This window comes from Copadichromis virginalis, linkage group LG14 (assembly GCF_057382275.1).
Source record: "Copadichromis virginalis isolate Kocher_CV1m ecotype Utaka linkage group LG14, C_Virginalis_male_GT1.1, whole genome shotgun sequence".
NCBI lineage: Eukaryota > Metazoa > Chordata > Actinopteri > Cichliformes > Cichlidae > Copadichromis > Copadichromis virginalis.
Window position 1 is genome coordinate 32413810 of NC_140631.1, and position 235000 is coordinate 32648809.

General features: G+C 41.0%; 6 protein-coding genes and 1 pseudogene across 14 annotated transcripts; 5 read left to right on the forward strand and 2 right to left on the reverse strand.

Annotated features, from left to right (window-relative positions):
* Positions 1 to 19245: 19245 nt before the first annotated feature.
* Positions 19246 to 20184, reverse strand: LOC146694367 (odorant receptor 131-2 pseudogene; annotated as a pseudogene).
* Positions 20185 to 59675: 39491 nt separating this feature from the next.
* LOC146694368 (diablo IAP-binding mitochondrial protein-like) lies at positions 59676 to 64359 on the forward strand. Its single transcript, XM_085430514.1, has 5 exons — positions 59676 to 59885; positions 59989 to 60111; positions 62617 to 62727; positions 62869 to 62965; positions 63304 to 64359. Exons 1-5 carry the CDS (start codon positions 59691 to 59693, stop codon positions 63507 to 63509), a joined length of 732 nt encoding a protein of 243 aa, XP_085286640.1. The 5' UTR covers positions 59676 to 59690; the 3' UTR covers positions 63510 to 64359.
* A 4076-nt stretch (positions 64360 to 68435) lies between these two features.
* On the forward strand, positions 68436 to 104526 carry nectin3a (nectin cell adhesion molecule 3a). Of its 2 annotated transcripts, none has more exons than XM_085430515.1 (6): positions 68436 to 68669; positions 90579 to 90929; positions 94514 to 94813; positions 96766 to 96883; positions 98124 to 98275; positions 100576 to 104526. In XM_085430515.1, the coding sequence occupies exons 1-6, from the start codon at positions 68582 to 68584 to the stop codon at positions 101229 to 101231; spliced, it is 1665 nt and encodes a 554-aa protein (XP_085286641.1). In that variant the 5' UTR covers positions 68436 to 68581; the 3' UTR covers positions 101232 to 104526. The 2 variants fall into 2 exon arrangements, with proteins under 2 accessions (XP_085286641.1, XP_085286643.1); XM_085430517.1 differs by having other exon boundaries at positions 90582 to 90929.
* Positions 104527 to 140307: 35781 nt separating this feature from the next.
* LOC146694370 (uncharacterized) lies at positions 140308 to 153725 on the forward strand. Its single transcript, XM_085430518.1, has 14 exons — positions 140308 to 140392; positions 142685 to 142999; positions 143205 to 143513; positions 146777 to 147061; positions 147148 to 147283; positions 148080 to 148243; positions 148329 to 148610; positions 148742 to 149041; positions 149139 to 149423; positions 149504 to 149666; positions 150571 to 150731; positions 150890 to 150965; positions 152544 to 152571; positions 152678 to 153725. The coding sequence occupies exons 1-14, from the start codon at positions 140326 to 140328 to the stop codon at positions 152822 to 152824; spliced, it is 2718 nt and encodes a 905-aa protein (XP_085286644.1). The 5' UTR covers positions 140308 to 140325; the 3' UTR covers positions 152825 to 153725.
* A 221-nt stretch (positions 153726 to 153946) lies between these two features.
* Positions 153947 to 160113, reverse strand: rrp8 (ribosomal RNA processing 8). 2 transcript variants are annotated; one of them, XM_085430520.1, is made up of 8 exons: positions 159930 to 160113; positions 159694 to 159811; positions 159312 to 159567; positions 157051 to 157855; positions 155319 to 155448; positions 155127 to 155233; positions 154946 to 155042; positions 153947 to 154611 (listed from the first exon to the last, which is right to left on the reverse strand). In XM_085430520.1, exons 2-8 carry the CDS (start codon positions 159796 to 159798, stop codon positions 154498 to 154500), a joined length of 1614 nt encoding a protein of 537 aa, XP_085286646.1. In that variant the 5' UTR covers positions 159799 to 159811; positions 159930 to 160113; the 3' UTR covers positions 153947 to 154497. The 2 variants fall into 2 exon arrangements, with proteins under 2 accessions (XP_085286646.1, XP_085286645.1); XM_085430519.1 differs by having other exon boundaries at positions 153948 to 154611; positions 159694 to 160113.
* A 1816-nt stretch (positions 160114 to 161929) lies between these two features.
* Positions 161930 to 175931, forward strand: LOC146694372 (scaffold protein ILK). 3 transcript variants are annotated; one of them, XM_085430521.1, is made up of 13 exons: positions 161930 to 162034; positions 163002 to 163258; positions 169148 to 169313; positions 171037 to 171132; positions 171221 to 171317; positions 171430 to 171513; positions 171740 to 171825; positions 171918 to 172027; positions 172243 to 172370; positions 172576 to 172697; positions 172782 to 172881; positions 174239 to 174369; positions 174489 to 175931. In XM_085430521.1, the coding sequence occupies exons 2-13, from the start codon at positions 163170 to 163172 to the stop codon at positions 174636 to 174638; spliced, it is 1359 nt and encodes a 452-aa protein (XP_085286647.1). In that variant the 5' UTR covers positions 161930 to 162034; positions 163002 to 163169; the 3' UTR covers positions 174639 to 175931. The 3 variants fall into 3 exon arrangements, with proteins under 3 accessions (XP_085286647.1, XP_085286649.1, XP_085286648.1); XM_085430523.1 differs by having other exon boundaries at positions 161946 to 161965; XM_085430522.1 differs by lacking the exon at positions 161930 to 162034 and adding an exon at positions 162832 to 162895.
* A 1620-nt stretch (positions 175932 to 177551) lies between these two features.
* apbb1 (amyloid beta (A4) precursor protein-binding, family B, member 1 (Fe65)) lies at positions 177552 to 206703 on the forward strand. 5 transcript variants are annotated; one of them, XM_085430527.1, is made up of 15 exons: positions 177552 to 177958; positions 178544 to 179196; positions 179746 to 179951; positions 180037 to 180096; positions 180992 to 181071; positions 181147 to 181213; positions 181468 to 181614; positions 181910 to 182037; positions 184251 to 184365; positions 184496 to 184580; positions 184665 to 184745; positions 184860 to 184975; positions 185720 to 185896; positions 186064 to 186197; positions 192677 to 192701. In XM_085430527.1, exons 2-15 carry the CDS (start codon positions 178566 to 178568, stop codon positions 192684 to 192686), a joined length of 2037 nt encoding a protein of 678 aa, XP_085286653.1. In that variant the 5' UTR covers positions 177552 to 177958; positions 178544 to 178565; the 3' UTR covers positions 192687 to 192701. The 5 variants fall into 5 exon arrangements, with proteins under 5 accessions (XP_085286653.1, XP_085286655.1, XP_085286654.1 ...); XM_085430529.1 differs by lacking the exon at positions 192677 to 192701 and adding an exon at positions 206685 to 206703 and having other exon boundaries at positions 177553 to 177958; XM_085430528.1 differs by lacking the exon at positions 192677 to 192701 and adding an exon at positions 186791 to 188566 and having other exon boundaries at positions 177554 to 177958.
* The last annotated feature ends 28297 nt before the right edge of the window (positions 206704 to 235000 follow it).

Consider the following 235000-nt stretch of genomic DNA (forward strand, 5'->3'; position numbering starts at 1 on the left):
TTGGTTGTGTTACCTTGACTTGACGCAACAGTCTTTTTGCAGAGTTTACATTTAACAATTTTTTGATCAATATCATCCTTGTTGAATCCAAAATGTTGCCAAACGATTGATGATGCATTTTTTTTGTTAACAAGCATCTCCTCTTCCTCCTCCACCAGCTCTACCTCCGTCGCTGCTGCTTCAACATTTAAATCGTCCTCCATTTGTTCACCCGTGTCTCGTCTTGTTACAGGTAGTAGAGTCATGTGACTCCACCCCGTCAAGTCTGTAACGTAGCACAGCGTCTTAAAGGGACATGAACATCGCCAACCTGCACATGCCTTTTCTTTTTTTTTTAGATACCGAATTTACCGACATGGGCAAAATGTCGTCGATGAGAGTCATAAATTTTGGTAACGATAAATTTTTGATATATCGCCCAGCCCTAGTATATATATATATATATATATATATATATATATATATATATATAAAAACACCCAGCACGCCCCTGCGGGCGGTTTATCCTTCAAGCTCGGGTCCTCTACCAGAGGCCTGGGAGCTTGAGGGTCCTGCGCAGTATCTTAGCTGTTCCCAGGACTGCACTCTTCTGGACAGAGATCTCCGATGTTTTTCCCGGGATCTGCTGGAGCCACTCGCCTAGCTTGGGAGTCACCGCACCTAGTGCTCCGATTACCACGGGGACCACCGTTACCTTCACCCTCCACATCCTCTCGAGCTCTTCTCTGAGCCCTTGGTATTTCTCCAGCTTCTCGTGTTCCTTCTTCCTGATATTGCTGTCATTCGGAACCGCTACATCGATCACTACGGCCGTCTTCTTCTGTTTGTCTACCACCACTATGTCCGGTTGGTTAGCCACCACCATTTTGTCCGTCTGTATCTGGAAGTCCCACAGGATCTTAGCTCGGTCATTCTCCACCACCCTTGGGGGCATCTCCCATTTTGACCTCGGGACTTCTAGGTTATACTCGGCACAGATGTTCCTGTACACTATGCCGGCCACTTGGTTATGGCGTTCCATGTATGCCTTGCCTGCTAGCATCTTGCACCCTGCTGTTATGTGCTGGATTGTCTCTGGGGCATCTTTACACAGCCTGCACCTGGGGTCTTGCCTGGTGTGATAGACCCCAGCCTCTATGGATCTTGTACTCAGAGCTTGTTCTTGTGCTGCCATGATTAGTGCCTCTGTGCTGTCTTTCAGTCCAGCTTTGTCCAGCCACTGGTAGGATTTCTGGATATCAGCCACCTCCTCTATCTGCCGGTGGTACATACCGTGCAGGGGCCTGTCCTTCCATGATGGTTCCTCGTCTCCCTCCTCTTTCTTGGGTTTCTGCTGCCTGAGGTATTCACTGAGCACTCGGTCAGTTGGGGCCATCTTCCCAATGTATTCTTGGATGTTCGTTGTCTCATCCTGGACTGTGGTGCTGACACTCACCAGTCCCCGGCCCCCTTCCTTCCGCTTAGCGTACAGCCTCAGGGTGCTGGACTTGGGGTGAAACCCTCCATGCATGGTAAGGAGCTTTCTTGTCTTTATGTCAGTGGCTTCTATCTCCTCCTTTGGCCAGCTTATTACCCCAGCAGGGTACCTGATCACGGGCAGGGCGTATGTGTTGATGGCCCGAATCTTGTTCTTACCATTCAGCTGACTCCTCAGGACTTGCCTGACCCTCTGCAGGTACTTGGTGGTTGCAGCCTTTCTAGCGGCCTCTTCATGGTTCCCATTTGCCTGCGGGATCCCCAGGTACTTGTAACTGTCCTCTATGTCTGCAATGTTGCCTTCTGGTAGTTCAATCCCCTCAGTTCTGACTACCTTCCCTCTCTTTGTTACCATCCGACTACACTTCTCCAGTCCGAACGACATTCCAATGTCATTGCTGTATAGCCTGGTAGTGTGGATCAGTGAATCGATGTCTCGTTCACTCTTGGCATACAGCTTGATGTCATCCATGTACAGGAGGTGGCTGACAACTGCTCCGTTCCGTAGTCGGTATCCGTAGCCAGTCTTGTTAATGATCTCACTGAGGGGGTTCAGGCCTATGCAGAACAGCAGTGGGGACAGAGCATCTCCTTGGTAGATCCCGCACTTGATGGTAACTTGTGCTATGGGCTTGGAGTTGGCCTCTAGTGTTGTACGCCACATCCCCATTGAGTTCCTGATGAAGGCTCTTAGGGTCCCATTGATCTTGTACAATTCTAGGCATTCCAGTATCCAGCTGTGGGGCATTGAGTCATAGGCCTTCTTGTAATCAATCCAGGCAGTGCACAGGTTGGTCAGTCTGGTCTTGCAGTCTCGGCTGATTGTTCTGTCTACCAGTAGCTGGTGTTTTGCACCTCTGGTATTCTTGCCAATTCCTTTCTGTGTCCCGCTCATGTATTGACCCATGTGCCTGTTCATCTTAGCCGATATGATGCCTGACAGGAGCTTCCATGTAGTACTGAGGCAGGTTATTGGTCGGTAGTTGGAGGGGACCGGTCCCTTCTTGGGGTCCTTGGGGATCAGGACCGTCCGGCCTTCAGTTAGCCATTCCGGGTGTCTTTCGTTAACTAGTAGCTGGTTCATTTGTGCTGCCAGACGCTCGTGGAGTGCAGTCAGCTTCTTCAGCCAGTAGGCGTGAACCATGTCGGGCCCTGGTGCTGTCCAACTCTTCATACTGGAGACCCTTTCTTGGATATCTGCCACTGTGATGGTTACTGGACCCTGTTCAGGGAGGTCGCTGTGGTCTGCCCTCAGATCCTCTAGCCACTGAGCATTGCCGTTATGGGTTGCATCCTTCTCCCATATGCTCTTCCAGTATTGCTCCGTCTCCAGCCTTGGTGGTGCTATTCTCTTATTGTTCCCTTGCCACTGAGAGTACACCTTTGCTGGTTCTGTGGAGAACAGCTGGTTTATTCTCCTGCCTTCTATCTCTCTGGTGTACCTCCTCAAGCGGCTGGCCAAGGCTGTGAGTCTTTGCTTGGCAGTTTCCAAGGCCTCAGGTATGGACAGCTTGCTGTATTTCTTAGGCACCTTATTTGTCGCACCTTTCTGCAACTCCGTTAGTTGGCTAACTTCCCTCCGTGCTACTTTGATCTTGCCCTCTAGCCTCCTTCTCCATGGAGGGTACTGCCCCTTGTGGCTGTTCAACTTGTAGCCAAGCATCTCACTGATCACTGCTGCCGTATTGTAGATCAGCTTGTTAGTGTCGGTAATCGTGGTTGTAGGTATTGCCCGTAGTGCTGCATTAACATCATCTAGCAGACCTTCTGAGGGTACTTCACGTAATCTTGGTAACTGGCTACGGGGGATCCAGGTTTCAAGCTTGGCCATGATCCTATTTTTCAGGTCAGTTCCTCTGGCACTCAACGATCCTTCTCCTATCGCACTTGGGGCCATGTACCCAATCTCGGGTGGGGGTGATGATATCTCCCCCCTGACCTGGCGTCCTGACTCCTCCTTGCCGTAGCATTTGTGTTGTACCTCGTCAATCTCTAGCTGTGAGAGCAGTCCCTTCTTTCGAATGTTGGAACACTGAGCTACTAGTTGTTTCGCCGTCATTGTGGATGTTGGGTATCGAAGAATCCATAGGTCCCTCATCCTATTCATGTAGCCCCTTCCGCCGGGGTTACTTGCGTAGTAGCATTCCAACAACGCCCTGTTTTCGTCCCTTGCCCACCGATGCCTTCTTGTTCCAGTAGCCCACTTTTCGTCAGGGTGCCCTGGTTCCTCAACACCTGACGCGGACCTTGTTGATCCGGGCGACGTCCGAGCCGGCATGCCTTCATATTTATCTGTCTCGCTCATGTCTGCGGTAGGCTTGCTTAGCATAGGGGGTCTAGCCTTAGGACCCTTACTGGATACAGACGCCCCAGGCAGGAATCGAACTTGCGATCCTCTGTTCCAAAGGCGTGTAGTCTAACCACTACGCTATCCAGCTGCTATCGCTATCCAGCTGCTATATATATATATATATATATATATATATATATATATATATATATATATATATATATATATATATATATATATATATATATATATATATATATATATATATATATATATATATATATTTATTAGGGGTGCAACAATACTCGTATCGATATTGAACCGTTCGATACAGTGCTTTCGGTTCGGTACGCATATGTATCAAACAATACAAAATTTTTAATTTATTTTATCAACTTTCCTTCTGACGATGCTGTCTGTGTTGAGCGCTCAGTGGATCTGCGCTCGACAGTGCAGCCTAGGCGGAGTAGTCGAACGCAGATCCACTGAGTGCAGGTCAAGCTAGCTAGACAGAAGTTAAGCTCTCCTTGCAACATGGCAAATTGAACCTCCCCCACCCTAATTCAGATCTGGCATTTGGAACTATTTTGGTTTTCATGTGACGTATGACCCTGAAGGTAAGCGCGTCATGGACAAAAGTAAAACAGTATGTCGGATGTGCCACGCAATGCTCAATTACATTGGTGGGAACTAGTGCGTTAGCGCAGTTTGCTCGTTAACGTGTTGGCCGTCCAGCCCCATGCACGGGGCGATCAGGGTAGCTTGTTAACGGAGATTTGCGTGTTGTGGCGTTAAGGTCATTTCAACGAGATTAACCTGAAAGTACTAGTGGGAACACAACGAATATAACTGCACATTTACGCCGACATCATCCTAGTGCAAAGACAAGTGGAAGCAAACAAAAACAACAAGCAAGCATGCTACAAACTTTAGCCGAGTCATTTAGACAGCCGTTAGCACATGATTCTCCTTATGGGGACCTGATATGTTTAATATGCTGCTGAGAATATAGCCCAGAAGAAGCGTATAGTATAGCTTTTATTTTTGAAAGAGACATTTCTCTGTAATAAACTCTCTTTTCCAAAGATGAGTGATTCCTCAATCAGATACAGGGCTCGCAATATCGCTAGCCCGACGTCCCGGGGCTAGCGATTTTTCCAGTCGGGCTACCAAAATCTATCTCTGCCCTGCCCGTCCGGCTATTGTAGGAAGGAAAAATATATGTCAATGCTTTTGCATTCTTTCGGAAATGTAGCTGGGTAATTATGTCATTGGCATCGGTGAGCCACTGTCAATATGTGACATATTGAAATCGCGTTTGAATTGCGCTTGTTTTTTTGCTTTCACTTTGCAATCGCGCGAACTGTGTATAGAGAGCGACAGCACTGATCTGTGAGTGATGATAATTTGTGCACCAATTCCTCTGACATCGTCTTATTAATCGTTAGCTTACTACGCAAACATGACAAGTGAAATCTCCGGCAGCAAGCTTAAACATGTGAGAGGTTGATCGCGCAGAGAATCGCTGAGCGTTATGTGAGTGCGTGTGTAAAAGCAGCAGGATATATATTTTAGTTCTGCTGAGCCAAATAAGACAGGTCAGGGTGAAGAAGTGACAGCCAAAGAAAAGTGTTAGGTTTTGTATTGTTCATTGTCATTTATGCTTAGAAATATTTACTCATATATGCTTAGAAGTATATAATCATTTGTAGATTAAAAGAATGTCTCATCCTAGGAGGTCTGTAAAAACTCTGTGTAGCATGAAGAGGGGGGTGCGTTCACTCATCTACAGAGTGTTCTGGCATAGATCCGTATCTTCTCTTGTTGATATATGGCATAGCAAACACACGTATATCTGTTTAAGTATAAGAGCCTTTTGTTCAGATGGACCCGCTAGACTCCTGGCACCAGCTTTGGGGAAGTCTTCACAGGGTCACATCTTGACCTCACACAGATCACACACACACACACACACACACACACACACAAAGCCAAGGTAGGACATAGAGGGGGCGACACACTGTCTTACAGACTACCTCAACTTTTGTGTGGACACGGTCGCCCCTGCTAAGACGGTACGGTGTTATCCTAATAACAAACCGTGGGTAACACAGGAAGTCAAAGCTGTCCGCAACATGAAGAAGAAGGCTTTCAGGAGCAAAGTGAAGGAGGAGATGAAAGCAGCACAGCGGGAGGTGAAACGCTGCCTGAGGGAAGCAAAGGACACCTACAGGAGGAAGGTGGAACAGAAGTTGGAGAGGAACAATATGAGGGAGGTCTGGAATGGTGTGAAAACCATCACAGGCCACAACACCAAGAAAAGCACAGTGGGGGGGACTGTGGAGAAGGCAAACGAACTCAACAACTTCTTCAACAGGTTTGACCAGCCCACAACCCCCCCCACCCTCACCCTCACCTTCACTACAGAGTCCAATCCCCACTCTCCTACCTCCCTCGCTTCCCCCCCTTCCTGACACCATGACACCCCCCTCCAATCCCTCTCTCAGCAGCAAGACATCTCCCCCCCTCCCCTCCTCCCAAACATCTCCCAGTGTCACAGTGGATCAGGTCAGGAGACAACTGAGGAAGCTTTGCCCCAGAAAGGCAGCAGGCCCAGACAAGGTGTGTCCTAGGATGCTAAAGGCGTGTGCTGCTGAACTTGGGGAGCCGCTACAACGAGTCTTCAACCTCAGTCTGCGACTGGGGAGAGTGCCCGCCCTATGGAAGACATCCTGCATCGTCCCGGTCCCCAAAAAGAACCGGCCCAATGAGCTGAATGACTTCCGACCGGTGGCACTGACGTCACATCTTATGAAAACTCTAGAGCGGCTCTTCCTCAACCTCCTCCGACCACAGGTACAACATGCCCAGGACCCACTACAGTTTGCATACAAGGCAGGTGTCGGAGTGGAGGATGCCATCCTGTACCTCCTACACAGAGCCCACTCACACCTGGATGGGGGAAAAGGCACGGTCAGGATCCTGTTTCTTGACTTTTCCAGTGCCTTTAATACCATCCGGCCCTGTATGCTTCAGGAAAAACTGAACAGGATGGAGGTGGACCCCTACCTGGTCGCTTGGATCTCCGACTACCTCACCGACAGACCACAGTACGTCAGGCTGAAGGACATCACGTCTGACACAGTGGTCAGCAGCACAGGAGCACCACAGGGAACTGTGCTGTCCCCTCTTCTCTTCACCCTGTACACCTCTGACTTCTGCTACAACTCTGAATTATGCCACATTCAGAAGTTTGCAGACGACACAGCCATCATGGGGTGTATCTGGGATGATCAGGAAGAGGAGTACAGAAGTCTGGTGAGGAACTTTGTCGCATGGAGTCACACAAACCACCTGCAACTCAACACCTCAAAGACTAAGGAACTGGTTGTGGACTTCGGGAGGTCTAGAGCAGGTCCACTGCCGGTTCAGATAGAGGGGGAGGAGGTGGAGGTGGTCAACAAGTACAAGTACCTTGGGCTGTGGGTGGACAATAAACTGGACTGGTCATGCAACACAGAGCACCTGTATAAAAAAGCACAAAGCCGACTGTACTTCCTCAGGAGGCTGAGGTCTTTTAACATCTGCAGGAAGCTCCTGAGGATGTTTTACCAGTCGGTGGTTGCTGGAGTACTTTTCTATGCTGTGGTGTGCTGGGGGAGCAGCACAGCAAAGAAGGACTCATCCAGGCTGGAGAAACTGATCAGGAAGGCTAGCTCTGTGGTCGGCATGAAGCTGGACACTCTGGTGACAGTGGCAGAGAAAAGGACATTAAAGAAACTGATGAACATTATGGACAATGCCAGGCATCCTCTGCACACGGCCATTAACAACCAGAAGAGTCTGTTCAGTGACAGGTTGCTTCTCCCCAAGACAAGAACTAACAGACTTAAAAACTCCTTTGTCCCACACGCCATCAAACTGTTTAACTCCTCTCTGGAGGGGAGAGGGAGGGGAGACAGGAGGACAAAGGAGGGGGGAACAACTAAGCTGTAGTGCCTCTTCACCTCACTGTGCAATACCTTTTGTGCAATACTTTTTGTAAATAGTCAACAGTGCAATAGACCTCAATACTTGAAATGTGCAATTCACTTGTATTTTTATTTTTTATTCCTATTTATTCTATTTATCCCCTTCGTATATTTTATTTATATTTGTCTCTGTATTTATATATGTGTGTGTGTGTGTGTGTGTGTGTGTGTGTGTGTGTGTGTGTGTGTGTGTGTGTGTGTGTATATATATATACAGTTGTGGTCAAAAGTTTACATACACTTGTAAAGAATATAACATAATGGATCTACTGAGTGTCCCATTATTTCTAAAACTCTGATTTTCCTCTGATAGAGTGATTGGAACAGATACTTTTTTGTCACAAAAAACATTCATGAAGTTTGGTTCTTTAATGACTTTATTATGGGTTAACAGAAAAAAGTGATCACATCTGCTGGGTCAAAAATATACATACAGCAGTGCTAATATTTGGTTACATGTCCCTTAGCCATTTTCACTTCAATTAGGCGCTTTTGGTAGCCATCCACAAGCTTCTGGTTGAATCTTTGACCACTCCTCTTGACAGAATTGGTGCAGTTCAGTTAAATTTAATGGCTTTCTGACATGGACTTGTTTCTTCAGCATTGTCCACATGTTTTCAATGGGGTTTAAGTCAGGACTTTGAGAAGGCCATTCTAAAACCCTTATTCTAGCCTGATTTAGCCATTCCTTTACCACTTTTGATGTGTGTTTGGGGTCATTGTCCTGTTGGAACACCCAACTGCGCCCAAGACCCAACCTTCATGCTGATGATTTTAGGCTATGTTGAAGAATGTGAAGGTAATCCTCCTTCTTCATTGTCCCATTTACTCTCTGTAAAGCACCAGTTCCATTGGCAGCAAAACAGCCCCACAGCATAATACTCCCACCACCATGCTTGATTGTAGGCACGGTGTTCTTGGGGTCAAAGGCCTCACCTTTTCTCCTCCAAACATATCGCTGGGCATTGTGGCCAAAAAGCTCGATTTTTGTTTAGTCTGACCACAGAACTTTCCTCCAGAAGGTCTTATCTTTGTCCATGTGATCAGCAGCAAACTTCAGTCGAGCCTTAAGGTGCCGCTTTTGGAGCAAGGGCTTCCTTCTTGCACGGCAGCCTCTCAGTCCATGGAGACGCAAAACACGTTTAACTGTGGACAATGACACCTGTGTTCCAGCAGCTTCTAATTCTTGGCAGATCTGCCTTTTGGTGATTCTTGGTTGACTCTTTACCCTCCTGACCAATTTTCTCTCAGCAGGAGGTGATAGCTTGCATTCTCTTCCTGATCTTGGCAGTGATGAAACAGTGCCATGCACTTTATACTTACAAACAATTGTTTGCACTGTTGCTCTTGGGACATGCAGCTGCTTTGAAATGCCCCCAAGTGACTTTCCTGACTTGTTCAAGTCAATAATTCGCTTTTTCAGATCCATGCTGAGCTCCTTTGACTTTCCCATTGTAGCATTTGTGGGCGTTTGTATCCAATGAGCCCTATTTAACCTGTCTAAGAGAAGACACCAGCTGTAGTCACTCATAATCACTCAGAAGAAGTTAAGAGGCCATGCTATGAAGCTCAGTTCACTGACAACTTTCTAAGTCACCAAAATTGCTAATTCATGTTACTGTATGTATATTTTTGACCCAGCAGATGTGATCACTTTTTTCTGTTAACCCATAATAAAGTCATTAAAGAACCAAACTTCATGAATGTTTTTTGTGACAAAGAAGTATCTGTTCCAATCACTCTATCAGAGGAAAATCAGAGTTTTAGAAATAATGGGACACTCAGTAGATCCATTATGTTATATTCTTTACAAGTGTATGTAAACTTTTGACCACAACTGTATATAATATTCTGTAACTCTGTAACTTCTGTCGGTGCTGTGCTTTTTTGGAAATCGAATTTCCCAGAGGAATCCACCTGAGGGATTAATAAAGTTCTATCTTATCTTATCTTATCTTATCTTATCTAAGGTACTCTTTGTGTGTATGTAGACGTCATATGTTAATGAACCTATGCATATTCATGTCACCTCAATAAAAGAGCAGTGTTACGGGAGAACGGACGAGAGCAACTGGGTTCAAGCGAAGGAACGGCGTTTGTCCGGTTCTCTCCCGTGCACGAGAAACATGAAGAACTTTGCCTACTTCGTGTCTTGCTTGCTGTGTAATTATATTGTCCTCAACGTTCCAGCGAATAGGTTCAAGCTACAAACCTATCAAAAAGCTTACCACAAAACGGAAAAGTTATGACAAATAAGTGTAGATAAGGCAAAAAGAAAGTGCAGCTTTATGGTTTCATGGACAAAAGAATTTCTGTGGCTGCAATATGACGAGCTAAATAACCAGGGCTGCACATAAGTGGTCCGCGGGTGCGCATTCGCTGTCAAAATAAAAAACACGCACAAGGGTTAGGGTTAGGGTTAAATTTAAAAACTGACGGCATATTGTTCAATTTGTCTTTTGTAAAAATGGATGCAGAAACTTTAATAAAAATATCTGAGGAAAAAGAAACTGTACTTTTGAGTTAAAATATATATTTATAATTTTAATAAATGACAAATTAAAAAGGCATGAACATTTTTTTTGTATCGAAAAAATATCGAACCGTGACACCAAAGTATCGAACCGAACCGAACCGTGAATTTTGTGTATCGTTGCACCCCTAGTATATATATGTATATGTATACATATATATATGGCTCGCGTGCGGAGTGAAGCAGAAAAAAGTGCGAGAAAGCGGGTGAGAGAAAGGGCTCGCGTTGTTCACTTCAAAGATCCGGCTCTAAGAGCCATTTCGTTCACAACCGACACATCACTAGAAGAAGGTGCTCTGGTCAGATGAGACCAAAATGGAACTTTTTCGCCAAAATGCAAAACGCTATGTGTGGCGGAAAACTAACACTGCACATCACTCTGAACACACCATACCCCACTGTCAAATATGATGGTGGCAGCATCATGCTCTGGGGGTGCTTCTCTTCAGCAGGGACAGGGAAGCTGGTCAGAGTTGATGGGAAGATGGATGGAGCCAAATTTTGGAAGAAAACCTCTTGGAGTTACAAAAGACTTGAGACTGGGGTGGAGGTTCACCTTCCAGCAGGACAACGACCCTAAACATGAAGCCAGAGCAACAATGGAATGGTTTAAAACAAAACATCTCCATGTGTTAAAATGGCCCAGTCAAAGTCCAGATCTAAATCCAATCGAGAATCTGTGGCAAGATCTGAAAACTGCTGTTCACAAACACTGTCCATCTAATCTGACTGAGCTGGAGCTGTTTTGCAAAGAAGAATGGGCAAAGCTGGTAGAGACAAACCCTAAAAGACTGGCAGCTGTAATTGTAGCAAAAGGTGGTTCTACAAAGTATTGAGTCAGGGGGCTGAATAATTACGTACACCCCACTTTTCAGTTATTTATTTGGAAAAAAATGTTTGGAATCATGTATGATTTCCATTCCACTTCTCACGTGTACACCACTTTATATTGGTCTTTCACGTGGAATGTCACGATCCTGGGTCTTTTGACCCAGCGTTTTAAGTTTTAGTTTATTTTTGATGTTTATGGTTTATGTTTAAGTTCATTAGGTTATCTAAGTTAATTTGTTTATTAGATTCCCCTTGTGTTTTCAACCCCTGTTAAGTCACCCTTGTCCTTCATGTGTTTCATGTCTGTGTTTCTTATGTTGTCAAGTTCATGTAATCATGTCTGTGTTTCATTATATTTCCTGTTTTATTTTGAAAGAGGTTCTGTGTTCCTGCGTTTTGTTTTACTCTTCCCCTGTGGCGTCGTTATGTTCATGTTGTGTCTACTGTGTCTTTCTGTCCCATGTTTCAGGTCCCTATGTTCTGTCTCCCCAGTCTGTTAAGTTTACATGTCTTGAGTTCAGTCAGTGTGCTTCCTGTTTTACTTTCACAGTCTGTGTCCTATGTTAATGTTTCTAGTTTTGCTTCCCTTGTCTCGTCCTGCCTAATTACTCCCAGCTGTGCTCTCCTCCTGTGGCTCATTCCCCCTCGTTATCCCTCAGTGTATTTAAGCCCCATGTTTCGCTTAGTCAGTGTCGCGTCTTCCATCGTAGCTGTGTGATTCTCCCTGTGTTTCCATGTATGAGTTGGTATTAGTTTTCCCAGTTTAGTTTTGTTCTCTGTTTCCCTTCCACGCCAGCAATAAAGCTGTATTTTTTGAGTTTGCTTTTCGTCTCTGCGAGTTTGCGTTTGGGTCCTACTCTTGCCTGCACACAGCCGTATTGGGACATGAAATTCCAATAAAATCGATTCATGTTTGTGGCTGTAATGTGACAAAATGTGGAAAAGTTCAAGGGGGCCGAATACTTTTGCAAGCCAATGTAATCTAGGTGTAACTTTAAGCTTTATCAAAAGTGTAATTTTTAAGCCTAATTATAAAATTAGAGAAACCATTTGTCTTCTAAAGCCAGACTTATGAACTGGGGAGAAGCCTGATAGCTGAACCCTCTGCTTCTCATTCTACTTTTGGAAATGTTTATTTGTTTATTTATAAGGAACCCCATTAGCTTCCACAACAGTGGTTGCTAGTCTTCCTGGGGCCCAAGCCATCTAATATCTCCAAATAAAATGTTACAACAATTAGATCTACAGTAAAGTTTTACAATACTGAAATGTAAACATGTGAATATTAAAAATTATATAAAAGCAGAAAACCAAAACAAAACACTCAAACAAAATACACAATTTCCATTACAAGTGATATTACCCTCTACAATTTTTACAAATACATTAAAAACTGCCTAAATAGGCTTTTAGGTGATTTTTAAAATTATGAATTGAAGCCAATTCTCTTATTGCCTCAGGCAACTTATTCCACTGAAACGATGCTCTGAATATAACAGAGTTTTTCAAAAAGTTACTTTTAACACGAGGAATTACTAAATTGTGGTTGGTTGAGAATCGTGTGGCATGATTATGAATTTCATCTGGATACTGCAACTGAGCACAAAAGTGTGGTGTGTTTAACAGTATTGTTTTCTTTAAAAATACAAGTAAGCCATAGTATAATTTAGCTTGTACAGAAAGCCAAGAAAGTTTATCATGCATTTTGTCAATACTTGTATAGTATGAACACCTTAACACTAATCTGGCCGCCCTATTTTGGACTAACTGAAGTCTATTCAGATCTGTCTTATTAGCTGCAGACCAGATGATTGAGCAGTACTCTAGATGAGATAATACTAATGCGTTAATGACATCTTTCATAACTGAAGAAGTAATATAAAAGGAGCATTTCCTAGCTATAGCTATGCCCTGTCCCATTTTCTTAATAACAGAATTGATGTGCTGAGACCATGAAAGGTGGTGGTTTATGGTAACACCAAGTAATTTAATCTGGGTGACCTGTTCTAATGCCGATCCAGCTATGGAAAGATTTAGTTGTGGACTGTTGATTAAACGTGCTCTACTTCCTATTAACATGGATTTGGATTTAGTCACATTTATAATCATGTTGTTTTTACTTATCCAATCAAACACATTCAGCAGATCTAGTTGTAATACGCTTGTCAATTCAGAGTGGCTACTGGCTGAATAAAACATGGTGGAATCATCAGCGTACATTACAAGATGAGATTTATCCAGGACATACGGCAAATCATTTGTAAAAACTGAGTAGAGAAGTGGACCGAGGCAGCTGCCTTGGGGTAGACCACAGTTCATTTCGCGGCCCTCCGAGAAATAACCATTATAATAAACCTTTTGCCTTCTTCCAGACAGATAACTTTCCATCCAGCACAAAGCAGCTGGTGAAAATCCATAACATTTTAGTTTATCTATCAGTAGATCATGATTTATTAAATCAAATGCAGCACTAAAATCCAGAAATACCACCCCGGCCAAATTCCCTTTATCTAGGTATTTGTACCAGTTATCTGTCATGTGAATGAGAGCTGAACTGGTGGAATAACCAGGTTTGTAGGCATGTTGAAACTGAGTGAGTAACTGATTTTCTATTAGATAATGTTGAATTTGTTCGTAGACAATCCTTTCCATAATTTTACTTAAAATGGGTAGCAGACTGATAGGTCTGCTGTTGACACCATTAAAAATGTCATTCTTGTTTTTAGGAATCGGAATTATTTTCGATTCTTTCCACTGCGATGGAAATAAGCTGCATGCCAGAGATTTATTAAATATGTGACATATAGGAAGGGACACAAACTTGGCTGCGACTTTGAGCAGTTTACTGTCTATGTCATCAGAACCGGAGGATGTATCGTCAGGAAGTGATGTCAATAAGCGCTCTACCATCTGCACGTTCACTGCCTCAAACTTAAATTGGCATAGTTTATTATTCATGATAACATCCTGTATAAGACGACATGATAAGGTGGGATCGCCTTTGCTCATATTAGATTTTAAATTTGTTATTTTATTGCTGTAATAATTCACAAAATAATTGGCAATATCCTTGGCTTTACTTATAAACGTACCACCCGTGTGGATGTGAGGCATCACCGGAGCAAGATCTCTACCCATTATATTATTTAAAACTTTCCACACCTTTTTGCTGTCCTTATTGGCCTCTTTGAGCTTAAGTTGATAATATTCTTTCTTTTTACGCCTATTCAATTTAGTTACTTGATTTCTTAACTCGCGATATCTTGCCCACTCTTGTGGACTGATAGACTTATGTGCTTTTGCTTTTGCTATATCCCTCTCTGACATTGCAACCTTAAGTTCGTTATCTAACCAAGGTGCATAGTTATTTTTAACAGTAAATCTTTTTAAGGGGGCATGTTTATCAGCCAGGTAGCAAAAGTTTTCAATAAACATAGATAATGCCCTATCAGGGTCATTCTCGAGGCAGATGTCAGTCCAGTGAATTTCTTTTACGTCATTAATATACTTATCTGCATTGAAATTTTTGTAATGTGCCTTCTTTGGGGTAACTAACTGATATCGCAAAAAAAACCCCAAAAAAACAACAACATTCTGTTCATCTGGATATTGTGTTTTTGGTGGGAAAAATATTTAATCACTCCTCCAAGTTACTTCCTCTGTGTCAGCTGACTCCAGGTTTCCCCAAACCTGCAATTATCAGGGCATCGCAGTGTGGAGAGACGGAAGAGGTGACCCAACCGCAGGACTCATGGGTTGCTGAAGGTTGAGGATGATGTTTATTATATAGGCAGGATGAACAGAACATGACTGACTGACTGACTGAAAAACACATGTGGAATCAATGATGACAAGATGAACTGAGAGAGAAACTAAGGACTTAAATACACAAGAGTGATAATGATGAGAGATGTGAGAACACAGCTGAACTGAATCTGACTAATCACACACAAGGAGTGGAACAGGGAACATAAACGAACTGAAAACACTGAGTCAACCCAGGAACCCTGACCCTGACAGCAATTTTGGGGGGGATTTCATTACCTGGATGATTAAGCATGCATTTTAACTAACTCATATTACTTGTAAATGGGTAAAGGGGTTTTAAGTTCAATTCTGGATTTAACAATGGAGCTAATGAAGTGAAACCTCACTCAATTTGATTTTATTTATATGCCACCACAACAGTCAGCTTGAAGCACTTTATGAGCAATTGTGGCTCAAGAAATGGTAGCCATCTGCCATAGGGTTGGGAGAGGAAGAGGGACAAAAAACATGATGTGGAAGAGAGGCAGATATGAAAATAACTATGACTGAATGCAAAGCAGTCTACATAGAGAGTGAAAAGTTGTGAATGAAAAAGCAACATTGGAAAGCCCCACAACAGCCTAGGCCTATTGCAGAGTAGCTACATGTGGGTACATGTTCACCTGATCAATCCCTAACTATAAGCTTTATCAAAAGAAAAGTTTTAAGCCTAAACTTAAAGAGAGTGTCTTTTCTCCCAAATCCAAACTGGAAGCTCATTCCACAGAAGAGGGGCCTGAGAGCTGAAGGCTCCCATTCTACTTTTTAATAGCCTAGGAACCAAAAGTAAACCAGCAGTCTCAGAGCAAAGTGCTCTATTCAGGGGCTAGTGCACTAAGATGTCTTTAAGAAAAGATGGGGCATAATTTATTTTTGACCCTACATGAGAGTAGAAGGATTTTAAATATGATTCTGGATATACCAGCGAGCCAATAAAGAAAAGCCAATATAGGATAAATATGCCCTCTCTTTCTGTTCCCTATCATTACTCTCACTGCAGCATTTTGGATTATGGATTTTTAAGGAGATTTTAGGAAAACCTAATAATAGAAAATTCCAATAGTCTAGCCTAGAAGTAATAAACGTATGAACTAGTTACTATGAGCATCACACTAATACAGGATGTTTCTAATTTTAGAAATATTGTGCAAATGCAATAAAGCAGTTGTACATATTTGTTTAATATGTGCACCGAAGGACATATCCTGCTCAAACAGGCCAAGGTTATGTCATCTAAAGTGAGTATCTGATTAGACACCATGTTGTTAAGATTTTTAGGACAGATTACAATAAAATCAGTTTTATCTGAATCTAGAGGGAGGAAAATATAGGTCATCCAGGCCTTTATGTCTTTAACACACATGTAAAAGACAAAGTAATTGGTGAGTGTCATCTGGCTTCATGGATAGATAAAGCTCTATATCATCTGCATAGCAATGAAAATGTATGTTTTGCCTTCTTATATTACTGGCTAAAGGAAGCATGTACGATGTAAATGGAATTTGTGCTGGCCTCTGCCTGCACTCACATGAAGTTATTTTTCTTTCTTTCAGCCAATTTATTATTCAGTATGACTTGCTCGTAACAGTGGGTTTGTGACAAGGAGAATTTTCACCCTAAGCATGTTAATATGGCGTTATTTTTGTGCCACTATTCTGAGTACACGTAAAAAAAAATTGAGCGCACGTAAAGAGAATTTGCAGGTGCAAGTGTTGCATTTTGAGGAGAAATTTATTTTGAGCGAAGAAAAGCTAAATTTGAGTGAACAAAATTCATTGCTGCGTGCAAAAAAATTATTTCAGTGTTTGCTATTATCCATATACACACACACACACACACAATAGCAGCCCCTCTCGCTCAGTTTTTACATTTGCGCTTGCTTGCAATGAATGAATGCTTAGGGTTATGGTTAGCCTAACCCTGGACTTCATTTTTACCTGCTGGTTTTGGGGTCCTGTATTATCATTCCTGACATCATCACAGATTACAAAGACATATAAAAATGCAAAAATCTTTTTAAAAAATTAAATTCACAATAAATCCAATCAATTACTCATTTCTGTTTATTGAAAATGTAATCATTTAGAATGACCATTCACTAGTACATTTATTAGTTGATGTATCTCTTTCTCAGTGTGTCTCATGGCTCGACATGAAAAAAGACCACAAGATGAATTGAAAAATCCAAATGAGGGACTTGAGTAGAATTTCTAGAATACATAGTAATAGTGCACTCAGCTCATAAACTATAAAGGAAATACAGGGTTCCCAGTTTTAGGAAATACAGAAAAAAAATCCTTGTATACCAGTATCATTTTCTAAATGTTCTGCTACCTTTAAATAAAGGTAGCAGAACTTGAACATAGTTTTAAAGACAAAAGACATTGTATAAAAGTGTGACCACGTGAAAGTTTGACCTTATTTAACCACGACGAAGAGCTCAAAGGTCCAAAATAGTGAGATATTTGGTATCCCCCAGCTATAATTCCTATGTCTTTTTATGTTGTAAATACAAACAATGGCAGTAAGAAACATTGTTTTAAATAGCTCTATATAGCATTATTCTCATTTGACCTTTTAAATCTTTATACAGTACTTTCTTTATGTTGACAATACATACAACACTTGTAACAATCATAGTTTCTAAGTTATAAGGCTTTTTTTTTTTTTTTTCTCAAATGTTGACCAAGATATCATTAAGTTGACATTGAAGACCTTGTTGGATGTAGTCCAAATTTTATTGAATTGTTAACATGATCCCACTCTACACGCTTCAAAGTTAAATCAAGGTTCACTCAAAAGTTTTCAAGCTATCATAATTACAGGCAGAATGACACACACACATGCAAATGCTACTAAAAACATAACTTACTGCAAGATTGATAAGAATGTAAAGAAATTATTTGTTTCATTCTGGTTGCACAAATACAGTGAACTTAATTTTATTGGTACAATTTTCTAAGAGTCTCAAATTAATAAACTATAACGTGCATGCCAATAATAGTTTTTAAAACTATGTTGACATCTTAAGAAAATATAAAAATGAAGCAATAGTTCAATAGTATAACTTCTAGAACCCAACACAGGGGAACTGTATAAATAATTGATGAACCACTTAATCATCACACGATCAGCTAATTATCAACACATTTCTGTTTTGAGTCTAAATCCCTTTAGAGAAAAACAAACTGCTATAACCCCTTGTGAAATATTGTTGTTGTTGTTGTTGTTAACTGCTGCTGTCAGAATAAAAACATGACAACAGATTAAATTTCACACATGTGGGATTAAATTTCATCAACAAAAAAACACATAGCTTAATAAGGCAAAACAGCTGATTAGAACTGATACACTGAAGGAAAAATTAAGAAAATGTTGCTTATTAATTCCATGACTGATAGATAAGACATGTTGCCATGGTAACCTAGCCTACTTGCTAGAAATGTTTTCTTTAACAAAAGAAGGCTCAACCCTCCTGAACCAGCTGATGGACACTCACCTTTCTTTATATTTGTATTCATTATTAAAGCAAATGTTGGAACACATTAATTTGCAGAAGTTTATGTTTGTAGAAACTGAAGTCCCAGATAGATGTTAAGCTGTTATTCTATTTAACATTTGCATTTTAACAATAAAAAAGTCATCAGTGTAAGGATACAGACAGTGACTATTGGAAAATCATAATTATGATCTCTAAATAAAATTTATCAGCTACATCCTTCTAACTCTATGACTCTGTCGATAGTAAGTCAGGTTGTCAGCCAGCTCCCCTGCAATGAAGCATTTGCTATGTGTTAATCTAGTTATAAGCTAAAACACAACGTGATCAGTCATTCATCATGTTGTCAGACAGATGTCACAGAATCTTGTTGGAGTGAAGATGTGGCCAAAATAATTCTAAACAGGATGAAATGTAGTCCAAAGTGCTTTTTAAATGCAGGCTACAAACAGTCTGAATGTGTTCTAAATGCTGAAATATTAATGTTGAAATCATCATTAAATGATCCTGGGCAACATTTTAAAAGTTACAAAATTAAGGTACCAGAGGCCTTGATGTTACTAAAGCTTCAATTAATCAACTGGTTTTCTTACTACAGTGGACTAGTTACACGTTAATAGTTAAACAATGTATTCTGCATAGAAGAATTACTGAGTGTCATGATAATAAGTTCCAAGTGCTGGAGACAAAATTGATAGAGCATATACTGTTTGCTTAGTTCCTTATCATTACATTAAAGCTCAGTTCCTATCTTGTTCTTTAGTAGAATCATGTGGTGTTAGTTAGAAACCCCAACAGATTTTTTCCTGTGTAAGTGACAGAGGACATGATATCTTAGTGCAAGGAAAAATTTGTCATCTCTGAGGCCATAAATGAGAGGACTCAGGCATCTAGGAGTAAGACTAAACATTATATAGTTGAAGTACCGTACATTAACATACAACATGAAATCAATCTGAAGGACAGCAGCTTCAATGAATGGGCACCACAGCTGGATGAGACATAGCAACAGCTGGAAAGCATGAAGAGCCACTGTTCTGAGCCCTTTATGTGTTGACTTTTTGTTCTCTCCTGATGCAGCTTTGGCCACTTTCATTATTTGAATATAAGAGAAAACAATGATAATGCACATAATCAAGAAGTAAAACTGACTTATAGCTGACCTGAGATGACCCTGCCAACTACGTAAAATGAACATCTCCACAGAGCAAACCCGGTACTGTGTGAAGAAGCTTAAGGATACAGATGCAAAGAAGACAGACAGAATCAAAATACAGGGCACAGAGCTGAGGCCGTAAATGATGAGGATGCAATGCGGAGCGCTGCGTGTGGAGCAAAGCTCTCCATGACGCAGGGGCATACAAATGGCCACATAGCGTTCCAGGGTCATTGCTGTCAAAGTAAATGGTGTGACAAAGTTACACACGGATGACACTGCAAACATAATAAGGCACAATGACACCTGTATAGATAAACGAAAATAGCTCAAGATCAGCAACAAATCTGTCAGAATTAAAATGAGACAATCAGACAGTAATGTGACAGCAAATAAGATGTAGCGCATAGTTCTGTAAAAGGTGTCCTTCATAAAAAAGGTTATGATCAACATAGTGTTGATGCAAAGGAAAACTCCTACCAAAACCTGAACAATGATGACTTGGCCATTGAGTTGTTGCATTGAGGATTCAACACCAATGAATGAGCTGTTGTCAACCATACGTTTAAAAACACTTTTTTCTGCCTCTGAAGACAGAGAGCCATCCAGGAATAATTTATCTTTGTCTAAAGTGCCCCATTTAGAAACATTCATAACATCTGCAAATAGTAAAATTCACTCTAAAAAGCACACATATGCACATCTGCTGTATTGTCATTATAAATCAAACAGACTGAGAGACATAAAGGTAGTTGCCAAACCATTCAACCACAAAACTGCTTTATGCTGAGCTCTGTCTTTAGATAGGGTTATTTGTGCATGTCACTCCGAAGTAAATATTCCCACAATGTCATTACCACAGCACACATCTGTTACTGCTAATCCCTGTTGGATTCAATACTGTAAATGATGGGGAAAGTTCATGTTCAACTCGGGAATTGTGGCTTCTGTTATGTTTTTCGTCTGGTACCTAAAATATTTCCTTCCAGAGTAAGTCTCTGTTTAAATATGTGGCCATTGTTTCTGAGTTTAGGTCCAATACTATGACCTCACTTTTGTCCAAATTATAAGGTTTTAGCTGTGCCTGTCTGTATTTTAATTTGTACACATTCAACACACTAAAGTGATTACTCTCCTTTCATCTCAGACAACACTGTCATAAAGCTTCATGCCATTTTTCAGCATAGATAGATAGATAGATAGATAGATAGATAGATAGATAGATAGATAGATAGATAGAAGGAACACGAGAAGCTGGAGAAATACCAAGGGCTCACAGAAGAGCTCGAGAGGATGTGGAGGGTGAAGGTAACGGTGGTCCCCGTGGTAATCGGAGCACTAGGTGCGGTGACTCCCAAGCTAGGCGAGTGGCTCCAGCAGATCCCGGGAACAACATCGGAGATCTCTGTCCAGAAGAGCGCAGTCCTGGGAACAGCTAAGATACTGCGCAGGACCCTCAAGCTCCCAGGCCTCTGGTAGAGGACCCGAGCTTGAAGGATAAACCGCCCGCAGGGGCGTGCTGGGTGTTTGTTTTTTGTTCTTTTAGTTTTTATTTATATATATATATATATATATATATATACACACACACACACACACACACACACACACACACACACACACACACACACACACACTGTGTGTCAAAAAAGTATTTAGTCAGCCACCGATTGTGCAAGTTCCCCCACTTAAAATGATGACAGAGGTCAGTAATTTGCACCAGAGGTACACTTCAACTGTGAGAGACAGAATGTGGAAAAAAAAATCCATGAATCCACATGGTAGGATTTGTAAAGAATTTATTCGTAAATTAGGGTGGAAAATAAGTATTTGGTCACCTCAAACAAGGAAAATCTCTGGCTCTCACAGACCTGTAACGTCTTCTGTAAGAAGCTTTTCTGTCCCCCACTCGTTACCTGTATGAATGGCACCTGTTTGAACTCATCATCTGTATAAAAGACACCTGTCCACAGCCTCAAACAGTCAGACTCCAAACGCCGCCATGGCCAAGACCAAAGAGCTTTCGAAGGACACCAGGAAAAGTATTGTAGACCTGCACCAGACTGGGAAGAGTGAATCTACAATAGGCAAGCAGCTTGGTGTGAAAAAATCAACTGTGGGAGCAATCATCAGAAAATGGAAGACATACAAGACCACTGATAATCTCCCTCGATCTGGGGCTCCACGCAAGATCTCATCCCGTGGGGTCAAAATGATCATGAGAACGGTGAGCAAAGATCCCAGAACCACACGGGGGGACCTGGTGAATGACCTGCAGAGAGCTGGGACCAAAGTAACAAAGGTCACCATCAGTAACACACTACAACGGCAGGGAATCAAATCCCGCAGTGCCAGACGTGTTCCGCTGCTGAAGCCAGTGCATGTCCAGGCCCGTCTGAAGTTTGCCAGAGAGCACATGGATGATACAGCAGAGGATTGGGAGAATGTCATGTGGTCAGATGAAACCAAAGTAGAACTTTTTGGTATAAACTCAACTCGTCGTGTTTGGAGGAAGAAGAATACTGAGTTGCATCCCAAGAACACCATACCTACTGTGAAGCATGGGGGTGGAAACATCATGCTATGGGGCTGTTTTTCTGTCAAGGGGACAGGACGACTGATCCGTGTTAAGGACAGAATGAATGGGGCCATGTATCGTGAGATTTTGAGCCAAAACCTCCTTCCATCAGTGAGTGGTTCCCCAGCTGCACCAAGGCCGATCAGCAAGCACTCCAGCGGGTGGTGAAAGAAGCTGGCAGAATTATTGGAACAAGTCTGCCAGAGATCAGTAATATCTTCCCCACTCGCTGTCTGAGGAGGGTGCACAGTATCCTGCGGGACCAACATCACCCTGCGCGCCACCTTTTCCATCTGCTGCCCTCAGGGAGAAGGTACAGGTCTATACAGGCCAGAACATCCAGACTGGCCAACAGCCTGTATCCACAGGCTGTGAGGCTCCTGAACTCTCTGCCCCCCTCTCACGGACAATAACCATATCCAACTTCTTAATAGCAATGAACTGGTCTGCATTGGTGCATCATATCTTTATTCTCTTCCCCCTCCTGCCCCCCCCCCCTCTTTCTTAAATAGATAACTATCATATCTGATATCATATCTCACAGTACAATAATATTGAATGGGTTGCATTGTTGTATTTTGTCATGTTTCTCAGGTCTTTGTCTGAATTTCTACGAACATTATTGCTAAGGATTGTCTTATTGCATTGGAGTCACACTGGGTTAAATATGTACACTTGGGTTTTAAGGGGTATTTATTATTTTCTTCTTTTTTGGGGGTTGTATGGAAGCCCCAAACACAATTTCATTGTTCTTGACAATGACAATAAATAAATAAATACTAAAATACTAAATACTAAACTTTGAAGATGAAACGAGGCTGGGTCTTCCAACATGACAATGATCCAAAACACACCGCCCGGGCAACAAAGGAGTGGCTCCGTAAGAATAGGGCTGGGTATCGTCACTGATTTCTAGGATCGATTCAATTCCGATTCACAAGGTCCCAAATCGATTCGATCCACGATTCGATTTAATTCGATTTGATTCGATTTAAATCTGGGAAATTTTGACAGTCAGAAGTATAATTCAGATCAGAACATTTACATATTTTTGTATCTATAAAAAGGAAGCTGACACTCGCAAGACTTTATCCAAGGTGTGAGCATCACAGCAGATGCCTTTGTGTCAAAGTAGCTGAAGATAAAACACAGAAAAACATGAAGGTGATTTTCCTGGCCTGGGATTTTATAAAAATATTCTGCAGTACATCAAAAACGAAAGAAAACCATTAATTAATGAACATTACCTCTGACGTTACAGCGGTTTTATTAGAGACATGGCTAAGCATTTTGCATTTTGAATAATATTAAAAAGTTTAAATTTGTTCAGTATTGAACAGCAGAAATGAGGTTTTCTTTTCGGAAGAATGTAAAAGGGAAAAAAACAGCGGCCGACAGCGCTGTAAACAACAGTAGACTTGTGCATAACAAGCAAGCGAATAATGAAGAAAGCGAAACTGTTCGAGAGAGGGGGGGGGGGAGAGAGGGAGAGAGAGAGAGCTGCGCATCGCAATGGAAGCAAAACAGAGTGAATTCATGACGATGTTTATGTGAAGCGTTTGGATCTTCTTTTGCTGCTGGTTCAGTCAATATTGTTTGGAGAGAGATCAAACTAACAGCTTTAGAATCAGCGCATAAAGGGCGTGAACACAAAGCGCGGACCCGGATCAGCGAGCTGTCGGCTTTCAGCCCCGACTGTGAGAAAGGCGACATCTAACTGATTCTGATCCGCGGGTCGCGCTGTGTGTTTAAGTCTATGTGCAGAATCCCTGTACCTGCTCTCATTTACTGTTTGGTGGTTCTTGAAATTTTGTGAGATGTCACCAGAGATTCTGGCATTTCGGACAAAATAAATTTATATTAAAAAATCGATTCAGGATTTTAATGAATCGATTTTACGTTATCCAAGCCAGAATCGATTTTAATCGATGAATCGATTATAAAAACCCACCCCTACGTAAGAAGCATTTGAAAGTCCTGGAGTGGCCTAGCCAGTCTCCAGACCTCAACCCCATAGAAAATCTGTGGCGGGAGTTGAAAGTCCGTGTTGCTCGGCGACAGCCCCAAAACATCACTGCTCTCGAGAAGAGCTGCATGGAGGAATGGGCCAAAATACCAGCTACTGTGTGTGCAAACCTGGTAAAGACCTATAGTAAACGTTTGACCTCTGTTATTGCCAACAAAGGTTATGTTACAAAGTATTGAGTTGTATTTTTGTTATTGACCAAATACTTATTTTCCACCCTGATTTACGAATAAATTCTTTACAAATCCTACCATGTGGATTCATGGATTTTTTTCTTCACATTCTGTCTCTCACAGTTGAAGTGTACCTCTGGTGCAAATTACTGACCTCTGTCATCATTTTAAGTGGGGGAACTTGCACAATCGGTGGCTGACTAAATACTTTTTTGCCCCACTGTGTGTGTATATATATATATATATATATATATATATATATATATATATATATATATATATATATATATATATATATATATATATATATATATACCCAGAAGGTACCTCTCCAGCTTTTATTGTCATGGCAAACGTTGCATAAAGACAGCAATAATTGTCAGTACAATTTAAAAGGAGCGCTTCAGGCTGCCTTCAGGCTCTGTGGATGTTGAGTTCGCAGTCTGGAGATCCATATCCTTTCATATCTCTTCCTCTGGCCCTCCGTCCACGTCACACAGGTTTGAAGTCCCATTATGCTCAGATGTTGTAATGTGTGTGTTTGAAAATGCAATACTAACGGGGTGCCCAGTCTGTTCCTCTCAATGCTATAGATATGTTGTTTTAACCTCTCCAACAAAGTTTGACCTGTTTCACCCACATAGAGTAGACGGCATTTTTCGCACCAGATGCAATAAATGATATTCCTCATATTAAGGGTCATTCTCTGCAGAATGGGTGCCCCTATTTTTCCATGAGGATTGTACACAAAACAGTCTCAGCTTAAAGGCCCAATGGTCGGGTTTCGCTGATCTTATTCGCCTCATCTGTTCTGGTAATGTGGCCCTGACAAGCATGTCTCTTAGATTCTTATTTCTCCTATGGGCTGAGATTACTAGTGATGGGTCGTTCGCGAACGAAATGGCTCTTAGAGCCGACTCTTTGACGTGAACGACGCGAGCCGGCTCCTTATCGCGAGCCGTCACGTGGGTTTTTTTTTTTTTCTTTCTCTCAGCCTCTCTCTCGCACTTTTTTTCCGCTTCACTCTGCACGCGAGCCTTGTGCTTTACGCTGGGCAGAGGGGGGAGGGGCGGTAGTTACACTCAGTAGCACAGGAACAGAGCCAGAGAGAGAGAAAGAGAGGCAGGGACAACAACATTAGAAAGGTATAGTAATCATCCACAACTATTTTCGGTTGCAGATGATAAAGGATTGAGAAAGTTTATTCATGCAGGTCCATATGACAGAGAATATGCATGTTCTTTTTGTTTTCATATTATAATTTATATTTAATTGTGTTGTGGTTTGCAGTGTTTTGTGTTCTTTTCACTTTAAATTTGTGAAAGGAAAAAGCTGAAAATTTAAATAGTTAAAACTTGAAATGTGAATAGTTGATTTTTGTATTATATGATTTATTTATTACATTTTATGTGGAGTGAATAAATAAAAGTATATTTACGGTGGCCCCTAGAGACAAAGCACATACAAACTTCAAATCACGTACGAACTCTGAAGCATGTACAAACTCCAAAACACGTAAAAACACGTACAAACTCCAAAACACGTAAAAACTCCAAAACACGTAAAAACACGTACAAACTCCGAAGCACGTAAAAACTCAGAAGCATATAAAAACTCAGAAGCACATAAAAACTCAAAACACGTACAAAAGACAACAGAAGTGCTCCAGGATGCTGGGCGCAGTGTTGAGCCTTTGTTATCTTGTGGCTACACAAGCCAGCAAGTACCAACGACCGGATTTGGTGTGTGGTAGTAACAGGTAAATGAACTTTTTTTTTTAAATTATTTGAATATATATATGAGTGCCTGTGTATAAATACACAAACAATACACACATGCTTTCAATTGTGTAATTTAAGTGATCTAGTAGCTCTGCTTTGGAAGTTCAGTTCATGCTAGAAATGTGTTTTGGAGTTTGTACGTGTTTTGTCTCTAGGGGCCACCGCATATATTTATATATAAACATATATAAATAAAACCACTTGTTTTTACGTTAGTAATTCCTTTTGTGCATAATTTTATATTATTGTTAATAATAAATTAATTAAAGCAACAAAACAACCTGAAGAGCCGGTTCGGAGCCGAAAGAGCCGGCTCTTTTTAGTGAGCCGAACCGAAAGAGCCGGATCCCTAAAAAGAGCCGGAAATCCCATCACTAGAGATTACTCTACAGTTTTGGAATTGTGTCAAACCGGAGGTGTGTTTCTTAAAGTTTGTTTTGAGTTGATGATGCAATGGTAGGTAGGAGTGCGAGTAAGTGGTTACCAGTGGCATAAGTCTGTTCGGTTCCCCCAGTTGTACCTGATTTTGAGTCCGATTTCCCCCTGAATCATTTGAGACTTCACCTATATTCATTATGTTAGGATTGAGTCCTGCAAGTGTGCTACTTTTAATTGCTCTGAGAAACCTACTAGAGTAAGCCTCTTTCTGAGGCTCCGGAATAATACACTAATTGAGTCCTGAAGATCTGACTCCTTTGAGGATATTCTATAGAATCTGATGATTTGCGATTTTATGATGCCCTTGAAGGTGTGTTTAGGATGATAGCTACTCCTGTGTAGAAGAGCATGACAGTCTGTAGGTTTAAAGTAAACCTTAGTAGAAATTTTTTTTCAGATTTTGGTCCAATTGTTCCAAGAACACTGTCGTGTCCAGGAAGTTCACCTGTACCGGATGCATTTCATATTTGACTTTGATAGAGGGGTGGTGATTGTTGAGGATGTCAATAAATTCAGTGAATTTTTTCTCACCATGGGACCATAGGAAGGGGCATATCTGTGCCCCATAGCTGTACCCTGAACCTGTAAGTACTGTCTCCCCGCAAATTCAAAGTCATTGCATCTTAAACAGATTTCCAACAACTGCAAAAGTTCTTCATCCGGTCTCTTAGGGTCCGGATGCTGTTCCAAAATGTTTTTTATTGTTCTTCGGCCTAATTCTGTATTGATATTCGTGTAGAGACTTTCAATATCAATTGTGAACAATTGCGTATTTATCGGTAATCGTATTGGTTTAATAAGTTCCAAAAAGTGATATGTATCTTTCAGATAGCTAGGATGTTTACAAAAGAGAGGTCCCAAAAATCGATCTATATAGAGGGAGATATTATAAGTCGCGCTGCTACACTCCGATACAATGGGCCTTCTCGGCGGGATCACATTTGGTACTGTCCACATCTGCGGTCTTTGTGGATCTTCGGGAGGTAGAAGGGAGGTAAAACTGCCTATTTTGGGGTTCATCCGGGCCATATAAGAAGTCTCTTTGTTTTGCAGTAATGTATTTTCTACTATATAATTTACTCACAATACTGCGGACCTGAATTTGTGTATTTTGCTGAATGCTATTCTCAATAGATCTGTAATATTTTGCATTAGCTAACTGTCTATTAGCTTCCAAAATATATTGATGTTTGTCCAAAATCACAATCTTTGAGCCCTTATCCGCTGGTTTAAAGATAATGTTTTTATTTTGTTGAAGTTCCCTAATCAGTTCCATCTCCTCTCTTCCAGCACCGTCTGTACGCCTTGTCCACTGTCGGAATCCTGCAGAGTCACGCGAATCGGCTTCAATTAGCTTCCTCACTCTCTCATCCAACTGGCCCCAAGTAGGTTCCCAATTAGATGGTAGCGCAAGAAAAGCCCCATAGTCCCCATCCTTTTTATCCTCCCCAAAGTAATCCAAGAGTTTAATCCTCCTATGATATAAGGAAATATCCCTCCATAAATCCTCCCTGTCTAGCGTACTTGGGGCTGGAATATAAGAAAGCCCTTTCTCTAAAATTCTATTTGTCTCATAGTGGGTTGGAATAGAGTTGATCAATTTAATATATTACTCTCCTCAGCACGCCAAGTGTGTCTAGAGGATTTCAAATCATGCAACCCATCTGTGGGCAAATGAAAATCCAATTGAATTCTATTAAGTGGATCAGTGAGAGACTGTAAATGGAAGATGGAGGCCTGCTTCTCCTTACAGTGATCCCGAGTAGAATCTGAAGGGAGATCCCCTATATTAGGTTCAGTATGAGTTAACAATCCAATTGCAACTCGCTGCACCACTGCTTGAATATTCGCCCCGCTGTTTCCTGAGTCCAGTGGATGTTATCTGTGACCGTATGGAATTGGTTCTCGGCTATATGGCTTATCACAGGCAAGCGCTTTAGCGCAAACTCATTCACAATGTCTAAATACTGTTTCTGTTCCCGAGGTAAGAAGTGTGAATAATTAATCAATGGGAAGTAAATGTTTGCATTGGGGAAGACAGACTGAGCCTTCCTGTAGAGCATTCTAAGCTGTTTTATGGATGTTTTATGAGGGTCCTGGTCTCTGTTATTGATACCTACCGACACCACCACCAGCTTCACCAGTGCACGCGGAGGGGTTTTTTCCAGGATCTGGTTAAAATGATAAAACGACGCTCCTGGATAACTGTCGACCTGAATCTCACCTGAGCAATGTGGCGACATACGATACAGATTAGAGTCCCCCAGGAACCAAATTGGTTTGTTACATCTGAATTGCCAGTCCATAATCTTTCTCCCCTTATGGGTATTGGGAAAATGTACATATTTGTCTTTCTCTCTCTCTGTCATTTGTTTTGAGTTATTTCGTTTTTGATGTGAGGTTGCCGCTGACACATTTAGGGAGTAATTTTAGGGTCAGATGAGGTCGTCTGCGTCCCACAGTCGGCATTATTGCGCTTGACCGGGCCCTGCATCATCATGCTGTTATTTCCCGCTACTCTTTTAGCTGTGTCTCGCTCCCCTGTTCTTGTGTCCATTACAGCGGCACTCCCTTCAGCTTGCAACCTGTATTTTGCTGCCGTAGCAGTAGAATAAGAGATGAGTGTTACTCTCCTGTTCAAAGCCATGAATTTGTAAGCCCAGGTCATTCTGAGAGACCGCCACATTGCTCCTTGCCTGTGTAGGCTGGTGAAGAGATACACTGGTCAATTTTGTGGGTCTAGAATAATGTTTATTTGTTCTTAAACTGCCCTCACTTTTGTTAAATTTGCCAGCTGTTTCGATCCGATTAACATTACCTTCTGTGAAGTCACCTTCAGATGTTCGAAAGGGGGGTCTGTTTTCTTTCTCCCTATGTTGTCGGTCTCCCTCGCCCGCACATCCTTGTTGTGAAGGCTGTGGGGCGGAGAGGCAGACCCCTTTTGACTTACATTAGCTTCACGTGTCCCCAAATGGACCTGAGTGGGTGCAGCCGAGTTATTTTCCACAAATGTGGGTATTGGTGTTACAGGGGAGAGGGTCCGATTACGGGTCCCCTCTAGTGGTCTATTCATATGAGGGTCTATTGTTAATTCCTCTCCAAACGGAGTGGATTGAGAGTCCCGTGGGGGTGGATGGACCCTCTCTGGGCCGTGGCTATTCCTCCCTCTGTCATTTAAGGCCGCAGCCATTGATCTGGTCTGCTTCCCAACTATCACTTTGGGGTAGAGGGATGGGTGATGTTCTTGTTCTGATCTTTGCAATGGTGGAAAATCTCCTTCACTGTCTATGTCAAAATCTGATGTCGATGTTCCCTCCAGTGATATCTCGGGGGATGATTCTACATAAACTGACCTATCAGGTGATTCTCCCTCCCCTGAAAAGAAGTTCTGTATGGTTTCCACAGTAGATTGAGAGAATCTAGCCTTATATCTTTTTCCTGCCCAAGCAATTGCTATTCGGAGAGCATTTTCATTAAAAGAAAGGTTAGCGTAGTTTGTAATCACGCTGATGTAATGTTCTTGCAGCGCCAGCAGGTTGTTCTCTAACCACTGTTCTGTATTCCTCTCTACTGCTCTTTGAACCTCCTCAGAAGGTGAGGCTGGTTTAATGAAGCTCGTGAGTTTAATCACTTGTTTTGCCATCCCTCTTGGTGGATTTTTATTTGTAATGGCTAGATCTATGATTGCTTTATGATGGATTGCCTGTATTAATTTGAAATATTGTTTAGTCACAACACTTAATGTTGCCCGTTGCTAGCCTGAGGTTGGATGTATTCTACGGACCCGACATCAAGGACAAAGTGGGTCCCCGAGGAATAGGTTACCCTGCCATCCAGACGACGTCCTTGGTTACGCTGTATGTGAAAGTGTAGCCCTTTGGTAGCCCAGTGCTTTTCCCACGCACTGTCGCCGAGAGACAAAGGTAAGGTTTCTATTTTCCTTGCTTTCGTGAACCTGAGACTGGACTGCTCACTCCCACTGCTGTAACTTTGGTCAGCTTAATGGACTGGGACCCTGCAGTCAGCTCCTGTTCACTACAGTTACACCTCAAAAAAGACTGTATATGGTTGCATGTTCAAAGGACATTTTGTTGGGACTGACTCGTAGGAACTGGGACTATTACCCTGTGAACATTGTAAATTGTGTCATGTTTGTGATACAGTGTTAATAATTCTGGAGAAGAGAATTTCTTTGTTTCATTATTTTATTTGTATCGTGATTTTTTTTTTTTTTTTTTTTTGGATCCCCGTCTGTGGCTAGTGTAAACCCAGGGTTTTACAACAGTGGGATCACAATTGCCTGTTTCATTCGTTGAACCTGATTTCTTTTTATTTCTTTTGCATTTTTGTTTCTTGCCATCCATGATTTCAGGGCCCATCATAACTGATGGATGGTAAAGTTCAAAGGGCCATCTGAGCAAATTAAAGTTTAACATTGCTTAGAAGAGACCGTTTCATGTTTTTGTCTAACCCAAGTTGCCTTGGAGTAGGGGCACCCAAGCTATCTGGTTGGGGTACAGAAAATCAGAGGAAAGGTAGGCTAGGCTGTGTTTGTGTCTGATAGTATAGTATACTCCAGGCAGGCATCGTTTCTCAAGATTGAATCCTGGAGCCCCTCTTCTGTGCCCGTATCAGCCAGACAGCTAAAACCATTCTTACAGAAGTAAGTATCAGGGTCAACTGTACTAGGGGGGGGGTCACAGACTCAGATCCCACCACCCACTAGTCGTTCAGGGCAACCTGTGCGCCTCTTCGCCCCTATATAGCGGGGCTAGTAGCCCCTTACACATGGTTTGTATTTTATCCAGCTTCTCTCTCAATAGCATCCTCAGCTTCTGAGCCAGAGGAGACCCAATGGATGGTGATTTTTCCATTTGTTCATTGAGGCAATGATCCAGCATAGTGAGCAAAGGTATGACCTTTGACCCAGACACCCTTTTTTCCTGAGAGAGCTCAGTGGTTATATTGTTAAATGGTGCTAGGACAATCAGACACTCTGAAATTATACCAAATTCCTCAGATGAAACAGGTGGGATGTCTCACAACAGACATCCCACCTGAGTTGAGGCTTCCTTAGTTGTTCCTGCACCACTGAAAGCCTCTCCTTACAAAATACAATTAAAGAAGCATACATTAGATTGTCAAGGGAGCAGAACTATACACTTAAGTAGCATTTAAGAAACTGTAATTAAGCCACTTAAGAACTTACCTTTGCAGTGGTACTGCTCCTGAAATATCCCACGATCTTCCTGGACTTGGCGCGGATGTCAGAGACCTCAGGGGTCTGGTCAAGGGCCTTCTTCACCACTTCAAGTTCAGGGTGTGAGCTATGCATATGGCATGTTTGGGTTATAGCTCCCTTGCACAAGCCTCCATATTGGCAGCTCCATCTGTTACTAGGCATGTGACTTTGTCAGTAATAGCCCATTCTGTCATGAGTGAGCCTTTCACTTGTGCAATATTTTCTGCAGTGTGTGCATTAGGAAAATATTGCACTCCTAAAACAATGTGCTGGACTCATCAGCAAAATGGCAGGTGACTGCAAGATAGGCCTCTGTGTTGATGGAGGTCCACATATCTGATGTCAGACTCACAGCTGCTGCCTTCTCAATGCTGGCCTTAGCTTTCCTTCATCTCCTGGTACCTGGCCTCCACCATGACTTTCAGGGCCTAAAGGAAAGAAAAAACATGTTGTTTAAAAGTACGACATGGCTGTGAAGCAGCGTGTAGCTAGGCTTTGAGCCTCAGTCCTGCCTGTTCACATTTTATTCTGTAAAAACTAAATTTTCACTGCTGTTATGACCTTTTTAGTGGGGAGAACATAGCTAGGATTTAATGATTTAACAAATCTTTTAAATCCTTTGTCCTCCACAATGCTAAATGGCTGGGAGTACTCAATCACCATGCTAACCAGGTCTTCATCTATTTGAGCACAAATAAAAAATATCACACACTTAACTTATTACAGTTGTATAATATTGTTATATAGTTTAGTAACATTACGGCATGCTATATTATCATGGCATTTGATGGCTCACCTGGTCTTGCTCCACAATTGGTGTTCACCTTATTCTCATGCAAAGCTCTGTAGTGCCTAAGCATGGATGAGGTGTTGTTGTTATATCTCAGCTCTCTGGCACATAGCAAACACTTCACCTTGTACAAAAGTAAAGACAGCTTAACATAAATTGTATTGCACCATCAGTATTATGAAAATACATCTTCTGTAGAAATTTACATACCTTGTTGGGAGGAATAAGATCAAAATGTTCCCACACAGGGGAGGACATCCTCCTCTTCTTAGCTGGCTCCATTCTCTCCTGACTTTCTCTCCTAAACCTCCAAACTCTCTCCAAACTGTCTCCAAACTCTCACTAACCGCAACTCTCCATCAAACACCCACATTTTGAATGAAGTCTGAGGGGTTTATATCGCTGTCATAGCTTCCTGAACCAGTGATGTGGTACAGCCGGGCAGCGAGGCTTCGGATGTCATCATTTTCAGCTCCTCCCATAAATGAAGCAAGCCTCGTTACGCGCATCGCGGAAATGCCCTCTCAATTACTCGACACAAGCTTTGAAGCCTCTATACAGAACGTCACATCACTACTCAGCACCATCCAGTGACAGCAGACAGATCATCCAACATGTTAACTGCAAAAACAGATGAAAACAGTACAAAGGTTCAAGTACCACATGTGCTGTCAGTGAAAGCTGCAGCTGTTTTCATTGATACATTTAAAGACAAAAAGTCAAAGGATTAATCACCCATGTAACTGTGTCACTAAATATCAGCATTAACAGTACCTTAGTTTAGTGTTTCAGAAAGCTGCTGATCTCAGACCTGCACAGGTTCTGTAATGTTATGTGCACATTGAGAATTTTAGCATCTCCTAGTGGTTAGCTTGGAGACTGCGGTCAAGTGAATTTTTATGTGGTTTGGCTTGTATTCCTATTGGATGTTTAGAGTCACATGAGTGGGGTGATACAGGAAGAGTTTCCTATTGGATGTTTAGAGTCACATGAGTGGGGTAATGCAGGAAGCCATTTTAGTATTGGGATTTGCACAATGAGGCGTACCAGAAGTCTCCCTGTTTAATCCTTAAGCATCCACCTGTGTTATGCCATGGAGAAGCTTTGTTTGTAAGTTTGAATTGTATTTCATCTTTATAAGTAGTGAGTGTTGTATATTTTATTGATTTTATGCATATTTGGAGAGATGTATATATAAATGCCTAGATCTGTTCGCCATGTGAAGCAAATGCATAATTCTTTATTAAGCATATTTCTTTTTGTATTTTTTGTAGTTTCACAAGTTCTGGGAAATCACTGTAAGTTGTACGTTGATGAAGACAAACAAGTAAACAGCCCTCAACTTTACTTTCACGCCTGACTCATCATTCAACGCTTTCAGTGCTTACGGCATATGTTTAGCTATCTGTCACTTCGTGTACCAGAACCACGCACGCAGGGGACAGAATAGTGAAAAAACAGCATCACACCTGGGATAATACAGTAAGTCTGGATAGCAGAGACCGCTAACGCTCATTAGTCTTCCTGCCTCGTTTAGTTTTACCTTGCATGCCGAATAGTCATCATGGACAATAAGCCAGATACAGAAGATCAACAGAAGACTAGATCTCCAGGAACATCTGTGAAATCATATGTGACCAGATCTGTTGCTAGTTCTTCTAACAGCTCCTGCAAGTCTTCAGCAAGCCTAGCAGCTGCTAAAGCACGCGCAAGAGCTGAAGCAGTGCGTGCTCGCTCCACCTTTGTCAAAAAAGAAACTGAACTCATGGTGGAAAAAGCCCAGTTGAGAGTAGAAGAGGCACGCATGGAGGCTGCTCTGGCCACACTGAAGCAAGAGAAAGAAGTTGCAGCGGCTTTAGCTGAGGCGGAGGTTTTGGAATCAGCCGTAGCAGAACTCTGCTCTAAACAAGATCTCAGGGCAGCGGACATCATAGGAATTCCCCCTGACTCCACAGAAAAAAACAAATGATTATGTTGAGTGTCACTCAAGAATGCACTCTAGTCAGCTGTCGTTGCCCGGCCTTGAGTCCCATATCACCTCCAGTCGGCCACGCGATTTCTTTCATGCTCCACCACTCCAGGACAACGAACTGAATCCCATTCGTACAGCCATTGATGGACTGAGCTCCACTCCAGCTCGTGTCAAGAGCCATACTACCTTTGAAGAAAATGGTATGAAGCATCCATCTGCTCAGAATTACCCTGGGATTTATCCTTGTAGTGTCACCCCCCTGCAGGAACCTCAACCACACACACATCCTCTTAGAATGCAAGCAGCGCAGCCCTCTGCTCTGAACCATACCGGCATTAATGACTTTGCTGTATACATGGCTCGCCGGGAACTTGTGACATCCGGGATGACAAAGTTTGATGATCGTCCAGAGAATTATTGGGGCTGGAAGTCTACCTTCATGAACATCATTGAAGGGCTAAATCTCACCTGCAATGAAGAGCTCGACCTTCTCACTAGATGGTTAGGTCCTCAATCATCTGAGCAAGTCAGGAGAATCAGAGCTATTCATGTCAATGACCCCGCTGCAGGGCTCAGGATGGCGTGGATGCGACTTGAAGAGAACTACGGGTCTCCTGAAATAATTGAGAAAGCTCTGCTGGACAAACTGGAGAGATTTCCTAAGATCAGCAACAGGGACCCTCTCAACCTGAGAGAGCTTGGTGACTTGTTAAGGGAGTTGGGGTCAGCAAAGTTAGAAGGTTGTTTGCCTGGGCTCGCCTATCTGGATACCTCTCGCGGCATTAACCCAATAGTGGAGAAACTGCCGTATGGCCTTCAAGAAAAATGGATGACACAAGCTGCAAAACCAAGGCCAGTTTCCACCATTCTCATTCTTCACTGACTTTGTCTGCAAAGAAGCCCACACTCGTAATGATCCAAGTTTTGCATTTAGCTCATTTGGGATGACGACAGTGAAACCAGAAAACTCACCTAAAAGGTATACGCATTCCAGGAACCACGTCTCATCCAGCAAAACAGAGATTACATCAACATCTGCCATCAAGCCCACAGAGTCAGCTAGCAGTAAGTTGGATGTGGACAGACAGTGTGGAATTGCCAATAACTCCCGCTCTTGCTCTAAAATCTGTCTCATAAAAGTGCATCCTAGAGGACAACCAGAAAGATCTATAAAAGTCTATGCCGTACTTGATGACCAGAGCAATAGGTCTCTTGCTCGGTCCAAATTCTTCGACCTGTTTGGCCTCAAGGGTAGCGATTCTCCCTACACGCTGCGCACATGTGCGGGAGTCACTGAGTTATCTGGCCGAAGAGGAGTTGGATTTGTTGCTCAGCCATTGGATGGACGTCTCAGCATTCCTCTTCCCACACTTATTGAGTGTAGCCATATCCCAGATGATAGATCGGAGATACCTACTCCTTTTTTTTTTTTTTTTTTTTTTTTTTTTTTTTTTGCCTGTCCCGTTTGGCTCTTTTGCCATCAGAATTGTTGTCTAAAGGCAAAGAAAGATGCCCAACGGATTTACTTTACCAAACTGACCATCCCAGCCTTGCCATAATGGTCCATTTGATTCACCTTTTATTGTTTATTTTATTTTCACTTACTGAATACAGGACAGACTTGACTGGGGGAAAGAAGGGGAGAAAGAAAGAGGGAAAGAAAAACAGCTGAGAAGAGGGACGGGGGAGAAGGGCAAAAGACAAAAACCAACAGAACGGGCAGAGAAAAAAAATGCATATATCAATCACCTGGATCACCTGCTGAGAAAGAAAAAAGAAAGCAAGCAGAAGAGAACAAGAGTAATAGAATAAACAACATCACAATGATATATGGGAATATGACAGTAAATACTAAATGTTAAACATTATTGTGCAGCACATAAGATCAACAGAACACAGTGTGCTTTGAGGTAGGAGCCAAAAAGGGTGTAGTTTGTGGGTGTGATCACCCGTGTGTACACCTGTGAGCATGGACGCGCTTGTTTTTTGTTTTTTTAAAAGGTTCCTTCATGTAATAATCTGCTAGAGGGTGTGGGGGGGCCACAGCCCCGTCCTCCAGGGCGTGAAGCAGGTGTGGAGGAGATCAAAACTCCAGACATCCAGAGGCCCCCAGAACACAAGAGACCAAGGAAGACCAACAGAGGGGCAGCTGCGCCACTGTCCCGGAAAGAGCTGAGGAGAGTCCCAGATGAGGGCTCACTCAGCAGCCGCGGAGCAGAAGCCAGGGGGAGTTGCAGTGACGCGCCCGTGAGCTCCGCCGGCAGCCAGCTGCGCCTGAGTGACCGAGCCCCAGGCCGAGAGGCCGGGGGCACCCCACCTCCGAAGTGGCCCGAGCGAGCCCCAGGCTCCAGGCCCCGATAAGCGGCCGCCAAGGAGTGAGCCGGTGTGTACCTGGACGCCCATCCCCGGACACAAAGAACCACCAACGCACCGATGTCTGAGGGGGTCCGCCACTGGCAGGGGAAGTGGTGGTAGGGGGAGATAGGCCTCCAAACCTTGGAGGGCCTGAGATGTCCCCAGAGAGGTGGCGCCTGACACCCAACCTGACATATAGACACAGACATACAGGCACACACAGATACAAACATCCATTCCCACCCTCATGCTCTCATATGCACTTACTCCACACTCAACCAACGTGGAGACAGACATAAAGAGACGTTGTACACACGATCACACTCCCCAAGCGTACTCTACAAACCGGGTCTAGGTGCCCCCGCCCCTGGAGGGGGGAACTGCACCCAGACCCAGGTGGTGTTTCCCTTTTCCCTGCGGTGTGGGGAGGCAGACCGCCCCGACTCCGCAGCAGCAGGAAGGCTCCACACTCCAGACCGCAGTCGGACGGCCAACTCCTCCTCCTAGTCCTAGCCCCCCTGCTCCAGCAGGTCGCAGAGAACGGGGGTGAGAGAAGACTCCGAACCTCCCTCCACCCGCTCATTGTAATGTTGATGCATGTGTGTTCTAAGGTGCATTTAAAACCCAGGAGGGCTTGGAGCTACCTGCCAGAGAGCAGCAGGTAAGCGCATGGTCCCTCCTGCTAGCCCTCAATGTCTACGTGTATTTAAAATTGAGAGGTGGGCAACGATGCCAGGGGTGGGGTGTACACCCTGATGGTACTTTGGACTCCGTGTATCGTGCCCACCCCCAAGATCCTATATGTACAGTGGGGCAAAAAAGTATTTAGTCAGCCACCGATTGTGCAAGTTCCCCCACTTAAAATGACAGAGGTCAGTAATTTGCACCAGAGGTACACTTCAACTGTGAGAGACAGAATGTGAAAAAAAAATCCATGAATTCACATGGTAGGATTTGTAAAGAATTTATTTGTAAATCAGGGTGGAAAATAAGTATTTGGTCACCTCAAACAAGGAAAATCTCTGGCTCTCACAGACCTGTAACGTCTTCTGTAAGAAGCTTTTCTGTCCCCCACTCGTTACCTGTATGAATGGCACCTGTTTGAACTCATCATCTGTATAAAAGACACCTGTCCACAGCCTCAAACAGTCAGACTCCAAACGCCGCCATGGCCAAGACCAAAGAGCTTTCGAAGGACACCAGGAAAAGTATTGTAGACCTGCACTAGACTGGGAAGAGTGAATCTACAATAGGCAAGCAGCTTGGTGTGAAAAAATCAACTGTGGGAGCAATCATCAGAAAATGGAAGACATACAAGACCACTGATAATCTCCCTCAATCTGGGGCTCCACGCAAGATCTCATCCCGTGGGGTCAAAATGATCATGAGAACGGTGAGCAAAGATCCCAGAACCACACGGGGGGACCTGGTGAATGACCTTCAGAGAGCTGGGACCAAAGTAACAAAGGTCACCATCAGTAACACACTACAACGGCAGGGAATCAAATCCTGCAGTGCCAGATGTGTTCCGCTGCTGAAGCCAGTGCATGTCCAGGCCCGTCTGAAGTTTGCCAGAGAGCACATGGATGATACAGCAGAGGATTGGGAGAATGTCATGTGGTCAGATAAAACCAAAGTAGAACTTTTTGGTATAAACTCAACTCGTCGTGTTTGGAGGAAGACGAATACTGAGTTGCATCCCAAGAACACCATACCTACTGTGAAGCATGGGGGTGGAAACATCATGCTATGGGGCTGTTTTTCTGCCAAGGGGACAGGACGACTGATCCGTGTTAAGGACAGAATGAATGGGGCCATGTATCGTGAGATTTTGAGCCAAAACCTCCTTCCATCAGTGAGAACTTTGAAGATGAAACGAGGCTGGGTCTTCCAACATGACAATGATCCAAAACACACCACCCGGGCAACAAAGGAGTGGCTCCGTAAGAAGCATTTGAAAGTCCTGGAGTGGCCTAGCCAGTCTCCAGACCTCAACCCCATAGAAAATCTGTGGCGGGAGTTGAAAGTCCGTGTTGCTCGGCGACATCCCCTAAACATCACTGCTCTCGAGAAGATCTGCATGGAGGAATGGGCCAAAATACCAGCTACTGTGTGTGCAAACCTGGTAAAGACCTATAGTAAACATTTGACCTCTGTTATTGCCAACAAAGGTTATGTTACAAAGTATTGAGTTGTATTTTTGTTATTGACCAAATACTTATTTTCCACCCTGATTCACGAATAAATTCTTTACAAATCCTACCATGTGGATTCATGGATTTTTTTTTTCACATTCTGTCTCTCACAGTTGAAGTGTACCTCTGGTGCAAATTACTGACCTCTGTCATCATTTTAGGTGGGGGAACTTGCACAATCGGTGGCTGACTAAATACTTTTTTGCCCCACTGTATGTGTAATGAGAGTGTGAGTAATGTGAATGTCTAAGTTGTGGGATAAAATTGAGGCAGAGGCAGCCAGAAGGGGACAGAGGGGGGGGGGTAGCCTCCTCTGCACCCTGGTGACATACCCCTACTCCAAGGCCCTGCATGTGTGGGTGGTTGTGGTGGAGCGGGAAGAGGGAGGCAGCTGGAGATGGGGAGGGAAGGAAGGGAGGGGCAAGTGACCCCTCCCTGGGGCTAGCTCCCCCGCTGACCCCAGTAGGCACCCCCATACTCCGCGACCCGCCAGGGAAAGGGGGCCCAGGCCCATCCGGACCGGGCCCAGTGCAGCAGCGCCGCCCGGCCCCACAGAGCCCGGGACAGTCCACCCAACCCCACCACAGAGAAAACTGCACCCACCCCACCATCCACTCATCTTCCAGACTACATAAGACAATAAACACCCAGGCTGAGATCTTCCTCCACCTCTCCTGTATCTCCCCCTCCTGCAGAGGGAGCTCCTGAGGAGAGGAAAGCTCCTGCAAGATGTGACAATCTCCCCCACCAGTTGAAGAGCCCCCCAGGTGGCTCGACGCACCGGCGGCACCCTGCTCCAGGGCTGGGCCCCCATGCACCCACCCGCCCACAACCCCGGCAACACACCAACCAGGACCCAAGCCCCCGAGGCCCGGTCCGGGTCCCAGCCCAGAGACGGAGCGCCCCCAGAACCTCACGCCCATCCCGGACCCACCCAGGGGCAGCCAGGCTACCAGGTCAGTAACCCACGTCCGTCAGCACAGACCCTCCCCTAGCCCCGCTGCACGCAGCCGCGAGGAAACAGTCACCGGAGAGCCAACAGAGCCCCTAACCGGACATGACCGCTACCCCGGGTTGAGCCCCCCAAGGAAGATGCCTCCGGGGAACCCCGCTAAGCCTGTCCCTACCCCCACACCAATCACAACAGTGAAGGCGGGACCAAACTATGACCCCCCACCCCCATTAGGTGATGGAGCTGATCAAAGGAGCCCAGAGCAATTGATCTGATGTGGTGGCAGAGGCTGTATCAAGACTAATGTAATCTAATAGATAATTTCTATATTGGTTAGAATTAAGATTATTTTTATTTTTCCAGTTCATGAGGACTGTTTTCTTGGCTATGCATAGGGCAGTGAAAACCATATGGGCGATATTCTTTTCTGAAGTGACATTATCTAAGCTGCCCAACAAACACACTAAGGGGGAAGTTGGAATGTTACATTTCAGACACTTCGATAAGTCTTCACATATCTCGCGCCAAAACTTCTGAACTGGTGGACAGAACCAAAGAGCGTGGATATAATTGTCCGGTGAATTGGTTTGGCAGTGTGAGCAGTTGTTGGTAGACGTAAAGCCCATCTTGAACATTCGATGACCTGTATAGTGCACTCTATGTAATATTTTGTATTGAATTAATTGAAGACTGGGATTTCTAATTAGATGAAAGGTTTTTAAGCAAATCTGAGACCAGAAGTTTAGGTCTAAGTTAACTGATAAATCCGCTTCCCATTTTGCAATAGGAAGTGATATTGATTCATCTGTTTTAGAAAGCATTCTGTATATTTTGGATAGTAATTTGGGGGGTTTAAGAGTAAAAAATTGAACCACACTTGGTGGTGTTTGTAGTTCAACTTGACCCGGTTTAAATTTCTTTTTTACTATGGATTTAATTTGTTGATATTCTAAAAATCTTTTCTTGTTGATCCCATATTGTGTAACTAGTCCGTCAAATGAAATAAATTCTGTTCCTTCTAGTATATGTTCTAAATATTTGATTCCTTTATCACTCCAATCTGAAAAGTTTATCATATTATTGTTTTGTAATATGTCAGGGTTGTTCCAGATAGGTGTACGTTTGCATGGGATTAATGAAGACGCCGTCAATTTTAGAAACTCCCACCATGCTGTCAGAGAAGAGCTGATGTTGATGCTTTTAAAGCATTCATGTCGTTGGATGTTTGAGCTGATAAATGGTAGGTCTGAGATCTCTAGATTATTGCAGAGTGCTTGTTCTACATCTAGCCAAGGTTCATCTAAGAGGGTGTGTTTTAGCCATCCTGAGATAAACTGAAGCCTGTTGGCTAAGAAGTAGTGCTGAAAGTTAGGCAGTTCTAGTCCTCCTTTATCCTTGGTCTTTTGTAGTGTTTTTAAGCTTATACGTGGGGGTTTATTTTTCCAAAGGAATTTGGACATACATGAATCTAGAGATCTGAACCAATCTTGTGGCGGTTTAGTTGGGATCATTGAGAATAAATAATTTATTTTTGGTAAGACCATCATTTTTATAGCGGCAACCCTTCCCATGAGTGATATGGGTAGACATTTCCATCTAGCCAGATCATCTTCTACCTTCTTTAAAAGTGGGATATGGTTTAATTTAGTTAGATCTGCAAGCTTGGGAGAAACATTAATACCTAAATATTTTATATTTCCCGATTGCAGTGGTGTAGAAGAGGAATTATGGAAGGAGCAATTAATCGGTAGGACTGTAGATTTTGACCAGTTAATTGAGTAATCTGATATTCTTGCAAAAGAGTTTATCAATTCAATCACCCCAGAGATATTGGTTTGTGAATTTTGGAGAAAGAGTAACACATCATCCGCATAAAGGCTGATTTTATGTTCCACGTTCTTGCATTTTATGCCCTTAATTACTGAATTCTGTCTAATTGCTGCTGCTAGTGGTTCAATAAAAATTGCAAATAGTGAAGGGGAGAGTGGGCATCCCTGCCTGGTGCCCCTCAAGAGACAGAAGCTGGAGGATGTCTGGTCATTTGTTCTAACACAAGCTGTTGGGGAATTATATAATATTTTTAACCAGTTTATGAAAGAGGATCCAAAACCAAATTTGTGTAAAGTTGCAAATAGAAATTTCCAGTTAACTCTGTCAAATGCTTTTTCTGCGTCTAAAGAGAATATTGTAGTTTCTAGGTTTTTACTGTATGAGTAGTCTATCAAATTAAGTAATCTACGTGTATTTGTTGATGAGTGCCTACCTTTTATGAAACCAGTTTGGTCAGGATGAATTAAGAGGGGGGTTATTTTCTCCAGTCTCTTTGAGAGAGCTTTGCAGATTATTTTAAGGTCTACATTTATAAGGGATATTGGACGATAGCTTGAGGGATATACAGGGTCTTTGCCTGGTTTTAGCAGGAGATTAATGTTTGCAGAATTCATATTTGATGGAAGTCTGCCCTTTTCTTTAATTTCCAACAACGTTCTGTAGAAAACTGGTGCTAGAATCGACCAGAATTCTTTGTAGAATTCTGCAGGAAAGCCATCTGGACCTGGAGCCTTATTATTGTGCATACTTATCAGGGCTTCCTGGAGTTCACCTGGTGTCAGTGGTGAATCCAGTGCCATTGCTTGAGTGTCCAATAATTTTGGAAGAGTTATGTTGTCCAAAAACTGGTCAATTTCTTTTTTAGATGGGTTTATTTGTGGTGACTACAACGTTTTATAGAAATCCCTGAAAATGTTGTTTATTTGTATCGGATCATATATTGTGTTCCCAGATGAATCTTGAACAACACATATAGTTGTTTTTTCTTTATTTATTTTTAGCTGGTTTGCTAGAAATTGACCGGATTTATTACCATGTTCATAATTTTGTAGGCGTAGTCTTTGTACTAAGAATTTTGTTTTTTTATCAATTATCTCATTTAATTCTAGTTTTGTTTTGCGTATTTTGTTCAATGTTTCCTGATCTTGGTGGGATGCGTAGGCTTCTTCTAGTGATTTGATGTTTTTTTCTAATTCCTGAATATTTTTGTTTTCTTTTTTCTTTTTATGTGATGAGAAAGAAATTATTTTACCTCTCATCACAGCTTTCCCTGCTTCCCATAGAACAGAAGCTGATGTTTCGGGAGTGTCATTATAGTTCAAATATGAAGTCCACTCTTTTTTAAAATATTTAATAAAGTCTTCATCTTTAAGTAGTGATATACTAAATCTCCAGTTTTTTCTTGGCGTAGTATTATTCTTGTGCATTAGTGTTAAAGATACAGGACCATGATCGCTGACAGCTATAGGGTGAATCTCAGTGTCTGAAATGTCGTTCAGCAGTGAGCTGCTGACCAAAAAATAATCCAGACGAGAGTAGGAGTGATGGACATGTGAGAAAAAAGTATATTCCTTACTGGTGGGGTGAAGGGAGCGCCATGCATCGCAAAGACCAAAGTCGCTCATATACTGTTTGATTATATTTGTGGACTCCCGCTGTATTGAGCCTATCCATGTCTTCATTTAGTCCAAGGTTGAGGTCACCTCCAAGAGCAAGTGTGCCATCTAAGTGTTCAGAGAGTGCACTGAACAAACCGTGAAAGAATGAGGGATCATCAACATTTGGACCATATACACTTGCAATACATAGCTTTTTATCACGTATAGATAGTTTAATGATTAAGAATCTGCCCTCTGGATCTATAACTGTATCAAGTACTGTGAAATTAATATTTTTATGTATTAAAATTGCTGCTCCCCTTTGTCTAGAATTATAACAAGCTGAGAACACATTAGGAAACTCAGGTGTTTTAAGTTCATTCGAACCTCTAAGAGGTCTGTGGGTCTCTTGTAATAGGACAACATCTGCCTGTAGTTTTTTGAGTTGGTTAAATATTTTTAACCTCTTTTCTCTGGAGCCAGCTCCATTTATATTCCATGTAATGAACCTCAGTGTACCCATAGATGTTTGTGTATAACTAGGGATGTATGCTGTGTGCGTTGCTTAGACAGGTGGAGAGAATACGTCACTTGTTCATAAATAAAGAGAAGGAGAGAGAGAAAAAATGTGTGGCGAGATGCTCCCTGAGTCTGACTTTGTGTATGCATAGTTACTAATATGAGTAGGCTTGGCTTAAGTGTGTGTGTGTATCTTATATGACTGTGTGCGCTGTCTGACTGATGTAAATGTGCTGCCGTTGAGCGCATGGTGCGTATGTGTCGAAATAAAGGATGTTTGTGGATGAGTGTCGAAGCAGGTGATCGAGGCAGTGAAAGGAATAAAGAAAGAAACCAAGGACAGGGGTGAGCAGCATAAAACCAAGAGGGGGAAAAGAGAGGAGGAAAAAAAAAAAAAAAAAAAAAAAAAAACGAGAAGAAAAAAAAAACAGAAACAAAACGTAAACATTCCAATTAAATCACTGACGGAGAGTGACGGTGTTAATTCTGCTATGAAATCACACTTTAAGATGCGATTTGATACTGGTAAGTTAAACAGATGTTAATGCAAGGAGATACCTACTCCTGATGTAGTCAAACACCACCCACACCTAAAGTCTATCACTCATCTCATCCCTGAACTTGATCCAAATGCGCAAATTCTCCTTCTGCTGGGTCGGGATGTGTTACAAGTCCATAAAGTGAGAGACCAACGCAACGGGCGCAATAATGCACCCTATGCCCAAAGACTGGACCTTGGCTGGGTCGTAGTTGGAGACGTTTGTTTGGGTGCAGCTCACAAGCCGAAAGCAGTTAATGTCTACCGGACTAACGTTCTGGAGAATGGGCGTCACTCTCATTTCAGTCCATGTCCCAACCACCTAGTTGTGAAAGAGAAGCTTACAACAAGGACAGGCATAAGACCTCTCAACTCTCAAACCCTGTCACACTTTCATCCTCTGGACAGCCTGTTTCAGAACTCTGATGATCATTTACTTGGCAACAAAATCTTCGAAAGAACAGAGAATGACAATGAAGTTGCCCCATCTATTGAGGACAAACGGTTCATTCAGTTGATGAATAATGAGATGTTCATAGATGATGCTAACAGTTGGGTAGCTTCCCTTCCCTTTCGCATGCCAAGACCACGGCTGCCTAACAACAGAGGACAAGCTCTGATTCGTTTCACCAGTCTCTGCAAAACTCTAGAAAGGAAACCTGAGATGAGGAGACATTTTCTGGCTTTCATGCAGAATATCTTTGATCGAGATCATGCTGAACCAGCTCCAGCACTCAACGATGGAGATGAATGCTGGTACCTTCCCAGTTTTGGCGTCTATCATCCACGCAAGCCTGGCCAGATCCGAGTTGTGTTTGATTCAAGCGCTCCTTATCTTGGCATCTCCTTGAACGATGTGCTGTTGACAGGGCCAGACTTAAATAACACTCTGCTGGGAGTCCTAATGCGGTTTAGGCATGAACAGGTAGCCATCACAGCAGATATTGAGCAGATGTTTCACAGCTTTGTTGTCAGGGAAGACCACAGGAACTTCCTCAGATTTCTGTGGTTTAAAGACAATGACATCACGAAGGAAGTTGTGGAATATCGTATGAGAGTCCATGTGTTTGGCAACCGCCCCTCTCCAGCTGTGGCTACTTATGGGCTTCGGAGAGCAGCTTTACATGGAGAGGGCGAGTTTGGGGAGGGGGCAAAGGAGTTCATACACAGGAACTTCTACGTTGATGATGCACTCAAGTCACTGCCATCTGCAACAGCAGCTATCAGTCTTCTCAAGGCAGCCCAAGGCATGCTTGCCATCTCCAACTTGAGACTTCATAAAATAGCATCCAATTGCCTAACTGTCATGCAGGCTTTCCCATCAACAGATCATGCAAAAGACTTGAAAAATCTCGACCTGGACAAAGATTCACCTCCTTTGCTGCGAAGTCTTGGATTAAGCTGGGACCTTGTGAATGACACTTTTACATTCCGTGTTGCCAGGAGCGAGAAGCCATTCACCCGAAGAGGAGTTCTTCCAACTATCAATAGTTTGTTTGATCCACTTGGTCTCGTAGCTCCCGTTACTATTCAAGGAAAGCTCTTGTTGCAGCAGCTCACTCGTGACAGCAGTGACTGGGATGCTCCCCTCCCGTCTGAAAAGGCAACAGAGTGGATTACCTGGAGGGATTCACTGCAGGATTTGGAACAGTTTGCAATCTCCCGAGCCTACATTGCTACGTCCCTGTCCACTGCACAACGTACAGAGATCCATATCTTCTCGGATGCTTCCACCAAGGCCATTGCGGCTGTGGCATATCTCAAAGTGGAAGATGTGGAAGGTAAATGTCATGTAGGTTTCATAATGGGGAAAGCCAAGTTAGCCCCCGTGCCATTCCACACTATTCCCAGGTTGGAATTAGGTGCTGCTGTTCTGGCAGTGGAAATTGCTGAGCTGCTTGTGAAAGAGCTGGACATTAGTCTTGATAGTCTGAAGTTCTATACTGACAGCAAGGTGGTGCTGGGGTATATTTACAATGAAAGCAGGAGATTTTATGTGTATGTCAGCAACAGAGTGGAACGGATAAGGAAGTTCTCATGCCCTGAACAGTGGCAATATGTCCACACTGATGAAAACCCTGTAGATGTTGCCACCAGGTCAGTGCATCCAGCTCGTCTCTTAAGCACCAACTGGCTTACAGGTCCACGTTTTCTGAGACGTTCTGGGGACATAGACTCAGGTAAAGAAACATCCTATGACCTCATTGATCCAGACTCTGATACAGAGGTCAGAAGCCACATTACTACTGTTGCAAACCCCCATAGGAGTATGGGGTCGCATCGATTTGAAAGATTCTCCATGTGGCAACCCCTTGTCAGAGCTGTGGCCTCCCTAATCCACATCGTCCAATCCTTCAGGTCTGAGAAGGATAGCAATGGGCAAGACTGCAAAGGTTGGCATCACTGTTTGAAGCCACACAAAATGGATACACTGTCGCAAGCAAGGCATACCATTATTGGATGTGTACAAAAGGAGACATACCAAGTGGAAGTGTCTTGTTTGGAGAAAGGCGAAGTAATTCCCAAAAGCAGTCCTCTGAGGAAGCTCAGCCCAATTCTTGATGATAGCAAACTTTTAAGAGTTGGTGGGCGGCTCCAGCATGCTTCAATCGAGACACATGAAAAGCATCCTCTCATCATTCCTGGCCGCAGCCACATAGCTACTCTACTTGTAAACTACTACCATGAGCGGGCTCACCATCAAGGCAGAGTTTTTACTGAGGGAGCTATCCGCACGGCTGGCATCTGGATTGTAGGGGCAAAGAAATGTATCTCCAGAAACCTGCACAAGTGTGTTACATGCAACAGACTTCGTGGTAGACCCGCAGAGCAAAAGATGGCAAATCTTCCACCTGATCGTCTTAGCACTGAACCTCCATTTACAAATGTGGGCCTGGATGTATTCGGCCCCTGGAATGTCTCCACCCGTCGCACCCGAGGTGGTGCCGCAAACTCTAAAAGGTGGGCAGTACTCTTCACGTGTTTAAGTGTTCGTGCTGTACATATCGAGCTCATAGAGTCAATGGACACATCGAGCTTCATTAATGCTCTACGGCGGTTCTTTGCTATGCGTGGTCCTGTGAAGATGATCCGCTCTGACTGTGGCACAAACTTTAAGGGGGCTTGCAGAGAACTTCAAATTCTCCTACGGGATGAAACCGATATCTCAAGGTACCTCAGTGAGGAAGGATGCACATGGCTGTTCAACCCACCTCATTCTTCCCATATGGGAGGAGTATGGGAAAGAATGATTGGGGTTTCGAGACGGATTCTTGACTCTATGCTTTCTCAGATCAGTCCCTCGCATCTCACTCATGAAGTGCTTTCGACCCTTATGGCTGAAGTAGGAGCGATAATAAATGCAAGGCCTCTTGCGCCCATCTCAAGTGATCCAGATTCACCGTTTCTTCTGACTGCAGCAATGATCTTGACACAGAAGGTCTGCACCCCTCTTGCTCCTCCAGGATCATTTGAAGCTACAGATATGTATCGTCAGCAGTGGAAACGTGTTCAGCACTTGGCGAATACATTTTGGGAGAGATGGAGGCGAGAATATCTCTCTACTCTTCAAAATCGAAGCAAGTGGCAAAATAGTCAGCCCAATGTCAAGGAAGGGGACTTGGTGTTGCTCAAAGACCCTCAGGTAAAAAGAAATCAGTGGCCAATGGCTCTTGTCACCAAGGCTTACCCAGACAGCGATGGAAAGGTCAGGAAACTCGAACTGAGGGTCACGAAAGGAGGTACCATTAAGACCTTCTTTAGACCAGTAACCGAAGTAGTGGTACTTTTGTCTATCTGATTATCTACCATGGACAGTCAATGTGTTATTTTCTTTAGCTGATTGAACTGCTAAGAAATTGATAGTGGTATTGTGTTCAATACCAGGCGGGGAGTGTAATGTTATGTGCACATTGAGAATTTTAGCATCTCCTAGTGGTTAGCTTGGAGACTGCGGTCAAGTGAATTTTTATGTGGTTTGGCTTGTATTCCTATTGGATGTTTAGAGTCACATGAGTGGGGTGATACAGGAAGAGTTTCCTATTGGATGTTTAGAGTCACATGAGTGGGGTAATGCAGGAAGCCATTTTAGTATTGGGATTTGCACAATGAGGCGTACCAGAAGTCTCCCTGTTTAATCCTTAAGCATCCACCTGTGTTATGCCATGGAGAAGCTTTGTTTGTAAGTTTGAATTGTGTTTCATCTTTATAAGTAGTGAGTGTTGTATATTTTATTGATTTTATGCATATTTGGAGAGATGTATATATAAATGCCTAGATCTGTTCGCCATGTGAAGCAAATGCATAATTCTTTATTGAGCATATTTCTTTTTGTATTTTTTGTAGTTTCACAAGTTCTGGGAAATCACTGTAAGTTGTACGTTGATGAAGACAAACAAGTAAACAGCCCTCAACTTTACTTTCACGCCTGACTCATCATTCAACGCTTTCAGTGCTTACGGCATATGTTTAGCTATCTGTCACTTCGTGTACCAGAACCACGCACGCAGGGGACAGAATAGGTTCTGTTTTAAACACTGAATGTACTCATGCATGAAGACCACATGAGATTTTTGCTGACACAATTAAATAAAACCTGATGAAGGTCAAAGGTCGTCACTTGTATGTTGAACTAAAAACTTCTGATCTGGAATTATTTAAGTTTTCTGCCAATAGTGTGTTATTTATCATAAAGTAATTCAGAGTCAATCATACCAGAGTAACCAGAGAGCATATTATTAAATATTTAACTTTCTACAGGACTGAGTATAATGTAAAAATCCAGAGCCTCTGAGGATTATTCGGGTATTTATAACATCACACAAACCAAAGGTCTCCATTACAGTGTTCATGAAATGCTGGGTGTATCCATCTTCTGGGGCGGGCCTACGGAGGAGTGCTGAAGATTTTCCTGTGAAGGAGCTGCTGGTGAAGATCATGAGTCCTGCTTGATCAGTGCGATGAGCTTCAATCTTCCTAGTGTTAAATGATGCCTCTCTCAGTCAGTAAACAGAACATCTGGCACAGGACAGCTGTGATGAAAGAAAGGGAAGATGTTTCTCCAAATCTTTGGACCCAGGAAACCCGGTTTGGTCCTCATGGTCTCCCTCACTAGTTTCTCCCCAGCGTGAATGAAGCTGTTGATAATAATGTGGAATCTGTTATTAAATGAAAAGAACAAATTAAAATTACACTACTATGAAACCTTCTGCTGCTGTCTTTATTTAAAGTTTCCATGTTAGCAGGCTGTGGAGTGCTCTGTCAGTGTAATTGATCTTTTTTTTTTTTTTTCTTTTTTTTTTTTAAATGACATCAGAAACAGCAGTATGCGACATTACGTGATGGCAGAGCTTCAGTTCATCCTTTGTCATTTTTTTTTTTTTTTTTTTTTTTTTTTTTTTTTTTAAATAAATAGGACAGGGGGAATGAATGAGAGAGAGAGGGGGAGAGAAAGAAAGAAAACCAAAGGGGAGAAGAGACGGTGAGAAGGGGGGGGAAGAGAGACAAAGAAAAAAAAAAAAAAAAAAAAACTCCTGGGTCACCTGTATGGAGAAAAAACAAACAAACAAACAAACAAACAAAAACAAACAGAGGAGACAGCAAACAACAAAGAGCAACATAATAATAGAGAAAACAAAGCACCATCACAATAAACTAGCTAGTCATAGATATCAGTATTTACTAAGTAATAAACGATATTGTGCAGCATGCAAAATAGACAGCGCACAGTGTGCTTTGAGGCAGCAGCCAAGAAAGCTTTAGTCCGCGTCTGTGAATACCCATGTGTGCATACCTGTGTGGATCAGCATGCTTGCATTCCAAAGGTTTCTCCATGTAATGATCTGCTAGGGAGTGTGGGGGGGCCACAGCCCCGTCCTCCAGGGTGTGAAGCGGGTATGGAGGAGATCAAACTCCAGACATCCAGAGGCCCCCAGAACACAAGAGACCATGGAAGACCAACAGAGGGGCAGCCGCGCCACTGTCCCAGTAAGAGCTGAGGAGAGTCCCAGATGAGGGCTCGCCCAGCAGCCGCGGAGCAGAAGTCAGGGGGAGTTGCAGTGACGCGCCCGTGAGCTCCGCCGGCCCCCAGCTGCGCCTGAGTGACCGAGCCCTAGGCCGAGAGGCCGGGGGCACCCCACCTCCAAAGGGGCCCGAGCGAGCCCCAGGCCCCAGGCCCGGACAAGCGGCCGCCAAGGAGTGAGCCGGTGTGTACCCGGACGCCCACCCCCAGACACAAAGAACCACCAACACACCGACACCTGAGGGAGTCCGCCACCGGCAGGGGAAGTGGTGGTGGGTGGAGATAGGCCTCCAAACCTTGGAGGGCCTGAGGTGTCCCCAGAGAGGTGGCGTCTGATACCCAACCTGACATATAGACACAGACATACAGGCACACACAGACACAAACATCCATTCCCACCCTCATGCTCTCATATGCACTCACTCCACACTCAACCAACGTGGAGACAGACATAAAGAGATGCTGTACACACAATCACACTCCCCAAGCGTACTCTACAAACCGGGTCTAGGTACCCTTGCCCCTGGAGGGGGGAATTGCACCCAGACCCAGGTGGTGTTACCCTTTTCCCTGCGGTGGGGAGAGGCAGACCACCCCGACTCCGCAGCAGCAGGGAGGCCCCACACCCCAGACCGCAGTCGGACGGCCAACTCCTCCTACTAGCCCTCCCGCTCCAGCAGGCCGCAGAGAATGGGGGTGGGAGAAGACTCCAAACCTCCCTCCACCCGCTCATTGTAGTGTTGATGCATATGTGTTCTAAGGTGCAATTAAAACCCAGGAGGGCATGGAGCTACCTGCCAAGGAGCAGCAGGTAAGCGCATAGTCCCTCCTGCTAACCCTCAATGACTAAGTGTATTTAAAATTGAGAGGTGGGCAACGACGTCAGGGGTGAGGTATACACCCTGATGGTGATTTGGACTCCGTGATTGTGCCCACCCCCAAGATCCTATATGTATGTGTAATGAGAGTGTGAATAATGTGAATGTCTAAGTTGTGGGATAAAATTGAGGCAGAGGCAGCCAGAAGGGGACAGGGGGGGGGGGGGGGGGGTAGCCTCCTCTGCACCCTGGTGACATACCCCCACTCCAAGGCCCTGCATGTGTGGGTGGTTGTGGAGGAGCGGGAAGAGGGAGGCAGCTGGAGATGGGGAGGGAAGGAAGGGAGGGGCAGTGTAATTGATCTAAAAGTGTTTAAGTCTTCAGTCTTATGTTAAAATCTCAAAGGACAGCATTACATTTTTATATTAACAGTAACTCTGGGCCTCTGTGGATTGGGCAGCTGATCTAATCTCTGTCTAAAACTGGATAACAAAAACTAAGGAGTGCTAAATCATTCATTAATACAGACTATTAGAGTAACAGGTGTGTAGCATCGCTAACTAGCTAGCAACAAACCTCCAATACATTAATAATAATAATAATAATAATAATAATAATAATAATGGATACTTTATTGATCCCCATGGGGAAATTACTTGTTTTTCTCTGCATTTGACCCATTCACTCAGTGAAGCAGTGGGCAGCCCACTAAGCAGGCGCCCGGGGAGCAGTGTGTAGGGACGGTACCTTGCTCAGGGGTACCTCAGGGTAGCCGTTAAGTGGATTCGAACCGCCGACCTTCCGATCATGGGGCGACCACTTTACCTACTGAGCTATCCCATTGTATATGCTAGCGGCTAATCTAGCAAACGAATTAACAACAGAGTGATTTTAGATGTTGTAGAACTATAAGATGATAAGCTGTGTGGTTTTTTGGGGGTTTTTTTTATAATTGTGACATGGCTGTATTTACCTTAATTGAATGAGTCGTCAGTCGTGGTAAACCCATCAGCAGATAAAGGAGCAGCCGGACTACGTAAAAAGTGTAGGGGACGTGTTCGAGGTCACGTCCAGCGGGTGTGTGTGGACGGGAGCGTCACGCAGACGCTCCACCTCAAGTCGCTACTGTGCAAACTCTGGCTCCAAAAGTGCAACATGGCAGCGTCGACATGCGGGATATTTTGGCTTCATTTTTGTACAATGGGATGAAGTGCTGTAGTGTCGTCCATGTTTTCTACAGTCATTGGCTGGGACCTCACAACAGCAGCACCTGAAGGACGCTTCTCTCTCTCTGATAGCTTGTGTTCTGACACCTGAGACCTGACTTTTGAGACCTGACACCTGAGACATGACACATGATACCTGACAACTGACACATGAGACCTGACAATTGACACCTGAGACCTGACAGCTTTTTTTCCTGAGACCTGAGGATGTCCTAAAATGTACACCCTACTGGAGATAGACAGATGAATTGGTGCTGCAGCTGCAGTGATCCAGACGCTGTACCAGTCCCTCTTGGTGAAGAGACAGCTGAGTGTAAAATGGTAAATGGCCTGTATTTGTATAGCGCTTTACTTAGTCCCTAAGGACTCCAAAGCACTTTACACTACATTCAGTCATCCACCCATTCACACACTGCTGATGGCAAGCTACATTGTAGCCACAGCCACCCTGGGGCGCACTGACAGAGGCAAGGCTGCCGGACACTGGCGCCACCAGGCCCTCTGACCACCACCAGTAGGCAACGGGTGAAGTGTCTTGTCCAAGGACACAATGACTGAGACTGTCGGAGCCAGGGCTTGAACCGGCAACCTTCCGATTACAAGGCGAACTCCCAACTCTTGAGCCTCGATGCGAGCAAAGCTCTCAATTTAAAAGTTGGTCTACATCCTTTATTCTCCCATTTGGGTAGTGACTAAAAGAACGAGATTGCAGATGCAAGAAGCGGAAATGAGCTTCCTCCAAAGGGTGGCTGGCATTTGACTAGGAGGCCTCCTCGGTGAAGTGTTCCAGGTATGTCCCTGAAATAGTTTCTGTTAATTGATGCAAATGTGTTACTTTGTATTTTTTACCCTGGATGTTTTGTCAAATTTCCTTTAAGTCAGACTGAACTGCATTATTTTGAGTGGCAGTAGTACTTTTGTAGAAAACGTTTAAAAGTCCACAGCTTGTTGGTCAGGGTCAGGGTCAACATTTTTGCATTGCTTTGAAAAGTATTAAAAATGTTAAAATATGAGGAAAAAACATAACAGTATAAAAATATATATATATTATAGTCATTTTCTGCTATTGGTTTGTTGAATACATAACTTTTTTTCAAAGTCAAAAAAGTGTCCAGGTGAGTAAACATGTTTGCAAACACCATGAAAAATGAGTTGGTAACATTTCAATTACACTGTTTGTTTGTTTTTATTTTTCTTCTCTAAAGAAAAATAAAAACTCTCAGAAATCACAATCACAAATCTTGACAGAAATCTTGTTTCATGATTTCATAATTCATACATGAAACAGTTTAAATATGAAACAGCAGATTCTTTTTTTTTTTTTATGACATTTCAGTGTTGGAATCATTATATCCATGTCAGGAAAATTAGACGTATGTCAGGAAAATGAAACTTTGCTTGGTTTTAAAACATTGCCAAATTACTGCTCAAAGTTTGACCTGCTCATCAGTTTGATGTCATGGGGGAGTTCCAGGTTGTTTGTCATCAGTTGATGTTTTCTTTAATGCAGTCATAATGATGATAATTAGCCAGTTGACTTTATCCCTTTGTGTAATAATAATAACCTCCACTGAAACTAATTAAAAGTGATCATTAACGGGATCATTAATTATTTAAAGACTGCTCTGTTGACTGGCGGTTAATGACAACACATGCAATAGCAGGTAAACAACAGAAGGTTAAAGTTACTGGGGAAAAATAGTCAACAAAACTTAAATTGAAATTACTTATATTAATGTTAAGATATATTCCTGACTGCTAAATGAGTTTGAAGGTGTGGAGAAATAATGCTTATATGACAGGATCTATTGCAAAATGTAGGTGTGCAATATCTTTCACACCTTGCTATCTTCATATGACCTTTTAATTTGTTTAATTTGCATTCGTGGACCCTGATCATTTGTGAAGTACAAAAGTTAGTTACATTAAACTTCCAGTGCAGAAAAGTAAATAAGTGGTATTTAAAAATGCAGTCAAACATTTTTTATACCCACCCCAAGAGCTATAATCAAAGAATTTTTTTCTTTTTGTTCACCATAACTTTTTTAATCTAGCTTTCAGCATCATAGCATTATATTGTGATATGTCATAGTTTCAATAAGAAAAATCCGCTAATTTAACATCTCTGTGCAGAAGAACAATCATTCATAACCTGAGTTTACCTGATTTCTGAAAAGTCACTTAAGAAAAATTCAGAAACTGGATTTTGGCAAAACTTTAAATGGTCATATCACCATTTGGGATAGGTGGCTGGTCAAAGCATTCTTGTAATTCTTCAGTATGTTGGAACAGTGAAATTTGCAAGAGCCATCTAAGAGCATGGCTTTGCACAACACTCACTTTGTTATTTACACAATCTACAATTAAAAATAAAAATAATTCTGCTTTCTATTAAAAAAAAGACAATCCAATCCAACTTTATTTATAAAGCACTTTAAAATAGCCAGCACAGCACGTACAGTAAGTAAGTTAAGAACAGCCAAAAAATAAAACACAAATACATAAAATTACATTTGAAACAGCCCTATATTTAAAAAAAACAACATAAAACAACATAGAATAAACTAATAAAAAATAAACTAAAAAACAACATCTCACAAGGTGTCAAAGGCCAGCATCTCACTAAAATCAGCATCATCAGCTCACTACAACCAACTAAAAAAAAACAACAACAACAACATCTCACATGGTGTCAAAGGTCATGGTGAAGAGATGGGTTTTCAGAAGTGATTTAAACACAGGCAGAGAAGAGGCCTGTCTAATCTATAAAGGCAGATAATTCCACAGTTTTGGAGCTGCTACAGTAAAAGCACGATCTCTTCTAAGTTTACGCTCAGTCCTGGGTTCATTCAGGAAACAGCTGACCTGAGAGAGCAGGTGGGTGTATAAGGCTGTAGCAGGTCAGAGAGATAAGATGGGGCTAGGCCATGGAGGGCTTTAAAAGCAAAGAATTTTAAAATGAATCCTAAAAGGAATGGGCAGCTAGTGAAGTGAAGCTTCACAGGGGAAATGTGCTCAAACATTCGAGTGCCAGTTAAAAGACGGGCCGCAGCATTTTGCACCCTCTGTAGATAAGCAATGTATGACGCACTGACCCTTATATAAAGTGCATCATAGTAATCCAGCCGAGTGCTAACAATTGATTTTACGATTGCCTTAATCTGAATGTGAAGCTTCAGTTCAGAATCCACTTTGACCCCCAGGTTTGTGACAGTTGGCTTATTATATTGGGCCAAGGAATCTAAATACACATTGGGGGTCTCAGTGGGACTACCAAAAACCATCACCTGAGTCATTTTGTCAATGAATTTTAAAAAGATAAGAGACATCCAAGCCTGAATGTCATCAAGTCACTGAAGTAATGGCTTTATGGAATAAGTGCCTTTTTTCTTTAGAGGGACATAGATCTGACAGTCATCAGCATAAATGTGAAATGCAATGCCGTGTTTTCTCAGTATAAAACTAAGAGGGAGCAGATACAAAGAAAAGAGGAGGGTGCCTAGAACTGAGCCCTGTGGGACACCACAAAAGAGAGGAGCGGGGGACGACACATGGTCACAGAGACTGACACAAAAAGTTTAGGACCTGAACCACTCCAGTGCTGTGCCCCTAATGCTGTTCCTACTGTTCCAAACTAGAGAGTAAAATGGCATGATCCAGTGTATCAAACGCAGCTGCCAAACCTAAAAGCACAAGAACAACACAGTGGCTAGCGTCAGTAGCTAAAAAAAAATCATTAAAAACTTTTAAAAGGGCTGATTCAGTGATATGTAAGGATTTAAAACCAGATTGGAAAACCTCTAAAACATTTTGCTTTTCCAGAAAGGTCATTAATTGGCTGTGAACTATCTTTTCAAGAATTTTCTAGAAAAGATAGTTTGGAGATAGGCCTGTAATTTGCAAGAACCTAGAATCAAGAGCAGGTTTTTTAGTCAGGGGTTTGACAACAGCATGTTTAAAATCATTAGGGACTACACCTGACAACATACTGTGGTTTACCAGCTCAAGAACCAACTGTTGGTAACACCTCTTTTAAGAGTCGGGGAGGGACAGCATCATCTGGAGACCCCGCAGGCTTCAAATGACTCTCCTTTAAAGAGAACAGAGGCCATGTCCACACTAACGCATCGTTTTCTCTCTGTTTTGGTCTCCCGTCCACACTGAGACGGCGTTTTCCTCAAGGAAAAATGCAGCATTTTGAAAACGCTCTCGAAAACGCATACATTTAAAATGGAGCTGTCCCATCACAGTGTGGACACTCGAAAACGCAAACTTTCTAAAACAATGACGCATTTTAGTCATGTGATGCAGTCACGTGACCAATTAAACAAAGATAGCGAAGGGCGTTACAGCAGTTGTTTTGATTGTTCTCGATTTTGACAGCCCTAAAAAGATTAATATCAGTTTGTACATGCTCCAGATGGCTTTTCTTCAAATTCTTTAATTCTTATGCGCATACGCATGACTGGAATGTAAGCATTTTGGGCCGTTTCAATGTGGACGCATGTGTGGACACGGAGCGTTTTCAGACGAAAAACACAGTTTTCAAATCTATCCAGGCTAGTGTGCATAGTCAGTGTCACCGGCTCAAACCTGTCAAAGACAGCAGAGCAGGAAGCAGAGACTGTGGGGTCATGAGCAGAAGGAGAGATTTCAACCATGGTGGAGGAGACCTTCTCAATAAAAATGTATAAAAAGATTTTTACAGGCAAGGGCTCGATACAGTCAGTATGTGGTGCACTAAGAACAGAGTTAATGGTCTGTTAATAAAACATGCGAGTTGTGACATTTTGATAGATTAATGTCAGAGAAGTGCTTACTTTTGGTACCTTTTACACTTTTTTGATACTGACTCCAACAGTCCTTTAGCATCTGTAATGACACTTGTAGTTTGTCCTTTCTTCATATGCGCTCAGCTCACGGCACTCGCATCTGACAGCTCGGGTCATGTTGTTCAGCCAGGGCTCAGATTTAGTTTTAGGCAGCCTGGTTTTTAATGGAGCCACAGTGTCCAAAGCAGTCCCGCAGGTGGAATAAAACCAAGAGCTCAGTTCCTCAGTCTGGGTGCATAAAAACTCCAGGATTTTATAGCTCTGGTTAAAAACTCATGAAAACTGCTCAGCAGTGGAGGAGTTAAAAATGTGACAGTGCTGAGCAGCAGTACGAGGTTTAACTGAGGTACAGGGAAGAGAAACTACAAACATCACACTACTATGGTCAGAAAACACAGGATCACAAATCTCTATGTTAAAAACAGAAAAACCATGAGATAAAACAAGATCCAGTGTGTCCACGTTCATGTGTGGGACCGGTCACACATTGCACCAAATTAAAAGAATCGATAAGGTTTAAAATGCCCTTTGCCATGGGCATGTCAGGGCAACACACATGAATATTTAGAAAAAAAGACACACAGGAAGAAATTTCAAATGCATGCATGAGGTGCAGAAATGTGCCAAAAAGACCATAACACTTCTGGGTTTTTTTTCTGCTTTTAGTTTGGGTGTCTTTTTCTAAGGGCCTTCAACTTGTCTGCCTGTCTGTCTATTTGATTTCGATAGATAGATAGATAGATAGATAGATAGATAGATAGATAGATAGATAGATAGATAGATAGATAGATAGATAGATAGATAGATAGATAGACAGTGCATGTAGCTCTTTAACCACAGGGGGGCGACCTTGTGTGTATTTTGCAGAGCTTTCACTTCATTGTTAGATGAAGATTACAAGATTGTCCAACACAAGGCACATTCAGCCCTTGTAGAAATTAATATGAAAGCTTTGACAGTTACACAGAAATACCATGGGTGAACACTCCAATTTCAGTATTAGCAGCAGCCATTAATACCATGTAGTCAGAAATCAGAAAGCTGTAATACACTATTTCAGGGTTTAAACATGGGGGGGGGGGGGGGGGGGGTGTAAAGAATCAGTCTTTCAATAGAACAAAGATATTTTCTTTTCTTTTCTTCTTTAAATCAAAATCTATAAAAGGGCAGGGACAGGGTTTAAGCAGACCTGATCATACAGAACTGGATATTTGGAGCACTTGACACATAGGAATGTGATATTTCCATGAATACCTGCGTCTAAGGAAGTCAAGAGTAATATCAAGAGTAAACGTCATGAGTATTGTATATATTAAACTCCTAGAAGAACAAGTCTCTTTGTATTTTTTGATTTTACTGAAGAATTTCCATATCCAACAGTCATACATCCTAACATCATATCTTCATCATCATATATTCATTTTTATTATTAGTTTTTATACTGTGGCAACCCCAATGCAATAACAGCCTAATGTTACGCAAAGTGTAAGATAATGAAGATATAAATTTTAAAAATGCATAAATATGCTCCCAGTGCTTTGTTGCACCCTTGTAGTTTGGATCCTGCTGGCATATTTCGCATGAGTGAGTACAGAAATGATTTGTATTCTCACAGCAGTAAGTAGTCTAGTCATTATACTGATAGAAAATGTTTTCCGTTTTATTAGATGTCATTTAAAAAGAACAGCGTTAGAAAAGGTTAAATGGATATAGAAATGCACCCTGTATTGTATGTCCCTCCTCGGCTTCCGTTGGAGCCCTTTGCTCGATGTGTTGTAATTGCGGCCGATCAATATGGCCGCGCTTAGGAAGGGAGCAGTGTATCTCCGTTTCGTCAGGTAAGGCATTAAGGTTGAATAAACATACGTACTGATTTTGTCATCAGGTCGATTTATCCTAGGCTGAACTGACTTTTGAAAAGAAAATCCTTTAGTGTAGGAAAATGATTTTTTTGTTTGATATCGCGGTTAACAATGGCAACGGGAAGTTATGAGTCTTAAAGTCATAACTCAGCTACGCTTAAATGAGCGTTGTTTTTGTGACTCAATAAAAATGTTCAAAATTACATTCATTTGTAAACCAGCTTCACTTTTGTTTTAATGTTTTATTTGGTTTTAGTTTGTTTGTTTTTTTCCCCTCGTTGGGCTTTTTGAGCTTTGGTACCTGATCGACTGGTAAAAACGTCATGGATTTCACTGGAATTCGCAGCCTGAAACTGAAAGTATTTTTTTGTTTTTGTTTTATCAGGAGTTCCGGTGTTGTCCTGTTGAGCAGCAGAAAGCCTGCAGTTTGTAAACTGGGAAAATGGAGAAATATTCTATACACAGGTGTAGCGTCGTTAGCTGTGGGCGGTGGGCTGTGTGCTGTACCTTTCAAACAGGTGAGTCGGCCTCCCTGCCCCAGCAGTTGTTAGAAACTTCACAGCAGTATATATCCGCTACCTGACCTACTTTACATGTTTATGTTCTGTGTCTTTGCTGCAGGTTGAACCCCTTTCTCATGACTCCCTAATCAAAAGAGCAGCCTCTCTGGCGACCGACAGCTCAAGCACTTTTCTCTCTCAGACCAGTCTAGCACTAATAGATGCCATCACAGAGTACGCCAAAGTAAGTCTGGCTCTTATGGGAAACTTTCTGTCCAATTAGTAAAATCTAGTCCAAGTTCATGTTTATTGTAGCATTTTTACCATCACAGTTGATGGGAATTTATCTCGATGGGCTCACATATACTGCAAGAAACATCCAACAACACACAACTCTGCACAACATGGTATAAAAATACAAGTTCATGCTATAGATCACCCCATAAAAAACTCCACTGGATCAGTTTTCTTTAAAATGGCTTTAGTGGTACAACAGTCCACAGTGCAAGAGGATCATTTAATATACAGCTTAATATATAACTTTTAATTATTATAATTTTTTGTGTTATTATAATAAAGATAATAGTATAAATTTCAGTGCATAATACGTTCAGATTATATCATCACAGCTGGATGTAAATAAACTGAATTAATAAAAGGTTCAGTGCGTATTTAAGCTTGGGGGTAGGTAGTACTCCTGAAGTCTGATATTCTGCTACTATTACTCTTGTATCTTTTGCCTGATGGGAGAACATTGAACAGGTTATGTGAAAACTAGTACTACATTTTTCTACTAAAGTATATACTGATCAGCCACAAAGTTGAGTAGTACCTGCCCAAACAGTTTTCACCTGTTATGACATGGTCGTTCTGTGCCCATGCTCAAATCTTGGCAGCAGATCTTTTGGATCCTGTGTTCTGCAGGGTGGTGTGGGCTCCATAGATCAGAACGTTCTGGCCCATCACCTAAAGATTATACTGTGATCGTAGGGGTTTGGAGGCATTATTTTGTGTTTTTGCTAATGTTTATTTATTTGGTTTCTTGTGTGTGCCCCTTGATTTTGCATTAATTAAACATAATTCAGTTTGTGGCTCCATAATGTAGTACTTAGTATAACACATTTGATTTAGCAGATTAAAGGATGCTGGTTCAATTCCATTTGAGGAATTCCCCTTTGGGGTTGTGAGAGGAGGGACATCTGGCGTAAAATTCAGCCAAATCACTACCTGCCTACTTGCTGTAATGAGCCTCTGTGAAAAGGCAGTAGCCAAAGTAGCTGCTTGTTCTTTTTCTGACAGAATGCCTTTCCTGTCTGTGGGAAACAGTAGCCCGATCATGCCTTGCTCAAAGCAGTAACATCATCACTCTGTCATCAGCAAAGCAGACAATCACATAATTCAGTATATAAACACCTGGTCCACAGACTCCTCAGTCTAACATCTTGTAAAGATTATTACTGCTGATGACACCCACTGGCAGCTATACCTATCATCAAGCGTTGCACAGTTCTAAATAAGAATTAGTAGACTATCAGTAACTACGATCAATACATGTGTTCACGAAATCCTCAAAACATATCAAGAAAAACTGGTATAAAAACAGCATGCTGTGACTGTTATGAACTGTGTGTTTCAGCAAATACTATTTTCGTTAACATAACCGAGGCTGTTTCAGTTGCTTAGTACAGTTCAGTGAGAGAAAAACAAGTAACAATGTCTAAATTTGTCATGTGTAACAAAAAAAATGTTCTTTCAAAAATTAGTTTTTCAGCATTTTGGGGGAGTTAGTTTCTTTTTTGTCACATCCCCATGAAAAAATTGTTCACATAGCACACTTGTTTTTATTTATTATAAAAACAACACAGTGTCCCTGTAAATAAATGTCAGTAAACGACCTGTGGATCATGTGTCATGTCTGGAACAAATACATCAGTGAAGTATTTTTTTGACCTCTGCAGTGGCATCAATGCTTGCACGGTGGGTATAGCTGGGTTTCACTGTCAAAGAGTTCCCACAAACTATTTGCTGATTCTTTTGCTGTGGTTGCTGCTGACACTGATGATGATCATAATGACATATGTTTTTTGGGTATTTAGTGTCATCAGGTTTGTTCAGCAGTCTGCTGATCAAACATAGAAGCACCAGAAAAGCCACTTTGTCAAAAATGGCATGAAACGAACCAAAACATCAGTTAGCTGTGGTCATATGATGTGGCTATTTTGAACCATGTTTCAGACCAGTGTACAGAATATCATGTAAGGCCAGTATCGAGTTTCCCATTCCCAGTGAGTACACATCATGCCTGTTCAAAAATCTGCTTATTAGCTTGATAAATAAAGGTTTATAAAATCACGAGTTTGCAGACTGCAGTGCTTATCCTGCTCAGTGCAACACATTAAACTGCATGTGAAAATGCCTCCAAATATCACTTTGTTCCAACACTTTCATGCTCTCAGATTGCATCATAAATCTAGCAACTGTTTAATCTTGCAGTTAAAACCATTAAAATAAAGTTTAATTTGTTTGAACATGTGCAGTGGAGAAATGGACAACAGTAAATGGTGACCATGGAGCTGTTTAGGGATGAAGTGAAGAAAAAGACAGGGAAATTGTTGGTGTGACTTAAGATAATGTAAAGGATAAGGTGAAGTGGGGATAGATGTTCTGCTGTGGTGACCCCTGAAGTGTTCCTACTGTTTCCAAAGTACTACTAAGTTGTTCTTTAATAAGCTCCTTGTCCTTATTCCAGGCTGTGCACACACTCATTGCCCTACAAAAACGATATCTGGATTCACTGGGAAAACTGACCCCAGCAGAGGAGGATTCAGTCTGGCAGGTGATCATTGGCCAGCGTGCAAAGGTCAGTCTTCATTGCTCTCTTCGGTTTAAAGAAAAACATCTCGTTTTGGTTTTTTTCGTCATTCTTTGTAAATGTGACCACAGATTTACAAACAGGTTGCTGTAGATCTGTTTGGGTCTTATTCTGATTTTGTCCTGACAGGTTAATGACAGACAGGAAGACTGCAAGCATTTCGAGTCAACCTGGTTCAGTGCAATGAAGCTCTGTGAAGCAGCAGCTGAGGCCGCATACACATCAGGTGTGTTGTTTTAAAAAAAAAAAAAAAAAAACATGAGCTATTTGGCCTGTGTGGTACAACAGTCAGGTTGTAGTGTTGAGGCAAGTTCTCCTAGGGTTCATCTTTTTTAAGCTTTCTACATTGCCATTTGTGGTGGTTTCTATTCAGGTGCTGACAGTGTTGCACCTTGATCGGTGTATGGATCATTTGCTGTCACTCTGCAGACGGACAGGTTTTTGCATTTAAACAGAATGGAGATGATGGACAAGGAAGGCTGCCTAATGACTTTAGCTAATGTCTGAACTGGATAGGGTTGTTGTGTGAGTCTTTGAACACTGTTTGCATTTGTTTTTTTTCAGGGGCTGAGCATGCGTCTGTAACTGCAAGGACGAACATTCAGTTGGCCCAGGCGCAAGTGGAGGAGGCACGAAAACTCTCACTAGATGCAGATAAGAAGTTAGCCGAGACTAAAGTAATGGAGGTTCAAAGGATGGCACAGTATGCCGCCTCCTTAGAGAATAATGAGGAGGAAGAGGTGCCTGAGGCTTATCTAAGAGAGGACTGAAACAAACAGCCACGAGTATCAGAAAACAATAACTTCTCATTATTCTAACACTGTCTTCTTTTATGATGTGTAATATATTTGGTTTGGTCAAACTGATGTGCTTACATCAACAACATCAACAAAAGGGTATCTATAATTCAGAGCTTCTTGGAAGAGTGTTTCTTTAATGGGGTTTTTTTTTTTGGGTTACCAACAGTGAACGAACACAAATCATTTGTATTATGTCAAGATTTATTGCAATAAATACAAACATCCTGTGTAAACAAAATGCAAACTGTTTTTCGTGTTGTTGTTATGGTGTTGATCCACAGAAAATGCGTTTTTAATTTCTGCTAAAATTGGACAGGAGACCGTGTGTCCACTTTACATTGTTGCCAAACTCAATTGTTATTGTTTCAAATGAGATGCACGAGTGCCAACTATGCGAACAAAATATCCCCTGTGGTCATTGTGAAAATGTTCTGTTTTCTAAAATGACCAGAAGACACTTTGTAAACACAGTAAGTTTGCCCAGATGACTGACTGTCAAGCACCTTCTTTGCGCATTACAATAATTCTTGCATGTTTTGTTTTGTTGTTGCAGTTGAAATGTCTACAGATTCCCACCCGTATGTCCCTCTGAAGAAGTCTTTTAAAAATGGCGTTAGCTTGCTTGTTATTTGTATCTCTTGTTTTCACTCAGCAGCTTTACCTTCACTGCTAATTACCCATGTCCTGATTGAGTTCAATAGAGCTTTTAGGCAGGTTTCAAAACCCCTCCTTTGCTTTCCTGTCGTCACTTCATCCACAGCAGCAGTCTTTCCACACCGCCACTGAACAGGAAAAAAGTGAAGACTCAACCTCTGGAAAAACATTAAAAATGTATGAATTATGATGCTTTAAGGAAAAATTTAAAACATGGAAAACAAGAGTTATTCATAATTGGATATAATGTCTTTGTTCCCAGGAAAGTTAAAAATGTGATGAAGCAGAGAAATTTGTCTTAGTTTATTTATGCTTATTCCAGCAGATGGCGATCTAAGTCCACTCCACTACACATCTTTGCCCTCTGCTTCAGTGGGATGCATTGCATTTACATTTTCATATCATGCCACATGTATTTTATATATGCAAAATGCAACTCATATTTTACTCCAGCACATGCAGCCGGTATTGATTTGTTTTGAATTAATAGTTGTGATTAAACAGGAGCCCCAGATTGTACTGCATACCTACATTTACATATGGCATTTTGTCCCTGAACTGGTGTCTGCACATAAAGTACAGTGAGACTCTGTATGAATTTTAATTAGTTTGAATTCCGAACACTGTAATTTATTTCTTCAGTTGTTACTTTTATGCATCTCTTAAAAGTTTATTGAATACTGAGTAATTTTAAATAACATTTTAAAGCTGTGCACAGTTATCGGCCTTATCCATAGTATGTCCTCTGTAACAGGTACTCTATCTTAATTTCACATGTACTTTCTTAAGGTCGGTGTGTACTACAGAGGCCATTTCATACAGAGCTCATTAAGGGAAAGACCTGTGTGGAGGTGCAAGCACAAGTGTGTAGCGTCAGCAGTGAGGTGACCTCTCCTCGTTGTAGATGGTCAAACCTTGGCAGGAGATTGGACTGAAAGTGTGGCTACAATGGGGGAGGAATGGGTGGGAGGTTTTGAGGTGTGCAAGGGCCAGCTGACCAGTGCGACTAGTAAGGAATGTTGTGTTTAACAAAGGCTGTTTTCACAGACTGTAAAACCAAATTTCCCAGACAGCCTGTGTGGATGTGCAGCCACTGGTCACAGGGGAGGTGGTGCCAGTGCAGCATTGCTTGCCTGGAAGAAAATGTAATAACACTTAGTGAAAAGTATTTTTGCTGCATAAAACCTCAATGAGGTAACCACAATTACAAAGGTCATGGGCCATAAATGCTCATAAACTATTTAGTGCTACTGAGGGGGGTTTAAGTATTTATGCAGCAGTATGCATTTATGCCAGTGGTGTGGAATAAGCCTTGCTGAAGCAGTTTTTGCCCAAATTGTTGATATAATTAACACATTAAGAGTTGGATAATCGAAAATAAGATGTGAATTATCATCTCATAAAGACAAGAGGTTGCCTGCTGCACTAACTCTATCGTTTCAATGCAAAGTGCCCCAGGAGGGGAGATTGATTAGTGAAAAGGCCATCACTTTCACCTGGGGATTTATAGCTCTTTGAGGATATAAATAAACCACCAGAGGGTATGAAGGTAGGGGGTACAGTGTGGTGACACATCCCGGGTCATGCTTTAATCACTGTAAAGCTGAGCTATAGCACTGAGAGGGAGTGAGTTCAGTTCTGCAGGAGATGGAGGTTCCCTGCAGAGTTCACATTGCCCTGATGAGGACTCAGAGCTAATAGAGTCTATAAAGACATCACTGCAGAATGAAACTGGTGGCTCAACGCGAGGGAGGCACATCGAAACAAGCATTTTTGCTTATCTTCAGTGAATAAATATGATGTTCGCCTAAAATTGCTGAGCGAGCAAGTTTATCAGCTCAAGCTTCAGTGCATGATAATAACACAGTGCTGCACACAGCGTCGGATTCCTGAATGTGTAAAAGCTGTAATTATCTCAAAGAAAAGAACAATGCAAGAGTGTTTCATTACCACTTTGTTTTAGGACAGAGTAGTCGAAGTGTGTCTGCATTCACGCTGATGAGTGCACACTTTTTTCCCCCCAGCACTGTACCTGCATGTGATTGCTTTGTCCTTCAGTGACTGATCTCCTGGGGTTTATATTAACTTTCACATTCACTTCCTTGTTTCCACTACAGTTTTAGGATAGTTCAGCATATCTGTGACTGAGTTAACATTAATAAGCTGATTTAAAAAAAACAAAACCTTTGTGTGCACTGTGTGCACTGAGGCTTGGTTAATGGTACAGCAATGTTAGCATTTCTGGTGTGTGTAGGGGTTATTGTGAGTTTCCTTTTTTACGTGCTAAAGGACTGAGGGAGAATGGCTCATGATGCGTATTTTGTGTATTTTACTGTAATTAAGGAGGTTAGAAGGGGCATAAAGTGATTGACTGGACTTGCTAAAGTGAAAGCAGCACTTATATCATCTTACAATCTCCTCAACACCTGCTTATGAAAATGTGATGTAAAATAGATTGGGTTTGGTCATTAGAGGGACTGAAGGGTAACCAGTAGGTTGCTGTTTTTAATCCCCACAAAACCCGTGAACCCACTAAAAGCATCTTTAGTATATTCTTAAGCAACTTGATGAACCTTTGCCTGTTCAGTTGCTGCACTGAAGACGATAATCATGATTAAAAAGCAAATGGTTATTTGTGCTATAAATAGTTCTGTTCACATTTAATGTCTGTTTGCACAAGTGAGACCTTAAAACAAGGAAATTCCTCACTCGTTCCACAAAAAAGAAGAAGAAAAAAACAAACAAATAAACAAACAAAACTTCATTATATGTGAGGTTTTAGTACTTCTTTCTTATAAAACTGTTTATGATCCTTATCAGATAGGTTTATATTAACTTAGGGGTGAAATCAATATCTTTTTTTGAGCCTAGTCATAGTCAAAATTTGATCCTTTCTAACTGCAAAAGTCCTTTCAGATGTATCAAGATAGTCTTATGAAACTGTGCCTCTTAATAAATGTAGTACTATTTCATCAATCTTGCGTATGAAAATGTTTTCGACTCCCTCTTGCTAATCCTGCTGTCCCTACAATAACAACAACAATGACTGCTATTGCTAAGGTTGTAATATTTCATGTGAAAATAATTAAGCAGTTTAGATGTTTCTACTTTTTTTTCATCACCCGGGAGGTTTTTGATCGGTCCCATATTTTACAGCCCAAACATACAGCAACAGATGGTTTATATGGCCCCACGGAGACCCGATTTCAAATCATGCAGTCAGTCTGGGATTGCGTGAACAGGCAGACGATACCAAGACAGCCTAAATCCACTGAAGCACTATGGCAAGTTACCCAAGATGTTTAGACAACCTCATTTTCTTTGACAGGAAGAACTGACACTGTTTAAAAGATAAAGAGTGCTTATACCAAAAAGTTCTACTTTTAGCCGCTTTTTAAATTAAATTAAAAACAAGAATCACTTATTTCTGAAAGCATCCTTTCTTTGCTGTAAAACTAGACTAAGTCGTCTATTTTATGACTGGATAAAGTCACTTCAGTTTGGCAGTTAGCCTATTGCATACTTGAACTATACTGTGACATCTAAAAAAGCTCAAAGCTATCTGAAACGTCAGTTTGGGGCAAGTTTTCCCAACACAATCAATACAAGCAAGCCACGATAGATTTTTTTTCTTAAGACTGGGTTGTCTACTAAGAGTCAGTGCTTACATTGTAGTATCTGCTCTAGGCTTTGAAGCCCCCTGACATATACCAATGAAATTATAATGAGAGAAAATCTACTACTAGAACAACAACTACTACTACTACTACTACTAATAATAATAATAATAATAATAATAATAATAATAATAATAATAACAACGAGAAGAAGAAGACAAAGAAATGAGCGAAAATAAGAATAAATAACTAAATGGATTTGATATATAAATTTAAAATTTTTTCTTAACAATCAAACATCGACAACTGGCTCCACACGAGAAACTAACTGAAATTAAACGTAATAAAATAACAATTAAACATAATTTAGAGTGCTGATCGTGATAGCCCTGCTACCTATATTTATGTTGCCCGAATCTGTATATAAAGTACAAAAAAAAAAAAAAATCCCACAAGAAAACCAACAAACAAAAAGACAAACGGCTCAATGACAAGCATTTCAGAACTGCGCTAAAAGTGTATACACACGGAGACGAGTGGGTCAGCGCGCGTGCGTTCTTAAGTTTCATGTGTGTGTTTTTTTTTTTTTTGTTTTTTTTTTTGTTGACTTGCAGAATGGTACAGCCCACGCGGTTCTGTAGCTATGGAGAGAGGCTCCCCAGGAGCACGAGCCAGAGAGAGAGAGAGAGAGAGTGAGAGAGAGAGCAGGGACGAGCGAGGAGCGAGGAGAACGGATCCGGGAGTGCCGAGGCGCACAGACACACAGGAATCATGGAGAAAAGATTACCGCTCAGGAGGACTTTGCCATCTAACGGACTGCGACTTTTAATATCCCTCCTCACCGTATACGGACTTACCGGTGAGTTAACGGTTTCTGTATCATCCCTCCCATAATACTTTTGAGGCCATTGAAAGAAGTTGTTGCAGTAGGATTGCTCGGAGAGGGTCCTCACGGATACAGTCCACTACCCAAACCGGCTGGCTAGTTTTTGTTGTTTTGTGGTGGGCTCGTCCTGCTGCATTTAAGCTAAGCTTAAGCAGGCTAGTTGTTGCCTGTGGACAGTTATCTTTACGTTAACACTGATGGGAAAGTAGCTGCTGCGTCAGTTGACCGTTAGCTAAAACTCACTCTCCTCCCCCCATTTGAATTCAACTCCGTTAACATCAGTTAACTTCTTTACATCGGAGCGACTGTTACACACAAGCTAACTGTGTTAAGATTTTCAGCTTATTCCAGGAGACATAACTCAGACACGGCACTGATTGGTGTTATGGTGATAATGGGCAGACCTTCAAGCTGAGGTTACTTACAGTATGTCACATCATGACTTGGCTAACATCATTCAGGGCGTTTGGGGGATTTACCGGCTAGTTTGTCTCCCACCCACATGGTTACAAACTGAGGAGAAGCAGTGATTAGAGGTGCACAGAAATAGACAAGAAATGGAACAATCCGGGTGTCACGTATGGCTAGGAAAAAAAAGAGGCTCCTTTGTGAAAAGTTTGCCAAGTGGTTGGTTACAGATGGATTGTAGGTTATGTGATACACGACAGAAGGAGAGTCAGTGCAGAGTCTTCAGCTTTGGGGTAAGGGGTGGCAGGGGAAATGAAGACATATTTGAGTGCATGCACTGCAGTCGCAGAGTCTGTAGAAGTATTGACCTGCAGTTGGGCTGCATGCCAGCTGAAGCACCTTCCAGCCCCCTCACTGTCCCGAGGAGAGCAGCTGGAGAGCTTTGCTGTGTCTCAGACACAAACACAGATGGATGCTTAAGTAAATACTACCCAGAAATACACCAGTGTTCTTTTCTTTTCTGAATCCAAGAGCAATACACGAAAGAACAACTTTTACTGTATTGCTCATGTTAATGTGTAACATAGTGTTGGGCGGTATGGAAAAAAACCAACTGCATGATGGTATTTTTTTAAGATTCTGGATGGTTCATAATAGATCTATTATTATTACTATTAACTTTTTCATGGCCATCTGTAAGGTTTATACAAAAAAAACACTTCTCTTTTAAACCATTTAAAAGAAAAAAAACAATCAAAATAATAAGTAAACCACACTTAGACTCTTATCAGTAGTGCTCATGTGTTCAGTAGACTCGGTCCTTAATAGACTGCTTGTTCTGCTTTTAGGTTAGATGTCAAACTGGCTCCTTAGCATTAATATTTCCACAGCAGAGCTGGGTCTGAAAAAGCCTTGACTAACCTCATATCGTTGCCCTACCTGATTCCCTTTTGCTGTGTGCGAGTAGAGTTCCCTTAGACTTGCCTCCAGTGAAAGTCCAGCACAGAGACAGCATGACACAAAGCGAGTCTCATTTCTTTACAATTGAAAAATCAACAATCGACAAACCCAGCTCCTCTCTGGGTCTCAAGTCATTTGGGTTCATCCCCAGTCTTGTTTTTTTCATCCCCCATATGGCTTCACTGTTCTTGAATGTAATGAGGGAAGCCCACCCTTACTTCCCTAGCTGTTGACACATTGTTATGATGTGTTCAAACCATATGCCAACAGAAGTTTTCATGCGGTGTGATTACATACAGAGTGAGGCGAATTGACAGAACGTTGCGCTACAGGAGTTGGGATGAAGCTGTTTGCTTAACTTGTGACACACAAAAAAATCCACTTCACTCTACGATAGAGGCAAAAAATAAAGAACAAAGCTCGGAGAAAAGCGAGTGAAATCATAGTAAGGCAAGGCAAGTTTATTTATATAGCGCAATTCAGCAACAAGGTGATTCAAGTAAGGTCTCAAAATACGTGATCCAACTATTGTGTTTATTTTGTCTCTGCCCTCTTTTAAGGGCAAATATTTGTTTGTTTCTAACTTGACTATGTTCATAAGACTAATGCAAGGTCAAACTTTGTGATTTATGTCACAACACTGATATTTCTTGGCACCTTTCTGTTTTAGTCATGTAAATGTACTGTTATTAATGCTTTAAGTGGTTTTATCATTAATTATTCCGTACCATGATTTTTTTTTCCCCACAGGTTGTGGATTGTTAATATTGTGTATGATTGGAACTGAGTTAATATGGGTATCATTTTCAAAATTCAAACATGCATGAAATTAAGCTCAGGATGCTGCCCAGCACAAGTGTGGCTCCCAATATAACAGTAACTAATGGCCTTTTAAAAGCTGTGCTTTTTGCCTAGACACTTAGAATTACTATTGATTTATCTCTAATTATATTCTTGCTTAAATGCTTGATCCAAACAATATGTGTTACAGTTTTCCAGAGCTTAAGCTGATGTACAGAGATGCCATGTTTTGTCAGATCTGTAATTAAAGAGCAGATATTTTTGCTTTAAAACCCTAGAAGACTGAGCAAAAACTCTCCGAGAAGCCATGTCTTGTCTTAAATTGTATAATATCTGCTCTTATAGTAAACGGATTAATCGGTTGAGCACTTGTCTTTTGCGCCTGTCCTCCTGCTACAGTCAGTTTCATTTCAGTTGCTTTCAACAAATGTTTTTAAAGAAGCCTCTTCGTGCCTTTCTTTTTGTGTCTGTTCCCACAAAACACTGGTTCATAAATCATCACAGCAAACCGATAAACAATGCAATGTTGCAATCTAAGCTGATTAGCCTCAAAGGCGTGTTCAAGTGTGTTTGTTGATTTTCCAGTCCAACATGGTACCTCTACAGCCAGATTTTCTTAGCATGAACACATACGATAACGTAGCCAGCATTTTTAGTTTTAGGGGTTTTTTTTTTTCGGTTTTGTGTTTGGATAAAAATGTGTACAGGTTTTTGACTCGTAAAAACATTGTTAGCAGCCATGTGGTCCTAGGGGACATTGTGATGTAAACACTTTTGAAGTTAGTTTTCTTCACTTCGCTGTAGCGTGTGGACAGGATTTTTGAGGAGGGGATTTGTTAAAAGGCGTGGCCACTGGCTGTGAGGACTGTAATTGAAGACCATAGTTTTGTGGTTCCTTCTCTTGGGGCCACATGATTCACAATCTAAATAAATAATGTAGTAATGGAGCCACCCCAAATTACAGACTCAGAAATAGATTTGAAAAAGCAGTGCAGCGACTGAGCAGATTTGGTCCTTAAGCTTAATATGATTCTGGACTCATTAATTGACAGCATGATGTAGCCAAGAAAGTTACTTTGTCATTAGGAATATAATTAAAACAACCGTGGCTTTGCCACCACATGGTATAGGGCAGATCAGGTCAAGACCCTTTTGTTGGGGGAGGAGATTGGATAACTTAATATAAAGTTACATCCCAGTCTTACTGGCTTTTCTGAGCAATTACAGCGTTAATACCTTGGATCGAGTGATTTAACTTTTTCAGGACTGATTACAGACATTAGTAATTATAGGATAACCAATATTTTAATATATTTTTAAAAATAGCATGTTGTCATGTTTTTATTCTGCTATTTTAATGCTTATTTTTTTATGTTTTAAGTATTAGCTGTTATGATGTTTTAGTGTCTGTTTAAGCCTTATGCACTATTGGGGTTAGCACTGTTGCCTCACAGCAAGAAGGTCCTTGGTTTAAATCCACCATCTGGCCAAGGCCTTTCTATACGGGTACACCGACTGCAGATGTTTACCTGTCTCTCTGTGTTAGCCCTGCGACAGACTGGTGACTTGTCCATGGTGTACTCTGCCTCTCACCCTGTGGCAGCTGGGATAAGCTCCAGCTACCCTAAATTGGATAAGCAGTAGAAAACTGATGGATGAATATTCAGTGTAGTCTGAAGCTGCCTGCTAACTTAACCACTAGCATAACCCTTTGCCCTTTTGCTGTTTTAGTGTAGCTTTCGCCACTGTAATCCTTTTTCCTTATCTATTCCCAATATGTCTTGGTTTTCTTCAGTTTTGACAGCATTGTCTTACTTTCACCCCTCCAGCTGGCCTGATAGCAAGCCTGCTATCCTTGCCTTCATTGGATGTCACTGCAAAATATTGCATTTGATCATTAATGCATCTGGGAAACTGTGCATGCTTGTCATGGTTGTGTGGTCGTACAGCAGAAAGAATTGCAGCATTTATTGCAAGGTCAGCTATATCTGCGATATGCAGTCCAAACCACAGCTCCACTACGGGAGCTGCTTCAGACTGTGTTCTGCTCTGTGCTCAGTGGTGATAGGCTTTTGTCCATAGCATGTAAACAATCAGAACATTATGTGGGTAGGACCCTATATCACAGAAAGTCATACAGAGAGAGGCAGTTTTGTATTGTGACAAATCAGCATGCAAAAACACAGAATAATGACCCCAATAATCAGCCTATCCATAGCTAATGCTTAAAAAAAACACCCTTTGTCATGATAAATTTTGCACCACTCACTTGATGCTTCTGCATATTTCAGCTAGTCTCTTCCAAACAGTGATAGTGATAATTTAGCATGACCTATTGATTTATTTGTCAGTAGATTCAACCATTTCTCTTCATTGCTGATGTTAATTATCCACAGTTGTTATTTGTTATCAGAATTATGAGCAAGAAAAAATGGCTTTGAAAGAGCATTTTAGCATTTGGATTCACATGTGTGGGTCACAGCTGTCACATCCATCTGAGCCTCCTTATTTGATCTCAGTTGAGAAGCAGCTGACTGAACACCCCTAATCACATTAAATGCACACAGGGTTTTCTTTTTGAAGGAAGGCCATCAGCAGATGAGTGTGTGGCTTTGTTGTGTAGGCTGGTGTGTAGGCTGTGTGGGGAGTTCAGGGAGCAGTCTGTGGTCACCGGCTCCTGTTGACTCCACCCTTTGCTTCCTCTTCCATGACAGATGTGACTGACTGTCAGAGGCTCTGAATTGCAAGCAGCTTCCTGGTGGTCCTTTAGTGAAAGCTGAGTTGTAAACCGCAGTTTTACCTCTTCAGCAAATTTGTTTGTAATTTAAAACACATCATCGTCAGTGACACTAAAGTTGCTGTTTGTTATACCTTGTAAGTGGGGCATAGAAGATGGCACCACTTTCCATTCATTCCAGTGTGAATAGCTCTCTTTTTGTGTTCTTTCTTCTTGAGTGGGCTAATGCACCAGTACGCTTTGGTATTGACTGCAACATTCCACCAATGTGTTCCAAAGCATTTTGTTGTTTGTTGAACCACTTGTCATTGACATATGAATCTTTCAAAGATCAAAAAGGAGGCACCTAATTCAAGGGATGAACTGCTGTGCTTTTGCACATTTTGCAATAAAGCACATTTCACACAAATGTGCAAGTAATGCAAGAAAGTCTAAGTAAGCTTGGCTGTGTTAAAGAATAAAGGTAATCTTATCAAATATTGACTTTCAAGAATTATTAGAATCGTAAAAGCTCTACTTTTTGACTTATATACTGTATACAACCCAATTTCCCATTGTTCTATTGGAGATTATGTATCGGAATTTCAGGAGCGGGACCACACCTCCAAACACGCTCCTTCCGGTTGTCATCTATATAGGTTCCCCCAAGTTCTGCAAACTGTTCATTCTTGTTTACATGCCCCACCCTCCCTCCTTGTTCTCAATTCTTTAACTTCTTCACTCCTATTTAGTATATGGGGATCTGCCAGACCCGGGAACCGTCGCCAGTCCTCTTCGAGGCCTTCCCCAAACCGCAGCTCAATTCATGTCCAAGCATTCACCTTTACCTACTAAAACGCTGTCAAACCTAAAACGAGGACGTGGGCCCAGCTAGTGAAATAAAATATAAAGAAATGAGGGGTGACTATATAGAATCCATCTAAAAGTAATTTTTAACCCCACTGTCTCATTTTGTCAGTCACTGACTTCTGGTGGTATTTGTTGTTTTATGTCTGTACCAACTTTAGTAGTTACCAGTCATTATGACTGCAGTGCCTGAGTGCTTAGCCATTCAGAATTGGAAGGAAAGGGGAAAATATAGAAAAATACACAAAAAATGCTAATATTAGCAGTACTATTTTTACTAGTGTGTCTTGCCTACTGAATAAATCTTGGATAGACAGGAATCAAATGTTTCAATTACTGAGTCATAGGAAACGGTGCTGTATAAATGTCTTCCAGATATTTCCATGGTTAATTACCTACCGTGAATGAACAGAGGGAAACTTTTTAAACAGTGTTTTTTGTCTACTGTTTTCAGGAGTCCAGGGTTTTTCCCAGAAAAACAGAAAGAGTAGATCACATTGTGTGGCTGTTAGGGTCACATGAGCACACTGTTGCTTTACAGTCCATATTAAAAAGCTATACATACAGTATGTCCACAGTCAGCAATCCAGTTCCCCAGGAGAGGAGCACAGAGGTTATGGGAAACAGGTGTGGCGGCTGAGCTTCATCCGCTCCGTCTCATTTGTTTCACTCTTTTCAAGTGTGGGATGAGCACGCAGTCAGTTGTGTGCACTGACACACCCCCTGCCACCCAGGTGGGAGATTAACACCCACCAGTCAAATACTGGGCAGTGTTGGTCGTAGAGGGGAAGCTATCTGCAGCGTGGTCTCGTGCCCACAAAGTATGGTGAGTAAGGTGCATTAAATTGAATAAGAATAAGCGCACCTTCATATTACTCATCTGCTCAACCGCATCAAATAATCTCCTGTTGTGTTCTGACTGTGTGCCTGAGTGAGTGACATTTTTACCTATGTAGGTAATTACAGTCAAGACTTCTAACACACATACTGCACTTGAAAGTTTCACAAAATGTGTTGGCCACAGCGTTAAGACAATTTTTTTTTTTCTTGAAAGTAACTGTTCTTTATTCCCAGTTTGCATCGTACACAGTTTTGCTACTAGTTGGAGAGCAGTTTTGAGAGTGTTTGCAGATCTTTTATACAGACTACTGTGGCAACCCGTTAGTAATGAACGTGATTGCAAGGAGGTTTTTGTGACGTGCCCTCTTTGTACTTGATTTCATCGCGCAAGATCCAGCAACCTCCAGAAACTACTTGACACTCCAGGAGGGAAGGGGATCATTAACCGTGTGACTGAGACCTCAGTTATTTATTTATTTATTTATTTTTTAAAAAGGTATGTAAAGTGGGGCCCTGCGACAGACTGGCGACCTGTCCAGGGTGTACCCTGCCTCTCGCCCTATGACAGCTGGGATAGGCTCCAGCGCCCCCCGCGACCCTGAAAAGGATAAGCGGAAGCGAATGGATGGATGGATGTAAAGTGGGATTTTTTTTTTTTTTACATATTTAAGAAGTCATGAGTACACCTCCTTTCATGTGCATAGGCTCAAACTCTCTCCTCAAACTCCATCTTTTGTTTATTTTTAGAGGTTGTTTAGTTTTCCTTTTAGCACCAGCCATGTTTTACCCATGTGTGCTCTAAGTTCTCTAGCATGATGTTTATTTAGTAATAAGACATGTGATATGCACAGAGAAAGAAAACACATTTTATTGAAAGATGTTTTCACCTCCGTCAGTCAGTCGCAATTCTGGCTTTTATCAAAGACCTTATTTACCCTCCTTCATCTGATTCTCATTGTATGGTTCTTTTTTGTGGGGATAATCATTGACATACACCTGAATTAAGCAGTGAAAGCACAGAAATATTTGGCTAATTGGAGGTTGAAAGGTTCAGTTCCTTGTTCCTCCTGTCCTCATGTGTGCTTGGGCAAGGTACTGAGCTTCAAATGGCCCCAGTTGCATCCATCTCTGTGTGAGTGTGAGATGGGTAAAAAGCACTTAAAGACATGTGGAAAAAGAAAAGTCATATATAAATACCAGTTCACTTGCCGTTTACGGTTGAACTGTGATCCAAACCCAGAAGTGAGGAAATGTTCACTGCATGCGTTATTTACAATAATATATTTTCTCATGAGTGACAGCCTTAAATTATTTCTTGCATTACCAAGGGTAGTTTAAACATCTGACTGCGGAATTTAACATTTATCTGAAACAGCCTGTTTGTCTTTAAGAAAATCAATGCCGTGACACTTTTTGGATTTCACAGTTACTGTTTTATCTACTGTGGTCCAGGTTTTCAGACACTCAAACCCAGGGAAGGAAAACCTGTCTCCTAATTCACACTTTGCTAATTTGTCTTTCTGAGCATGGTCCAGAATGCAGATTTGTTGCAGTAAAAGCTTCAACACAATACTGCACAGCCGTACTCTTGCTGGTTTTCAGACAGATTGTTCTGTTCCCCTGAGAATCACCGCTACACTACCCATGTCCATGCAGCCCCCTTCTCCATTCTTCAGTCTCTCTGCTTCTGTTTTAGTTTCTGATCCCTTCTTCCTTTCAGCTGAATACATTTCCCCACCTTGATTAAAGCAGAAGCAAAGAAGAACAAACAGACTGCAGGTTTTATTACTTTTTAATATTGATGAAGGGAAGTGGACCATATCTGTACACTTTTTTTCCCCACATTAAGTTACTCTGTCACTGAGGGGATGAGTCATAAATCAGTGCTAATCTCTGAGAAACTTCATGGTTGTTGTTGTTTTTGCCTTGGAAAGAATAATCAACAAAACAAATGGACAGACCGGTTCCTTTTAGGTCTTAAAAGAGTGGAACAATATCAGATTTTTGAGAAAGCAAGGCACATACTCTACATCCTAAATGTGTTAGGCAAGCAATAACAGAAATCTTTGTTTTGTACATGTGAGCTTGTGTAACCTAAATTTGTTAAATCTATTTGTTAAAAGTTTGAATCTCTTTTGATTTGAACAAATGCAGGTGAATGTGGAGAGTGTGTAGAACGTACTTATGCATTTGCCTGTTTCTCTGAGGTCCCTGTGGATACAAGCTTCAATCAGCTTTGCATTTTGTGTTTTAACAAAAGACCTGAGTGACCCAGACACCTACATATTATCTCCTTGTTCTCTCTGTTGAAAGTGGGTGGCACATCTGAATAGAGAGAAGCGCCTTAATCTGCTGCAGAAAAATGGTGAGAGTATGTGAGTGGGTGTGCCGGAAAAACAAACTTCCTCTTAGCAGGATAATGCTGGGGCAATGCCACACTGACCAAACTACTTACTACTTATATAAACAGGATAGGATTTTGCTGGTTTGCTTTACTTCCTCCCCCTTTTGTAAAACAGCCAATATTGCTCTATACGTGCATAGAAATCATAATATACTAATTGCACTAATTAAAACCCACAGGTGTAAGCCTATCTGAGTGATATCTGAGTCTGTCTTTAAGTTATTCCAGGTGTCTGGATAATATTTTGTATGATTTGTCTGTTTGATTGTGGTAGAAATCATAAAGGGGATTACTTTAATCAGTAATTGAAATCTGGTTTGTTTAACACTTCGGTTAACTGCTGGTCTATGCTAGCCTATGCTAGGCTATAGGCTCGGAGCCTATAGCCTCCACCTGGGTGTTTGCAGGGACAGCAAGAGGTCCTTGTGCCACGGGACTCGTGCACCTTAAGAGAGATCATCTCAGTAGCCACAGGGACAGTGAAGAGCTGAAGCCAAAAACCAGCTGTTACCTTGGTTGCATGCCACTGAACACCAAACAAAGGCAGCTGCAGGTTCATCCTCAGAAACCTTTTACAACTTTTGCCCTGGATAGATCTTGTTGATCAAAGACTCTTTCCGTCATTGCTCAAGTTAAGGTAAACTGTGACTGTGTTTTGGCTTTCACACTTAGTTTATGCTCATTTGTTGCCCTTGCGAAATTTGGCGCATGCCAAGAGTGATATCAGAAATACTGGCAGCAGCACTGTTTTTTGTCTGACACACAGCCGGCACATCCAGCTTGGAACAGATTGGTCTTTACCAGCAATTCAATTACATGTCAGCATAGAAACTTAGATGAAGATGCTGCAGCAGTTGAAAAAAGATGATATGTTCGTAAGAAAACTGGGGATGAAAAAGCATACTGAGGCCAGTACGCTTTAAGCACCAGTGGTCATGGGGCTTTGCTGAGGTTAAAGTTTACACGAGCAATGGCCAATGCATCAAGCATAATCACAGCTTTAAGTTAGGACAAATGCAAATCACCGAAAGAAGAAAGGTTGTGCTTGACTCTGTAATAGTTGGAGCTATAATCTGATAAATTATCCAGCATGGTTATACAATATACTAAAATGTATCAGGATTTTCGTGGTCATGTTTTTAAAAAACTCAGATCCCATCAGAAGGGATCATATTAGCTTCTCTAGTCCAAACAACACCAGGCATAATGTATTAGTACTGGGCATTTGACTGGAATTAAAACTGTATAATATTTTGCCAACTCTAGCCTGCTGACTTTGCAGCATGAAGTATTTTGCTTCATACTCATATTTAAATTAATATCATAATGTGAAATTATTATTTGGGGAACTTTTTGCAACAGAAAATATGACTGCAGTACACACCCTCAGCCATTGGTCATAATCTTGACATTGTGCTTATGTTGTATGTGCTTCAAGGTTGTGGTTTGGTGTGGCTCACCAATGACTAATTGTAAAGTAAAAGAAAGTATGAAGTTGATCAAGTACTTTTGTAGTCCAAGCAACTTAGAGTCACTTTCTTCTGCTTTTCATTCATTTCATATCAATATTTAAGCTTATTAGCATGACCACAAATGTATTTAAATATGCTTGTAATCAACATTCAAGTTAAGTGTTTAGCTGATTAGAAGATAAAATGGCATAATTGAGTATTTTTTCATATCCAGCCACATTATTGTTCCATCTTTGTTGGAGTTAATGAACACAGCTCTTTGTATATACACAGATGATGTCCACGGAGTAGCATTGTTTTTGACATTCATAGGCCTTGGAGATGATAATTTTAAATACTGTTTGTTAGCAGAAATTGGCATCATGCAAGAAATCCAGAATTAGACAATCATGAGAATCATTTGAAAGCAAAACATTGTAATTCCCTCTGGGGGCTGTGGGAAAGTATGTTTCCATTATGTTTGATTGGCTTAATGAAAGTACAGTAGCCCATTTAGACTCAGCGAAAGGCAGTGGAGTCTGTGATCAGTAGAGAACTCATTTTTTCTTCGCTGTAAAGCCCTCAGCACCACCCAACAAGGGCGGGATCTATTTCTGTCCTAATTTCTTCATCAGGAAATTACAGTAATTTTAAGGGAATAATGACATGTAAATGTGGAGGCAACAGCAGGTACCTAAAAACAAAGTGTGCCTCTAAGGTCATTGCAAGGTTAACATAGTTTAGGAGGCTGTTGTTTTCACCCAACTTCTTTTATTAGCACAGAGCCTGGAGTGGAGGGTTATCCTTGTAGCCATAGTATACTGTCCTTGCTTGGCCTGTTTGGGATTTTAACAAATGCTGTGAATGATTTACTGGGATTAGTTAATCGGATACTAAGCCACCCATGAAGCGCACCTTGTTGTTTTGTAGACACTTCACTGGTGCAATGTCTGCCCAGACAAGTCAACAGTTACTAAAGCAATGGATTGCTGTGAAATGTTTATACAGGACGTGTCAAACTCATTTTGGTCAAGTCATCGGCCAAATACATTCCAACTTGATCTCAAGCAAGATGCACCTTTTCCCTTTCTTGAAGTCTAAATATATTCACTTGAATAATGTTTTTTTTAAAGATGTAATGATATGTTCATTACATCCAATTACTCAACTCCCCTAAAAATTTACCAGATTCCAGAAGGTATTATTTCTTTTCAAATTATCTTTCTAATCTATTGAGTAATCCATTTGGAAAGAGATGACCTGCAGCCTAAGTGTAATTTTCGTCACTGTGTTGTATAGTGAGAGTGGTCTATGTTAGCACTTACTTGTCAGGGATTTCATACACTTAAGCTCTAATTAAGAAATTCTCAAATTGTTGCCTCTCTATTTTAAAAAAAGAGACCTTCAAAATTAAGTTGCTTATTCTCACAGCACAAAGGCATATTCTTCTTCGTCTTCTTCTTTATGCCTCATCCCATGCCAAATCATTTTAATCTGGGAAGAAATTCCATCTGATCCCCCCCAGAATCAGATAATTTATACTAAATGAACAGATTTTATCTAATCTGAAAGTAGATAAAACATGTTTATGTTTCTCTGCATCGTAGGTATTAGATTGGTGTAGTTTTGCAGTGAAACTATGTTGTATCCCATGCTATTGAGGCAGGTTTCTGGAAGTTGGTTGTAGAGAAAATCACAGACAACTAAAACAAGATTTTACTTCAGATTGTGACATATGGATTGGGTGAAAATTGATTTGGTGGCAAAAATATTGGAAGAAAATAACACAAATTAAAAAGTGCAAAGTTGTGACCCATGCCATTGTACTTTAAAGGTCTTTAACTGACAAAGGATTTGTTAAATGTACTGAAGTTGTATAAAAATATAGACCGGTTTAAATGGAAAGCATTTTTTTTTCTAATTTAACTCATGTCTTTTTTGCCTTCTTAGATCAGCTGTGACTTTTGTAAATAGCCTTCTCTGTTCTTTTCCACATGCATGGAAAAATAACATTTCCACCCATCTTTGGGTCATCTAGCAAATTTGCACGCACATACTAAAGTACCGCAAACCCCCACAGCAAACAATAACAAATCCCACACAGTAGGACAGGACACTGTAGGAATGTTTATCTTCCACTATGTACCAAGCAACACAATGCCCTTCACAGGTCCTACGGCACAGCTATAGTTGACTCTGATGAGAGTTTGCTTTCTGTCATGACACTCTGTATGCCTACATTATTGATCTTTTTTCTTTTAAGCTCCGATCTTTAATCAAATGTGACTCAGATGTGAAGGACACACAAGTCTGCATTGCTATGGGGGAGCAAAGAGAAAGAGGTTTTTAAGAGGACAGTGACATGTGAAAGAGGCCTGACCTGCCCCTTTTTTAAAGGCCTGTCAGCCTGTATTTGTCTATGTCATGAATTAGACCCCTGAAAAAAACTCACACCCTCACAGGATATAATACTCGGAAGGAAGGAAGAGGGGGGGTTCACACTGCACAAATATTTCTAACAATAAAAGCATACTATTCACCAATGCGCCACTTGGCCGATCCTGTTTCTAACTGATTAAGGAAGAGTTATAGGTGCCGCAAGAATGAAGAAAAGATGTGGGGGCCTGTGTTTGGCATATAGGCATTGTCTAATGATTTATTTTTCCTTGCTACTACTTTAGAAGCTAACAATACTAAGTGGTTCTGCACTGCCAGTTCACTTTATTATATTAGCGGTGTTTAAAGTCATAGATGTCTCTCAAATAGAGGACCTGGTACAATGTCTGCGAAAACAATTCCCATGTCCACTTAAATATTAGCGGATAATTATTTTCTGAATTATATTCTGACCTGCTTTTTGTGTGATATTGGCAGTGTGTGCAAATGAAATTATCAAATGAATGTTAATGAACATTTTTACAATGTGACCTTGATCATCAGAAGGAAGTTTTAATAGTAGGCCAATGGTTCTGTTGGCTTATACGAGAGGGAGAGAGTGTCTGTAAGGAGTATAAATTACTGCACTCATTAAACGGTAATGAAACACTGCCCTTCAACCCACCTACCTCCTACACTCACTTAAAAATCACTGAACCAGGAAAGGGAGCAAGCTGTAGGCTAACAAACTGGAGAGGAGCATGACAGGGATAACCTTTACCTTCAGAATGATCATTTTTCCCACTTCGTTCAGAACAGCTTCAGATATCTACTGTGATGTTATTAGAGTGTAGTCAGGTTCACAGACATATTTTCATTTATAAGCCAAACTGATTTGTTCGATAAGTTCGATAAGATTTTTTCTTAGACCTGGTATTCTGAGGGTTTTCCATTGACATGTTTCATATGCTCCTCCTTGAATCGCTACCTTATCGTGGTGGAGGGGTTTGTCCCAGGGATCCCAGGGGCTATGTTGTCTGGGGGCTTTTGTCCCCTGGTAGGGTCTCCCATGGCAAATTGGTCCTGGGTGAGGGACCAGACAAAGAGCGATTCAGAAGACCCTTATGAAAAGGATATCGAGGGAACAGTTTACCCTGCCCGGGATAGGGTTACCGGGGCCCCGCCCTGGAGCCAGGCCCGGCGAGGGTGCCCGAGCGTCTGGTGGCTGGGCCTTAGCCCATGGGGCCCGGCTGGGCACAGCCCGAAGAGGAGACATGGGCCCATCCTCCCGCAGGCCCACCACCCGCAGGAGGCGCCATAGGGGTCGGGTGCATTGTGTGCCGGGTGGCGGCCAGGAGCGGAGGCCCTGGCGGACTGACCCCCGGCTGCCAAGACTGGCAATAGGGACATGGAATGTCACCTCTCTGGTGGGGAAGGAGCCTGAGTTAGTGCGTGAGGTTGAGAGGTACCGGCTAGATATAGTCGGGCTCACCTCTACGCATGGCTTGGGCTCTGGAACCAGTCTCCTGGAGAGGGGCTGGACTCTGTCTCAGTCTGGAGTTGCCCCTGGTGAGAGGCGGCGGGCTGGGGTGGGTATTCTAATATCCCCTCGGCTTGCTGCCGGTAAGTTGGGGTTTTTCCCGGTGGACGAGAGGGTTTGTTCCCTGCGCCTTAGGGTCGGGGAACGGGTCCTGACTGTCATCTGCGCTTATGTGCCGAGTGGCAGTTCAGAGTACCCAGCCTTCTTAGAGTCCCTGGGGGGGGTGCTGGAAGGTGCTCCACCTGGAGACTCTGTTGTCCTGCTGGGAGACTTCAATGCTCACGTGGGTAACGACAGCGAAACCTGGAGGGGCGTGATTGGGAGGAACGGCCTCCCTGATCTGAACCCGAGCGGTGCTTTGTTATTGGACTTCTGTGCTAATCACAGTTTGGCCATAACGAACACCCTGTTCGAACATAAGAGTGTCCATAAGTGCACGTGGCACCAGGATGCTCTAGGCCGTAGGTCGATGATCGATTTTGTAATCGTATCACCAGACCTGCGACCATATGTTCTGGACACTCGGGTAAAGAGAGGGGCTGAGCTGTCAACTGATCACCACCTGGTGGTGAGTTGGATCAGGTGGCGGGGGAGGACGCTGGACAGACCTGGTGCACCTAAACGCGTAGTGAGGGTGTGCTGGGAACGTCTAGCAGAGGCCCCAGTCCGCGAGATCTTCAACGCACACCTCCGGCAGAGCTTCAACAGCATTCCGAGGGAGACTGGGGACATTGAGTCCGAATGGACCATGTTCAGCGTCTCCATTGCCGAAGCTGCTGCATTGAGCTGCGGCCGCAAGGTAGTTGGTGCCTGCCGTGGTGGTAATCCCCGAACCAAATGGTGGACACCAGAGGTAAAGGGAGCCACCAGGCTGAAGAAGGAGTCCTATCGGGCTTGGTTAGCCTGTGGGACTCCGGAGGCAGCCGACAGGTATCGACAGGCCAAGTGGCGGAGGGCTTTCGCTTTGGTGGCCTCAGAATCTCATCTCTGATTTTTGCGGATGATGTGGTTCTGTTGGCTTCATCGGGTGAGGGCCTCCAGCTCGCACTGGAACGGTTCGCAGCCGAGTGTGAAGCAGCGGGAATGAGGATCAGCACCTCCAAATCTGAGGCCATGGTTCTCAGCCGGAAAAGGGTGGAGTGCCCACTTCGGGTCGGGGATGAGTTCCTGCCCCAAATGGAGGAGTTCAAGTATCTCGGGGTCTTGTTCGCGAGTGATGGGAGAAGGGAGCCGGAGATCGACAGACGGATTGGGGCTGCAGCTGCAGTAATGCGGACGCTGCACCGGTCCGTCGTGGTGAAGAGGGAGCTGAGTGTAAAAGCGAAGCTCTCAATTTACCGGTCGATCTACGTCCCTACCCTCACCTATGGCCACGAGCTGTGGGTAGTGACCGAAAGAACGAGATCGCGGATACAAGCGGCAGAAATGAGCTTCCTCCGAAGGGTGGCTGGCCTCTCCCTTAGAGATAGGGTGAGAGGTTCGGCCATCCGGGAGGGGCTCAGAGTAGAGCCGCTGCTCCTCCACATCGAAAGGAGCCAGCTGAGGTGGTTCGGGCATCTGACAAGGATGCCCCCTGGGCGCCTCCTGGGTGAGGTGTTCCAGGCATGTCCCACCAGGAGGAGGCCCCGGGGCAGACCCAGGACACGCTGGAGAGATTATATCTCTCGGCTGGCCTGGGAACGCCTTGGTATTCCCCCGGATAAGCTGGAGGAGGTGGCTGGGGAGAAGGAGGTCTGGGCCTCTTTGCTTAGGCTGCTGCCCCCGCGACCCGGCCTCGGATAAAGCGGATGACGATGGATGGATGGATGTTTCATATGTAGTTCTAAACATGCCTTAAAGTTTGATGCTTGTTAAATATTAATTAAAAACAGAACACAACAAACAGAACACAAAAATGACCGAATCCCTAAATTTAGCTGAAAATGTTACAAATGGCAAGGAGCAAGCAACAGTAGGCAACTCAGCACAAACCTGCACTCAGCTTCCTTGCTCTCTGACCTCAGTAAATATTTTCCTGATGAGTTAATGACCTCAGTAACTACTTTCAAGGCTTACTGAATTTTGTATTTCATGATCTCCATTGGAGTCAAAAAGGAGGATAAAAGAAGGCCCACTGTGTAACTTTGTTTCAGTCAGATCTCCACATTACCAGTTGTGTTCACTTTCAAAAAACCACATAAGTGAGGATGGAAAGGCTCAACTTGAGATTGCCTTGTGTCTTATAAAAATTAAGATGGCAACATCCATCTTTTATGCGCAGTCTTTGGACTGTATATAAAACTGCAGGTTTGATCAATTATGTGAACTTGTTGAATTTTGTCATGTTCCTTTATGTTTATAAACTATGTAAACATTAGACAATTTTTAGCCATGTTATTGTTTCTTTTATTGTTGTAATTGCAATATGTACAAACATATTGAAACAGGGCTCTGTTGTAAATGAAACATTAGGTTTTAATAAAACCACCTGTATAAATAAAGGTTAAATACAATAAACAAAGCACATTTAAAACAACAACATTGACCAAAGTACAGGACATGAACAATAAAATAAGATATACACTCATATACATGCCAGCTCACAAGAGTAAATATATTTACAGGATTGCGAAAAATACATGGTAAATGGCCTGTATTTGTATAGTGCTTTTACTAGCCCCTAAGGACCCCAAAGCGCTTTACACATCCAGTCATCCACCCATTCACACACTGGTGATGGCAAGCTACATTGCAGCCACAGCCACCCTGGGGCGCACTGACAGAGGAAAGGCTGCCGGACACTAGCGCCACCAGGCCCTCTGACCACCACCAGCAGGCAACGGGTGAAGTGTCTTGCCCAAGGACACAACAACCGAGACTGTCCAAGCCGGGGCTCGAACCAGCAACCTTCCGATTACAAGGCGAACTCCCAACTCTTGAGCCACGATCTCCCGTACAGCAGACTAAATATCTAAGCTCTCACTCCAGGATGTAAGCCAGGGAATAAAAAGTATTTTTAAAAATAAGCAATGGGGAGGCCAGCCTAACATTACTTTATCAGTATCATAAGTGTGAGATGTCAACTTAGAGAAACCCGGTATCAGCTCATGTCAAAAGTTAAAATGACCCAGCTCAGATTCATTTTCATGACCTGACATAGATCAGGATGTTTGTTCACTCTTCTGTTTTCACTGCTGAACTTCTACTGAATAGCTGTCCTATTTTCTTGCTTTGTGTTGTATTCATTCTCTGCTTAACTCAGTTTCCTCTTGCTTTTAGTCTTAAACCACACTCCCTCTTGCACAGATCCTATGTCTGCATTCTTCTCCTGTGAGGTCTTCAGATCAGTTCCTCATGAGTGCTGTTTGACACGATAATCTATGCATGGAGTTTGTCTACATGAACCTGACATATTGTCTGTTTTGTTGCTGCTCATGAATGTTGCTGGCTGTGGATCCCTCTTGTTTCACACTGCTCTGAAACGGACTGCAGGGTTCATTGGGAGGATCTCAAGCCACGAGACTGCTTCCTCAGGGGAGGTCAAGGCTGAAGCTGGGTCGGGTCTCTGATAGGTGGAGATTTTGGCTCGTCTAGTGGCCGACTTGGACTGTTTGAGTGTTGCCAGGCAAAAAGGAAGGTTTTGATTTACCATCGCGTCTTCCGAGCAGCTTGTCGCAATTAGTGATGTCAGCAGGGAAAGAAACAAATATGAGGCATTTCTTCAAAGAGCAAGCGTACTCTTCCCATGAGTTCATTCTTTCCTCGGGTTTCTGAAGAGAAAAGGGGGCAAAAGTGCAGCCTGTTTCTCTTTGGCCAAGTTAGGTTTTGCAGGTCTTCGTGATCTGCAGGCTAAGGTGTCACATTTAAACTGAACCAACTGGATTATAAAGCGTCAAAAACAGTGACAACATATAAAGTTGGACGGCATGATAAGTTTTGTTTGTATGTTTATTTCATAAGCCGTACTTTTTAGATGGATAACCAATAATAAACTTAGTGACACATCCGAGCTGTGCCTCAGCTCTGCGTTCTATTTTCTTGATTTAAACTGTATAACACTGTTTTTTAACACATTGCTTACATTTAGTTGCCTGCCGTATTTTAGACAATTTATCACAGCGCTCTAGTTTGTGAGCATTGGTTGTGTTTTTCATGGTTGCAGCTAGCAGTGCCAAGTTTCCCCACTCTCCTCCTGGCTGTAGGTATCCCATGCAGAGGCCATCTGTCTCTACTCCCCTAATGGTAAGGGTGGAGTCCTCTTTAAACACCTCCCCCACACACGCACTGCCACCACCACCCCGTTCCCTCTTATTTTCAAATGCCTACTGCAAAACAAACAGAGCATGGCATAGATGGAGTTTAGTTTCTTTGTGTGCTTTGACTGGCCTGAAAACTGACACGAGTCAGATAAACTACCTACAGTAGCAGTTGGGGTGTCGTGTCAGGTAGCAGCAGAATGTGGAGCATGTTGAAGAGAAGTTGGGTTAGAGACACGTGTCTGCATACATCAGTACAATGTCACGCATGCCAAGTATGTAAGTGTGCTGCAGGAGGGGGTTTTATCAGCCTGCCATCTACATTCTTGTTTCTGTCATAGATACGTTGTAGGTCTTGATCTCTCTGTCAAGCATTTGTCTTTTTTTCTTTCGTCAAGCCAAACAAATGAGTTGCACTAGTAAGGTGACAAAAAAGAAAACAGCTGTTGTGATGGCTCAGATGACTGTGGAGTGGAGAATGTGGCTCTGACCCTGATTCTCCCCCACACCAGTGCATCCAGAGGACTCCTATAGAAATAATGCAAACACAGGGCAACAAATGCACTGCAAAGCACATTATAGGGGAAATTTTTTTGTGGGGAAATGAAGTAATGACCCAGAGTGACTTTTCCAAATGTCATTTTCAGGCAGATGGCAAATAAGGCCACCTGGACTAAACAATTCAGGTTAAAAGTTTAGATGCAGTGCAGAGCTGTATTGGGTCAGTCTGCACACACAGAAAGGTTTGAAAATGTGTGTGAGGAAGAAGAAAAAAACTCAGGAAAGCCCAAATGTGACAGTACAGCACGAACCTTCACAACACAATGCAACATACATTTAAGACTGAGCAGCCATTCAAAGTATATGCCCGACTCGCACACATGTTCACACACTTATTTCTTATTTTGGAAGAGAGAAACTCAGTGTCTGTTTGTCCGTGTGTGTATGTGTGTAGTCACTGAAATTACAGGGGACGTAATGGAGCACGGGGAGCCTCAGCCTCATTGGCTGTATTCCTCAGAAACCAAGATAGCATTGCTGTGGCTTACCGCTCACATTCATGCCAGCAACTCAAAATACCAGCCAGTGGACCACTTTTATAAGCTTTACTCCATACACATCCGAGACAACGGACAAAGTGGAACTTTATGGCTCCCAAATATAACTTACTCTGCAAGCATGTCAAGAAACCCAAGAAATACTGTTTGATTATTTTGAATAAAATCACCTTTTTATGTTTGATGTATGCAACTTTTTCACAAAGTTTAAGGTGGATGTATTCTGCTTTTCAACCTGAAGCAGGGCTGTAAGTCTTTGTACGACTCTGAAAAATGAGTAAACGTGCGTCAATCAATCACTCATTGGTGAGATTGTTCTAGAAAAAAAAAAAAACCAGGAAGGATTTTTTTCCATTTAGAGCACTAGCCAGAAACCTGCAATTTAAGACTTATTTCAGGTTACCTTTCCAAGATACAGCATTCATTCCCACCAAACTAGATGTTTTTGTTTGTTTTGTTTAAACACAGCCGCATGCCTGTCAGCAGTGATCTGTAAAGTGATAGGGATGAGAATCTTTGGCAATAAAAATATCCAGTTCTGATTGTTGGTGTCATGGTTTGATCAATTCAAAAAGGAGAAAGAGGATTTCTTTGTTTTGGTTCTTAGTTCTGTACACAGTAGGGTTGGCACATGTACTCTGTACTCCATAGGCTGATGTTCTTCTTTGGGGCAGCATAGTATTCTTGCATGCACCCATTGTATTATCATTATCCATCCATGCACAATGCACAATGTGTGGGGCACCCATCAGTAAAACGCTTGTATACAATGTGCCAAACTTTTGACTCCTATCATTTGCCTGCTGAGCTGCAAATGAAACTTAGCTGAGTGTTAAGTAGTGCTGATTATGTCATTTTCTGATTAAGGCGTGTTTACAGAAAATGACAGAAAATGTTGGTGGGCACGAGGCTCATTGTGACACACAACGAGCCTCGTGCCCACCAATTTCTGAAATTACCGTTAACTAGAGCCTGGTGAACTCTATCACTCTTGCAGATGCAGTAACTACATACTATTAGTAACACCAATTACAGACAAATGCAGAGAAAGCTCCTTCTGTAAAACTTATTTGTTTAGGTTATTTTTATGTAGCTTATAAATAGTATATTGTTAGTTTTTTGTTGTAAAGTTTGTGTCTATTATTTTGTAAGAAACACAATGGTGTCATCAGCATAAGGCAGTGGTCACACACTTATGGTTGGTTTGTGATGTACAACTAGGCTAATCCTAGCATACGCCTCTTTTAATAGATATTGGTCCTCATATGTGTTAAAAGGTTGTCAAATCTATCTTTTTTTCAAGATAAATCTTTTGACACATACAGATATGATACAAATGTGAAGACACAACCATTCATTTCACCAAACTGTAACTTTTTGCTGTGGTACTGTATTCGTTTTTCTGTCTACAGTATTCAGATGGTCATTAATGTTCAAAGCCAAGTTTACGGGTTGCATTTAAAAAAAAAAACTGTGGTGGGCCTTAATTCAAATTAAGGGCCTCATAAAAATAGGCAATGAAGCCATCCTCTGGCTTGCTTTGTTTCATCTCCTTCCAGTAAATTGTTTTCTTGCTTGTTTAAAAGGTACTCTGATAATTAGCAAAAGGGACAGGCTGAGTGTCCTGTGGTGAGAGTGTGTTGCTTGTTAAGAGCAACCCAGAACCCAGAAGATATTTGTTCTGCTTTTCAACCACAGGAAGAAACATGAATGAAACAAATGGCTGTTAGTGTAACCTTGGGAAAACTACTCAGAATGTTCTGATATAGTGCTCCATTATGTTTGGTGCACACTGCTAACATTAGAAAATTGGTCCAACATCTCACATAAGTGGGGGAAAAAATGTGTTGTAGTGCAGTTAGATACCACATGCCTTGTGAGTATATGCTGATGTTCTGTTTCCGAGAGTTGACACAATCCTCCAGAAAAAAATCTTCCTGAATTAGCTCATCTCAGCTACTGTTTTTCAAATTTAATATCGTCTGGTGGTGATAGTACATCTATATCAGTGTTGTTACAACTGAAAAACTGGATGAGGAGACGCAAATTGAATCTATGTGACTTCCCAGACAATTTTCTTCCACTGCTACACACCAGAGAATTAAAAAAAAATCTCTTAATCCAATGAAGTGACATTGTCATGAGAAATTCATTTTTCCCATTTTAATTATAAGCTGAAACTCTGTCTTTTGTATTTCTGAATCCCAACTCTGTTTTTTCTCTCAGCAGGTGTGAGCAGTAACCAGGTAGTTGTTCCTGAAAAAGTGAATGCAGTGCTGGGAAAGAACATCACACTGGGCTGCCGAATAGAAGTGGGTCCCAGCCTCAGCTTCACGCAGAGCTCCTGGGAGCGTCGTCTTCCTTCAGGCACTATTACCCTGGCGGTATTTAATCCCGAGTTTGGAACCTCATATTCTTCACAATATGAAAAACGTATCTCATTTGTTTCCCCTTCAATACGAGATGCCACCATTACCCTTGAAGGAGTTGACTTTACGGATATCGGGTCCTACACCTGCAAAGTGGCTACATTTCCTTTGGGCAATACACAAGCATCCACCCATGTTAATGTTTTAGGTAAAGTACTGCTTCCTCACTTCACTTCCTCACTGAGTGGTTCTTCATATTGTCCTTAAATCTCACTTTTTAATGAAGGTCATTGTTTGTTGTGATTTAGCAAAGCCTAGGTGAGCACTCAGTGTCTGCCCTGGAGGAAACAGCGGCTCCCTGAAGCAACCTAACGTTTAAATTACAGCCTGGACACATGCCATGTACATTTAAATCCCTGCAGGAATCTGAAGCTGCATAAAGGCTGCTTTGGTGTGGTCCCACCTATCTCCCTCCCCCACTGTTACTTTAAAAGAAAAGCCAATGTAACTGTTTTTATATTCACAACATTATATCCAAATGTTTCACAGAGTTTCCATGGCATCCTCTGTAAAGTCACTTAGGCCCTACATGCAAGACACAAAACGGAAACCTTCTCATTCAGCAAGCACATAAATATAATGCAGCAAGTTCAGAGTGTCCCAGCTCAATGCAACTTAGTTGCTTGCAACAACAGTTTAATTGTAGGGTGTGACACAGGGTGACTCTCATGACATTTAGTTGCGTTTTGCTAAGCTGGATTACAACTACAGTCTGCACCTCTTTCCCTCAAGGCTGTGACGATTGTTGATAGTTTTCTCTCCTTTAACCATTTGTCCATTATGTCCTTAAGTGATAATCAAAGCAAGGTTATTTGCCAGGTCACTAAACTAAAAATGAAAACTACCTGTGGATCCCTTCTGAGCTTCCAAATAAAATAAACAAAACAAAGCCGTATTATATTTTAATGGGTTTTCCCATTAGTATGTTCTTATTTTATCCAAACACAAAGCATACATTGAAAGCAGCATACGTTCCTTTACATAGAAGTTTCTCACTGTAGCCTCACTTTCCAGAGGAGCAGAAACACTGAACTTTCCCTGTGGTCAGCGTATGTTTCAAGCCCTAAATTGGTGCCGTTGCTGAGAGGAGGAGATTGCAGTGTAGGCAGCAGCAGGTTCTCATCATCCTCCAGAGACTGAAGGAGACTCTGATGTCTAATGAGCGGTACATTAAGTGCTGCTGTGACAGCCACGGTGTCTAGAACCTCACAGGGTTCAGTTACAGCTTTCTGTCTTCTCTGAACACCTTCTTGCATATTTTGTTTTTGTTTTTTGGGGGGGTGGGTGGGTCTTATATGGATGCATATATCCACACTCAAACACAAAAGCACATCCTTAGTCCTACTTTACATTTCAGATGTAATTAGGGTGTGGTGTATATTCTTTGCAGTATGATACATGTCAAGTGGAATGTAGATTATCTCACAGGGTATTTCTCTGTGAGAAGGCACATCACAATTACAACACCAAATGTCAGCAGGTTCAGAGAGGAGTGCCTTCCTCATCTCTGCTTTGTTTAGAGGTGACTTTTACAGTTTCCTCCGCCACTCTTTTGATCATGCAGCCCCACTGTCACAAGTCCAATGTGAACAACAACCACAGCAAACAAGAATTTCTGAATAAAACAAAGGTTTCTGGAGAAAACGTCATGGTTAATCCAGCATACGATTGTGTACATAATATTGGTTTTCCAGTGTAAATCAAAGTTGTTTTAGTTTCAGCTTCAGTTTGTAAGTTAACTTAAGATTCCCAGTTTTGATTCCTGTTTATACTCTGAGGTTTATGCGAAGACAGATGACTGCGTTTTCGTTCCTTTCAAGTGGACTAAAGTAAATCAATGATACTTTCAAGCCCATGAATAATGCACCAAAGTCACGACAAACTTCATAATGATCAACAGGTGCAAGAGACGTCAGGTTAATTTCAAACCTCACACAATCGTGATGCAAAACTTGCTATGAATAGTATCAGTACTGTGAGGCACAATCTCAATAATTGTATTAGCTTTCTCACGTTCTTTCATTTTATCTTTGTGTCAACAGCAACTCATAAAAAGGGCCAAAGCTTTTAAGGAACAGTTCAACAGGAAATGTTCTTTGCTATGTGAGCCAAAAGTCCTCGACATTAAACAATCGGAAAGAACCAAAGGAGGAAATTTTGACACATGACCCATTGTTTTCAGATACTTGCAGGGCAAAAGGAAAACTACTGAAAAAATAATTGGCTGTCTTTTAAACAAAACACACTAAATTACTGGCAAGATGTAAGTGTGTACTAATAAATGGTCCTGCTGATAACTCTTTAGAGGTTTAAGCTCCTCTGACTGTTCATATGGCCCAAATTGCAACTCTGTTCTTGAGAAAAGAGCCCAGCAAAGAGATGGCTTTTTCCAGTCTGTTGCCATACCCGAACTACTGCTTCAAACAGTTAATATTTCTAATTATTATTTTTTTATGCTAGATTTTACCGTAAAAATGTTCCAGTGTTTAAGTGCATGGCCATTGACCATGCTTTTAAACCTTTTCTTTATAGAGCTTTCCACTCAGCGTTTAGTCTGCATTTGTGGACAGGAAAGGGCCAGAGCAGCCAGATTGCTGAAGGGAAATCGTTACCCTTTCCCCCAACAGATTTCAACTCATCCAAAGCGTCCCCCTCCCTTTTTGACAGCAACTTCAAATTAACACCCCTGACTGATTTAGGTATTCTGATGCTTCAGCCAGCTCGCGTCCGAACACAGAGCTGCTACTGTTTATAGTCAGAGGCCTGCAAGGAGGGGCAGGGAGGAGGGAGTGAATAATGTGAGGTAGAGGACTAAGAGCAGCGTCCCCACCCCGGGACAGGAGACGCCAGGTTATTTTTGGAAAAAGGCGGTGCCGGTAGTTATTTGAATTTGTTGTTGGAACTCCTGCCTGTCTGAGGTGTCTTAAAGATGATGGTCTCGCCTTGCAGCGCTTGCCCCCGTGCACCACCTTTAAAACTGTCACCACTGTAGTAAGTGGAACAGCTGTTAGTCTTCATTTAAAAGAGGCAGCTAGGGGGGAGACGGTTCAGATTGTGCACTGCGGGACAAAGAATAAGGCAATGGTTTGTGATATGTTTATTTTGTGATAGATTAGAATAAGACAAACAGTTTTTACTGCTTTACACAACAGGTAGAGAGTTGAATTCTAGTCATGTCCCCTTCACATGGATCTGTTTTGTTTCTCTGTTGAGAAAATCCTTGTTGCGTTTAAACATTGAGTCGTTCTCAGGAAGCTGGTGTATCATTACTTCACCTCTAAAGTGCTGAGAAGAGTACGGTAACTCAGCTCCTCGTCTTCCAGTACAACAAAGTCAAATATAAACACAGCACAGTGTTGGCTGCACAGTGTTTTTCTTCAAAGTCCCATGCCTGCTTCAGGTATTGATGCACTTTTCACAGAACAGGACTAATGGAGGTTACTGCTTTGTATTACCTTCACTCAGACATACTTTATTTTTGACACACAGCAATAAAGAAGTCTCCACAGAAATGTGTACATATAATTGAATGGCGTGGTTCATTAATTTTTAAAGCATATAGGTGAAATGGAAGAAGTCAATCTGTGCTCTTTTGGCAGTTAAGTACACTGAAGCCTCCGGGCATTATTTATTCATATTCGTTCACAACGGGATCGATATTCATTTTGTAATCTTTCCCCCGTTCTGTCATTTCTTCCCCCTCCTCCTTCTCTTCACTCTCCCTTTACACAGTGGAGCCAAAAGTGTACGTGTCCGCAGGCCCCACAGCTCTGCTGGACGGTGGCAATGAGTCACTGGTGGCCACCTGCATTGCAGAGCGTGGTCTTCCTGAAGCCGAGGTTTTCTGGGAGACGGAGCTGTACGGGCGATCTGAGAAGCAGAGTCAGAATGAGGCAAACGGCATCACCACCGTACATGTGCGCTACATGTGGCAGCCACGGAGCTCCGCCCAGGGGAAGACACTCACCTGTGTGGTGAGACACCCAGCCCTGCAGACAGAGTTTCGTATACCCTACATGCTAAATGTCCAGTGTAAGTAATGAAACATAAGACCTTCCAATATAGATACCTTAGTTTTGGCTAACTGCAGATACACAGTGTGGCTGTAATACCAGTGTTGAATTAATTGGCTGTATTCCTGCTGAGGAAGAGCCAAGGAATCATCCTTGCAGGCTTAAATTAACATTGGTTTTCTAACTTTGTTTAAATAAAATGTAGCAGTTAATAAAATGTACTGATTCTGTATTAATTAGTAAAATAAAAGATAAAAACAGGCTCAAGGTAAATTTAAAGCACATTATCATAGTCTTGTCTTAGCTCTGAGAGAATGTTTAGGCTGCTGTCATTTACAGCCACAAAACCATACACATGTCATGAGCTTCCAAGAGTCAGCTGAAGTGAAATAATATTAGTAAAGTTGTGTACAACACATTATGTTACCATAAAAGCGATAAAATCTACTGAACAAGCATTACACTCAGTCAATGTCCTCCTTGTGTAATTTCTCTATCACTCAACATAATACGTTTAAAGGAAGAGGAAGAGGCGCTAAAACACTGTTGTGTCAACTCACATGACCATAGATTTCAGTTAAGTAAAAAAAAATTCTCCCAACACATAAAGAAAAGCTGCTGGTATAGCTGTGTGAAATCCCTCCAAAGTGCTGATAGCTTCCTTCGTGCTATGTTATCTCTCACACTAGTTGCTGATACTGAGATACATCTACCACTTTGATCTGGCATGCACATATCAAATCTTTGCATCCTTGTTTTTAATGTCAACACTGAGGCTGCTAATACAGATAAATAAAATTATTAATCATCACTTTAAAAAATCAGCTGTCTTTAAAACAAAACAAAAGTCTCAAACACAGCTGAAAATGTATGTAGAGGTAAAAGTGTCAAATATAATCCTGCAGCCACTGCACTGAAATGCTTTTACAATATAGAACAAAATAATCATCATTATTATAACACTATATTTTTAGCCCTAAAACAACCAGTGTATTTTATCAATATTAACCCGTGCTGCTGCCTTGATTTGCAATGAGCATGCTCAGTAAATGTTTCTTCCTCGCCTATAAAAGAGCAATTTAGGAGTCGTCTTAATGTTCTAATCATTGATGCATACTTCCTTGGCGAGCAGTAACGTTACTCTGTGTTTGGACTGTGTGAGTGCAGGCTAATGAAGGTGTTTTATGAAATATTGATCAGACCTCAGCAGGAATTCAAGTAGCAGACTCGGGCTGCTGGGGGCAGCGGATGGAGACGCAGAAAAATCAAGGTTAATATGGGAAGAAAGGAGCTTCCCAGCTCAATAAATCACACCAAGTGCAGAGGCAAGGGATTCTAAGTGCAAAAGAAGCACAATTTCAACGTTGAACCGTGTGAAAAGGGTCAGCGGACATTGTGGGCCAAGACATCTTCTTGTGCGAAATAATGAGTTCCTCATTTATCCTCCAGAGAAATCAAAATGAAAAATTGGATATCTAAGACAGTGTTTGCCATGTTTTATTACAGTGGCATGTGCTGGGCTTCATTTAGGCATCCTCCCGTCTTTCTTGATTTTTTTTTTTTTCCCCTTTGTCGTGGCGACGCAGTAGAGTGTATTATTAGCTGCAGTTCATCTGCTGTCTGAGTCTGTCATTTTCGAACTTTCCACCAACCCAGGATCATTTGTTTGTTCGCTTGGCTCGCTTTCACCAACAGATCCTGTGCCCTGTTACAGTCCTGCAAAGCCTTTTCTTTGTCGTCATGTGCTGCTGTGCTTTATAATACGTGCTTTGTTTCCTCCGGAAAAGCTCATTTGTCATCAAGCTGCAGGGATCACAATGACTGATTGTGAAGTCCAAGTCTTTTAACTTGAAAAAGAAAAAAAGAGAATAAATGATGGTCAGTGTGACCAACCCGACTGCAGGAGGAGGTTAAAAAAAGTACAGTAAAATTGTGATTTTTAAAGATTTTTTATTGTATTTTGTTTTACAGTTGCACCAGCGGTATCCATCATGGGAATTAGCAAAAATTGGTACGCTGGCCAAGCAAATGTGAAATTAAACTGTGAAGCCAAGGCCAACCCAGCTGCGCGTCAGTTCACATGGACCAGGTCAGTATGCCTCAACAGTCTCTGATATGTGAAATACAAAAAATGCATTATATCTCTCACACACATTATTATACTGGTCAGTCAAATAGCTCAATAATTAACACAGTTACTTGCAAACTGTGAAAAGCTTACAAGTTCTTTCAGTTGTAATTCAAATGGATAAACTGACTAAATGTGGAATAAACTAAATCTGCAGTACCCAGGCAGGGGATTAATTTGGAAAGGAAAGTGCTGAAGGCAATCCAAGAGCATTATTGCAAAACAGAATGCATTAATCATTTCATCTGAGTTATCTTGTTTGCACAGCACCACCAGCTATAGATCTAAATTTGGACTTAAGGAATTCAAGGCCAGGTACTGCTTAGACTCAGCTGTTGTAACCTTTGCAGCGCTGAGTAGAGTTTGAGTGCTGTAAAAGCGACGCACTTGTCAACTCATAAACCCGAGAAAAATCTTTTGTTGTCTTAAAGCAGTCGGGAGTTTATATTCATGATCTGCACTACTGAAGAATGTAAATAATAGAAGCCAGGGGTAAATACTCTCTATGGGTCATCAAGTAAAATCTCACTCACACGGAAGTACCCTGAAACTTGTGTGTTAGCTTAGTTGATCAGTAGCTCGTCCAATAATTACGACGGGACTGATCAGCTGTTGTTTGGTTCATTTGCATATATCTAAGATGGGTTTAAACAAACCTCAGTGAAGCAATGAAGTGAAGAAGCCTCAGTCTATAAATTACCTCCAGCATAACTTTCGGGCCTGGACACTGGAGCTGTCGAATGCACTGCTGCGCCCATCGGGAAGACTCCCTGCTATAAATAAAAAGATTCCAAACAGTTCATGCATCAGAGCAGCGCTGGCCTATTGGCATCTCTTTGTCATCATCTTGCTTTGAAAACAAGGACTATGCTCTCATTTGGGCTGACAGCCTCAGTAAAGTCTAGACAGCCAACCTCTTTTGGGCCAGACCTTGTGTTCATGCAGAAAGCTTTTTCCTCTCAACTGATGGCAGAGCAGGCAGCTCAGATTATCATGTGATCTTATAATAGTTGCACCAGGAAAACTGGACCAACATCGCAGTGATGTCATCGCAAGTCTTGAATAGCCTTTTTCAGTTGTACATCGAAAATGATTTATCTTAAATATGAAGTAGTGATGTTTTTTTTCCAGTCCTGCAGGCTTTTTTCTCTGTTGTACAGCACGCTGAAATGTCTGTCTGTCATGTTTAATTTGTGTACAGGTTGGATGGCTTGATGCCTGAGGGTGTTGAGATCTCAAACAATAGCCTTGCTTTCACTCGGCCATTGGAGCGCAATGATTCTGGAGTCTATCACTGCGAAGTGACGAATGACATCGGTACCAGCAGTCAGGTTGTGAACATTTGGGTACAAGGTATTTTTTCTCCCTTTTCTCTCTCTCTAGCTATTTAACAGCTCTCTTGTTGTTGTTGTTTTTTTTTTCTTTTTTTGGTTTTGTTGTTTAACCATCTCCAGGGTTTTCACAAGAAAAGTTGTTTGACTAATTTAGACAACTAGTAAATTAGTTGCCAGGAAGGTCCCTAAAAATAAATCAAAACAGCCATTGTATTAAAACCAAGAGGGGTCAGCTTAGCCCCTGCAATCAGATTAGAGTGAAAATCCTGATGTCATCTCAGGAAATCTTGAGAGCTTACTCACTCTGAAACTAAAATGAATAACTGCCTTTTTGCATTTTTCATGCTTTTCTCATGTAGGATTAAATTCTTTTTTAAATCAGGGCCCATATCAACACTTTTAGCAGAGCTAGGTCTTTATATACGTATAAATGCCCCTGCCCTGATCCGCTTCCACACATTCCTGGCAACAGAGGAGCACGGGGTGCAGATAGAGTATCAGTACCAAACGTTTCCAGTGTTGTGGCTTTGGCAACATTAGATGTTTCAGATAAGGAAGCGGGTGTTTACCCCTGCTTGCTCAGCAGAGTACGCACTCATGTAGCCTTTCTCTGTGTTTTGTTTGAGGTCAAGTTTCACAGCAGGACCTGGTGAATTGTGCTTGCAGATTTGCAGTACACACAAGTTTGTTTTTGTACACCATGAAATATGTTATTGAGGAGTTGTTGTTTTTTTTACAGCTGCAGTTGCACAAATTATGATCGAATTAGTTTAATTGAGCACTTCAGAAATGAGACTATCAAGTAGAGAAAACCTCTTAATTGTATACTGGGGTTTCCCTGCAGTTGGATTTGTTGAATGTTGTAGATCCATTGATACAATTCTTGTCATAAAACATGCAGCTCACTGAACTGCCCCCGTCTGCCATCAGGGTGCGGATCCTGAGAACTCTACATCATTTTATTTTCATTTCTCCTCTCCTTCTTTTAATCCTATTCCAAACAAAGCTACTGCTGCTTTTGGCCACGTATTCCTCTAACACACGCAGTCTTTTTGGTTTCCCATTGTCGAAAGGAGTGAGCTGGAGATGTCCCAAAAAAGTCTGTCAAGCTCCATCTGCGTACAGTCCTGGTTTGGAGTCCCGCTCCAAACAAAAGCACAGCTGACATCCTGTCCGAGATGGACTTGCGCTGAGCAATTATCTTGCTTCTCTTGTCAGATATTACAACTTGGACATGCGGCCCCTTGCCTCTCTGTCCTGTAGAGATAGTTGGGTTGAGCTCAGTGATATTTCCTCCCCACACCCTCACCCTCCCCGGAGCTGTTTGGTGTAGCTGTTTCACATTCCCAGTTGCGTACGCAGCCTTGTGGTTTTTGGCCGCTCGTCTCTCAAATGATCAGCTACATAGTTGCAGACGCTTGTAATCTGCGTGGGGTTAAAATGTGCCGCTGCAGGGTGGGATTGATGGTGACTGATGAAGGAAGTGATTGCCAGTATATCGGTTCTCCAACCTTGATCTGTCTTCCTTTTCCTCTCTCCTGCTTTTGCTTTACTCCTGATCCTTCAGGCTCACACACTGTGTGTAATTGTAGGTAATTAGATTCTTACTCAGTTACCAAATCATGGAAATCATTATAGCTCTATGGGGATTCAGATTTTGATAACTAGTACTTAAGAACCTCCTGGTGATGCAGACCTTTTATTAGTGCGAGTCATATTGCTTTGTAGTCGGGCCTTTGATCTGCCTGCGCACTGATCGACAAGGAGTGTCAGACTGCTCTTCGTTTCAGAAGCTGGAGGTCATCATGGAAGCACTTATCCTGACCTTGAGCTCCAGGCAGCCCTTTCCTCTGCAGCTGTAGCAGAGAGCAAATCAGATGCAGGAACCGCACATCGATCAGTGTTTCAGCTTCTCACATGACTTCCCCACAGCAGAGTTTAGAGGGGAAAAAAGAGGGGAGAGCTAATCACACTTTCTCTGATGCGTAGGAGTGCACGTGCTCCGATCCCTCTCCGTCTCACTGTCATGTTCACGCACACATTGACATTTAACACTTAACCTCTTTCTGCCCTGCTTATTTCCCCCCGTTTTGCTCTACAGCACAGCTTTCAGCAGGCTCTCTCTCTCTCTCTCTCTCTCTCTCTCAAGAGAGGCATGTGTCTGTGCAGTGTTGGTATAAATTGATCTAAAAACCATTCGCACTTGCTTTGTTACAGAACATAAAGTGTAGTCTTTCTTCCTTTCAGTTTTATGATTTGTCTCTCCATCTGCTGTCTTTCCTCTCTGGTTTAAATCATTTCATCACATTTGCTCTGCAGATCCTCCCCCCACCACCGCAGCCGCCAGCACCACTGCCTCTGTCCTCCACGACACCCCTGGAACCGGCACTGCTGTGGACCGGCGGAGATCCCCGTTCACCTCCCCCACCTTGGCGTCCTTACACGACAGCAGCCTGGGTACTATAGTTGGTGGGGCAGTGGGAGGAGTTCTCTTCCTGATCCTCTTGCTGATCCTTGGCGGGGCTTGCTATATGCACCAACGTCGAACCTTCAGAGGGGACTACTACACCAAACAGTATTTGGGACCCTCCGACATGCAGAAGGAATCTCAGCTGGACGTGCTGCAGCCGCACGAGCTGCAAGAGGTCTACGGGGACAAAACGAGCAAAGGTAGCCAGGATCTGAAACCCAAATTGGGTGGGGATATCATTTACCCCGACTACACACCTGAGCGCAAAGACAGGGACGACTGGGTCGACAGGGGAGATGCCAACAGGGGTTTCAAGGAGGGAAACTACTACCCAGATCACTACAACAGCCAAAACATGCACCCCTGCGGGCCTCCTGTGCACAGCCCCATAGTCAACAACGGCTCCCCCTATCTCCCGGAGGACTGCTATGACAATGGTACAGACAGCGACTACGTGTCCCACATGGACGGATCTGTGATTTCACGCAGGGAGTGGTATGTTTGAAGAAACAAGCAAATGGAGGGGGAGAAATGGACAGCTGACTGAGAATAATTTGACAAATGACAGATTTAAATATCATTAAAAGCTGTGTCATTTCAGTTAAAGGATAAAAGAACATTTCTCAGCTCAGTCTCACAATGAGCTCTTTGAACAATACTGCTCTGCCTTGATTTTAACCACTTAAACCTTAAGGACATGGACATGGATTGCGTTTCACTTTTGTGGCATTTCAAGGAGCTGCAAATATGCTGGAGTGCCTCGGTGATATTATCTGTGTAGGTTTAAGAGGCTTCAGCGTACAGTGACGTTTCATCTGATGTGAATGAGGTTTTTCGTTCTCGTGTTTGCTACCTGTCTTTGTCGCAGGTCACATGTCAGGTGTTCAAAGCCTTGTCAGTGAAGTATTTATTGCCCTGACTGACTGAGCTCTGCTCCCATTAAATTCTGTGGCATTAAAAAAAATGATCTCATGATTGCTTACAGCCTTTTCGTACAGGCGAGCTGTTTATCATGACCGCGATCAGTATTTCTAGCAAATTATATTGCATGGTTTTGTTTTGGGTTTTTTGTTTTCCAAAGTATGTTTGTAAGTGAAAGGGAAAGTCGTGTTTAAAAGGGAGAATTACACAGGCATTGTACCAAAGGAAAGAAAGCTGACTTTACATAGACGCTGCCCCCGTGCACAGCTCTTCTGTGGCTTTTGTCATTTCACAGCATCTCCTGGAACTTTGTTATACTATGGAAAACCTGAGCGCAGTCACACTTTGTGGATATAGTTTTACTTTCACCTCCAATTATTTTATTTTGTTATATAGTTGTTGTTTGTAAAATGCCAGGCCTGGTTGATTTGAAAACACCCATGGATTTGAAGTCACAGCAGCTATGTACAAAGCAAAAGGGGCTAGTAAACCGCTCAACTCAACACCTGATCTGATAAAACTGCGAATGAAAAAAAAAAATCAGTCATTGCTATCTGCCATGGTTTTTTGGAAGACGATTTCTTTAAATGTGAGACAGCAGAAAATGTTTGACACTTTAGGTTAGCAGCACAGTAATAGCAGACTAATTAAAAACTATAATCAGTGAATGTAGCTACTTCGAATGGCTAATCCAGAAAAAGCGCAGACCCTAAGTAGAATTAAAACATTTGCTTTGATATTAACTTACTCATTTTACTCAGTGGAGAAATGTGTTAATTCAGTCACATTCATGCAGTGAAAAGCACAACTCTGTTATTACAGTTGTGAGCAAACATCAAAAGAAGCCACCCGGGCCTTGGCCTTCCCCACTTAGCCATGATAACAGGCTGTGATGCTGTCTTTTCCATTTTCCCTCCTCACTATCCTCGGATTTCTGTCGGTAAGACCAACACCAATAGGGTTTTTTTTTTAAACTTCACTTCAAAGTAATGTGTTATAAATACCAGATGTGACTGTAACGGCTGTCATCATCTAACATTACGCGGCTCCATAAACCACCAACAGTTTCACTGCTCCCGCTCGACACTCTAGTGTCGTGATTCATTATTGTAAATAAGCAACAAATGGAGAAGGAGTACTAATAAACTGATCCTTCAGTTTCAGATTGGATGTGTTTGTTTAAAGTGTGATTGTTTGAGTAGCTTGGAAACGTCGCGAGCAGTTGACGTCACTACTGTACAGGCCCTAATGCTGGGGTTTGGCTCCTCCGAGGATACGCAGCAATCATGGAAACGGGAAACTTAATCCATGAATGAAAAAATCAGAACCATGTAGGTTAAAGCTGTCTCTGCAATGGCTCCCCAAGGGAAATATATATATTTTCTTCTTTTTTCCTACAAACAACAAAAAACTTGGAACAAACCCCAGGAATATTAAGTTAAAGCTAAAAAGTCGACATCATCAGTGATCTCATCTGTTCCTGCTTGATTTGACCTCAGCCATTTGTTTCCTCAGGAATGATACATGAATCAAAGTGACCTATGCTAAGTCTCGCATGAATGGGAAAACGTACCCTTTTGGAAACGCACCACTTTAGTCAGCTTGTGTTACAGCTAGAGAAAAGTCTATGAATATGTATTAAAGTCAGATCAGGACAGGAGGTCAGGTGTATTTATTATTATGAGGTTTAATAGATTTTGGACGCACTTAAAAAAACCAAAAATATTTCTCCGCCCTTGATTTCTCATGCCAGAGCTTTGGTTGAAGGTTTAGAAGCTGAGAATAAACTACTTTAATCTCTTCAGCTCGCTCTCACTCTCATCGCCAAAACACACACACCCGCCCGCCACACATCTGCCACTGCAGCCCACATTCAAGGAGCAGTCCTTGCCTCAAACTTCAGGCTTTTTAATTAACTTTTATTTTTTTCCCCCCGTCATCACACTCGGCGACAGAAGTGCCCGGGCTCTCTGATATATAGCACGTCCATGTCTGCATGTGCGTTTTGTTTCTTTTTTTTTTTCCTATGGCCGATGATTCATAGCTGTCTGCTTCAGTTTCTTATTCAGTCTCAGCTACATCTCAGAAAGACAAAAATGAGCTGGAGTGATGAATGTTTTTTTTGTTTGTTTTTGTAGTTGTTTGCATGTAAATGAAACTATTTGCTTTTTATTTCTCATCACAAATGTTTCTATACGTGTACATATTGGGATTAGGTTTCGTTTAGGATTAGCTGTTCTCTCGGTTCGGTTTAAATGTTGGTGTACAGTTTGTTCTGGATTCCCCTACTGAATAGTTGGTGCCTTAAATGGGCTGAGCAATGCACAAGCTTAGGAACTTAAAACTATTAATATCATTAAAGAGGAGGACCGACTGGTTCTTTAATATGTATTTCATCTCCATATTTAAGATTTGCTGTTATCAAAGCATTAGAGTTGACAAAAGGTTGATTGTCATGCCTTATACGTTTTAAAAGAAGGACACATGTAACAAGTTGGTTACTGAGAGAATTGCAATAAGCAAAGTTTCACTGGGAATTTAGTCAAGCCAGATTCATAGAAAATATTATTGTCCTGTAAATATGCTGGCTTTTTTTTTATCATTATTATTATTATTATTGAAGAATCTTATTTTTTGTATGAGGTCTGTAATTTTCTGAGTATTAGTTTATCTTTCGAGCATTGAGGAGCTTGTCTCATGATAACATAGGCGGCGATCCTGTTTTCACTGCATTTTGTATTTGTTCTTGAGAGTTTGTGACCAATTATTTTGTACATTGTCATTTGAATGATTGATGTCTCACATGAATCGGAGATGGAAGTTTGATAGATTGTATTATGTTCCTTTGTTTGCAATAAAAACCACCATTATTGCACTCAGTTGTGTCCTGGGATTCTGTTTTTGCAAAGGATTTTAAATTCTTTTACTTTAATTATCTTGCATAGAGGTTTCCCTTATCAAATTAAAGCCTGTCAGTAAGACACAAGACTAGTACAATAGCCTTGCAAACCTTACAGTTAAGTCCGATTGAGATGTGATGGGCATGCAGACTTTCAGCTTTAATTCAGTAGTTTCACAAAAATGTTGCAGTATGTTGGCTACACCAAAAGTTTAAAGGTTTCTTTAGCATTTTTTTAGTCTAATTATGGCTTATTTCACTTGCATCAAGTTTGGAGCTCATATTGAAAATTCTTGTTAAAAGATAACAAATGCAAGTTCAACAGTTCTTAATGTCTTGATGCATGCTCAATCATCCAGGTACGTAAATCCCAAAAGGTTGATTCTGTCCATCTGGACGTAGTGTTCTCAGTGGGAGAAACGCTTCGTCACTCATCCAAGTGACTTCTTCAGTCTCAGCTAACTGCAGGTTTCCCCAACAAGAAGGCCCTGAGTAAATGTGGTTGTCCCAGCTGGACATTGTCAAAGCTGGGAAGGCACCTAAAGAAACCTCCAGCCGATCCAGGAGAGAAGAACAACTGCTGCCTAAGCAAAAATCCATAGTGATCACCTATGTGTCAGGAATATCGGAACAGCTGAGACGCATTTTTTCTAAACACAGTCTCTGTGGCTTTTAAACCCCAAAACAGGCTGGGCCCAAAAAGTCGTCCACCCCAAGGATCGGGTCCCCAGACACAATCAGAGTAACATAGTGTACGCCGTTAAGTGCCAGGAGGATTGCCAGGATTTATACATCAGGGAAACCAAACAATCTCTCGTGAAGCGGATGGCACAACACAGAAGAGCTACCTCATCAGACCAGGACTCTGCAGTCTATTTACACCTACAGGCCAGTGGACCCTCTTTCAATGATGAGGATGTACACAGAGGACAGAGAGGATCGCTAGTTTGAGCGCGGAGTTAAGGAGGCCATTTACGTGAAAAGGGAAAGACCATCTCTGAAAAGCATAGTAATGATCAAGGAACTGACCTCACAGGCCATTGCTCATTCAGTGGGCTGGTTTCAATTATTGTGCAAATGTACTGTTTACAAGGTTGGGGAAACCTGCAGTCAGCTGAGACTGAAGAAGTCACTTGGATGAGTGACGAAACGTTTCTCCCATTGAAAACGCTACGTCCAGATGAACAGAATCAACCTTTTCGTTCTTCTTAATCTGTCATAAAATAAAGTGCTAACAGTGTTCACCTGATTATGTAACTACATGTCAATAAACTGTCCAATTAATTCTGATCTGAAAGTACGGGTCCAGTGAGCTTGTGATCTCATTCATTGCCTTTGAAATAGCTCCTTTAAGAATAGGGACGAGGTCTGCGACCACTTGCAGTCAGTTGAGGTTAAGCGGTCAATTGCATGCAATCTGTTTGCAATGAATCAGAAATTTGTAAATCCACTGCTGGCTACAGACACAGAATTCACACTCACTTCTTCGATTCGGACTGACTGATTGATTGAAATATGCCTGTGCTTATAAATTAAACAGCAACCTTTGCAATCGGTCTGTCTGTGTGATTGCAGTCAGTGTGAGTCAGACTGGAGCTGTTTGGAAACAGGTCCTAACAGACAACCGGCGCAACTGCCTTGCAATTGCAAGTGGTTGCTGAGAGACTGAGGCTGTTGGATGTTGATTGCCGCAACTACTTACATTCTGTTGCTGACAGCAAAAATACTACATGCAATTATCAGGCAACCAGCAGTTTATTTCTAGTACCAAGGACATTGCTGTCCTCCTATAGTGTAAGTTGTAATACAATGTGATTGTTCGTTATTATTATTATTTGATTTAAAATCCATCGTGGTGGTGTACAGAGGCAAAATTGCAAAAACATTTATTGTCATTCATCTCCACACACACTTGTTAAATGTAAAGTCAGGGGTCAGTTTTGGTGAAGAAAGTGTTTCAGTCAGTGTTGACAAGTCTTCATGTTTCTTTGTGTAATGTTTCACTTGTGGTGGAAAGTTAATTCTTAATCTTGGAAACAAGATTTGACAAACAATAGTTGTGTTCAGGTTTAAAGGTCCACCATCCTAACACTAGCCCCAAAGAACAGCTAGTTTCATTTTCAGCTTCGCTCTATTAGAGAGAGAATATTTTTTTGTATGTGATTGAACTTGTTTAATTCTCTAGTCCCAGTGCAGATATGATTTTAAATATAGCCAAATTGTGGCGGTGAATGTCATTGATTCCAGTCAGATTAGGATCAATGGGGGTTAGTCAATTTCCATCTTGGGGTCTTTGTGGTTTTCCTTGAGCCCATTACTAACCACATGTGCAGTGCGGTGCAGCACATTGTCCTGCTGGGGAAAACCATTGGCATTGGGGACCTTTGTTAGGTGTGTGTGCTTGTCTTCAGCAATGTTTAGGTATGTGGTACATGCCAAAGTTTAATCTGAAGGGGTTGCCAAGACCCAAAATTTTCTGGTCAGTGTTATGCAGATCATCTGTCAGCGGATATTGCTGATTGGGGGACATTACAGACTTGTGTCCATTGGATGTCTGATCATGGATGGATGGATGGATGGAATTCTTCCACACATGAAGTGAAGAGGTCATTGAAGCCAGAAACCATTAATCTCTGTCACCTTCCTCCTCTTCCACTATCCACACCTGTGTAGTTACTAACTGACCCATCTCACAAGGCTCTCCATCCTGTCCAACTCACCACCCTCTTCATCACTGGTTCACAGAGAGAAGAGAGCGATGCCGCTGCGTTTTTGTCACACCCGCACCAAATTCAGGGCTACTGACCACCCACAACTCCCCCCGTCACCCATCAGTCCTCAAAGAATAAGTTGTTTCTCTTTAAATACTGTGAACTTCTCACACTGAAATTATGCCCTGAAAACATTTACAAAGGAATTTACAATGGCATCCCTAATCCAGGCCCTCCTACTCTAAGTGCCTGCGTTTAATCCCCAGTGTTAACCTGGCTTTGGGAGTGCCGCTCACTATCAATATGTGTTGTTTAGCAAAGTGACAATCGCTCCCTCTGGTCCAGATTAAGCGGAGAAGGAGAAACCAGATACTTAATCCTTTGTGGCATGGAAAGAAAACTCCCTTCTTGGACTTCACTTTCATCACCTCAGGGTCCACGTCTGCCAGAACCAAAAGCACTCACTCTATTATCACAGTGTTGCCTGACTGGGATAACCCCAGCCTAATCCATCACTGCTACCATCTGCATGTTTGTGCAGGCAGGGTGGGTAAATAACGCCGTGTTGGTGGGCTTGGGTTACTTCTTGTTTTTCCTTTCTTAAGTTTTTGGCAGATGGCTGCAAGGGGCATTTTTTCACACATAATGAATCAGTCAGCAAATGTGTTTAGTTTTGTTACCTCGTAAACCACAGCGGGTTCCTTCAGCATTCCTTACAGACCCCACCCAAAGAAGTTCACACCAAAATGGGGATTCTCCATCAGACTTCAACAAGTCAAGTTTTCAAGTTTTCTCCCTCCTTGTTAGTATCAGCATTAACTTTATGTTGTACATTTCGTTGAAGTGAGAGGTAGCCACGTGTATTTAGTTCTGTGACCCTATTCTTCTTCTTCGAAAACAGAGGTTTTAGCTAATGAACACGACCGCAGCCCCGGGGAGCTCACATCAAAGGCCACAGCTGACTGAGCTGAACAGACAAATTGTTTGAACGCATGGATTTGGAAATAATGAACTACTGCAGAGGGTGGGAGAGTGTGGAGCAGTTACAACAAAAATGTTGTCACATGGCCCGCGGTCTCACCGGCCTTGTCTCGGTGTGAAGCGTGTGAGGCTTCGGGGCAGGGGCCAACTGTAACGGCAAATACTGGGAACAGAAAAAAAAAACGTGTTTGACATAAACAGCTACACTTGTTTTTCTTTAGAGTGTTCACATTTTACTTAATGTTTTGATATTGAACCTTGATTTCGCTGTAGTTGTTTCCCAGTACATAAGATGACATGGAAATGCAGATGTTCAGATTTCAACAGTGGATCATTGGCAGCTTGTGTGTAAAAGGTGTCGCATGCAGCAATGAATCCGCCTCCGCAGCCCCTCTCAGGTTTATTGACCTTAACACTGTGGTTCAGCTCTTTGTTTTGGTTTTCCACCAAAAATCTTTACTGTTTTGGCTCATTTTAAAGCTCTCATAGGATTGTTTGTGCCTGCTCTGTTGGCTGGCAATTTTTTCTCTCCATGTCTAGTCATGGTTCAGTAGTGACCGAACCAATGTTTGTTCTTCAGTGTCCTTCTTACACTTCCTAGCAAGAGAAAGTTTGTGTTAAATGATTGTTTTCAGCTATTTCTTAATCAGCTATGATAAAATAAAATAAATTACATGTGCTCAAATGTCAGGGATGTGAAGAGAAAAAAGGCTCACCCGGTTCTTTTCCTGGTGATGTTGACACTGGGGACAGAGAGGCGATGTTGGTGACTGTGCTTCAGTGGGAAATCTAGACCATACCTCTGTGGTAACTCCATCCTATCAGAAACCCTATGATGTCACATACGCCATCTTACTTGGACCTCCCCAGAAAGGCAAGGAGAGCCTTTAGAAAAGTCCCAGCATTTTATTTGTTTCCATCTGCTGGCTTTGCAAATAGAACATAGGACATAACCATAAGGTAATTAGCAGACAATGCACAATAAATGTCAGCAGTGATATTATGCAGGTTACATTGCTGGTTCTACAAAGATTCACAGCAGAAGTCTAAAGCAGTGAAGTGTTACAGATTAAGTTCATAATGCAAACAAATGAGAGAGAAGTCTAGAGGTGCATAAATGTAAACGGTTTCAAAGTGTTGGCTCAAGTAATCAAAGTCTGTTTACGTGGCGAAGACACTGAGGCCGTCTGTTTGCAACCATGTGCTAACCATATTAACTGTTTAAACAAAAACAAACACAGACGCGTTTTTGGTTTTTTTTTATTCATTTCAGTAATTTGATTAGAGCAATACTTCTCACTTTGTAAGAGACTAGACCTTTGTTCTGCATGGAAACAACATCAACATCTGTCTGTTTGTAGTTGAGTTTTGACCAGGAACATGATGCCAGGCATTGCTGAGATGAAACATATGGTATCTCAAGGCAAGCATCCATCCACTGGTCATTTAGAGGGTGCAGTTAAATATTTGACTCATAGGCGTCACCCATTGGTTTTGGTCATTGCAATCTTGTTTTTTCAGGCTAGACAGCTGAACTGAGCTATGACCACCTAGAACTAGTGTTAACCAGCTAGCTCCGGTAGCAAACCGCAAAATTCATTGTGATTCAGGTTTAAAAAATGAAACACAGAAACCAAAACAACAATCCTTTCAGCAACTTTTAGTGTAAACAGATGCTGTAAAGTTGGGCATTTTAACACAGCATGGGTGATTTTGGAGTCAAACTCAAGTAGCCGTTTATGGAAGGGCAGCTTTAAACAGGATTCACTCTTGAGCCAAAAAACATTTTGACTCTCAAAGTGACAACAAATGTGAATCCAAATGAGTCATTTTGATTTACATAAGCTGAATGTGTAAATGTAAAACGTGACAATCTATTTTCTGCTGTCCCAAAATGCTCAAAAGTTATCAACTTTGGTCCTTAAAGACCTCAGAAAACATTTAAAGTTCACCTGGGGAAATACAACTACTGAAAGGACCCTGCCCAGAGATTTTGTTTTTGTTTCGATTATGACACAAATTTCAGGCCACATTTTGTTTTTTTATTCTTGCTATTTATTTTTAAAGGATCCCACAACAAATTAAGGAGTAAGGAAGTTAGTGAAGTAACTCTTTACACAACTAGTCGTTAACTTGAGAAAGTCTATTGTCCATAAACAAATGACAAAAAACTCCATTCTGTCCTTAAGTTTTCCTTCACCCTATGGATGGAAAAGTGGTGCTGTCTGCTAAGAGGGCTGCTGTTCCACTCTGCCTTTTGGTGATTTACATGCCATAAGTGTAGGTTTTCATTGTTACAATGGAGAATTTAAATGATGCCGTATATCACCGACATGACTGCCGCAATGGAAACCGTCTTCATTATCCACTTTCTACTGCAGTGTAGAAAGAAAAGAGCATACAAATTTTGCCTATACAAAAGCTTCCAGGAGACAAGGGGTTCTTATCTGAAGCAGGGCATGTTTAGAAACCCTGCTGCATCACCTTTAAGCAGTAGATTTGACTTGTTTGCTGTACTTCCGACAAAGGAGAGAGGCTGGGCACTGTGACAAAACCCCCTTTGTGCAGTGAGTCCTCAGAGACTGAGAGCAAAGACAATGAAGGTTTTCATCGATGAGCCGCATTGTTACTCTGGATTGCACTGAGGGCCATTCACAGATCAGATCCCGTGTGCGGTTCCCAGCCCGCTCTGCTGCCATGGAAAAGCTTGCTGCTGTGAGGCTGCGTTTCTCTCTGCTGACTCAGAAAGTTTTCCAGAGACACTTTAAGGAAAAGTACTTGGAGCAGCATATCGTGTTGTACAATATAAAGTTAAATGGGGAAGACAGAGTGGTTTTCTCAGGAGTCCATTAAATATAGTATAAACATGCAGGTTGGGGGAGTGTAGCAGTGAGAAAATATCCATCAGATCATTTGTCGAGGAGAACAGCTATCACTGCAGCCACCTTTAAAGACAAAAAAGCACTCATGTCAGGGTGAAAGGAGCAGACAGTTAACTGTGTGGTTTTTATATAAACCAGCTTCTAATTGGGCTCCGGGCATGCTACAACCTCTGATCAGAATGGGTGGGCAGCCATGTTACTGGGCGGCGACAGAAAGACCCCCATATCCCCCTCCATTGTTCTGCAGTGCTGAAGCAGATATAATCTTCAGTGAATTTTAATCCCTCCAAAACAATGCAGTGGTCCCTGGGAAGTCACCGTAGGGTATATAAAAGGTAACAACAACACACATTTGGAGCAGACTGAAATGCCGTTAGGAGTCAGCTGCACCTGCATATTTATTTGTGAAAGATATATGAGGTGCCTGGAGAAACTGCTTGTTTTATCATTTTAGGGCATCTGTCCAGTAACTGTCAGGATAGTTCAATAAAACGCAAAAATGTCAAACTGCTGGTGACGCTGGAGGACAAGTCAGAGGATCCCAAAAGTCATTAGAATACGTCATCCGGGAACTACGAATAGCCATTTTGGAGATGCTAAGATATTTCACCGTGAGAACTTTGAAACTCCAGAGATGGGTCAATTTAAGTACACAGTGATTTGAGCTGCTCTCAGAAAGCTGCACATTCTGATGTGTGCCACCCGGAATATTTTCAAAGCCAAACAAGTCCAAGCTGCAGTTTAAGTAACATGAAACAAAAAAAGGAAGGGTGACCCTCTTAATTCAGATGAGAATTTGCTCTCTTCCTCTGGTCGAACATTGTATTTTCTGCCTTTTTTCTTCAGTACAGTAAGCACACAATCACCCAAGGTCGCTGTGATTGTTAACTAGTGTGGTCATGGAAACACTCTGCATATCTTTAACTAGTCTATATGGCCTCCTCTAAGACTGAGATTGAGGACCTCCAACAGTGCATTTAAAGGGCACGTTTTTGTTTGTTCACTGGGGTTGCATGTTTACACCAGCTGGGCCAGACATTGTCATTTCCATTTGCATATTTGAGTTGAGCATGTTTGAGGCCTTGCTGCTGCTTGGTGAACCACAAGAACTGCGGGCATTTCCAGGATTTTTTAAATGGGGTTGCACAGGAAGCCTAAAAACTGGCCCGTGAGGGTGGGACAGCCCATGGAAAATAACCACATTCTATCAGAAATGAATATAGAACAAAACCACTTTAAAACTGCATGACAGTTCAACCAGATACCATGCACAGACCTCCTTCCTCCATATACATGTATTAGGAGAGGTGCCTTCCCTTGGCACTGAGACACAACATTCAACCACAAGATAACGGAGTTAACAAAATGCAGTGTGATTATAACCATTAATCTATTTTATCAAAAAGTAGTAAAAGAACGCTGTCTCACACGTCTTTTGTTTCAGGTTCACCTTTGCAAAGTAGAGAAATTAGGGAATTGTGGGTAGTAGATTAAACCACTGTGGAGCAGAATACACCATATTTCATCTATGATTATCACAGAAGCTTTAAGTGTATATTATTACATTATTTAACATTGTATAGTTAAAGTGTAAAAAGTATTTGCCGCTTCCCGATTTCTTGTTTTTCAGATCATCAATTAAATTTTAATATTATACAAAACTAAAGTGACCCTGGCAAGCACAAAAAGTGACCTTGTACTTCCCAAGCAGTTGTAACCATTACACTATGGGCCTATGTAGAATTTTTTTTAAACTAAACCTAATAGCTGCTTGTTAGACTTTTGGCAGCAAGAACTATAAAGAAGTGTTTGTGATTATTGTTTGTAAGAATTTTGGTCCACTCATCTTTGCATAATTGTTTTCATTCAGCCACTCTGAAGGATTTTTGACTATGATTAGCCTGTTAAGGTTATACCAAATCATCTCAATTGCATTTAAGTGTGAATTTTAAATAGGCCACTCCAAAACCTTCATTTTGTTTCAGAGGTGGATCCTGCTGCATAGCCAAAGTGTGCTTGAGCAGAATTCATGGTTCCATCAATTGTCCAGGCCCTGAAGTAGCAAAGCAGCCCAAGACCACCACACTAGCACCACAATCTGTGACTGTTGACTATTCTTTTCATGAAATGGAGTGTTACTTTTATGCCAGATGTGATGGGATGCAAACATTCCAAAATCGGAACTTTTGTTCCATCAGTCCACTGAATATTTTCCCAAAAGTTTTGGGGATCATCAAGAAGTTTTGGGGGTTTTTTTTGGCAAATATGAGACAAGCCTTCGTGTTCTTTTGGTCAGAATTGAGTTTCACCTTTGAACTCTTCCAGTCTCTTTCTTATTGTTCAATCCTGAACTCTGACCTTAACTGAGGTAAGTGAGGCCTGCGGCTCTTTAGATGTTGTCCTGGGTTCTTTTGTGACCTCCTGAATGAGCTGTTGATGGGCTCTTGGAGTAATTTTGGTAGGCAAGCCATTCCTGGCAAGAATTGCCACTGTTCTTTCCAGTTATTTTCCATTTCTGGATAATGTGGTTCACTGGAGTTCCAAAGCTGGAACCCTTTGCAGACTGACAGATGTCAATGACTTGTTTCTCAGCTGTTTCTGTAGTTTGTAACATGATATGCTTTTTGACATTTTTACTCTGTTTCACGTCTAAATGGGATAGTGAAACTGAACTCAGCTTTCCAAAAAAATATAGTTAAACATAGTTCATTCATAATTTATTAAATAAAAAATGATCTTGGAGTATTTTTCATTATTGTTAATTAATGAGGGGAAATGGGATATGTGGGGCTTTAACTTCTTTGTCTGAGAACAATTGTGGGAGAGAAATAGTCACAGGATCACTAAAGTCAATGGAATACATCCTCCAGCCACAATGAATATCTGTCCATTGTTTTAGTCTTGACCAAAGATCACCTGATCACCCGATAAACATTGTCATCCTCAGGGCCATGCTGCTGGCCTGCCTAAAAAAAGACCTCTCCACTACCATCGATCATTATCTGTCTGCATTTCCATCTGTCTTTCTGTTGTTCTCTGGATCCTCTGTTGTTATTTTTAGTGTTCAATCTCCTTCACCTGCCTGCGTCTGTCAGTCTGCTACTTCTACAAGGCCCAATAAGCAGTATCTAATGTGACTGAGCGGACACCCACCGCTCCTGCTGCACGCTTCCTGTGAACAGCTGGACCTGCAGTCTGACAGCCGGACCGGCAGTCCACACTCCACTCTGATCCCACCGACTCTGTGCATTTGTGCATGTGACGGCGCTCGTCATGTGACTTCTGCCCGGTTCACTGCTTCGGTGTCAGAGCTTATCAGCCAGCAGACCACCAGCAGAGGCTGTAGATGTTTGTTCCTAGTTCTCAGAGCAGATCAGTGGTCATAAAACTTCACCTCAAAGCCCCTGCCAACTCACCTTATTCTGAATCGGTCTGCTAGTTTGGCTTTTATCTTTTATTATCTGTTTAACTCTGATTTGTGTTGGCCGTCTTCATTTTCCAGCCTTCGCCTTGAGTCTTTTGTCAAGCTGTTTCCCTGTTTCCTGACGTGATTCCTGGCTGGGACAGATGAGCTTGTCACACTCAGCTGTTCCTCTGGATGATGTATCACCAGCACTTGGGATTTAGTGCAGGGTCAGACAGAGCAGTCACAATTCAAAGCAGCCAGCATCATTATAACTTGAGTCATGTTGTCATTTCATGACTCATGTCGTTGTGTCATTTTGGTTTGGATATTTTAACTACATCTGTCGTTGCTGCGTGCTCATATCTATATACAGTTCTCCCATTCTCCGCTTATGTTATTTTAAGCACGTCCATATTTTCCTCTTTTTCTTAAAATTATCATTCAGTTTCACTTTTGTTGAGAGGCTTTGGTAATTTACCGCAGTAATATCATATTTTGAAGCCTATCTCCTTCTTTCATCATTCTTAACTGTGTGAAGCAAAAATAACTGCAATAATAACAAATCTCCACAAATTCCTTTCCACTTGCATATCCTAGGATAGGATAGAGGATAGACTTTAAAGTCCTGATGCTGGTCTATAAAGCTCTGAATGGTTTAGGACCAAAATACATCAGTGACCTCCTGACCCAGTATGAACCTTCCAGGTCCCTCAGGTCATCTGGATCCGGTTTTTTATCAGTTCCCAGAGTCAGAACCAGACACGGAGAAGCTGCATTCAGCTTTTATGCTCTTTATATCTGGAACAAACTCCCAGAAAGCCTCAGATCAGCTGAAACACTCAGTTTATTTAAATCCAGGTTGAAGCCTCACCCATTCTCAGCTGCATTTGAATAAAGCACCAAATCCACACTTTTAAGCTTAAATTTCAAAACTTACATTTAACTACTGATTTTATCTACTGTTCTGATTTTATCTGTTTTGATTTTATATACTGTTTTGTTTGTTTGTTTGTTAATTAGTTAGCTTGTTTTAATCAATTTTAAATCATGCTTTTTATTTGTTTTCAAGGTTCAAGGTTCAAGGTTCTTTATTTGTCACATGCATAGTTATACAAGTATAACACACAGTGAAATGTAGCCTGTAGTTTTTGTTTCTAATGTCTCTGTAAAGCACTTTGAATCACCTTGTTGTTGAATTGTGCTATACAAATAAACTTGCCTTGCCTTGCCTATGGTGAAAAAGAATGCTTTCATTGGACTCTAAATACATTCTTACTGCGTCCCCAAGAATTAAGAGAGTAAATAGCAGTCAGATGCTGCTAATCAAATGCTTGATTAATTAATCATCAGTGAGCGTGACCACATCTATAAGAAAGACTTATGGAACAATGTCCTTTGCACAGATAAGACCAAAGTGAAGATTTTCGGCCAGAATGCACAGAACCAGCACGTCAGCACAAACATCTCAAGCCAGCTGTCAAGCATGGTGGGAGAGGGTTGATGATTTGGCCTTGTTTTGCAACTTCTGTAACAACTGTTTTGGAACTTTGCAGTAATTGAGTTGACCATGAATTCCTCTGTATAACAAAGCATTCTAAAATCAAATGGAAAGCAACCTGAGAGCTAAAGTTTGGCATAAACTGTGTCACTAAACAAGACAATGATCCCAAGCACACCATCAAATCTACAAAACAGTGGCTGAAAAAGAAAAGAATCCAGGTGTTGCTGTCACCCAGTTAAGGTCCAGATCTCAACCTGATTGAAATACTTCAGTGAGACTTTAAGAGAAGTACATAAACTACAAATCTTAGTGAATTGAAGCAATGTTGTAAAGAAGAGTGGACCAAAAATTCTTAAAAAAACAACAACATGAAAAACTCATAAAGTTATAGAGAAGATGATTGCTTCATGTTAGTGCTGCTATAGCGTGTAATTAGTTTTTCAGAGGACTTTTTAGTGTCCTGTACAAAGAGCACAGAGTGCTTTTTTCATGACTGTACATAGTGCCAGTGGTAATCCAGAGCAAATTGTGCTGCTGTCCAGTTAACCTGAGGGCCTCAAGTTAGCTGAGTTATAAAATCAAGAGGCTGCATCAGTGGTTGTATAATAGATCAAAACTCACCAGTCATACAACCAAAATCTGTACAAGATGAATGAGATACAGAATCAGAATCTCCTCAGAATCATTTCCCGATTGACCACATGACTTACTTCCCCTCTACTTTAAATTAGGGCACTTTTGACTTAATTAAACACAACCATGATCATATACAGAACCAGGGATGACAAAGCAGCAGAGACAAAAGGAGGAGAAGAACTCTTTTGTGCTAACCACAACACAAGCGTGTGTAGCAGGAGACCTGAGAATGAAGCAAAGCACAACTCATGTCAAAATGGATAAATTACTTGAAACAGAGAGGTTCGGGGGGTGCAGCAGGAGGCCCATTTAGGAGCTTTTAAAGTTGAACAGCATGAAGTCTTAATTACTGAGACTTAACACTGGCCAGTGCTCCGCTCACGCTGCGATGGTCAGGAGTTGGAGGCTGCTGCCCCCATGGTTTCAGAGGAAGGAGAGAAGACTAAAAAATGAAGCCTGAGCAGAACATATTCACTGTTTTTATCAGCAGGTGGGGGATATAATAAAGGCTGGTTAAACTTAATTCCATTCTTGGATTTTTAGATAAAAGGCCTGATCCTGTTTGCCACTCGGTGTCAGGATGAGATGTGTTTCTAACAAATTACACTTTCTCTCCACCTTTTATCCTCCTGTCAGAATGAACCTTCATGCACACTGGAGTTTATTGGCGGTAATGATCGCAGGTTACTCCCTGCTGATTAATCGTGTTAATACTGTTTGTTCAGATTGAGGTGGGTGGGGTCACTTATTTGGAAATATACTGTGTCCGAAGCTCTGCAAGCACTGGTAAGAGTGCAAATGAGAACAGGGATACACATGTGTTCATTCCGCCTGGGATGACAGGGTTCACATGTGTCTTTATCTCTTTAATGCTCTTCACAACGGATAGAATCCATATTTAATATTATAAAATAAATCACACAGGCAGAGCAAACAGACTTTAGGTTTACAACAAGGTCCTATAATAGCAACTGTTTTCTGTTTTTATAAAGAGCAGTGGAAGATTCAGCAAAGAAGACTTTCTACATACTGAGATGTTAATTTGTGGGTGGTCACTGATTTGCCTAAATGCTTTAAAAATTAGCCAAATCTAGAAAAAAAAAACATTGTTCTACATAGAGGTGAATATGGTTGGATGATGAACAATAACCAATATTATCGCTGTTCCTGTTTTAAGAAGAACAATTTGTATTCACTATCTGCCTGTTGGTCTCACAGAAGCCAACACAACTGAATCACAAACTTCTGGGATGGTCTGTACCACACAGCAAAACATAATATTAGTCAGATAATTAATTCAAAATTCTCCAAAAGGCTCCAACAGCACAAACCCAGAGTGAAGAAGCTCAGTTTAGTGACTAGAGTCAGCTTCAGCTGCCTGTATTGGACATCTTTCCATCAATGTAGCTACATCCCAAACTCCAGTATCGGAGTAGTACGGATGCCTTATTTTTAAAAAAAAGATTAGGCTTCAGCATGTTCTCAACAGAATTTTATTCATGAAACTATGGAAACTGCAGCTATAGTTAAGTGTAATAGGCATCCATGATTTAGAACATAGATGGAAAAATACTGGAGCAATTAGGAGTCTGCAAAAAAATATTGAAGGTGCTGAGCGTAAGCTTCTTACTGTGAAACGTTTCCCCCTCATCACTTCAGAGGATTCCTCTCCAGTTCCCCTTGGTTCACTTCTAGTAAAACTCCATTGTTGCATTTTGCATGCAGGGACTGTTAATTTACCCAATTACTAGATGTGGAGATGACTAGTGAAGTGTAACTGCATCTATTAGAGCTTGCGGTACCACTTCACTACATTTTTCTTAAAGTTAAAACGTGATATGAGCTGTTATATTATTATTGTCATGTGATGCATGAAAATTCCCATAATCACCAGATTAAAAATACCTCTAAACTGAGTAATTTGAATGGTACTTACACATGAATGCATTCGAATCTATCACATCAAAGTGTGCAAAGCTCAAAGACTTTCACTGTTCTGCTACTTTTTTCTGATTTCTGTATATTGAGCATTTCCTTCCACATCGCAGGAGTTTAAATGATGCATTCAAATGCTGTCTCCCAGTGTTTACCTTTAAGCTTCTCTTAGTCATGGTTCCCAGGTCCTGTTTTATGCTTACTTGTGAATACTACAAGCTAATTTTGTGTGCTAACTGCCTAATGGCCATGTTGCTCTTGTTAAATACATAATGTTTCTCAAGAGAATTAGTGTATAATTTGGTATTTTCAGTATTTGTATTTCTCAAATTATTAGCAGCAATTTTATTTGTTTCATTAAGTAGGAATGTAAATAAAATCTCACCTGACTTGAACTCCCCATCACAGCACAGTCGGGACTCTTTCCTTCCCTAATTAGCTGAACGTCCGGGTGTCTCCTGTGGTGGTATCAGAACAAATGTCACAGGGCATTCTTCTTTTGGCTGATGTACGTGTATGTTCTTGTGTAAAAATCTCCCCGGGCTTTGTTACCTTTGGAGGTCATGAATTGGCCCGTCAGCAGCCGTGATGATACACTTTCATTTCAGCCAGTAATCCCACAGCGCAATAAAACTGTCTGGCCTCTGCGTCTGGCTCCAGTCAGACCAGCTTTACTCAAAAAAATGTCCCAGCCCTCCCCCCTCGATATTATTAAGTGGAATGTAAATCCCAAAATACATGTTTAGATCTCCTTTTTCCTCTAAAGGCTACATGTCATTACAAAAAAGCTATTTGCCAGGAGATGGAGAGACAGTAATCATATATAGGTCGTGTGTTATAATGAGGGAGTGCATGTCAAACCAAACCAAGACACCAGCAAGGACAGAGGTCACTGCAGTGTGGTCAAGCTGTGTTTGGGTTGGCAGAGAAGCTGCAGCTTTGTGCAAAAAGTGGGTCTCTGTGTTGAGGCATTATCTCACAGCTGGGTTTGCTAGAATTTTCAAAACAAACAAGTTATTGGATTTTCTGCCCCTGCCCTGCATGTCATCTTTGTAGAAAAGTGAAACAGCTTGAGAAAAAAAAGAAAATTAATAATTAATTAAATTATGTGAAATTCTTTCCAGTTCTTCAACTTTAGAGATGCCATAATGTGAATAAAATGTATGACCCTTTCAAAGCATACGACTTGTGCTATGATCAATAAATTATTGAGCGACAACAAAACACTCACAGTGACTACAAACTCACTCGACTGCTAAATCCTCAGTGTTTTTAAGTTTGCTGTTGGTTGTTGGTTTTGTGTTCAAAGTTGAAAACCACCCCAAAGAGACTTCAGCGCTATGGTGACATTGATTCTTCTGTAGCAACAGTACCGTGCAGGTAGAACTAGATCCTACAGTGCTAACAGCTTGAGTCCCCATCACTGCCTTTTACTTGTTGAAGATCAGGCTCTGGCTGTTGGGCTGCAACTTGTTTTTGCCACCACTCTGGCTTCTCTGGTTCTTGTTCTGCGTTAGCACGTTTGTGCAGATGTTTCCAAAGAGCTGAAGTTGTGTTAGCATATAATATACCTGTTTATGTCCTTGTTGCACTTTACCATGATGTTCTTGTCCTTTTGTTCAATAAAAATACAAGTAATTTCCATATTTCCACTCCTCAAAAGATATAAATCCCCCCGCCATTCTCCTCCTCCATAGACGAAAACCAAAATCAGATGATTAAAAGGCACGGCTGATGTTTTTTGTCTTTATATCTGGCTGTCATCCAGATAACTGAAGAATCTTCAGGAAATCTTAGGAAACTATAACAGCAATTTGATTATTAAATTTAATGCAGAAACTCCTTAAAAGGTTAACCGAGGAATGGATTACACCCAACACTACCAACTACTCATTTGCCTTCAAAGTAAGATATACACTTTTTGAAATGTGTTGGTTTTCATGCTACCCTTCTAGTGATGCCCGAGCAAAGTTTGAGGAGAAAGGGCGACGCCTGAATCATGAATCATCCTCTGGGAGTCATGAATTTACCATAGTTTGTGCTAATCAGTTTGGTATTTGTTAATATATTTCTTTTGGGAACAAAATGTTTGACAGACCAAAAATTACAGCAAAAACAAACAAAGAAACCAAGAGCAAAATTCCCCGGTCATCCAATATTCACTACCAAGGACCATAAACTCAATCATAATAAGTTGACGTATATTGAAAGATGATAATCGATGGGTGGTAAGCACTAATCTCTTCCTGAGAATGCAGCTTGGGGCCTCACTGGAGATCAGCAGCATTTCACAGGGCCTGATGCCACTGAGGAAGTGTTACAAACTGAGAGAAACAGGCATAGAAATGAGTACAAGAACAAACTGGGGCAATAAGGCTTTTATTGATGTATGACTGGAAACGGAGTATATGAGGCTGAACTCAGTACATGAGCAGAAACACATTCATCACACACAAAAAACTCTTGCACTGCAGTGACAGACCGTCTCTAAACTGAGTGCTGCCACTCAATACAGAAAATATGAAACTTACTGATGACCTCAGTTTCCCTCAAACAGATCCATTTCATGCAGTGCAGCCTCGTGACACTGAAATACAAACTTTATGTATCAAATAGCACATGCATCACTTATCCGATCTGTAAAAAATGACTTCCTCGCTCTACATGTGAACCAGACATATTAAAAAGAATGTGAACTTTTAGGACAGTGATTCTCGAAATGGGCCCATACAGTGGTGTAGTGGGTAGCACTATTGCCTCACAGTAAGAAGGTCTGGGGTTTGAATCCACTGCCAGACTGGAGTTTGGAGTTTTCATGTTCTCCCAATGTCTGCATGGGTTCTCTCTAGGATTCCTCTCACCGGCCAAAGCAACCACTCACATGTTTCACAGGTTAATTAGTGACTCTAAGTATTGGCTAGAGGCTTGAATGAGAGTGTGAATAATTTGTCACTGTGTTAGTCCTGTAACTGGATGGATGGGTGTCACTGATCAGTCTGTAGGCCTGTGCGACTGAGACCTAGACAGCCTAACAAAAAAAGTAATCAGGTGACGCTAACCTGTTAAAAAGTAATGCATTACACTCAACACGGTGACAGTGTTTAACTCATGAACACAATTTAGCAGAGGAGTTTTAGTGGCTGCCATTATACTGCTAATAATTTATGACATGGTGCCATAGCTTATGAGGCAGTAATAATCAGAATATGGGACTTTTATTACTCCTTTTATTTCTTGTTTGGCATATATATTAACGATAATGACTTATGTCTTAAACCGAGACTTCACCATTTGACATACACTTAATGTTTCACAGTACACATATATAATGAGACTGAATTAAAAGAAACAATTTGAAGCTTACTGTGGATACCAGATAGCTGGAATTTATGGCCTCAGACTTCTGAGGCTTGCGTGGTTAGGAAAATGCTGGACTGATTCTTGACAAATGTCTCTTATCCCCACAGGGCATCATCAGCAGGATAATCACTTAACATTAAGCAGGAAATGCTGAGTCAGTGTAGGTAAGATGAAGGTCAGCTGCAGCCAGATTCATAGAGAGCGATCACTTGGGTACAATGAAGATCCTTCCTGAAAAGTCTTGTTTGAAATGGTTTCCGCTGATAAGGTTTGGGATATGTAATTCCAGCCATCAGAGGTCAAAGGTTTGGATTCTCTTTTAGATTTTGTCATTGCTTTGTTAAATTGCGTGTGAACGCTGGTGACCCTGCAGTACAGTGTGCTGCAAGAATGCACTGCCTGAGGACTCATTGCGTGGAAAAGAGGCGCCAAAGAGATTTTTGAGGGTCTGCATCGTCTATGTGTGTGCTTAATGGTTTTTCACACTTGCTGATGGACTGCAAACCACCTCAGCAGAGGATTATTTATCATGACCAAGTGCTTTTAAGTCTACATACAAAACTGTTTGTTGATTTAGGGTCAATTTTACTGACAACAGAAATGATGCGAACTCTAGAGAGGCAGGAATCATGTTGTCTATACTTTAGGGTATAATTGTGTGTTACAGCTGTGCGCTCTCTGTCAGGTAGTGGCTAATGATGAAAGAAATACTCTTAACTACAACTACCATTACAACCAGATATAAATACTTATTAACAGTGGTAATATAACCAAAATGATAGAGATAGAAGCAGAGATATGTAGGAATACCCTAGTTGTAAATAAGTATAGTCGAACTATGATTACTGGTACAATATTATGTCATTTGTTGCTGCTGGAAGGCATGTTTACAGTCCCCAGGCAAATTACTAGGTCCACTTTGTTAGGACCAGGTAGGACCTGGTCAGAACTGGATCAGAGCTGCCCTAATGTTTCATGGCCTAGACTCAACAAGGTGCTCGAAACATTCCTCAAAGTTTGTTCATATACACTTAATAGCATCAAACATTTTTTGCAGGTTTTTAATCTGGACATCCGTGTAGCCAGCCAATCTGTAAATCTCCCATTAAACCATACCCACAAGATCTCTATTCAAATATGGTGACTGGGGCAGACATTTGAGTGCAATCAATGTTATGTTCAAGACTCTAGCTTGAGATAGCTGATAGTTGAAAACATTGATACAAGGCAGGATCCGTGTTTTCATGTCGTTTAAACCAAATTCTGACCATACTGGCCAAATGTTCCAGCAGATATTGAGTTACTGGACCAGGAAATTATATTTCTGTTTTTCATTGTCCAACTTTGGTGAGCCTTTGGTGACAGGAGTGGCTGATCTGGTTCAAGGTTCGATGTATTGTGCATTCTGAGATGCTCTTCATACCTTGGTTGTAATGAGTGAAGTGACTGCTGTTCCAGTTTAGTGCTATATATAAATATATGATAAAACTGAATTTGAGTTATTTTTGCCTTCCTATCACACTGCAGAACTCTGGTCATTCTACTCTGACCTCTGGCATCAACAAGATATTTTTATCCCACTCACTGGATATTTCCTTGTTTTCAGACCATTCTTTGTGAACCCCAGAGAATTTGTTCTGATGTGAAAATCCCACTAAATCATCATTTCTGAAATACCAGTCTGTCTGGCACTAACAGCCATTCCACGTTTAAAGTCACTTAAATCATGGAAATCTTGACCATGACGTGCCTAAACTCACTGAGCTGATGACATATAATAATAATAATAATAATAATAATAATAATAATAATAATAATAATAATAATACTACTACACTTTATATCCAATTTGTCTTGAGAAGGATCAGAACATAATTCCAGAGACTCATCTGTGGAAAAGGAAATTAGCTTTACTCAGTGTTCAGATTTCTGCACATCATGTTAAGTCAAATATATAATTGTAATTAATTGTCATGGCATCTACAGGTGTGTAGTATATTACCTTAAATAAATATTGTACAGTATAGAAAAACAGTAAATGATGAAAAATGTCATCCATGTACATCTTAAAGCCATTCTCACATATGCTAGAAATGCTCTTTACAAATGATCTTGGGACTGGGTTTAGACTTATTTTTCATTTCTGATGTTTTGCAACATTTTAGATATTGTATGCAAGCTTCCTTCTACTATGTTGAGTACTTTTTACCAGAAATCACAAGTTATCAATTCTACCTACAGGTGGCAGCCATTAGTTTTGTTCAGCCAAAATTTTAAACAGACTTCTCACATAAACTTTCCACCAATGACTTTTTGTCTGTAACGTGAAACTATGCAGAGAAACGTGAAGTGGCATCGTATCAAGCATAAAAACAGGTGTAATAGTAAGAACAGAGACATCACATCAACTAACAGAGAGTAAAAAACATAATATCCATCACAGCTGTCTGAAAATGTGTCATTTCACTCCTCTACTGAACAGGCTAAGACAGAAAGATGAATGAAAGTAACAGAGCTAAGGAGGAACACTTAGATGGGATTCAGGTCTATAAAACTCTATTGATTTGATGCTCGCCTTCCTGCACAGTCCCTGCCTGGCTGGTGCCAGAGTAATTTGTCCCCTAGGTCTAAGGTTGCATGTGAATTTTCTGTTGTGTCAGCTGAGTTTAGTGCAGAGCATGCCTGAATGGAGGTGAACTCTCATTATCCCATACTGCTTTAATTAAGAGCTTGCTGTCAACGAAAGCAACAGCTTTAACTCATTTATTACCTCCTGCAGAAGGCATCCTCACACTGCAAAAGGCAATATTTCATCTTCAATAAAAGAGCATGCTTTACTTGGTCACAAACACATAAATTCAACAGGAAATTTGTGTTTGATTTAACACAAACCAGTATATAGAAACTGTTAAAGGGCAGTAAGCACATTTTTAAAAAGAAATAATCGTATATTTGTATAAAACCTTATATTTACTGCCGCTATATATAAATAAAGTTATGATTTGCAGTGGGACAAAGACAGCTAGCCAGCAGAAGGCGACTCCACTTGTCTCTTAAAGAAGTCTTACAGATGTCAGTGGGTGAAGTCACTGTTGTCATGGCCAAAGGCCAAACCAGGTAAACAGACTCAACTGCAGATACAGATGGAGGCACTGGTAACGTGAAAACAAGGCTTTATTTGCAAACTGAGAAAGATAACTGTGAAGCAACCATGTGAACTATGAAGTTTACGTGAACTATGACATGCACGTGAAATTCTATGAAGTAATGTAGCAAACGTGAATTGTGCAATACACATGAAACACTAGGAAACAATATTAACATGAACTCTGGGGCGCCCCAGAGTCCCTGTAACACAAGGAGGAAGTTCAGAAGGTGTTCTGGTGCAGTTCAGGTAAGAGCAAAACGTGGACATGAATTGTCTTACTTGTTGCAGATGGAGGGCTGGCGTGGAAGGGGTAAGTGGTCTGAGTGAGACAGAGATAAAGCCAGATGATGATCCAAGATATCCAGGAGCTGAGGCAGGGAGGCAGCCAGGGGAGAGAAGTGAGCATGAGCTGGGACTGAAAGAGCTGCTGAGAAGACCATCGTCCAAATGAAGGCTAGTATTGTCAGCATTTGAGCTGTGGATCACTGCAAGCAGACAAAGCACAGGGTGAGCAGAGAAAGCACTGTGAACAAAATCACAAGAGCTGTGGTGGCCTACACTAACAGAGGTTAGCTGGAGATTGACAACAGGTGTGGACTGCACCCAGAGGTGGAACCATGGGAAAAACCCTGCACTCACCCGGATCATGACAACTGTGGGTACGTCCATCTTTACAGGGAGTGCAGAATTATTAGGCAAGTTGTATTTTTGAGGAAAAATTTTATTATTGAACAACAACCATGTTCTCAATGAACCCAAAAAAACTCATTAATATCAAAGCTGAATGTTTCTGGAAGTAGTTTGTAGTTTGTTTTTAGTTTGAGCTATTTTAGGGGGATATCTGTGTGTGCAGGTGACTATTACTGTGCACAATTATTAGGCAACTTATCAAAAAACAAATATATACCCATTTCAATTATTTATTTCTACCAGTGAAACCAATATAACATCTCCACATTCACAAATATACATTTCTGACATTCAAAAACAAAACAAAAACAAATCAGCGACCAATATAGCCACCTTTCTTTGCAAGGACACTCAAAAGCCTGCCATCCATGGATTCTGTCAGTGTTTTGATCTGTTCACCATCAACATTGCGTGCAGCAGCAACCACAGCCTCCCAGACACTGTTCAGAGAGGTGTACTGTTTTCCCCCCTTGTAAATCTCACATTTGATGATGGACCACAGGTTCTCAATGGGGTTCAGATCAGGTGAACAAGGTGGCCATGTCATTAGTTTTTCTTCTTTTATACCCTTTCTTGCCAGCCACGCTGTGGAGTACTTGGACGCGTGTGATGGAGCATTGTCCTGCATGAAAATCATGTTTTTCTTGAAGGATGCAGACTTCTTCCTGTACCACTGCTTGAAGAAGGTGTCTTCCAGAAACTGGCAGTAGGACTGGGAGTTGAGCTTGACTCCATCCTCAAGCCGAAAAGGCCCCACAAGCTCATCTTTGATGATACCAGCCCAAACCAGTACTCCACCTCCACCTTGTTGGCGTCTGAGTCGGACTGGAGCTCTCTGCCCTTTACCAATCCAGCCACGGGCCCATCCATCTGGCCCATCAAGACTCACTCTCATTTCATCAGTCCATAAAACCTTAGAAAAACCAGTCTTGAGATATTTCTTGGCCCAGTCTTGACGTTTCAGTTTGTGTGTCTTGTTCAGTGGTGGTCGTCTTTCAGCCTTTCTTACCTTGGCCATGTCTCTGAGTATTGCACACCTTGTGCTTTTGGGCACTCCAGTGATGTTGCAGCTCTGAAATATGGCCAAACTGGTGGCAAGTGGCATCTTGGCAGCTGCATGCTTGACTTTTCTCAGTTCATTGGCAGTTATTTTGCGCCTTGGTTTTTCCACACGCTTCTTGCGACCCTGTTGACTATTTTGAATGAAACGCTTGATTGTTCGATGATCACGCTTCAGAAGCTTTGCAATTTTGAGACTGCTGCATCCCTCTGCAAGATATCTCACTATTTTTGACTTTTCTGAGCCTGTCAAGTCCTTCTTTTGACCCATTTTGCCAAAGGAAAGGACGTTGCCTAATAATTATGCACACCTGATATAGGGTGTTGATGTCATTAGACCACACCCCTTCTCATTACAGAGATGCACATCACCTAATATGCTTAATTGGTAGTAGGCTTTCGAGCCTATACAGCTTGGAGTAAGACAACATGCATGAAGAGGATGATGTGGACAAAATACTCATTTGCCTAATAATTCTGCACTCCCTGTATATACAGTCTATGAGGGCCAACAAATCTGAAGTTTTATAGTTCATGTGTCATTTATTGTAAACAACAACAACAAACTTTATTTATATAGAACGTTTAAAAACCAGTGGTGCACCAAAGTTCTTGACATACAAGAGGGTAAGATGAGGTAACAGGGAGGATGAAGGCTATGGCAAAGTACAAACATGCTAGCATGTTAAATAGCATTAAAAACACAGAAGCAAAAGAAATGCATATAAAAGCATGAAAGAACAATATGTGTAAGGGATAAAACAGTCAAAAAATTTTAAAAATGATTAAAAGTAGTTAAGAGTAGACCGAAGATAGAAATAAGCATTAAACTAACTAACAAACAATCATTAAGTGGTAGAAAAGGCGAGGCTGAATAAGTGGGTTTTAACCCCGATTTTAAGGATTGAATAGAATCAGACTTGCAGATAGTGATGGGGAGGTTACTCCATAGATCGGGTGCAGCCAATGCAAACGCTCAGTCACCTCTAGTCTTCTGCCGGGATCTCGGCTGCACCAAAAGTGACTGAGAAGATTATCTTAGTGCTCTAGTAGGGGTGTATAATCTAAGTAACTCAATGAGGTAGCTTGGAGCTATATTGCTAATAATTCGGAAGGTGAGCAGCAGGATTTTGAATTGAATGCGATACTTAATGGGAAGCCAATGCAGGTGGGCAAGGACAGGGGTGATAGAGACACACCGCCCACTACCAGTAAGGAGACGAGCGGGAGCATTCTGAGTTTGCAATCTATGGAGAAGAGTAGAGTTAAGACCAAAGTAAAGGGAGTTGCAATAATCCAACCTAGATGTCACGAAGCCAGACATAATGACAGAGCAAGCTACCAACCCATCAGTTCATTCATTTTCTTAGCTGCTTATACATTCAGGGTCAGGGTGGGGGAGCTGTCATCAAGTGGGCACACTCTGGATAAGTTTCACAGTTTATGTCTTTCTGCTGGAGATTTGTTCCTGTTAAAATGGAGTTTTTCCTTCCCACTGACGCCAAACTGCTTCCTCAAATGGGGTCATATGATTGTTGGGGTTTTCTGTTTTGTTTGTATTACTATAGTGTCTTAATTTTACAATGTAAAGCACCTTGAGGCAACTGTCGTTATGATTTGGTGCTATATAAATAAAACTGAATTGAATTAAAATACAACTGTGGAGGTTTTGGAGTATGGTGGTCACATGATGAGGGGCCTGATTAAGAATGTGACCAGCAGATGTCACCAGGAACTGGAGTTCATAGCGCTCACTCATGACATTAGTTGTGATTCCACCAGGTAAGCCACCCAGAAGCAACTCACTGCTGAAGAATGTGCCTGTTTTTAATGAAAGTGCATCAGTCAGGCAGGCTTCACAGCAGATGATCGGGGCAGGAAGTCAGACAGGAACGGCACAGAGCATCTGGCTAATTTTCAAGTGTAAAAAAGAAAGAAAGAAAAGGAAAGAACCCTGTGCAGCCCAAATGGCATGAATGAATCCATGTGGAGGACGGGAAAAAAATGCAATTGCTCCATAGTGATTGAGCGCTTCAGAAAGCTTCATTTTCACCATCACTAATGACATGAATCTGCAGATTTACATCCATCTGTAGACATGTGTCCCATCTTTACTCTCCTTCCAGCTCTGTTTTCATCGTCTAAACTCCCAAAGGAGCTATTGGACTTTAAATGCTACAGTATGTTCACCACCTATTTGTTAATCGTGTCTGTCTGTTGCTTGATGCTGAGCAGAGAGTTGAAAACATCTGCATGCAGCTGCTAAAAAAAACAATGCCGAAAAACTGAGACACTTTGTATCACAAAAAAACAAGTTAATGGGCAGAAAAACACCTAAATCTTCCACAGTGACAACTGGAACAGCTTAGTCTGTGAAAAATCTCTTTGTAGTTGTTAATATGAATGAGCAGTTTCACATTGCACATAACAATTTCACCTGCTGTTGATATTTGACTGTATTTAGGAAACATTATTCAAAAGTATACAGCAGAGAAGCAGAAAGAAGAGAGAGGGGATCAAATGTTACAAAGGTTTCCTGTGAGATTTGAACCAACACTGTTGTAGTTGGGTGGTATGTTTCTGGGACCAGAATGTGACGCTGACGCTCAGGTTTTGAAATAAAATAGAGAACTGACTTCAGTTTCATAAGCATGCCTTGGCGCTCTGTAGTGATTCAACTTTTCACATCACATTCTGTCAAAACCTATTATCAGTGTTACAATCAGTACATGCATCATGGTTCCTTGTGTTTGTGATTATTTGCATATAGCTAATGATGTCAATTTATAGCTGCTGAGTCATATGAATGTCAGCTCAAACGTCTTGAATTTGGCTTTAAATATGTACAAACCCTGCAAGGTGACCAGTGACTGACCTTTTCACAGGGCGGCTAAGGGAAGTGGTTACTGAGGCGTGTCCTTTGGGTTCTGTAACAATAATTTCTTAGCCGCAACAAAAACAACAACAGCAGCAGCAGCAGCTACAGTTTAGTGATTTGTAACAAGATAAAAATACAGCCACTCAGATTGATTTATTATTATTATTTATTTGGGACTTTGTGATTGCTTTATTTAGGCCCAAAATTCATTGTCTCTCTAGATGCACCTTGTAACTCACCTCCTCCTCTAATGGGAGTATTGTAGGTTGCATTAGCACAGACTCAGCCTGCTGGTGCTGTGGCGGGGAAAGCCAGGACCGGTGCCAGGTCTGAAGGGGTGCACCGGCCCAGTCATGCTCAGCACATCCCAAACAACCGGTGCATGAACCAGAACCATCTGCTGTCCATTTCGCTTACATTCTCACTTGATGCTCAGCCAGCAGCTCGCTTTTTCACCCCTGGAACGAGAACAATCCTCCCATCTACACACGAGCCACCAAAAGCTTTGGGTTCAGCTGGCAGAAAACAAAAAGCTATACTTCCCTGAAACATGTTTCAAAGCACATCATTTATTACTAACCCTCTTTCCTCACTTCCACTTCCACTACTTACTGTAATGACCAGATATGCCTCCTCACTCTACTTGAGTGTGTTTGAGTAATTTCCATCAACTAAATAACCATAAAGCACTCAACTGTCCAGCCTCAACTCTTGAAGTTCATAAATGGTTCATGACCTGAACATTAAGATGCATCATCTTTAGAACAGCCCGCATCACTGTTTGAGTAATTTCCACGAACTAAATAACCATTAAGCACTCAGCAACCACCTCCCCTCAACAATTAAAACACTCTTGGGCATCAAAGAAGAAGAGATTGATCAGAGACGTTATGAGTCAAAGAGGAAAAGGAACAAAGAAATGGCAGAGAATGTTTCAAACATTTGAAAGTTTTCAACTCTATAAGCATGCACCTGCACAAAACTTTCTACTCTGTGATAAGTACTGTCTGTTTATATTTAATGACCTTTCAGATTTAGAAATGATTCTACCAAAATCAGTGTCTCAGAATGAGTCATCTTACGCTGCAGGCGCACAACAAAGTGCCTGAAGCCAGCGTGTCCGTGTGTAGTCAGTGTATAATGTCATGCTGCTGAGTGATGGATTTACAAAGCATTAAAGTGACTTTAGAAGGTTGTCAGACAACAAGTCATAAACATCCCTGAGATGCCTATGATTCATTGTCGATGTGTACTGTTTTATAGGAGCTGATAAAACGCATCAGCGACCATTATGTGCTCCTCACAACAAGGTCAGGAAGTTATGTGAATGAATTGAAGTCATGAGTGCCCTGATATATGCTTTAAGAAGAATTTTATGTTTAATGTTTAGCAGACCTTTGAAGGTGCCGTTACAATGTTGGCTTCTGTTCTGCTTTAAATGTGTTTATCTTTTCGTGGTTACAAGTGCACAGTTGCTTTTGTGGTCAGCACCTCCTCAACAGCGGAGTGCACCATGTACCCCCATCAAACTCCCGCGAGCCGCCCTTTAGATTTAGAGATGACTGAAACCCATGAATTAGGATGCATGAAAATGCATGACAACAAAAATTGCGACTTGAGAAAATATGACGCATTGCTGCAACAGAATGCACGGGAAACAACCCCCTAATCCTACGAGGGTTTATGAGGAACTTACACTCTTGTAATAAATCCTCACATCGTGAAAGTCATAATACAAAATGTGTATTGAACTTCTTTTAGAGAAGACTTACATATTTAGACAGGTGTTATATTGTGATTTAAGGTGGACTATGTAGCACAAACATCTGTAGTATAATTCAGTAGAGAAAATGAACATCAGGGAACTAGTTTAATTTTATAGAAGGGGATATTATGCATTATAACTGTTTTTATGTTGGGTACATTTAGATGATAAAACCATGCTCTATGGATTGTCTACATTGCATGCTTTTTTTCACCGTTGCTACTCTTAGCAACACAGTTTCCACTGTACACCTGCCTGGCAGCATTCGAACAACTTGTGATACTGACAGTAGTATCTCTTTCTTTCTCTCTCACTCTCTCGTGAATGCGAGTATGCATGACGTTCTTCCTGGGGGCGTGGTGTGCAGAGGTTTCCCGCGCTTCCTCGGTGTGCTGTAGTCTGTCAGACTCATTCTAGCTGTTCGTTTCCTGTCTAGCATTTGTTGTCCTTCTTCCTTACAGGTAGTCTACCAGCTATGGCCCCCAGTCCTGATTCCTGCCCACTCCTACTCTTATTCTTGATTGACATTGCTAAAACACCCTTTTCCCCTGATTCCTCTTAACCTGAGGGCCCGAAGTACCAGACCTGCCCTGACCCATACATTATCTTGCTATATCTTGTTGAAAATATTTTTGACAATAACTAAATATAATAAATTAAATAATATTTGCAGTTATTCACTGATCCACAAAATTAAAACCACTTACAAGTGAAATGAAAAACAACACTCCTCAGTGCCAATGGCCTTCTCCAGCACCCTGTCACAAAAGAAAAGCAGCTCAGGACCAACTTGAGGAACTATTAGTCAAGCTTTAAATTGGCCTTCAAAACCCCTCATTCAAAACTGGCCCTGAGACCCACAGGACCCCAAAGATCCATGCCAAGGTCTTGGTGTGTATGTCCATGCTCTAATGCAGGGCTGCCCAATCTCAGTCCTCGAGAGCTACTATCCTGCAGCTTTTAGATGCATCCCTACTCCAACACAGCTGAATCAAATGGTTTGATTACCTCTTCAGCATGCCATCGTGTTTGGCAAAGGCCTGATAACAAGCCATTCATTTGATTCGGGTGTATGGGAACAAGGGTGCATCTAAAAGCTGCAGGACGGTAGCTCTCGGGGACCGGGATTGGGCACCCCTGCTCTAATGGCTCAGTGCTGTTTTGCTGGCGCAAACAGTATTTGGCAGGTGGTTTTAATGCTGATGCTGTTAGGATGCCTGGGTCGTTGACCCAGGGTTTTTGAGTTTATTATATTATTTATAATTTCTAGTCTTTGGTTAATTTGTTAGAGTTCTGTCTTATGGTTTATGTCTCTGTGTAATCCTTAGTTGCTGTCTCCCCTGACAGCTATATCTCTGTGTCAGTGTCTGCCCTGGCCCCACGTCTCTGTTCCCTCTGTAGTGCCTCCCTGTGAGTCTGTAAGTTCAGTCTGTGTTATGTTTCCTGTTTTACTTTGAAAGTCCGTGTCTCATGTAAATGCGTCTGGTTGTGCTTCCTTTGTCTTGTTAGGCCTGATTTGCCCCAGCTGTGTTTCCCTCCTGTTACTCATTCCCTGATTGCTCCCTCTATGTATTTAAGCCATGTTTTTCTCTGTGTCGCGATCTACACTTATCTAGCTGTGTGTTCTGTCTGTGTAATTTTATTTTGTATTCCTAGTTTTGTTGCCCCCTGAACTGCCTGGTTCTGGACTCTTGGGCTATCAGCCTCTGGGCTGGCCCCCCTAAACTTTTTCGGAACTGTTTTCTTGGCCGGCCTCCGGACCCCCCTTCGCCTGGGTCGCCGCCGTTGCCGTGCGCACAGTCGGCCCCCTGAACTGTTTCCACCTCGTTGCCGTCCACACGGTCGGCCCCCTGAACTGCACTGTGTTTGGGATACTTTCTTGGGCTCTGGTGTTTCCTGTGTCCTGCTTTTGTTTTCTGTTCTGTCCCTTTTGAGTTCAGCATTAAAGCTGTTTTGAGTTCACGTTCCGCCTCCGAGTGTCTGCACATTGGGTCCTCCTACTACCACTCCTGCCTGCACACAGCCTACACTTAACAGATGCTGATTAGGGTGTGTCACTATTTTGTGTTCAGCAGACAAGGCAGCCAAAAATGTGATGGAAATAGAGAAGTATGCATGTCTCATCTAGCCAAGAGTGAGACATTGCATTAATAAGGTGTTACATGCAATCTGGCTAATCTTGTTCTAGTTACCGGCAAGCAATTCTCTTTCTGTATGGACTAAAAGTCAGGATGCATAAGACACAATTAGTGAGGTTTAGTGCTGGTAGGCTGCCTTTGTTACCACTGGTTCCAGTCTGTGTCAAGCTAACCTTACTATTAGAAATTGGTTGTAATCTCCTTTATCTCTTTGGAAAAAGAAATGAGTAAGCATAAAACCCAAAATGTTAGCCTATTTTTTTAATAACAGGCCATGTTTATTTACATTTAAAGCTGATATTCATTGAAGCAAAACGCAGTTTTTCTTTTTTTATTTGACTGACTTGAGTTCTTTTTTCCCCTCTCACTTTCTATTTGTATATGCCCCACATGTTTGCAAAACTTCTTGATACTAGATCATACTTTAAGATGCATAGTCTAGAGAATGATGCATGCTTATCGTATATATAGGGTGACTTTAATTTTCTCCTTTACGTGAATGCCAATGCTGGTATGCAACTCGGATTGATAGCGGCATATCAATCAAGTTGCATGTCAGGCTAGAATCTGTTAAAGTGCCTTTGTGTGTGTGGGAGGGCTGGAGGGCCTGGTCATAGTTCATCTGTAAATGAAGAACAGCAGGAGGAGACGTTGCAGATGATCAGTTACTTTCCTCCTCTCCAGAAATTGATGATAAGGTTCCACTGAGTTAAGTGGGTTACCACGCAGCCCTTCACAGGCAGGCTTCCTGATGCTTTACTGCACACACGTTATTACTGGCTGATCACCAACTACCTTTTATCCAGCTGAATTTCCACATATGTGTCCATAAAGAAAGCGATAAAGAGAAAGACAGCCACTGGAAAAGGATGCCAGCTGTACAGCTGTGAAATCAATAAATACCCCGTCTGTGAAATGTTGACAATTCATTGTCAGTAAAATGCATAGGCTCGCAGACAGCAAAGGGCACACCCGCAAAAGACTGAAGGTTTCCAGGCTCCTTCTCCAAATTTCCCTCCGCCTCCTTCCATCTTTCTGGAAAAACTGCTTCAGGTAATTTAATTAGCATCCATGACCATGTGATTCCAGCAGGTATTAAGAGAAAAACTCAACTTCGTGTCAAGTGTTTGCCCTCAAAACCAAATGTTGCATGTAATTTAGGTAATAGACTGAACTGAGTTTTACCTTCCGGAGATATGATCGTCCACAGTCAGAATCAAGTCAGAGAGCAAAACTGGAAGTAATGAGAGCCGTAATCTTCTTTAGATCCCACTGACAAAATGTCTCTCATCTGTCTGTGTGGTTCATAATCTGGTTTGCCTGATTACAGATAGTAAATCTTACACATCACAATGCAGTTTCCCTTCATCTGTGTTCAAAATAATTAAAAAGAAATTCAAAAACAAATGATACAGTGCTTGAAATTTGCCAGTTAGCATGAAATGTGAATGAGATTGTTACACTTGAAGGATTAAACACGTGAATTTGATCTTGAACTGGAACCAAAGTACACACAATGTCAATATTTAATAAAATAGCATTTGAATGGATGTTTTCCACCTCAAAAGTTCACTTTATGCCTCTACAGTGGTTCAGTATATTCCCCACATATTTGCAAAGATTCTTGATTCTAGATCATACTTTAAGATGCATAGTCCAGAGAGTGATGCATACTTATCATATCCAGAGCCTAATGAATGCTCTGCGTCTACAAGTTGTATTTACATAATCACACCATACTCACACCATACTCACAGTGCAGTGTCCAAAAAAACAGGAAAACTGTTGTAGCATTTATTTTTTTATTTTTGCTGCTGGTATCTTTTCTCTGCTTATAATGAAATTGTGTAATAATAACAAGTGTATACAGTGGCTTCCAAAAGTATTCGCCCCCCTTGAACTTTTCCACATTTTGTCACATTACAGCCACAAACATGAATCAATTTTATTGGAATTCCACGTGAAAGACCAACACAAAGTGGTGTACATGTGAGAAGTGGAATGGAAATCATACATGATTCCAAACATTTTTTACAAATAAATAACTGAAAAGTGGGGTGTGCGTAATTATTCAGCCCCCTGACTCAATACTTTGTAGAACCACCTTTTGCTGCAATTACAGCTGCCAGTCTTTTAGGGTCTGTCTCTACCAGCTTTGCACATCTAGAGACTGAAATCTTTGCCCATTCTTCTTTGCAAAACAGCTCCAGCTCAGTCAGATTAGATGGACAGCGTTTGTGAACAGCAGTTTTCAGATCTTGCCACAGATTCTTGACTGGATTTAGATCTGGACTTTGACTGGGCCATTCTAACATATGGAGATGTTTTGTTTTAAACCATTCCATTGTTGCCCTGGCTTTATGTTTAGGGTCGTTGTCCTGCTGGAAGGTGAACCTCCGCCCCAGTCTCAAGTCTTTTGCAGAATCCAAGAGGTTTTCTTCCAAGATTGCCCTGTATTTGGCTCCATCCATCTTCCCATCAACTCTGACCAGCTTCCCTGTCCCTGCTGAAGAGAAGCACCCCCAGAGCACGATGCTGCCACCACCATATTTGACACCTGTCAAATATGGTGGTGAACAGAGTGATGTGCAGTGTTAGTTTTCCGCCACACATAGCGTTTTGCATTTTGGCCAAAAAGTTCCATTTTGGTCTCATCTGACCAGAGCACCTTCTTCCACATGTTTGCTGTGTCCCCCACATGGCTTGTGGCAAACTGCAAATGGGACTTCTTATGGTTTTCTGTTAACAATGGCTTTCTTCTTGTCACTCTTCCATAAAGGCCAACTTTGTGCAGTACACGACTAATAGTTGTCCTATGGACAGATTCCCCCACCTGAGCTGTAGATCTCTGCAGCTCGTCCAGAGTCACCATGGGCCTCTTGGCTGCATTTCTGATCAGCGCTCTCCTTGTTCGACCTGTGAGTTTAGGTGGACGGCCTTGTCTTGGTAGGTTTACAGTTGTGCCATACTCCTTCCATTTCTGAATGATCGCTTAAACAGTGCTCCGTGGGATGTTCAAGGCTTGGGAAATCTTTTTGTAGCCTAAGCCTGCTTTAAATTTCTCAATAACTTTGTCCCTGACCTGTCTGGTGTGTTCTTTGGACTTCATGGTGTTGTTGCTCCCAATATTCTCTTAGACAACCTCTGAGGCCGTCACAGAGCAGTTGTGGAACTGTTTTGCAAAGAAGAATGGGCAAGGATTTCAGTCTCTAGATGTGCAAAGCTGGTAGAGACATACCCTAAAAGACTGGCAGCTGTAATTGCAGCAAAAGGTGGTTCTACAAAGTATTGAGTCAGGGGGCTGAATAATTACGCACACCCCACTTTTCAGTTATTTATTTGTAAAAATGTTTGGAATCATGTATGATTTCCATTCCACTTCTCACATGTACACCACTTTGTGTTGGTCTTTCACGTGGAATTCCAATAAAACTGATTCATGTTTGTGGCTGTAATGTGACAAAAGGGGGCCGAATACTTTTGCAAGCCACTGTACTGCAGCATTTGTTCAAGTCATTTTTTCAACCAATCACCATTCACCTCTACTTTAGCATATGACTTTTTATCCAAGTTCACAGTTCTGCTTTTATGTCTATTTATGATTATCCGATTTCAATTCTATCACTAATCAGAGTATCGGAATTTAATCGCATGTACAGTTAAGTCCATAAATATCTGGACAGAGACAACTTTTTTCTAATTTCACTGCAAAAACTCAAAATCTTACTAAGTATATTTGTCATATTTCTAGTTAATATTATCTCATTACACTTAAAATAAGACACAATCAGCTACAGAGCGACATGTCAATGAGATGTATGAACTTGTTTCAAGACTGTGAATCTTGAAACTAGAAAACTTTCACTTGTTCCGTTGGCAGATTTTTCACTTATTTCAAGCTAAAATATCTTGTATTAAGTGAAAAAAGTCTGCATCTGAATTTTAAATAAAACAATTCAAATGCAGTTGAAGTGCAGATGTTCAGCTTTAATTCGGTGGGTTGAACAAAAAGAAAGTGTGAGGAACTAAAGAATTTTTTAACACAACCCCTTCATTTCAGGGGATCAGAACTAATTGGACAAAATAAATAACTGAAAAAAAATGTTCATTTCTCATACCTTGTTGAAAACCCATGAGCCTTGAACTCAAGAACGTCACCAGGTACACACCGGCTCACTCCTTGGCGGCCGCTTATCGGGGCCTGGAGCCTGGGGCTCGCTCGGGCCACTTCGGAGGTGGGGTGCCTCTCGGCCTGGGGCTCGGTCACTCAGGCACAGCTGGCTGCCGGCGGAGCTCACGGGCGCGTCACTGCAACTCCCCCTGGCTTCTGCTCCGCGGCTGCTGAGTGAGCCCTCATCTGGGACTCTCCTCAGCTCTTTCTGGGACAGTGGCGCGGTTGCCCCTCTGTTGGTCTTCCTTGGTCTCTTGTGTTCTGGGGGCCTCTGGATGTCTGGAGTTTTGATCTCCTCCATACCTGCTTCATGCCCTGGAGGACGGGGCAGTGGCCCCCCCACACCCTCTAGCAGATCATTACATGAAGGAACCTTTTAAAAAAAACAAGCACGTCCATGCTCACAGGTGTACACACGGGTGATCACACCCACAAACTACACCCTTTTTGGCTCCTACCTCAAAGCACACTGTGTTCTGTTGATCTATGTTTAATATTTAGTATTTACTGTCATATTCCCATATATCATTGTGATGTTGTTTATTCTATTACTCTTGTTCTCTTCTGCTTGTTTTCTTTTTTCTTTCTCAACAGGTGATCCAGGTGATCGATATATGCATTTAATTTTTCTCTGCTCATTCTGTTGGTTTTTGTCTTTTTCCCTTCTCCCCCGTCCCTCTTCTCAGCTGTTTTTCTTTCCCTGTTTCTTTCTCCCCTTCTTTCCCCCAGTCAAGTCTGTCCCGTATTCAGTAAGTGAAAATAAAATAAACAATAAAAGGTGAATCAAATGGACCATTACGGCAAGGCTGGGATGGTCAATTTGGTAAAGTAAATCCGTTGGGCATCTTTCTTCGCCTTTAGACAACAATTCTGATGGCAAAAGAGCCAAACGGGACAGGCAAAAAAAAAAAAAAAGAACGTCACCAGATGCTGGGCTTCCTCATTTTTAATGTTCTGCCAGGCAATAAACAGTAGTGTCACAGTAGTGACACTACCTCTTTATTCCTGAGGCTTATGTGTGGCTTGCACCTTGCAGTAAACCCCCTGTATTTACTTTAATGCAGTCTTCTTTAGTGTAGACACTGATATTGATATGCCTACATCCTGGAAAGTGTTGTTCACTTGGTTGGCAGTTGTGAAGGGGTTTCTCGTTGTCACGGCCAAAGGTTGAATCAGGAAAATGGACTCAAATGCAAACAGAGACGTGAGTCAAAACTAAATACTAAGAGACAGTATGAGCTAGAATAATACTAAGAGCTAAGACGTATCGTGAAGGGATCTTTATAGAACTGCAAGGACGTTCTTCTCCATAACTTTGCTGTTGGTTAATTTCCAATATTTTTTCTCTCTGAGTAGTCTTAGCGCTACATAAAAAGACACAAAGTCAGGACCATAAAACCAGCTTAATTCATTTGCCATAAATCTGTTTACACTGTTATAGTTCAGGGAGCTGCCTCCCTTTTGGGGTTAAAAGCTCCTCTACATAATGTAAATATGTCCATTTTAGGGTGGGGACTTGATTTAAGGTCAGAGTAAGCGTCAGGTTAGACAAGTAGTAGCTATGGTGGAGTCTTCAGGAAATGTAAAGTCCTGTGAAGTAATGGAAACACTACTCTGTATGGGTGTGTGAGTATGTGAGGTTGAGAGCGAAAAAGGATGAGATATCTACCATTTTCTTTGTTGTAAAGCCAGTTTCATAGCCTACAAAAGCTCTCACTATGGGTGGCAGTTTCATACCGGATAATTCAAAAACAGCCGTTACAAACCACACGATCAAAAAAAAAAATGTGTTGACAGAAATTTTTCGGTTAGGTCATTTCATTCACTGTCTTCCTCTTGTGGTCCACATGAGTCAGTGCCAAAGTGAATCAACTTTAGAGAAAGATGGCAACCTCTGACAAGCTGTGCACTGCTGAGCCTCTGCAAGATTCGCTGTTCTCTACCACAATTGTTTGGTTTTTATTTTTCCTCGTAGGGTGGTAAATTATGCTGAGAAAGAGAAGAAAGAAGAAACATAAAACACACAGAGTCAAAGTGAATTAGAGGAGCATTATGCCACGAAACAATGACCAGAAGTGAGTGATTTCACAAACTGCAGGGCATGAATGATAGCGAGCTGTTTCGCAGACAGGCAGTCTCTGCAGGCCCCAGGCGGGATGGGATGCATAGCTTTACCACTTCCCAAGATACTGTGCTATATGAGGTGGCTGAGTAACTGAACAGACGCATCCTGTATAGCGATGCTGACAAAAACAGAACTGTAAGACATGTGCAAAACACACAAGAGAACACCTACTGTTGCAAACTGAAGAAGTTGCTTTTAAGTGTGTGTGTGTGTGTGTGTGTGTGTGTGTGTGTGTGTGTGTGTGTGTGTGTGTGTGTGTGGCTCACACAACTGAATATCAGCTGTAGAGGGTGTGTGCCATAAACCATAAACCACATAATACACACACCCTTTAAATACCATGTGCCCTGCATGCAGCTGGTCTATAGTTCTGCTTCAGTCAATGACACCACCATGGGATGCTCATGGCTGTTGATTTTGGGTCTTCTCTTACATGTTGCTCATTCTTTGGAAATTCTGGGTAAGTCTGCAGAGTTACAATCCATCTGTTGCAATCAGCTGTTTATGTGTTCATTTTACTGGACCTTAAGCTCTTGTTTAACCTGAGGCATTTATACCCAGCAGTGCTACTGGCTTTCCTTACTGATTAGTCCAACTATAATTACAAATGAGCAATAAAACTACACACTGGATGCATCACAAAGTTCTAAATAATACATTTTTCAGCAGCACATTCCTGATTGTATGTTTGTAATGTCAACCTGGCAGGCAACTCTTTATTAGGAATCATATGCGCTTCCTCGGTGTGACCACTGCATTTTTTTTACAGGCTTTTAAAACTAATATATGAGGTCTTTAACATTTGGGGAAAACCCTCTCCTGGCTGTACTTATTTAAAGATTCTTCCCTTTGATTTGGTGCAGTCCTTCATTCTGCAGAGTCACCGAGACTTCCAGCTGGAGATGAAAGTTTAAACGTGTGAAAGAGCTTCATTTTCTAAAGTCGAAAGTCTTTATTTGTTTACCACATCCCTAGTCTGCAGAGGAAGGTGTGCTTTGTGCCACTGGTGCATTGTTGCTGTCTGGTGAGAAAAAGAAGCCCCTGGGACTCAGGAAATATGATGCAGTAGAAGAATGTGTGATTTTTCTTTCACAGTTATTACTTAGTTTGTATCCTTAAGGTGTGCCTTCTCCATTCTTGGCTGACATTTATTTTGGCACTAACCTGCAAGGGCAAATGAATTACAAGCCCACCAGGCATAATTGAACTGATATAGCATATTTATTTCTCTTTCTTGCTTTCTCTTCCTCTTAAAAGGCTCTGGAGCCTCTCCACATTGTTTCCATTTGCTGTGATGTATAGTAAGACCAACAGCATTAACAGTGCTTGATGCAAACAGTTTAGACTGCAGCAGCCGGCTGCATATTAAGAGGTTTTCAATGAAGTAGTGCAGCAGTAAGCTGTCGTCATTTTACTCATCATGTACCTTAAGCTGAATAGAGGTTCTTGGCTCCAGCTGACTGGTAGAGCAAGCTGTGTCCTTAAGTGCACTTTGATGAAGTCTGGGGAGGAAGCAGAGAGAGAAGGGGACTTGGTATGCATTAAAGTCTGCACACTGTCCTCTCTGAGAGTGCTAAAACCTGCCAGCCTATATTAAATGCCCTCTCCTGTCAAATGCCCTAACTGTGGCTGATTTCTATAAGATCTGGGTGTGGATCTTATTTTGGATGGTTTTCATTTCATTAACATAATGGAGTCCTCCATCAGATACACAGGCAGGAGACAAGGCTGCATTTATTTATTACTGTCACTGTGTGCAAGTTAACCTCTTGTCTTTTGCTTTTTCTCTGTAAAAACAAATAATTTACCAGAATTTTACAAAGTGAAGACAATTAATTCGCTTAATCTTTTATTGATCTTTTATTTTAAAAAATATTATGATCCTAGGGTTTGGGGTTTCAGTTTAGGGCCTGTTAAATTCTGGGAATACTGTTTTAATTTCTTTATTATTCTAGACTGTGAGCTTTGCTTCTGGTGATATTATTATGAATGAGTCTTTAATTTCTGTGTTTATTTTATGGGTGACTTATAGTTTCCTCTGTCATCTTTCTGTGCCTGAGAGTCTTCTCCTCCCTGTTATTCTTTCTCTTTTGGCTACTTCCTTTGAGGTCTGGTTATCTTTCATGTGATGTATTAGTTTCACTTCCCGTCTCTGACTGTCTTCACCTGTGTTAATTACTTTTACCTGTGTCTCATTCTCATCCTGTTTTTCATTCTGCCGTCAGCCCTCGGTGTATAAGTAGTCCCGTCTTCATCATCGTCACATTCCCTGTGTATGCTTCCCTGTGTGTTGCCCTCTGAAACTCTTCGTGTTCTCCTGTTTCCTCACTCCTTGTATTTTTGGATTTTCCTGTTGGATTGTGTTACTTTGTGGATTAAAAAAAGGAAGCTTGCTCGTTGTCGACGCAGTCTGCCTTCTCTGTTTCAAACTGAGCCTTAAACTTTTCATTTTCATCCAGTTTTCTTTTCAGTTACTTTTACTTGTAACAAATTAAATATAGTCTGTTTGTCTGTTTTAGCCTTATTTTTATACGATTTTATGTCTTTTTTTAATTGAGAAATGACTGAGGAGTTTATCACTACTGACCTAGTTAGTCTACCTCTTTGATCACAGTTTTACTTAACTAGCGACAGACAATAGGCTGAGTCAACACAACAAGTAGCATCTATCACCCTGTGCCCAGTCCTCTCATCAAACCCATTCCCCCTCAAGGCATTTCTGCTTTCTCAATGTTTTCTGATCTCTCATTAGGTTCGAGTGAAGAGCCTTTTGAGAGCATCACAGCAGTCCTGGGAAAGGACATGTATCTGAGCTGTATCTATCTGGGTGACGATCCTGTTGACAGCAGCGAGTGGAAACAACAGATCAGTTCAAAAAAAAAAAAGCGACTGGCAGGATTTATCAATGGGAGACCATTTCAAAGAGATAACTTTTCACTCCCAGTTTCTCTCACCAACCTCACAATTCAGATTAGGGTGACCGGTGTGGAAGTAGAAGGACAATACACCTGTGAGTTTGAATCACTTGAAGATACTTACACTGGCACTGTAATCGTCACTGTAGTAGGTAAGCTACGCCAATAACATGTGATTTCTTTTCTATAATCGACTCACCTCTGTGAGAACAAATAAGCCCGATGAAGTTGCCACAAACAGTTCTAAAATTAAAAGGTGTTAACTGATGCACCACCAGATTTTAATTAAACAGATGCATTATTATCCTGAGACATGCCTATGTCACTCAACGTGTTTATTTTTCAATTTGTTCACAGTTCAACCAGAAATCAACATCACTCTGAATGCAGAGACCATAAATGGGACTCACTATCAGTCTGTGTTATGCTCTGCCATCAATGGCAGGCCTGAGCCCCAGATCAGCTGGTTGGTGAATGGGTATCCTCCTTCAGATTTCCCCTTCATCGAGGTTGTGAATAACACCCTTCCTTCAAATGACACCTTCACCGTCAGCAGCGTCCTCCGCTTTCCCACCCACTTGCAGGAGGAGGACAACGTGACCTGTGTGGTTGAACACCGGACCCTCCCACAGCCCGCGGTCACCACAGTTAGGGTGGAAACCTACAGTAAGAGCATCAGAGTTGTTGTGTTTTTATGTCCCTGTTGCTAGGTGGTGACATATTGTGTTGCATTACCACTCATACGTTTGCAATCATGCATCATGACTCAGCATCTTGCAACACAATAACTTTCTCCTGCTGAGTTTTTACGCAGCCTGTTCCTTCTCACTCTGCTCCACATGCACAGTGACAGACCATAAATCACGTTGCACAGTGCTATGCATTCATGTGGGAATGCGCTCTTCCATTGAAGCTGAGTATATGGAAGCAAAAATGAAGCAACGACCCAGTAACTAATTAATAACAGTACTGTAATATGGTGCAGTGTACAGTTTAATGGCTCAAGTCTAGCAGGTCAAAAGATGCGCACCTGCATCTGTTGACCTGATGAAAATCCGACTGCATAACATTAAAGCTAAAAATCCAGCATCCCAGTTAATCACGATATTTTGTTTCATAGATTTCATCAAATCGTTAAAGCTGCTATAACCAATATCTTGATATAAAAAGCGCAGGACGGGGGGTCAAAGTAACGAGTCCGTACTTTACCTGACTCTGCAGTTCTTCCCAGGTCCACTGAGCATTTTAGCATTTGGGTCATGATATGGGGGTTTTTTTGTTGTTGTTTTTTTTAGGGCAGCACCTTTCTGTTTTATCCACAGCACTGCAGAGCTGCAGGAACATGTTGCATTTAGAGGGTGCAGTGCGGATGACCAATACGAGCAGAGCAGCACTCTGAGTTATTACAGAGCTGATAAAATGATAAGTTAGTTTTTCATGATTGTAAGTTAAAAACTTTAAAAAAATATATTAAAAAATATATATATAAAATATAATCTTGGTCTATGAAAGCATAATAATAAAAAAAAAACATTTCTGATGAAAATATAGGCTAAACACACATACAGAAACCCCAAGCTCACAGGAAAGACAGATTAATACAGCAAACATCAATATAAAACCATCCACACTGTAATTTAGTGCACCTGCAAAGACTCACTCTTTAGCACAACCCTCATTGACACTGTTATAGAGTCAGTAATGATAATGAGCAACCACAAAGCAAACAAACATTATACCTCAGCAACTTTGCACTGACTGTCATGAAAGCGTGGTTACCATGACGAGACCCCTCACACTGTCAGTATTCACAGGCAAAGGCAGGACGTCGGATCATTAACTACACCTAGATGCTTTAGCTCTACTGGTATTGGACCAAAGCAGGAAAGATTTCTCATACTATAAAAGTTTTCTTTCACTCAGGATGAAAAATTTCACCATGTCATGTACATGTCATTGCTAACTTAATAAATCTTAGCTCCTTGCTCTCTTCCCAGCAAATAAATACCCTTAGTACATGGACTGTCGTCATATGTAGTGTAGGAACAGCTGCTGAATCCGATGATCTGCCATCCATCTGTTTACAATGATGGTGGTGATCACACTGATCAGAGACATGACAAGCTCGAAGCAACCTAAACCTGCTTTTTCCACTTCAAATCCTAACATAGAAAGATAAAAGCTAAATGCATTTAATTTTTATTCAGTAAGACTTAAAATGACAGATTTTCATGTGGTCATAGAGCAGGGGAGCTGTGGGCCATTTTTGCCTGACTTTTACACCCAAATCAGATCTACGTCATAACTTCATAACTACGTCATAACTACGTCCTACTTCATAACTTATCCCATAACCAGAACTCCGTCACAACAACTTGAATTACACAGCAGGTTGTGGTGTAGAGATAAAATGAGTTTCTGATTACTACATATGAACACAGAAGTCTAAATGAAGCTGTATGTCGATCAGCATATTTTTGCATCTATATTAGTGGCCCTTGCTGGCTATTTAAAACACCATGTAGTCCATGAATTTCACTCACCGAAGATGCAAATTCAAAAATGAATCACACAAATTTAAAGTGAAAACACAAGAAAACAGTCAGTATAATATGGTGGTGGTAGTGTGATGATCTGGGGCTGTTTTGCTGCGTCAGAATCTGGAACTTGCTGTGGTAAATGACCACATTCATTCACCACAGAATGTCGGGCCATCTGCTTGTGACCTCAAGCTGAAGTGCACTTGGGTTCTGCAGTAGGACAATGATTCAAAACAAACGAGGTCCACCTCTGAAGATCTTAAGAAAAACAAAATGAAGACTTTGGAGTGGCCTAGTCAAAGTCCTGACCTGAATCCGATTGAGATGCCTTGGCATGATCTTAAAAAGGCAGTTCATGCTTGAAAACCCTCCAACGTGGCTGAATTAGAACAATTTTGCAATGATGGGAGGGTCAAATTTCCTGCACATGGCTGTAAAAGACTCATTGCCAGTTATGACAAATGCTTGATCTTAGTTGTTGCTGTTAAGTGTGGCCCAATCAGTTAGGTTTAGGTTTAGGGGGTAATTAGTTTTTCACACATGGACGTGTAGTTCTGGATTGTTTTTCCCCTTAATAATAAAAACTTCATTTAGAAACTGCATTTTGTGTTTACTTGTATTATTTTTGTTTGATGATCTGATTGAAGTGTGAAAAACATACAAAAAGTAGGCGATCGGGAATCAGGGGCCAAGCACTTTTTTACACCACTGTATATGTTTGGTAACAAAGCTTTAAATGCTCTCTTCATACAATCATACTAATATGTACAGCATTACAGCCTCTTACTGCTCTTTCAGTGGCAGACCTAGTAACAGTCCTATTAACGTAAGCCACACCACCCAGTTCATTTGTCCATAATACATTTCCACTTCACTGAAGCACAGCAGCTTAGGTCATTTTCAAACTGCAGTGGTTAAATGCAGACATAACTTTATGTGCATTAACTCACTCCAAATGTGTGCACACCCCTGTCCAGCACCCAATTTATTATGAGGTGTTAACCCACTTGCTCATTAGAGGCATTTGACTGTTGCGTAACACCAAAACTTTTACGTATTTGATAATAGACTCTGATCTATGCTGATTCCTCGTATTAAAGCCTGCGGTTCTCTCAGCTTTGGTTGGGTAGCAGCTGGGCCAGACATCTGCTCTCAGCTGCAGCTCAGCCAACAGATGGGACAGGTGATAAGCCTAAGTCAGCACTCTCCAAACCCAAGCAGAAGCTCCTCATGGCGTGTGTTTAGCTAACATTCAGCTCATCCGGCCCCAGCTTCCTATTTAACCAAAACACCCTGAGCCTCTACTTGCTATCTGACTTTTTAATTTGCTGGAAAAAACATTAGAGCTTGTGAAAAATAACTCTTCTCGCCCTTCTTCCTGCTCTGCAGCAAGGCCAAATGTGACTATTAAAGCAGAGATGGTACACCAAGAAGACGGAAATGATTTCTGGGTGGTCTCTTGCATTTCATCTGGAGGGAGACCTGACACTGACATCTCTTTGGCTTTGAACATGGCTGAAGAGCTGGCGAGAGAGAACGACACAGACTCAGACATACAGAGAGTCTCAGTCCGCCTCCCCGTAACAAAATACGGGGGTCACAACATCACTTGTGTGTTTGACCATCCTAAATTTACACAAAAGGAGTCACAAGCCCTAACACTGCCAGTTTTCTGTGAGTACAATCAGTGTTGAATAAACTGCTAATGCTCAAGAGGTAACAGAGGAACAGAGTTTGTTTTTGTTTTTTTAAATCTACAGATTTGGCTCCAGGTCAGTTGTACTCAGACTTGGAAGGGAACAGCAATGACGTGGAGCTGCAGGAAGAGGAGACTGAAGCTGTTATCAGACTCGAGGTCGAAGGGAACGTGCCACGCTACAATGTTACCTGCAAAAAGTAGGAAATATTTGGTGTCAAAGGACTACTACATCAATTTCATATATTATAGAAGCGTTCGAACTCTAAAAATGATAATTATAACAGACAGACTGCGTTATGAGCTGGCATGATGATGAAATTCATCATGTTAGGGAAGGTTAAGGTTGAGAATCTGATACAAAGTAAGTCCACTCCATTATTGTGCACAAATAATGGAAAATAATGTGCAAGACAGATAAAAATGACTTATTAAAAAAGTATGGGGAAATTGCCCATTAATGACAAAATAAAAAGTATATTCATCAGTAAGTGCTCGTACTGTGTTTGATTTCCCTATTTTACCGTATTAGGTGCAGTTGTTCAACTGTGAATCAGTGCAAATATCTAATCAGCAACTGAGTGAATTTAGGTCATGGTCGAGTAACCTGCAAAGAAACATTTGTTGGTGCTGGATGGGCTGGTTCAGATATTTGGGAAACTAACCACATAACCAAAAGAAAAGGAGCAAAAATGAACAGTACCTGCAAAAATAATATGCTTTTACAAAAATAAAAACAAGATTCAGTCACACTTTTTTCATGTATATATACAGAGAAAGAATATACACATCCTCCACAGGATATGTAGGTAGTTTCAGTGGTGGCATATTTGGTGGCATAAAAACCACAAGTGACTGTAAGCAGGAACCATATTTAGATACATTTTCTGATTCAAATGTTTATTTATTCAAGCTTTGTTTTCCTTTTGTATTCTTATATTAAGACAAATGAAAACATTTCTGAATTCCTGCATATTTTGCATATTTGCCCTCCAGAGATGATGGCCCCTTGCCTGAGAGTGTGAAGCTGGTGGACAAGAGCCTGAGACTCCAGGGCCCTGTGGATCTTCAACACGCTGGTCTTTACAAATGCACCTTCTCTTATCAGCACCTTACAGCAGTGCTGCGGTTCAATGTCACTGTTAAACCTATACAACAAGGTAGGTGAAACTCTGCTTTGACCTTCTCTATCATCTGACTATGAAATATTGATGTGAACTCTTCTCTCTATACGTTTCCCATCAGTTCCTCCTACAATACAAGTTGATTTGCGGACTGAAGATGGACACAGAGTGATTGAGTGCTCAGCAGATGATGCTGTTCCTGCAGCCAACATGTCCTGGCTTCTACCAGAGGGTGTGTCTGAAGACTTTTGGTTCAACTCCACTTCTCATAATGGAAGCCACTCTGTCAGGGGGTTTGTACTCCTCCCTCCCTGCTTGCCTTGGGAGCTCACTGCAGAGTGTGTGATAAATCACCCAGCATTTGAAAAACCAGAGAACAGAAGCATAACACTCCCTCTTTGTGGTATGTTCAGCAAATCAACCAACCAACCCTAATTTCTTATCAGTAGCGGATATATGTGGCCATACATTAAATTTTTTTCATCAAGTGGAAGCCCTCCACTTCCTGTTGTTTAACTTCTCTTTCCTGCACAGCTCACCCTAACATCACCGTCAACACCAGCACTGAGTGGAGACAAGGTCTGAAGTACACAAAGGTGCAATGCTCTGTGGACAGCGCCCCTCCGGCAGCAGTTATAACCTGGCACGTAAGGAACACCAACAACAGCATCGATAGCCTGGTGGAGACCAAACAGCAGGCTGATGGTCTGGTATTTGCTCGCAGCTCTGTGCACTTCCTGTCCTCTCTCTATGCCGGTCAGAATTTGACTTGCATAGTAAAGCATCCGAGCCTGGAGGCAGAAGAGGAAAGAATAATAAACATCCCCATGCACAGTACGCTAGTCATTTCTTAGAAATATTACCTTCTATGACACAGACAACCTCACGCGGTTGCTCATCCCCTTCCTGACACCCCCCTTTTCTTTTTCAGAAGCCCCCCTGCTGAGCGCATCTGTGGTGAGACAACAAGACTCTCATCTCTGGCTGGCAGTGTGCGAGTGCACAGGGGAGTGTTTCGAGACAAACCTTGCATGGGACCTTCCCGAAAAAAATGAAAGGCAAACCTCTGTGCACTCAGAATATGAAAGAAACTCAATGAATCTCAGGGCGACTTATGAATTTCCGCTGAACCGTCATGAGGGGCAAAACCTGACTTGTGTGTACCATTTTGAACCAGGGGTCACACAGAGAAGGACTGTTCATATGCCCAGATACTGTAAGAGCAACAGAAACAATACTCGATTGAACACTAACGCACAAAGTTCATCTTAAATATTTCTACTGTTTTTTTGCCAGATATCTCTTCTCTGAGAGTCCTGAACTTCACGACTCCTCTGCAAAGCCGCTACAGCGATCAACCTGTTGTATACAGACTGTCCCTCGACAAGAATCGTCACAACCAGAAAATACTGCTCGAAATTGAAGGCAACGTGCCAGAGTACGAGCTCAGCTGTAAGAGGTGCTGTATCCGGTGTTTCAAACCACCTGTTCACAATGAGGAAGCTGAACATAGTGCACTGCACAAAAATCTGTGCTCCCACAATTAAGAAGTAGCTCTCTGAAAATATCAGTTGAGTTATTTACATAAAGAGCTTAGTGCAATAGCCAACAACAGCAAGGAGACAGTTTAACTTTGCTTTATCTGGGAGCAGGCAAACAACTAAAAACAGCACCTTTAGTACCAGGTGCATTAACTTTCCTACTGTTGTCAAAAAAACAGTAGCCTGTCCAATTATAGTCTCAGCTGGCAGGAGGTATATCTGTTATCTACCACCTAATCATGATCAGGAAGTTCCTGTGAACACACAAAATTGAGTGTTCCCACAGTAGTAGAGGAAGTAGAAGAAGCAACACATTGTCATAGAGCACGATTTATTAGGGGGTATTTTACCGTTTAAATAAAGGCAAATAATTACCCTGGTTCTGTCCATTTGTACATTTTTTGTTGATTTTTTGTAACCACGTGTGAACAACTTTTGTAATGCAGAGTAATGTGCAGAGATTTCTTAACCAACTTTCCACCTGTTTTCAGTCTTTCAGATGATTTTACCAGCTAAGAAATGATCTGGCATGTAATGTCTATAATGGAAACTTCTACACTTTTGGTTTTGTTTTGGGGTTTTTGGCACAATGTGAAGCGTTAAAGTGAGCTTTAGGGATAGTGGTGCAGAGCCAGCTTAGCTCTTTCCCTGCTTCCACTCTGTAAGCAAAGTTAAGCCAGTTACCTACAGCCTCCTATTTACTGTACAGACATTAGAGTGATTAGAGTTTTATTTTTAACCCTCAGAAATACAGCACATGGCTATATTTCCCCAAAAATGTCACTTAAAGAGAAACTCAGTTGTAAATCCCTGGTATTTCAGGAGTGATGGCTCATTTGTGCAAACGGAGGGATCTGCGATGATCTTCCAGTCAGAGCTTGCAGAGCTGAACAAAGGCCTGTACACCTGCTGGGCATCCTTCTGTCACCACACTGCTACAGTCAGCTTTCAGGTGGAAGTCACAACTAGGCTTGAACAGCTCGGTACGTGTCTGCCATGATGGGCTTTTGCACTCAGAGGAACATGACACAACAGAGAGCTCCTGATAATATCGGCATGCTTACGTGCGTAACCAGTTTCACTGTGAGGTTTTCTGAGATGTTTAGCTGATATCAGTTTCTTTGTGTGCTTTGTGTTGCAGCTCTCACATCCATGATTTGCATCTCTTCAGCATTAGCCCTCGTTCTTATCTCTGTCATCATCCTCTGTGTGTGCTGGTGAGTTAAGCGCTTCCACAGGTGACAAACAGCAACTCGGCAGGTGATGCGCTGACGGGCAAATGAGGGCAATGTTGCCGATGGCACAGAGTGTACAGAGAGTACTAGACAAACAGGATGTGTGGATCGTTAACCCAACTAACCAAAACCCCAGTACCAAGCTGTTATTCACAAACAGGAAGTAATGTGGCTGAAGCAGACAGGTGCCTCTGCCACCACAGCCCTGCTTGCAGACAGGTAGAGGCTGTTAGGCAGTCAGAAAAACAGATTTATTTTCCAGTTTCCTGTTCTGGCTTTTAGCGGTGTTACTTCTGGCAATTTGTGCAGCAGACTGCTGTTCGCTGGCCAATTATCATCACCGACACTTTGCAAAAGGGAAGGTGAAATGTGCAGAAGGTCCACATGTTCGGAAGTTATTAGTATAATAAAATTCAAGTTGCCATTCACCAGTGGAAAAAAAATCCACAAATTCATCTCTTAATCCTGTTGCTGTTGGAGAAAGAGTCACATCTTTTAGTACTGATGTGGGATATCTTTCACAGTCCTAGAACTGTTAATGGTTTCTGCCTCCAGAAGCTTCCACATTTCCACATTCACTGCCAAATCTAACTTCTCACAAGAATGTCTGTCAGGATCAGATCAAGCCCCGCTGTGAATAGAGCTGCACAAGAGTGGTTTACAGGTTATTTCAATACGCCTGTCACTCTGACCGGAACATTTGGTGAAGGTGCCATTGGCTGACGGAGTCTAGGCACGTTATCGCATGCTCCAGTGGGAGGGTCCTGTCAAGTTAATTTGGGAAGGTCAGGCACCCAGTGAACAACAAGAAAACATGACTCCCCACAGAGGAAAGTTATTTTGGGACTAATGTCAACCCCCCACTCCTCTTTCCCTCATCTCCAGTGCTGCATGAGGACATTTTTTTTGTCAGCAGCAGGACATCACTGGGTTTGTGTCACTGAGGTCGCAGTGTACAAAGTGAGCGTCTGCTTTTGACACCAGAGATCAATGATGAAGGCTTGGGTCACCACTCGTATTCATTGATATTCCCGTCACATATAATGCATTCACCTCTGCAGCTTGCTTATTTGAATTGACTCGGTGTGGCCAGTTATGTCACAGTGCCATCTAGTGGTGAAATCTCTCAAAAAAAATTTAAAACGGGTTTATTTAAATTGAACTGAATAATTGTCTTTGGTTCACCAAGTCACAAATCAATTTATATAAAAAAATACTGATAGTCATCAAGAGTCATTCATTCATATACATACATAAAACATTAGCAAAACTACAGAAATCACATCACAGCATCTTGTTATTCACTATACTAATTGGATTTGGCACAAAATGCATCCTATAATGTTGTCCTGGGGCCATTTGATCAAATCTGATTAAAGAGGGCGTTCTTAGTCAGCAATAGACTGAGCTCTCTGTAAGGCAGTAGTGTGATACAGTTTATCTAATGAGATTTTTCCAGCTGTTCTGACAATCTTGTCCAGTTTGTTCCTGTTTGCCACAGTCAGGTTGCCATACCAGACTGAGATAATTCACCATCAACCTCTGTTTTTTGTTTTATAGTCAAAGAAACAGCAGGAAAGAGCACAAGGTACATTTAAATATGATAATTTTCTCCAGCTTTGCTAAGTGTCTCAAATCCAAAACTAAATTGAACTCTTTTCCTCCGTATCTCCATCTGTCTCCGTATAATTCAGGAGGAGTATCTCTCAGCCTTGACATCCCTCATGCAGGACCCCGGCTCCCCTGAGGTGAAAAAGCCAGCAGTAACAGAAAAAGACAGCAAAGAGGGCACTCCTATGGTCAATTACTCCATAGTCATTGACGTCAAGAGTACAGTGTGAAGACAACAATGCTTTGTGGGGCTTTTTAAACCACATCCAGTTGTGCACAAACTAGGTGTGGCATCTTAATGGAACTGTAGCACTCTTTTTTTCCAAGTGTTTTGTTTTTCTGTAGCATTGAAGTAAAAAACTGTGTATGTATATATCCTGAATAATGTGAGATTTTGAGCAGATTAGCATTGATGACTTTACTGTTTAAACTAAAGACTGTATAAAGGATGTACGTAGTCACCCCTTGATACTAGACTCCACATTCTGAAGCCTCTGTGCTTTTTGAGCCATGACCTCACATATTTGTACTAGAGGGTGGAGTGCTAACAAACTATTCATATTCATAAATTGTAATATATCTGGTAATTAGCAGTAAGTCACAGACTAATAAAATACTCATTAGGCCATAATACTAGACTCCTGCAGGAGACACAAACCCCTATGGGAAAATTAAAGCACCTGCCCTAGAGAACAAGGGGGCAGCTAATAGTATCTTTTTATCAGGCCATAATACTAGACAGCACAAAAAGTCCAGTTCTGTGACAGAACAGGTTACAACTATGTCTGCAGACCCACACAACGTAATAAGATGGATGACTTATTTAAAATGATTAAATACCAAATTAAATACAAAATGCATCCACCCTTGAGTTGTTATGAAAGGGAAAAGCATCCATAGAAATCAAAACTGTTTTTCTTTTTCACCATCCTGTAAATATTTCAACATGAGTCACTCACTTTTGAAGCACTTAGGAACTGCAGTTTGGGGCACCTGCCGGCTTTTTTATTCAAATGCATAAAATTTGCACTTTTAGAAAAAAACTAAATCTTACTTGAATTTTTCATTATTACAGTTTCTTTTCAGATGTATATTTTTTTTGATCTGTCAATAAAGTGATTCCAAAGTAAATATCTTTCATCTTTAACTTCTTAGTTTTAACAAACTCATTACAAGCACAGCAAACAGTCCCACATACTGATGACTGTCACACTGCTCCAACATGAAAAAAGTCCTTCTAGTGTCTTTGCAATGCTTAATTAGTCAGGACCATCTGCTACGACAAAAGGAGTGAAGCTATAAATACATTTCTGTACTATGTGTGATTCAGATGTAAATAGACTGAACTGCAGCTTCTCTGCAGCACTGTTGTGGAAAATAATTATGGAGTCAGTTGTTTGTTCATATAGAGTAATTGTAATAGGGTTAGGGAACGACATGTTGGGTCTGAAGCATCACAGACATCACACAGTTATTTTTAAAAGTTTATATTTTTAAAGACTTTTAAGTTTCCCACAGCAATTGTAGCACTTACAGAGTTGTCTTAGAAAATTCTGTCACCAAGCAGCCTCGAGTTTCATTTTTGATTTTGTACCCAACGCAGTGACTTACTCCAGGACTGTAAAAACATTTCTTATTTACAGTATTTGAGTAAACAATACAATCAATGATCTGTGCATTGTGTGATGAGAAAATGTGCGTCCATGTTGATACTGATGATAAAGACTAACAGACCTCTGTTACATGAAAAAAAAATCACGTATCTATAACAAAATGCAAAAGGAATAATCAAAAATATACCAAAAAATATGATACATTTAAGTGTATATTAACTGTGACCCCGTGAAGCATTGTCCAGTTATGTACTGATGCACAGAGAAGTTTATGAATTCCTATTACATTTTCATCTCTTCTTGTAAAGACAAGGCTTCAACTGTAGTCCAACTTTCTTCAGATTTTCTGGAGCCTTTCCCGTCTTCGCAAATTCAAAGGAGTAGAAATGACTATTTTCTGTGTCCTGAAAGGAAGAAAAAGACAAAATAACAGTAATTCTAGCAGACAAACATGAATGTTTAAGCTATTACTCATCACGTGGTCCAAGTGTTCTTCAGACTCAGTTGTTTAGACGACATTGATCTACTTGTGACAAATTTATTAAGCATTTTTCAGCAACAGGCTCTTAAAAAGGACAACAACAAAAGAAAGAAAATACACCTGAACACAGTAAATATTATATATTTACATGTTTAATTCAGACTTTCATCTTATAACTGTGACATGCTTTAATTTTTTAAAGAAGGAAGAAGTACTTTCCTGTAAACATGGTCCCAAGCATCACCCCTTTTTCTCACCTTCGACACCATCTTGAATCCAAGACTTGACAGTGCAGTGATGAAGTTTCGCACGTTGTCGAATCTGCTTGCCACTTCTGCTATTTTAAGGACTCCTCTGCAACAAAGGTGCCAAAAAATAATGAGAAACACAGTGTGTGCACGACATTAAACACATGCATATGCAGAATCCTTGTCACACCTCTTTTTTAGCACTCGATTGGCCTCTGCTAAAAAGTCCGCCAGATTGGTCCCCATGAGGGACAGGCAAAACACAGCGAGGTCCACAGAGGCGTCATTAAGAGGCACCTGCAGACACGGGGCGTTTCATTTTAGTTCCATTTTACGACAATCGCAGTGCAATTGTGTCTGTATTTTGCAGAAAGACACTCACGTGGGCCATGTCACAGACCGTAACCAGCTCACAGGTGGCTGCCAGGTCAAAGCTATGAACTTTGTTCTTCACGCTGCGCGCTATTTTACAGTCACCACAACCAAAGTCGGCAACCACGAGAGAGGAAGGTCTGCAAAAAGAAAACAGTACAGTAGATGTGTTTCTTTTAGTTAGAACTGTTGTCTTCTGACAAACCGCTGATGTTAACGAGGCAAACTTCTCACAGCAGCAAAACCAGGCATCGATTAAACACCCACAGTGCAAAATTATCAGCTGCGTGAGTCCTCGCTGTCGAGAGTGTGCAGCAGAGTAATGTCTTCTGTTTACCGTTTACAGCAGATAAATGATGTCAGCATCCGGAGTTCTACATGAAGAATTCCTTCTTACTCTTGAGATGAGCAGAGACGGTCTGGAAATGTTTTGGGAAAAGTCTGAAAGTAACAGTGTACACAGCACACCGTGCTTTCTGCTCAAAATATGATGAATCGTTCAGATGTTGAGCTGAGGTGATTAAGAATCTCCTGTCTTAAGCAGTTTTACACATGCACTGCAAACATTGAACTTTTTCCAGACATTACCAAACACAAGTGCGTGTGAGAACACAAACGTTTGAAGCAAATGAAGCAGATGTGATCTCTGTTGCAGGTGAATTTATGGTGAGCCAGTGGGTGTCCCAACCCCACTGCATGCTCTATGCAGACAGGAACCCAACTGAGGATTTCCATTAGTGTGAATATGATGCCTAATAATGACAGAAACCCCTCCCTATTCTCTTTTTTATATATGCACAATGTCACATTGTTTAATGGCACACAGCTCTGTGAAAATCGCAGCCTTGCTGTCCAGTCCTTGTGCTTAAGATGGTTTGCAATTCAGAAGAAAGATGTTTTAAAGGGAAAGGAGATAAAATAGTTTGTTTAGACAGGTGACGAACAGAGGGGCTTAAATCAAAAGTATTATTTTGAAGGGTGAATCAGGCAAAGCAACTCTAGTAAAGTCCAAGAAAAAGTATGGAGGTGGAAATGAGCATCAAAGACCCACTTTAAAGATCATCCTGTGATGAAAAGATCTTAAAGCACAATTCCATCAGTGCACAGTTTGACAAACCAACCTATTCGGTCAGACAACACACTGCAGTGCAGACATTTAAGATTTCATTTTAAACCTTTTGTGCTCAGAGGTCCTGTTCAGCTTTCTGGAGCTTTTCCCTGCCTCCAAGGGACTTTTTCATCACATGAACTTGTCTTAAAGAGGTGGGCTTTGTTATCATCAGGTTAATTGTTTCTGTTTGAAACGCTGCCCAAGGATTGTTATAGCAAAGCCATTATCAGGCGGTCTCACACTTTCTTGACCAGAGAGCACTTTAAGTGGTCTGTGCTCCAACCCCCAATTCAATTAATGCTAAAGCAGTTTAAATAAATGGATATTCCCAGCTGTGCTCTTTGGAACTATTTGTATTCTAAAACATTTCAGTGTTTATACTTCATGGATATATTACCTGATTGTTTCACAGTCATATCACAGCTTCTACTGGCCCAAAGGTTAAAAGGGTGGGAGTAAAGAACACAATGTGCTTGTTTGTGTTGCTGGTGTAAATGTGTATGCCAGCTATAGGCATACACATTTGAAAAATTTGGCACAATTTTATAAATTTGTAATCATGAAGATTCCTTGGTTGTGGGCAAAATTCTATTTCATGCATTAACATCACAGAAAATTGAAGGCTTCTCACTTTTTCTGAATATAAGAGATGATGGCGTCCACTGGATTGGCGGGCCACCTCTGAACCTGAGCCGTGTAACCTTTGTGGTAGATCCAGAAAGCCTGTGGGTCCTGCTTGAACATACGCTTCGCCTCGCCGCTGGACGTGCTGTACAAAACTTCGTTAATGTAGCGGAAACGAGCGGCCTCCAACCGCTGCTCCATCCGGGACCTGAGGGAGGCAGAGCGGTCTTGTTTCACCTCTTCCTCTGACTCTGCTGGCTTATCTTCCTGCTCTGCAGGAGTCTCGTGGTGCTCTGTCTCCTCGCTGTGCAGCATCCTCTGCAGCTTCTGTCTTTTCAGACTCTGAGCTTTGCTCTGCTCAGGTTTCAGTCTTTTCATGGGGAACTGCTGCTGATTAACTTTAATCTCCACTGCAGGTTCACGTGTTTTCTGTTCTGATCCATCAGCAGAAGATTCAGGCACACATTTCTGAACTGGGACACACTTTGTTTCCTTCTCATTACTCGCCTCCTCAGGGTGTTTCTCATTTTTCTTTTTTTGATTGTTTTTGCCAGTGTTGCTGTTGCTATGTGAATCAGGTTTAACTACTTCCTTTAGTTCATGTTTACCCACAGACTTTACTTTATTTACTTCCTCCTCAGGCTGTTTCTGGCGGTATTTATTTTTACATTTCCTCTTGTTCTTCATTTTGTTTTTCCACTGTTTTCTGCCAATCTTTTCTGTGTTCTGTGGATTGTTTACATTCATCAGCAATTCAGTCATTTCTTTATTCTTCTCCTCCCCTGAAGATGTGCCATTTGCCTTTGAAGATCCTTTTGGAAGAAAACAAAAAAACAGTTTAGTCAATATTTTACACTCAGGAAAGATTGAGGCTGGTACTACGTACTATGCAAAAGTCTTCAGTGACCCCTAATTTCTTTAAGTTTTTCTTCCAAGGAGCCAGACTTTTGCAATGATGTAGTGATCATGAGCAATAGTTCTCCAGGCTTTCTGAAAGACTTAAGTCTTAAGTTTTTCTTTGGACATTGGCTGCTTCTTCACTCATTTCTATCCTTCCACCTGACCTTTTTCAGGGCAAAGAAAGACATCTAACACAACTAATTTTGAATTGTTACTTGCAGCCTGTTGCAAGAGCATAATTTATCCCCATTTATTGAATTGAATCTACAAAGAAATGCCAAAGATAACACAGATTGACAGATATAAAATAGTATTTTTGCACCACAATGGAGAAGCATTGAGAAGGTCAGAAGGTGTTGCACTGTGTCTATTTGGCTCTAGAGAAAGCATATAGTATGGACATATGGACAGAAGTATATGAAGATGTCCAGGACATGAATGAGGACACAGAGACTGTGGTGGGGTGTGCGGTAAGAGGCACAGATAGGTTTAATGTGGTGACTGGATTACATCTGACTCCCTTTTTGTTTCCAGTGGTGAAAGATGAGTTTAGGCAGGATTCTCATGGACAATGGTGTTTTCAGATAACACTGTGATCTGTAGTGAGAGTGTGTGGAAGAGAGCCCGGAGAGGTGGAGGACAGAATACATGTGTGTGAATGAGAGGGGGACATGTGTAACAGTGAAGATGCAAGAAATAGAGGTCATGAAGGTGGACAAGTTAAAAGACCAGGGCAAGATCATCAAAAACAACAGATAATTAGCAGAGAGTGCAGGCTGGGTAGAGACGAGTGACAGAAGGACAGCCTGAAACGTGAAAGGGAAATTTTTTAAGATGGTAGTGAGACCTGCTGTGATGTAGAGTTTTAAGACAAAAACATAAGAGGCATACCTGGATGTGGCAGAGTTGAAGATGCTAAGATTTTCACTGGGAGTGACAAAGTTAGACAGGATTAGATATGAGCATGCTGAGCAGTTTAGAGATAGAGTTAGAGAGGCAAGGCAAGGCTGAGATGGTTTGGACATGTGCAGAGGAGGGATGCTGGACATATTGGACAAATGATGCTGAAGATGGAACTCCCAGGCAGGAGAAAAAGAGGAAGAACTCAGAGGACATGCAGAGGGTTGGTTGACAGTGGAAGATGCTAGGGACAGGGTGAGATGGAAACAAATGGCCTGCAGTGGCGACCTCTAAATAGATGAACTAATTTCTCATTTTCTTAAAAAAATACAAAGAAATGAGATGTGATTCAAGACTTTGCACAATACTTTACATCCAAACACTCCAATTACAGATGCTGGATTAAAAACTCTAATGTGGCAAACCACTGTGTCAGATTTCTAAGCTTATAACCAGCTAATTACTCACCAGCTTTATTGTTTTTCTTCCTCTTTTTTGGTGCAGGTTTCTCCTCCTTTAAGATCTGGTCTGTGTTCTCTTGCTGCTCCTCTGTTTTTTCTGCAAGTTTTCTCTTTTTTCTTCTCTTCTTCTTTGTCCTAATGTTTGATGGAGCTTCTTCGGAGTCTTCATCACTGTCCTGTTTATGGTTGTCGCTCTTCCACTCTGGTACTGACCCCAGAGTCTTCAGTGTCCGCATCAGGCTGCTTTTACCCACAACCCTGGGCTGATCAGAGGATCACAGCAGGTTGAATAATATATTTTTAAAACGAGTAGCGACTACCATAAGTAGAAACATAGTAATGCTTTGCGAGAATAAAAAGTTTTCCGTAAGCGCAAAAGAAACACGTACCTTCACATTGATGCCACTGCTTGTCTTCTTGGTGTTACTGAGGGCAGGTTTACTCAAGATCTGACCCTCTTCTTCATCATTCCAGTCTTCATCCTCGTTAAACATGTTTCTGTGTGTCCTTTTAGAAAAACGCACACCTTTGTAAACCGCTACTGGAGATGAAAAACTCTTTCGAGCGCACTTCTTTGCTATCAGAGAGCTAACCTATAGTCCTATATGATGTCTGAACTACTCACGAGTTTGTTTCTCAGGCAGCAAAACGAGTTGATTTACGTGTCAGAGGAACTCTTCCCGCTGTTTGCATGAAACCTTTTTATCTAATGAACGTGTAACTACACGTAATACCTAAAATAAATAAAGTTATTCTCAAGCAAAAGCCACGTTGGTTCAGTGTCATGCGCGTCAGGGGAGCAAAACAGAGTTACGGGCGCACATAACTGACGTAAGCACACCGGAGATATCTGGGAAATGGCGTTTTCCGTGATGACGTGGATAAACATTCAGCTTCTCTTAATTTTAAGGATTTTAAGTTGTATTAATAAAAACAACTTAAAAATAGTTAAAATAAAAATGCAACTCTTCAGTGGCTCCAACGATTTTCAAGAAAATATAGTTTTACAAAGATTTCTCTCACCAAACATGTCTCTGAATAATCAAAATTAACAGTGTTTTTGTTAGGATCTTATAGATATTTGTAAGATCCAATCTAAACAACAATAAACAGACGGACTGACTTAAGTAAACCTACATATCAAATACACAATATATTTGTTGCATAATTGTTATATTCTGTAATTAGGGACACGCAAAAGGACACACTGGGTTTAATAAATAAAATTTAAAAAAACATTTTTCCTTTTTACTTGAAATTTGAAACTTACTTTACTTGAAATTATTTGTTTACTTAAAACTAGTAAATTAGACGGAGGGAATGATTTCCAGACCACTGAGGCCATATGTATGTTCTTAATCACCTGTAATAAAAAAAACTTTCTTAAACATCATATTACATACCATGCAATATGACAAGAAATGTTGTGTTTAAGGATGGATTTTCCCCTTTACAGACCCCAAAATGTGTCTGTAACATGTCTTTGTGCTTATGATTAGAGACAGAAGAATGGAGAATTTAAACTTAATCTGCAGACACTACAAACAACAGACAGTTTTATTTACATGTTTACCGCTTAAGTGGACCCACTAGGAAAGCTCCTTCCTTGTTCATTTGTTTGCTTTTAAATGAAATAAGTAGAAAGCCCTATGTCACTTCAGAAGGAAGATATGACAATTTAAACTGACCCTCTGTAAAACTCAGATCCTTTACAAGGTTCAAAACGGTGCGTGTGTGTGTGTGTCCTTCATGAAGGCCTACCTGGAGGAGATTAGGAACCTGGAGACCTGGTGCCAGGAGAACAACCTCCTCCTAAATGTCAGCAAGACTAAGGAGCTGATCGTGGACTTCACTAAAAAGCAGGTGAGGAATTATGAGCCCGTGATCATCAATGGCATGCCAGCGGAGAGAGTGGACAGTTTCCGGTACCTGGATGTCCACATCACTCAGGACCTGTCATGGTCCTGCCACATTAGAACCCTGGTTAAGAAAACCCGACAGTGTCTCTTCTTCCTCAGAAGGCTTAGAGATTTCCATCTGCCACTGAGGGTGCTCAAGAACTTTTATTCCTGCACCATCGAGAGCGTCCTGAAGGGAAACTGCACCTGGTTTGGTAACAGCACCAAGCAGGACAGACAAGATCTGCAAAGAGTGGTGCGCTCGGCCGAACGCATCATTCGATCAGAGCTTCCTGACCTGCTGTTCATCTAAACCAAGCGGTGCAAGACTAAAGCTAGGAAGATTATGATGGACCTTTCCCATCCCAACAATGGACTCTTCCCACTGTTGAGGTCTGGGAAGCGCTTCCGCTCCCTTAAGTGTGTGACAAATAAAATTTGAATTTGATTTTAATTCAATATATGCTCTAGTTGGAGGTCTGACATCAGCTGTCTGAGTCTGTAGTGTGTAACATTAGGTCTCAGAGCAACATGTTATAGACTACATGTAGTGACATGGTGGCATTTATTGTAATCCTGAGCTGAGCTTCGTATTTTAGATTTTTGTACACATAAAATGTAATTATTTCAAGAAAAAAAATCATGACCTCAGGGGGTGAATTTGAAATCGTTGCAATTCTCCTTGCAACCTATAGGCGGCTCTCTCTCTCTTCTTCCTCCACGTACGTACGGGTGTGGACGCACAGCTCTCTGAATGCTGAAGGTAACACAACAAGGCTTGTAACTTTTCCTCTGTACAGCTACAATACACCGCAACAAGCTAATATATCCGGTAAGTTTAAAGGCATGGAGGTAAATAATTTTTTTTAATTTGACCTGTTTAAACTATTAAATGATGGTTCGAGTGAAATCCTCAGTCGGTCACCGTTAAATGAGAGAAACACGGACAGCCCCCGCGGCAGGATAGATAGTTAGCTTGTTAGCACAGACCCAAATGGATTTTATTTCACGACGTAGAAGATGCAAGTTTATAGTGAGGAGCTAACCAAGATATATATCTTCCATATGGTGGAGTAAAAGCAGTCGGTGGTGCTGCCACGAGTAGAACTAGGCGGCTGACTTAAGTGAGCTTTCCCCTCACTGTGTTAGCCGGATAGCAAAGCAGCTAGTCAGGCAGTGACAACATTGTTGGGAGTGTAAATGGTATAAACTGCGTGGATCAATGGCGCGTGAAACTTAGGTTGTGACCATACTGAAAAAAAATTTAAAAAAATATTGTATTATCATATTATACCGTCCCACTTATTGGCTAATACCAGTCTCACAATCAATTAGAGCTGCAAAACCAATACGAAGATAATAAAAAATCAACCACTTTCTTTCTACAAAGAAGAGCAGCAAATCCAGACTGTAAACTTGATAGGGCCATGAAGTGATTGATTTATTATCAATATATTAGTATAATCAGTATAATATATTAGTCTGTTGCCGGTGTATTAAAGGAATACAGACTTCAGTTTGACTCTGGATGATTATATTTATCTATTCTGGTGTCCATGGTGTCCAGGGCTATTTTTTCATACAGCTACATTTTGTGAGTCACTGTGTTGTAAACGGCATACCCACCCTGTATTACTCAGTTGGAGATTACTCAACACTAGGTTGTCTTGTCTGTAGGCTTTCTCCTTTTTAGGTTTGTACAGCAGTTTGTTTGTTTGTTTGTTTTTGTTTTTTTGTTTTTGTTTTTTAAGAAATAATTTTAACTGAGTGACCATTTTTCTTTAAATCAATTTCTTTAGGGTCGTGTTGGTGCTGCTCTGATTGTGGTTCATACTGTCCCAAATGAGGGACTGATGCTGGCCAGGACGTGCCTGAACCCATCGGGTTGCAACTCTTGTCTGTCCCAGTTTAGTTCTGCATCTGCTCCCACGGGTGCGTCCTAGAAGAAAAACAATACACCAGCCAAAATGGATGATATATTCACTCAGTGCCGGGAAGGCAATGCAGTGGCAGTTCGTTTATGGCTGGACAACACAGAGAATGATCTCAATCAAGGGTGAGCTGCAGTTTTTTTCATAGCCAGAATTTATCAGTCACTTCTGTCCATATTATTTCAAATGAAAGTTGGATACTGGAATCCTAATTAAGAATTTCATTTATATCCCCAAGCAGCTGTGCCTGCTTGCTTGTGACTTGCTAAAACATGAATTTGTGATTCCAAATAGCGTGGCTCAAAATTTCAAATGTGATCTTGTGTTTTATTTAAAATGTTTTATTCTTAAAGTTCTTCTCTGGTGCAGTCTGAAAGCCCGCCTTTTCAATCCCCTGTGAGATTGTGGACTGCCGTTGAACCCCTTTCCTTGTGTGCGCATGTTTATGTTTAGAATGCCAGCACAGTAAATCAAAAGCATGATGTTGGACAGGAAGCATGCTGTGATGGTATAGTTAGTCACAGCAGTCAAAATCAGGCTCTGCATGCTCTGGATACAACTTGGTTTTGGATGGATTTGGATGCAGAAAATATTGTACTTTACTTCTGACATGACACATTTAGTACACAGCATTTTCTGTCTAATAGTTCCAGATTAAGAGTCCTGGGCTGCTGTTTTTATCCTAAGCTGGCTACATTGGGAAAAACTTGGCAGTCCAGTCTGGATGGCCACCCACGAATCTTGTCTTTTTAGAGAGCTCTGTTTAAGATTTAGACTACCGGTGTTTGTGTTCAAAGCAAACAAAGAAATAATAAATGAGTCAATTTAATTATGTTCCTTGTGTAAGTGGTAGCTGTTCTCTTTCCTTCTCCATTTCTCTCTGTTTTAGTGGACTTGTGGTAGGGTTTTTTTTACTGACAGTTATTCATTTGCAAATGACATAGTTGTCAAGCTTTCATTATGTTGCTAGTACTATGAAAACGAAAGAGCTTTTTTTGGATTAGTGGTCGTCCTCTTTTTTTTTTGACATGGTTGTAACCAAGAAAACATTTGTTAACTGACAGAAAAGATAACTGGTAACGTCAGAGGCACAGGGATGTTTCAAGAAATATTTTAATGTTGTTAAAATTGCTATTTGGTCAGCATCTTTTTTTTTTCTTATTTGGGACGTGTTTGCTCTAAATATAAAAGAGGAACTTGAGAATATACATCATAACTTGAAAATATAGCTGTATTCTAAAAATAGATGCAAACAAGATATGTCTGTCTATACATACACTTTATTCAGAAAGTTATATTTTTTTCCTTTTCTTTGGCTTCCTGTTTGCTTTGTTTTTTCCACTTCTTGTGAGTCTATCTGATTGCATTGAGCCAGTGTGGATTCATGCATGCGACTCGCCCATTAGTTGATTACACGTCTAGTTCCCTTTTCCGGCTGATGTGTGTCCTCCAGTGTATAAGACACTACAGAGCCTCAAGCCTTCCTTTTCTGTGTTTTAGTAAACTTACTGTGCTCTTGCCTGACAGAACCCTCCCTGAGATATTTTCTATGCTCTACAATGACGATGTGTTTACACTGATGTAACTCCCACATGAACAGTAGTAGTGGAATGCAGAATCTCCTTACAAGGAGCAACACATGGGCCTCAAGGGAAGCTTTTACCACCTACCAGAACTGAGGGCTAAGGGGAGGAGTTTATTATTGTGGGCAGGGCTGAAAAGACAGACAGAAAATCTTTGTGTATGTGGGGCTGTATAGTGAATTTTTCAAAAGAGGAATGCATAGTTAAGCCATAGCAGCCCACATCACCTTCCCCCTTCTCTACTGATATGTTTCCTGTATGTCTCCCTGTGGTATTAGATAGCTCCACTCATTTCCCCTTACTGCTGCCGCCAAGTTTAGAAGACTCTAATTGCAAAGTTTAAAACATATTCTCCTAAATATTTGTAATGTGGTCATTATGTTCTGATGTTGTCTCTCAGTATTTTTTACAGTACCATTTTACTGGTTGGTGGATCATTATTATTAACACAAAATGCAGGTGTTTATTATTAAAGACCTACATGGCCTTGTGTGAAAAAGTAAATTCCCTGTAAACCTAATAACTGGTTGGGCCAGCCTGAGCATCAACAACTGCGATAACTTTGCGATAACTGGTAATGAGTCTTTCACAGTACTGTGGAGGAAATCTGACCTCCTCGTCTTTTCAGAACCGCCTTTTTTAAGCTTAGCTCTCCAAAAAAAGGGGGTTAATCACAGCTAATTCAAGATTTAACAAGAGGGGCAATTACTTTTTCACACAGAACCAGGTAGGTTTAAATAAATCAATGAAATCATCATTTGAAAACTGCATTTTGTATTTAATTGGGTTATCTGTGTCTAATATTAAAATTTGTTTGATAATCTGAAACATGTAAGTGTGACAAATATGAAAAACACTAGGAAAACAGGAAGGAGGCAAAGACTTTTTCACATGTGTGTTTTCTCCCTATTCCCTATTCTCCCTAAATCCATAGTGTCTTCAACTTCTGGGAAAGCTTGAAGTCAGACCGTTGACAGATTAAGTGATAGTACTATAATAATATTTAGTTTTGCTCTTTGGTTTGACTCCTAGTAAGGTATCTGTACCATGTCCAAGCATTTTTTACCTCTAACATAGAGCTCCATTGACCAGTATGACTGCTGTGGTTGATTGATGGTGGGTAATTGGAAACACAGTGGTCTAAATTCTTGTTCAAATGGGTAGTAATGGATTCAGAACAAGCAGTGCTAAGCATTGACAGAGATCATAAGGTTTGATTCAGGTCTTATGTTATTGGGTTATTATTATAATAATAATTACTATTATTATTATTTCCATCTAAAAAAAGAGGGGCTGCCATCTGCTGCAACTGGTTGTTAGGTTAACAGGAAGATGAAAAGAAAAAAGGAGCATAGAAATCCAAGAACAAAACAGACTGTGGGAGTGAGTGGAAAGAAGTTAATGACAGTAAACAGCTGTATGTCAGTTCAACAGGAGGGAAAATAGGATTGTGGAGAAGAAACGCTCTGTGCATCATGGAACGTCCTCCAGCAGCCCAAGCATATAGCAGTATAATTAAGGGAGTGTTCAGAGGCACCTGATCTAGCCTTAACTGTAAGCTTCATCAAAACAGATTTTTTTTTAGTTTAATTTTAAAAGTAGAGATGATGTCTGGCTCCTGAACCCAAACTGGAGGCTGGTTCTGCAGAAGAGCAGCCTCATAGCTGAAGGCTCAAAACCTGCAGTCTGAGAGCAAAGTGCTCTGTTGGGTCAATGTGAGACTGAGGTCTTTAAGATGTGATGGAGCTTGCTTATTCAGGACTGTGGACGAGAAGGAGGATTTAAAGATCAATTCTGCAGTGAAGAGAAGCTTTAACTCAAGTAATGTGATCTTTACTTTCACTGTGTCTCCTGTGCTCTGCTCCATGTGTCTGAACTGAAGTAAAACAAACACAAATTAATTGAGTAAAGAAACAATAAATTATACTTTCTTTTAAATTCCCCTCTCTAACTTTTAATGGTAGAGAATACATTGTATGATATGTTAAACAATCAATTTGAAAATGCTCTGCACATTTGAATAAAAATATGTAGCTGTAGTCCCGGATTAGCTGTTTTTAGTGTAGCTAGTATCAGGTTGTTATTCTTGTATGCAGCTACTGCAAAAGGGATTTAACATGATCAGGTTAATTGTAACACTAAGAGATAAAATTTCCCATCTATCAGAATATAAAGTATTAGGTAGAAATGCACTGTGATTTGGCTGTGGTAGTTCTACTGTAGTTTATGTACCTTTTATTTTAGAATGATCCTTCTTGTCATTGGATATTTGAATGAATAAAATGAATACTAGAAAAATGAGTTTTTCAAGAGTAAAAACACTAATTTACTATTCCCGTAGCTGCTTTTTAGATATTTCAGTGGATTTGTTTTTCTTTAGCCGAGGCTTGTTATATGAGCCAGTGGAGATGTCAGTGCAGACATACAAGGTGCAGACAGGGACGCTTCCTCTGGCTCTTCAGTCTGCCCGGATGAGTTCTGCTGGCAGGTGAAAGTGCCTGAAATAAATTACTGCAGTCAGTGAGGAGGGAGTGAGCAAGAGGAAACCCTGGCACTCAAGTCCTCATGGGTTTGTGGGATGAAGGTAGCTTAAAGGGAAAATCCATCCTGTAACAAAAATACACACAGAGACCAGTGTTGAGGCTTACTTGATGTAACCACAGTACATTTTCAGCATTTATATGTGGACCTGAGCTATTATTGTGTACTTTTTTTTAGAATAAAATTGCTTTATATAAATATTTGAATAAAAATGAGTTAACTGAACTTAGATTTTTCAAGATATATCTTGAAAAATAAAGGGAAATAACTTCATCTAAAATCTTTATTTTGTTAAAATGTTTTGCACAAGTCATATTTGAACAAGTTGTGCATCAACTCAGGAAACTCTAAAAGAAAATCACACTGTCAAAAGCTATAGGGAATTATTATTATTTTTCTTATTTAAAGCCACAACTCAAAGTTGTTCAGTGACATAAAACTGAAAAAAGCAGCACATTGTATCATTGGAGAAGCTTTTGATTTGTAAGAGAATTCAAATGTAAAACTCTCAGGACAGATGAGGAGTAATATGTTTTAAAGCTAATCCATCCATGGCAGCTGTTGTTAAACAGAACATTTAAGCCCATACAGAGCACAATTTTGCTTATTTTGTAATTTCTTGATTTTACAGAAGATGTACATGAACCTTGATGCTCCACTTCCTCCCCCAAACAGACTTGCTTGGCACTGAAAGCTAATCAGATTAGAAAAGTGTGTGGGTAGTTTTCCTCTCCTAAACTGAAGCTAATTAGTTTTCAGGATTTGGCCTTTTGGTCTGAGAGGAAATTGCTCTCTGAGTTGATCCACAGCAGGTCACACAGTTAGATGTGTGTTGTGGGACTGAGGGTCTCTGTGGGACTCTTGATGCTGTTTTGTGTGAATACAAGCCAGTGCATTGAGTGCTGGGGCAGACGGTTCAAATTCCTGCAGAATCATAATACTCCCTCAGTTCTCAGATCTTATTATTATGCTGTCTGTCTACTTATAATTTTGGAAGAAGTGAAAAAGATATTAAAAAGAGCACTGTGCTCATGGAAAGTAAAATCCATCATAGTAGTCCAGATGATCTGGTAGAAGTGAGTGGAGTGATGAGACAGAGTCATACTCGCGGCTCACTGAGCCTTTTAAGGACTTCAGCGCTGCTGTTTTTTTGTCCAGTCTTTTTCGTGATCGACTCTGTCACTGCGCTCTTCCTGTGTTTTAATCTCTGTGTTACTGTGTTTCACAGTGAAGACACTCCATCAGTGTGTCTGTCATATAATCGAGGCCACTGTGCGACATGTGGCATTGCTGCTGTCACCGAGACAGGAATGATGAGTGCCAGAGGCTTATTAGCTTTTGTCACTGAGTCGCATGAGCTTCCTTTTTTACAGAAGCAGAAAATGACTGTAAAAATGAATAAACTTATCATGCATACCTAACTCAGCTTCACATCACTGGCATAACAGATTATTGGGAACAAATATAATAAGTATTTTTGCAGTAAATTCAGGCTTTGTGAAGGATTAATCATTCAATTTTTTTCATAGAACTCACTCATAGCATTGCTTTGGAGCTGTGTTATCTACATTAAAGCAACAGTTGTGTAAATGTATTTTATTAGATTTTTTAGCTCAGTTTTCTCATTGCACTGGTAATTAAGCATGAACGGAGGCACTGGTAATCTCACTTAACATGTATATCTTTACATTGAGGATCTGGGTTTTTCTTTTTTTTATGAAGTTTTCTTGTCAAACCAAAAACCCATTTCCCAAAACAGCTGTAGTTTTTACCATTTATACCACAGAGGTGTTTGTGTGGAAAATTGCTGATGTTTTGTCCCTCAGGTTATGCTAAGCAGGTTTTTGTATAAAAAAACATGCTCAGCTTGTATTGCTTCTGCCCCTGTAGAGATGACCATGGCTTCAGCCCTCTCCACTGGGCTTGCAGAGAGGGTCGCTCCAATGTGGTGGACATGCTCATCATGCGAGGAGCGCGCATTAATGTCATGAACCGGGGAGACGACACACCCCTGCACCTGGCTGCCAGCCATGGACATCGCGACATTGTGGGAAAGGTAGAGTTCTTGTAAACACTGGAGCACAGTAACTCTGTCTAGAGTCTCTTGGATGAATTCCACTGTGGCTATAACATAAAATGTATCATAAACGTGTCATGGATTGTGTATAAAAGACAGACATCACCCATTAGTTTATGGACTCACCCTTGGCTTTCTGGCTACTGCCGCTTTCTTTATGTATGGAGTGATAGTAGTGCTTGGTGAGCAAGCTGCATTCATAGATTGAATGGATGTAACAATAGGTGGTATAAAAGATGGATGCAACTGTTGTGCCCTCATCACCCACTGGTTTCTGGCTTCCTGTTTTGAAGCCATGAGCTGACTGTTTCTGTTGTTGCTGTCTTGGTTGCAAAAAAACCCCAGAGGCTGGGCAGACCTGACTCTACTGAAACTACATGCTAATTGGTTAATGAATCATGATTGACAAGTCATTTGCCGTTGAGCGTGCAGTTTTATACCACAGATAATCCTCTATGTTGAAACATAATATGACTGAGATTTCCAAATTAGACTCATTTTTTTTTAAAATTCAGTATGGCCCAAACTGAGTGACTGAGACCATAAACTTAGCAGGAAAATGTTTGCAGAGGTGAAGACAGAAAGCCATTTTCCCACAGACTTCTATAGGATCATAAGCCATCTGGCAGCTTTCACATAGATTACAGGTTTAAGGCATTGGCTTTCTTTTTCTGACTCAAAAGCAATATCTGTGTTTAATACTGTCTATAGGTCTGTTTAAGAGTGGTAATTAACAGATTATTAAATACTAGAACTGTAGCCAGCATAAACTTCAGGCTCATTATGTATCAGCAATACAAACATGGTCAAGAGGACCAGACTAGAGTTTGCAGAAGTGAAGCCTAGCAGATAACTTCTGGATACAGTTGTCTGTGTCTGCACATCTGTGTAGCAAAGCAGTCACGCACCTAACTTTAAGCCTTATTCTCTATATGAGCTGATTATATATAAAAGAACAAAACAAAAATATCATCCCTGCAGTTGTTAGTTTGAAATGAGCAGTGGGGATCAAAATGGTTTTCTATACAAATTGGTTGTGTTATCGGTTGGAGACGGAGCAGTGAGAGCGAGCAAATGCAAGATCTTAATATACAAGTTTCAAAATGATGCTCTCCCTGCAAGTTTGGTTCATTAGCACAGGATATTGTGAAAGCTAAAATGATATCATCTGAACAGCTGAAACATGTCTTGTCTGTTCTTGTACTTGCACCTTTTGTAACAGACAAAACTGAAGCATGAATATAAAATGTGCTTACTGCTACATATAAATGCACAGACAAAATTGGAGCTGCAAAGCAAACGGCAGGGACTTCAATGCAGCATATTAAACCTGCAGTGTTTTTCTTTATAGGAAACACAGCTGGGTTTTCAAAGTGCAGCAAACACATTGTGGCAGTAAGTGTATTTGCTGTAAGTTGTTGATGTTTGTCCATAAAAGAAAGAAAGGTATTTTGTATTATCCTGTACACAGTCCTGTTGATATAATGGCGGGCTTCTGCTCCACGATGTCGATTTTAAAATGGCTGTAAAGCAGCTACTGAGTTTAATATTAGACACGTCTCAATACCTCTGGTATGTGTCTACAGGCAAAACAACCGTGCATGATTTTTCTTGGCAGCATTGGGATCATCTCTGTGTACAGCCTAAACAAGATCTGACCAGCCTTTCTCTGCATGTAATCCGTTGTTTTTCCTTCTTTTAGCTGATCCAGTGCAAAGCAGACACCAATGCCGTCAATGAACACGGGAACACACCACTGCATTATGCTTGCTTCTGGGGACAAGACCAAGTAGCTGAGGTTAGTGTGCCTCCTGGTGGCGATGAAGCTAAAAACCTGTGTGTTTTAAAGTATTTTTAAAGTGTTGATAACGTTTGTTTTTTCTCAGGACCTTGTGACTAATGGAGCTCTAGTGAGCATCTGTAACAAGTATGGGGAAACTCCATTGGACAAAGGGAAACCTCACCTCCGTGAACTCCTCAGAGGTATGCCTGTGGTTTGACTGTTTGGTTTTTAAAAAAAAAAATGTCAGCGTCAGTCATACATCTTTCAGATTTGTTGCTCTGTACTGACTTTCTCATTTTACTATCAATACAGAAAAGGCTGAGAAAATGGGACAGAACTTGACTAAAATTCCCTTCAAGGACAGTTTCTGGAAAGGCACCACCAGAACCCGTCCCCGTGAGTCCCAGCAACCCAAAAACCAATTTATTAGCTGACCACTTTCCACCCACAGTTTTGCACAGAGTGCTGCATGAAATGGAAAAATGTTCTGTGCTAGTCTCCAGATTAATCTTAATGTGGCTTTTGAAATTTCCACAGATTTTTCAGATTTCATATAAATAATGAGCTTTTTGTCTGAGCTTTAACTCGCGTCCTGAGTTATGTCTCTGTCTTGTGTTTTTAGGCAATGGAACATTGAATAAACAGGCAGGCATTGACTACAGACAGCTTTCTCTAGCCCATAAAGTAAACGAGAACCAGTCTGGAGAGGTAATTTCTTCTTGTTTTTCATTGTGCTCAATGTTAATGCAGAGCTGCTAATGATGAATTAAAGATTCACTTTTTTTGTTTCTCTTCTATAGCTCTGGCAAGGGCGCTGGCAGGGAAATGAAATTGCCATTAAACTGCTAAAAGTTCGTGACTGGACCACTAGGAAAGGCAGAGACTTCAATGAGGAGTATCCCAAACTCAGGTTCTTATATAATCCTGACTTTTCTCTGCAGACTTTTTTGTTTTTTGCCTTCACAGTCACTCATTTGTCTGTTTGCACTGTCTTGAGCCAAATTCTGTGTATAATTTTATTTCGTGGGGAGGTGCATCTCATACTTTTTATGTCAAATCCTTTGTGGATTTGCCTGTTTTTGTCTGTCTGTCTCCCCTGTCCTTCCCTCTTGGGCTGAATCCCAGGATATTTTCCCATCCGAATGTCCTACCCATGTTGGGAGCATGTCAGTCTCCTCCCGCCCCTCACCCCATCATCATCGCACACTGGATGCCTTATGGCTCCCTCTACAACGTGCTGCATGAAGGCACCAGTGAGTACCTCTACTCTGGTCACAGGCCATACTTGTGACCAGTTTGGGTGATTTGTAGGGATTTGTGATTTATTGGAGTTAAGTATTTGTTTTGGTCATTAAGTTGTCATCACTTTTTCTACAGTAGTGATTTCACTGTCATCCAGTAATGTAGTGAAAGACATGGCTTAAACCTGTTATTACTTGTTCTTCATCATGCTGTCAGATTTTGTGGTGGATCAGACACAGGCGGTCAAGTTTGCCCTTGACATTGCTAATGGAATGGCGTTCCTACACACACTTGAACCCATGATCCCTCGCCATTACCTCAACAGCAAGAGTGTAATGGTAAGAAGAAGAAAACTATGAATAAGAGATGTGTGGTACAGTTTTTTGAGGCGTCTAAGTCAACTCTGTTTTCCGTTTTCACAGATAGATGAGGACATGACGGCAAGGATCAGCATGGCAGACGTCAAGTTTTCCTTCCAGTGTCCTGGCAGGATGTACTCGCCAGCATGGGTAGCCCCTGAGGGTAGGCATCAGTCATACAGCACAGATCCAAAGTGACAGCTGAAGCCACACAAGCTTGCACTTGAATGATGGATGCAGGAAACTCTAGACTGTCTCTGAGCCAAATGTAATTTGCAGCTGATTTCCCCAGGAGATAGATTGAAATCAAAGTTAGCTCGAAACGTAAACTGATTACAAAATGTGAAAATAACCAGGGAACATTTGCAACAGAGAAGCAAACAGAAACAGCGTGTGGGGGATGGGATGAAGGGGATTTATCACCACCAGTTACATAGAAACAACATGTATGTATGCTGTGATATGCAAGGGAGTGTTTCTTGTGTTTAAAACAAATTCACATAGTTGGCATGGTAACAGATTTTAATAATATGCCTTATATTCAAGAATTGTTTGTAATATGTAATAATAGAAATGCACTACTGCTTCGAATTTTCCTTATATTAGCAAGTTTGCTTATTGTATCATTTTGTAGAAGAATTGCAACAATATGTTTCTACTGCTTTTGCAACATGATGATATTTACATTTCAGTAATTTCTAAAGGATTATGGAATTTGGTTTAATGGCTGGTTGGCAATTGGTTTTAAACAGGCTGTTTAATCTTCAAAGAAACATGGCCACTTACAGAGGCATTAGTTTAGTTAGATTTTACTTTAGCCTGGAATCCAAGCTGATGTACATGTACTAACCTTACAGTGAGACTAAACAGATGGCACAACACACTGTTGTTGAAGTAAATGTATTTAATCTGACATTAGGTTTGTGCTGCGCTTTGTATCTGTAACCTGCTACCTTCCTTTGTGAAATCGGCTGCTCAAATGTCTTCAGTTTCTCTTCATCTACAAGATTTGGTTTCCATAGCAACATATACTATACGATGCTAGATCACAGGCAAAAAGCCCACAGAGCTCCATGTTGTTCAAGCTTTTTTTTTTAAGATAAATACTGAACTGTCGTGCAAAATGCATTCCTTGGGATTCCCCACTTTATACTGTATATATTTCTGCTTGTCTGCTGCTGTTTGCAGGCAGACACTAGTTTGCAAGAATGGAAACAGAAATTGCCTCAATTTTGTTTTATAATGCAGGGTTTTTTTTGGATGTTATTTGCTGCAGATTAGTAGACCATTGACTACTATATTTTGTACCTGAGTTCTGCAGACTCATTGACAATACACCGCAAGTGACACAAGGTGGTGATTTTGATCAGCTATTCATGATGTTATCAAATTAGGCACATCCTAAGGAAGGAACAGCCTCACTCGTTGCAATAACTTTTCATTTCTCCACAGTAGTCTGAGGATGTGGCATGTCGTTACGTTACTCTATAACCTTCTTTATTTTTCTTGGCATTGCTCAGCCCTTCAGAAGAAGCCAGAAGAGATCAACCGCCGGTCAGCAGACATGTGGAGCTTTGCTATCCTGTTGTGGGAGTTGGTAACCAGGGAAGTGCCATTTGCTGACCTGTCCAACATGGAGATAGGCATGAAGGTTAGCAGCACTGTTGCTTATTAGATTAACAAATGGATATCAGCAGCTTGCAGACAGACCTCACAGTTATTACCTGTTAGTTTAATGGATTTAAGGTGTCTGTATGTTCTGGTTTATAGGTTTCTTTGGAGGGGTTGAGGCCCACTATCCCCCCTGGCATCTCTCCCCACATTTGCAAGCTCATGAAGATATGCATGAACGAAGATCCAGCAAAGAGGCCTAAATTTGACATGATTGTGCCAATTCTGGAAAAAATGCAGGACAAGTGAAAAACGTCTTCTGACCTTCTTTACCTAACTGATGAACAACAGGATATCTTAACCCAGATTTGACTCTGAGATGTTGGTGTGGTGCTTACCAATATTGCCTTAAAGTCTCATTCTCACACTCTACCGCTGTTTTCAACACCACTGTACCTTCTGCTTGTGAGATGAATTCAGCAGAAATCACTCCTTTTTATATTCTGTTTTTTTTTCCTCTTCTGTTAAAGTGATATCAAAGTTTTGTTACTGATCTGCTGACACTGTCTGCAGAAGCATAGTATTTACTGTTCACTGTATAAACTGCAATCATATTGAACTGAGTAAAGTGACAAAAAGTGACAAAATAACCCGTGGAGGTCAGCATGACATTCTGTTGAATTCCTTCAGTGGTGGGCCTGCCATGCTGATCCTCGCTGTATTAAAAAGTCTCCCTCTAAGGTGACTGCTCCTTTTGCAATGATGGTCCATAACAAATGGATAACATATTAACCAAAAGCTTGTGGGAATATGTTGTATTAATATCATCAAATGTTTGAAGCTGAACATTTAAACGTATTAGATAATAAAACAATATGAATGAGCAGTGCCCTTGAGCGCATGTACAAAAAGCAGCGTTGTGCCTTTTAGCTGGGCTGCATAGTGGTAATGATGAGCTTGGCCTTTTCGTGGACCGACTATATCTTGTGCAACCTCACAATGATTTAAAACTGGCCATAAAAGCTTGGAGTTTTTGGGAAAAATTCACCCAGAATGGAATGGAATTTTTGGTAATTGTGTTAATGTAATCGGCATTACTTATTTGCTTAATCTTTCAGTAATTATTTTTCCCCCTGATACATTATTTGAATCCTGTTTGCTCTACTGTTGAACAAAAACGTCAGTCAGCCTGTGTCATCATGTATGAAAGAAATGATGAAATATGAAAAATGTTCACAAAGAAATGATGTCAGCTCAATGCTGGCATCATTTCTTTGTGAACCAACATGAAAGCTGCACCCTATTATGTAATTTATTAAAGCATAAGATGGATGCAGTCAAAATTAGGTGTTGTCAGGGACACTTCACCCAGTTCTTTGGTTTTCATCAAGGGTTTGACTTAACATGTGTTTGTGTTCTCTCATTTATTATTTGATCCACTGGATTACTTCTTGCTTTATATCCCACTCAAGGTTTTTTTGTCTTTTCTGTGCCTCCACCAGCTTGCTTGTTTGTGCTGAAGCCAAAATCAAGAATGACATATGCAAATGTATGTATTTATATATGAGTATATTAAAAAATAAAACATATGGACAACTTGAATGTGTGCGTTTTCTGGAGGGAACTGGACATGACAGGATTGTTGTGGGAAATGCATAAAGATTGCAGATCTCTTCAAGAGAGGCGACATAAGTGTCATTGTATTGACATTTAAACGTAACATTTATCTTATGAGGAACAGGGCTTTCTGAGCTTTCTGTAGTATTGAGTCTCATTATCTCAGTCAGTGTTGACATACAAATTTGATCAGAAATGTAAAACATGATTGAGTAGTATGAGACAATAATAGAGTTATGGGTTTATCACTATTTTAGAAAGCATACTTTCCCAATATCGGACATACTCTCCAGGTTAACTGCTTGCTAATGCATATATCTGCTATCATCCAGTGCATTTAGGCATATGAACATGTTGCTTAGATAAACCTGAGCATCAGAATGCAGGAGAAAAATGATTTAAGTTGCTTTGAATTTGGTGTAGTTGTGCATGGTCTGGAAAAAAAAGAGCAGCAGTTCTCTGGGCAAGAATGCCTTGTTGATGAGGTCAGACGACAATGGCTTGGAGCTGATAGGGAGGCAGTAGTAACTGAAATAACCATTCACTGCAAGATGTGCAGAAGAGGGTTTGTGATTGTGCAGAAGAGGGTTTGTGATTGCACAGCAAACCTTGAAGTAGATGGGCTAAAGCAGCAGAAGATCGTATCTGGTGCCACTATTGTCAGCTAAGAACAAGCAACGGGGGGTTTGGGCTAACCAAAATTAGACAATAACAGTTCTGATGAGTCTTGATTTCTGTTGCAATATTCAAGCCAATTACTACCTGCCTGAGTCTTGTTACTGACCATGTTCATCCCTTTATCATCGCAGTGCATCTAGCAGGATAGAATGTCATGTCACAAACGCTCAAACTGGTTTCTTGAATGCAACAATGAGTTCTCAAAATGTCCTCCACAGTCACCAGATGTCAGTGGAAAAGAGCACCTTTTGAATGTGGTGGAAGGAGATTTGCATCATGGATGTGCAACTGACAAACCTGCAACAAGTGTGTGATGTCAGTGTGATGTCAGTATGGACCAAAATCACTGAGAAATGTTTTCAGTACTTTCTTCATTTAAGGGCAGTTTTTCTTCCAAACGTGTCCAGTAACATGTAGCAGTACATTATTAGTTTCAATGATATAAGTGGAGTTGAGGCACCGAAATACAATTGACTTTTTTTTTTTTAATATATGTTTCAAGCTTTTACTACTGCTACTACTCAGCAAAGTATTTTATAGTGTTGCATTAGCACTTTTTTGGCCAAAGACGTTAGTATAGATAAAAGCTGGGCTTATTAAAAAGTGGTCTGCTAATATGAATATGAACATTTAACGCATTTGGGATCAACCCATATAATGCAGAGACAACAAAAATGTAAAAGGCCCCAAGAATCAACACACACAGATGCAACCCCCCCCCCCCCCCCCCCCCAAAAAAAAACCTCTTCTTTTTTTTGTATTTTTCCACCTTTTTGGAACCCTTCCGTCTCCTTGTGGTGCGATTTTGCAGCTCTTTATTGATTCTTTTATTGCGTCTAACATTGGTCATTTTTATTAATTTCAGGTGTTTTGTGGTCACTTTTGCATCTCTCTGTGGTTGTTAAATTCAATTTGAGCCTGTTTTTGGCCAACTTTTGCTTCTTTTTGATGTCATCTTCATCTCCCTGTGATTATTTTGCATGCCTTCTTTTGTTATTTTACTCGTTATGGTTTCTTTCTTGGTTAGACCGGGAGCTGCTTACCCTGCGACCTGTATGCCCCCTCCCGCTCAGCGTCTAATCAATATTTGTGTGTGAAGTGTGAAGGACCGGTTTTCCTTCATTGGGTCTGCCTCCTGCTCTGTGCCTGAGTGGCAGCAGTGGGCTCTGGCCGTGACGTTAATCCGTGACGCAGGTTCGCCCTCCATCACTAGCCGAGCCCACAGACAGAAAACACCACCTAGAAACCGAGCGAGAGCCCTCACGATCTTTGGAAATATGTAGTTACGCTACACATTTTAGCGCATTTCGACGACAAAGGAGTTTGGTGAGCTGGTGAGTCAAAATTTTTAATAAAAACAGTGCTGCTGCAGTCACTTTGCTTCTGCAGTTTGGAAATGTTAGCTAGCCAACCGAGAAGCTAACATTAGCCTAGCAAAGATGTCGGTGATGGCGGACGGTGCCCGTTATTTCCAACTGCGGCGATGTTATCTAACAAGTAAAACCACGGTATTTACCTAGGTTTTATTAAACAATCATGTGAGTGAACCTAAATAATGACCCAGGTTTATACAGGCTCTTTACAGCGCCCGTTTATCTAAAAATGAAAAAGGTCGTGTTGGCAAATGGAAGGTGAAGCTGCTGAAGTGCGTTTTGTATTCGCCTGAAACCAAACAGTGAAAGTTGCCAGTAAAATGATCAACCCGGAATACACGAACAAGAAACGGACTTCATCCTTCATATTTTTAAACATTATTACTTCGCTGATTCAACATTTAACGGCCACTGTGAAATATTTGAATGTATTTGTATCAAGTGGTCGTTCTATATTTGAGAAACCTTGATGAGAATCTTTGCTAAAATCACTGCTAACTAGTATGCTAAAGGCAATGCTAATGTATTTTTTCCTCTCTCTGTCAGAGCAGCTACATGGACAGTTACCATGGGTGGTCATGATGATGAAGATATGACATATGTTGTGAATAAACAGAAGCAAGACGAAGAGCTAAAGAACAAACTGAATGACGGCAGCCACTGGTGCGACCAGGAGTCCACCGGCAACAATGCCAAGTGGGTCAAGGAAGGCCAAAACCAGCTGCGGAAAGTAGCGGAGAACCAGCAGGACCAAGACCACAACTGCAATATCAATCAGAATGGGAACAGGGAAGACTTCCCTCACCAGAACACCACTCAGGAAGATCAACAGGGTAACGAGGAGCAGACCAAGTCTCCCAAAATCGCAATGACCCCTGGTCTCAGTCAGGAGGAGTCAAAGAACATCCTTAATGAGCCGCTTCTCATTGACACCCTGGAATCCACAGAAGAGAAAGATAAAGAGAGAGAAGAGGATGATAAAGAGAAGGAAAGTAAATTGGAAGACGATGAAGAAACATCAGGTGACACCAGAGGAGAGAAACTGGCAGAAGAAGAGAGTAATGTGGAGTCTCAGAGAGTGGGGAGGAACGCTTGCCTGCTTTTTTCCAACATGAACGGGACACCAAGTGATGAAGAGTCCAGCTGGCCTGCTCTGTCTCAGGACAACACAGCTGACAGCTCTCCAAATGGCAACAGAGGTAAAAACTAAACAAAACATACAAGGTGTTTAGACAACTTTATGTTGTAGCTTGTGCAGATATTAAAAAATCTGAAGAATACACTCTGTTTATTAGCATCATACTGCAGCTAACAAGAAAAGCCAAAACGGTCAAAATAGAAGCAACACAGGATGATTTGGCTGCTAAACATATCAGTAAAAAAGAGACTCCTGGAAATAATGAATTATCATCTCTTTATTTAAATTACAGTTTGATTGCCAGATGCTATACTTTATTACTTAAATAACTCATTATTTTTAGTTATTATTAGTTTAAACCTTTCCTTTTTTCCCCCCCTTTTAAATACTGCAATATTAGGGGGGTGTTTTTTCTCAGGGGCAAAATTTAGAAAGCAGAACAGCTATTACATCTTCACCAACGCTTCCAAAGGCTGGTTGTGTTGACCAAATCAAAAAAAGTAAAATGTTTTTTTACTTTGTTAATTAGATAATTAATATGCATTTCCATGCATTTAGTTGAGATGAAGTTACCTATAGTAACCTTGGTCTCCTACTTCCCGCCCTTCAGAGTCTTTCTGGGATTCCAGCGCTTTTGAGACGGACACAGACCTGCCCTCGGGATGGATGAGGGTGCGAGATACATCGGGCACGTACTACTGGCACATTCCCACAGGCACCACTCAGTGGGAGCCTCCTTCACCCCTGGGTAAAGTTGGGGACTCCATGATGTCCTCCACGATGTCCCTGGAGACTACGCCCTGCGAGGAACCTGAGGTGAGGTCTAACCAGCATCCTAATTTGACAGAGGCACTGACAAGTAAAACTGTTGTTAACGGTAAGTCTTGTCACATTTTTCCAGGAATCTTGGGCCCAACTGTCCAGCACTGATGAAGGTGCTGGTGAAGGGGAACTGTGGAAGGTAAATCATGGCTAGAGTTTTATTCAACTCACCTCTTTGAAATGTCTTTTGAGTATATTTAGTAGGGTTGTGCGTAACGAGTCCTAGAAGATTAAATGTTGCTGTCATTGCTTAGTTAGAAAAATTTTTCAGTTTATCAATCTATAAGGTGGAAGGTAAGACAGATGTTCTACAGTACTTTGATCTAGAACAAGGATAGTTGTATGTAATACTCAAATAAATCAATGCTTAACTGCATTCGCTAGGTGGGATGCTTACATCCCTGAAGAATGAAAGCTGTTGGTTAGCACATTTAATGTTATTCAGAATCTGCTAACAAACCTAGGTAGTTCCTAGATTCAAGATAGTTTATTGTAATTTTGGATGGTATTTGCAGAAATACACAGGCTGAAATGTTGTTTCTCACCAGCCTCTACAGTGCAATAATCAATAAAAAAAATAACAACACAGTATCTAACAACCAAGCAGCAGGTTGCCAAGACACTTGGTAAACTCAGGTGTAAACAATCACATTAGGTAGCAGCAGGCCTCTCACAGAGAGGGTGTGCAGTGTTATGCCACACATTTCAGACATTTAAAATAAGATCTGACTATTAAAGAATATGATTCATGGATTAAAAACACCCTAAATACAAACAGACAGTTTTTTTTTTGATGGAGACTATTTACCCTAATTCATTAGAATGAATTAGAACTTGATTTTTTTTCCTGAACTTTAAGACTAGCTCACTAGTTAAAGTTTTTGCATTCTCCCATTTAAGACTAGTAAGTTAGTCACCAGGAACAACCCTAAGCCTTATAGTATTTTGGACAATATGACAGAATTTACATACCTTTCATGCATATGTGCTCTGTGATCAAATGGCTCCATCTGCACATAAATGTTTGTCTTTAGGAGGAGGGAGAAGTTGCATCTGATCAAAGTCTGAAGGAGTTTGAAGGAGCAACTTTACGCTATGCATCTATCAACCTGAAGTATGTGGTGTTAAAACTTTCTAATTAGTCAGTGTTAATTTTGGAGATGTTTAACTTTATTTTCTGTCATTGTAGTTATAATTGCTCCCAATCTGAGGATGAAGAGAAGCTTGCTCCACTCTGCACAGACTTAGAAACTAAGGTAAATCATCTGCTTAATTTTAGATTTTTTCAATATGTTCAGAGTAGTTGGGTCTCAGTTTTCATTTTAGAAATGCTGTCACAGAAAACTGGCATTGGAATGGGTCTCAGAGATGTAGGACATATGAAATGTGTAGGGGCGTTGATTATTTATCTATTTATTTACCTACCTACCAAAGATTAATAGTTTTCTGCACATGAAAGAGTTTTTTGTGTCCTAGTTTATACTAATATGCAGCACTTTTGTACTGTCAGTGTTTCGCAGTGCGCTCTCTGGGCTGGGTTGAGATGTCTGAGGACGACATGGCACCTGGCAAGAGTAGTGTCGCTGTCAACAACTGCATCAGGCAGCTCTCTTATCACAAACACAACCTTCATGACACCGCTGGGATCTGGGGAGAGGTAAGATGATTGTAATGACACACGCACACAGATATGTTCATGACATTTTATGTAATGTTCTTTTTAATAAGAATTTCTTTGAATGTGCAGGGCAGAAACATGTTTCATTTAGTGGTTGGTTCCAACCACAATTCGTCTTTGATGATTTGATTGAAAATGATTGATAATGCTCCATTTCCATTTCTAAAATAGTGTTTTGAATTCAAGAGAAATACTTAAAGTACCGTGGGTAACAACATTTTGTAGAAATGTGTGCTTAGTCTGACTTCTCAAACTGAAACGTGTGTTGTGACAGGGTAAAGACATGCTAATGGTCCTGGAGAATGACACCATGAAGTTGATCGACCCGCTGGGCCAGACTTTGCTTCATGCTCAGCCGATTGGCAGCATCCGGGTCTGGGGTGTCGGCAGAGACAACGGCAGGTCAGTATCCACAGCACAAGGGCAAATTGAAAATGGCAGAACTATAAAATGTATTTAACTGCCTTCTTCAGTCAGTTTTGAAAACAAATGTAATGTCATTGGCTCTGCTGTTTTTTATGATACTTAAAAAATATAATTTTTAACTTTAAGCTCATATAATAATTTTTTTTTTTTTTAATTGGACATGCATTTTTTTCTTCTTTCTATTAAAATGTAGCTCGCATTTGTAATTTGTTTGAGGTGCTCAGTGACAGCATGTTTCTAATGAGGCTATTTAAATCTCAAATTAAATATATCTCCAGGCTTTTTCCTAGGTTAAAATCTACCTTTGGAGGGCATGTAAACCTGATTGGATTTTTTTTTAAATATTTTTTTTAAAAATTTTTTTGCATTTCCCAATTTTTGAGTTACTTTGAATAGTGACAAGCACAATGTATTTTAAGCTTAAGTAAATTTAACTCCACTTTATAAATGGAGGGGGGCAGATCATATCTTGCATATCACAATCTTGATAACTATCCTGATGGATGCCAAAATGTTTAAATGGAGCGGAAATCCTACTCGGTTTAAGGTTAACTGAAGTTTGCTGTGATGAATTTTTGCATTGAGTGAAATTTAGTTTAGTTGAGTTCCTGAATATTCTTCATAACTTCTGACTGAATAAGCTGCTTTATTTTCCATATTTGAATGGGGTTTTTTTTTTGCTGTTTTTGTATTGGGTCCTTACTCAGTGACTTAAAATGATGTGCTGCAGTTCTGAGATCTGGCATGGTGGCTGTGTTAGTCTTTATTTTGCAGCATGCTGCTGCCCTCTGCTGGATTTTTAATAACATTGCCTCCTGTTGCTGATTTCTTAATAATTGTGTATTTCTTTCTTTTCTTTCATGCTGCATTTTCAATCATGAGCAGGGAAAGGTATCCATTAATGATTACTATTCTAAAAACTTTATATAATTCTTGTTGTGTGCCATTTTGTTGTTATTTTCGTGTGTGTCTGTCTAGAGCAGGGCGATGTGACCCAAAATATTTATCACGCTATACATTTGAAAATTTGCAATAACGATATAGGGGCGATCGTGGCTCAAGAGTTGGGAGTTCACCTTGTAATCGGAAGGTTGCCCGTTCGAGCCCCGGCTTGGACAGTCTCGGTCGTTGTGTCCTTGGGCAAGACACTTCACCCGTTGCCTACTGGTGGTGGTCAGAGGGCCCGGTGGCGCCAGTGTCCGGCAGCCTCGCCTCTGTCAGTGCGCCCCAGGGCGGCTGTGGCTACAATGTAGCTGCCATCACCAGTGTGTGAATGGGTGGATGACTGGATGTGTAAAGCGCTTTGGGGTCCTTAGGGACTAGTAAAACACTATACAAATACAGGCCATTTACCATATAACTGGTGATATAATTGACACTAGACAAAATACAATCAATGTATTTTCACTTAAACAGCAGCTGTTTTTTATGTGCATTAAAGTTATATAAAAATGTAACAGTGCTAATGCAAATTCCTTCCAGCAAGGAATTTGCATTTGGCTGAAATATCCTCAGCATAACCATGTATAATATCCACAAAACCTAAAAAGAGGTTATAAACACACAATACGGTAATATTATGTTGAAGCACAGTACGTATCACTCCGTGAGGCTCCTACCTACAATAGCCGTAATGCTTTGACAATCCATCAAGCGGTGCGGGTTCATAGCTTAGCAAAGTCGTACTAAAACATTTGACAGATTTGCGCCGTGTGCCGCATAAAATCGTTTCGAGCTCAGTAAACACAACCAGAATTCATACATAAGGCACACGGGATTATAAGGGGCACTGTAGATTTTCAGAAAAATCAAAGGATTGATTTTAAGTGTGCCGTATTTTCCAAAAAACACGGTAGCATGCTCTACCAAAAATAGTGCTTTGTGCTTTACAAACCAATTCTGGTTTATCTGTTTCATTCATTCTCTGCCGCCGGCATGCTTTTTCTGCCATGTGTGTATGAAAACAAAGGCACTGCGCATGCACGTTTTACCCATATTCTATCACGATATTTCATTTTCTTATCCTTGCCCAACATTATACCGGTATTACCGTGGCCGGCATGATATGGCCCAGCCCTATGTCTGTCTGTGTTTTATGTTCTCGTAAGCTTGTATTTTTAAAACCGTATTTTTAAAAACTGCAGATTTAATAAGCCACTCTGTATGTGTATATAATCTTTCTCCTGCAGGGATTTTGCTTATGTCGCACGAGACAACCTGACCCAAGTTCTGAAGTGTCACGTTTTCCGCTGCGACTCGCCCGCCAAGAACATTGCCACCAGCTTACATGAGATGTGTTCAAAGGTTAGCCCTTATTAGATTTGTCATTATGAATTCAAAGAGTCTCCGCTGATTTTGAGGTGTTTTTTTTTTTTTTTTTTTTTTTTTTTAAAATTTAATTAAAATTCACAGTTTTTCCCTTATTTAACTTCAGATAATGATGGAGAGAAAGGCCTCCAAGCCAGGGGTGAGCAGGCTCAACTCTGACCCAGGCAAACCTGTGGTCATCCCTGTTGAAGGTAAAGCAAAGTTAGACACTTTGAATGTCCTAATTTCTGAAAGCATAGGAACAAGTTGCATAATGTTTCCTCACTTCTTAACAGAGTTTCCAGCTCCAAAAAATGAACTCTTCCAGCGCTTCCGTGTTTATTACCTGGGCAATCAGCCTGTGGCTAAACCCGTTGGTAAGAAAACGCCTTAAAGTGTGTAACTGCTGTGCTAAATACTTCTATTGTACTTTGTCATGCTGACCGTGTTTGTGATGTGCTGATCATATATTCTGTGTGTGTTCTTTTCAGGTATGGACATAGTCAATGAAACACTAGAGACAGCAATGAATGGCAGAGATAAAAATGACTGGACTCCTGTCTTTGTGAATGTTGCACCAGCCACCCTCACAATACTTTCACGACAGGTATTGGAAAACAGTCTGAACATGACAGAACAGTATGGGGAATTAAAGTCAGTGACTGATTGTCATCTTCACTGGTCCTTTTCTGAGTTGTCATCAGTATGTTTAAAATGTGCGATGAAGTCATCATCAGTGATAACCCTAAACCTAACTCTATTCTGTGGGAATAAGTCATTTTATTTACGTTTTACTTTAATTAAAAGTAATTTAATTAATTTGGGGGCATTAAGCTACACACACAAGAGACATTTGTAAGAACAGTCCTTTTTGCTTTTGTCCGCTTTTCTTTTCTTTTTTTCTTTTTAAAGTTTTGTGAGAAATAGCAGTGATTCTCATAGTCTGGACTCTGATATTTATCACTTGCAGTAACCATCCTAGAGGATAAACTTAAATGTTTTTCTTTTGGAATTGCTTTGAAAATCAAATGATTTTTCTATGACTAGGATTTTGCGATTTACTCTAAAATTACCATGAAATATTTAGATTGTAAGGAGAAACTGAACAGATGAAGCAAAGCCACATACCAAGTGTTACCAAGTGGTACTTTGTTTTCTGACCTATTTGTTTTCCTGAACTCATCTTGTATATTGCTGGTAGTTGAAAAGAACTTATAAGGTACTTGGTTTTCCTCGTGTGATGATCTAGAGTTGTGTCTGAGGGTTAGGGTGGACTCCAGAAGATTTCCACATTTTAACAAATTTTTTTGACTGGACAACCTTTGTATTTTTTATTTTTTTAAAACTCTAGGATGAGGAGGTGCTGTCAGAGTGCAGGGTGCGTTTCCTGTCTTTCATGGGTGTGGGGAAGGACGTCCACACCTTTGCGTTCATCATGGCGGAAGGTCCCCACGATTTCACCTGTCACATGTTTTGGTGTGAACCCAATGCGGCCAGTCTGAGTGAGGCCGTGCAGGCTGCCTGCATGGTGAGTCACATGAAACACTCACCATGAGTCAGCATGAGACTAAACTAAATAAGAGTTCCTGTTTGTCCTTAAGTGGGAAGATAATTTGCCACAGTTGTGGAATCCAGTGTTGAGTCTTGTCTTTGTCACCTTAGACATCCATGTTTGTGGTTTTGTTCTCTTTCAAGCTTCGCTACCAGAAATGTTTGGATGCACGTCCGCCCAGCCTCGCCTCCTGCCTGCCCACGCCTCCCGCCGACTCTGTGGCTCGCCGCGTCAAGAAAGGCATGCAGAGTCTGCTCGGCAGCTTCAAGAGCTACAGGTCAGGATCTCAGTCCCCGTGAGCTCGAGTGCAGATGATACACTGTCCTTTAAACACAGGACCCATCACAACAGCCCCCGTTTCACTCTCACTTGTCCTTCTCTTCATCCTTCTGCCTTACGACTTGTCTCGTCACTTAGTCTACAGTGTGCAGAGTAGTTTGTGGGGAAAATGTGTGTCTGAAAAGATTGCATTTATTTATATATTTTTTTCGGCTTTTACTTTATACAAGAATTTTAAACTCTCATCTCCAAACAGATGAGCCCCTGGCATCAAATGTTGTCTTTGCCGGGACTCCTCCTGTGAGTCTTTAATATTTTTGTGTTTTAACAGAAACAATGCCATGAATGTTGAATATGGATGTATTATATTTTAAATGCAATGCTAGATTTTGCTTGAAAAAGAGGTTGATAAATTCCCTCACACATATGCTCTCGTCCCCTCGTACCCCTCAGTGCAATTATCATCTCCGGCACGCCTCCTTTTCTACTGTTTTAAAGACCGTACTGTAAACCACTTGTGGTCGGTTGGTGTCAGATCCCCAAACTGATTTTCTAAAACATCACAGCATCTCTCTCTCTCTCTCACCTTAGGTTGTAACAAAAGAGTTTTAGATGTCTCGGTGATGTGCCACGTAGTCATGTACCCCGCTCCCCGACTCAAACAATGTATTTTCAGTCTTCCAAAGAACTCTACGGTCATCTGTCACATAGTGAGCAAACACTGATTTGAGTGGAGTGTGTTTCTCATTCATTCTGCATGAACATTTGCAAGTTCAGTGCTAGTGTGCAATAATCAGATGTTCCAGTGCGGTTGCCATGCGATTATTTGTTCACTTTATTTGAGAGAGTCTGAAAAGATTTTGAGTGAGGCTAATGGAACAACAGAGCCATGTTTAAAATCATTATATTATGATAGATATAATAGTAATAAAAACAATCTACAAACTCTGGGTTTTCTCAAAGACATTTACCACCAACAACTTCTGAATAGTACTGTAGAAACTCACCACAGGCTGCATGTTTTGATAGCTTAGAGTTTTTGCTGCTTGCAGCATTGTAGTGCTTAAGAGCCATCAGTGTATCCTGTAAATTCTTTCTGTGTTTCTGTATGGTAAAAGAGGAGGCTGGAGCTGATGTGTTGTTTCGTGTTACATAGGCATGTCACTCTAGGTAGTGTCAGTGTTTATCATAAGCTAGCAGTAGAAAGTTAGACTTCCTGTCAGGTTCTTCAACACTGAAAAGTTGAGAGCAAATTGATGTCTGTATTTAGTTTGTCACAGGGAAACCTAGAGATGATCTCTAAGTGGTTTACATTTTTATTCTTTTCCTATGCCAGACTTTAATGTGTGTGGGTACCTGGCCGCTCCAGTTAATGTATTTTTTTATCGTTTTCACACACTACAGTGTACACATTTAAGACGATTTTCACATTAGCTCGTTTAGATTTAGTTTTTATAAAGAACACACTACTAAGCCGAGTTGTATTTTATCTTTGTGTCTGTCAGTGAACAATACTGTATGTAGCACAATAGTAAGTCATCTAATGTTAAAGATGCAGTTTGTGAGATGTTTTGGACACTAGGGGGCGTCTGTTTGACCATGTTGTATAAAAAATAGTTTCACATCAAATGCATCGCCACAAGTAAATGACAACACATAATAATGTAAAAGGAATCCAGAGTTAAAATTGTGTCTGAAACATCTTTAATTCATTAATATATAAAAGATAAATATATTTTATGGAACATTAAACCCCCTTAAATGCATTGGTGCAAAATAATGCACATCTTTTCTCTAAGATAAAGCCATTTTTAAAAAATGATTTAAGCTAACGACTGACGTTATTAGTTTTCTGACTTAGTCTCTTAAATAACACTTTGATATAGTTAAAAGCTAAAATCAGAGGACCAGCACTATGGAAAGTGTTTAATCTATATTTAAAAGATAAAACCAAATGTTGGTGCTTCAGACAAGTGTGACAGTGTCGTTTTAAACAAGTTTTTTAACATCTGTTCATTTGTCTCCATCCAGTTGTGGAAGCAAAGCTCCACGCTGGCCTCTCCATTCGTTCAAACTCACAACACTAAAACTCTTACCAACTGCTTCTTTTATGTGCGTAAAAAATATAACACTACTGAAACTTAGACTACATTGACTCATATTACTGCCTTGTCACTCATGTGTCACTTGGAATTATTGTGCTTTTTCTCCTTCAACGATTGCTGTGTCCAGTCAATGGCAACACTAAAGCCAGATGAGTTAAAGAACATTAGCAGATTAATTTATTTCTGTTCATGTAAATTAGGTGTATAAAATGTATGTATATAAAAGTCACTGCACAATAAATGTGAACATATCATAACTGATTATCTTGTGGTCTTTTAATGTCATTTTTCTGGTTGTGTGAATCCAAGTGTCTCTGGGGAAATTGGTTTCCAAAGGGCAGGATTAGATCCTATAGCCTGAAAATGTCTCCTTGTGGTTGTAGAAGCGTTGGATGGTTTTCTTTCTCTATCAATGCCTTTATCTGCTATTGTTAGCTGGTCCATTAAAATGGAAAGAACCAAGTGCAAGCTGGGTGGCCCTTTTTTGAATATATTGCAAAGCTGCTGACACTAGTGTTACCATATGTATTGACAAAGCAGTCACACAGTGTATTAGCAGATAAGATACAAAACACTAGACACCACCTCCCTCCACCAGTCACCTGTTCAGTTGATATCAGCACTGCTGCCCCCACCTGGTGAGTTCAAAAGGATGGGTTGGGCTGGGTATTGTTTCTCTAAAAGATATCTTTGGAGATCAAAGGTGCGCATAAAGTGGAACCTCAGCAGCAACCGCAGCCTGGTAATAATAGGCTCTGCTATCTCCACACAAATATCTGGACTGCTCCGCCAGCGGGATCCTGCAGCAGTTTGGACGGATCAAAGCCCAGGCTGTAATCATTTCCTTTTGAAGAGCTAGACGGGGACTCTGTGCTATGTGACTGATTGACTGCTGTTTGTGGAGATTAAGCATATCAAAGTTTACAGGCATCCTCTGTCCTATTGCATCAGGTGTTAAACGTGTCTGTAAAAACACAAACGATGGCTGCTTTTATGGTCAGTGTGCATGCGGACTAGAACCATCTTTCTAAACTCGTCTGGCTTTATAAAGGTAATAGTTTTATACTGAATTTGTTAAATAAAATTTAACCACAGGTAGCCTGGACAGTAGAACCATCTGCCTAGTGCTTGGGAACACTTTGTAATGGTGCGACCTCTGGGGGTAATGTTGTCTAGCACCAGAATGTTGGTAACAGATCTTTTGGTTTGGGTTTTGATGAAGTCTTAAATTTTGATCGGCTCCAGTTTACAAAGGTCAACTTGAAACAAAATGTGCAAATGTATGGTCGCATCCCAAGGGGGGAAACAAAGACAGTTACCAGACAGCAGCAGTGGAATTACAGTTTATATTACATTGTGCTAGAAATAGAAATACTCAAGTCTACATAGACTTTTGCTTCAGACCATAAAAAATAAATAAATTTAAGCTTCTGTTTAAGCTGGTCAGGAAATGGTGCTCAAGTAATGTATTTAATTGAATTAGTTAAGTTTAATTAGTCAATTAAGGTTCTTTGTGTGATCAATGCTAAATCTTTGAACAGTGTAGTTTTGCATATGTGTATTATTATTATTATTTTTTTTGTAAAATGCACTGAGTTTACTAGTTGACAAACTTACTCTTAGCCTCTCATTTAGTTTCTTGCGACGTGGTCACCCTCGGTGGACACTGGATCTGACTGGGTTTGGTAAACTTGAAGGCCAGACTTTGGGGTTCATACTTTGAGTTTCTGAGCATTTTTTGGGGCATCTTGTCCTGCTGGGAGAGACTACTGCCATAGGATAGTGCTAGAGCTGGGCGATAGAACGATAACGATATGTATCGCGATATAACTTTTACTCGATAGAGAAATTAAGCTATCGCGATAGACCTCGCCGCTCTTGTCCTCAAAAAAAAAAAAAGGTCAGCCAATCCAAATTAAGTAGCGCAGAGCCGAACCAATCACAGCCGCAGCGTCACGTCGCGTGACTTGTTACGTACAGCACAAGTGCCAAGCCGCACGTGTGTTTGTTTGGGAAGCAGCCAGCGGGTAATGGAGGAAATGAGTGTGCCGACTAGAAAAATCAACCGAGCGTGACCGAAGAGAAAACAGATGATGGTTCCAACGCCGGAGAGATTGTCGAACGGAAGAGCCAAAGAAGTTCCGTAGTGTGAAGGTATTTCGGCTATTTCAAGTCTGACAAAAAACAGAGTAGCGTGCACTGTAAATTGTGCCGAAAGCAAGTCTGGAAATACAATAAACTGGTGCATGCGTCACACTGTGCACCACGTTATTGTTTCGGTGAAATGAATTTCTACAATACTGTTAATTCTACTCTCTGCAGTGTTTAAATGCTTACATATACACACAGTTACTGTCCCTCCACACATACGACTCGGTTCTGCTTCTATGCCCCAGCTTTGTTTACTTTTTCCCACCGAGGCTTCTAGACTTCTGATTGGCCAACATTTCTGCACGGTTAGGAATCTAGCGCCACCTGCTGCTTTGGCATGTTCATAGCAGCGTTTTCCTTCATTTCTGCCTTTATGTGTGGACGGGATTATTTTTAAAACGAAAACAGAAAATCTCCGTTTTCAAAAATACCCGTGTACGTGTGGACGTAGCCTCAGTCTCTGACTGGAAGCGCTAATTCGTCATTCGGCTTTTGTCAGACTAAAGTAACTGTTAAAACTGTTTGAAAAGCTCAGCTATACAACAAGGAGAGATTGAGAATTTCCTTTTAGTTCTCAGTTTATTTGATATTGACAAAAGTTAGTCAGTTTTGTCTGTTCTTCTGTAAAACAAACTAAGATTTATTTTTAGAATTAATATTTTGTTTCTAAGTGGAATTGACAATTTAGTCTGTTTTGTTTGTTCTATTTTGAAACTTAAACGCTTTAGCGGCTGCCTTTTGTGTAGTTTGCAATATTTGCCTTTATTTATCTGAAAAGGTCTCATGTTCCTTAAGTACATCTACCCTGTTGAACTTATTATGGGAAATAAATATTTAAAAACAAGCTGCTGATTATTTCACATTTTACTTGTGAGCAACGGCACATTTAAATCTTACAAATATAGTTATTTGGCTTATATCGTGATAGATATCGTTATCGCCTGAAATGAAAAAAACATATCGTGATATGAAAAAATCTTATATCGCCCAGCTCTAGATAGTGCTGTTCCCAAACAAATCCATGTCTTTTATTTTAGTGACAGACTTCTCCTTTAATTTTTTTGATTTCTTGTGTTATAAACAAAGTCCTTCCTATGATGTCTCACTATGGAACTGAGACACAGTTCAAGTCTGTTTTGAATCTCGCCATTTTAATTAAGTCGTCCCTTTGTTATTAAATGACAGGACACGGTTATGCCTTACATACTGTATGCCATAATTAGCTCATAATTTAATCTTACGTTGTTTTTCTAATAGACCCAAAATAACTTATTCGGCATCATATGTCAAATTTACTTGCACTAAACTAATAATTTTTCCTGTTTTATCTAAAAAAAAAAAGAAGGACAAAAACAAAAATACAGACACACACACACACACGCAGGCATACAATCTGAATATTATGCCACTGCTATATGGGACTGTACATTGTGGTGCTGTTGTTTTGTATCATTTCAAATGGAGTGTTTATTTCAATAGAGGCCTACAGCTAAATAAAATGTAAAGATTATCACCCTCATAATGGCTGGATTTGTTGCTGGACTGCTGTGGTACGATGCCTTTGCAGCCGAGTGCATGTAATCCTTTCTTTGAGGATTTATTTCTTATACAAAACACATGCTGGTTGTGTAGCCTTGTAAAGCTTGGATTGTGAATGTGCAGCGGAGGCATGTTTACAGCCACCCATGCCCTCAATCCCTTTGTCTCCTCAGTATTCTGCTGCCATATGTGTCTGTGTATCTCCAATGCCAGATTTATGCATTCCCTATTTGCAGAGTGTCAATCACAATTTACATAGGTCGGCCCATGGAGAAACTAATCACAATTATAATTATTCCTATAGCCTAATTATGCTTGTGGCATTTGTTTAATGGAGATTTATTTTGAGTAATGAATGTGTAGTCTTGTGGAACATTGCTTTTCCTCTTGGTGTGGAGGAGAGGACTTGCGTCTCCTCTGCCGGGCTCCTCAATCTAATCACCAATCTCAGGCTAGATAAAAGGAGCTGGTGCAAGCTTCGTCTTCAACCTGGTATCAAGTTCTGAGAGAGATGATAGAAATCCCTGCAGGGCACAGCCTTTCCAACTCATTCATATTGCTAGAGTACACCTCTTTGTACAAAGATTCTCATATCCTTTGCAGCCCTTTTTTAAAAAAAAACCGTGATTACCCATTGCAATCTCTGATGCTTTTTTTTTTTTTTTTTTTTTGCCCTCTGCAGGGCTCTGTAGAGATCTGTGCTTCTTGGTAATCTGGGGTGACAATGCTGAGTACAGAGCCTTGGTCAAGGCTACAGCAAATCAAACATGGCCACAGGAGATGAGTAAAAGCATAGAGTTGGATCAACTACAAAGAACAAAGCCAAGGAGACGACAATCCTTTGATGCCACCACTGTAGGGACTGTTATAACAAACAGTTCCTGCTTGTACCTATAAAATCCATATAATATAAGATTAAAAAAACACAGAATGGGAGGTTGGGGAGAATAAATGACAGACAAAAAAGGTGCAACACACAAACAGTAGTGCAGCACATTAATACTCTGAGCCATTCATTTGGGGATTAAGCATCAAATCTCAAAATGTTCAGTAATTCATTCTCTACCAAATAACACAGTGATTGCTTTGCCAGTGGGAGCAGCCAGGCGCCCATTGGTGTCTGGATAATCGTTTTTCCAGTGGTCCTCCAGCGATTCCAGCAGCTCAGCGGTCGCTCAGTAACAGTTCACTACACAGCAATCTAACAGGAACCACTGCCTTTACTGGCTGTGCAGCACATGTTGCATGACAATGTTAACCTGGACTAAGCTAACGAGTAGGGCTCAAAATGTACCTAGTTTCTGAGATTGACAAATGTCACCATCAAAGCCTACATGAGTAAAAGTAGACGTTTTTGCTCCTGTACACGAGACAGAGTCAGAATAAACAGTTTAAGCAATAAGGTCAAAATTATGGACGATCCTAAACAAAAAGTCTGAGAGCTAACAAATGACTGATATTGATGTATTAATCTGAGTCTGGTTAAGTGGTTGTCACTTAACAGACAACTAGGTATTTAAATAAAAAAATTACTTCATTATATATTTCAGTAAGATTCTGCTGCAGTTTATAAATTGTACACAGACACTAAAATATCTAACGTAATGCTGGTTGCTAGTTAAAAACCCAGCAGGAAACATGTCTGTGTAAAAGCCCCGACTATCAGATTAATGTGATTTTTAAATGGGAAATGTAACTCTTGATTTTAGACTTAAGATGAACTTTTTGATGCTGGAAATACTGGAATGTGAGTTTATTACACTCTTGAGATCTAAACAGTTGAAGTTATATAGTTTAGCAACCCCATTTCTTTTTGACATACAGATCTTTATTTAGTTTTATATCTGTCATGCGATTTTTCATAAGCAAATATTTGGCTGATCTTTCCATCGGTTTCTTCATTTGCATAGGACTACATACATGAAATTGCCTTTAAATCTTTCACCAAGATCTCACTGACAAATCATTTCATTCCAAGACAAATATACTTTTCTGGCACACCTTGGTCCACCGATCTGTCATATCTATTAAAATATGTCAAACTTCATAAAAGAGTAATTGCCATGAAGAATGGTGAGTGTCACACTGGAAATGAACGGTCTTTATATTTGGTGCACTAACATGTCGGTGGAATCTGTAATGATCTGTAACAGCAACCAATTCATATTCATATTGTCTATGATTGGGGTTCCTCAGGCTGTGACGTCCATTGATCGAAGATAGTGGAAAATGACATGTCTCATTATACATAAGGATGAAACATCCCTGATGTGTTAGAGAACACAATGGTTTGAATGCTTCCTCATTTCCCGATTATTTGCTTCCTTAATAAGAATTAAATGAGAAAATCAATATTGATCTTATATCAGATTTCTCATAAATACTGTTTGAAGCTACAGTGAGAAGCTGATTGGTTGAGCTTAGGATAAGGACCCGAAATGAGCGGGAGGAACTAGTGTGGTCCTTTTTTTAATTTTTGAAAAATGCCTATGATCACACAGCCATTGTGGAAGTGTGTTAAACCTGCATTTTCTCTACTGACCAGCAGGGGGCAACTTCTCTGGAATAAAAGAGGTCCAGAGTCCAGATGTCTATGAAAAAATTACTCTGCTGTTCACTTGATTTATGCCCTCAATAACTAATTTCCTTATGTGTTTGTGGTCTCAATAGCTAGTCCCGAGTCTTAGTTAACAGCATGATATTAATTTGCTAAATGATGGCTTCATTTAGAGTTAAATAGATGATAAAGCATGACATACTAGCCTTTGCTCTTGACATCTGGTTTCCAAGAACTGAGAGGGCTAAAAGAGGCCAAAACGACTCACAAACCAAAGCTTCCACCCCATAAATCTCACCAAATAATACGTGCTTTGATACATAAAACACTAAATTACAAAAGCAAACATTATGTTGAAATGTCATCTCTTTAGTTTTTGAACCGATCTCATGCGTACTATAAAGATCCAATTGGATGGCCTCCCTTATCGCTTTACCGAATACAAAACTTGCAGCTGGCACATTTCCGTTCTTCCATTCACTGCAGGGGTTGCACTCTGCAGAAAGTTTGCAGTGCAAATGGATTTTCAAGTTTTGTATTAAAGAGAAGATAAGAAACATTTTTCAGCCTTCACACAAGTATTACATTTGTGAGGAGGTGCACAGAAGCTGAACACATAACTGCCACAGTCAAGTTTTAACACACAAGTATAAATGAAACATTAAAGGTGCAGGCAGGTGAGTTTTGCTCCCCTTTGATACAGCCAAGCTTGCTGCTGCTGCTGCTGACTCCGCTCAGCTTTGTGTTCACTGTACAAAAGAAGAGAGTTAAAGCATCGTATTCATCCGGTCTTCCTGTCTTAATAAAGCAAACGTGGATATTTCTCAAAAAACTTCCTTTAGCACCAGAAAAACCCACACAGACCACACAAACACAGATATCAAACAGCTCGGTGCCTTATGGGTGTAATCATGAACAGTGAGATAAATTTAGTTGCCGACAATTTTCTCTGAGAAGGCAACAACTTTCCAGCCTGGTCTCCCGCGACTCTCTCCACTGATGCCACAAATCTGATGCCTAAAACCCTCCAAAGACATCAAATTGCATTGTTAGTTTGCAAATTTGTTCAAGCAATCAACTCAGTCTCACTTGGGGTACCAATCTGACAACAGGAATGATTGGAATCCTGGGCGGCTTCACTGCTCGTCACTTGGGACCGAGATGAGAGAGGAATTACAACAAGGCCTGAAATTGCGTGTTATTGTTGCCTCCCCGTGTTCCTGTCCTCTCCTCTGCCTCCACCCTTTTTCTCATGCCCACGTCTGTCCCTTTCATTGCATCTTTCTCTAACTGTGTGTGACTATTAGAGACAAAGCCAAAGGGCAATTGTTTTGGATGGGAAGCTAGAAATAGCCCAGATGCGTGTTTTATTACAAAGCAGAGTGGGTATCGTCTAAGTGCAAAACCCTCTGATTTGGGAGATGAAATATGCAAAGTTTGAGGGAAAATGCAACATTAGGCCAGACATGATGGCAGTGGTAGACAGGGATAAATACTTCATCATAGCTAATACTTTACAAGGAATTTTAGGTAAGCGAGGCGGTTTTGTCAGGTTCCCTGCAGAAGTGGACAAAATACATTAAAATGACCTGAAGAATTGTGGCGAAAAGGCAGAGGGCAGATGCAGGCGGCTCCCAGCTTGCTTTATATTTATCAGTTTCTCTTCACACGTTGCTTTCAAGAAGAGGGTTGTGGGGGTGAAATGACCTGATGGGAGCTGAGGGGAGGAGAAGTAGGCTGTTGATTCTCATTTCACCGTTCCCATCTCCCAGCAGGATTGTCTGAGACATAGATAAATACTGCCAGCACTGCGATTTATAAGCTGTGCAGCAGACACAATTTCACCCATTACCTGACTGACTCAAAAGTCCAGCACGCTTCAGTCCCCTGCATACAAAGTACCATGATTTCAGCTGCTTTAACCATTCTTTCTCCTCCCTTTGCTTCCCGCCCCAACTTCTTTTAGTGAGCACCACTGGGGGGCATAGTAACTCTCTACTTTTAAATACTTGTCTATAAAACAGAGATGTGCTTTGTGTGATAATTATTCCCCCAGCCAAGTCTTCTGTTTACTGTGGCTGTGCGTTTACTCTTAAATCAGAGAATTTCACCACACTGGTTTTAATTACAGCGTTAGCGTGACAGCTATTATCCATTCAATGCCAAATGGTCTGAAAGTCAGACTACACAAATGACATGTTGCTAATGTTACATTAGTTTCCAGTCTGCAGATGGTCGTGCTCACATTTCAATGTTTTTTTTGTTTTGTTTTTTTTTGTAATCTGGAAGCAACCTGACCACGCTTTATAAATATGCAATGTAATGAAAAAGGAAAAGGTCATGCAGGCCCAAATTTAGCAGATTGAAAATGAATGTTTTCTTTCCACGTGTGGCAAGATGAGGATATAAAAGGGATAAAGCAGGAGATGTGCTTTAGTTTTTATGTACAGCATTATTTGTGCAGAAAGATTTTTTCTTCTTCTAAGAGCAACTCTATTTTCTCCTCCTAGTAGAGTTGAAAGGTCGGGTCCACTCAGACCATAAAAATCATCTTTTCTTGCTCGCTCCTAGTGGTATCTCGTCTCACAGACAGTTTGAGTTTTATTTGGCCGGGTTGTAAGATGGCAACCTCTTAGTTATCTGTTGCCACCCCAATAAAGTAAGGGTGACACTTCTGCAATTGCTAAAGTCTCTCACCTAGACGAGGTAGTATTACGGTCTCTAGCCTCCATGTATTAACCTTCTCTCTTAATCTATGCATCTAAAAGTACTGATTGGATGTTCCTTCTTTAAATATATTTACTGATTTTCTGATTGCTTGACTTTTTAAAGGTAGATGCGCATGTAATTCTTACACATACTGTAGCAAGCTATATAAATCTTAGTTGATTCTTTGAAAGGGCCAACAATAATTTAATAACACTCAATTTTTATTTCATCATAGAACAAAATACTCTCAATTAAAAGCATCCATCTTTTTCTAAAGGCTATAGTGTCCAGCTACTTACATTTTTTAGTATATAGAGGAGATCAACTAATACATCTAGTATAGAGAAGGTCTGTACTCACTACAGCCTGTACATACTTATAGTTATAGAATATTCACAACATACTTCATACCGTGTACATTATAACATACCATAATAGACCCATTTCTGTAATATACTTACATATCTATATTATTGTTAATATATATTGTAATATATCTATATCACTAAAGCACTTCTGGATAGATGCAAACTGGATTTCGTTGCCCTGTACCTGTGTATGTGCAATGGCAATAAAGTTGAATTCTATTCTATTCTATTCTATTCTATTCTATCTATCCATCTTCATCCGCTTTGTCCGGGGCCGGGTCGCGGGGGCAGCAGCCTAAGCAAAGAGGCCCAGACCTCCCTCTCCCCAGCCACCTCCTCCAGCTTATCCGGGGGAATACCAAGGCGTTCCCAGGCCAGCCGAGAGATATAATCTCTCCAGCGTGTCCTGGGTCTGCCCCGGGGCCTCCTCCCGGTGGGACATGCCTGGAACACCTCACCCAGGAGGCGCCCAGGGGGCATCCTTGTCAGATGCCCGAACCACCTCAGCTGGCTCCTTTCGATGTGGAGCAGCAGCTGCTCTACTCTGAGCCCCTCCCGGATGGCCGAACTTCTCACCCTATCTCTAAGGGAGAGGCCAGCCACCCTTCGGAGGAAGCTCATTTCTGCCGCTTGTATCCGCGATCTCGTTCTTTCGGTCACTACCCACAGCTCGTGGCCATAGGTGAGGGTAGGGACGTAGATCGACCGGTAAATTGAGAGCTTCGCTTTTACACTCAGCTCCCTCTTCACCACGACGGACCGGTGCAGCGTCCGCATTACTGCAGCTGCAGCCCCAATCCGTCTGTCAATCTCCGGCTCCCTTCTCCCATCACTCGCGAACAAGACCCCGAGATACTTGAACTCCTCCACTTGGGGCAGGAACTCATCCCCGACCCGGAGTGGGCACTCCACCCTTTTCCGGCTGAGAACCATGGCCTCAGATTTGGAGGTGCTGATCCTCATTCCCGCTGCTTCACACTCGGCTGCGAACCGTTCCAGTGCGAGCTGGAGGCCCTCACCCGATGAAGCCAACAGAACCACATCATCCGCAAAAATCAGAGATGAGATTCTGAGGCCACCAAAGCGAAAGCCCTCCGCCACTTGGCTGCGCCTAGAAATCCTGTCCATAAAAATTATGAACAGAACCGGAGACAAAGGGCAGCCCTGGCGGAGCCCATCACCCACCAGGAACGAGTCTGACTTATTGCCGGCAATGCGAACCAAGCTCTTGCAACGGTTGTATAGGGATCGAATGGCCCGTAGCAATGGGCCAGACACCCCATATTCCCGCAACACCTCCCACAGGACACCCCGAGGGACACGGTCGAATGCCTTCTCCAAGTCCACAAAACACATGTAGACTGGTTGGGCAAACTCCCATGCACCCTCAAGTATCCTGGAGAGGATAAAGAGCTGGTCCAGTGTTCCGCGACCAGGACGAAAACCGCATTGTTCCTCCTGTATCCGAGGTTCGACTAACGGACGAACTCTCCTTTCCAGCACCCTGGCATAGACTTTCCCAGGGAGGCTGAGGAGTGTGATCCCCCTGTAGTTGGAACACACCCTCCGGTCCCCTTTCTTAAAGATGGGGACCACCACCCCGGTCTGCCAGTCCACAGGTACTGCCCCTGATCTCCACGCAACATTGCAGAGGCGTGTCAACCAGGACAGCCCTACAACGTCCAGAGCCTTCAGGAACTCGGGGCGGACCTCATCAACACCAGGGGCTCTGCCACCAAGGAGTTGTTTAACTGCCTCAGTGACCTCGCCCCCGGAAATTGGCGGGCCATTCCCCTCATCCCCAGACTCTGCTTCCTCCTCGGAAGACGTGTCAGTGGGATTAAGGAGGTCCTCGAAGTATTCCTTCCACCGCCTGACAATTTTCTCAGTCGACGTCAGCAGCGCTCCGCCAGCACTATACACAGTGCAGGTAGAGCACCGCTTTCCCCTCCTGAGACGTCTGACGGTTTGCCAGAATCTCTTCGAGACAGTCCGAAAGTCTTTTTCCATGGCCTCTCCGAACTCCTCCCACACCCGAGTTTTTGCTTCAGCCACTGCCCGAGCCGCATTCCGCTTGGCCTGTCGATACCTGTCGGCTGCCTCCGGAGTCCCACAGGCTAACCAAGCCCGATAGGACTCCTTCTTCAGCCTGGTGGCTCCCTTCACCTCTGGTGTCCACCATTTGACTCTATTCTATTCTATTCTATTCTATTCTATTCTATTCTATTCTATTCTAGTCATTGAGAGCTCTGTTAGCTGGTGAGCTTCTAGTGCTGAATAATATTTAATTGCAGCTTTAATACAACACAGTCTTAGTGGCTTCAGCAGCTAAGGATGTGAACTCTCAGGAGTGAGGAGTGAAAATGAAGCTTGAACAATGTATTGCGGCGTCACCAAAATCTGACAACGTCATCTTTTCTGTGGGCTATTTTGTTTGCAGTTGTGTTAAAAACCACAGGCCATCCTCACCATTCTCATTCAAAGTCAAATTACTCCTTCAAGGCCTGCCGGTAATATGGGTTAATTGTTCTGGATGGCTGGATCACTTCCAAGCAGTTCATCCAATTTCCATTTAAATTGAGCTATCGGAGCGTGACACGGCCAACGTTTGGCTCTGCACTGTCGCAGGCAGGCGACAACATCGCAAAGCTGGCTGCAGAGAAACCTGCTCGCAGGTCAGACTGGAGACTCTCAAGCGACTCGCAACAAATGAAATGCATGCAAACACCTTGCTGGTTCTCTCAATAAGGCATTAAGAGATAGCAGAGGAATAACGCTCATACTGTCAGACCGGTCAAGATACCCCGCTGCATAGCCAGTCTCCTTTTGGCCTGGGCTCCTGTTGTCACTTGAACAATAGACGACAACATGGCGCTCCTGATTTCTTTCTTTGTCTGCTGGCTGGTGATTCACCGAGACCTGTGCTCCTCTAAAATCAAACTTTTGTTGCCAAGATGTCGCTGCCCTGCAGGGTACATGCCACAAAACTTCTCAAGCAATTGGGCAGGTTCACCGTCAACAGAACGCCCCACTGTTTTTAATTTCATCTTTTGATTTAAGCCTTCAGTTTCCTCCTCTCTTAAAACATCGCAGGCTCTAATGAGCCTTGATTATTTCCTCCTTCTGCTATTGTGTTGCACATCTTTGTTTTTTGTTTTTTTTAATATAGTATAAAATCACAGCAGTGCATTTGATTTCTAAGATGTGAATTCATCGTCTTTCATTATATGAGGCATACCGATGATTTAATACATTAAAACAAACTTTGTTCAATATAAGAGGCTGAATTCATCAAACCACAGGACTCCTTTTTCTTTTCCCTTTTCTAACTTTCAGGTCAACCACTCTCTTTGTGATTTAAAAGCTTGCATAAGTAAAAGAAGGGTCTCTACAATTATGAATTTATTCCAGTGATGGTTTAGACTTTTGTGATCCCTACAAAATCAGATTTTTGACCTTCATTGGGTTCCCTAGCAACCGGTGAATAGACTTTAAAAATAAGAAGAAGGTTTTAAAGCAGCATTTACTGGGGAGCCTTCGAATTGAAATTGATTCCACCTAAGAAAAGGCTGAGAATTAGGACTAATGCAATCTTTCGTCAGCTGTTGCAACTGATAAGCAGCTTTGAAACACAGAATAAAACTCCCCAGAAGACACTGCTGCACAAAAACACACAACCCCATTTAAAGAGATTAACTCGCCTTCAGTTTTACTTCACATTCAAGTCACAGAGGATCTGATGGTTTAATGTCAAAGCTATATAGTTATTCTGTTGTATCAAAAAATAATAATAATAATGTGAACCTTTTCTAATTTGCACCTTTATTCCTAAAATCTAATCTTTTGTCATATTTATTTCATTCATTCAGCTCATTCTTGGGCCAAAGTGAACATTTGTGCCAAGTTATGTCCTGAACACACAATACCTCTAGTCATGCCTGTCATCAGCTGGAAGCATAAAAAACAGCAAGAAATCAGCAGCAGCAGAAGTATTCATACATACATAATTTCCTCAGGGATTATTAAAGTATTCTGATTTGGATGATTCCGACTGCTGGGAAATCCCTGTGTTACAGCAGTCATAAACATGAACAAGTAATTCAATAAATCAATGAGGAATCTAAAATTAATGCAGCAATTATGATATGAAGTGGAAAAGACTCTCTATGTCTGTGCTTATGGAAGCAAAACTAAACAATTTGTTAAAGAACTTTTCAGCTGCTTATCCAAAAAGTGGTGCAGGATGATCAAGATCCATTAATTATCCATGGCCATTCACCACACCTACAGTCATTGGCTATGAATGGTATATCGTATTTGAGCTTGTGCAACGTAAACCAAAACTGTATACATGTGTTGATATAAAGTGCTGTTTCCCCTCCTGATTTCTTTTATTCTTCTGTGTATCTCAAATTATGTTAGCAAACGCAAAATATGATGTTTGATTTTTGGCATTGCTGTCTGGTTATGTTTTCGTGTTAACTGGACACTCCTATTCTAAATGACCCTATGCATTTTTTTAAACACTCAGTGGATTATATTTAATTTTTCCAGGAAATCTTTCCATTTTTTAGTGTGGTTAAAGAAGAAAAAACAAACAAAAAATGGGAATTCCAGGTTGTGAATTCCTATACTTCAGTCTAATGGTAATCCATGAGAGACAGATTGTATATCGAACGCAGCCTTCTGCTTCACTTTTCTTCCAGGTGTCACATGCGTGCTGTGAATCGTTTTGGATGACTTGCATCTGTCACACCCCCACAGCCTGGCCAACCCAGGTTGTCATAAAGTCCACGCCATTCTGTGTCATCGATTCGTTTCCCATCTAGAAATGAACCCCATGTCACACGTATTGTTTCTAGATTGAACAGGAGTTGGCCAACATCTGCTGTAAATCATGCGCTCCCATTAACCAGAGGGATCTAGTCTGCCTCCTCCTTTCTCCCCCTCTCTTTGTTCTGGGTAAAGCCACTGTCTTGGCTTCATTTTTAGGATTTTTTTCCCTAACCCTAGGTCCTCCATCACTGTCTTCCCCGTGAGAGGGATGACTCTAGTTTGTAAACACAAAGATGTCAGGTACAACATTAAAACGTTTAACCAAGTGGAGGGGCACCCTGACCTCACTCGCTTGCAAGCTTAGCGAGGTCAGGATGAGAAAATGGAGGTCACATAAAACACAAACACATACTGTTTTAAGACACTAAATGATGCCATGGAGGAGGGAGCGTCAGACCCAACTAGGCTTATATTTAACCTCTTTATGTTTTCTCTTTAATTGGTTTAAAGGGTCACTTCACCCATTCCAAATAAAATCGTATCTTTTCACTTACAGCTAGAAATAATGTTTCACTTCTGATTTATTCACAATGAAATATATTTGTTGACATATTTTTATTATTATTAGTGGTGTTTATCTGGGTCGCTATTAGGAAGGAAAATAAAATGGACTCATATGAATGCAGAAATCACATAATAAAAAACACCCACTGAGTTAAATGTTCCAGATGAATAAATGAATCAGTGAAGTGACAATGCTGCTAAACTCTTTTAGTAGCTGTTAAACAGCATAAGCAGTCTGACACTGGTAAACAGGAATAAAATCTGCCTTCCAGCACTGCAAGGCATCATTCAGTGTATTTTTTTTAAAACCACAAAAGAAAAGTGTTAAAAATGTCTGAGAAAATACAAGATTATGTAAGGACTCAACACTATAGCTTCATAAATATCTCACAATGCAATGCAGTACATCAAGTTAGATGTAATGTATATAAATCTTTAATTTATATCTTTGAGTGGATGTCCTTAATTTAATTGACATTTTTAAAAAAAATTGGACATTAATTAGTTTATCTGAAATTAGATCGGGTTTCCATGGCAATCTACAACTTTTCCGATGCCTTTCCTTTTTCTTAGGTTTTCAGTGAGTGAGTCCTGGCTTTTGCCTTTATGAATGTACAATTTTTTTATAGATCATCCGCCTGGATAATTGAGTGAGGGTAACTGACAGGTGTCCGTACATAAGGAGCTGGAGTCTGATAGACCTCATCCACAGTGTTGGGAAGGTCACTTTTAAAATGTATTCCACTACAGATTACAGAATACATGCCCCAAAATGTATTCTGTAACGTATTCCGTTACGTTACTCAATGAGAGCAACGTATTCTGAATACTTTGGATTACTTAATATATGATCATGCTTTTTTACAACTACATGAATGTACTATTGCTGTGTGATTTATTACTATTACTGAAGGCTACTCGCCATACCAATAGCAACTAGATTTTTAAATCTTAATATAAAATGAGTAACAGTAGGGTGGACATTATAAGGCTGCACTTTTTGCAGTCATCTCATATAGAAAACTATTCCACATATATAAAACAGGTCTGCGGCTCCGAACCATAGTAAAGGGACCTCTGGCTAATACGGGCTCGTAGCCGAAAACTAGTTTTACTTTGTTGTCTGGGTGAACTTTGCTAGCGAGAGACAGAGAGAGGCATTTAAAGGCTGCTCCAGTGGAATTTATTGTTTCGGAGGAAAACACGAACACAGCGTACAGTCGAGTCTTAATAGCTTACTTACAACTGGGCTCGTCAGGCACTCTTCTTGGCTGCAGTGGTTATTATTATATTTACATGCTTCCAGCTCCTGTTTCTGCTCGATGACAAGTCGTACTTTTCCACTCTCCTTTTTCTCCCTCCCTCGCTCACAGACACATAACGGGTATGGCAGTGCATTCTCCCTGCAGCACGGACTACGCTGCCTGTGAGGCTACATTTTTTAGAGCAATGCCTGTAACACTCTTCTATTGCCTTCATATTAAATCATTTAAAAAAATATTTCTTCACGTCATTATGAGACACGAGATTGAGACGCGGGCATTTGAGCCTCTTAATGCGTGTTTTGTTTGGGTTTCCACCGGCGTGGAATTACCAAAAATATAGAGGGCATAGCCTAACATATGAAACTAGAAAAGACCGCCGTGTAATCGCTTTATTTTAGCAAAGTAACTGTATTCTGAATACCACCCTTTTAAACGGTAACTGTAACGGAAAACAGTTACTCATATTTTGTGTTTTAAATACGTAACGGCGGTACATGTATTCCGTTACTCCCCAACACTGATCATCCACTGCTTAATGGGGTGCATGACTAATATTATAGCCTGCTGTGTGGTATAGGAGTTTGTGCTGAAACAAATCATATTGCTTCATTAAAATGTGATTTGGCATTAATTAGCCAATATACGGGTCTGCATGTTGTATCCATAGCACTCTACCTTTTTATCCATATAAGGTAACTTCTGGCTTAAAATGCTAACATTCATCCAGCCATTGATTTTTTTGCACTTATCCAATTCAGGGTCCTAGCTGTCATAGGGAAAGAGGCAGTGTATACCCTGGACAGGTGGCCAGTGTATTGCAGGGCCAACACAGAGAGACAGACAACATTTCACACTCACATTTACACCTATGGCCAATTTAGAATAACCAGTTAACTTAGCAAACCAGAGCACCCAGAGAGGAGCTGCGTACGCATGGGGAGAACATGCAAACTCCTCACAGAAAGGCCCTACCAGCTGTCCGATGGATTCAAAGTCAGGATCTTGATGCTGATGCTTGTGCTGACGCGTCAAAATGCAGAGTAAAAAAAAACTGGGTGAGGTTACAGTGACTTTGTCCAACAACGATGAGAGCAAAATCCTCCTCTCTGAAGCCTTAATGCTCTCTGGTCGCTATGGTAACACATAAATATTCCTTTCAAAATAAGACACACAACTACAACACGGGAAAAGACCCAGGGAAACCGAGTTAACGATAAAAAACCTGAAAACTATAGATTTCACATCCCAGCCTCAACTCTCACGGCCTGGTACCAAACAACTCACGGACCAGTACCGGTCCGTGGCCCGGGGCTTGGGGGCCGCTGGTTTAGTGGGTGGGAGTCGGGGGACTTTTACATACTGAAGATTAAACTAAAGATTGTTGCAAATGCTACAAGTTGTGTTATCTTTTTAAAGAAATTCTGGAAATGTTTCTGTTTTCTGAACCTTTGATAAACCCAAATATATTTTGTATTTGATTACAAAAACAAGAAGCCAACCCCCCCCCCCCCAAAAAAAACCCCCAAAACAAATAATAAAATGTTAAACAGAAAAAAAAGAGTCTAAATCCAAAGCAGGTAATTTTTCTGTCTTTCTGTCTTTGGCTTTTCTCCTGTGCAGGAAAAAATAAAACCTCTTTGTCAGTGTTAGAAATGCTTTTGTAGTTTTCTGAAAAATACTTACAAATCTGACAAAACTACTGTCCATAAATGTTTTGTATCTATTACACGTGTTTTGTTGGCATGTTTGGATCAGCCTGTGTAAAGGCTAATTTTAAAGAGGATTCCGGTCTTCCACATTATCAGCTCCCCTTGAGCCGACCTTGACATGAACACACTGAGCCTGAGGCGCTGGGCTGGGCTCCCCTCAGGCTCCCCTCCCCCATGGACTCTCTGCAGGTTGACTGCCTGTCTGAAAAAAACGAAAAAAACATGTCCAGATACTTCCATTGTTCTGTGCTCTGATCTTCACACAGGTTGCTAAAACAAAGCCTACTTATTAATATTTATAGCCTCTCTGATGGGATGGGATCAATGGTGAGAGGTGAAAGAGAAGAGAGTGTGTCTGAATAATCATCATCCATCTACTTCCAGCTCTCTCTCACTCTTCTGCCTCTCTGAAGTGGAAGTGATGTTTAAGGGAGGAGTACGGCATGTGAGCAAGAGATGGAAATTTGATGCAATAGGGGAGAAGAATGGCTGCATGCATGTTCACACATACATGTCTATGTTTTGCTTTTTTTGCCACTTTGACAGGAATCCTACTGAGTAATTTTAACAACATATTTTCTTTTATTAACAGGAAAATAAAGTGAAACAGCGCTCACTTTTTGGCAATTTTCCTTCATAAATGTTACTGTGTCCTTATGCACAGACATCTGGTTTGAAAACCCAGGCCTGTATTGCCTGGCTCTGTTGACTTTTATTTGCCCTAATTTCTTCTCTTTCCCAGCTGAAGATGTGTGGGAGTGTTCAGAGTGGATTTGCAACAGACTCCTGGTGTCTTCATTGGCAGGCCCAGCATGGTGGATCTTCCAGATAAAAGTCTGACAGCCTGGGACAGCCTGCTCTGCGTCTTCAGTAGGCGGGCATGCTGCCCAGTGCTCAGTAAGCGAATTAGGTGGGCAGTATGCCCAACACTGCCCCTCTTGACTGACAGCGGCCCTGCCGAGCAGTCTTTAACTGCACAAGGAGAAAGTTATTAATCAGACATGTCTGCTTCTTCCAGCTTTTCCTGCAGAGGAGAAGGAGGAGGAGGAGGTGGAGGACGAGGGAGACCTGGCTTGGTGATGAATGCCCTCACTATTACGCATTTCAAAAGTCGAGTTTATCCATGAGGAATGGAGAAGCTTGTACACAGGCTGGGGGGAAATTGCCTTTTTCTCTGACCTGCAGCCAAGGGTGAGGAAGTGAATGGAAAGCGATATGAGAGTGTCTGCCCTCTGAGGTGATGAATATGGTGCAAATTAGAGGAAGAGGCCTTTTGATCTTGAGCACTTTGGCTTTTTCTATTCTTACCGCTCCAAATTGTTTTCTGTCTTTTGCTCCACAGCCCATTCCCTGCCTCTGTCTCTTTTTTCGGAATCTTTCTCTGCTTTTCTTCCATTTTTTTTTTTTATCTTCTCCATCTCAGCTCCCTCCACGGTGCACGGGTTATGAGGGTGTGTGGGTTGACAGGTTGAGCTCTGGGAGGTCAGGAGAGCAAGGGCAGCATTTGCAGATTGTGGGACAGAAAGCTGAGACAGCACGGCCTTCAGTGAGAACACAGCGTGCAGCAAGAATCGCGAGGCCGTGCAGAGTCACAGAGAACCGTGACCTTGAGCCGTGAGCAGAGAAGAAATTGACTCAAATCCATCGAGTCTGACACAGAAACGCAGGCCTTCCTGCCCTCCAAATGTGTGCACACATAGGCATATGGTATTTTGCTCAAAATGGATTAGACAGAACCCCTCATGAATTATTATGAAAGGCCTTTTTATTGCAGTGCACCACTGAGAGATAAACAAATTAGTGTTTTTATCATGTCTGCCTTTTATTGATATTCATGAGTGCCACATTTTGCTCGCAACAAAAGGTTTGGCTTGAATATTGATTATTAATTTCTGCAAAGCCATCCAGTGAACTCCTGCTTTTATTCATGATTAATTCGAGCACATTGGGATCCATAATATTTAGTTTTATCCTGCAGCAGAATGAACTGCAGGTGAATGGTACGTGTGTATCTCATATAAATGCTCTGAATAACATAGCAAATGATAAAATTACAGGAAATATCCAACACAAAGCCTGTGGGACATGAATCTTCGCATTGTACATCAGAGGAAACTAGTTTAAATATATGTGATTCTAAATATTGAACTGACACCAATGCCAACCTGGGAAAAAACTTGGCTCTGTTGTAACCCCCCCTGTTTTAACTGACATAGAACTGGGTGTTTATAGAGGAAACTCTTGAACTGTGTTTACAGAGTGGGTGCGCATATTAAATGGCCCTGCACTCTTCTTCTCGTTCTTCTTCTTTTTTTAAAAGAAGAAATAGCTCCTTTAAAGCTCATCCAAAAAAATGAATATTTTCTATCCCCCACAAAGCTCTTGGCATGTTAAACTTTACACTGGGTGATGATCAACACCCACATAACTCTATTTAAAATTCTAGTCAAATGCCAAGGTTCACACCTGTCGATAACAGGTTGAAATGTGAAGCTAGTGCATTCTGTTATTTTATGGATGACAAATAACTATGTCATTTGGTGCAGTCTGTCCTGGAACACGTATGCACCCCATGGTGAACATGTAAAAACTGTGGAAGACGTTGCCATAATGTGTTATCACACTCCAGCTGAATGTTGTTTGAATTATTGCAAATCTGTCACCAGAAGAGCCTTTTATAACACAGCCAAACCTAATGGGAAATGATGTTTCACCTTCTGAACTTCCACTTCACTTTACTGTTCCAATTTTAAATTCATGTTAGAAAATAATGACAAAAATGCAGCAAAGTAATTCACTTGAACAGAAATAATACAATAATAATACAAGTGAAAAGACATATAACAAAAACGTGCCATAAAAACAACACCTAATAGGAGGTTTTCATGTCTACAGTCAGTTTCTGTCCTTTGGGAGCTTAATAGTGACCAACTCCCAGGGGATGCTGTCATGGAAGAGTGGTTTGGTGTTGATTGGAATTTTTTTCTCTTCACCCCCCCTAGTGTCTATTGTACCTGTTTACAACCCTCACACCTGGTTGCTTCCCCTGAGTTTCATTTTCCCATCTGGGGATTTGCATCAGAAATTGGTGTTATTTGCAGTGAAGTGAATTTAAGATATTTTCACAACAAACATTGCCTCAGTTGCCTCACAAGTCTTTATATTGTTCTGTAAAGAACCTACAATAATACAGAGAAGCCCCAAAAATCAGTAACATCAGAATAAAATACATTTATTTCAATGTTTAATTAAAGGTAATGGTATATGTCAGCTAACACTGTTAACTATAAAAAAAGATTTTATGTTTTTTTTATCTTCAATGAAATATTCACTGAAGGGTGGTCACCTGCTACTCTCCTCACATGTTTTAAATCTCAATTAGAAATCAGGGAAACCGACTAACCCTTATAAAGCACCATATTGTGCAACTACCTGGGATCGATCTATCTATCTATCTATCTATCTATCTATCTATCTATCTATCTATCTATCTATCTATCTATCTATCTATCTATCTATCTATCTATCTATCTATCTATCTATCTATCTATCTATCTATCTATCTATCTATCTATCTATCTATCTATCTATCTATCTATCTATCTATCTATCTATCTATCTATCTATCTATCTATCTATCTATCTATCTATCTATCTATCTATCTATCTATCTATCTATCTATCTATCTATCTATCTATCTATCTATCTATCTATCTATCTATCTATCTATCTATCTATCTATCTATCTATCTATCTATCTATCTATCTATCTATCTATCTATCTATCTATCTATCTATCTATCTATCTATCTATCTATCTATCTATCTATCTATCTATCTATCTATCTATCTATCTATCTATCTATCTATCTATCTATCTATCTATCTATCTATCTATCTATCTATCTATCTATCTATCTATCTATCTATCTATCTATCTATCTATCTATCTATCTATCTATCTATCTATCTATCTATCTATCTATCTATCTATCTATCTATCTATCTATCTATCTATCTATCTATCTATCTATCTATCTATCTATCTATCTATCTATCTATCTATCTATCTATCTATCTATCTATCTATCTATCTATCTATCTATCTATCTATCTATCTATCTATCTATCTATCTATCTATCTATCTATCTATCTATCCATCCGCCTGCCTGCCTGCCTGCCCGGAACCAATTGATTGTATTATTCTTTCAGCTGAGGTTTCACCTATATGGTTGAAGTCTGCCTTTTAGAATTGTGTTAATTACACCATGAGTTAAAATTTTTAGCAAACATTTAGGTTAGAAGGTTAAGCATAAAATAATATTACTGCCTCTAGACAAAATATTTATTCTTCTACAAGAAGTTCTCTAAAGTGCAAAAGGAACAATTGGGAAAAACCACCTTCAAAATTAATCACCACCTTTTACAGTTAAAGCATTTTCCTGATTTGATTATTATTGATCACTGTTTGCTGTTGTAGTAATGGAAATGGAAGGCTGGTGTGTGGGTGCACTGATTTGCAGTCTCGTATATTTTGCCACCAATAATACTTTAGCTGACATCAACAGCACTGTTTCTATCTAAATATGTGTCTACAGTGCGAGTTGGCTCATGCTGTGGCACATAGAGCAAATTCCCTACAGTAGCATATGTTTTAACTCAGAAGAGCCAAGCCGTGCAGGCAGTCGCTGCTCACTTGTGGATAGGCCGCAGTGAGATTATACATCAGTCTTCTTGAGGCTGAACCAGTGGTAATGATGGATATATTGTCTTAAAGAGCAGCTTCCAGTCATCGCAGATTGAGTGCGTGTTTTTTTCCTTCCTCTGTTATTCTCTAACTACACTCGTAGCAGTGAGAAATGACGTTCAGTCAGGCTCTCTGCAGGGTGACCACTTTCCTGGGAAATGCTGCTCATTTGCTGAATTGCTTATGAATATATGTGCAGAGACAATTGGAGGTTGATGATGATTTATGGTCAGCTGGGAAGCTGCAGCTGTGAAACTACACATGCAAGAAAGTATATGAAGATGCAACAGATTCCCACATTGACTTTGCACTTATGTGCATAATGACTCTAAACTCTCTTCCTGTGATTTTTATCTCTGTAATGCTATCTTTGTAGTTATCAAAGTGGTGGCATGCAGTATAATTAATTTCAAACTGCTATGAAGTCCTCAGAGTAGAAGTTTTTAGTAAGACATGCACATATGAGACCTGAATGAAAATAGATTCACACTCACATCTGTCTGCTGAGTACAAAGCTGCAGCCAGCAAATGGTAAGCTTAGCAGACAGACTGGAAATGGAAAAATATCAAGCTAAGGTTTGTTCAAACAGCCTTATTGAGGCTTCAGGGAGTTGCTGCTCTTGGCCAAGAAATGGTGTAGAACATAACTCCATGTAAAGAGTTTTGTTTTTCTTCAAATTAAACAATTTTAATTGGGATTCAGACGTACCAGTAGGAATATTTTTTAAATGTGGACAAAGTCCAGCTTTTTATAGGCTAAACTTCACCTGCACTTCACAGCAGCTGAAAAAATGTGTTTTTCTTTCTTTTTGCTTTAATTTCAAAAGATGTGAAACCCCTCCTTTCAGTATATCACTGTTGTAATGCAGCTGAGCATTACCGATGATCACCTGATCTCTGCTCTCACCTTGTCTGTAGAGAACAAAGAAATGAACGAACCCGTGCTGCTTTCAGTTTTGCTGACTTATGTTCAAATAATATCGCTCCAAAAAGCACTTCATACATCACCAAAATGAATTTTGTCTCATCAGCAGCAGAAATTTCCAACCATTCATCTGTGTGAGTTATGGCCTCTAGATGCGGATCTCTGCCACCTAAACCTTAACCTCACTTGTGTGTCTTAAACCTACCATGCACTTTTGGTTTTGCGCGCCTGAGCGTGTGGTGTACTGACACATCCATTGGGACAACAGACATGAGGTTAAAGCAATTCAGCATCGATGAAAACTGGAGCCTGCTTTGGCAATGCTGAAGAATGGGCAGTGACAAGCATGGAGACCAGATGGTAGTGAATCTGTAATTATAATTCACTGGTGGAATGAAAGCTCACAGCAGCTACAAATATCCTACTTGCAAAAATCTTTCTTTGGAAATGGCTGAGCGGTCGTCCTTTAAGATACAGGTTTCTTGTCATTAATGACTGCTGTAGAGTTAAAACGTTGATGAAAGGTCCTTTAATACCATCCGACTGTAGCAATGTTGATGCTGGTGACAGTGTCTTCGTGGAATGGTAATTACCTGCCTAATCAAAAACAGAATGAATACTGACGAAGACAGTTGGACTGAATTTAAATAGGATGCGCCTATAATGGCTCCCAAAAGGGGAGCAGGGTCTGTGCTTGCCCCAGAGGGACTAACCTGTGATTTAGCCTCCTTACTTTTGTATGTGACAGGGTGGCATTGTGGCATCGCCTACCCCTCCCCTGTGACCCTGAATGCTCCCTCTTCCGTAGGAGGGTGCATAATTGTCTAATTAAATGGTGAGACAACAGCCCCAGCATACCTCATTAAAGACATTGCTCCATCAGCTCCTGCCTCTCCATTTCTTTTAAAAGGCACTCCTCATCCTGGCAGGAAAGGTCAGACCGATAAGTTGGACACAGTTGTCTATTCTATCCTGGCATTCTTCCTGGCATTCAGACTAAATTAGATGAGTTATTTTATCACTTTATAGACCTAAAGCTGGGGTAGGAAACACACAAAATATTTAATGACCTTTTAGCATATTATAATTTAAGTGGTCTGAGAGTGAACTAGACTCCTGCACCTTCTTTTAGGTGGATAAAATCTAATCAGTAATGGGAGACTTTGGCCGATCACAGGTCTTTTCAGGCACGATCAGGTGAGTATTATAGATTATGCATAAACCCAAGCAGTTCTAAGAAGTTGAAAGCTTTCTACCTTTGCTATGCTTCTTACATATAACAGTTTTTTTTTTTTTTTACAATGATGGCTGGGGAACCAGTGCACTTGTCAGCTGTTCTAAAAATAGTGTCAAATTTCAACTTTGAAAAAAAAATAAATTCAAACCTAAATTCAAAATACTTTCTTCACAAGGAACTCTGACATCATACCTTTTACACAGAAGTAAAGCACTGAGATGTTTGTTAGAAGTGCATTAAGAATATTAAAAGAGAGGACTTTGTTACCATCAACAGCAGCATAAAAGGTTTAGTCTGACAGTGGTCAATCAAGCAGTGGCTGCTCTTCTGTCCAATTTCACATCCCTCGGGAAAAACCTCCTTATGCATATTTTATAATTTTGTTTATATGTAACTAACTCATGTAAAGTGTATTTTTCTACAGTTCAGTTCCACACAACTCCAACCCTCAGGTATATACATTACATATGCATACACACAGCCTGTAAATAATAAAATAGCGATGTCAATAAACAGTCTTGAAAGTTGAATCTAATATTTGGCTGCGTAGCGTAAAAGTTAAGATTCCCTTGCTTGTCATTGTGTAACACAAGGTGGTATAGCAGTCCCTTTTAATCTGTTTATAGATAGATATAAATTTGCTAATATTATGGGGTGACATGGAAGTAAGCTGAATCAATACTGTTTAGCCAGCTAACTGCTTGGGCAGCAGTAGTCATGCTAAGTGTCAAGCTAAGAGTGGCTAAGATACCGTGTTGTCCCCTTCTTGATTTCCTATTTTTTTGTATTTGTGTCACACTTAAATGTTTGAGATAATCAAACAAAAGTATAACACAAGTAAACACAGAATGCAGTTTTTTAAATACAGGTGTTTATTATTAAGGGGGAAAAAATCCAAACTTACATGGCCAGTACTTCCACGCTTTAAATGCTGCACGGTCATACTCTCTCACGCACTCGTTATATTATCCATTTTTGATTTTCATTTTTGATCTGCACACAGCTGTTACCACGAACGTTGCACTCACTTATGTCATTGTCATGAGACACTCTCGCAAAAAAAATCACGGTTTTAGTAACGCAGTAATGTAGCGTGCTTACGGGAAAGCAACAGTAATCTAATTACCTTTTTCGCAATAGTAATCCCTTACTTTACTCACGTTATTGCCCATCTCTGGTTGTATCACACCTTTGGAAAGCTGAGTTTAATTTCTCTAGCCACACCCAGGCCTGATTAATGGCAAACCTGGTCTCAATCAAGAAATGACGTAAACAGGACCTAACTGACAAAGTGGAGTAGACCAAAAGATTCTCAAAAGCCAGACATGCTGCGTTCTAAGGAAATTCAGGAACAAATGACAAACAAAGTAAGTGTCTCAGTCTAGAAAAGGTTATAGAACCATTTCTAAAGCTGTGGAACTCCAGTGAACCACATTGAGAGGTATTATTCACAAATGTTGAAAACATTGAACAGTGGTGAACTTCACCAGGCGAGGCTGGCGGACCAAAATTACCTCAAGAGCTTAGTGACGACTCATCCAAGAGATCACAAAAGACCCCAGAACAACAGCCAAAGAATTTAAAAAAGGCCCCACTTGCTTCAGGGAAGGTCAGTGTTCATGACTCTACCATAAGAAAGAGACTGGGCAAAAATGGCCTGCAAGGCAGACTTCCAAGACATAAACCACTGCTGAACAAAGGGAACTCAAATGTTCGTCTCAGTTTTGCCAGAAAACATCTTGACAATCCCGAAGACTTACTGGGAAAATACTCTGGACTAACAAGACAAAAGTTGAACTCTTTGAAAGGTGTGCGTCCCATTACATCTGGTGTAAAAGTAACACAGCATTTCAGAAAAGGAAAATCACACCAACAGTAAACATGGTGGTGGTACTGTGATGGTCTGGGGCTGTTTTTGCTGCCTCAGGACCTTGAAGACTTGTTGTGGTAAATGGAACCAGGAATTCTGCTGTCTACCAAAACATCCTCAAGGAATCTGTTCATGACCTCAAACTGAAGCGCACGTGGGTTCTGCTGCAGGCCAATAATCCACAACATCAGCAAGTCCATCTCCAAATGGTTTAAGAAAAACAAAATGAAGACTTTGGAGTGTCCCAGTCAAAGTACTCCCATCAATCCAATTGAGATGCTGTGGCATGACCTAAAAAACCCTCCAGTGTGGCCAAATTACAGCAATTCTGCAAAGATGAGTGGGCTGTAAAAATACTGCTATAAATACTCATTGCCAGTTATCACAAATACTTGACTGCAGTTGTTGCTTCTAAGGGTGGCCCAACCAGTTAGGTTTAGGGGGCAATCACTTTTTCATGCAGACCCATGTAGGTTTGAAGTTGTTTTCTCCATAATCATAAAGATGTTCATTTAGAAGCTCTATTTTATGTTTACGTGTGCCATCTTTGTCAAAAATTTATATAATATTTAAATGCCCAATTTGTTTGGAGTAAAGAGGTTCATTCAGGAAGTAAGAGATCTGGTGTGATTTGTAAGTAACCTGGGCGAGCAGTTTGAAATCTTGCGTGAAACCAGATCTCAGTATGAACTATTTTTAGGTGTGTGCATGGATTGGAAAGAAGAGAGCTGCAGGAGGAACACTGCACATTTTTGTTTTACCCCTGTCATTGATTTCTGTCTAGTTCAGCTATAAGGCTGCACATAATTTCCTTTTTTGTTTTTGGTGAGCATTTTGTTCTTATTGATCATACAACCTGTAAACAAGTAAAACAATGTAGCTGCATATAGACCAAATGGCGGCAACTAGCCCAGACATTGCTACCATTGGTAATAAAATGAACTGCTTGGCAGGATAATACACAGAACAGTAGTGCTGGAAAGATTGTTGAGCGGTGTGCTGCTTTTTTTTCCTCCTTTTTTGTATTAATGAGGCATGCACCATTGAATAATTTCAGCAGATAAATGAGCCAGGTTTGAGCTGCTTATAAATGAGGCTAGTTGAGCAAAAGGTTCCCAAGGAGCTTTGGTCAGTGCTCAGAGTATAGTAAAATAATTAACTCACAGCTAACACTATCTCTGATGCATAATAAGATAACTCAGGCGTATGGGTTTTAATATGACATTTTTAGAAGTTGTTTTTGGCATTTTATACATATTAAATATTTGACATATACAATGATAAACTGACTTTTTGTTTTTTAAAATAAGATGTCTTCATTACCACATGGAAAAAAAATGTTGCATTTTCTAATTTTAAAAAAGTTCACACCTTGAAAATGTTGGCTTACAATGATCAGTACACTGCTCTAGTAAATCCTTTGCAAATATGTGAGTTACTGCGAGAAAGCATGAACGCTTGTGCACCAGTATGGATATTATTATTTTCTTATTTGGTTACAAATGTGTCATATCCATTTTCAGAGTTTGCAATCTGCATGTCTTTCTCTGTCTAGCTCCTCATGCTAAATGTAACCTTTCAGACAGCAATTTATTTCTTGCCTCCTTTCTCATAATTTCCTCCCACATACACATTTTTTTTTATAAATATTGCAGAGGACGGATGTCGAGGGGTAACACATGTCCTATCTGAAATGTTAGTGACACCTTCAGTGCAGCGAGTCTGCTATTGACAGAGCAGTCAGATAGTCGGCTCTGCATATGTAGGCACAAAGGATCAGTTCACTCATGCAGGCATTGCTTGTACTTGAGCGATAGAGAGAAAAAAGATATTTCAGTCCTGGATAGAGAATGACCACATAACCAGTCATAAATATCAAATACTCAGCTTGATGTCCAGTCTACTCATAATCTGGACTCCATAGATTTTGTATCAATTTGCAAAGGAGCCGCTTGAATTTTTCCTTTGGGTCTTTGGGGAACACAAATAATCTTATGTGAAGTGACAGCTTGAGAGAGTGGAGACTGGTAACCACACTTTTGCTTCACTTTTTGCTTCATGGGGATGTATCTGGGGTCAAAGACAGAGAATGAGAAAAATAATCATGTGTCTCTCTCATGGTGTCCGTAGGCTGGACATGCAGCACAAGAATAGTGTTATTATTAGGTGAACCTCTCCTTCGCTTTCCTACTTAGAAAGTTAGAATCTGCTGATGCAGCAATTATACAATCTTTCTGCCTTGACAGATTTTATAAGTGACATCCAATAAGAGCCCCATTCAATGCTGCCACTTTGTTACGATTCCTGCACTTGTCCAGAAAATAAATTAAGTTACTCGAGCCCCAGGTAAATTGGCTAAATCCATATCAGTTGCTCCACAACCTCTTCGAAGCTGGAATAATAAATATCCTGTGGCTACACACTAAATGCCCAAACTAAGACTTAAAGCTGACTTTATGTGAGTGATTTTGTTTATGTATTTTCCCCTGATGTAGATGGATGATTGGGGCTTTGCTGCTTTAGTCTATGAATAATTCATTACAATGAGAGTTGATTTCAGAAGTTGGCTCCTTTGCAACAATAATGGCTTGGGACATTGTGGGGAATATAGTGTTATCTAATTAGACTCAGACGCTGTGGTCAGTGCATGTGGTTGTTCAAGCAATAATAATCAGCCAAATGCAGTGCATGTGTTTTCAGGCCAGTGCAAAGAGCTGCTCCAGTCAACCAAACATTGATTTATAAGACTGACAAGGTCACACCTTGCATGGCTTTGAGGTATATAAATCATATAAGCAGTTTAACTGACGCTTGTAATGTGACAGCTTTTTAGCCTGATTTTCATTTGTCCAGCACAATTTCTGAACAACTGTATTTAATTAACTGTGTCTACTAATTTTTTTCTGTGTTTGTTTCAGTATGACTGTATAATTAATGCATTTGGGTCTTTTATTGTTTATATAGAGCTCTAGGAAACCATGACTACCACTTTTTTTTAAACTCACTTTAAATTTCAGGGATTAAATTTTAAATTAAGTAATAGAGTAGTAATGTGTAGGTTAGGCCACATCTTCGTGAGATACAGATATGAAAACAACTTCCCAGTGTTTTCTTACAGGGAGCTCAAACATGTATCGCCTCTGAACCTGCTGCTGGACAGAATGCAGATGGATGCATAAAAAGGACGCATAAAGGCCAATAGAGGGAGCCCAATAGCTATTTGTCCTCCTGCTGAGACAAAACAAGTGGGCACCACTGCACTTTGTTTACGTGCAAAATGTTTAATTAATTAATAGAAGCGTAATTAATAAAAAATAAGATGAGGGTAGGAGCTCATAGATGGTCAAGTCTAGCTTTTCAGAAGTGATTTATACAATTAAGGCTCAAATAAACGAACTGTTTGGTGGACTTTGCATTGAGGAACCAAATCCGAGTGGAGAGCTTTGAAAAACCTGTTCCAGCAGATGGGTGATGAGAGGCGTGGAGTCTGACACAGCTGTGATCTGTCATTTTTTTTTTTCAAGGTGTTTCAGGTTTCAGAGTTTCAAGAGGTTTTCAGTCAGCTATAAGAACCTGTCAGCTTGTTTGCTTCAGCGCCAGAAAAAGAGACCGAGTGTCTCAGGGGGCCAACACGCTTTTCTATTACTTCACAGCCTTTGCAGCAGTGGTTATCCCACAATGCCGTCATGCTCTGCTGATGTCCTCGACTCCAGTACACAGAAGTCAGAAGGTGACTCTTTAAACATGCTCTAAAGATTACTGACACTGTATGCTGTTGTCACAGGCGATTTGGAGATGATGACACTCTATTTTATCCGTTATGGGAAGCAGGTTTTATAGGCAATATCTACAGTATCTATATTTAAATAATATTGGAAAAATCTTTATAACAAATGTTAAAAGGTACTTTGTCTAAGTGTTACTTTTGTAGTGATTTGACGGATGGATTTAATTAAGGTGAGGATTTATATTTTTCATGTAACGAGTTGCTGTTTTTAGCCTAGCTCTGAGGCCACAAAGGTCTGCTGTTAAACTCCAAACGGCACTGTTGTTTCAGTTTGAACGGCTCAGGAATATTACTACAATAAATATTTGATGAAAGAGGAAGTTCTATCGATTCATTACACTGTGAGTAATATGTGTATGTGTTCATTAGGCTGCCTCTGAGTATCCGTGTTTAATATTCTTTGTTTACAGAGCTGGGTCACATATGGGGAAACACATGAATATGGAGCAGGTAGCCTGCACTCGTCTCTGAGCTGTGCACAGATGCTCATCGTGAATTCTGCACACATACACATGTGCGCTCACACACATACTGTACATACAGAGACTGAGTTCAGGGACATGTACACGCACGCACGTGCACGCTCCTTTTCTTCTAATCAAAACTATCAAAGCAGGTTGGGTACATGCATACATTTTCATGAGTGACAGAGAGATTTGGCTGTTATCTGTTATTGGTTCCCAGTAAAATAAAACCTTATTGCGTCTCTGGTGCAGGAGTCCGGTTATAATCTTGGACATCACCTCCTGACTCATACAAAGGCAGCTTCTGGGTGGGGGGAAGCAACATGAAGAAGGCAATGAACACAGGGGAGGTGAGTGTCTTTCTGTGTGTGCTTTTCTGCATCCCTGGGTGTCTGTATGCATGTGTGTACAGCTGTGGCTTGAAAGAGAAAAAGGAGGGTAAGTCTGTACCAAGAGAGCGATGTGGGCTCTGCCCCGCAGCATTTGGCACAAAGGGCCTACTCCTATTATGCATGCTGGTGGTATCTGTGAGAGATAAGGTTTGGTCCTGGGAGATAAGGTCACATTCTGCTAATGAAACACATGCTAAAGGTTTGTATGGAAACCTCCCCTTTCAACTTCTCATTTTTTATTTTGAAGCATTTCATTCCCTCCCTGATATTACTTCAATATCATCCGCCCCTCCTGTCTTTGCATTTATATGAATAGCTTGACTGGCAGCATTTAATCATATCAGATCATTCACCTGCAACCATAACCTTCAACATTTGCTTGAATGACATTTAAAATCATCCAAGGACGTATAAAAGTGATGCTAAGTTAATTAGAACCAGTACTCTGAAATACTGCAGCAGTGCCAGAGAGCTACTCTGCTGTAGCATAGCTGGTTCTTTGTTTATATCCCTGTGCTTTGAGTGTAGCTGGGAGGCTGGGAGGGTTTAGTGTGAGCGGATATGGAGTGGGAGCTCTCTCCTCCCTGCTGACTCTCCCAGTCGGCTCTGGCATTAAGGCAGCTCAGACGACGGCATGACAGCTGTTTCCTATGACTAGGGGAAAAACACAGTGATTCACTTCCTCAGTTGGCCTCATTTGGGAAGAGATGGAGTGTGGCCAAAATTCTCTCTTCTCTGGCGCTGAGACGTGGACAGTAGAAAAAGGTCATCGACAGAGAGGAGAATGGAAGAGAAGGCCAGTTTTAAATGACACAACCAATATTTCAGCTGCAAATGCATTTTAACCTTTTTCTATGAACTATCATGCCCCCCCACACCCCCACCACCACACACACCCACCCACACTCGGAAAAGGCAAACTATTTGTTTAATATGTGGTAATAGAATGAGACTTTTTGACTAGCCCATATTTGTATGCTTATAAAGAAAAGAAATAGAGCCAACTACAAATTGTTCCCATTTTCTTTGATAGTTGATGCTTTATATATATTACTCGCGAGTTATTCTATTTATCTAATAAAACATAAATGACAGTATTAGACAAGTGAGTCTTATAAGACACAATAAAAGTTGAAAATGTATTTTCTCTATTTATTCTACACATGAGCTAATCTATAAAAAATATAAATAGCAAGTTATGTGAGAAATGGTAAAAACTGGCAGACGCTGCTCTCTCTTTTTAGAAATCACATAATTCACATAAATGTTTTGGTGGAACTGCATTGCCAACTGGAAGCTTAATTTTAACATAATGTAAAACTGATTAATTCACTATAAGATATTTGGCAGTATCCATTTGCAAAGCAATATACGAGTATAACACATTTTCACATTTTTTTTATTGTTATGATTACTAAACAAAGTGATTATGACCATTTAGCTGACACTTCATTTGTTATCTAAACCTGTAACCATTCTGATATAAAATATATGCTCACTGGACACGTGTAAACCTGCTCAACTGCTCATATCTAGTCACTCACATGGCAGCAACTCAATCCACGTAGACACGGTTAGGATCACCTGCTGAAGTTTAACCTAAGCATCAGAATGGGGAAGAAAGGCAGTCTAAGTGACTTTGAACAGAACAATGTTGTTGGTGCCAGATTAGCATTAGCAGAGCATTTCAGAATCTGCTTGGAACCACCTCTCATTGTAATGATCTGATTTGATTTCCCTGTACATCCCTCTCTAGTAGGGCTGGGCGATATATCGAGTTTTTAAATATATCGATATATTTTTATACGAGATATGAGATGTGATAATATTGTTTATATCGATTGTATCGTTATCGTTATAATTATCGTTATAATTATACTTGTGGAGCCGCAAGTTTGCCTCTCTTTCGTCCACTTTTGTCTCTACGCTGCGTTACTCTGCCTCGCCTCTCTCCTTCACTGAACACAACTCCCCCTCCCCCATCGCTTCACCTGCAGGCAACGACAGGACGCTATCAAAGAGGAGCTGGTTGGTAAAAAGAAAACATTTGGAGATTACTATTTTAGTGCTGTCACCGTGACTTTAATGCCATAACTGCATTAACGGTGCAAATCTCTGTTAACAATTTACCGCGGTTCGCCTGTGCGTGGGGCTGGACGGCGTCAACGCGTTAACGAGCTAACCGGGCTAACGCGTTGACGCCTGAAATTCTTTCATTTTCTCAAAAATCGACAGTGTGCCTTTATGTATGAATTCTGGTTATGCTTACTGAACGCGAACTGATTTTATGTGGTACACAGCGCTCAGAAACCTTTCAAAAAAGGTTTTGGTAAGCTACGAAGCTGCACTGCTTGATGGATTGTTAGAGCATTGGGTATTGTTTTTCAAGTATGAATAGCTTGCTGTACAGCATACGCTGCAGTAAGATGAGTCATTTCAGTGTCCTTCTTTAGATGCAACAAAAAACACTTTTATTATGATAAAAGGAAGTTTAACCAGAGCTTCACACACACCCTCATAACTACTGAGCATTTTAGACAGTAATACCGTGTCCTTGCATCCAGACATTAGCATTTATCCTGCTGTCTGGGGTATTGATTCATCAAGTGAAATCTCATGCTGATAGTCACCTTCGTTTTGCAAGTGCTGTGAAGACTCTTGAAATGCCTGAGCACTGTGCTTAGCACCAGCTCACTATCTAAATTAAATCTTGTAGTTAATGCAGGTTGTACAATAAAGATGCAATAGATGGTCTACGGGATATATTTTATATTCATTCAAGAGAAATTTTGTTTTCACAATATGTGTGAGCTGTAAAAGCAAGTGAGACAGCAAATGGGCCAAAGTCAATTGCGCATGAACTTCTCAATACTTGAAAAAAGACATCTATCTAAAAATCATAATTTAAAATCTTTTAACAAATGAATCATAAGAAATCCTTTGTAACTTGTCATGCACTTTAAATCACTGGTATAAGTGATCTCTGTTGTACGATCAATATTTCTCCCATGCTTCTTCAAACATTGATCCACTCCTCTGAGATTTAATTAGTTCCTGAATATGCTCCGTGCAACATGAATATCGTGGTATAGCTATCGAGCAGTCCAGTGATCTATACTGCAGTTGTCCAGGGATCAATTACGAATGTTGTAATTTGCTATTGATGTAATTGATGCATTTGTCCAATTATACTGGAGACAGTCGTCAGCCCTTTTTACTTTGCAGCTCAATAAGCAGCCCATCAGTGGTGCATCCTCAGGAGGAACAATAAGCCGACTGTCCGCCCACCTCTGATTTACATCACTGATGGGATGGATTACTAATCTGACCTGGGGATTTGTCTGTGTAGAAAGAAAATACTATCTGCCCAAAAAAACAAACAGTAGATTAAAAAAAAACAAAAAACAAAAAAATGCATTTCCAACAGGAACAGACTCTTAAAAAATTATAACATATTTTTTGTTTTGTTATTTTCCAGGTTTTCCAAGTATCAGTAAATTTCGACATCACAAATTGTTTACCATTGATATACTGATTATCAGTAGTACTGTACAAAAGATTTGAGCCACGCCTATTTAGTTCTTTAGGCTTTGGCTTCCTGTTGTTACATTCTCTGTTATGATGATCCCACACTTCTTCAGTAAAATTACGGTCCAGGCTCTGGGGGAGGCCAATCCATGACTGACGCTTTGGCGGGGAGTTTGGGATCAGTGTCCTGCTTAAAAATGAAGCTGTGCCAATCAGATTCTTTCCAAATGGTGGTTGGTGGATCAAAATCTGACTATACTTTTCTGTGTTCATAAGTCCATCAATTTTGACAAGATCCCTTAAATCAGTGGCCAAAGTACAGTCCCAAATCAAGACAGTTGTGTTTTGCAGATGGCTCCAAAATGTTTAAAAATTATGATTTTTAAATTATTAAATTATTTAAATTATAAAGGTCAGGAGCAAGGACTGGACCAATAACGAGTAAGAAAAGGAAGTCCAAAGAAAAACTATGAAGGACCTTCGGAAAGCCTTGAGAACTATTGCTCAACACCACTTGAGCATTAAGAGAAAGTCTGGCTCTTCAAAAGAAAAACATAAATTACAGATGGCTGAAGACTTTTGCAGAGCACTGTATATGGGCTTATTCAGAAAATGGCTGATAACTTCTAATCTAAGATTAACACTTTGATTGTAAGCAAAGGTTCATAAAGCAAAAGTGAAAGAGACATTTATGATCACTGATAGCTGAAAATCCATCCTTTCATTCAATTCACAGTGGCCTTTAAAGAACACCTTATCCCATGAGCCCTTGATGTTAGGTGCTGAATATAAATGACCTGACAAAAGTGGTCACAAGAGAAATTTTAGGAGTCCACAGCTAGTCAAAAAATGTGTGGAGTAGGACAGAGGCTGACAGACATTGTGAATGTAGAATAACAATGGCTGGGTTCTTGCCACACACGATAGTTCCTCCTTTTTTGAAATAATGCTTGCTTTTTGTACATAATCCATAATAAAAAATAAATAAATAAAATAAGGCGAATAGACAAAGATGTAAAAGCATCCTATTTTACTGTGGTTTATTCTGTTCAACTCACAGGATGAGCTCATAATAAAGTCTGTCCCTTACGCCTCTTTCTCCACTATGCTGCCACAAAATCACAATTACCAAACTAATTTTGTGAGGTACAATTGTCTCTGTTAATTTCATAGCTATGCAAAGCAAGAAAACAATTGTGTAAGCTATTGTATGCTACTAAGCATACCATCCAATCAGAAGACAGAAGCATTACTGGTATTTTTCTATAGGCAGAAAAAAGTCTAACCTTTATTGTGTGCATCCCCATAGCTGCCCCAGGCTCCTCATCCCAACAGCTTCAGGCACAAAGCACTACACTTACTTGGATCCACAGAGTGCTGAAATTATTATTATGTGGAATTCTAATATTGTGGGGAATTGTATATTTAAAGCACTAATTTCTAGTCTGCAGATTAGATCAGATTTATTTCTTAATTTATTTTAAAAAAAGAGGATTGTTTCAACTCTTGTCAGACTTCTAAGTAAAAAAAAGGCCTTCTGTGCCTTTGTCCGATCAATGTCTTGCAGTTTTAAGACCCCAGTATTGATTGTACTTATATACAATATGCCTGAATAGGATCTCTATCTTCACCACTTAAGGACATGGTTTGTCATTTGCACTATGTACATACAATATGAATCTGTCTTTATAATTAGCTGAATCAATCTGATTAAAAGCGAAAGTGTGTTTTCCTTTCTTGTAGGCAGTAATTGCATGTGTAACACTAATTAACAATGCTTCCAGGGTCAACAAGACAAAAAAATTGCTAATATATTAACACAATTTAAATTTGAATTTCGTTGAACAGCCACAAGAGGAATGTAAAATTCAATGCATATTTACTACTTTAATTACATCTAGTCAAACTTCTCCCCCAACACTGCTAGTATACCAGCCATGCCCTGAATAAACTAGCCTATTGTTATCCTACAGCTAATTAAATCACAGCGGTGGGAAAACAATGAAAAATTACAAACAAATTGAACAAAACCATGTGAGTAATTTAAAAAAGAACAAGTGAGATAAACTTCAGGTACCTCATTATCTGCTCAGTGGTCACGATAATGCCATGAATAGATGCAGTTGTTGGAAAATGCACAAGAAAACTGCTCAATTCTCATCTATTTGTATGGATTTAATTTTAGGATAACAAATTTGCAGACGTGAATGTTAAAACTTAAAAAATAGGAACATCTCTGCTGAAACATCTTTCCAGTCTGTTCTGATTCACCATGTTTCTTTTGATAAACTACATCTGTCTCTCATATGGGCAGCTGCTCACTGCACAATAAAAAGGCTCAAGCTGCTACAGGTGCATCTGTTTCTCTGGAATAAACTGCACTGGGAAACAGAGCCAGTCATTTTTTAACGCATGTCCTGTTTTATAGTTTTAAAGAGCCGACATTACAGACTGACATTTTTCTTGCCCTCTGGGTTACCTGCTGCTCCTGATGGGTTATTTCATGGTTTATACTGATGCATGTATACCCTCATGTTTTCATCAAAGTTCTCAAGGTTTTTGTGCTTTTTTTCTGGTCTTAATCAGACTTGATGAGATTGGCACCTGAAAAAGTTGCACAGTTTTTCTCCAGCTTTGTTTTTTAAATATTGTTATTAAAAGGTTCCCTCTGTGGAGGGAATTAGAGGGGAAAGTAAACAAGGTATTGCTTATTCACCTCGTCAGGCTGAGGCTTGTTTCATAGTTTTAAAGAGCACACGAACATTTTTCTTGCCCTGGACATTTACCTGCTTGTTGTATCACTGCTGTTCCTGGCAGGTTATTTCATGGTTTGTACTGATGTGAATTTTTATTCTAATCGGTTTATATTTTTATTCTTCCATCAAAGTTCTCAAGGTTTATTTTTTTGTTTGTTTTTTTCTAACAGCTGTCTTAATCAGACTTGAGGAGATTCACAAGTAAAGCTGCGCGGTCTTTCTTCAGCTTAAAAAATATGCTGTTATTATTATATTGTTATTCCCACTGTGGAGGGGATTTCAGGGAAAAGCAAAGAAGGTAAAGAGAAAGTTTTATTCATTCACCTCTTCATGATTAGTCCAAAGTTTAACATGTGAGACAAAAAAGAAGTATATTATAAAAGCATAATAATCTACAATTAATTGGAAGGGCTTGAAGCGCTTACACCTGGCAACAGCCTGACTACATCTGCCTGCAGCTTCATACATTTCCAACAGCGATGTGAAACTGAAGGTTTTCATAGGACTCTGTGCTGTCCTGTGAAAATCTAAGCGTGCACCATGATTAAGTAGCTTATAGAAGCATTTTTAGCAGCAATAACTGCTAGAAGTAATCTTTGTCTATATGATTTTATCAGTCTCTTATGTTATGGTGGAGGAACATTGGCCCACTCATCTTTACAACATTGCTTCAGTTCATTGATGTTTGTGGTTATGGCCGATCGTGGCTCAAGAGTTTGGTGTTCGTATTGTAATCGGAAGGTTGCCGGTTCGAGCCCCGGCGCGGACAGTCTCGGTCGTTGTGTCCTTGGGCAAGACACTTCACCTACTGGTGATGGCCAGAGGGGCCGATGGCGCGATATGGCAGCCTCGCCTCTGTCAGTCTGCCCCAGGGCAGCTGTGGCTACAACTGTAGCTTGCCTTCACCAGTACATGAATGTGAGAGTGAATGAATAGTGGTATTGTAAAGCGCTTTGAGGGGTCCCGAAAAGCGCTATATAAATGCAATGCATTATTATTCTTCATTTATGCACAGCTCTCTTAAGGCCCTGTTCAGCATTTCAGTCGGGTTGTCTGACCAGCGAGCTGTCAAAAACTTCTGTTTATACAAATACATCCAATTATCAGCTGCTTACCCTCTTAATCCCTCTGGAAGCAGTAAGGGTGTACTTAGTTTTTCACAGGACTGCATTTGGAAACTTTCTTTTCTTCCTCATCTCCCCATTTCATATCCTGTATCTTTTTAATATATGCCTGCTTTTATATAGTTTTATAGTTTTAGCTGTTTTCCTGCCCTCCTATGTGAATACTAAAATATGCTTGCTCATGTGATAGCAGGTCCCACTTTCATTAAAAATTTCCTCAGGCACTTTTTAATCAAAACAATACACAACTAATTAAACCCTTTTGTGAGAGCTGTTTGGTGTCCAAGGCGATCGGTGCTTATATCTGTTCATTTTTTTGAATTGGCACCCATCTACTCAACACAAGCTATTTTGAACCGGTCTTTTGAGACTTATCTGAAACCCTTAGCTCTGGCATGTTGTTGCTCTCTCCAGCACTGAGTAGTAATTGAAAAGATGCTCCTTATCATGTGGTACCTTGCTCTTTGTTTGACTCAGCCACTGGAAAACCTAAAAGTTTTGCTATCTCGTACCGGTTGATAGTCTCTTTCAGTCCCATTACCCAACACAGCTGTAGCCCAGTAAGTTGACTAACATTGCCCAGCAGTAAAAGTTTTTGTCTTGTCCAGTGTTTTGCCACTCAAATATGTGAATGCTGATAAAGTCCTTATGGAGGGCTTTAAACACAGTGACGTGGCTCCAAGGGTCCAGACTCCTTTCTGGAGAAAAAAAGTTTTGTTCCATTAATGTCTTATTCTAAATATATCAAATAATTTAGTAATAAGTACTGAAACATATTGTGAAAATAGTTCTAACCTGACCATACTGCCATATTAAGGAACATCGCTTAATATATGTTTAATTAATATTACGTTAACTTGCTAAATTTTCACCCAGTTTTCAAGTGGTTTGTTTTGGTATTTATTTACATAGAGGGTTCTCTTTGCTCAAGTGCACAAAAAGTACCGATGAAGTAGATGAGAGACTCATTATACTGGATGAGCCTTTCCTCTGAATGTTACTTATTTTGCCATAAACAATAAAAGCTGATAAAAGCTGGAGCTTATTTACAGTGTGAGAAAATGTCTGTGTGCATTCTTATCTAACAGTCCATTTTTAGTTTATACAGGGCTTCAGCAAACTGTAAACCCATCATACACCCTTGATGTTTTTTTTTATGTTCCCACAAATGTTTCCTCTGACAGTGATTGCACTGAAATTTCACTCCTATTATCTGTGGATTGATCACATCAGGCCTACTTTTGCTTTGGAGATTGCACAATTGTTGTAATTTCAGACAGCAAAAAATCATCGTTCTTAAGCCTCTCGTTGAGTTGAGTTGCACTTTATGCTAGATTGGCACTTAAAGTGGTGAATGCTTCATAGGCTGGAGTCCACACAAAGCCCCCAACAGAGTCTTTGATGTTTGCCTCACCGGATCAAAGATGTTTGAGCGCGGACCGACCAGGTGTACTGTTCTTTCATCTCGCTTACTTATCTGTCTGCTGCTTCCTATTCTCTGTTAAGGCACAGAACAATGTCTTCCATTCAGACACAGAACAGGATTCATACCAATAAAAGTCACTTAATTTCAAACTGTGCATTCAGGATGCTCTGACTAATTAAAACTAGTTTTCACGCAATTTTCACATTTTTTGTGTGTGCATGTTATGTGTTTACTTGCTTATCATTTTAAAAACACAAAATGTTTGGGCTCTGTCTCAAGCTTTTGACCTCAAAAACAGACCAGAAGTTTCTTCACTCCAAAATGAAATTTACATTGTCTTCCTTTAGCACGTCGTGTTATCTATCAGTCTAGGTTGTTTTTGTTTCCAAGATTTGGGGATATCGTCTGAACAAGTGTCTACCATGTCTTGAATGTAATAGAACTAAATATACCCAACTTGTAGTGCTCAAAGCATGGAAAAAAAATACTCCACCCAAACTCCACTTGCCGACCGTATCACTGTAGAAAAGCAAGTGTGCATCTAACTGTGACAACAGGCTTGTGCTTGTGACAGTGTAACAGGATCTAAACCTTAATGCATGCTTCCTTTGGATGGTGGAAGCAGTTTGGCTGAAAGAAAATAGTTCCTGCTGGATTTTTATTTATTTATTTTTCCAGTAACAGGGCCACAATTTGTAGAAAAAACAGAAATAGCTGCCGAGTTTTTTCAGTTCGCCAATTAACACCAGATCAGTCTACTTGGATATATATATATATATAGCTCCACAGTGGAGAGGAAAAACATACTTGACACTTTAAACTCAAATCATTTAATGTCTATTTCTGCCTTTGACCGGTTACTCTTTTTTTTGCGATTCTAAGTGTAAATGTTTGACTTGTGTAACTTTCACTAATAGTCTGAATCCAGTCTGATGGTGCAGTAAATATATCTCAAGTTCACTTGCATTTTCAGCTGTCCAGCCTCTGATGCTGCTATTAGCTCCGAGCCGTTCAGATAAAACCTGACTACTCCCTCTTTTTTTTCCCTGTTTGCTTTTCAAACACAAAAACTCCCGAAGGACACCTCTAAGTACTTCCACAGAGAATTTTCACATTATTGATTACAAATGAGATAATAAAAGCCAACATCATTTCAAAGACTCTTGGGTGAAGATAACACGTCTCCATTTACATGTCGTTCTGTAATGTATCCTTTTATATATGTGTCTGCTCACCATCTACCTCTCCTCTCCACATTTACGTTATGGATCACGTATAGATGCATCTCCATTTGCTTCTGCTAAGGTCACTGGTGCTTTGATCTCAGTGTAAGCATATGACGTCCTTATGCATAATCAGAGTATCGATCTCTCTCGTCCCCCCCCTTCTTTGCAAATTGATTGGGAAACTAATTGTGCCCTTTTCTCTTTCAGCAGCATCTCTGGTCCAGTCATTTCTCCTTCCAATCTTACCAATCTTGTTAAAGAGAATATAAGCAATCGAGCAATTTAGCAGGTAAAGGGGGCCTTTTAAATGGCAATTAACATCACACTTTCCAGTTTAAGTGTGATTGCTTGGAGTTGTGGCTATTGTAATTGGGTAAGTAAACATTAGTGGATTTTACATTTTCACCAAGAGAAATGAAATGCAAGAGAAACGGCCGCGCGCAGGTAAATACACTATCAGTATTTTTGAAGTCGCTTTGTTTTGTTGCAGCCTCTTCCACAAATTGGAGTCTCTATAGGTAATTCTGTTCGAGTGAGAAATAACTGTCTTTCTGGGGAAATGTTGATAATCCATTATCTGGACCACAGCAGGAGCTGTTTTTTTCTTTCTTTTCCCCTTTTTTTCAGGCTGACTGCTCAACCATGCACACAATATGCCAAACAAACAGAATAATGTAAGTGGTTCAGACCAGGGAAAAATCTTTACTGAGTTGGTGTAGAGATGTTTGAGAGCTCACAGTAGGAGGATGACATGCTGAGATTGAAGGCTTTTCGGCATTTATTTGGAGAGCATCAATAACTTATGTAAGCGTACATCTTTGCAATAAGAAGATGAAAACATGATGGCATTGGACAAATGATAAGCTCTTCTAAATGAAGGAGAGTGCCCATTTAGTTCGGCGACATTTACCAGAAGTCCAGCAAGTCCTACAAAAGTTTGCTGAACCGATACCTCTAATGGTAGGATGTCATAATTTGTCTTCAGAAATGATTACAAATTGTTGCTATGATTCAGGTTAAGGATTGTTAGGTATGAGCACCAAAACAGTTTGATAATGGAAACATAAAGTTGAAATTATTTTAAGGATGGACCTGAAAATACTTGCAGTAAATAAAAATTGAGCTACAGCCTTAATAATTTAGTAACTAATTAGAAAATATATGCTTAATTACACACAGTTGATATGGAGGTTCATTAATATTCATTTGAAGTACTGCTGGTGTCCACATCATGAAGGTAAATCCAGTTTTTAGTTGCCTTTTTTTTTTCTCAACTCCTGAGGGTTTTACGTGACTTTAACGCCATGAACACCACTGCACTACATGTTTATAGGGAGTTGCTTCAGGCATGTTTTGTGCTGGGGTCGGGGTCAAGGCTATGCTGCCCTTACATGGTATAAAATAGGGCAGCTGTGGCTCAGGAAGCAGAGCAGGTCACCTACTAATCAGTAGGTCAGTGGTTCCATGTCAATTCCTGAAGTCAAAGTGTTAGTGGGAAAAACAGACTGAACTGCCACAAAAAAAAAAGTGTCTGAAAATTGTTATGTTAGTCACACACGATGCCAGTTTGTTGCTGAAAACAATGCAGAAATGCAGAAAAGAAAAATGAAAATGCATTAAAACATCAAAGCTTTGGGTTGGAAAGGTAAAACTGTGAGCTGGAAGCTGCTAAAAAGCTCCATAAAGCTGAGGGAAGTCACGTTATGGCTGCATTGTTTCGTCACTATGAGTGACGCTCATTTATTCCATTGCAAAATTAGAAACATTGATTCTAACTCCGTAAAATTTATGGAAAAATAGTGGTCAATACTATAAAAACCAAAAGGTGATGACAGTAAAAAATGTGAACACAGCAGTGTTTTGTCCAACAGCTCTACTTTCATGACATCAGCACTATATCAGTTGATTGTAAACATGCTGTTGTTGGGATCTCTTGAAGAAAACTGGCATGGCTTTCCCTTCGAGGACACTCTTCACTTATCATTAAAATACTGAGAGTCATTGGACTGACAACTACTTTGGACTGTGATACTGACAGGTCTAAAGAAAATGTGCGCAGCATCGACAATGACTGATAGCTGCCTTCTGTGTAAGAAATCTCAATAACACTAAAAAAGACAAGAAAATGAGGTGTGTTGTGAGCCATTTGTTCCTGGGGACAGGCTGACTGTTGTGTCCCATCAGAGCCCATGAGGCCCCTTCGCCTTGAACAAACAGATCCAGAGCTCATTTCATTGGAGCAGCGAGTGATGGAGAGGGGCCTGTCTGGATTTTGTCAGTCCTTTGATGGAGTCATTGACTGTGAGAGGTATCAGGGACAAGGAGCACGGATTCAGACAGAGATGTGCAGAACAAAGAAGGATCAGCCTCAGAGGTACAAAATAATTCACCACACTGATCACAAATAGGTTTAAGAATCAAGAAAAAGTGTGAAAGATAATCATGTAAACAAAATTGTATTATTATATTACACCAGACTGAATCTGCGTTCCAGTATAAACAGCAAAGACAACCTACATCATGGCATACTACATGTTGCACAACACTAAATGTTTACAGCAGGAAGAGGTTCTAATACATGTGCTCCGGTATCCACGCTAACAAACATACAGGGATCTTTTTGTAAGCTGGGGTCATGCAGCAGGATTGCTCACTACTGTCTTGAAAAGGGCAAATTGAATTAATCCTTTTTCCAGGACCAGACTCCTGTATTCATGTTCAGGTGGTTTAACACTGACACAAGATGTGAACTCTGAGAAAAGGTGCTACATTTTATTGGCTTTTTCTTAGCAGTGTAACATAGATCAAAAAATAGTGAACCTTTAACTCAGACTGTGGGTCCAGTTCTCTTCTTTGTCCATTTTTAATTAACTCATCATCTTTCAGGGATGATGGTTGTGTCTGGTTTCCAACATGGCTCCCAGCTGGACCCTTCTGTGTGGAGTTTGCATGTACTTACCTTCATTGGTTTTCTTTGAGTGCATCCGTGCCTTCCCACAGTCCGCATGCATATACAGCTAATTGGTTATTCTAAATTGAATCTAGGTATCTGATTATCTTTCTCTGTGTTAACCCTGCTGAGAAACAAACTCATATTAAATGTGAATTATGCAAACATGCAAAGCTACTTTAGCAGACTCTAAGAATAGAAATATGGAGCTGGAAATGAGTGTAATAGCTTCAACTTCCCTTCTTCGCTGCTGTAGACCCATTATAAGATAGAAATAGCACTCAGAAAATCTAGAATTGAAATCTATACGACAATTCTTCAACATTAAAGATTGTGGTTGAAGTACAACCTCCAGGGGGAAAAGCTTTTAAAAACTTTTTCCTTATTTTCGAGCAAAGTCTGCAGACTTTTAAAGTCATTTTTATTTGACTGGTGATTCTATACATGTAGTTTAAATGCCACAGAGAGCATTAAAATTAAGGTTTAATATTAACAATACTTCAAAATAAGTGCTTGGAGGCTTTTAAAAATGGTTGCTCAGTTGTGACACTTGTTCCTGAAAGGATGTGTGGTTATAGTGTGTTTAGCTAACAGTCAGAAAGGTTAGTGTCCAGTCAGCTTCAGCTCGTGCTGTCAGTCAAGTAGTAAAATGTAGAGCCCGGACAGTCTCACTTGAAGATGATGGGGGAGGTAATCTTGCCTTAACTTGTTGGTTTAAAAGGTAATGGCTCGCCGTCTCCTTCATCAGTTAAAATCTCTGAGTGTTTCCAGGGAATCTCTAAAACTTTGCACAACAGTCACTTGAAGGTATCAATACTAGCTATCTCTTAAATTAAATTCTTGTGATCTTTCTTACTTTTAAAATGCAGTCAGACTTTTTCCCCCCTCTGCATTAAATGCATTAAATGCTTCTACTGATCCAGTGGAATTAAACCCAGAATTTTGAGTTTTGTTTTTTTTTTTTTAATTCCTGTTTATTCTATATGATTTATTTAGTTTTGCTCCTAGAGTTTCATTGATTAGAATCCTTAGTTTATAGTCCTGATTTTCTTTATCTCCATCTGTTAGCTCTTGGCATACCTGGACCTCATAAACCTCATAAATAATTTGTTTTCTGTTCAAGAACTTGACTTCAGAAGTCTGCCTATGGGTCTGCAATCTGCATGTTATATAGCCCTATATCTCATAAACTGGTTGTTTATGAGATACAGGGCTATAGATCCTTAACCCAGATTTATCTGTACCAAATACAGTAACTATAGAAAAGAAGCAGTTTTACCTTTGGGGTATGATGTTGTGGTACTAATATATATATATATATATATATATATATATATATATATATATATATATATATATATATATATATATATACATACATACATACACATATATATATATATATACATACATACATACACATATATATATATATATACATACATACATACACATATATATATACATATATATATATATCAGCAGCTGGATAGCGTAGTGGTTAAACTACACGCCTTTGGAACAGAGGATCGCAAGTTCGATTCCTGCCTGGGGCGTCTGTATCCAGTAAGGGTCCTAAGGCTAGACCCCCTATGCTAAGCAAGCCTACCGCAGACATGAGCGAGACAGATAAATATGAAGGCATGCCGGCTCGGACGTCGCCCGGATCAACAAGGTCCGCGTCAGGTGTTGAGGAACCAGGGCACCCTGACGAAAAGTGGGCTACTGGAACAAGAAGGCATCGGTGGGCAAGGGACGAAAACAGGGCGTTGTTGGAATGCTACTACGCAAGTAACCCCGGCGGAAGGGGCTACATGAATAGGATGAGGGACCTATGGATTCTTCGATACCCAACATCCACAATGACGGCGAAACAACTAGTAGCTCAGTGTTCCAACATTCGAAAGAAGGGACTGCTCTCACAGCTAGAGATTGACGAGGTACAACACAAATGCTACGGCAAGGAGGAGTCAGGACGCCAGGTCAGGGGGGAGATATCATCACCCCCACCCGAGATTGGGTACATAGCCCCAAGTGCGATAGGAGAAGGATCGTTGAGTGCGAGAGGAACTGACCTGAAAAATAGGATCATGGCCAAGCTTGAAACCTGGATCCCCCGTAGCCGGTTACCAAGATTACGTGAAGTACCCTCAGAAGGGCTGCTAGATGATGTTAATGCAGCACTACGGGCAATACCTACAACCACAATTACCGACACTAACAAGCTGATCTACAATACGGCAGCAGTGATCAGTGAGATGCTTGGTTACAAGTTGAACAGCCACAAGGGGCAGTACCCTCCATGGAGAAGGAGGCTAGAGGGCAAGATCAAAGTAGCACGGAGGGAGGTTAGCCAACTAACGGAGTTGCAGAAAGGTGCGACAAATAAGGTGCCTAAGAAATACAGCAAGCTGTCCATACCTGAGGCCTTGGAAACTGCCAAGCAAAGACTCACAGCCTTGGCCAGCCGCTTGAGGAGGTACACCAGAGAGATAGAAGGCAGGAGAATAAACCAGCTGTTCTCCACAGAACCAGCAAAGGTGTACTCTCAGTGGCAAGGGAACAATAAGAGAACAGCACCACCAAGGCTGGAGACGGAGCAATACTGGAAGAGCATATGGGAG

Coding starts and splice junctions, on each gene's coding strand:
- LOC146694368 (XM_085430514.1), top strand. CDS start 59,691: ATGGATTTCACTGGAATTCGCAGCCTGAAACTGAAAGTATTTTTTTGT. Junction 59,886..59,988: donor GTGCTGTACCTTTCAAACAG/GTGAGTCGGCCT, acceptor TCTTTGCTGCAG/GTTGAACCCCTTTCTCATGA. Junction 60,112..62,616: donor CCATCACAGAGTACGCCAAA/GTAAGTCTGGCT, acceptor TCCTTATTCCAG/GCTGTGCACACACTCATTGC.
- nectin3a (XM_085430515.1), top strand. CDS start 68,582: ATGGAGAAAAGATTACCGCTCAGGAGGACTTTGCCATCTAACGGACTG. Junction 94,814..96,765: donor CTACATGCTAAATGTCCAGT/GTAAGTAATGAA, acceptor TTTGTTTTACAG/TTGCACCAGCGGTATCCATC. Junction 98,276..100,575: donor TGTGAACATTTGGGTACAAG/GTATTTTTTCTC, acceptor TTTGCTCTGCAG/ATCCTCCCCCCACCACCGCA.
- LOC146694370 (XM_085430518.1), top strand. CDS start 140,326: ATGGGATGCTCATGGCTGTTGATTTTGGGTCTTCTCTTACATGTTGCT. Junction 140,393..142,684: donor TCATTCTTTGGAAATTCTGG/GTAAGTCTGCAG, acceptor ATCTCTCATTAG/GTTCGAGTGAAGAGCCTTTT. Junction 149,042..149,138: donor AATAAACATCCCCATGCACA/GTACGCTAGTCA, acceptor TTTCTTTTTCAG/AAGCCCCCCTGCTGAGCGCA.
- rrp8 (XM_085430520.1), bottom strand. CDS start 159,798: ATGTTTAACGAGGATGAAGACTGGAATGATGAAGAAGAGGGTCAGATC. Junction 157,856..159,311: donor GAAGAAAAACAATAAAGCTG/GTGAGTAATTAG, acceptor TTCTTCCAAAAG/GATCTTCAAAGGCAAATGGC. Junction 155,043..155,126: donor AATCGAGTGCTAAAAAAGAG/GTGTGACAAGGA, acceptor CCTTTGTTGCAG/AGGAGTCCTTAAAATAGCAG.
- LOC146694372 (XM_085430521.1), top strand. CDS start 163,170: ATGGATGATATATTCACTCAGTGCCGGGAAGGCAATGCAGTGGCAGTT. Junction 169,314..171,036: donor ATCGCGACATTGTGGGAAAG/GTAGAGTTCTTG, acceptor TCCTTCTTTTAG/CTGATCCAGTGCAAAGCAGA. Junction 172,371..172,575: donor CGTGCTGCATGAAGGCACCA/GTGAGTACCTCT, acceptor TCATGCTGTCAG/ATTTTGTGGTGGATCAGACA.
- apbb1 (XM_085430524.1), top strand. CDS start 178,566: ATGGGTGGTCATGATGATGAAGATATGACATATGTTGTGAATAAACAG. Junction 179,952..180,036: donor CGCCCTGCGAGGAACCTGAG/GTGAGGTCTAAC, acceptor ACATTTTTCCAG/GAATCTTGGGCCCAACTGTC. Junction 182,038..184,250: donor GTCGGCAGAGACAACGGCAG/GTCAGTATCCAC, acceptor TTTCTCCTGCAG/GGATTTTGCTTATGTCGCAC.